At 34.5% G+C, this 227,500-nt stretch overlaps 6 protein-coding genes and 3 long non-coding RNA genes across 14 annotated transcripts in view; 7 read left to right on the forward strand and 2 right to left on the reverse strand.

Annotated features, from left to right (window-relative positions):
- Positions 1-24,138: 24,138 nt before the first annotated feature.
- LOC127867349 (brain protein I3-like) lies at positions 24,139-30,247 on the forward strand. The gene is made up of 4 exons (XM_052408444.1): positions 24,139-24,195; positions 28,129-28,198; positions 28,500-28,723; positions 29,189-30,247. Exons 2-4 carry the CDS (start codon positions 28,177-28,179, stop codon positions 29,315-29,317), a joined length of 375 nt encoding a protein of 124 aa, XP_052264404.1. The 5' UTR covers positions 24,139-24,195; positions 28,129-28,176; the 3' UTR covers positions 29,318-30,247.
- A 20,156-nt stretch (positions 30,248-50,403) lies between these two features.
- LOC127867348 (uncharacterized) lies at positions 50,404-60,229 on the forward strand. The gene is made up of 5 exons (XM_052408443.1): positions 50,404-50,516; positions 50,885-51,453; positions 52,123-52,293; positions 56,914-57,081; positions 59,825-60,229. Exons 3-5 carry the CDS (start codon positions 52,126-52,128, stop codon positions 59,861-59,863), a joined length of 375 nt encoding a protein of 124 aa, XP_052264403.1. The 5' UTR covers positions 50,404-50,516; positions 50,885-51,453; positions 52,123-52,125; the 3' UTR covers positions 59,864-60,229.
- A 5,310-nt stretch (positions 60,230-65,539) lies between these two features.
- Positions 65,540-74,276, reverse strand: LOC127867334 (uncharacterized). The gene is made up of 15 exons (XM_052408418.1): positions 74,118-74,276; positions 73,325-73,651; positions 72,183-72,425; positions 71,846-72,085; positions 71,386-71,670; positions 71,054-71,176; positions 70,713-70,728; positions 70,510-70,559; positions 70,073-70,219; positions 68,736-68,864; positions 68,530-68,557; positions 68,189-68,265; positions 67,918-67,942; positions 67,148-67,218; positions 65,540-66,917 (listed from the first exon to the last, which is right to left on the reverse strand). The coding sequence occupies exons 1-15, from the start codon at positions 74,173-74,175 to the stop codon at positions 66,904-66,906; spliced, it is 1,833 nt and encodes a 610-aa protein (XP_052264378.1). The 5' UTR covers positions 74,176-74,276; the 3' UTR covers positions 65,540-66,903.
- Positions 74,277-76,344: 2,068 nt separating this feature from the next.
- LOC127867355 (uncharacterized) lies at positions 76,345-99,272 on the reverse strand. 2 transcript variants are annotated; one of them, XR_008043454.1, is made up of 4 exons: positions 99,001-99,272; positions 82,645-82,718; positions 82,024-82,060; positions 76,345-81,681 (listed from the first exon to the last, which is right to left on the reverse strand). It is a non-coding gene; the product is annotated as an uncharacterized LOC127867355 (long non-coding RNA). The 2 variants fall into 2 exon arrangements; XR_008043455.1 differs by lacking the exon at positions 99,001-99,272 and adding an exon at positions 85,160-85,635.
- Positions 99,273-103,413: 4,141 nt separating this feature from the next.
- Positions 103,414-111,418, forward strand: LOC127867340 (uncharacterized). 2 transcript variants are annotated; one of them, XM_052408427.1, is made up of 8 exons: positions 103,414-103,532; positions 103,899-104,130; positions 105,652-105,727; positions 107,564-107,899; positions 108,580-108,750; positions 109,050-109,090; positions 109,614-109,701; positions 110,170-111,418. In XM_052408427.1, the coding sequence occupies exons 2-8, from the start codon at positions 104,038-104,040 to the stop codon at positions 110,241-110,243; spliced, it is 879 nt and encodes a 292-aa protein (XP_052264387.1). In that variant the 5' UTR covers positions 103,414-103,532; positions 103,899-104,037; the 3' UTR covers positions 110,244-111,418. The 2 variants fall into 2 exon arrangements, with proteins under 2 accessions (XP_052264387.1, XP_052264389.1); XM_052408429.1 differs by having other exon boundaries at positions 103,899-104,115.
- Positions 111,419-134,386: 22,968 nt separating this feature from the next.
- LOC127867362 (uncharacterized) lies at positions 134,387-167,381 on the forward strand. Its single transcript, XR_008043462.1, has 4 exons — positions 134,387-134,502; positions 147,309-147,402; positions 166,974-167,081; positions 167,317-167,381. It is a non-coding gene; the product is annotated as an uncharacterized LOC127867362 (long non-coding RNA).
- A 915-nt stretch (positions 167,382-168,296) lies between these two features.
- Positions 168,297-170,945, forward strand: LOC127867363 (uncharacterized). Its single transcript, XR_008043463.1, has 3 exons — positions 168,297-168,420; positions 169,566-169,702; positions 170,900-170,945. It is a non-coding gene; the product is annotated as an uncharacterized LOC127867363 (long non-coding RNA).
- Positions 170,946-172,425: 1,480 nt separating this feature from the next.
- On the forward strand, positions 172,426-176,974 carry LOC127867346 (transient receptor potential cation channel subfamily M member-like 2). Its single transcript, XM_052408441.1, has 5 exons — positions 172,426-172,637; positions 175,695-175,799; positions 176,100-176,354; positions 176,561-176,673; positions 176,826-176,974. Exons 1-4 carry the CDS (start codon positions 172,560-172,562, stop codon positions 176,645-176,647), a joined length of 525 nt encoding a protein of 174 aa, XP_052264401.1. The 5' UTR covers positions 172,426-172,559; the 3' UTR covers positions 176,648-176,673; positions 176,826-176,974.
- Positions 176,975-223,230: 46,256 nt separating this feature from the next.
- LOC127867332 (uncharacterized) overlaps positions 223,231-227,500 on the forward strand; it is a 38,548-nt gene continuing 34,278 nt past the window's right edge. For 3 of the 4 annotated variants that reach the window (XM_052408413.1, XM_052408416.1, XM_052408417.1), the window contains exon 1: positions 223,384-223,515. The gene's annotated coding sequence lies outside the window, so the exon portion shown is untranslated. The other variant, XM_052408414.1, reaches the window with a different exon arrangement.

Below are 227,500 nucleotides of genomic sequence, written 5' to 3' on the forward strand. Positions count from 1 at the left end.
AAACATGGAGCAATAAACTTATCAGAGGTATCGTTGTGGAAACTACTCTCTGAGCAAATTTCATAAACATATCACACGACTTGGAAACAGGACTTAATTCATGTGCGTAGAGTACCTTTGAGGCCAATTATCGTTTGAAAGAGAATCTTTTATAACAAGTGTCGTCCCTGATAAGCTTGTGCGGACCTCACAGATTTATCTGGGTCGACATTTTACGCACAAGCATTAAGCCCACTTTTTCCAGAGCGCCGCGTGACTTACCCTGCATGCTGGACAGTTCCCAGTGCCCACTACACCGCCACCCCCCTGTACTACAACAACACTGCTAGACTGTTGACCCATGAGTTGCTGCTGAGGGGGTGGGGCATTGCCGGCGTTCGGCGGAGGATAGCCCTGAGGTGGTGGGTATTGACCTTGGGGCGGGGGATACTGGCCCGGGGGTGCTTCCGTAACCTGTTTAATATAGCAAGAAGTTCTTTGATTAGTATTTTTAAATTACCAGCATTCTCGAATGAAACGTTTTCTTAAACGTTGTGCACTATTTAAAACAACAATAACAAAAACAACAACAACTACTTCTACTTCAATAATTACAACAACTACATTTAACTTAAACAACAGGAATAGCTACAACAACAACACTTTTTCTATTACTTATACATTGTTTTCCTCTAACTACTACAACTTCTGCTACGAATACTTATACTGCTTCTACGACAACTTCCCTTCTATCAATTCTTGCTTCTACTTCTACTTGTGCTGCGATTGGCCTGTGTACTGTTTTTTCTACCGTCTACTGCTTATGCTTCAACTACTACTGTTTATACTGCTGCTACTACTGCTACTTCTTCTACTACTACTACAACTACTACTACTATTACTACTGCTGCTACAACTACTACTGCCTCTGTGCTGCTACAACAACAATAACAACAACCAACTACTACTACTACTACTACTACTACTACTACTACTACTATAACTACTACTACTACTACTACTACTTCTACTACTACTACTACTAATACTACTGCTACTTATACTACTACTACGTACTGCCTCTTCTATACTACTACTATTCTAACTACTAGTACTACTACTACTCTACTGCTACTACTACTAACTACTAATGCTACTACTACACTACTACTACTACTACTACTACTACACTACTACTACTACTACTACTACTACCTACTACTACTACTACCTACTACTACTACTACTACTACTACTACTACTACAAACAACTACTACTACTAATACTAATACTACTACTACTACTACTACTACTACTAACTACTACTACTACTACTTCCACTACTACTTCTTCCACCACTTCTACTAATACTGGTGAGAATGATGATTTTGCTTATGTTGTTGATGACTATGATGATGATGGTGATTGTGATGATGATGATGATGATGATGCTTCAATAATTTTAACATTTGCTTTTCCGTACCTCCTTTGTCTGCCATTTCTTTTCGTCTATTGTTTTTTTGTTCACAAAGTCTCTGAAAATGAAATAAAGTCGGATAATAAATGCTGGTAGTCTTTTGAATAGTCAAATACCCTACTAACATAATAATGTATATTTGCGACAATGTTTTGTGACGACTTTAGCACACGTATGAATTTATATAAAACTATGCAAAAGGTTCGAAATGCGTCGTGCGAAAATAGGTCTTCGGACTAAACCGAATGGCGTCGCTCCAGATATGCCTCTGCCGTCGTATACGCTTCTTAAGTCATAGTGTCTGCTTATGGTACCACGAAACCGCGCGATACTTTATAGTTGGCAGGGTAGCTCCTTGCCACCCTGTGAGGGTAGCTCCTTGCCACCCTGTGAGGGTAGCTCCTTGCCACCCTGTGCGAACGAACTGGTCTGGAGCTAAGTTGGGCGCATATGTACCAAGGTCTTTTTTAAATCACGCGGATCATTTGTAAAGGTACCAATAGGATATTGAAAGATATGAAATCCATTTTTTTCTTTTATGACAAAGTAAATAAAAAAAATATAATACTTCAATCTTCAATCCGGCATATAATTCAGAGCAGCAATTATAAATATAAATTTGTATTTATTTTTTATACCACATTTATATAGCGCCCTTTTCATTCTCGCGGGTGCGTTCAAAGGCGCTTTACATGTTTTTCCCTGATCACTGGGTCACGAGTCGTCCGTTAACATCTTGGCGCAGTATGCAGCCACGGCAAATTGGCTTATTTCCCTCACAGGTACCCATTTATACACCTGGGTGGAGAGGAGCAGATGTGGGATAAATTTCTTGCTCAAGGAAATTCCAGTGGTCAGGGCGGGATTCAAACCCGGGACCTCTCGATCCCTTAGCCAGTGTCCTACCATTAGACCACTGCTCCCGCGATTTTTACACTGGCATTTTCACAGATTTTGGAATGTAATGAAGTTTGTCATTAAATGCTTTGTATTGATAAATGTAAACATGGGCTCTAAAAAGCTACAGTAAAAATCAAGAATACAATTAAAGAAGGAAAAAAAAACACCCTCCATTGGGCTCGAACCACTGACCCCTGAAGTAAAAGTCTATCGTTTAGACCACTCGGCCATCTGTGCTTATACAAGGAGTAATGTATTTTATACTTTGTATATAAGTAACCCTTGTAATATCACAAAATATAACGACAACAACAGAACTCTCCAAATTATTCAATCGTTTCGGTTGCAACGCTCTATAATTTGCAGGTTTTCTTAATCGTCAAAAGATTCATATTATGGATATTTTAGACCATGGTTAATGTTCAGTATTACTGTTTCCCCACACATATCATAACTGCCACGAAAAATTGCGAATCTGAAACAATTTTTTGTGATTTTGTCAATTTACCAAAACGTAAAAAGGCCCATTTAAGTCGATATTGTTTACACACATACACATGTCCTCAGGGGACGGATACAAAACACAATTATTATAAATGAATCACCGCCATTGAATAATTTCAGTAAGTTTACAACATGGCCATATAAATAATTTTAAACGTCAATTTATCATTACAAATCGTTTTTGGTCGGTAATTCGTTTGCAGATTTTTAACTCATCGATCTATCATTTAAACTATTCGCTTTCGAGTTGTTTACAGGTTTATAAAACCCCTAATGAAATTCTTCTGGTAAAAGATTCAACCAAAGCTCTTTCTTATATATTAGAACAAAACCAAACGATATTTATTTGTCTGTCAACAAGTATGGTGCGAATATAAGTTTGATATTAACACCAGACTTAAGCAAGAAAATAACACAAACAATTCATAGGGTAGCTGTAAACAAAAATTTGTTTGCGCTAAATCTTAGCGATTTCTCAATTTATAAAATATATAGTAGAAATCTTTCAAAATCTCTTTTTAACATACTGTCGTTCATTTAAGTTAAAGAAACGATAATATATCGTATATGATCGAATGAAGCAAAAGTGTTCACACACATTATATGAGTCGTGTTCTGAGAAAACTGGGCATAATGGATGTGCGTAAAGTGTCGTCCCAGATTAGCCTGTGCAGTCCGCACAGGCTAATCAGGGACGACACTTTCCGCCTTAATTGTATTTTGCTGAGAAAAGACTTCATTTAAACGAAAAATGTCATAAAAGCGGAAAGTGTCGTCCCGGATTATCCTGTGCGGACTGTACAGGCTAATCTGGGACGACACTTTACGTACATGCATTATGTCCAGTTTTCTCATAATACGACTTATATAATAGAAGTGTTATACTTAAATATTAGTGTCTTTAGCAAACTTATGATACAACTCAACCTGGAATACCAAACAGTTTAAAATCGGCACAATAAATGAGAGCCGTACTATTAATTTAAAATCAAATAAATTGTTACACACATTTGCAAATAAAATCACGATCCATTATAATACTAGCTAAATAATGTACTGAGTTTGCGGTCTCCTCTGGACCGCATTCATTTAAGTAAGAGGATCAGAAAAGTAAAGTGACATGCCTAAATGAGCCGCGTTCTGAAAAAAACTGGACTTCATGCATGTGCGTTTTGTGTCGTCCCAGATTAGCCTGTGCAGTCCGTACAGGCTAATCAGGGACGACACTTTCCGCCTTAACTGGAGTAGAAAAGACTTCCTTTAAACGAAAAATACCATAAAAGCGGAAAGTGTTGTCCCTGATTAGCCTGTGCGGACTGCACAGGCTAATCTGGGACGACACTTTACGCATATGCATTATGCCTAGTTTTCTCAGAACACGACTCATATAGTTATCTCAAATGATATCTGTATATCTATTATTATTCGGTTAAAAGTAAAAATTTATATTAACGATAACTTGATCAAGAGCTTTCGTTCAATGACACCAAGATTGTAGTGTACTTCAAACTAAACTACCGCAGTAGTTTGATATCAGATAGAACTCGTGCACGTGTAAGCGATACCGTTTCTCACAATCAAATGTACTGGATGAGTCAACAGTACGACATGACGTTATGATTAGCTTCAGTAGTTCAGGGGCATACGCAAACAAACTACCAATAAGTTCTTTTACGATTGATTTTTGATATTAAGACATGAATATCAACACCAACAATTTGAAAACGCGTATTAGCACTGTGATTTAAAAGGAGTGATTTGTATAAGCATGGAAAGTACTTTTTCCTTTTGTGCGAGAAATATATGGAACCTTATTCCAAATAATATAAGACATGCACCTACAATTATTTCCTTTAAACGGCACCTTAAAAATCATTTGCTACAAACGCAAAACTTTTTTTGATATTGTGGGTTGTATGGATTAAAATACCGCCTTTGGTTATTTTATTATTCTTTTTTTTTGCTTTGTGATTGTCTGTTTTTATGAAAGAATGAAATAACCATTATTATTATTATTATAATAATAATAATTATTATTATTTTTATTATTATTGTTATTATTATTATTATTATTATTATTATTATTATTATCATTATTGTATTTAAATTACTATTATTTTAAATTATTAATACTATTTGTATTAGTATTATTATTTTCATTATATGATGCTTTTGTAATTATTTTAAGGCTGATTGCAGTATGATAGACATTGTTGAGTTATATTTACATATACTGTGCTTTTGAAGACCACATTGTAAAAAAGATATGCTATTTCTTAATGTGTTATCTTCGTGAAATAAAGTTATTATTATTATCATTACACAAAAATGATAATCTATGCATAATATACAACCAGACGTTTGTTAATTTTATTCGCGCGTAACTGCTTGCTTATTCAGCTTGTTTGTTCGGCCTTCTAAAACGAGTTATTGTCATGTCGTCAGCTTTTTAAACATATTTGATTGCGAGAGATTCAATGAGCGGCGTTCTAGGAAAAGTGGGCTTACGGTATGTGCTTTAAGTGTCTTCCAAGATAAGCCTGTCCGAAGGGACGACACTTTCCGTTTTATGCAATATTGCGTTAGCAGGAAGTCCGTCTAAACGGAAATCCAGTCTAGGACGAAAGTTTCGCGCCCCTTTATTGGTCTCCGAGGAAAGCCCAGGCTAACCGCGGACGACACTTAACGCACACACGTTAAGCCATGTTTTCACCAAACGAGGCTACATTATGTATCTCTTAAAGTACGTGTTGTTTTTAACTTTCTAATACCTGTGGTTGGCCTCGTGTTCTTCAATCATTGTCAGTCTACTTTTCTCATGCGTGACATTATTGCACAAGAACGAATCGTTAAACTTAAATACGCGCAACGCAAATACCTACATAGTTGATTAATATTGTAGTTGACATACAAATATTTCAACACACATTGTTAACGAAGAACATCTATTAAATCTACATTTTTGCAGGTATTAAATCACTTAACACTATGTTATAAGAGTTACACAATGTCGTCAAATCGTAAATTTCCCAACCTAAAAAATAAAACAAAACAGATCCAAGCGGCCATTCGTATCATCCGTACAAAAATAACTTAATACACTAAGTATAAATGTGTATGTTAAAACACGATACATTCAATATTAATATTATCATTATTTAATAATAATAATTATTATTATATTGACAAATGAACAAATCTATCATTTTTTAAAGTACGACGAAAATACCTGTTGCGCCTCACCAACTTATCCCGGATATATTAAACTAACAAAGCGAATCATTGCACTGATAGAGATTACACGGCACCTAACCTAAACGGATGACACCGGAAATAGTTAAACGACCGGCTCCAGCGGAACACATAAGAACATATTGGCTTTGTTTAGACAAGTATGTTCTTTAAGCTTTATAATTTCAAATCCTAGCCTGAAGGGTAATACAGGCTTGGCTTTAAAAGTTTCATAATCTATTGGTTCTTTTAAAATATGATGTAGAAAGCGTGTTTTTTATAGAACGACTTATTCATCCATAATATTTAAAACAATCCTAGCATTATTTAAATTTTGAGAATAACAATTATGATTTGATCTTATGCTATACCGTGATGTATGAGTGGCATGAATTCGATTCATCACATTTGTCTTGGTAGTGTATTGACTAACAGCCCCTCGTCACTTCATAAATTTTAATTACGTCAGACCATTTAGACTTTCTCTGTCGCTCTTCGTGCCTAGAAGTGGTATCAAAGTTTGTGTTTCTGAAAAGAATGCAATTTACACCCAAACATGATTTAAAAACGGAGACATCGCATAAGAATCACACAGTAAAATGTAAGTAGATCTAGCGGGGATAAAGCTTTTAAAGGTACCTTAGGAAATTACATTTCCATGGTGCTTGACTACCACATCAGAGGACTATTACTACTATATCGTCCTCACGCGGCTCGACAAAAATCTCATATGGTCCATCATGTTTCTCTTTGTTAAATTAGTTCGTTTTGAGAGACAATTCAACAAAACAAGGCAAATGAGCATGGCAAGATTGCAAATCGACTACTCATATGCATCGCAGCACCAACTTCAAGTGCGGTGTCAACGCGAAAGGCATTTTTTAAATAAATCGAATCCTTCTGAAAGTCAGGTATAAATCTTCATATGAATCATTTGATTTCGTGTTATTATCCACTGCCGTTTTTCAGACTTTAACCGGTGCCAGTATTTTATGGTTTTGTCGTTTTCCTCGGTGCCTGTGGAATCAATATGCCACCTCTCAAGAACGGAAATGCTCACGTTAATGCGTATGCCTGTTATTTGCAAAAGTATTATTATACATATGAATGATGTGTACGAAATTGTAAAGTAGTAGTTTTTTATGTTTTTTGTCTTTCTCCATTAAAAATTCAAGTTTCTTAAACTTATTATTAAAATACGACTGAGAAGTTCATTCGTTTTCGTTCTTTATTAAAATCAAAATACTTTATATTCATATCGATTGTGTACGTTTAGCATTAGCTGAAATACCGTGTGATGTTCCGAATTTGTTTTTCCGGGATTTTGTTGACATTTTCATTGTGAACGCTCAGAGCGTTCAGCATCTTGCAATTTTCATATAATCCGGTGCAGATTCAAGTATGAGCGGTTACTCGCGATATTTTCGGTAATAACCGTTTTGGTTGGTCGCCGTGGTTTATCTCTTTGCACTTTCGAAATATGGTGTATCGGCAAAGAGATAGCAACATACCATGTTGCAAAATCATATCGAAATCGCGTTATACTACACACAAGGGGGCAAAGTATGGAAGAAATATAAGATAAAAAGTATTCAATTTAATTTAGTTTTGCATTCTTAAAACATTTTTACGACTACTGGGAATGGTGTTATTATTTGTTAAAATGACAATGGTTTATGTATTTCCCAATATTTGGCTCATTCCTGTAAATACTTGTCTATCCTTGTAAAAAGTCATGAAAAGATTTTGAAGTTCCGTAAAGGTATAGAATACTACCGAGATTTTACTACCAAAAGCGGGCACCCCGGCAAAAGTAGTATACATTTGTGCCGTGTTTCGAATATGCGGCATGTGGGGCATAAACGGAGGGTTCTGACAATTAACATAACATTAACGTTTTTTTATATCTTGAATATTTAATGGACATCGTGTTATCAATCAATTTGGAGTTAATTAATGCTTTTTGTAAAAAAAATACATTAAAAAAAGGAGTGCATAGCAACTAGACTGGAATATATCTGCAATAAAATGAACGTCCAACAAAACAAAACTCACGAACAACAACTTAACTCAGAGAGTTGTGTCTATTTCATTTAATATGCTACAATTTATCGTTGTGTCTCTCGTTTAACAAACTACTATTTAGTAGGAAAATAGCTTAAACAATCGCACCCTGGACAACAAAGGGTTGTTTCACACTCGACATTTGCTCAGTTTCGAAATGCATGTTCACGTTTACTTTCGCTTAAAAAAAACATTGTTTATCTTCAACATACTAGTTAAAACCGATAGCATTACCCTTATTTTATAGTAAATGCGTTTCCATTTACTTTTAACAATAATTCGTTAGACATATAGATACATCTCACTGTTGCCCTAATGTAATCTTTAGCTTGATAAATGCAATATTAAGAACGTCTTAAGTAATATTCGATTTAAGCGTTGTGAGTCCCGCCGTGGTCCGAAATAAATATTCAATTTATCGGTTATATACAGGAAATGTTTCAGACGCACACATGCCGTTGGGTGTATCGTATACCATGCCGTGGGTTTCATCGGGGACTAAGTTGAAATCTGAAGCTTTTACGTGCGTACAATGTGGTACAGGGCTTTTGACAAAATTTACTTATGAGGCGAGATGCATTGTGTACACACCGGTCTTACTGACCAGTGTACTAACGCGAAACGAATTGTGGGTAACACTTCTCTTACGAGTGAAAAGTGAAAGCGAAAGTAGGTCAGGTAATCTTGCTTCGGATAATCGCTATCAGTCTTAACAGATATTCCAAATCACATTTAAACATGATTAAAAAACATTTCTTTAAACAACATTCCGTTTTAAACACACAATAAAACACGATTTTTCTTTCATTCTTAACATTTTCTTTCCTACGTAGAACTACTTTGGCGAAAGCATAATTCCCCAAACCAGGGGAATGTGATGCGTCTTAGTATAGTGATGACACTAACGTAGTGACGTAACCATCTATGAATAGAATGTGCGAGATGCACTTTCTTAAAAGTAACATGACACACTTTATTCAAATTTTCGGAAGATTTTCGTCTTTAGAGTGATATCAGGTTTAAAGACGGTCACATAAAGGGATGGCGAGAGTTTGGCGTTTTATAATTTGACACTATGGGAATGGGATTCTTGTAACATAAACTTCGATGCTATCTGAACGTAGGCCTCATTTCCCATCACATGTTTCATACTTACAGCATGTGAAATAAGATCATTTTCATGTTAATATGTTTGAAAAAAAAATGTGAATTTTATGATACAACAGATATGTGTTAGTATGCCCATACAGCTTTCCATAGCAATACGCGTTGTATGTTTATTGGATACGCTTGGATGATTGTGTGCAATTTCAATCACACGTTAACAAGGTTCGGTGTGTGTAATTGAGTCACCAAGATCTGTTATCACCTGAAACCGGATATTATTTAAAAACAAAACTCAAAATAATATCACAAATAGGATACGTAGTGATCGCGTATGAAGGCCTGTCACTTACCAATGTATTGCGTTTTTAAATCAAATGAAAAGTTTAATGATGAAGCAGTAATTATAGCATTTATTAGTAACAGCAAATTTACGAACATAAGTTTCGTTAAGAATAGTGTTACCTTCTTAACATCAACAATCTGAGATGATAAGCAAAGCAGTATTTGTTTAAGTATGGCCATGTAGGTCAATTTTTATTTAATAAACACACTCCATTTAAATTCACGTCCATGTATTATACACCTAGTGTAAGAATGGTTTTCTTTTGTTTTAATAAATGTTTATTAAACGGTTACGGCATAGTGTTGCATAAAACATTGTATTTTGAACATAGGTCCCTGTATCTTATTATTTCCTACTTTAAACATTCGTATTATTGCGTTTCATTCGTAATGTATATGTTGCACCGATTACCATCATCCCTGTTTTGCGAATTTTACACGGTGTGGATTATGGATTATTAAACGAATTTTCTACGATCTGAAATGTCTTTCATAATTTGCTACACAATGGAATGTTTATCATACTTTAATAAATTACTTGTTCACCCAAAATTGTCTAGCTCATGCAATATATCATTATCTCGTTCGCTTGCACTTATTATCGGCTGCTAGGTTTCACTCGGCCATAAATGCTACTGCTGACAATCATTGTATAGAAAAATGGCTATAACTATTTTCGACTCGCCTCAAAGTTCCACTTACTTAAAAATGGTCTTCACTATCGCAAGACCACATGAATATTTTATGTACTCTTTAAATATGTTTTAAAATTATCCTGTCGCTTAAAGGACTACCCATCCATGTCGGAAAAAGACCAAGCAACGGTGGTGCGCAAGTGAAAATGCTGGTTAAAATGTATGTAAAGTTGTATCCGTTTCGGAGAAAAAAAGGACGGAGGACCAGGCAGAGAAAACCATTATCTTCTCCCTCACAAAGACGGGCGTAATAGGTGAATGTTTGCCATATTTATACAATATAGATCAGGGCAGCAAACAAGAGAAATAAACCGTATCAAACAACAGTTTATAATAAGTTTTGCTAACTTTAATATAAAACCTTACTACGATGAAAGGTATGCAGCTGTTGCAAATTGTTTTGAAAGTATCAAGGTATTAATGATTGAAGGTTGTGATTCTATTACGTCATACTATTTCCGGAATCAAATGAGATGTGCAATGACCGTATCATAATTCATCAGTGCGCTTTTGTATCTCGTACAGTGTACACCTGTTTTCGGTTTTACACTGAGAACAACTAGACCGTGACGATTTTTTCTCGTCAGTTAGAGACTTACTATTTTTTTATATTCTTCGGAATATTAGTCTCTACGCAATAGCTATCTTGGTAGCTTAATTGTATTTTATTGTTTTCGGACAAAATACATTAAAATATATCTGCTCGCAGATATAAATATAAATTTACGACTTTGTTATTTTACGGCATTTGTCGTAAGGTAGTCTTTTTGCTCTTCATTGCACGTGTGTTATGGCGGACAAAGAAATTCAAAACTCTAAACAGTCCACGGTTTCGGCCGTTACAGGCATAAAAGAGCCTAAACCGCCAAATGAAAATGCAAACGCATCAAAGACTTCATCTGTGAGGCCAGGTAACTCCTGTCAGGTACCCGCCACGAATGCGAACATGAATGAAGTGTTAGAAATTTTGCGCGTGCTAAATTCTAATGTCAATGCTCAAAATGAGCGCATAAAAACAAGAACATCGTTTCAATGAATTCATGGCCGCTTGTAATGAACCCATGGAGGATGACAGTAATTATGAAGATTGTTATGATGTTGAAACAGAACACGAAGAATCCTCTATTGAGTCGGAACACAAATCTATTTTTAAACAGCTGTCCGACAAATTTTATCAGCATGAACAAGTTGATGTTGATATTCATCCTGACCTGGCAAGTCTTGTAAACAACTATTTCAGAAATGGTTTATCTGAAGACAATCTTGATGACATTTGTAAGCGAATTCATCGCCCAGAAAATTGTGACTCACTGGTAAAAACAAGAATTAACCAAGGCATTTGGCGCCTGTTGAAAAGCTACACTCAAGCTGAAGACGCACGGCTTTGTGCCATTCAAGGATTTGTGTTAAAAGCATCCATAAATATGGTAAAACTGGTTGAAAAGCTTAGGACAAATGAGTCGGATCATGTCGAGTTAGAAACTACTGCCATCGCCCTGTTGGGTCATGCTAATAAAATAATGTATACAAAGCGAAAAGAGCTCCATAAACAAGATTTAGACTATAAATATCATTATCTTGCTTCAGCATCATTACCCTACACAGACCTGTTGTATGGGAATGACACAGAGGTTAATAACAATGTAAGAGAAATCAACAACATGAATCGTATTGGCAAAGTGTGGCGTGGTGGTCCTATAGGGGCTTTAGCCGGGGACGCCGAGCTGGGTTCAACCCATATGGTCTTCGCGGACGTGGTTTCCGCGGCAGAGGCAGAGGAAATGACCCTTTTCGAACGGAAGCCTTTCCAAAAAACTCGAGACCCCAACAGAAGAAGTAGATAAGGTTGGTACTTTTGTTGCTGGTAATATAAAAAATTACATTGAAAATTGGAGAAAATTAAAAATGATAATAATGTCCCAGATATTGTTGGGCATTGCCATTTGGAATTTATTGAAGGCGAAAATCCTATCAAAACAACCTGTTATAGAAATAGATTCTCAGAAAAAGAAGAACAAATTACATGTTTAAATACAGAAATACAAAATTTATTGGCAATGTGTGTTATTGAAGAAGTTGATCATCACCCTAATGAATATATTTCTCCAATTTACATTATTCCCAAACAAACTGTGGGTGAATATAGGATGATTTTAAATTAAAAAATATTAAATAGTCATATTCAATACCATCATTTGAAGATGGACACCTTTGAATCAGCTTTAAAATTGGTAAAGCCTGGTATTTATTTTGCAAGTATTGATATTCGCCATGGCTATTGCAGTGTACCAGTTGCTGAGGAAGAGCAAGTAAAGCTCAGATTCAATCATTTAGGAAAAATTTACCAGTTTAAAGTACTACCGAATGGCGTTTCATCTGCCCCAAAGTTATTTACAAAACTCATGAAGCCTGTTTATGCATCTCTGCGTATGCTTGGGCATAAAAGTTCTGGTTATATAGACGATTCATTACTACTGGCTGACACGTATGTTGAATGTCAATTAAAAATACAAGATACAGTAAATCTTATTACTGATTTAGGGTTTATGATTCACGAAAAGAAATCGGTATTAGTACCAGCTCAAAAAATAACATTATTGATTCTGAACAGATGTCAGTCACTCTACCAGAAGTAAAAATTCTAAAAATAGTACAAGCATGCGTAGATTTGTACACACAGAAAAAGGCAAACATCCGAGATGTTGCAAGGGTTTTGGGTTTGCTTGTTTCATCTTTCTCAGCTGTTGAATATGGTCCGCCTTTTTACAGAACTCTAGAATATGAAAACATTCATGCCCTTCAGCATAATGCTGGTGATTATGAAGCAATCATGTTCATTTCGGGGAAAATGAAGCAGTAACTTAGCTGGTGGATTGAATGTCTACCACACCAACCGAGAAAAATAACCCATAAAAACCCTGAGTTAATTATAACAACAGATGCAAGTGCTTTTGGATGGGGTGCTATATGTCTTAATGATAAAATTTGTGGTAGATGGGATGAAACTGAAATCCAAAACCATATAAATGTCTTGGAATTACTTGCTGCAAGTCATGCTTTGAAATCTTTCTGTACAACAAAAAGCAATATTCATGTATTGATACGTTCAGATAATTCATCAACTGTTGCTTATATAAATAATATGGGCGGAAAAACTGTACTTCTGAATGACATTGCTAGAGAAATTTGGCTGTGGTGTAAAAACAGAGAAATTTGGGTTTCAGCTTCACATATCCCAGGTTTAATGAATGAAGCAGATTTTAGTTCTCGAAATTTTAATGAAAATCTTGAATGGAAATTTGGATGAATCTGTTTTCTTAAAGGCAGTGCAATGCTTTGGTTTGCCAGAAATAGACATGTTTGATTCTCGTTTAAATAAACAGATCAGTAGATTTGTGTCGTGAAAGCCAGATCCCGATGCTGAAGCAGTAGATGCATTTTCTGTTGATTGGCATAACAAAAACATATACGCATTTCCGCCTTTCAGATGCATTGCACAAGTTCTGCAGAAAGCCAGACAGGACAAGGCAGATATTTTACTGGTGGCACCATTTTGGATAACACAGAATTTCTATACCAGCATTCTGGAGATGTTTACTCACGATCCTTATATTCTGAAGGTTGGTCCGAACATATTGTAAATTACACAAACACAGAAGATTCATCCATTAACCAACAAACTACATCTGATGGTATGTCGCATATCCGGAAATCCTATGAAAAGCGAACCTTATCTAGCCAGCCTATTGACATCATCATGGCATCATGGAGAAAAACTACACAGAAGCAGTATTCCACGTACATTAACAGATGAGTTTACTGCTGCAATAAAAGAAAAATTGATCCATTTCAAAGCCCTATAGAATATTGTATTGAATTTCTTACAGAATTATATGAATCTGGACTGAGATATGAAACACTTAACACAGCTAGAAGTGCTTTGTCTAATTTGTGTGAAAAACAGGATGGTTATTCAGTTGGATGTCATCCTTCAGTAGTTCGATTCCTCACTGGTGTTTATAATTTAAGACCCGCAAATCCAAAATATCAAGAAACTTGGGATGTATCTAAAGTTCTGTGTAACCTCAAAGCACTAACACCAGTAAATGATTTATCATTGAAAATGTTATCTTACAAACTTGTTATGCTTATTGTTTTGACTCAAGCAAGTCGAAGCCATTCAATTTCATTATTGACATTGGAAAACATTGTTAAAAACAATGACTCTTATGCATTGTTCTATAGTGGGTTGTTAAAACAAACAAGGAGAGGAAAAGTTAATCCAATCCTTAGATTGTGTAAATATGTGCCAGACAATGATGTTTGTGTATATAGTACTCTTACTGAATATATTAAACGCACAAGTACACTGCGCAAATGTGAAAAGAAGTTGTTAATAAGTTACATTTATCCTCATAAGGCTATAGCCTCTACTACTGTGAGTAGATGGATTAAATGTGTGATGAAAAATTCTGGAATTGAAGTTGACAAGTTTAAAGCCCATAGTGCGCGGTGTGCTGTAACTTCCAAAGCGAAACAAAGTGGCCTTCCTATTCTTGAGATAATGAAAATCGCTGGTTGGTCAACAGATATGACATTTGCTAGATTCTATGACAAGCCATTGGAAAAAGAAAGCAGCTGTTCTTTTCAAGACGCTACATTACAGTGTTGAAGTTTGCTTAGCAAAAAATTGGTGTTTTGCCTCAAATTGTTATCCTGCAAGCAAGGTTTGGATTTGCGTTGAAATCTCATTTGATTCCGGAAATAGTATGACGTAATAGAATTTCCACAAACAAACAATACTTCCCTGTATGTTGATGTTTGGTTGGAAATCTATGTAGTCATATTACTATTGAAGGGATCAAATGCCCACCTCATGTTTGCCTCTCATGGCCTACCCTCTTTTGAGGAATAGAATATGTTTGATCCTTCAATAGGACAAATCTTGCTTGCAATTTCAGCGTTAAATACTGACGAATTATGATACGGTCATTGCACATCTCATTTGATCCCTTCAATAGTAATATGACTACATAGAATTCCAACCAAACATCAACTTACAGGTAAGTATTGTTTGTTTGTGGAAATTATACGCGCTGAGATATGGCTGGTTTCGAGCTTAGCCACTACTGTTTACCTCCACAGGTGGATTAACAGTACAGGTTGCCGGAACAACGGGGTTTACAAACGGGTCGGACAGAATGTTAACACACCGTTAAAAACTTTATTTTTGCAAATATCACAATTTTTTGAAATATATTAGCAAAAATCTTCAGTGCATAAAATACAGGTTTTCTTGCAGTTTGTGCTGATATCTTAAGATTTTCGAATTAATCATTGAAAACGTCTAAATCGGTGTCGAACTTACGCGTTGCGTGCAGAATAACATTGTACATAAATGCGTTTCATACCGAAATGTTGTCCAAGAACACAGGCTTATTAAATAAAGTAATTCAGATGTATTTCACACTGCAATAAGCAGCATAAAACAATCTCTTTTGTACTTATTTGAAATTCTCAAGAAAAAATGCTTATACAAGTTATTTGAAGACAAGCACCATATACTTGTGTGTTTACATCCATTAACGTTCAATTGTGAACCCCAAAACGTAATTCTGCACTCTGGGCACACACTTTCATAACAAAAGAATGCCATTTATATCCAAAATTATTTCTATTGCACAACATGTTCTTGTTTTATTAAAATCTTTTTATTTGCTAAATAATTCAATTGTATATGTAAGGTTTTGAACAAAACGTAAAATAACATTGAAAAATCATTTATAATAAACATACAATTTGAACCGACCATTATCACGTATGTGCAATGACGACGTGGATACGATAGAGCTTTGCTCGATACATTTCATACCTCCGAAAGGAGGTTGATCATACTACGTGCAAGCACTAGTTACAACTACCCTTCTTGAATCAAAAGGCGGTGCCCAGGGCGGGGGAGGGCGTGGCTGTGGAATTTATTTCATGATATGTTCCTTTATATTTCCACACTATAATTATATGGTTAAGTCTATCGATGGCACCAACGTTTATACACATACGCCAGGATTTTTGAGAATTATATATAATAATAATAATAATAATAATCTCTGTATTTTCCGAAGGTAACTAATTAAGACAACACATTGATACAAAGTCATGCAAACAGTTTGAAAATGGCAATTTTATTTTCAATGAGGCCTTCAATCAACTATGGTATTTATAATGCATTTCTACATTATAATGCAAACATGTAGACTTTGACGGACATAAGAGTACTGTAACAATGTAATAGAAGTGTCATAAAAAGCAAGTATATTTTATGACTTCTCTTATATGATTAATTTCTCTTCCAATATTGAAATGGTCTCAAGGAACAAATATTTATTAACAGAAAGTATTTAAGAAAATAAATGTATTGTTGATTACATTTTCCATATGCACACACTCTAACGCACGCACGCACACACACACGCGCGCACGCACACACCTAGACACACACACACACTCATTATTGTACAAAGTCAGAGTTTAAAAACGTGGAATACATTATTCTTGAAATAGTTTACGATTGATAGAAGTGGCTGATATACACAAATATTATAATAGCACCTCCTTGCTATATAAATAGTTTGAAAAAGCAATATGTATATTTGTTTGCAGAAATTAAATCTACAGTAATCATAACGACACTTATGAAGGAGTATTTGACTTTTGAATAAGAGGAAAACAGAAAAATGTTCCTACGCGTGAAACTTATTTTGCGCCTCAAAGAGGAAATATTTCTTAAGCCTATGTTTGAAAGTGGTGAGAGTGAGAGATTGGCGAATACTAACCGGTATGTGGTTCCATATTTCCATACCAGAGTAACTGAACGACTTTTTAAAAAAGTTTGAGTGAGGTGTTTTATGCGTCAAATCATTGTTTGATGTCGATCTTAAATTGTAATTATTGTTTTTCACCAGTTTTATCAAGTCGTCAATATATGTGGGCGTTAAATTATGAAGAGATTTGTAAATAATTATACATGTAAAATATGTACATCTGTTTTCAAAAGAAAGCCATTGTATTTTTTTGTGATAAATCATAATCATTTATATTTAAGTCATTACGTAATATTACTCTTAAAAACCTTCTTTGCAGTTTTGATATTCTGTTTATGTCTCTAGTATTTGCATTTTGCCATGTGACACATCCATAATCAATAATTGGTGTTACATACGTATTATAGAACATAATTTTCATCTCAGGTGTTAGAAAATATTGTATACGCCTGAACAGTGATAATTTCGAAACAAGTTTTGAACAAGTTATATCAACATGGGCCTTCCAATTTAAATGTTTATCAATATGGATACCTAGAAGTTTTTGGGTTGCAACATGTTTTATTTTTGAGTTATTTACAAACAAATTTAGATCTTCTGAATGTTCAAGTTTTTGGCGTGATCCTATAGTCATGCAAGTAGTTTTATCTGGGTTGACTGCCATATTATTTATCATACACCAATTTTGTGACCTTAGTAAGTCGTCTTGAAGAGTGCAATTTATCATTGTTATATTATTCCCTTTACAGTGGATTGTTACATCATCAGCATACATGTCAGATTTTGATGTTAGTTTTAAGGGTAGATCATTCACGTAAAGTAAAAATAACAAAGGTCCTAAAATGGAGCCTTGTGGTACACCGGAACTTATCATGCAGGTGTCTGATGTTACTCCATCTGCCCGAATTAGTTGCAAACGGTTTTGTAGATATGATTCAAACAACTTCAAAGACGAATCCGAAAAATGATATAGTTTCAACTTCTGCAGAAGAATGGTGTGGTCTACTAAGTCAAATGCTTTTTTGAAATCTACAAAAACAGTTCCTATCATATAACCATCGTCCATACAATTTAACCATGAATCAACGAGTCTGATTAAAGTAGTTTGGCATGAGTGGTTTTGTCTGAAACCCGATTGGTGTTCATTTAGTATACAGATTTCTTTTAAATTTTTATTTAATTGAATGGCTACATATCTTTCAATTATTGTAGAAATTGTAGGTAATAAAGAGGTCTAAAATTATTTGGATCATGTTTATCTCCCCCTTTATAATAATTACGTTGCTTTTTTCTCACGATATAGTTAAACTGTTGGTATATAATGTTATGCAAACAATACTTCAAATAACGTTTCTTATTGCACTACTCGAAAGCGTGATACCTTTCAGACACAGGAGAAAAAGTCCCCGCCAACTGTTTGAAGGGTGCAAACTTAAGGCCAATATGTTGAGGTGACTAGCGGTATACAACCTCGTAATTGTCCGGCTTGTATGTCAGTAATGAATATTGTTTCGATATTTCATTGTAAAAATTCGAAAGATGAGGAACCAATTTCGACGTTTCGTTACTTATCGACCAATAAACTTTTTTTTTTCTCCTGAGAAGTTCAGGCATGCATGTTTATTCTTTCCATGGAATGTTTTATGTTTTCTGTTGTTTTGTTCCGTTTGTATAGCATGAGCACGCTGTGAGTAGGGACGTCATTGCAATAAGTGCGCAAGGAGGTTACGACTCAATGATGTTCCTCAGCCTGTTAAATAAGTTATATCGGTTATACGGAATTCAACAAGCCAGAAAAATTTCGCTCGGGTTAAAATGTTCTTGATATTCAAACAAGTCCTGTCTTTGGCTGTAAGAACTTCTTGTCTGAAGCTGCCATCGAATGTAAGGTTCATCCTAGGTCTATTAAAAACACTCATCTTGGTCATCGGGTTTTTCTTTTCAATCCAGAAAACTTATAGTTTGAAATAGTTAATAGCGTTCAGTGTCTTTGGCTATTTTTCTCTTCATATATTTTCACATCTCAATAAAACATGTCCACAATGAAAACAAAATACGCAAGTATGAGTCAAAATTGTTCTGAAATAAATATATCTAGCTATTAACGATTAGAATGTTAAATTTTGTTAATAAAACTTAAGTTTATTATTCTACTTTGACAAGTCATTAGACCCTTGAAATGTGTCAATACAAATACGTATAATTAATTATTATTATTATTCCTACAATTATAATAGAACAAACTTGGCTCCAACTTTATCAGGAGTGCGAAAGTTAGTGTCGACAATTGTGTATGGGTCAGTGAAATCCCTGACTGTTTGTTTGTGTCTTGCTTACCGTTTCTATATTTTAAAGAACGTATGTTTACAGTACATAATCCGTATTTTTCAAAACACTTTCGATTTGGATTCGAACACCTAAAATATTGTGCAAAAATAATCTACCGTTTTTTGATTACCTATTTTAATAGTAATATAAGGCCAACATTTTTAAATAAATTGATTTACGGGAGCGCCGACCGTATTTTATGTCAAAATGAAATAAAAATAAAATTATCTATCGGCTATTTTATTTTCATAAATACCGCCGACAGTGTTTAAGTCCCGCGTGAAAAAAAAACTGTCGACGACAAAAATCAAAATTTATATTCGCAAGCGTTTTATCGGATCCGTATTTTTACTATCGGCAAACTTCATTGGCTGTTTAAAATAGAATAAACCAATCGTATTTATGTTAAAGTAAAAGCTTTGTTTGGGCATGCAAAATGTCGTGCTCGAAAGTTTGGGTTGGCAACAATAATAATGAACAGCGTCCGCGGCATTATTTCAAAATAGAAATTGTCGCAAAGTACATGGTCAAGTCAAACATTAAGAATATTTAATTAAATGCGAATCGCGTGTTTGATGGACATATTATACAGTTTATCGTAGAGATGCGCACCTGTCGATTACATCATTTTAACAAGATGGCGGACAATACAAAACAAATAAATTGTGACTCTCGGCAAAAATGGCAAATAACGATCAAATAAACGATGGAGATAATACATTTAGAAGGAATTACTGAAATGCAAATTAAAACACGTGATAACGAACGATGCTAAAAACGTTTTCGATGCCGACAACATATTTATTAGTAATCTACTCAGTGGATATATGTAACGGAAACGAGTGTTTGCATTCAGTTTACTCGCAAAGTTAAAACATCTGGCAGGATTATCGTTAAAAAATTGGACAAGGCAAACATGGTTTCATTTATATGTTAGTGGATCTGTTTATAATCAGATTCATATGCATATATTGCTTTATTATGTTTGCCATGCTCTACAGTTTACTGAAACAGCATGGAACTTTAATGGAAGACAACGCAAGATAAATATATTAATATTAAATACCGGTAAAGTTAGTTAAATACATCAACTACCATTAAATGAGCTTGTTTATATTTTTATGTTTTTCCCTTAACTGCCTCTAATGTGATTAGATGTTTCTTTCAAAACCAGGTATACTGAGAACGTTTGTTTGCCCTTTTTGCATAAACTGTGCGTTAAAATGCCTTTTTTTGAAAGTAATACACCATGCCCCTTTGCCCTCCTGGGGAAAACACTTATATGGTGTTATACTGTTAAGCGTTCCTCAGATTATAACAGTCTAGTCAGAAACATACATAATTATAGTGTTCTACGGTTGCGTTTATGTAAATGACATTTTAGTTTTTTTTCAGTTTGACAGTTTAAAGTTGTCTTTTGTTGGACTGTTTTTATTCATCAATGCTACTAGCATTCAACATTGATTTCTACTCAAGAAAGGTTTATTAAGCAGGACATAAAACAATACAACAAAAAGTGCCAGATTACACTTTATTTGATAAAAAACAAACACTGAGTGATTTCTTTTAATAATGTTTTAATGTACATTTTTTTATTCAATAGCAGACAATGAAGACATTCAACAAGAATTAAGATTAAAAAGAAATGTTCTTGAAAAATGCATTAATTACACTATTTCTATTGCTTTTAGTGACTAACTGTTTTCATAAATAAGATATATGGTTAAAAAGTAACGTAAAAAGTTGGTTTATAAAAAAAATGACAAGTTTAAACTTTTATTTTTAGTTTTTTGTCGACTCTGTGATGTTTTTTCTTTTATGTTTATTTCGACCCCCGACCCTATTGTTATAATAAAAATCCCGTAAATCAATTTATTAAAATATGTTGGCCTTAGAGTGTCAATAAGGTTATTGTTAACGCCGCACGACGCATGACGCAAAACGGACAAACAAAAGGCGATGATACAAACTAACCGTGAGCACCTTTTTCTCGGGTGAACTTAACAAGCGAAACAGTGGAGTCCGCATGTTTACCATATGGCGCTAGCATTATTATGATATGTTAATAGCTCAATATTCATATTTAGAATCTTTACATCGACCAGACACTTACCTATTGAATGTATTGATTTCAGTTAAAACTGTCATCCCAACACAATTAATACCGACAAAGACAACAATAGTCTTAAGAAAGTCGTTAACAAAACTCTTTTACAATTGATTGTCGTTTAAAGGTAAGCTGACAAAGATGTTTACAACTCATCCGTAGGAATATGAGTGCGATATGGAAAAACGAGCTTTTTATATGTATTTAAAGGGGCCTTTTCACAGATTTTGGCATGTATTGAAGTTTGTCATTAAATGCTGTATATTGATAAGTTCAAACATTGTACCTAAACATCCCCAGTAAAAAAAAACGAATACAATAAAAAAAGGAAAAAAGTAGCCCTCAACTGGGCTCGAACCACTGACCCTTGGCATCTTTGCTATGATGGCATGTATGTTTTACCTTATATAAGCAATCCTCGTAGTTTCACAAAATATAACGACAACAACAGAACTTTCCAAATTATTCAATCGTTTCGCGTTGCAACGCTTTAGAATATTCAGGTTTTCAAATCGTCGAAAGATGCATATAATGGATATTTTAGAGCATGTTTAATGTTCAGTATTAGTATTTCCTCACAAATATCATAAATAAAACGATAATTTGCGAATTTGAAACATTTTTTTATTTTGTTAATTTACCAAAACTTGAACGGGCCACTTTAAAGCTCCGTCCAAGATAAGTCTGCTTATTCCGGACAGACTAATCTGCGACGATACTTTTGGCTTAGATCTGAGCTTGGTAAAACAGAGACTTCCTTTGAACAAACACTTCCATAAAAGCGTCACAGAACGCGTTTTTTTAAATATTAAAAGCAGAGCGTAAGTCCGTTTTGTTTTATAGTCTACGGATCTAAATGAAAAAGAGATAACAAATCGGTAAATACTGCAATCGAATTGAATTCGAATATTGAATAATGAATGACTGAATGAATGACAACGCTAACCTAGTATTCTCTATTTGTTTAGTCATGAAGCTGTGGTTTTGTTAAAATATCGACATTTTCGTTTGATGTAAAACCAATAATAAGCGTCTAAGAAGAATAAATGGGACTAAAATTCGCTTGTTACCCGACTCAATCAATAACACTAAATACCAACGCTTCGCGGGGCATGATATATCACGGCGCCTAACCAAAACGGACAACACAAATGTGTTACCGGCTAATACGCGATACGGCACCGGATTATATCTCAACATGAACATTTAAAAATGCAGGAGGTTCCGAGTATTCCTAATGAAAATGAAACAAAACCAATTAATAATGTCAAATACTGTTGTACACGAATTATAATGGCATTTCAACTAATGTTATAGATCAAGCTTTGATATGAAAAAACACACACGATTTTATCTGACACAAAGGAAACAAATGAACCACATTGCCAAACTGCTACATCTTTAGTCAAAGAAACTTGCATTGTTGAACGAATAAAGTCTGGAATACGGCACTGGATGATACAAGAAATCAAATGTGTTTTGCTCCAAGAAGATGTAAATTAAACAAAATGTGCATATCGTGTGTCCATGTTGTACATAAAGTTTGTGCTCACGTCCATGTGAGGATTAATTATGCATTGTATAACTGTACATTTGGAATCGTTTGTTGAATTCTCTCTCCAAACGAACTTTTGTCGATTAAGAGAATCAAAATGCAACTTATAAGTTTTAGTAAAAAAACAGTAGAAAAAACTATGTGTCTGATCGAGATTATCCGGCCTGTAATATTGTCATGCATCATGCAAATTTCACATATATCTTTCATTGTAAGAAAAGCTGATTGGATAAACCTGCAGGTATTGTTGCGCAAAAGGTAATCAAACACATATAGAATTTCATTTTAAAAGTGGCTGTCATGTATTTAAATTCCAATTCAATGCCAGGACAATGTTATACTTTTGCAGTGGTACCATTTATGCGTTATGATTTCGTATTTCGTTGTCTTCAGAAATCAGAAATTTGATTCACCTTCTCAGAATTGAAAGTGACAACGAAGTATAAACTTCTTGAACTCGCATAGAACGTTTTGTCAATAGGCTACCAACACACATAATTATGACAAATAAACAAATAAAAATTTGGCTCTTAATAGCATCGCATCAAATCCTTAACCGACGTATGCCTAGTGGACTCTCCCATCCTTCTAAATTGGATCAATTTATTTCCAAAATTAGGGATGTCTAGTATATTTATTTCTATATTAAGAATATTTACAGAAATTCATTCAATCAAACATCGCAGACCCTGATGAGACGCCGCATCATGCATTCCGCACAGGCTAATCGAGGACGACCCTTTGCACCTGAATTGGTGCTAAGAAGACACTTTGTTTAAACAGAAACTATCATAAAAGCGGAAAGTGTCGTCCCTGATTAGCCTGTGCGGACTGCATAGGCTAATCTTGGATGACACTTTGCGCACATGCATTAAGCCCAGTTTTCTCAGAACGCGACTCAAATATATTCTGATATCATCCGTAGCCGTTTCGCGTATAAGCCGGTTACATACAAATGTTTCCAGTATTATCCGTTTTGGCTAGGCGCCGTAAATATATCCATTGTCGATAGATTGATTTTGAGGCACATCATGTTTAAGTAACCGTAGTTGTTGGATTATACAGGACACATTCTCTAAAACAGGTCAGTGTTTTACCCAATTATTGTTATATTAACAATCGTGTTATTGCTATAAAACGTGAAACTACGCGCAATTCCTTTTATTGGGATAAATTTAACTAGACAGTTTTTTACAGTAAAAACAGTCGTTCATAATTTATTTTTTTGATATAACAATATAATGTCGAATTTGGGAATTAACATATTTTTTGTGCGATTGCGACGTCAATACTCCACTTAATTTTTTTTTAACTATTATAATACCATTTACCATTACTTATACGTGTTTAATTATTAACATGAACAAGCATGCCATATATTGAGTGCAACAAAACAATACTGAAAATGAAAGTCCATTTTTTGAGAATTATCTGACATTTGTTCGTATTTAAATCTAAAGAATGGAGTATAGTTTACACACCAGAACAGGCCTCGGTTAAGGAATGTTATAATCGTGCGTTTTCTATTTTCATTATATTCCAACCAGTCAAACTGCTGAAATTAAGTTGTCTGAACTTCTCAAGACTTTATTGTTTCGTTTGCTGTGGTTTCTTTGCTGTTTTATTTCACTTTCTCGTTTATGGTTTGTTTAATGTTGAACTCCGAAATAGGCAAGCATTATGGTATATTGCGACATCATGCAAACGAACGCAGATTAGGCAGCTGTCTATGGGACCTGCGAGTTTTAGGGTCACCATGAGACCGTGGCGAAAGAATTTCTTCTTACTTACTAAGACTAAGCTAATGAATGGACAATTACTTTATACCAAGGGCATGTTCTGATTAAAGGTCACGTCTTGTTACCAAAACACAATCATTCACTGTTTTCAAAACCGTATTGTTTTGTTGTTAGTGATATCGTTTTCAAGGTGCTCATTACGTGTTCATTAGGTACGGTATGAAACGGACAGAAAGGTAAACCTCTATTGTAGATCGTAATTTAATTTTCAGATTCTTTCTTTATGGATAAATAGTTAAATACGTAAATATACATTATACACCGATTGTTGTCATAAATTATTTATTGTATAATAATATGTCGTATTGGCATTTCGGTATTATAATGACATTTTAAACCTATACAAGACAATTGGCATAGTTTATGCATTGCCAGCCCTGGCACTGGCAGGCTAATTTAAACGAAGGACATTGACTGGGCACTGGTGTTTCAGTAGGCACTTGGCCGACTAGGGGCCTGGGGCATAGGCCTAAACAGTTTCACGGCATATGGGCCCCCAAAGGTGTTAAATCCGGTACTGCTCGGGTATTTTGACTACCTTCTTTTTGTTTTCTGTAATATAATTACGGGCTCGCAATGTTTTTATTTAAAAAAGCTCATGTTACAAACTATTGTTGCAATAAAAAGCTGCGCAATGAGCGGTCAAAAATTTGACTTTTGTTACTTCGCCGACTTAACCGTTATTTATTCTTACAACACAAATGTGACTTGGTAACAAAACATGTATACTCAAAGATTTCCTTATCAAATACCAATCTAAAAGCAGAAACTTCAAAAAACAATAAACGCAACATCTTGCGCATAAAGACGCACATAACCATGTATTTTAAAGCGCTTTCAAAGTCGACTTGATTTAAACAGGTCGCCGTGGCGTAGTGGATATGATGTTTCGCCAAGCGATCGAGAGGTCACCGGTTCTATCCCCGCTGATCAGCGCTCTTAAGATCTCATTCATAGACACCAAGTACTGGTTCTACTTCCGGGAAATGGACACGTTAGCATTTCAAATAAGTTGTAGTATTTTCAATGCAACGAACTAAAATACATAGGTTTAAACAAAAATAATAAATGAAGATCAGCCATGCGATTTGTTAGAAACGCGACACGAATCAAAGCTCAATAATTTACTACCATCTTTAAAACAGGCTATTCTCCAGTTGAAGGTATACCGCCGAATGTCAAGGTCGCATTCTGTAGTCACATATAGTTTAGCAAAACAATCAACAATCAACCGCCGAATGTCAAGGTCGCATTCTGTAGTCACAAATAGTTTAGCATAACAATCAACTATCAACATCTTATACAAAACAATCTTTTTCGAAGAGATAAGAGATAATATAGTCATGACATTTTCAGAAAAATGTGTATTCGAGTAAATGGCGTTGGATGATTAAGAGAGTACATGCGTACACAATAACACTCCTAAACTATTTACATAATTAATTGTAACTACAACTAACCCAGTGACATATCACCAGTTGTGCTATTATTATCATCCCTAACCCGTTAAAGTTGTTGTCTGCTACAATTAATAAATACAAATGTGTATACGCTGGATACTGCAGTATGTTCCGAGAGTATTGGAAACGAAGCGGAGTATAATCTACTGAATCAGTAAAGGCGGAGCTTGTGCAGTAAGCAAAGCTAATCAATACTGTATAAACAGTATTTGGGCGTCCCTTCCATGTGCATGATTGTAATTTACAGCGTACGTGACTTGGAGCTATTTTCCAAAATGTTCGGAAGTCTCTTCGAAGCGGGTAATTTATATTGCGTATAAAAGCCAATCATGGACCTAATACACAGTCGCATGCCACTCAATCCACGCCCTTATAATATGTCATTTATTCTCTGTTATTTTCATTTATTGTAAAGGTAAGTTTGAATGGTTTGACAATAATACAAATCTCTGTACATACATTTTTATTTCGTTCTAGTCATACTATACAATGATCAATCTTTGCTTATGTCTAATTTCTTTGATGCAAGGTGGACGTGTTGTTGTAATAGAAAGCGATGTTTAAAAGCAAATAATATTGTTATGTTTTTTTAAATAACGTATTTAGTTTGTAAGGAGCAATCCCAGTAACCATTCATTTCGTAATAACAGTACAGAAAAAATGAACGTTATGGTGATAGCGGTCTTGCAATGAAAGACATGATGGTAAATTATCTAAATATTGACAGACTTGGTAGCGCTCATCCTAGAATTTTAGTTTAACCATTGCTTTTATGATCACACGAAACTTCCAAAATTGAATCGTATAATTTCCGATAGAATAAACAACGTGCCATTGACCATCCATTTGACTGGGCATTGCTTGTAATTAAAACAATTTGGGATGCAAATATGTATCTTACCATCAAATTCAAGCAGATCGTGATTGCTAGTAAATGCTCCAACAATAACACCATCGTCCTTAATGTAATAATGCGCACGGCGTTCTATTCGAGTAAACTACTTTTTTCTGAATATATGTGAATACATCGAATACATTCAAAACATTGTGGGATCATCAAGGTTAAACCACATTAGGATAATTTAACAAACGTTAACATAAACATAATTATCCTGCCTCTGTTGCAAATATTGACCTAATAAAGCAGGGTCGAACACATTTTCCTATCTCCGGTCAACAGGAAGTAATGTATTCCTACGCACGCTGTGACAAATATTTGACTGTAACCTTTCCAATACACTACACAAGGGTGTTGTATTTTACCAATATCGGCTGCTATCGTAATTGTAGACCAAGAGAAAAATATCACATTCTCGATTCGTTTTTTATTTCTTCTCATATTTTCAATAGGAAAGTATTAAAAAGAACAGTTTAAAGTGGAACTTTTTTTTACGTGACAATCGGTAATTATTCGGTCGTCTGGAATGTTGTGTACATGTAGGAAGCTTGACAAGAATAATTATATTGTTATGTCAATTTATCATTTGTCTTTGATAAAATGTGTCAACGGCATAAAGCAGGATAAATCGAATGCATGGTTGGTGCCGAGATGGAGAAAGTTTATCCGGTTCGGCCCGAAAAAGAAAAATAGGGCTCCCTAAAGCTCGCCCTATTTTCTTTTTTTAAGCCTCACCGGATAAACTTTCTCTATCTCGGCACCAACCATGTGTTCTCTATATATCTCTTCGGTTTGATATCCAAAGAAAAGGTACATTTGAATTTGAAATTCCTAAGCAACATATGTGTGTCATCTTTTAGGAAACTGAAGTACCTTCTGTCAGTGAATTCGTATTTGCCGGGAACACAATGACGACACATGTTTACACAAGTAACGTCTCGACAACTGTTCTCTTGTTTTAGCATTCATATCTTTTTTCTTGAAATCTGTAAGCGGTTTCAAGACTTAAATGCACACATGTTCACGTCGTGTTTTTTATTTTTAAACATATTTCTTATTTTCATAATTATATGATTTAATAACCATTGCATAAATAACTCGATTTGATATCATTCAATAAAGAACATGTGAGTGAATTTTGGGTTCTATACTGAATCTTGTGTTCATCGTCGTAAACTTCATTAAAAGACCAATAGTTCTACTATACTTCATTATCACCTTTGTTAATCAGGTAATGTTTACAACGCTCAGAGTCAACCCGCACCCCCGGGTTACTACAGTCAACCCGCAGCCCCGGGCTACTACAGTCAACCCGCCCCTCAACCCATTGGCCAGTATCCCTACACTCAGGCACCGAACCCTCACGTCCAAAACATGTTCCAGGCTCAGCAGAGCACAACTGTGGCAGTGATATCAGCAGGAAATGCTCGTACCGGAAACTGTCCGCACTGTGGGGTAAAGTGATACACGTATTTTCTTCATAATTATACAATCAAAATTACTGTATGTGTTTTTTTTTTTACAGCTTTAAAGGTAAAATAACTGTATGTGATAACAAATACATGTGATATGTATTATTTAATATACAAAACACGTACGCGTTGAATGGTATATGATGTCTTCATGAATTTAATTTACAAGTATTAAAAATACAATCTAATGTCACAATCATACTGTTGGTTTCTATTTGTTATATGATACAATGTTGATAAATTGTTAAGTACCACAGTTACGTAGCTCTTGATATGACAAAGGCATTTCGACCGTCTAGCCCGTAGTTCAGTATCCAGTCAGAGTTTGTTTCAAGGTCTTTTCAAACAACTGGTTATTAAGAGATAAAAAAAGTGATTCTAACAGCTTTAGGCTTTCAAGCAAAACAGAAATATAATAACTAAAATGATTATATGCTATTTATTACAGCAAGGTATCCTAATAAAAAGGTACTCCACATGTGGGATTATACTTGCAATATTGCTGTTCCCAGTCGGGGTCCTCTTCTGCCTATGTATGGAGGAGAAACGATGCACGCATTGCAATTGCAGCTTCTAAGATTGTAAGAAGTGACAAACCCCACGTTTGATTTGTGAGATATGATTTACAATATGGACACGTAATGTGATGTATTCTATTAAAAACGAATAGAATCTAAAATGTATCAAATGTGTGCTAGGCTTAGCTGCTTAAACGCGTATAACAAATACTGGTTACATTCCTGTTAAAGCTATTAGATGGCCTATCAAAAATCACCGTAGATAAAATATGCATTTGAGCAATATAGAGAATATTATGTGAGTTTTGGATAAATATCAAGTTTATCATGCGAGGCTTAGAACCGATGTAGCGCGAGGCTTGCCGAGCACTAACATGGTTCGTGCCGAGCATGATAAACTTGATCTTTATCCAAAACTCACATAATATTCTATGTATCCTAGTATTTCCTCACAACTTAACATCAATAACTAACAACTTGTTGATGATTTCATTTTCCCGTGGTTGACAAAAACAGATTATCCAATTGTAGGAAAAAACAAAATCTGATCTAAAAATAGCGATTATATAAAGGTCATGTTTATACGATCGTTGTTATTCTATCGATTTTCATCTGGTAATAGGATACAATATTATATCGATGATTTGATAATTTGCATTTCAAATTACATTCAAATATGTAAAAGGTTGTTTATCAATTACACATAAATATAGAGTGGCGTATTTGCTCAGAACATACTCTAGTAAATGCCTATTAGTTTAAAATTATTACTGATAATGATGTTCCTTATATACTTTTGTGTTTTTATTTTTGTTAACGTAGTGGTGTTAGAACCGATAAAATTTAATCAATTTCAAAGATGTGGTTTAATGGTTACCACGCGGACAGACGAACGCACATCAACACCCTTTCTATTACGACAGTCATCCAATTTAGGCTTAACCGCAGTGTGGTTCATCGTTTTGCGTAAAAAGTGAAATAATGTAATAAAACATGAAAACGTGTAATGCGTTATGTTTGTCCACTCATTATTTGTATGATTATCGGTTTAATAAACCAACTGAATATGTTTTGCTTATAATAATATTGTTACGCTTTCACAATTCAAGCTTTTTAACGGTTATGGATGTATTATAAATTTTATCGACAAAAGCGTTAAAACCCATAATTATTTACAATTTTGATTGATGAGTTTGTATGAACAAAACATTTTTTAATTATTAACACAACAATGAAAGCTTTAACGCGTGTTTGAATATAATATTTACATTCATCTTTATATTTTTATGACAATTGTATTCAACATTGTCATTTTGTCAATATGCTAACAAATAACTTGAATTCTTATATGTTTTATTCCAAGCCGGAATATACCGGCTCCTGTTAAGAACACAGATCCGCAATCCACACACCGTTTATGTGTGCTCAATTTGAAGCATGTGTTCCCGGAAAAAAATAACGATAACGATAGCAAACGGTATGAACCTTTTCATCAGGTATCTGGTCGGAAAAGTACGGCGGCATAGAGGTGACATTCTCTCCTCTGTTTTTTTAATTGCACTCCTCTGTTCCCTATCTCGTGGCCTCGACTAAGTAACGTGCACCCCTTCTTTATTCACTGCACCGCTTTTTTTAATTGCACTCCTTTTTTTATTTAGTTTTACAATCCTCTTTTTCCTATCTCGTGGCCTCGACTTAGTAACTCGTGGCCTCGACTTAGTAACTCGTGGCCACGATATGACATAGCTAACTCGCGGCCACGAGATAGAAAAAAGAGGAGTGCACTTTTAAAAAGAGGAGTGAATGACCCCTCTATGCCACCGTAGAAAAGCACCGCAGACGTAGACGTTTATTTAGTAATATGAAGGGTGAACATTACTTTGAAAAGCAGCATAAACAATGAAGTTCTTGTAGGCGAAGACTGGACTAGCATGCCATTCGAGAACATTTACTAGACATGTTGAATTATGTGCAACCGAAATCACTAATTAAAAAGTTACAGAAAATTCATTCATAAAGACTTGTTTTTATTGCATCGGGAACAAATGAAAACAGATTGTAGGATAACAAGAATATAATGTTTGTGCGATTGTGAACTTGAATTTATCCGACTCATATCAGAATAATTACAACTTCTTTCACATTCATAGGAATACTTCATTCTGATTGGATAATTTGTTCACGTGACCGGTTTTTCATTTTCCGATGAACCCACTTCGTATGCAAATTTAAACATAAATATTCATAGCGCTACTTTCTGGTAACAAACAAATTGCTAAAGTGACGTTATGTTTTGCGCGAAACTTAATGGCGTTGTTTCTTTATTGGTCAATAGCGAAATGACGTTATATTTTTTGTGCGAACTTCAACGATATACCCGCATTCGGTACCCCTCGCAGATTATCATAATCGGACTCGGGAGAAATACGGGTTGAAAGTAGCCCGCCCACGTGATACCATTCTAAGAATGTTACAACAACAAAAACAATAACAACGATGGCGTCCATAATTCCTGTAGAGTTTGTACTTGCTCTGGCTTCAGAGCATAGAAAATCCCCATTTTCATCTTTGCAATATGTAAACAACTCGCAAAACCGGCCATGTTTGTTTTTACTATGAAATTTTGATTCGCGTAGGCCCGCGTAGGTAGACCACAATACCGCTTCCGAAATGTGTATTCATACTATCTCCTTCGAGGTACTTATCCGATGTTTGACGGAAAGGGCCGAGAATGTGCGATTGGATATACCCGTTCGACGGAGATGAAACCGAAACTGAAAATTCATACGCTAGATTAAAAAGGACTTTTATGACCCTTACCACGATATAATTTCAGCTAAAAGATCATTTTGTGTTGTAATTATAAAAATTGAATAGCATTTTTCTGCATTTCATCGGTGTATGAACTGTCGGGAAAAAAACACCTTATTTATGCATAAACGCCGTCGGCGGTAAAATAATAAAGCAATCTACCGCTTTCTCTCGACACTTTCGTATATATGTTAAGTTCTAATAATGTATGATTTATGTTTCGGAAACATCGAAATTATCCAGCGTGGTGTAAATGCTGCGCTTTTTATTCAGCTTTTTTACTTGCCAGTAAAATTATTTATTAGTACTTATAACTATTAAAAACATTATTGATATTTTAATAAATTAATTTAAATACATTTTTCACAGATACGAAAATCCGAAAATCTGTCAATTAGTCAGATTAAAGCAGCACTATGGTACGGGTATGGAACTGAAATCTGTACACTACAAACACAAGACACTGCACTTGACTTAGTTGGGAAATGAATCACAGTATTATTACCCGGGTACAAAAACACTAGAGAAGTTTTAAAAAGAACATTATGTGAAATTTTCAGGTTACTATGAAACATTTCCGTTGTTTTCTTTTATGAACATTAAACAGTTCTTGTACACATGCAGCCATAACCTCAATAAAGTATAATCAAAATGAGTTTGGACACAACTGAAAGGTAATACGTTAACTTTCCGTACTTAATAACACGTTCTTCATCAAACCTTTGAAAAATAAATAATTTAATATAGCTTTTACGTGACATAGCGCTTAAACAGCTTTTTTTTTATAGGTATTTGCATAATGTTTCATATGTAGAGACTCATTATGACGCATAATATAAAAAATGAATATACTTTGTTTGTGTCTGTTTTCACTGAACTGCACGGTCCTGATGTCAAAACTCGTTTTGTTACTTAATTCTTGATCTGCATATTCTGCGCATATAAACTATATACATATACATATATTACCTTACTCATTTGTTATTTAAATCGATTATTCAACTATTTTCTAGCTCTCAAATGTAAATTATTGTTAAAACAATACTTTCCTTTTTTAAAGAAGTTTTAGCCCTGGTGACCTGTTAATGCAGATGAACAAACCATTGTGAACAGCTTTGTAACTGCCTAGAACCTTATCTGTAAAGTTTGGTGAAAATCTGCCAAGAGACCTTCTGCAGTACATGTATGCCAGGAAGGAGGCAATGTAGCATATGCAACACGTACGAACGCTGCGCGACGCACAACTAAAACAAGACCATCGTTAGAGCTAAACCATAAACGAAGACAGAAAAACGACTTATGATAAACAAACACATACCGGTATACGCATTTCGTATTTACAAAAACGATTCAACATCGTTTGCAGAAAAAACCTTGAATATGAACCTATGCCTGTTGAACTCTTTCCCTAATTTCATTGGATATGGTATTGTATATTGTCACGTTAATAATTCTCAAATATAGTACAGTGATTTAGTAATATAATCAAAGGTGCAAAATGCTTATTTTAATCACAAGAACACCGTCACTAGCTACACCAACACATATAGGCTCACTGTGCTCATGTTTGCGAGAATAACACTAGATTTTCGAAAACATGTATCCCCCTCCCCAAACAAATACAAATTACAATCCATTAAAATTGTATATACCACATCCATGTATAAAGTGTAATTATCATACTTATATTAATGGTCTTAGGTCAAGGCCTTCCCAAAACATGGTGAGGAAATGATCTTGGCGGACAGACCATCTTACGGTCCGACCGACAGACGGCAGGTAGCAGTCTATGCCCGTTTTGTTAAATGTTGCTTACTAATGCATTGAAAAAGGAACGAAAATAACTGCGAACACAAAAACTGTAGTAAATATTACAGTCAAAACGATCCATTGTTAAAATCTGTATGAAATTATTAATTTATCGTATCGTATATGATATAAACGTGTTCGTTGTTATACGAAGACTATCAAACACAGCACCGTTTCAATGGCTATATAGTACATAAATACGATGATTCTCATTAAAATGTTGTTAGTTTATAATATAATTCTATAAATTAGTTGAAATCAATTGTCATTGAACTTACGGCATCAGTATAAGTCTATGCAAGTAGGACGAAGGCTGCTATAAATACCTGATGCACACCAATAATACAAATATAAATTCCAATAATTTTATGGGGAATCTAATAATTTACTTTAACGTATTTACTCTAAATCAAACTAGAAAACAAACTCTGAAATTTTCGTCTGCATTTTAAATACAGTTTTCAATATTGAGTATTCAGACACTTATTAAAGAAACAGAGCATCAAGTTATTTAAGGCTTGAACATACACAGCTCAATGTCAAATACATGCCAGTAATAAGAAAACATTTATACGCAACAGAACAATATACATTGTAAATATATGATGCTATTCTATGAATTATTTACACATATGTTTAAATGCATGAGATTACTATATTATATGTGAAGTCTTTAAAAACGCATTTTTTTAAATCTTGAGCTGAAAATAGACCATGATTTTCTTCGGTGGAATTTGTGATGGTAAATTTTTGGGAAAATAAGGTCAAGGTCATATTTTAATTTCAGCTGTTTAAAATATAGCAGATTATGGCTTATATGAGTTTTAACCTCAAAGATCGTCAGGATATTGAACGTTAACTATTGCGTTTTCTAGCTACATTACTCATGTAGTAAATTATTTCATATTTACTTTGCACATATGTTTTTCTTTTCCAGACACTTTGACACTCATAAAACAAAAAAGATACCTTAAAGTGAAGTTTATACTTCAAGGTCACGTGTCGAAAATTATCATTTTGATTTAACATTTAGAAAAGTTCGAACTATATTTTCCTAATGTATTAAAGGATTTGAAATATCTAGGAAACACTAATAACCTGCATCTGGCGATATGTTACTAATAAAAACCAGACATCTGTCTTCAAGGTCAATGTGATGTTAAATGTTGCACTTTAAAATAACGCTTAACCAAGCTCTGTTTATTATCTTTTAGATCATTTCTATCAATCGATAAAGGTAACCTAATTGTGTCCACCAATCGCCACAGTAAGGAGTTACATGTTTACGCTGGTAATGCGGATACTTTGATAACAGATGGCACTTCGATAACAGGTAACAACAAAAGCCACGAGCAAGAGGTAAGTTCCTCAGTTTTTTTAAATATTTACATCCTTAATATTAGTTTTTGGCCTGGGGCAAAACCCTAAGGTCATAGTAATGTTACACATTTCTGAGGCAGTCAGAATTGGCTGGCTGACAAAACCCACGAATGAATGAATTCCGAAAAGTCCGATTTACCACTATGCGCAATAAAAGAAGTTCTTCGAAAGAAGTTCTTTGCAATCTCAATAACTCGCCTTGTAAATACAAAACATCACTATATAACATGACAGTGTCATAAAACGTGTAAAAATATTATTAAAGCAAAATTGCTAAGCATTGGCTACGACATAGTTGTTATTATTGTTTGTATATTCATGCGAGAATAAGTTCCTCACTTGACGGTCTAGGCCGAAAAGATACGAGTGTCTACGGAGATAGTAAGAAGAATTTTTTTCTGATACATTTGTTAAGGTATTAGCACTCTAATGAACGTCGTGCAATATCGCCTTATTTCGTACATATCCGTCACCATTCTCCTAGCAGAGTTGTCGTTCGTGCCTCAACATGTATGTAATGAACCGCAGTGTAAGAGAGTGATCCGTCACTCCGAACGTTATCCGGGAATGTGCGGAAAACTACGAATATGCTATAAATACGCTATGAAATACTAAATGAAGGATCCGCAAGCTAAATAAAATGACAACAAATATGGCCGACATTGTACCTGACAGATTCGGTCGTTTAAAGAAAAAGCAATTTGCTATATTGAAAGAGAAAGATAATAAAAGTCTTATTATTGTTCATATTTATGTAACTGGAGTTAATGATAAACGTCAACTAATGCATGGCAGTGTTTATTTTTATGAAGAAAACGATTTCTGGAAATACGAATGTCAAACGCTTGAAAAGTTTGACCACTGTCAAGAATAACGTTTAGAACCCGTGTCACTTACAAAATTTAATATTGTTGGTGAGCAGTAAAAGGGGATAAAGTGAATTTATGCATGTGTGATGACTGTTGCCATGTGAACGGGTTATCGTACGGCAAAACCCATCACGTAAAGAAGATAGTTGCAATAATCCAACTCCCAGCTATTGACCCTCTGGGTCTGAGCTGTACGTATGTACTTATAAAAGCTCAGAGCATTCAAGAAGAACTACGTACAGAACAGTCTTCAACTTTTCAAGAAAGAATTGCCTTGTTTTGCCATCAACACAAAGCTCGGAACAGGAAGGTACATGGAGTACGCAAAAAAAATTCAAGTATAACAGTTTCATTATTCATTATTGGAGTAAAGTAGATTTTGTAGGAAAAGTGCACCCTGTCAGTAATATTTACCACATAATCAGGCTCATATTTGCTTTCATTTTAAAAAGAAAATATGCCATGATAGGAAAAAGTTGTGTTGTAAATGCATGGAAATCAAGGACAGCATATTTGAATTTTATGACCAAATAATGATGTTTTCCTTAAACAAACAACAAAAAAAGTATATTATATCCCAAATACTAAAATTACTATTCTGAAAAGGATATGTCAATGACTGATGCTTGTGTGATCATCTAAATTATGTATTATGATTATCAAAATTAAAATGCGGCATATTTATTATCTTTTCAGCAATAATCAACAACATTGGTAGTCCAGGAACGGTTAATTACTTTTTATCAACATTGTATGTTCCAATGATCAATTGAACTTAAAGAAAATGGAAATACATGCGGGAAGGACCATTTATCAAGTTTCAACTATCTTCTTTAGAGCAGACAGGCTTATAAGATGAAAACGAAGTATGATTTATGTGATTGTTAATGTAGAACCAATGTTTTAAGTAATAAATAAAATGTAACGTTAATAGTCAGTTTCATATCCAGCAGGGATAATACATGTATTTGGTATTAACATTTTAATGAAGAATGTATATATGTGGTGTTTATACTTACTTATTAGTCCAGTTTAAAAGGGTGTATCATATAAAATACTAGTGATGACATGCTATGTCGTGAATGTCTGAATAAATAAAAACGATGACGTATATCATATTGGATTATGTCACACTTCTCATGAAACACTAATGTCAGTTCTTACTCCTATACAAGTGCTTGTGTATTTGACATCTGTATATGATTGTTTTGTTTAATAACATGAAGAAAATGTTGTCAATTTATAGAAACAACTTTGAGAAGGCTTATTGAAGCCAAATAAATAAGAAAAGACCAAATATTTTTATTTTAATAAATAAAAATGGTTAAAATTATTCATACACAATTTGCAATTATGCATAATTTTCTTCGACGGAAACTTATTGAAGTTCTTACGAACCTGCCTGAATATAACTACTAGTCAAATATCAACTTCAAAGGAACAATGGTGTTATCTTTTCAGTGATATGCTGATTACCTGTGCAGGAGGAAAATGAAACCAGACAGATTTACACTCAAATTCACCCCAGAACAAAGCTAGGAACTTGCAGTCACTGAGTGTTCTTGTTTACAGTCATGTGTTCAATGCTGCAACAACATAAATATTAAAGCTGGCTCTGGACTCAATCTTATGCATCTTAAAATGATCTTTGTACGCAATGGTCTCAATAACATTTTCATAATGAATAACACTGACGGTCAGCCCAGGGTCACCAATCCCAAGCGTCTTTTGGAGACACTTATTCCAACCTGTCGAAGCTCTTCAAAGAACTACCATGACAATGATGTATTTGTTATGCCCCCCCCCCCCTTCGAAGAAGAGGGGGTATATTGTTTTGCACATGTTGGTCGGTCCGTCGGTCCGTCCACCAGATGGTTTCCGGATGATAACTCAAGAATGCTAGGATCATGAATCTTCATAGGTACATTGATCATGACTGGCAGACTACCCCTATTGATTTTCAGGTCACTAGGTCAAAGGTCAAGGTCACAGTGACTCGAAATAGTAAAATGGTTTCCGGATGATAACTCAAGAATGCTTACGCCTAGGATCATGAAACTTCATAGGGACATTGATCATGACTGGCAGATGACCCTCATTGATTTTCAGGTCACTAGGTCAAAGGTCAAGGTCACAGTGACTCGAAACAGTAAAATGGTTTCAGGATGATAACTCAAGAATGCTTACGCCTAGGATCATGAAACTTCATAGGTACATTTATCATGACTGGCAGATGACCCTCATTGACTTTCAGGTCACTAGATCAAAGATCAACGTCACAGTGACTCGAAACAGTAAAATGGTTTCTGGATGATAACTCAAGAATGCTTACGCCTAGAATCATGAAACTTCATAGGAACATTGATCATGACTGGAAGATGACCCTCATTGATTTTCAGGTCACTAGGTCAAAGGTCAAGGTCACAGTGACTCGAAACAGTAAAATGGTTTCAGGATGATAACTCAAGAATGCTTACGCCTAGGATCATGAAACTTCATAGGTACATTGATCATGACTGACAGATGACCCTTTTTGATTTTCAGGTCACTAGGTCAAGGGTCAAGGTCACAGTGACTCAAAATAGTAAAATGGTTTCCGGATTATAACTCAAAAATGCTTACGCCTAGGTAAGGATCATGCAACTTCAAAGGTACATTGATCATGACTGGCAGATGACCCCTATCAATTTTCAGGTCACTAGGTCAAAGGTCAAGGTCACAGTGACAAAAAACGTATCCACACAATGGTTGCCCCTACAACTGACAGCCCATATGGGGGGCATGCAGGTTTTACAAACAGCCCTTGTGTTGTTTGTCATAATAAGTTTAATGCTATCACTGGTCATTGATAAATTGATAAATCTATTTTCCTTTGAACGTGTTTGATTGAATGATTTAGTATGCCTTGTTACTTAATTATTAATGTTCTTATTTCCCTCTAACATTTTCAAGTCTTATTTATAGAAGAATGCATTTCACGTGCAATTTCAAACTAGGTTAGCAAATCTTACTGCACTGAGTAGGTTCCATGCCACACATGATATATGAGATGTATGTATGTTTATATGTTTATATGTTTATTATAGGCTTTTCCTCTTTTTTTAATTTATTTATAATAATTTTTGAACATTTAGCTCATCTTTATGGTTACATATAAAAATCTCAAATTCAGTATGGCGTTTCTGGAAATGGGGGGTAGCCTTGATTGTAAAGCAGGAACTTTTCGTTTTCACTTATGAACCCCATTTATTTCTTTATTTTTCATTCAAGCATACATTGTAGATGATTTCTAAGTTCGAAGATTGTAATTTCCTTTTGCCATTTGTTTGACAATTTATTTAAAAAAATACTCGTGACTAGAGATTGCAATTTTTCTCGTTTTCGAAGGATGATGACATCACTTGTTTGTTAATTTTTTCTTTATTCCTTTTCTCACATGTTATAAACTATGTATATATTGTGCATTTATCTATTAATACATATAAAAAAGTGTTGTTTGTTCAATATTTGGATAAATGAGAGTGAATTTTGTAAATAAATGGTTCATACAAAATTGAGAAAGAAAAATTGGGGGGTTCAAAACTGAAAATGTCAAAAAAAAAATTGTTCGGTGAATTGTATTTAAACTTTAATGATCAATGCAGAATACCACAATACTAAGAAATATGCGAAGAAAGAAGAGAAAATCAACATGTCCCATTAGAGTGCTAATACCTAAAGACATTACATTTGGTATTTATAAACATATTTTAAGATATTATTATTTTGTTTTGCGTTAACGAGACATTCAAGAAAAAAGAATATGAAAAAAACAACAATAAATATTCATGATCATTCTCGGAAATATACAAAGTTACCGGATATGATATTTCACTGCGCAGATCGAGCGCGCAAATCGAGCGCGAAAAGTTCTACGTGAGACAACGTACACAATCTGTACACCGTTCTTTATCAGTGTAAAGGCCCAGTCTCACTATGATGCCGACGGAGCCCCGGTGCGTGATCCGGGCTCTACCAGGATGAACCGGGGCTCCATCGGGGACGACCGGGGTAAACTGGGGCTCCACCGGGAAAGTATTAAAATGTTTAATACCTCCGGGATGAACCGGGAAGGACCGGGAACGACCGGGAACGACCGGCGCGGCACCGGGAGCAACCGGGAAGGCACCGGAAATAACCAAACAAACCCCGGCAGAGCTACGGCAATGCCCCGGTGAATTCCGTTAGAGTCCCGGTATTGCTACGGTACATAAGAAAACCGGTGCTCTGCCGGAACGCCACCGGCATTCACCGGGGCTCCGCCGGGGCATTACCGGCGACGACCGGGGTGAAACCGGGGCGTTGCCGTAGTTCTGCCGGGGTCTGATGCCGGTATAGACACGGTGAGTGCCGGCAGTGTTACGGTATACCGGGGCTCTGCCGGGACGCTGCCGGCTTTCACCGGGGCACTACCGACGACAACCGGGGCTATGCCGGGACGCTGCCGGCTTTCACCGGGGCACTACCGGCGACAACCGGGGCTCTGCCGGGGCTTGACCGGGATAAACCGTAGCCAGTCCGGGTTGACCGGGACCTTGCCGGGCTGTTTACCGGCATCAACCGGGGCGGCACCGGGAAATAGTGTTACTGCGTTAAAAAATTTCTACGAATCATCCCGGTCCGCGCCGGTCGACCGGCGTTAGCAAACCGGGATGGACCGGGGCTCTACCGGCAAAAGTGAGACTTGGGCTTAAGTGGATTTTCTTATTTATACACATTACAAAGGAAGTATGAGTGTTTTCCTGATCTGTTAATTATGTAATAGAAAACTATTTTAGGCTATTAAAAGGTATGTATTTGACGCCAACAATAACACTTTTTTGCGGCCATGTTGTTGTTGTTGTATATCTTCACGGCCTATGTAGACGAACCTCTATCAGATCTGTAGAGTTGAACAAAAGGTTATCGTTCCCACAACCAGTATCGTGTTGTCCTCCACCGTCTATGTACACTGTAGTATATACACAACTATTGTCTTTCCTTGCAGTCTCTGAGCTTCTGCACACAACCGCTAGGGTCAATCCGTTTAAATTCGGTCAAAGGGAGAAATTCGGATAAAACATCCTAAATGCATTTTACGTCACATTTAACCTAGCCCCAGGCCTTCAGCGCCTACAGCGCTTTGATTAAGACAATGCGCATGGTCGAGTTTATAAATGGTGTATCCTTTTTATTGGGAATATTGGGAAGAACAAAATCACGGAAGAATGGTAGATTTTTCCTCAAAAAATAGAAATTGCGGTCGGAAAACAGCATGAACTGGACGAACAGTAAACATTTCAACAAACTAAAACTACTTAGAAATATTGCAAGCAATTGTTTGATATTCCAGCATGTAGAGTAATCAATGTGCTTAAAATACTGAAATTGTGATACTAAGTATTCAATGAAATATAAACGAAGATAAGGCATGTTTTTATAGGTGGTATTCATGAAGTTGCAGACACTTTGATTCCCGATAATGGACAATTCGGATAACAGAGACTTTCAACAAATTGGGCACCGTGATAACCGAGCATAACTTACTACATGAAATGCATTTATGTATATTATGTCTATTCTTAATTAAATATTTTGAAGTACGAATAATGTGCATAGTCAAGCGCGACATATTGGGAATCTATGCATAACTTAATTAAAAACACATGTGAAATTTAACCAATGGCGTTGTTCGTTTTCAAAAATCAAATTTCTATTATTTAATTCTATGAATATTATAATTGCAGCTTTTAAATAAGATTAAAATGTTTATTTCTGAAGAAATATATTTCAAGTGACGACCGGAAATAATTGTTTACATAATGAGCTTGTTTTTTAGTAGTACCTTGAGATTCAGAGAGATGAAAATACAACGGATCATGTGGATCGATCAACGCGATTGTGTTTAATTTTACTTATAGCAGGGCTCTAAATAACGGGAGCGAAGGGGTCTTTAAGAGGCAAATACACCTTTGTTCTTCATAAAACTCTTTGTCGTTGGTGCTCATTAAAATCGCAACATCAAGACGATACTAATGCGTAGCCACAAAATTAATAAGATAATTTAAAACTCCCTGTATCTTTAGCTCTGGTTAAAGGAAGCACTAACTTTTACACAATGATAAAGTCAGCTCGAAGTGCGATTCACCTGACCCTAAATCACTTTATTGGTTGAGTTAAAAGAATTTCAGACCTGCATCGCTACTGATATTTATCTTTAAGTAGCAGTTTTAGCAGAGTGATGTTTCATGACATGCTATCTAATACATGTATATAAGTAATGACCGTAGTACCTTTATTAAGACATAATTATACATTATTAGGTTAACCGTTTCGCTACAAGCGACGGTAGTTAAAATTGTTAAAGAACGTTTACTATGCGAAGATCCGGCGGTTGGGTTGACTCGAAAACTGGCAAATATATGGTCATATAGACGGTACTCATCAGACATATCGAATGAGTTTCACATTTTTTCATGTTTATACAAAATCATATTCCACAGGGATAAGAACATGTTTTGGTAATGCATTTTTAATCTAATTCAGTACATACATTTGTATGCGTTGCCAGCTTACTATAACACAATTCTGCTTTTCTGATTCACTTAAAAGAGTGTGTTATATCTGGAAAAAAGTGTCGACTAATCGGGAATAGAAGTGCCATTGTCATTGAGATGATCGGTTAAAGAAGTGTCCATGAAAATTTGTCATCCGACTCTTTAAACCTTGAATTTTCTCAAATACGTTAGTTAACTACAATGTATCATTTTGTATCATTAATGGATAGTTTTAACTTTTATTTTGAAAAGAAAGCACGTTCTTGGTATTTTTCCATGTATTTTTATTTTGTTGAAATATGTACTGATCATTCAATTCATGCTGATTCTCGATGGAATGTTGTCGTTTTTTTAAATATAATCCACCGTTTTTCTGCGAATTTCTGTTTTCGCAATAAGAAGTGCTATACTATTAATCGACCAAACAATGTCCCGTGTCTGAAAACCGAATGAGCAGGACATAAATGCAAAAAAGCTGAAGAACTCTCCTCTCGCGCGCGGCTTTTGTTGTTCTCTGTTTTTGAAGTACCATCTGTTATCAAAGTATCCGCATACCCGGCATGATGTTGACATAGGGATATAATACACAGTAAAATGAAGACTACATTAAATGTATTGTAAACAATTCTCACTACAAAGTTGTTATTTAAACTGCAAAATGCTCTGTTTGCGTTAATGAGCCTTGTCCACCATGCATATCAAACGTGCGTTCGATTCCAAATCGCATCAGAAAAAGTCAATATAGGCAGAAACAGATAATATCGTAAAGACGTTTTGCATTTATAATCTTTTCAGAACCGCACCACCAAAATAGACAATACTGGATTCATCTACATTTACTAGAATTCACCTTCAATAAGAAGATAATATAGTTGAGATAAGGAGATTCTAACATTAGCAAAATCGTAATATTGGGCCTGAAGCTGATGTCGATAAGGCATAAAACTTAATGACATGCGTTCAGGAACATACGTTATGGAACACTTTAGATAATGTGGAATACATTTGCAATACTATACACTTAAAATTTAAATTACCGATAATGAATATGTGACTTTAAAAGAGGCTTTTATAAAATTGCAAATTTTCTTAATTTGCTACAACTTGTATATCAATTAAAAACGCTTTATGTATGCCGCGTCAAGCGAAAATGGGATTTATGCCGTATGTGACAGGTAATCGCGCAATCTCGTTAGGAGCTACCCAATCCGCTATAAGGTCTCGAAAGGTTTCGCAGTATCCCTACCGGACAGCGTAGCTCCTTACCAGATTGTAAAAATGTGCAAGCTGGTCTGGAGCTTCACTGACCTCATATGGTATGATACCGATTTCCGCATGACGGTGGTCATATGATGATGGAACAACATTCCTCTGAATGTTTATATACTAAATGGGACGAGCACCTGTGATATGAGCAAGTGATTGCTTAAAGGAAATATACACTGATTTTGTACTTTTGAAAAATCTCATTACATGTATTCTATGAGAAAACTGTTTATTTAAAACATTTATATATAATTATATAAGCCTTAAATAAATATGAAGCGATATTGTGCTTTTTCGAATACACATGAGTATATTTGTAGAATTTATGCTAGATTTTAAATTATCATTTTCCAAGCTGTGAACAAGCCCCCTTTCGACATCTGAGCAATACATGAACTTCTATAGTTCAACCATAATTTATTTTACTTCTAGAAATGCTGGAAATACGTGTTCTGAATGCATACGCTCTACACGTATCTATTTAAATGACTAAACTGCCATTATTAAAAAGTATATTTTTATTTTGAACTGAACCAAATCATTCCTTACTTATACCACTTTATGCTTCTTACACTTAAATTTGTTCAATAAAGTGAGTATTTAATTTCAGATGTGTGTTTGGTTGCACTTGCAGCTATATTAACATGGACATGTACGAATACTCATCATGGGCCGAATTGCTAGAAGGCCGCATTTGTTATGTGTATATTTCAATCGATGTTCTCATGATTAATTATTTCTAAACATGGTGTGTCAAATGATTTACACGTTTCATAATGATTGTAAAAACAGATCACCGCTTGTGACAAATTCCATTTTACTACTGCAGAAAAATTCAAATGAGCCAGCAAAATGTTTGCTTCGAACTCTCTCACTTTTTGATGCAAGGAACGTAGATTTAGTCAAACAATAATATCGCAACAAATGATCATTCAATTTCGAATACATAACTTAAAACCATACGTCAAGGTTTTAAATATATTTTTAATGCCCGCTCTTTGTAAATTAAATTCATGATATAGCGTGTTATCGGCTTTTTTTGATTTATGTAATGAGATTTCAGCAAAAGTTATAAAGGCTTTTTTCTGTTCTAAACTGAATAGTTTTTAAAAGGAGAAATTATACAAATATGTTTAATTAGAGTTAACTCTATAGTAAGCCATTCACATTGAACGTGTATGGCAAGCGGTTCGACGCATAATCCCAAGAAACTAGGTTTCTCGCTTGAAGATTGCACATGGCTTCCAGAACCCAAGTTTTTATTCGATATCCTAGGTTTTCATTAGAACCTAGTTACTCACGAGAAACTAGATTTTTCATGAGAACCTAGGTTCTCATTTAAAAACCAAGGTTCTGGTACGAACCTAGGTTCTCAGAATGAGAACCTAGGTTCTCATGAAAAACCTAGTTTCTTGGGATTATTCGTCGAACTGCTTGCCATAATCCGTGGTTTTTATTTGGAAACCATAGTTCTCATGAGAACCTAGGTTCCCAGAATTACACTGTGAAAACCATTGTTTTCATGACGAGAACTAAAGTTCTCATCTTTAATACTAAATCCGTGGTTTTCATTTGCGAACCATAGGTTCTCATGAGAACCTAGGTTTCCAGAATTACGCGTCGGACGGTAAAAACTTGCTCGTTTGGAATACCGGACACATATTATTCAGGGCGCAGGATCAATGGGGTTCTCATATGATTACACACGGGCTGGACAAAATGAAAACACGCCGTTAAGAACTTTATTTTTGCAGATATCTCAAGTTATTGAAATATGTTTGCAAAGTATTAAGTGCATAAGTTTTTCTTGCAGTGTGGGCCGATATCTTAAGATTGTATAATACATTATTACACATTATCAATAGAGATTAAACTTCTATTTATACCATAATGATTGCTTAAATATATCACAGACATACTTAAAATAGAAAATTAAAAAATAGCCCAATACTGTACCGTACAGATGTATGAGGCCCGAACAAGGGAACTGAATATCTGAAACTCATTTAATGCGGTAACAAAATAATATTTAGAATTAAAGATTTATTTCATAAACAAGTTTAATTTTTTATTCATGTGTTCAGACCATAGCAGACCGATTTTTTTTTACTAATTTCATTCATCAAGAACATCCATGCAGGGAAAAGGTCTTACATATGAACAAGAGGCGGTCACCGACGGCTTATGCCTGTTGTATAATCCCAAGAAACCAGGTTTTTCATGAGAACCTAGGTTCTCATGAGAAACTAGGTTTATGAAATACCAAGAAACCAGGTTTTTCATGAGAACCTAGGTTCTCATTTGAAAACCTTAGTTTACGCTAGAGAACATAGGTTCTCATGAGAAACTAGGTTTTTCATGAGACCATAGGTTCTCATAGACACATAGAACTTAGCTTCTCATGAGAAACTAGGTTTTTCATGAGAACATAGGTTCTCATTCTGAGAACCAAAGTTCTTGTTTGATATCCAAGGTTTTCACAAGAACCTAGGTTATCGACAGCTTTTCGCGTAGTTCTCTCGGATATCCAAAGTTTACATGAGAACCCAAGATTTCATTTCGGAACCATAGTTCTCATGAGAACCTAGGTTCTCATTCTGAGAACCTAGGTTCTCATGAAAAACATAGTTTCTTGGGATTGTGCTTCGAACCGCTTGCCATAGACGTGTGCACTCATTCCAGTTAACTGCATCATTTCTGTGCGTTTTATTTTAGTTCTTAGCTATGAATTGGAAACATGCGTTTGTGCAAAGTGTCGTCGTACTCCGTCTAAAATAAATGAGGCCTTATATATTTGCTGTTTAGACCTTTGTGAAAGTAAATCTGGTTTGGTAAACTATGGATTAGTGTTTGTGTTCAAATAATAAGTAAAGACGATGTTATCATGCGTCATAGCGTATATGTTATTGGGTTTTCAAACATACGGTTTTCAAAAATACAGTTTAAAAAAGCGCCACAAGGTTAATGGTGTTACAGTCCATTTATCATTGTGTATTGCAATGATACAGCTTAGTATAATTTGTCTTTAGCTAAACATTCGTACTAAAAAGTGTATTATACTCCCAAAGTAAGTACAACTACACAAATCGTATGATGAAAGAGATAACAATATATAACGATAACTTTCAAGCCAAAATACTGAAATAAGCAGGAACTAAATGAATGCCATATACTTCGTTGCAAAAATGTTTTGTTGTATTATATGCGTATGTGGTGAATTCCGTGAAAAAGGTCACATATTTAAACACATTATATTTAGTAAAATCTGAGTGGTTAAGAACATCAACGACCGGGAAAATATCACACGTTGCAAATGAAAATGCTATGCGTGCGAACTGTACTTGAGCTTTAATGTATATTCATGATCCGTGGCACTGTATTATAGTTTGACTGTGAATGAAAAGTAAATGTGCAACGTCAGCTAAAAACACTGGGCCTATTTCAGATTTGAACAGATCTAAAAGTATTCCAGGAAAATTGAAACTTAATTTTGTTGTGCTATTATACATTAACGGAACAAATGGTGAAATAGTTCATATATATTTATTACAAATGATCTTATCTACAACTATACCCTTCATATTTGTGTAGGCTAATTCCAGGAAGTGAAAGATGCAGAACTTATTATGAACTTGAGAATTCAATTAAAATTCGCAATATTTAGTTCCAAATCTCAATTATTCTTTTGGTCATTCATGCAATCAACAATTAACTTTCGTCCAGCTGCACTACAAAAAGACTCGTCACACTTTTCAGTCTGAACAATCACATAAAAGGTGTTCTGCACTATAACTTATAAGATAAAAATGTCCAACATTCATCATGTTCATGCACGGTTTATAATGACGCGAAGCATCTACATTTATGACGAGTATGAATGTGCGAAAAACAATACCGATAAAACATTGCCTTTGTTGAGAAATCGGTGATATGTTAAAAATGTCAGCCTTTCTTTTCGTTTTAAATGATTATTATAGTATAATATCTTTCTTTCAAACTTTACTAGTGCAAATCCGTCAAAGATACATAGAGACAAATCTTATGAAACTTACACTTGATTTTTAATAAAGTCCAGTCGTAATCGAGACATTCAACACAAATTCAACAACCATTATTCCTTAAAAACTGACAAATGAGTATATTTTGCATTTTAATTTATTTATTAACGTAATGATTGAATGTTTTAATTGTTAAACACTATCTTCGTATGTTCAATATGATTAAATAGGCAAACATGTGCATATTATATTATTGCATTATAAACGTACACTTTCGCAATTGTTTAACTGCACTTTAATATTGTCAATCTATTTCATCGAGCCGCTCTTCAATGTTACGAATGCCAAAATGTGACCGATGTGAACGCATGCAACAAAACGGTCACTTGCGCTTCTAATGAGGTAGTGTAAAATACCACTTCATATTTCCCAGTAATTTTTTGTTGCCAAATTGATTATGTGGTCTCTATAATAATTATATTATTATTTGTGAAATATTTCATTCAATGTATTCAATGTTGTCGTTAATTTTAAAATGTATTTTACACTTTTACATTTCTTTTATTATTATCATATAATTGAATATGCATGTTTATGTTTTTATATTTCTATAATTTCAGGCATGCTTCATGGGTTCAACTACGCTGACTAATACTGAACGGACGTACACTTTAACGTGCAAAGATAATCTTGTAAGTAGCATAAACCAATGATATTTTTTAAATATTAGCAATTGCTGACAAATTAGTGCAGAAATGATATTTAGCGTTTAAGAAAGCGAGATTGGCTCCAGGCAGCGTCGGAAAAAATAACGCATTCGTGAAAACTAAGTCGTGCTTCCGAAGCTGCCCGAAGCCAATCTCGCGTTCGCTCGTAAATGTTCGGATATCGTAGCCGGAAATTCACATGGAATATATTGTAACACAAAAAATAAAAACGAGCATTTTGTTTTGAGTTTAATCTAGGTTAGCAAACCACATCTAGCGTTGACATTTTGGCTATTGCTATAAAGAACTTTGAATGTATATGTGTTAACTTTATTTTTCCAAATACTGTAGGAAATATTCGTTGCTTTTGAGTGTTAATGGGCTTTTGTAATACATTTTTAATAAATCATTGAAGTTATATCGTTATTGACTAATACAACGAACATACTGATTAAAAGGAACTATTTAAAACCGTATTGGCATTTGATATAACATAAGTAATCTTTGCCTATATTTTTTTCAAACTTTATATAAAACAGACATTTCTAAACACTCCCCCCCCCCATTTATTTGATAGAAGGCTCTAAAACACAATAAGTAATTAAAGTTTAATCAGATATGTGTCATAATTTCCAAAATAAGTGGTTGGCCGAGCTATAGGTATTGATAAAAGTATCGGATAAAAGGATAAACTGAATATGATTGTATTCTAATATTTTATGCAATTGATCCGTATCTTAAAGCAGTATAGACAGTGCTACTCACCAAAATCATGGACATATTACTTTTTAATTATTTGTGTATTGTTATACAACAATTTTATGGTTGAATATTTGAGGAAAACATAATAATATTAAACAAAACTTGTCTGCTGAAATGTTTCGGGTGGTTACGGAAATTACCGATCATCGGTTTCCACAAAACACTATGTTTGCGCCCGAAGATTTTGGTGTTACTGACTATTACTGGTTAATACATGTATGATTTTGATTCTCATTTGATACAACGATGATTTCAAGGCTGAACTATGAAAGCTATTCAGTCTTTTGGCATATATCAATACATCTGTACCACAGACACAGGTTTTAATCAAAATTCTTATATTTTTCACAAATTTTCTACTACTTTCTTGTTGAAGACAAAATCATAAATGATTTAAAAGTCACATTTCATTGAAATCAGCCAGGAACATTCCGTACTTTTTTTAATTTTCTAAATAGCTTGCATGCAGCATGGCATTGAATGTTCTGAAAGATTAATGTCTCGACTTTCTTGATTGGATTTTGGACTGTTACATCCAATCAGAAAAGAGCTTTTGAACGTTATTTAGACCCATGTAAAGCGAGATAATAAAGAACGACTTTTTGTTTAGTGAAGATTTGAACGCCATGAGTTGCCTCCTTCGTTGGTTCATGCTATTGTAGGCATATACATTTCTAATTTAACAAGTAAGACTTGCATGAAGTGGATCTTCAGCTACAATATGTTTGTTGTTCTAAATTTTAAAAGGCCGTTTACAGTATGATGTATTATTTCAAAATCAATTTATAGTTCTATGCAGACATTTAAATCATGTTTTTATATTTTGTTTAGTACCGTGTATTATTTTATAGCAATTGGTCACTTGCCTTTAATAATCGACACTTGAGTGTTTACAATATTTTGCTGATGCAACTGTAATTTACTCTAACATTTGATATTTAACTTTGTAATTACAGCATTGTAACCCACTGAGCTCGACAAGTGCTTTGGTTGGACGATCTGTTCAATCCTCGTGATGTAGCCTGCCACGAATGTTGCGCCACACCCCTATGCAACAAGGCTCTATGTAACCATCCGAGGCGTACGTGCTAAGAGCGACATCAGACTAACACTGCGCACATTCAACATTATAAAATTACGAAATAAGATAAAACATCTCGAAAATATTCATTTCGACAAAGACATTGCAAACTAACAATGTGCAACGTACAAAGTAGTCTAGGACCTGAACAGAGGTTTAAATACGGGTGACATAATACTACCCGTTATTGCAAAACGTACTTCATGTCATGCTAGAAACGATATAATATTAAAACTTCATTTATGTGTATTGAAATACTTGTAAACAAAATACTATTTACCACACATGCGAGCTAAAATAGATGTGTATATTGGCTTTTAATGAACGGATTGTTTCACACAGCACATGGGTATTGTCTTTATTTATAGCGGCAACCTGCACTGACGACCCATCTGTGGACTGTGCCAATATTCATTCCCTATTCAATGTCTGTGCTGAAATTCAGAAGGCTAAGTTGGTGTGTCCAAGGTTTTGAAACCTCTGTAACGTAGGTTTGTAAATAAATAAAATTAATTTAATTTACAACAAATTTGATCTATTGCGATTTTTTGAACACTCTGCAACATGTAAAATATAACATTTTAAAAAGAATGTTGTCGTAATGAAGATGTTTCAACGACATATTCAAACTACTAACTGATGGGTGTTTTTTGACATACACATTAATAAAATACACTGAATCAACCGCCAAATTATTATAAGTAACACGTTATAAGAAGACCGGAAAATATGCATTTTTCCATACAAAGAATATTTTTTATTGAAGTCGATGGCCATTGGAACTGGTGGTCATCGTGGAGTAGATGTGACGTCACGTGTGCAAATGGAACACAGACACATTATCGAACTTGCACGGATCCTTCGCCTCAAAATGGCGGTCTGGATTGTCTGGGAATAGGAACCGAAAGTCAAACGTGCATTCTAGAACCGTGCCCAAGTATTCGTAACAACTGATCCGTTTTTGTAACGAATAAAAGTGATACACAACTTTAACTACAACATATCGAAAGTCTGGATTAATACAAAATAATAAAAATTTTACTCTTAAATCGCTGTTAACTTAATTTACATTGTATAATATGAACTCGGAAGTTAGATTTTAAGGATAGATATAGAGCTACATTTATCTTGACATATGTAACATAGTGTTGTGCAGATAATAAAAGCTCATGCTTTAAAAAAACAAAACATTTATAATAAACTAGTACAATATATGAACGGTTTATGGGATTAAACGTACAACGACATGTTTCCAAATAACAAGGAAAACACGAAAAGAGCAAGCCGTTCGTTGTATTGTGGTCTGGTTAAGTGTTGGCATGACGCAGAGATGCTAAACATATGTTTGCCATACGAGACATGTCATACTGATTTATGTTGTACATTTTTTTTTACTTCAAAATGTGTATAATTGGTAAATATGCTGGAAATATTCCCTAGTAAAATATAAGGAGAAGAGAAACCTTATTAAACAATATGGTCCTTTATGTATGGCTGGGAACTCATTGCGAAACAATAAGGCACACAACTAATATAGTAGATACAAACTTTAAACATAATTTTATATATCCACATAAATCATATAACAGTCTTTTCATGCTTATAGTCCATGGCGGATGGAGCTTGTGGTCACCATGGGGATCGTGCTCGGTCACGTGCGATGTCGGCATGCAGAGGCGTGACAGGTCGTGCTCTAATCCATATCCTTCAAAAGGTGGTGACCATTGCTTTGGAGATTCCAGAGATGACCAGATTTGCTATGAGCCTGGATGCACAAGTATGCAGTGTCTGTGTTAAACTATAACTGTGGATGTACAGCGCTAATAATCACTTTTTTCTGACGAATATACCCTGGTCAAATATGCTTTCTGAATATCACAAATGTGCATGATTCAATAGTTATAACTTACAACATAATATCCTCAATTTCAGAAATGTTTCCTTTTCTAAATACAAGTTTTAAATAAATACCTTCACAAAAAAGTTGAAAAAAACCCACAGAAACATTAATCAATTGAAGCAAAGTGTCCATACAATCATTAAGTGGATACAACCGATGCATGCCTCTAAATATGTTGATATAAATGAAATGTAAAGGTAAAGGATAACATTGTTTAATAAAAATGTATACAATACATTATTACAATTTAAGTGTGATTAAATTACACAACGGATGAGTATCACACATACTCTGTTTGGTACCGCTTATTAAGAAAGTCATGTAAACATTATTGAACATATGTCAAAACACATTGCATGTTGACCTAAGTCTTAAGCCTGTTAATAGTCGGGGATCTTGCCCGATTTGGAAAGTTGGGGAATCCCCTTTTATCTTGCCCGATCGGGAAATATTGATTGAAAAATTGCCCGATCAGGCAAGAAAACAACCATTTTTCATATACCTTGGCAAAACGTTTCCGGGCATCACAAAACTCATCCAAGGAACAACTTAAATAACTGAATCCAATCTTAACATCTTATCTTAAATTTGACCGCAGCGATTTTTTTAAATTTCGCTATTCGTCAGATATTCAAGCCCAAAGTTGAGCAACCTTTAGCATCTATCAACATTTTTCGCACTTGCCTGTTTAGAACACAAACTTGCCAGAAGGAGCAAGTAGTCGAGGTTAAATTATTTAATCACTTGTCCACGACTTGTTTCCTTTATATAAAAGAAGAAAATAAGTGTGGTTTACTTTGCAACAAACCATCAGGTGATGTTCTGAACTAAGTTCCATAAATTCAAAGAAAACGTTCGTTAAAATGCATATGGTTAAAAGAGGTTAAATGTGTAATGTATTTCTCATTTATAAGCATAATATCTTTGCTGTGTTTAACAATTCCGCGTCCGTTTATTGTGGTGAAATTGACAAAATATTGACATAATGATACAATTATAAATATGAAGATATTCCGTTACACAGCTTTTTCTGTCATGATAAGACACAAGTAATATAAAAAACGGTCATACTAGCGCAGTTGGTTAGGGCAATTTAGATATTTTCAAGTATTTTATGTTCTCTTTACAAATAGCAGTAGTGCAAAAACATTTATTGTAAGGGCATTTGAAGTACACGTTTTTATCGCATATATATTGCTTAAGCAGAGCATATACAGAAAACATATTTACTTTTCATTTCATCAGCGCTTTCTGTATTACTGACCGAGATCAATATTATATTAGTTTGGACATTATTTTTTTTAAAGTTCATTTTGAGGAAATATTTAGGAAATGTGTAATCAAATGCATTTATTTTATGCATTCATAAGCGTATTTTGATGCTCATGTAAAATTGAGACCAGTGGCGTTGTTTCGTGCTTGATTGCAATGAAAACGAAGACATGTTTTGCATGTTTGCTCTGTACTGCTTTTGTTTAATAACACGTCAAAACTGCAGACGCAAATCACTTTGATACATTTCAAAACTACTCTAAAAATAAAAAGAACAGGTATTGATATTAAAAAATATAAGGAATAAAATGTGTATACATTGTAAATTGTTCGGCAATCATTTCGAATATTTGAATTGTTTGTTTTGAATAAACATTTTGGTAACTACATTTTACAAAAAGCAATACAAAAAAAGATGCATCTGTAACAGATTTTTTGTGTGCATATATTAACCTTTTTATACGCACAGCCACAGAATAGAAAAACATTAATCGAAATAGTATGAAAAGTAGAAATAGAACGAAATGGAGATATGGTTAAAATCGTTGCAACTCAAAGGTTCGAATTATAATTCTAGTAACAATCACTGGAAAGTCATTTTCTTTTAATTTATGATTTCAGAAGTAAATGTTTTTGTGCTCGATTTTTAGCTCACCTGATTGCTCAGGTGAGCGTTTGGGATCGGTCGTTGTCCGTCGTCCGTCCGTCCGCCCGTCCACATTTGGTTTGTAAACACTCTAGAGGCCACATTTCTTGTCTGATCTTCATGAAACTTGGTCAGAACATTTGCCCCAATGATACCTCGATGGAGTTCGAAACTGGGTCATGCTGGGTCAAAAACTAGGTCACTAGGCAAAAAAAAAGTAAACACTGTGGAAGTCACATTTAATGCCCAATCTTCATGTAACTTTGTCAAATAGAGAAACCTTGTAAACACTCTAGAAGTCACAATGTTTGCCCAATCATCATGAACCGTTGTCAAAACATTGGTTTTATTGATATCTCGGACGAGTTCTAAAATGGTCCAGATCGGTGAAAAAAAACCATGGCAACCAGGGGGCGGGGCAGTTTTATATATATAGTGAAAACATGTTTATATAGTAAACAAGAAATATCTTTTTAAAAAGATGTACGGCGTTGATTGTGGTTGGAGTTGGTGAAAGATAAAGAGTTCAATGAATGAGATAAAAGATAACGAATGTCTTTTTCTGTGCAGGTCTTAGCTGCAGCACACGCAGTACGGGATGTTACGCCGAGTTTTCGCGGCTTATTTTACATTATTACGTATTGCTGGTCATAAACCTATAGATACAAAAAAGAAAACCAAAAGAAGAATGGACGTGAACTTAAAACATATGAGTCAACCGGCCACACGCGAAGTACCCGTACATGTTTTTAATATTTATACGCGTGTTCTTCGAACAAACCTGTTTTAGTGTTTTGTCGGGCATTGCTTTTTGATTCGATTATCAACAGTATCATCGCTCTCATGCTTAATAAAAAATACATTAGTCAATATGGAGGAATAGTTCTTGTTAAATTTATCAAAAAAATATTTATCATGGTATTGTTGAAAACACATTAAGAATCCATTATTGACATACCATAATTATATCACTGAAAATTTTCATTTAACATATTTCTGGTCTAAAGAAAATTCCAGTTCACCCAGTTCACGCGATAGCGTTTATATTATATAACGATTATTTTACTGGCCGCGAACTGACCCTGATACCTTGCGGGTTGGAATGCAATGCATTAAAGTGAGGCCACGCTTCCATTGCTGCAACGACGGCTTGTTTAAAACTTTATACTTTTACTTGTTAAATGGTCAATTTTGAAACAATTTAAAATGGTTTGGCCAAAACGAATATCAGGATAGGGAAAATCGATTATTTTATGAACTTAAATATACTAGTACACAGACAGGAATATGAAAGTAATTACTAAATATGAGCACATAGCCTTAAAGTACAAACGCTCTGGCGCTGGCAATCCTCTGAAAATAAAAGGTGCACGCACAAACTGTATTGATGTCAAGAGTTGAGTGTAAAACTGTTCTATCTATCAAGCCTTTTCGTTAGAGATAAAATTGTTTCATGCTGAACACGCAGTAAAACAGTGTTACAAAGACGCGGTCATGTTTCCAATGTTCTGGTGGTATGCTCAAATCAGCCAATGGAATAAATGAAGTGTATTCATTTGTGTCTAGCCGCGGGAAATTTGATTTGAATTTTATTGGACACTTTCAAAGGTCAGGTAAGGTCAAAAGTGACGTTAAACAGCTACGCCAAAAAAGCTTGTGAACACTCTAGTTTAATCAAATCAATATACTACAGGTAATATGTTCAGTTATTTGTGTGTCTTTGAATAAAATGTATCCAGTATTTAAAAAATTCAAATATACTTTTAAGAATCAAGGTCAAGAGGTTTATAAAACTAGATCAACAGGTCAAGTCTTATACAATTGGTGTCTATGGACTCAGGTAGGCACTGGTTAGGGCCATTATAACCCTCTTGTTCTTTATACGATTCGCTAATATGTATGTTCTTTATATTGACCAAAGAATCTGCATGACAATTTTCATGACAATAACCGATTGGGAAAGTTATTCTCGAAATACTATTACAATGTTTTAAATGAACAACATGGTTCAATATAAAAAATTAAATAACAAAGTAGTTTAACACTTTATTTACCCCATTGCAATAATTACACGCATGCGGCTTTGGTTGCCAAATATAATTACTTGAATAGTTATTGTGTCAAAATGAGTATGATTTGTCTTATCGTTCAATCTCGGAAGAAAATCAGTCATGAATTGAAATTCATACAGACATTTGATCTCCAATGCATGTTATACCAACAGGAATTATAATAATACCAAAAAGTCAGTTTTAGAAATAATTCACAACACTAACCTGTACAACTGTTTCTCAACGTTGGGCTTGAATATCTAACGAACAACGACCTTTTTAAAAAATCGCTACGGTCAAATTAAAGATAATTGTTTTAAGATTGGATTCAGATATTTAAGTTGTTCCTTGGATGAGTTGTGTGATGCCCGGACACATTTTGCCAAGGTATATGAAAAATGGTTGTTTTCTTGCCTGATCGGGCAATTTTTCAATCAATATATTTCCCGATAAGGCAAGTCAAAAGGGGATTCTCCAACTTTCCCAATCGGGCAAGATCCCCGACTGATTAACACATATATTAAATAGATGGTTGGTGGTCGGCATGGGAAATCTGGAGCTCTTGTACAGCCACATGTGGTGGAGGTCTTAAAACGAGAGACCGGACGTGTACAAATCCAGCTCCGTCATATCTTGGGCGTTATTGTGATGGTCCACCGCAGAACATTGACTTATGAAACAACGTTCCATGTACAGGTAATCCAATATATGTTATTCGTGATCGTAGATAAATTAATGAATTTATTAAACGCGTGATCGATTAAATCAAATCCATTATGATACCGTATTTGTATTGACACATTCAGTTAATTGTGTCAGGGAAATTTAAGTTTATTTAACAAATTATATAGCAGTAAACATAATAACCATGTAAATAAATAACACTTTGAAATGTGTTAAAAAAAACATTATTATTGTTATTAGTTTATCCAGGCGGCTTGTTTTACTTCATATTGAAATGGTTTGCGGAGCTTGGCTATCATAATTCTGTCATAACCATAAGCTTTGTGAATAGACAAAAACAGTACGGAAACGACAACGAATTTAATATTCATATATTTGTGTTCTTTGCGTATAAGTAAATTTAAATCGCGACCATCAATACAAACATATTGAAGAATATATATATAGTGGCTACTTGTTTCATTTATTTTGATACCATTTTTATATTATCAAAAGTATATTAAGAGAACAATAATACTTGCATGAAAACACCGTCCACAACATTTATATTTTCATTAAGTGTTTCGTATATATTGTATCATAATGTATGGACATCTATTTTTTAAACACATTTTCATAATTTGAAATACAGTATTGAAAAAACAATCACGTCAAAACTTTTTGTTATCTTTTGTTAACTTAATCAGCGTTCTAGATTTAACAAACACATGCACAAAATTTACTCTCATAACTTAAAGTCCTACTCCAAAAGCGGTCCTTTTTATGTAAAGCAAAAAGTATGTCTGAATCTGCAAAAAATAAAAAAAATAAAAAAACACATCTAATTTACGCTAAAAGAGCTCAATTTCCAGCAGCATAAAATACATATCTTTAACAATATGAATATCGTTTGGTTGAACATGACATTTAAAATCGACAGGAACACAAAATTTGATAGTTAAATTTTAATAAGACTTTGATAACCTTGTATTCCATGTTTATATTTTATCCGTAATACATCAATTGCGTTACTTTGTTTATTGCAAATATGCAATTGGTTTATCCAGTTATTACGAGGTGCTATAGTAAATATCACGGTATTTCACTTATATATATTTACATAAATTATGTATATCATAATAACCAATAAAAAAACATTAACGAATGTGTTAAGATAGTTTTAAACTCTCTTATACTCTTCTGGTAATGTGTCGTTCAGGCTGTGAATATAAGATTGTTAATGTATACACAATAGGTTTTCTATTATAACCTTTCTTATTGCAACATTATTCCAACACTACTTTGTGTCTGCAACACAGTTTTGTAAGCATTCTCGCGTTTATCGATAGCTTATTCTGGCTTCCATCCGACGATTTACAAGAAACACAGCCTCGTCAAACACCGACCCAGAAATGTTGCGAGATCGATTTAATGCTGTGAAAAAAAGGGCCCGTATAATAGTTAATTCATTATTTAAAATGATCTATCGTTTACATGAATTCCGCCAAAAACACACACAAATGAGTGTTCGTTTTATCTCACAGAAGCTTGCCAAAATACAGATTTAAGGATATTAATTACGACCAAGTCATTAGCACAACGTTGATACCTTTACGTTTACTTGTATTTGAAACTGTACCAAAAACTTTGCATCTATGTGTCGTTTAAACAATAACAAAATAAATTTGAACTTTCCAAACACTGAACAATTTACATAACGTTTTCGTTTATTTCCAAAATGAGTCAATATTGTGTCTATTGTTTGGAGATTTCTCTCATATCAATCAATTAAATATACGGATTTACTAAATAATATTTGTTAAGGTCCCATTTACCCATCTAAAAAATTATACTTAGCACATGGACTCCGTGCATGCTGAGTTTTATTTCAAACTAATATTTTGCAAGTATACACTAGTTTAAAGCCAAGTGTTACAGTTATGCAATGGCTCGCCTTGAAAAACGTTAAAAAATATAAGTATTTCATGCTAAATTTAGACATTTACTTACAAAGTATATCACATGAAACAATTTTCCCCATTCTATTTAATGTAATTATTTAAAACAAAATACATATAGGTATGGGAATGTTCAAAGGAGTAATTTTAGCTATTGACAATTCTAAGGCACTAACTTTCAAACTAATTATTATTTAATGTTCCTGTTTTCTGTCATGAATGTTAAACATTATCTTAATGTGCAAAATAATACTACACATACATATTACAAATGTAGTAAACATTATAAAATATTGCTTTATTTCTAATATTAAGACTGTTTAACACAATGCGAAATGTGCTGTAAACTTCTTTCCATTGGATGATATTGTAAAAGTGTATGTGTGCAATAAAATTAAGTCATTACTTAATATTGATATTTTAGGTATGTTGCCACTTTTTAAAAGTCACAACGGCCATTGTGTTTTTATTCTCTGATATGTGCTAATAAATAAAAGAATCGTGTAATTTGAATCAACTTGTCATTTTTAAAACGCAAATAAGAAATCAAGTAACAATACACGAATTTAAGTTATCTACATTCAACATTTATCTGGCAATTCTAGTAATAATTATAATGCATTTTACAAAAACAAATATGATAAGATAGTGGCTCGCCAAATACTTTTAACTGATTTGAAAACCCCATATTCATAGTCGTCTGTGAGCTGGATGTACATTTCATTTTATATTAATAATAGAAACAGTTATCCTTAACAATATTAATATAGCCATCATTTTCATTAATTTATATTTGTTTATGTGTTACTGTGTTTCAGGCACCGATATACAATTTACTGTGGGAACACCATCCATGACAAATTGCCTCGAAGATAGTTCTTTTTTTTCAATAAAAGATAGGGTGTAACATTGTATTTGATACATTCATATCGCGTGCGAATTCTCAGTTTCATCTTCAAACAGCAACATTCACGGCTTCAAAGACTGGAACATACTGGTTTGAATGGAATTTAGTAACAGGAACCCACATTGCTATGTATATTAAAACGATAATCAAATCGCCCAAATATTACTTGACTCTAACCACACTCACGTGACATATGTTCAACAGGTGCAGTTGATGATGAATGATTACGTCCGCTTAAAAGAGTGTGATACTACGACCATGTTTAGCCTATCCCCAAACTTACATTACAGTTCAACATTTACAGGAATCCTCATACGTTAACAAGTAAATTATCAAATAAATGGTAGTGTTTTATATTCATGGTATATTAGAACATTATATACACATATATTCTTACATATGTAATTGGAATATAGTATTTATAAAATGCATTCGATTGCCTGTTTCCAATGAGTCGAATGTAACATTTATACCAGCATTGAAATTTAAAATAAAGCAATTGAAATACGAAGTTGTATTGCAGTCTTTGCAGACGATTCGTACTTTCCGATTGACTGCAATAACTATTTACACAAATGCATTTTTACTTGTTATGCATGTTTTCTTTCTTCTTAATGACATTCTATTGATATTGTGGCAACAGTGGCTATTCCGTTGATTTAACTATTACACATGCGCTTACGGAGTTTGTGTATAACACCATTAATTAAAGAGTAACTATTATATTTAAAAAAATCTTAACGCATCTCACAGGCAAGAAAATCACAACAAAATATTATCTATGTGCTATGAATAAGGTGGTAATTGCTTGTTGATACGAAGTGCTCTAACATGCTAACGAACAATCACAATAAATCGTATTGTTTTTATTGAAAACTACGTTCCAGCGATTAAACTCTATTTGAATATATTGCATACATTCGTTAAACAGCTAATGTCTGGGAACTTAGACTAAGCTGATAAAGCCGATGTTTAACATTTCCTACCATATGTTGTAGATGTAGCAGTTTTAAACAAATTTGCTCACAAGTTTAGCAAATTCTTCAGATTTCTGAATTCGTACCCTACTTCGTACGGTTGACCACTTGTGGGTTAGAAATGGGAACCTCAACGTGCCAGAATAAAGACAAGTTTGCATCGCTATTCTGCATCAAGTACAAACGTAAATAAGGCATGTCCTCAAGCAAAATTAATTGGCAATATTCATGGCTCAATCCTATCAATGCCGCTATATGAGAAATTTTTTTGTCAGACATGAGTACTTACATGTTAAACTCATCAGAAATTAGTTTAGAAACATCGTTTTATCGCAAGCCTTTCTCACTGTCATGTTTACTAATATTAATTAGACGTATTGTCACCTAGTATAAGCGAGAAAGAAAGCTGTTAGGACTTCAACGTAACAGGTCGTTCTACGGGGTAAAGTCTTACAAGAAATAAGTACCTTGTCTGCAAAAAAACACCCAATACGCATTTTAACGACGTCTTAATGCGATCGTGACTCACTGTCACGTGCATGTATAATTATCTAGACGGCATGTCTCTCAGTAAGGATGATATCCAATATTTAGCTATCCAACGTGACTTAGAAAGGGGAGTACGTAAACTGTCGTTTTAAATCGGTACTTAAATATCGTCGGAATTAAAGATTACCACTTTGTTGTATATACTCAATCCTACTCCCTGTTACGGGCACGAATATACATCAGACGGCATGTAAACTACTATGGGTGAAAGACTGTAATTAGGTCTTTTTTTGACATAAGTCGTGACAATGAAAAAAACTCCACTTTTCCGACAACTAGTACATAAAAGCCCAGAAATAAGAATAAACAGCTTTTTATCGCTACCCTAACTCCATGTCACGTGCACGAGTATTATTCTTTATCAAAGAAATTTTATATTGATCTCATATTTCTATTTGCAAGTGAATCCCGAGAAAATCGCAACATTATGGATAAATAATTTTTTAGTAACTTTGTAGAAAAAAACTAAACAATAAGGTAATCAATAAAAAGTTGATTTCTTAATGTATTGAGTCGAAGTGCCTTCGAGTGATGAATGTTAAATGTCGAATACTACACCGCCTTTTTGGATGGTTATTTTGATATACACGTCTTTATAAATCATATTACCCCGATGTGTTTAGTTTTAACCAAAAGGAGATATTAAACACTAAAGCATATTATTAAAAACCGATTCAAATAAACTAAAAGACGCTTCTAACGCAACACTTAGATTTGGCATAATGTATTGATTATTTATATAAACAGATTGCGTTTAAATTAAGAATACACATGTATTGACAAATTAATCACATTCCAATATGTCCCAGAAAGTATTCCTTAGTTCTACACAATTCGATGAATTGTCATTAAAATAGAAATACTTACTTAAAAAAAGACAAACGATGACACAATATAAAAATTAACCAGTTAATCTTATTCAAATATGCACTAAGAAGGTAAACATTTCATGTTTCTCTGCATGATTTATGTCAACTCATTTTTTGTTGAAAGATTCACACACGTTACCTTTCTTTGACCTACTATATCAGGTGAATGCAAATGTAATGTTCGCCGTTTTCAATTACGGGTCCATTCAAGTTTCCATAGGCTCAATGATTTTAATGCCAATATGTACGATATGTTCTCCAACAACAATATTTCAAGTGGAATTCTTTAGCCGCTTCGATGAAAGTGCCTTTGCGTGTTGGCCATTACTTTCGTACATGGATACATACACTGTCTATAATACGGAATTATAGCATCAGTTAGTATGCCATAAATGTATAAATCAAAATATTACTATTTGACACGGTAAGATGTATATTTGTTTCGCATTTCAATCGTTTTTATTTTGAATCACTTCAGTATAAACATATTGCGTATCAATTTAAAACGTTCAATGAAAAACACGATATAGTTGCAAAATCGGTAACTGGTTCTTATTATATTACACAAATAGCGCTAGTATTTTTCTGGAATGAGAATTCTGTTTTATGTTCTTATTGGAATTTCATTTCATATTGTATGTTCCATCTCTGTGTCTCTGATTTATGATTATACGAAAAATCGAACATGCCTAAAAAGGTCTTAGCTTGTTGAACACATATGAATACGAAACCGATTACTCAAGTAAAAATTAATATGCAATATTCCCGAAGAATTTGACAACAGTTGTGACATGTGGACCCTTCTTATCGTCTTTTCCGATTAACAGCACTAGTAACTGTTTATACTGTTAATGTTTTGTATGTTTTAATAACCGGTTAAAGGCTGCAAGTTTAAAAGGGACTTTTTTTTATCACATTTCATTGTTTAAAATTTCCGCTTAACGACTCTGAATCGCTATAAATAAGTGAGGCTAATTGAGATGATTCGTATGTTTTCTTCTTTGATAAAGATTGTATTTTTAGCGAAAAAATGTTTTATCTAAATAGATACGTAAATCCTCGCGTATATAGCTCACCAGTTATGATACAAACAATGATAAAGGGAGGTTATCAAATTACTTGAAAAAACGTTCCAGTTGAGAGTTGCTTACCTTGAATATCGGAATGACATGTTTCCTAGTAAGCAACTGAGCAAACGACGTAATAAACATTTTGCTAAAAGAACTACAAACACAACGTATTTGCACTATATCAAACAAATTAAACCATAAAGATAAAACATAAACAAAAAATGTATTTCAGCTATGGTCAAAAATTAGAAAATCTCCCACGCATAATTTATATGTAATTTCGGTGAGCGATTTATCCTCTCATTTAATTCAGTTGAATCTTTGTTCGGAAAATAGAGGTTAACTGAATCGAAACTGTTGTAGGTGTAAGCGCGCTTTTGTAAGTGGTTCCTGTTGTCTAAACAACGATTTATTCAAATAGTAATGTTTCTGTTTCAGTACAAGTTACATTGATTTATACGACCGAATTCGTTTCCTTGTTTTTTACATTTATCTACAGTAAAATTACTTTGCTAGATATCAGTAGCCTTTGTCACAATTGTGTTAATTACAACACGACTATGAAAATCAATCCACAGTGTTAGTTAATCGGAATTAGAAAGACGCCTTGGGTTTTATTGTAAATATCATATGTTTAAGTGGTACGATGATACACGTCAATTCCCTCTGAACTGTACGATATAACATGTACATCAACCCATATGACCATGACGAATTATTAATTTAAGCGAACTCGCAAATAGTGTCGATTTCAATTGCGCGGAGACAAATAACACGTGAACTGATGACATATACAACACATGAAATCAAACGCATGTTTAACTTATAAGAAAATTAAATATTGTTTCTTTGTGGTATCTAGTCATAATGAAACATGTTTTAGATAACGTAGGTTATTGCCACCTTTGACCGCATTTGAAGTTCTATTTTACAGTGTTAATAAGTTTCCTGATTCATTTCTAGAAAAAAGCGGTACAGCTTACTTGTTGACAAAAAAGAGTACATGACCAAGCAATGAGTATCGTCTTATTGTTCAATCGTCACATATCATAATTTGGAAAAAAAACACTATTTAAGAAATTCAACACCGTATTACTTTGCGATATGTCAATAATAATTATACTGTCAAAAATGAGATTGTTGTGGGAAGACATTTGTCGCTGCAGTCTTTTCGAAGTACATGCAACATATGATCTTAATATACATAACTAATTACATTTAAAATAGTATGAGCAATACCACCATTGCATTTTATTGTTAAATTGATACACGTTTACATAATTTGATTACACGATGCAGCGTGTTACTCTAACAAATGCTGTTATAAACTGTAGCTTTCACAATAACATAAGATCATTAAAAATACGAAAATGATTCGATAAACATGTATAACGGTTTATAAAGCATGTGTATGATATTTTTTTAATCAAACATAATGTATTATATTTAAAGTGACTAAGATACCGTGAAGTCAAATATAAATTTAAATATTAGTATTCGAAATAACAATGTCGCCTTTAAGGAAATTCATCTGATCTTTTCATGTAGGTTGGACAATATTAGAAATAGAACCATTATGTGTATAAGGTTTATTAGACACATCGCCATAATGAGATGTGGTTTTTAAACTTGTTGAAACAAAAAGGATCATTTCACGTGGATAATAATTATTTTTAATACAATGGTCTTTAGTTTAGCAAATTAAGTACTTATATTAGACCCGCTTTATTTATAAATACGCTTACAACAAACTTATATTTTGCATCAAATGATTGGTCTATCGCGAGGAGGATTGAATCCTATGCCAAAGAAAATATAACGCACAGTCATTTCATGTACACATATTAGTAAACATTTAAGATTTAATTTCCGTTGTTAACTCAATTCCGGTTTAAACCACCAATCCCTCGTATTACGTCGCGTTTGTTTGAATTGAATGTCATGTTATTGTTAGTTGTCCTATCTTTCGAGTAGGACTTGTGCTTCCTCTTGAGACTTTAGGACGCACTCATCTGACGTGCGCCGTGTTAATTATTGTGCCGCTTTCACAGCCTTATTGTTAATTATCATTTGCAAAGGGCTTTTCGAGAGCCACTAGTAATACAATTATCTCGGCGACATGAAATGATTGTTGGATTGTGAATGTTCAAGTGACAGGACGAAATATGGTATTATTTATTGTACCAAACGGTCATACAAACGTCTCTGAAATACAACCTCTAGAAATTAATGAAAGTCCACAAACATTAACAGGAGATAAAGTCGTGTAATACCAGTCGTTTGTTAACCCTTGCCGTATTTAGCATTTATAGCATATTTTACTGACATGCATCCTTGTAAGACCCAACATGTACAGCTAATCAAAACACCACAATGGTACATTATAACTACTTATCCAACAGAAAAATTTTATGTCTTATATATGCAGGCATTCAAAGTAACACTTTTATACTAATTGTTATTATTTAAGCTATTTCTCATGCTTGTAGAATTCCCCTGTAACATTAGCCGTAGTAAAACAAGTTCTAAAAAATAATAACTATCCTGTTTGGTATTAAAATATGTTAAGATAAGAACGCAATGCAAATAAGATTAATGAGACATTTGTTAAAACACGAACATCGATTAGTTGTGATTTCAAGTAACCAAAAGTATGAATAAAAATGTAAGGTGTTTTATTATCTTGTGCATAAACTTTCTGGTCATGTTCAACTGCAACGGCCTTGCCGGTTAGCTCAGTTGGAAAAGCGCTTTATGGCATATAAGAGGATTGGTATGTAGTCGATCTCTGGTCAAAATACTAAATGTTAGGGGAATCGTCATGAAATTTCATCTACGGCCATTATCCTCTACCTCTGAATCGAGTAGGGCAGTAGTACGTTACTGACGGATGTGTGTGCATTGAGAACGTGTAAATCAACTATCAAGGAATAGTGTTGGTTAGTACAAACATCAAACTAAAAACATACACTTTTTACTGCAACACACTTACAACCAAAAGCGATATTAGTTTTAAAAAATAACACAAAAAAACATATCTTAAGCGGACAATTAACTTTTCGTAGTGACAATTTAGCGCATAATATGTAATCAATATACGTGACCACATCTACTTTAAAACATTTAAAACAAAGGTAATTAATAAAATGTGTCTAATACGGGCGTCTCTGATGAAAAACGTTTTCATGAAATGCTTGTGTGTTTCTATAATACATTTATAAGAAATATACAAACATATAAATCTATATACATCTCAAGAGCTCCTTCTTATATCATAGCAAGTATTCATACTTGGCGTTGTATTTTACTCGAGTCCAGTAGGAAAACTAATAACAGCAGCAACAATTATCCTTGCGCAAATGTCTCCGTTATGTTTGTGTCTACAAGTCGATGTAGCTATAATGTAGAGAAAAACAAGACATATGTAGATCTGCGAACAAATCACTCCATAATAACTCACACAATTAAACGTATTGCAGTTAAAAATTCACCCATGTCAGAATACGCGCTGGATTCAAAAGATTGTCAGACCGCTGAATCTGCAAGAAAAATACAAATTTCGGAAAAGGATTACTGACGACTACTTGAAGTTATGTACATGTAGATAATTAGAATACACATGAGCGGAGGAACAACAACCAACAAATCTACAAAAATTCTTTTATATAACACAATACACATCGATATGATATATCCTACAACACAAATATATCCTTCGCAATTATTAAAATAATACATTTAATAACTGTTCAATATTCCATAGGGTTACCTTCATCATTGAGTTTCTTCGCCATGCTGTAAATACAGTCTTCCTTCCGTTTGGTTGTGTTTGGTTTACAACTATAATAAGCCAAATTGTTTTAGTTTAAATACGTGTACATGTCTTGCACAAATGTTCTAAAACTCAAAACTATGGCAAATTTTTTGACAGAAGCCTTTAAACTAAGATCTGAGAAATTAAACCGTTTAGCGGATGTATAATTGCATGTTTTCACACATTAATGTATTGCATAGTCTTATATCTCATTTGTTATTATGCACACGTTTTTTGCTTGTTTGATATATCTGTTTATAATTAAATAGGATATATGGTATATTGTATGATTCCCTGTCTTGGTCACATCTTGTTTGTATATATGTTCTTGGCCAAAGGCAGAATGCCGGATTGCCAATAAACTATTGAATTAAATTTATCAGGCCATTCAATTACATGTGTGCGACAATTACTAAAACACTATTCTAACATAAATAACAATCGATTATATCCATAAGTCATACATTATTTTACCGATCATTTGCACAAAATACTTGGCTATTTAACAAAACTGCGTATTAGTCGTATAATAAGATGTGGTATGAAATGATAGCTCGGTGTACGTTACATATGAAGTATAATACATAATGCTAAGTAAAGCATCTACTATTTTTTATGAGACTCAAACTGTAAAGGAATTTGGTGTTCTTTCATGATAGAGACAATTTGCTTACACTGATTGGCAACATACCAATAAATGTTAGTTATATCTATTTTTGTCTTACCTAACGGAGTCTTTTGTATCATAATCTGAAAACAGGCAGAACAATAACAATAATAATAATAGACTAATAATAATAAAAACAATAATAATAATAATAATAATAATAATAATAATAATTATAATAATAATAATAATAAAAATAGTAATAATAATGATAATATTAATAATAATAATAATACTGACAGGAATAATAAAAATGATAACACTAATTACTATTATTATTTAAAAAAAATGTTCTTTAATTCTTTCTGGTTTATCATGATCTCTTATACCTATTTGATTGCGCGTTCTGGTGACGACACCGTACGTACAGACTCTCAATTCTATGGGATTTTGCCTTCTTTGATCACTGAAATGATGTATTCATGATGAAATATATTTTGTTTTGATTTTGTCAAACATGTAACATCATTGCAACATGCAAGAAGTTCAAGAATTGGGATAAGTGGAAAATATTGGACAAATAAAAGTTAAACTTTAATAAATAAAAAAAACGAAGTGCACGCAGTAGTACTCGTGATAGTAATGAAATATATCTGTATATATATATGCCGTATACTTTAAACTTTATCGTTGATAATTATATAATTATTTGGCAAACTAACATACATACCCTTGTTCGTGTTCAATGTTGCCTGTAACTGAAAATATCGAATCCATTATGTTTGATACAAACTAATAAAGCAGCATTTGCGTTTTATAGATAACCTCAACAACAATTGTATTTACATTAAAATATAACGTTTATCCCAAATGTATATGTTACAGCAATATTGCTTACACAAATATTAAATATAGCAACGATGTTTATACTTATACATTTTTGCTGTGCATTGCCATGCCATGATGTTGAAGGCTTGGTCCAATCAGCATATGCATCATTACAGAATCCACGGATTGCATCACTTACTGAAGTTGTTTTTTCAGGCTTTTCTTTATGATCGTTTCCTTTAATAAAATATATATAGTAACACACCCGTTCATCTACTTATTGAATTCAAAGCAAACACGCATGACATCAGAAAGGATTGACATTGAAATCAAAAGCAATTTGAACCTTCTGATATTGAGTCCTTGATATGATTTGAGTCCAAAGGTTTTGTAATTGAATGAATACTCGCCATTTGTTATGGCAATCGTGATGTTTTCATTACCGGGCGTTGTGGAAGATTTGAAGATTTTTTTCACACTCAGTTTGTAATAATGATAATTTTACTTACTGACAATAGTTGAAGCTGGTATAATTTTAATAGTGTATAAACCTAAATACATCATTAGATATTGTAGGAAAACAAACATCACCAATACAATGCATTACTTTGAGTGTTTATATATTCTATTCGACAGATAAAACCGACATAATATAATATATATATCGTATCATAGATAAAACATATCTAAAAATATCTTTTAGTAAAACGTTAAACATGTATTCTCTATATTTCTTCATCGTAACACTATATTCTAATAATATTAAACAAAGCACTTGTGGGGAACACAAATTCAAATTTAGCAATACCCAAAAATCATATTAAGTTTTACAATGCAATGCATTTATTGCAGAATCTCGTGAAATTATAATAAAGTTTGAAGTTATATCATACTAGATGATGGAAAACCAAAATTAAGCCATCATTAAAACATTCCCAGCATTCGTATTAATCAAAAATAGATAGTATTAACTATTTTGTTTGTCTTAAAGTCAGACATTAATTATTTTGTATGTCGTGTTATATGTTAATTTTAAAACAATGTCATCAGAATAAATAAAAATTAACATCATATTTATGTCTAAATGAGTATGAATGTACAAATGCAAATGAGTTCAAGGATGTAAGGGAAACAATTAATTGAACAATTAACATAGCCATATCCGCAGTACAGTAACTTCAAGGTGATATGGATGAATCTATTTAAGATTAATAAATGTACCAAATATGTGCAAGAAATAACAACATATTTGCAGCTAATGTGTTAAAATAAATTTTTCGTAATATGTCGAGTGGGCTTTAAAAGTACACTCATTGAAGTTAGACTATTTAAAACACGAAATACTGGTTAAAATGTATTTGTGAATAATATTTGTATCTGTTATAGCAAATTGTTTCTTACGATTTGGGAAATTAATGACTAAATAAACTACAAAAAAATGTTACCATCCATTGTATAATCCTTTCTCTTTCTAGGGTTATATTCGGAATACGTTTCATTACAAAATCCGCGAGTTTTAAGAGCACACTCAGTCGGTGATTTTACTCCATTATGTGTATTATTTTGTGAAGTGTCTTCCTCAAAGTTGAAATCTAAATATAAAAATGCGACGCTGAATGTGCCACATCAAAAACAACAGCTTAAATTATTCCACTGCATCAAACGAAATAATGTATAACGACATGATGATTTCACACTATGCGCAGGTAAAAACATAAAACATAGTGTTCGACTAGTTGATATAACATCGCAATATTTCGTCAACTCGCATTTTTAATATACGATACTTTTTTTATTACACTTATTTTGTTTGTTCCGCTACAAGTAATACTTATAACCAGCGAGTGTATCACTTCCTACAATGAAAATTAAAAACCTTTACCATTATTGTGACTAGATCTGCATGCTCGATTCGCTGCTTCTACCGTATCTCTAAATAAAACACATGTTAATCCAAGATGTAGATGTAGATTTCAATTCCATTCATTCAGAAATTATAAAAAATACAAAAACTAATTAAAATGCGAACAACAAATATGTATTCACCAACAGTTTTCGCAATCATCAATAATTCATTATACTTACACTTCAAGTATCGCTTCTGAAAACAAACAAACATTTATTCAAACTGTGTAGCTAGATCTGAAAGTATGGAAGTTCAGATAACATAAATACATTTATATCATCTGTTAGTGTAATTTATCAAAAATAAATTTAAATGATCTCTAAGTGCAATTTAAAAGTATCAAACACATTATTACATATTAACCTTTGATACGCTTTTATGCAAATATCTTGCCCCACTATATTGAAGGCAATTATTACTTGTTAATATGTTCGTCTTAATGCCACCACCGTGTTATAACGATGCTTTAGTATTTTTCACTAGGAGCAATAACGAAGAATGGGAAAATACAGAATCATACCTGTAACATGCACAATCTTGCAAATTTTTCCTCGACTTCTTAACAGACACACTACAACAATTACTAAAAGTATGCAACTCCCAACACATAGAATAATGATACTTGAAAAGAAACCATCTTCACCTGGAAATATATTGCAATATACAATAAAAAATAAATACCAATAAACCTTAATCAGTTAAATATAACTGAGAAACTATTCGCGATTGTTAAAACTGAAATAAGTATAAATTGCCAATAAAGGATTAGTTATTAATATTTATCGTTGGTTGTCATTTCATGATTCGTTGTATATGATTCATATTATCAAAAGTAAGCTAAAATGAAATTACCTGTGGAAATGAAAGCATCAACATAAATTGATTTACTATCGTTCCCAATGCCATTAAAAGCGATACACAGGTAAGTATCGGTACCTTTACTCGAGGAAAACTCTATTGTGTGTTGCAATTGTGAATGGCTGGTGTTAACAAATAAAGATTTCGACACTAGTGCCAATGTAGGTGGAGGATTGCCTTCACCGATACATATGAACGTAAGACGCCGTGATTCATTCAGAGTGATATTCGTATAATCTCTAAATTCTTCTATGTAAAATGTGCGCACGGCTGCTGGATCTGTAAACATATAATTTAGCGTTTGTTCCAATAGGACACTTATTGATTCAAACAATTTCAAAATAAATACTTTTTCGTGTACCTGAAATCGAATACGTAACGATTGGATCGATCAGAACGGTCGAGATTGTTAAGGATCCATAAAAACTCATTTTAAACAAGAACACGTACTCACTTAGAATATCTAATTTGAATGACCCATTCATATGTCCTACAAATTGTCTTGCTCCCATTTCATCTCGATTGACAGCATCGCAAAACGTAACGTTGACAGTGGAGTTGATAATTATTGAAGGACATTCAGTAGACAAGTACTCTTCAATTATTCCTGTGATGGTCGGGTTGCCAGTGCTACACGAGCGATTAGTCGGTGTATGATTGGATATATGTTCAAAAGAGCGTGCTGTAAAAGGATCTGCAAGTAGAAATACAATTATACAAGCTTTCAAATACAAATGCTTTTGTCATGAATTTATTTCGATTCATCTGATCGTTTTATATAGGAAACTTACATATAATTGTAATAACCCATTTAGCTTGGTTTTCTTCTTCTAGTTTGCACACAACAATTGAACCATTGTTTTCTCTAGGGAGGTAAGTTCCACTAATGTTATGAATCCCTACTTTCACAATTTTAATCATGTCACTATTGCTTTTCAATATCCAGTCTTCTAAAATCCAGTGTGTAACATTGGGTTTAAGCAGAAAACCCGCACATTTAACAGTCGGTTGTTTTCGTTGCATACTGTCATCGTCTGCAATGTTAAATGTACTCTTAAATACACAAGACTCACTAAACAGATGCATTAAAAATACTAGTATATTCTGAATATACAAAATATGTTTGCTTGTTTATGCTCAATTAAACAATTTAAACTTGATCAAAGTTGATAATATCGAAACATATTCTCATATTAAGGTTAATACTAAATTAGCTAATACTAAATAAATGTAGCAAATGCAGGATTGTACATGGGCAAAACGATCCGGTGACATTTAAAAAATAGATAAAGTCGATCAAAAGCGAGCTATATTTATTCTTTATAGTATGTCAATGTATTGTATTTATCATTTTATCTAATAAAGTTATGTTTCAAAATCACATCAGCATAACCGATAGGTAAAATAATTTTTGCTGGTGATACCTGTAACGTGTATTGCAGTGAAATGAATTAAATACCAAATATAATCTTAATAATTTTTTATCACTGGACTTTCTGTTAGGAAACAAACTAGACAATGCCTTTACTTAGTATAGTAATACCCCATTCCTGTTGCATTTTTATATAACGTGTATGTTTGTAATGCAATGTCGTGTCGGCAATGAGTATTGTTCCTTATTCGTGCTGCAAAATTGGTAGTTTTAGGAATATATGCAACAAGCCACAACAGGCCGTTTAAATAATTAACTACACTGTTTTCGTATCATCAAATGTTACCGTTTTTTAGATTACGCTCTATTTCCTATCTTGAAAGCAAACAGATAATATAATATTCCAAATAAAATAATCACATTATTAAAATCTAATACTTAGTCTAGTTTAAACATTCTCTTAGTCTTAGTATAAGTTCACTAAATACGATTTTTAAAAGGTTTTATACATGCACAATTAGAGGAAATATTTCTATTAACAAATATGCAATTCTATTTAACCTCCTAAACATAGCTGAACAAATTCGCTTTTCTTCAAAATCCCGTCTATACTTGCTGAACACATCCAACTATCGCAGTCATGTGCATTTTGTCTTAGCGAAATATTACAAAATGCGTGCTTCTTATGGTTGCAACCGCACTTTATATTCGGTGATTCTTCCTTAATTTTTGTAGGACATGATTTTCCAGCGGGCTGCACTTCAATTAGTTGAGTCCTTGCATGTGTAAAATAAACAGTTTGTGGTTCTTTAATTCCGGAAATGTCACAAATCATCTCAGCATTCGTATCTATTTCGCAACTCGCTGAGGGTAATGTTAACAAAGCTCCTGTAATTAAAAGAGTGTCCTCAATTCAACATTAAAATTGTTACATTAATTGCATTAATGTCACCCACCGAAACGTAGTCTTTCATCTAAAAATACTTTCAAATCAATTTCCCAAATAAGCAAGTGTGTGTCACATTTATCAAACGTAAGCTTATTTATATTAAAAAAACAGAATGTATGAACAACTACAATAAACATACGTGTGTGATAAATGATATCATCACAAATAGTGCCTTTTAACCCATGTTTTAATTTTCTGAATATAACTTAGAGTCCATTTGCTCAAACGTCGTCTTACTTGAACACACATATTAACTGTCATTTTAGAATAACAAAATACAAGCCCAGTGAATAAATAAATATTAAAAGTTAATTAATAATGTTAGTAATAAAACAAATGCAAACAAATTAGTAAATGGTGTCAATGACATCGGTGTAAACAGTTTTATAATAAAAATTCACATACCGAGTATCATACTAAGTTTTCCAATAACAGATTTAACAGTACGTGATGTCGAAAACATGCTGAATGTTAATAATATTCATGCGGAAAATTATTTTAAATTCACGTTGACTCAATAACACCTCAAAGTTAAGGATATATTGTTACTGTGAGCTCTTGCATTAAATGTCCACTTATATACTTAAAGTAAATATTAAACAAAGGAAATAAGCACTTGGTGTGATTTATCTGATGCAAGATAACCACCGCAGTGTGTGTATGTCATCAATAGTGTTTAACAGCTTGTGCGACGACATTGGCCAGTCTAGTGTTTAACAGCTTGTGCGACGACATTGACCAGATTATCATTGAAATCTGCACATATTGGCTGCTTTTAGGCAAAACGGGGCTTAATGCATGTCAAATAAGATTAACCAGTGCACACTGATTAGCCTGTGCAATGCGCATAAGCAAATCAAGGACGACACTTTCTGATTTTATTGTGTGTTTCGTTAAAAGAGTGTCTCTGGCACTTGGATGATAATTAATGAATATGCATTAAGCCCTGTTTTCCCAAAATGAAGCTTAAATTATCTTTTTATTAATGATTTGGAAAAAAAAAGATAAAAGTGATAATAACTTTAAAGTAACCTCGCTGACAAGGTAAATAAACAAAATAACTTTTAAACAACCAATGAGTTCTAAATTTTTACCTTGTGGCTTTTTTTAGTAAACATCTAAAAGGAACCTTTTCAAAGTTTGTCACTAAATGCTTAATATTGATAAATGTAACATTGGATCTGAAAGCTCCATTAACAAAACAAGAATAAAGTTAAAGAAACAAAAAAAGTTACCCTCAACTGGGCTCGAACCACTGAACCCTGGAATAAAAGTCTATCGTTTAGACCACTCGGCCATCCTTGCTCATACAATGAGAGATGTGTTTTATACTTTATATGCATAAGCAATCATCGTAGTATGAAAACATATAACGACAGCAACAAAATTCTCAAAATAATTTAAATTGTTTAATTTTGTCAATTTACCAAAACGTGAAAAGGTCCCTTTTATGTCTTCAGACTTGCAAATTTAATGAGTTCAATACACTTTCAGATCTTACATCATGAATAACTTACAGGTTAAGTGGTTGCCTGTTAGCCTGGGGTCAGAAGATTATAGCCCAGGAAACTCATTTTCAAAAGTTGGTTACAGTAGGGCTTAAAGCAGGGCAACTAGCTTTTTCAAAGCTTGAACAACTCAATCAAATTAAACATAGAATACAAATTTGCGACTGTGGATCAATTAGGCATAGGAAGAAAATTCAGTTCCGGCTCACAACAAGACATGATGTATTGAAAGTATGTCATGTCGGCACAATTGTTGCTCAATAATTAAAAAAAAGGAAAAAATATCAGATACACATAACACATCATGTACATGATTCTAGGCTTGTTATTTTTAGCAAGACAACCGTCATTCTAAATATGGTTGCCAGTGCAGCAACCAATTGCGAAAAAAGAGACATATTGTTTTTATTTTGTCTAAGTTATTTCTTTAACATTAATATGAGGATAAACAGTGCACACACAACTCGACCTGTGCTTTAAGACACACTCTTTATAAAGTGTGTTCATTTCAAACTTGCGATATAAAAAGCTATAACATAATTTTGAAAACTGAGTTGCATCTAAGATTATGCAACAGGGAACAACTTCAGTGCCTTCAGCGCTTCGATATTACATAGCTGTCAAATCACTTGATTGCGTCATTCAGGTCAAGAACGCCTATGTCTGCTGTGGAAAGATTGTATGAGTTTACGATGGATTAATATAATACAATGTGAATAACTGTAATAGAATATATACCGCGAATGAAACCAGTGAGACTGCATTTTCAATTTATTTAAACTGTCAAATGGACTCGAATGACGTGATATTTTGTTGAACAATTTACGGATTAAAAAAAGTGTCAGTTAATTGCTCTCAAATTTTTAAAGTCTTTTCGAAGGAAATCGATGTTGAATTAAAATGGTTAGGGGATAAAAAGGTTCCTTTGTCAGTCGATCATGGAGTGCCTATTCACAAAGAATTGCCTGTTTATACACCAGATGTTTTAAAATGGAAAAGATCAATTGCGATGAAGAAATGTATATTGTTTGTTGTGTTCAGAATTAAAACTCGTCATGGAAGCGAAAACTTGACGAAAATATACATGGTTATTACATAACTTTGTAGAATAGAACAAAACACTGTAGGTGTTTGACTTGTTTATGCCGGTTTGTAAAACGTGTATACAAAGAAGAGTTGTTTATAGACTCAAATTAACAAGATCGGAGGGGATAAAATTAATGCTGAATAATGTTTGACAGCCTTTACAGTACAGCTCACGCAAAACCAACAAATTCCGCGATCCGCGGAGTTTGACGACATCAATTATTCGCGGAGTCGACTCGGCATCGACCATCTCGTCGCCGAGTCGCCGTGTCTGTTCGCCGAGACACGCCGCGGCACGCCTCGGCATGATGCCGAGGAAATTGTTGGTGATATGACGCTGAGTCACTCGGCGAACAATCTTATAAACTATAATTTACCTGGGATAGAAACTGGTTACAAGTTCCGAAATCATGATGTTTATTAAATGTAGATTAACTACGTTCGGACAATTCCTCTTAATAAAATATAATTTAAACACACTGTATCGCTACCGTTACGCTGTTTCAATTCCTTCATTACTGAAACAATTAGTGCATTGTATACTGACTGCAGCTTCTTGGGAAAACAGGGCTTAATGCATATGCATAAATTGTCAAACCAGTACCAGAGACTGTCTCTAAACGAAAAACACCATAGAATAAAAAAGTGTCGTCCTTGATTAGCTTGTGCGAACTGCACTGGCTAATCAGTGTGCACAGGACACCACTTATTGGACATACATAAGGCCCCGTTTTCCCTGAACGCAGCCAATATGTACAGATTTCAATGACAAACTGGCCAATGTCGTCGCAGAGGCTGTTAAACACTATTGATTACATACACACACTCACTGTCTGCAGTGTACCAGTGGTGAAGCATAAACAGGCTAATCAGTGTGCACAAGCAGATGCGGTGGTCATCGTTCTTAGGGTAGTTAAGAGCAGACCGACTTGCAAAACTAGCTCTTAACCTTAATTGTTCGCAAGCGAACAACTAACAAGAGAGGTGTTTGTCAGAAACACAATGCCCCCTTCTGCGCCGCTTTGAAGCCATATATTTGATATTTGACCTTGAAGGATGACCTTGACCTTTGACCACACAAAATGTGCAGCTCCATGAGATACACATGCATGCCAAATATCAAGTTTCTATCTTCAATATTGCAAAAGTTATGACCAATGATAAAGTGTTCGGACGGACGGACGGACGGACTGACGGACAGACAGACAGACAGACGGACGGCTTGACGGACAGTTCAAAAACTTCATGCCACTCTTCGGGGGGGGGGGGCATAAAAAACACATACGTATGCCAAATACTGCTGTTCACAGAACATTATTGTATTTCAGCTAATCAGACACGTGAAGTATCATATGCAAATGATGATGGTGATGAAAATGACGACGACGACCACGACGCCGCCGCCGCCCCGCCACCGCCGCCGATGCTGCTGCTGCTGATGATGATGATGATGCTGATTATGTTCAATATCACGACCGCATTTGAACATAGATGTAGAAGTGGACCGCTAAACATTAAAACTGACGTGTATACATGTACATCGAACAAGCATAATAGGCTTCAATTTAACCCTTTACCACTTAGATACGTATTTTCACGCATTTGTAGTCCCTTGGAAAGTTATATTTAATTTAAGACCTTTCTTACTCGATTCAAGTTCTTAATCCTTCATCTACAAACATTATATACTGATGAGCAGCTAACAACATTAAACCTGAACAGACTGCGAGTTACTCGCAGGAGCACATTGGCAATCGAAATAGCGCGAATTCTGTACCCCGCAAATTCATGTGTTGAACATTACGTTAAGAAAATAAGAACAATGTCATTACATTATTCTTACAAAATTCCTTGCGTGTCATGAATTACCAAAAGGTTGTAATCGTAACACCATTATACGTTTGCCTTACATATACGTATCTAAGGCAATGATACGTGAAGTTTTCAGTGGTAAACCTTTATCATGATTTTTGGCAAAATATGCATTGAAACATTTGGTATTTATACCTGCTCTAACCGCCACACTTAAAATGATCGCATTACCAAAAAGCTTTAAAATGACGACGAAAATGATCACCTGAACACTATTTTAGACTTAAATAATCAATTTACATAATCGCGCCTGTAACTTAAGAAGCCTCTCCAAACAAATATTCAGCAATCAATACAACCATGACCTACTTAAATACAATGGCTGTTTAACAAGTTAACATGTAATATAATGTGATTCACATAACTACTGAAAACCACACTATGGCGCATAGGCGTTTGCAAGTAACAGGATTAAAGCTCCTAACTACAATGTAAAGCGTGTTGTTCATGAATGTTCCTTATTCTTGATCATACAAATAGTTGTCTGAAAAGGCTTGATGTATAATACAATGCATATTGCAAAACATTTACAATGGCAGGAAAATAATATGATCGAAAGAAACACGTATTAAATATCCTTGCATAATGACACATCAGACCACCATGGCATGCACTTGTTTAATTGTTCTTAAGTGTTAATACTCTCTTGGTTAGTCGTTGGAAATTCTACACATTCGATATTAATCTTCCTGTTGTCATGGACAATTAAGAAACTATATTCAGCCTGCTGGTATGCAAAATATATAAATGTAGAGCAGGCTTGGCTGGGATATTGATTTTATCAGACCGCCATTCCCGGGCGTTGTATCAGATTGCAAAGATACAATACGTATTCAAATGTTTGTTTGAAAACTAACGGCGCACTGTCATGTTTTCAGCGCTAACATGCACGTAGGCCATGCTTAAGTACGGTATACTTTTCCACAATGAAATTGAGGCCTTGACATAAATTATTGCATTTTTAAGAGGGTTTAACATGCAATTTAGTTGCAGTTTCGTAACATGTTACCGCTGTGTGCTGTAAACATTAAGCTTGTAATATGATGCGGGAATAAAAGTAGGCCTGTTAAAGGGAGCTTACACTTTTGAATGAAATCAGAAAACGAATGGGGTGTATTGCCAATATATGAAGGTGCGGCACTAGTCCCCCATTTATATGTGGTACTATATTTTTGTGCTTTATTATTCACATATCCATAATACTTATAATGAGTTTATGGAAAAGACGATTATATAAAGTACAACATGGTAGATAATAAGACGAGACTTAATGTCATTTTCAGTACATAGGATATACACTTTTTTTATTAAAAAAACAAACAAAATAAAATGCAACATGAATTCAAAACCATAAATATATATAATAAAAATATGTTATGTGTTTCTATTATACAATTAATCGATTTTATGATGCTTGTTTCAAACAGAAAATGATAACTGATCGCACTTAATAAAATAACTCATCCTATTACGTGTATATCCCAGTAAACCATGTCTCGTAGGAAAAGAATATAAATACACATCTAAAAACTTTAAGTGTATTATCAATAACGTAAATAATGGCCAGCTTGTAGGGGAATTTTCTTTTCTTTATTTAAGAGTGTGCAAATCTAGTATCAGTTTAACGATCGGTATGTCCAGTTCCGAAAATTGGAATAACAAATATATATCAAGCATTTGCGTTACACACGGAAGTTTTATACATAAAAGTAGTTAATAAGATATCAGCTATGTCTGCCCGACTTAAGTTATTCATTGAAAATAATTGGCATTGCAAATATGTTCTTCCCATTTCACAAAATCTTAAAACAGCAAGCCCAAAAATTAAAGGACGTACTTGCAAACCTATTTTATCATATACAAAAACAAGCTTTGCAGGGGTATCGATTGCAACAGACCGGGATTTTCTAAAGCCGTATCAGATTTCACAAGTACAATTTAAACTTATGAGGCGTTCGCCATGGGTCTTATAAATATTGGGTGTATTAACATAAACGAAATATCAAGCGCACAAGCCCTCCCGTTCATCATGTTTAAGGTACACGATCTTCAACAATAGAAAAATACATACTAGTAATACATGCCATGGCCAATGCTTCCCAATAATATATACCAGAGTGCAAGCTTCATTTTTATATTATAACGGGTATTTGAACATAACATACATACTTTGGAATTTTTACAAGTTTAAGATTTATAAAAATATGTTATGTTAAAGGTTTAATAATCGTACGGTCAAATAAAACATTATATCAAATCGCTGAAGGCACTGAAGTTGTTCGCTATTGCATAATCTTAGTTTTCAAAATTATGTTATAGCTTTTTATACCGCAAGTTTGAAATGCACACAACCCATTCAAATTTATAAAGAGTGTGTCGCAAAGCACAGGTTGAGATGTGGGTGCACTGTTTATCCTCATATTAATGTTATAGAGATAATTAGACAAAGCAACAACAATATGTCTCTCTTTTTTCGCAGATGGTTGCTGCACTGGCAGCCATCTTTAGAATTGTGGTTGCCTTGCTAAAGAATAACAAGCCTAGAATCATGTACATGTTGTAAAATGTGTATCTAATACTAAATTTATTTTCTTTAAATTATTGAGCAACAATTTTGGCGACATGACAGACGTTTAAAGCAAGTCTCGTTTCCGAAATAATCTACGGGATTTAACTGTCTAAACTTTAACTCAATATAGATCTAGTTATCGACATACGCAATAATTGTTTTGACAGATGACATCCGATTGATAATTTAATTAAATGAATGCAGATATAGAGAAATGTTAACAATCGCACAGCGTATTTTCTGTGTATGTTTGTATATTTCGATAACATGTGTTATAGATTAGTATACAATCAATATTTGTAAATAGTTATACTCGGCGAATCGCCGCATCTACGCGGCGTTACTCCGCGAATCAACAGACGCGGCGTCACTCCGCGAAATTTCGCCGAGTGCCTCGGCATCATGCCGAGTAAATACGCGGCGAAAATACGTTAACAGAAGACTTTGTTGGTTTTGCGTGAGCTGTACTGTATGTTCAAACTGACAGCCAGTGTGATTCGCACACATTTATGAACCGCAGGTGATCACTTCCACCAAGTTGTGCTCCGATGAGCTAAAAGGCACATCAATAGTAAAGATTTACAGATGGTGTAAGAATAGCTTCCGCCTGTTTCTCTTGGTAGAATTATTCTAGAAGTTTTTTCTGGGTGAAATGTGTCGAAGCACTTATATGTGCCATAATGGTCCATATTCCATTTGAATATCGTCAAAATACCACCATCGGATGTAGACGTTATGTTGTAAAGCATCTTCATAGGTAAATATGACATAAAACAATTCCTAGTTGGGGGAGATGCACATCCACCAATATTTATCGTGTCTTGACTCCAATTAGTAAAATTAAATTGGAAACTACCATCGACAAAACACGTTATGTTGACAGGCTGACCATGAATAAGTTCTGAGAAAGATTCCAACTTGACCGAAACGACAGCTGAAATAGAAAAACACATACAAATTTACTGAAATATGACCGACACATAAATCCTGATGATAATCATAAATGTCTTAAACGTAAGCTTATGAAAATACTTAAACTAGTATTACTTTTCATATAGAAAATTCGTCTATATTTTTATTGATGATGCCTCTGTATGTTAAATACTAACCGTAACAAAACACGCACTCAATAATGTTTTATGGTGTTGGCATTTTGAAGCATATTAATTAAATTCCTTAATTAAGCAATTTTTATAAATGTATTTTTGCAATTGCACCATAATCAGCTTAGCATTATGGATAATGACGTAAGTTGTTTGAAATGATTGGAACTTACTTTGTAAACAACAAGCGGTTAGAAAAAAGACCACCAACTGAAATTTAAAATAAAATAATAGTATATGATTAACATAATGTACTATAGAATATCAATTTAGATATTTTTACATACATTTATAAAGTATATTTCTTGTAATGTGTATCAAGATTTGATACCATCAGGTACAGACTGCTTTTGGCTCTTCAGGTTGTAAATGTTGACGGAAATGTTTTTTAATCAACGCATGGTTGCATGATAACATATAAGTGTTTTGCATGATTAGATAGACATATACATATTTCTGTGCATATATAGTTTTGCATCTCCGAATATACTTCGTTAAACAATATAAGTAAAATGTCCACAAAAAGCGTGTTCAACTCATTTATTAATGATGCGAAAAATGTCAGTAATATACACACAACTTTTTTTTGATTACAAATGAGGTTATTTACTTAATATGTTTAAAAAAAATAAGAACACGTTTGATACTTACTGGATATGGACCCTTAAAATTTTCGATCACTTAAAGAGTGTTTTAAAGGTTATTTACATAATGTTTGAAACAGCGACCAAGATATCTGACTGATTGGGAGTTTCTTGATTTCATTTAGCGTGGCAATGAAGAGTTAAACTTACTTCCTCACATCCAGGTTTCATAGTAGCATACATCTGATCAATTGTAGATTTGCCCTGATTGCACAACCAACGAACTGAAAATATATAAATACTATGTGATACGAAATAAAACTGTTTTGCATCATCGGAAGTTTTCTATTTTCATGCAAACTGCTACGACAAGAATATCAATAAACCTGAAAGCCGTTCCCCGAAAATGCGAGGCATTAATGTTTTGATTATGTGCACGCATGGGAACAAGAAAATGAGGCAATTACTATATTTAAGGTTCATAACAATCTAAAACTATGTGTATTGCCCGTTTAAGTAAGTTTTTGTTTTAATAAACTACACTTTTCATTCCAAAATTGGGCCACTTGATAACATGCTAGTACAAAGCGTTGGTGATATTTGGCAATTTAGACACCAGGTGACAGATCAAAGCGTCTCCTACAAATTGAAGAAGGCCACCAAGATGGTTTTTCATAGTTTATTGTACTGATTAACTTATTTCAATAAAAGATTTAAATAAAAACAAATCCTATTAACAGAATATCATATATCTGGATGTAGGATTTAAAATAAAAAACACCACCAAGCAACTTCCCTTAAGGCGATGTTAAAAGTCAGTATTACGTTCAAATATTAACAAAAGTTTAATACAAAGAAAACAACGCATACATGTCAAAATTATGTATATATAATGTTTGCATTTTTTTTAAACCATGATACTTTTGACCATGAAAATACATTATAGCTTCATCGATTACAGAAGTGTATCCAACGATAAATAACAAATAGATTAAAACAACAAACTAACTATTTTTACTACAAAGAAGCTTTTTTCATTAAAGCGACAAGTTGGGCTACCACGAATAAGTGGCATATTACTATACATACACACAATAATACAAAAGCGTTTACATTTGCTTCAAATAAAATATTTTTTTTGTTCCTGTTATATGTAAATGTTCACAATTGTAATAATAATAATTTTATTATGTGTTGTCCATAACAATATTTTTATACAAATTTTAAAGTGAGCATGACTTATCTAGCTTTCACTAAACAATACACCAAAGATGGATTAACTGACACAAGAATGCTGAAAATCCAGAAGCATTATCGGGAGAAAAGTTCGTGTTAAAATCGACAAATGCTTTATTTAAGTACCCAGTTAAACGTTGATGCAGGGACAAAATATAATCAATTAAATACATAACTGAATTAGGCTCACAGCCTTAGAATCTTCGTTGATCAAAATTCGTGTGGGGTTTATGCCGCAAATTTAGCACAAATTACTTAACAGGGAATGTACACACCATACAACTTAGCCATAACACACACATACAAAGACGATCTTTTTTTGATCATCGCGGTCGGACGTTAAATATAAAACATATCGGAACAAATAAAAAAGGAGGAAATTACGGTGACATAGAGGTGACATTCGCTCCTCTTTAAAAAAAATGCACTCCTCTATTTTCTATCTCGTGGTCACAAGTTAGCTATGTCATGGTCTCGAGTTCCTGAGTCGAGGCCACGTGATAGAAAAAAGAGGAGTGTAAAACTTAATAGAATAGGAGTGCAATAAATAAAAAAGCGGTGCAGTAAACGAGGAGGAATTTAAGCTATCTCGAGATCCCGAGTTAGTAAGTCGTGGCCTCGAGTTACTAAGTCGAGGCCACGAGATAGAAAAAAGAGAAGGGTAATTTTAAAAAGAGGAGTGAATGTCACCTCTTTGCCACCGTAAGAAATAGTTGTTTGTCGCATGCTCTTTTTAAGGACAAAGCATTATACAGTGAATGTATAACAAAGAAAACAACATCTGAAAGCACTTGTTATTTTTATGTCTTTAAATATCCTATTTAACCTTTCTAAATACCCATTCAATGTATTGTTTTCAGAGTTTCAGCATAATATATAAATAGCTGTTTAAACAGCCAGGTCATTGAATCGCTTTTTTTTTAAATAATATAAAACAACTCGAAAAAAGACTTAAGAAAACTAAAGAACAAACAACATAAACTTAGTGTGTTAATTTCAAAAGTATACTGTTCGTGATCTTAGGGTACCGAGTTGTGACACGTGTGCAATAAAGAAGCTTTTCTTCAAATAAAAACTAATGGCATATGAAATATGAAATTAACTAGTGCTGACAGCTTAATTAATATGAAAAAAGGTTATTACGTGAACAAAATTAGTTGTTTATGTAGCATCATCGAAATACGTATAACGTTACACGTGCATAGAAACAATAACTGCAAGTCATAAATCCAATAATATTGGATTTATGTGTGATACAGACTAGTATGGTGTTACTATTTAAATAAATAAATATTTATTTTGTTATGGATAATACATGATAGAATTCAAGATGGCAATACAATTGTATTTATCATTCCTGTATTAAATAAGTTCGTTTTATGTTAATCCAAGTACCTACCATTTTTGATATTTGATTTATGTAATACTACTTATGTAAATCAGTGGCTTTAACAGTGTATTTTACAATAAAAATATATAAATTACGTACTTGTTTTTCGTGTCCGTAAATCTAATATGACTTTAACTAATAGCTCCTGGAAAATATATATGTAAACTTTGTTGAAATCTAAAATGAAACATATTAAGTATCTAAATTTCCATCTACAAGTGTACAATTATTTCAGGAAATTAACATTCGTCATGTGTAGCGCGAGGAACACTTGTGACCATACATGAATGTGTGTTTTAGTCCAATCAGTAAAATCATGTGTTGTTCATATTTGTCATATTTGTCAGAGTATAACTATTGCAGATCAAAGTTTAAATCCGTGATCAATACTTTGGTGTTTTTTTCCTGTTTATAGTGCAAAACTGTGTTTTATACTCGAGTTTTGAAAGAACATGTATTGCACAGTTTAACACCACGGTATAAATAACATACTTTCACAATTTAGTAAACAACTTATAACGAAACTGATTTAAGGAATTCCAATTTAATTAAATGAAATGTTGCAAACTACTATGATAATGCCAGTTTTCGTAATGGTATCGAAGCAACCAAAGGAATATGTACAGACATGTGTAATTAAATAATGCAAAAAGTGTATATTTCACACACAATCATCTGTTATCTGCATTATCATTTACGAACTGCATACACATTTCAATTATCCATTGTGTTATTGTTCTGAGCAATCAACATGTTTATGAAAGCAACTAGTAGTATCTATGAGATCAGTATCGATTCTTTATTGTTTGAAACGCACAATAGCGTGTGAGGCAGACATGAATAACGTTTGTCTCCATTTCTGTGTAATAAATATCCAGTCCGTGGTCGTTTGGTAGTGACAAAGTTTTTGAGAGTGACGTTTGTTTGCTCGGATGAGAATTAATTTGAAAATTATATTATGAAACATTTTAAGCGTACACGGACATTTACTATAGTCAATTATATGTAAGGCATACGCCCACATTTCAAAACACCCCTATTGGTATGGTTTACTAATTATGTTTGATTTATTATTTTGAACGGCATTAATTAGTGATAAGGTTCTTAAAATTGAATAGGCCTTTGAAAAGAACCGTTGTCCTTTTTCTTATATGGTAACTTACCAACTTACATATACATGTATATTCAAAAGCATCTCAATTATTAAACGGCTGTCCATCTAGTATAATGGAACTCAGAAAACGACGCATACACGTTATTGCACAGGTTTTATTATTTGCAGTTCGAAAGACATTTGGGATGCATAATAAAGCATATACAACTTTAAAGATGAATTAGAAATGAAGTTAAATTTCGGTTATACTATCTCAAATACTATAGCCATGTCCAAACATCAGAGTATTGCAATCACACATTTTACTGAACAGCTAAAAAAAAAGAACTATTTATTCTGTAATATTGTATAGAAGCGCACAAATAGAGAAAATAATGTACTTATTGGTTATGAAATCGAGTTCAGTATTGAACGTTATATTTCTTGAAATATACATAGCTTTAATTTCTGGAAATAATGTATTTTCAATAATGGTCGCATGCTTAATCAAAATGATGCAATGTTTTTATAATTTCTGGGTTTTTGTTTCAATACATGACATACGTACCATAGCACGATTTGTCAGAATCGAAGTTCAATGGCACAAAAGAGCAAATGGATCCTTGCAGGTGAAATGCTATTTAATTAAATGGCTTGAAAACTGTGAAATAGGTTCTCCCCATAACCTTAGAATTATTTGCCTTGTCCAAAAGTATTTAAGTTCAAAGGCACATAATGCAGGAACGTGTGGGTCACTGATCCTTAAAGATATGTATTGCATATCTACCTTTCATGGTAATTAACGTATTGTAATACAATCGCTTTACAAATGTTGAATAAGTTTGCTTCACGAACAATATTTGCCATCAAACTGACCGACCCATCTACACTTTTTGCGGAGTTGTATACATAAATCCATATAAACATCATATGGATGGACACGCTTGTCATTCGACTCATCGCCTAAATTTAATAAAAAAAACAACTCGAAAGGAAAACAGCACAGAACGACACATATGTTGATTTATCTCTTAACTGTGTTAAGGTGTTTTAGAATATGGTTTATACATGTTTATCTAAAGCAATCGGTGTTTAGGCTTAAATATTAATTCAGCCGTTTCGATTTATAGTCAATTTATTTTCAGATGGATCATACGTGCGCTTGTTCGTTACAAACAAATGAAGTTCAGGGGACACACTAAGTTTTGTTTGTATTTTAATGAGATTTAATCGAGCATAAATTGTTTCCCTTACATACCAAAATTGCTCATAAATAAATAGATTTTGAATCGGGACGAATTCCTGTGTTTTTTAATAAATAGATTATACTTCTACTACTACTTGTACTACTATTTATTCTTCTTCTTCTACTACTTCTGCTTCTTCTACTACTACTACTACTTCTACTACTTATACTACTTCTACTACTACTTCTACCACCACCACCACCACCACCAAACCCACCACCATCACCACCACCACCACCACAACCACCACCACCACCACCACCACCACCACCACCACCACCACCACCACCACCACCACCACCACCACCACCACCACCACCACCACCACCACCACCACCACCACCACCACCACCACCACCACCACCACCACCACCACCACCACCACCACCACCACCTCCGCCTACACCACCACTACTACTACTATACTACTATTACTACTATTACTACTACTGTAATGTTCAGCGATGCATAATAAGCCCCGCCTATAGCCCCGCTAAGCGAATAGAAGCTTTCGGTATGTTCCGCTTGTTCCGGTGCTTGTATTGCTTTAGTTAGTTGCTTTTTGATGAGCAGTAGTAAGTAAACGTGTGATAAAATCAAACCCTCTTGTGGTCTTGTGTTTAAAACCACCCTTCTAAGGGTCTAGACATCAATACTTATACATAAAACAACATAACATTGGCGACGAGGATATATGGATAAACTGGTGTAAAATTAAAAAATTACTGGATTAATTCTTTTCCAAAATTTGACGTGTACGGGGAAGAAAATTCCCTCGCTGTACGATGGACAAAATACTTATATAAACTTGAAAATGTATTCGTCTGATTAAGCATCGAAAGCAAGAAGAGAAGAAAAGCTTTTCTTCTACATTATGCTGGCGAAGACGTATACAACATCTATCAGACGTTGGATCTTTCAGATGATGAATCAAGTTACGAAGACACCACACGACAATTGACGAAATACTTTAATCCAAAAAAAACAACAAAGAATTTAAACGGTATGAAATTAGAAGCACTAGGCGGAATCGTAATACTCAAATCAGGTACATGTCAAGAGCAAAGTCGCAATCAGGAAGCCAGTACCGAAAACCTAAATTCAACCTTGTATGCAGAAACTGCGGAGGTAAATATCCCTGCTCAAGGAAAGGAATGCAGATATTGTCAAAAATTAAATCACCTCAAAGCTGTGTGCAGAAAACTAAAAAGCACTAGATCCAGAGTACACGAAATAAACAAAACCGGAAGTGGAACCGAGGCCCCCGCAAGCCATGTGTTAGCATTGGGATTAAAAATAGTTAATACAATCACTACCTCTAAGTTACCCAAGTTGACACTACAAGTAAATGGAGTGAAAGCAACGTTCCTCGTTGACACCGGAAGCACGCTTAACATAATCAGCTCCCGAATCGTATAAGCCATGAACCCAAAACCTCAACTGAAATCTTCAACAACAAAAGCATTCGCGTGTGTACAGAGACAACCCTAAAATGTCAACATACTATTCTTGTAGAAAGCAATGCTCAATTGAAAACAGCAACGTTCCAGCAAGTGCGACAAAACAACGCCAATATATTAGGTTACGAACTTGCTACCAATCTCGGATTGTACCTGTAATAAACACGATATCCAGGGATTCAAATTACGCACGTTTAATATAAACATAAAAAGCAGTATTCAAGGGTCTGAGAAAATTAAAGGACATGCAAGTTAAATTTTATGTTGACAAAACAATCAACCCGACTGCACAGCCAGCTAGACGGATCCCGTTCAATGTGAGAGATAAAGTGGAAAATTTACGAAATTCGCGTGTGTGTAGATATGCGAAAAGCAAACCAGGTCATTAAATATGAAAAGCATGTGACACCAACGCTCGATGACGTCATTGTGGAAGTAAACGGATCAACAGTTGTCACGAAAGTTGATCTAAATAATGGGTTTCATCAGCTAGAATAAGAGCCCGAGTCACGCAACATGACCACATTTGTTACACAAGTCGGTCTACGTGGTTTTAAGAGATTAAACTTTTGAGTAAATGCTGTGCCGGAAATTTTTCAAAACAAAATTTGGCAAGCGATCGCGGGACTAAGAGGCACAATTAACATTGCAGACGACAGTATCTGTCATGGGCCGACGAAACAAATCCACAGTGAAAGACTCGAGTCTCTTCTGAAAAGACTTAAAGAAAATAATCTTATTTTGAACAAAGACAAGTGTAAATTTGAACAATCATCATTGACATTATATGGCTACATTTTCAGCAAAGATGGCATATCAATAGACCCACTGAAAATCTAGGCAATTAAAAATGTCGAAAATCCAAAAACGCAGCGGAAATAAGGTCGTTTCTTGGGATGGCAAATTACTTATCAAGGTTTATATACAACTACTCCAGCATATCGGAATTTCTACGTCAATTAACACGTAAAAATCAAGCATACGATTGGGGTACCGATCAAGACAATTCATTTCCAAAACTTCGGACAGTGTTAACCAGCGACCAGGTCATGACTCATTATGATCCCATTAGATGCTTGGAAGTGTGTATGGATGTTAGTTATGTATTGTAGGGTTATCAGCAATATTGATCCAGGATAACAGGGTCTTAGCGTATGGTAGCCGCGCATTAACACCTGTAGAACAGCGGTATTCATTAACAGAACACGAGGCTTTAGCGTGTGTCTTCGGAAGCAAACACTTTCATCTGTTCTTATTCGGGTCGAAGTTTAAATAAATCACTGACCAAAACCCTTCAAATCAATTTTCAACAACACACTGAACACGAAAGAAATCCAATCTGCCCGACTTGATAGGTTGTGATTGAAATTGATTACATTGATATCCGATTACTGCTCAAAACACCCGATGACAGGAAAAAACACAGACAGTTTTACAGAGGATTACGTAAACTTCTTGGCTATTTCGACAGTACCATATTGAATGACATTAGCGGAAATAGCCTCGACCACTTGAAGAGATAAAATATTACGGTCTGTCTTTGATGCAATAGCAAACAACGCTTGGCATAGACAATCGATGCAAAACAACCCCGTATATCAACGATACAAGTTTTGGGTTGATGAACTAACCACAGTGAAGATTAATGAACAAATTGTCGTATTCCGTGGTTCAAGACTGTGTATACAGGAAGTCATGCAACATAAAATTATAAATTTACCTCATGAAGGTCATCAGGGCCTAGTCCGATGCAAACGTTTGCTAAAAGAAACGTGCTGGTTCCCATATATGGATAAACTCGTCGATGACGTATGTAAAAAAAAAATAATCCGTGCCTGCCAGCGTATCCGCAAAATAACTCTGAACCAGTAAAATCAAGTCCGCTACCAAAGAGACCATGGAATGAAGAATCAATTTATTTTTTAGGTCCTTTTCAAATGGCAATTACGCAATGGTAGTTATATGTGATTATTGCAGATTCCCAGTCGTTGAACTTATCAGAAATGTATCAGAGCATACAGTGATATCTCGACTGGAGACAATATTCGCTATGATGGGGATTCCAAGCATAGTAAAGTCGGATAACGAACCACCGTTTAACAGCCAAAATTTCAAAGAATTTGCGAACAAATACGGATTTCAACATCGCATAGTAACTCCGTTGCACTCACAATCCAACGGTCTAGTTGATGAGTTCATGAAGCCTCTTGTGAAAGCCTTGACAACAGCCGGTACGGAAGGAATATAGATGCGACAAGGTCTGAGCAACTTCCTGTAGAATTACCGTAGCACACCACATTCTAGCACAGGCCGCTTACCAGCAGAAATCATGTTTGGAAGGAAACTTAAAACTAAAGTTCCGATATTCAGAGCACCAGAAAACGATGAACATGTCCAAAAAAGGGACTCAGTTTGAAAAAGAATCCAAAACGAAAAGCAGATATCAAACGCACATCAAAAACGTCGCACATCAACGTAGGCGATAAAGTCTTTGTATGACAAAAAACCCGCCATAAACAGGATACGCCATTTAATTCTACGCCTGGCAGAGTCAGTTAAAAGAACGGTGCTACAATAACGGTAGAACATCAAGGAAAACTGTTTCGCCGAGACGCATGGCATTTCAAGCCACTTCAAACAGATGTCCAGGCCGCAACAGATAATTATCGCAGGACAACGCCTTCCCGACTGCGACGGTCTCAGCGGCAGAATCGCCGACAGCCGCGACGTTACGATGGGTGACTGCGAAAACTTTCAATGCACGTGTGTTTTGAATGAATATCTTATACTTGGTTATGATTTGAATAATTCATTTTGTGAGAAGTGCTTTAAATCAGTTTGAATGAGACCATAACAATGCCAAAGTTAAACAGTGTTATTATACATGAAATTAAGGAATCGCGTCAAACAGGGATATTTAACCTGAAATTAATGTTTCGCGTTTCCAAAGAACCACACGCACTCCGGTCAATGAGTCAGTTCGAATAACAGACATGTAATAACACCGCGTACATCAACTTTCATAACATTGTCCCATTCATTCAGAGAGGAATGGTATGGCATTTCCAATCAGAAATGCGTCACGTTTACAAACATTTGTGAATTAGTAACACCTGGTAGATGAACATTTTCCCAGAAGTTAGGGAGGAAATGACATTTTAAACAACAGCTTGCTTGAACCGTTTGTTTGTCAGTTATTGTTGTCATGGTTGTATGATAGTTTGTATGTTTAATCTTGTTATTTGAAGATCGTTCAATAATAATTTAATGAAATATAAATAAGGCAATTCATGGCCGTATCTCATAATTATCTTGTAACCCCACGTGTTGATAAATAGTGTAATCATCTGAAATTTGAAATAATGTTTAACAACAAAGCGAACTTAGCATGTATATCATGTATCACTATATTTGTTAATTCTGTTAAATTCCAATCTTAAAAGAAAGGATTGATGTTATGGTCATCGATGCATGATAAGCCCCGCCTATTGCCCCGCTCAGCGAATAGAAACTGGCGGTTAGTTATATGCTTTTAGTTAAAGTTAGTTAGTTGCTCTTTTATAGCAGTAGTAAATAAACGTGTGAAAAAGCAATCACTCTTAGGGTATTGTGTTTTAAACAATCCCTCTAACGCTCTGACTTTAATAATTATAATTAAAGCAACATTAAAACAACAACTACTTCTACTAATACTTTTACTACTACTACTACTACTACTACTACTACTACTACTACTACTACTACTACTACTACTACTTCTACTACTACTACTCCTACAACTACTACTACTACTACTACTACTACTACTTCTAGTACTACTACTACTACTACTACTACTACTACTACTACCACTACTACTACTACTACTACTACTACTACTACTACTTCTAGTACTATTACTACTACTACTACTACGTTTCAAAAACTATTTCAATGTCCTCAGCATTTGTGATATCATGGTGCATTCTAATCAATTTTAATGCTAACTGCATGAGTTATGATGGAAACATTAAACCAATAACAATAACTCAAATGATTTCAAAACATGTGTTTAACAATTGTACTTCGTTTATCAAAGTCTGTGAAGTTAACAGACTTATCATAACAAGCAATTTAGCAGTTCTCAAAATCTGATAGAAGATTAAACAGACGTAGCAGACCTTATAAAGCTGATGAAAGATATAAAAATATTACTAAAATACCGATTATTTCGTCAATTATATCATCTGTACAGTCAGAGTTAATTAATAAGACGACATTTCACCTATTCAGAATGTTAAACACTATTTCCACTTTCCAACAAAACGGTTTACGAGAAAAAGAATTAAATACATAAAACAGCGAGTTATAACGATAAACACAACGTATTGTACCTTAAGTGTATATTATGAAATGCATTTTACTTGTAATATTGGCATTCATTCCATAAAAACTAGTGTACTTAATCCTACAAAATCCCTAACATACGCCAGTTAAAACTTTTTATCAGTGATAATGTGAATTTTGACCAAAGTAAAAATTCAGCAGTTTAAAAAAGTTTCACAATTTACCTGTAAACAATTAGTTTATCATCACAAATATTCGCATGATAGAAAATTACCGGTGAAATGGCTGAAATATCCCCAGTATATCAATATGTCGCAGCATCCCTCAACGAAACAACATTTTCCGCTTAAATCTTTAACTTGTTTTAAAGTAGAGTCTTTGTAGAGCGCAAAATAACACGCGCAGGATGTGAAGCCACACCTGTATTTAAAATAACCCTTAAAGGGACTTTCCCGTTTTGGTAAATTGACAAAATTAAACAATATTTCAGATTCGCACATTTTCATTGAAGTTATGATATTTGTGAGGAAACAGTAATACTAAACATTTACCATGTTCTAAAATATCCATTATATGTATCTTTTGACGATTTAAAAACCCGAAAATTGTAAAGCGTTGCAACGCAAAACGATTGAATAAATTGGAAAGTTCTGTTGTTGTCGTTATATTTTGTGACATTACGAGGATTGCTTGTATAATGTATAAAATAAAACATTCATTGCATGAGCACGGATGGTCGAGTGGTCTAAGCATAAGACTTTTACTCCAAGGATCAGTGGTTCGAGCCCATTTCAGAGTTATTTTTTTTCTTTCTTTAATTTTATTATTGTAATTTTACTGGAGCTCTTTAGATCCAATATTGAAATTTATCAATATAAAGCATTTAACTGCAAACTTCCATACATACCAAAATCTAGATAGGGTCCCTTAAATAGCTAACCCCTATTTGTGTTTCAACAAACTCCTTATATCTCTCTATCGACCGAATGCATAATACACACAAAGAACTTTAACAATACGCTTTAAACTTCTCGATCAAATCTTCCACAAAATCTTAATATTGTAATTTAAACGTGTGTTAAATAATAGATTTGTTAACACTGGCCTATTGTATTTACTCTATGAAGCGTTTTACTTCATTACTGTAGCTGATTAGATTGGCGTATTTAAATAAAGTCATACATTTATAAATAAGTTGAGAAAAGTTTACAACACCGTGTTGAACAGAATAATTATAACATTGTAATGCGCGGTGAACCGCTGTTATGTGCGCTACGTCCTTCGAAGTGTAATGATTCATGAAAAATATCCATTAGATAAACACAATAAATACAAATAGTGTATTTGCATATAACTATTCCTCCTTTGCTGAGAACATAATTTAATATATTACCCCGAGAGCACACACAAATCCTTTATATATTAATTGTTAATAACTCGTGGATCGGTTAAAAGCATTAATACTTTGTTTTACAGCGCTCTTGAGCGTACCACATTGACTACGCAAAAACAATCGCCTGAACACTCGTGTGTTTTATTTGTTGAGCGTATCAGTTTCAAAGTAACAATGCGTTATGTATAATGCCTCGTTTTTACCCGCGTTCAGAATTTTTAATAATTTAGTGGACTCAAGCCGCTCAACAGAGGAGGTAAATATATACTTAATATATTAATATATATTTATATGTTTATTTTACATTTATATCGGTATACTTGTTACATCAGCTGTCTTTCTATTTTCTGTTGATGGGAATATGACATGTTCTTCTGGTGTCAGTCAACTAGCGAATATAACTCCAAGCCAAGTAATGCTATATTTAAATAGTTCATTGCAGACAGTTATGTTCAATTGAATGACCAGTTGTATAGTGTTTTCCCAGTACTACCTTTTAATGTAAACCATGGGACTGAAGTTTCGCAAATAAACAATTCTGTCTTCAGCGGATCAAAACAACATAAATATAGTAGAGCGTTGGCATGCATTAAGTGCTTTGTAACTGAGCAAAATGATATATGGTCCTTCATAACTTTATGCTGATTCGAATGTATGTTAATGGAACAGCATAGCACGATATAATTGAATAAAACACTTACAGAAGTATTATATGTTAATAAATCGTGGCTGTCAATCAACCAACAATAGTTCTTTTAGCATGTTGTATCATGTTCATTTTCTTGCTACTTATTCATTGTCCAGATTTAAGGACTACCGTTACTCAGTTCTTCAATCCAAGATCTAGAGTGCAGATTAGTATACAAGTATACAATTTATTTTTTATCCATGTAAGGTTTGAGGCAAGATAAACAGCCGTGACAGTCTTCTTAAATTCCATATTTAAAACCGTTAAAAATGTTATATTCTTTGAACGCGCTTACTAAGTGGTTCTTCATTTGAGTAACTTTTGTTCTTGTTTGTATTTGTGTTTTATTATTATCAATGTGCTTTGATTCGCCATTTAACCATCAAGGCATGCTGACACACTCACACTCAGATGAGGTTTCTGTACCTAGTTCTTTCGAACATGTTCACCTGACAGTGTGTAATAATGGAGTACTGGTGCTACAACACACGTTATTAGTTCTAAGCCAATTCCAATTGTCTTTCTTTTTATGCCCCCCTTCGAAGAAGAGGGGGTATATTGTTTTGCACATGTCGGTCCGTCGGTCGGTCCGTCGGTCGGTCCGTCCACCAGATGGTTTCCGGATGATAACTCAAGAACGCTTAGGACTAGGATCATGAAACTTCATAGGTAAATTGATCATAACTGGCAGATGACCCCTATTGATTTTCAGGTCACTAAATCAACAGTCAAGGTCACAATGACTCAAAATAGTAAAATGGTTTCCGGATGATAACTCAAGAATGCTTAGGCCTAGGATCATGAAACTTCATAGGTAAATTGAGCATGCCTGGCTGATGACCCCTATTGATTTTCAGATCACTAAGTCAAAGGGCAAGGTCACAATGACTCAAAATAGTAAAATGGTTTCCGGATGATAACTCAAGAATGTTTACGCATAGGATCATGAAACTTCATAGATATATTGATCATGACTGGCAGATGACCCCTATTGATTTTCAGGTCACTAGGTCAAAGGTCAAGGTCACAGTGACTCGAAACAGTAAAATGGTTTCCGGATGATAACTCATGAATGCTTACGCCTAGGATCATGAAATTCTATAGAAACATTGATCATGACTGGCAGATGAACGCTATTGATTTTCAGGTCACTAGGTCAAAGGTCAAGGTCACAGTGACTCGAAACAATAAAATGGTTTCAGGATGATAACTCAAGAATGCTTACGCCTAGGATCATGAAACTTCATAGGTACATTGATCATGACTGGCAGATGACCCCTATTTATTATCGGGTCACTAGGTCAAAGGTCAAAGTCACAGTGACTCAAAACAGTTAAATGGTTTCCTGATGATAACTAAAAAATAATTAGGCGTAGTATCATGAAACTTCATAGGTACATTGATCATGACTGGCAGATGACCCCTATTGATTTTAAGGTCACTAGGTCAAAGGTCAAGGTCACAGTGACAAAAAACGTATTCACACAATGACTGCGACTACAACTGACAGCCCATATGGGGGGCATGCATGTTTTACAAACATCCCTTGTTTTAAGTGTGTGTTGCTCAACTGCACATTATTGACATTGGTATGTAGTGATTGTGATAGTGGTGCTGATGACTTAATCTCACAACGCATATTGTGTTATTATTGATATAATGTGCTAAACAATGTGTCTGGAATCTATTTATGTTTCACGTCCTGTATTATTGATATGAAATTCCTAAATGTGTGTGATATTATTTCTCTATTTCGAGCGGACAAACAATAAACGTCAAAATCATGCGCGTTGTCTCAACTAGCAACGTTACGGAAATCCACGCGTAATAAACGTGCGTCCCTGACGATTCTGTACATTTTAAATACGGGATCATATGAACAATACATACGCATCAATGCGAAAAAGGAAAGACAAGAAAGAAAATAGAAAATGATGCACATGCTAAATTGGTTTTGATCATAACGAAATAGAACGCAATAAAACACAAACAACTCCATTCTTAATAGTATGTAATTCTGTCATTGCATCACGCGTTCTATGCACCGCTTGTTTAATATTAGTACTGATATTTTAGATTGCAGTGTTTTATAGACATACTACAACAGCCCCCTGTTTTAATCCCTTGTGTTTACCTGAACATGTTGTACCTATTGAAATATATACATGACAACACGGATCCTTTCAATAATGTTGATGATACATTTTATGTGCTCTTCATACTGCCAACTATGGGAAGATGGGTGAAATGTCCATAATAAGGACTAGTCCAGGAAATTGGCCCGTTCGATAATATTCAACACACTTTGTTAATTAACCATTGGCTGGTTTTTTCACATTAGGTGACACATGAAAACATCATTTCATAGTGCATCGCCTACCTAAAATCAGCTCAATATATACATAATACTTCAATTATTAGGTGATCAACTTCTGCAATCGATGCTTCTTGCAGAAGGGGGAAGAAAATCTATGTTATCGATACACACTGCGGACTATCGAATGGACAGGTCAGACAATTTAAGTTTGGTTTGGCAATTGCAGTATTATATACAGCTTTATAAAATAAAATACACGTCTGCATTCGTTGTTTTTTTAATGAAATATTATGTTTTTACAAATGTTTCATACATAAGGCTTATCCTATTTCTTATTGTATAACGACTACTCTATATATAATATAATAATACTAACCTTGCATTGTATTTTAACTACAGTCAAGAACACACAATGCATTACACATGCAAGTCATGTTGTCAAGGCCCGACGAAATGTCCATGTTAATTATTTAACCAGGCTCAGCTGCTATCCACCATTACTGTTCACCTAATTAAATTGAATATAATTGAAAACAACTAGGTAACACTACACTGGTAACACGTTTTATGGCAGCTTAGCTGTGAATCAACATAGCTCTATACTGGAAAAGATATTCTACATCATATCGATAGTGTTCACTCTACAGATCTACAACTCATTTTGCCACCAGTTGTTTATAAAATATATATATTATATTCGATATTTTATATGACTCACCCAGTCCTCTAAGCCAAAATGATCCGTAAAACAAAATTGTGTCTTTGTGTCGTATGAACGAATCTGCATAACAACTACATTTAGACTCACATCGTACATCGAATCATTTCTGTTGTCAGTTGTCAAAACGAAAGTACGGTTGATATTCAAATGCATTATTTTCCTATTTCCGGGATAGTCCAACCTGTTGACGCTCTCAAATATTGAGCTTAAAAGTATCTCTAAATTCTTTGCGCGTCTTATAAATGAGACTATTTCCGGGATATTGTTTTAAGATGTTGATGCTGCATTAACAAATTTAAGTGCACATGAAGTGAAAACACCACAAAAAGAACAAGGGTTGCGACAGACACCTATAAACATAGCATATACTGTTAGATGCCCATAATATCACTTTAAGCATTGGTCGTTACCAAGATTGCCTATGGACTAATTTATAATTGCATGCGCCGTGTGAGTAAGCGGATTTCCCCATATTTTCTGAAATGTAACAGACCCTCTGATTGTTTGAACATATGCATGTGTTCACATCGATTATTGAATTCCGTCAGTTATAATTCTAACAAAACGGAGGCTTTACTGCCTCACTGACATGATATATATATATTTATATATATATATATTCATAGCTGAATGATCGCTGTTTAACTACGTTAATGAATAGTTTAGTGTTTTTTCGTATTAATTTATCCACTTACCCTGTCATTAGAAATGCATCCACAAAACAGTCACTAAAGGTGAAGCGAAATTATACGCAATGAACACGTATACCTGTCGGAGCACAATCCCACGTAAGCTACTTGGAACTACCATACAATATCGCGTGATATAGTTCTCTCATGTTCAGACGCTGAAAAAGCAGTCTTATGTATTAAATACTTGCATAATTGAAAAGAAACGCTCACGTTCAGACGCTGAAAAAGCAGTCTTATGTATTTCATACTTGCATAATTGATATTTTAATCAGCTATTTATCTATTTCATGTGACTTATTTCCTGTATCTTTATCATTTATCAACTTCCTTTTGCAGGTCAACAGATATGCGAATGATAAAAAAACTCCTAAAGACGTAACTGGATATAGTGGTAAAGTGTATTGCGTTTGTCTAGGTGTACTAATTAGTAAAAGTGTCTGTGGTAGTCGTTATTAGCTGTTTTTCAAAGTAAATGCACACACAGAGGTGTATACCTGTTTCTTTAAAGCGACATGAAAGGTTGGCAAGGAAATAAAAATATGTATTAACACAGATTTCATAAATACTTAAAATGAATGTTAATATATGAGTTCATACAAACGGTAGTAAGTTTTGTTTTAACTATATTTATAAATAAAGTATAATGTGTATAACAGGCATGATTTCTGATTAGTGATGTGTGGTCTACATGTATACACGTTTCAGTTTTTGGAGTCGTTTCATAAACTGATAGATAATTTCTTATCGAGTTAAATTACACTTGAAAAGGGTACGAAACGGCGAATGTAACCTATGCGGTAGACACTAACTTGTGGACAAGTGGACAAATCAGCAGAGTAAAATACTCTCATATCACTAAGACATTTATCAAACTAGTAAATTGTTTCTTAATGTATTCAATCAAATGATATTTTGGATACTATAGTATTAATAATATGAAAACTGCTACCTCCGCTCGAAAGAGAAAAATATATTTACGCCCACATTTTTTTAAATTTATCTGATTGTTTCCATAATAGAGTTATTTGTATTGTTAAACTTTTGTTTTGTTTGCTGTCGACTTGCGTGGTCAGATGTCTATTTCATCCACCTGTATGTATATGTTAAATATGGTATTATATACACAATTTTTGTCAGTTCTTCACATCTGTTTACAGTTAACGCAATTCAGACATTTTTTGGAATTCAGTTAACTTAATATTATTTTAAAACAATGACTTTTTTAATGATCTGACACATAACATTATACACACGTCATGGACCAAAATGCGTCAATTGAAATCCTTGTTTTTGACGATGCTGATTCAGCAGCTCGTCTAAGTTATTATTCCGTGAAAAAACTCTTCACAATGGCGAACTTTGTAAAAGACCGAGCCAGTCCGATTGAGATAGCTCGATTTTTCTAATCAGCATACCTCGCTGATTATCATTGATAACATTATCCTAGCAGAGTTGTCGTTCGTGCCTCAACATGCAACAATGGCCGCGCCCATGAGAGAATGTTGACACTCGTACATTTCTTACAGCAATAATCGGATTGTTTGGCTATTTAGAAACTGTCATTTAGGATATTTGAGTTATTAATTCACCAAATCTCCGCTAATGACAACAATGGATGGAAATCGAAGGATATATTCGATGTGAATGAAGGACTTTCTGGATCTTGACAGCTTGACACGGCAAAACTGGCATACTGGTATTTTTAGTTATCAATTTAAGTCACATTTTGCTTTATAAATTGTATTCGAGCATTTTGCGACTTATTGAATGACTATGAGCTTGATATCAACATATCATAGGGGATTTGCAGATCACCAAGCTGTCCTGAAATTTAACATTGATTACAAACTCTTCACTGGTTTGTACTCTGTTTTCTTTCCATTTTAGTACTATATATCATTTTTAAAGTTAAATGAACTATGTCACAGTAAAATAGAAATTAAGGCGATTGTGACCAGTTTGGATCCAGATCAGCCTGCGGTCGCTTGAAAGCTGTTTGCTTAAAAGCGGTTTTCAGACAATAGCAAATAGTTTTATTGGATACTGATTTGACTGCGCTTTTCCTTTGACCATGCTGAAATAATAGAATTGTCATTAATCAAATGATTCATTTCGAACATTAATCTTTTGTTTTTCTTGTCCCTCGGGATCAATGACTCCAGCACTTTCCTGTTGAGAATTAAATACTGCTTAAGGCGATGCTAGGGGGCGTGAGAGATGTTGCACCTTCAATTTTCGCTCGATTGTTCATTGTCGGCTCGGGTACTACGTACATGTACTCCGGGTACTTTTAAGTATACTCACATGTATCCCGGGTACGGAAAATATATTTAAACGTACCTGGGAAATTTAACGCTAAATCAGTAGTTGTCGGCTATTTTCTATTAATTATATATTCACATTTATGTCAATTTTCTGTAAAATGGCCTCTTTATTATCGGAACACATACTGAAAAAACATGTTGATGCAGTTTTTTTTAAAGAGAAGTTTGTTTAAGATAATCAGTTGCGCGTTTTACGACATCGGATTTTGGTCGGGAATACGATTTGGGTACAGTATAATATCGACCGAGTATGATTACGTATTTTTACCGTATCCGGGGTACATGTAAGTATGCTTAAGAGTACCCGGGGTACATGTAGTACCCGAGCCGACAATGTTCAATCGAGCTCCAGTATCTCTCATGATGCGACTAAATAAAACCGAGTCGGCAATATTTGACTTAATTTTAGGTTTGGTTGCTCTCGAGGGATCAAACAATTTTAGAATGTTCCTAAAAGCCTAGTGGTAGAGTGTCGACTTTGAATGCAGGAGGTTTCAGCTGCGGGTTTGATCCCTAGAAGCGACATTGAAAACTAGCCAACTTTGTTATCTAAAAGGCTGCTAAACCTGATATACTAAGATAATGTGAATTTTCTTTCTCATGATGGTCATCAGTTATATTTTATAAAAACTCACAGCAGTAGTATACAATCGGACAATTATTAATGAACGCATCTTTCATTTGTCTTTGACACTTTGATTTTGACATGGCCTAGATTTAAATATGTGACTTGACTTTACCAGCACTCTTGTTACAGAGCTAAAGTTTAAATGTACCATTGAAGATCACCTAAATCCAGATTTGCTTTTAAAGTGTGGGCAGTTTTAAGGGTGTGACAAGTAAGCAAAAATTTGTCATTACCGAGAGGCCACAACTGATCAATTGACTGTTTTAAAACAAGGAAAATCTGTGCCTGATTTAGATTTCCTTACATAGCAAAAAAAAAATCAGAAGCCGTGTAAAAGTTTAACGTTAATGTTACCAATGCGTCAGACCAGGGCCTTGATTTTGAAATCTAGGACATGCATGGTCAAGTCTTCATGAAATCAGGACAAAAAAATGTATTTGAAGTCCTTAATTGACCTGGCTATAGTTCTCATATTATTATAAGCTCAGTCAGTATATTTATATCATTATTTATGCTTTGTGTATTGTAAACATATACACAATCATGCAGTTACATAATAGCAATAAATAATAACAAAGCCACCCATACTATAAAGGTTATTGACAAAGCCTATGGTAAGAATGCTAACACATTGAGTGTAATCCCCCTCTCGTGCTAACAAAAACAACTTGACAGGTTTTCATTTTTGACAGATCTACTTTCACTTTCATTTTGTAATATCAAACTATTAACAAGTATGTGGCTGTGAAAAATATCGCCATTGGTTTTTTAATATATTTTCTGCACATTTCTTCAGAAAACTTACATCAATACACGATTTTCTTCGTTAATTCAAACATTCCTGACAGGCTATCGCTTTGTTTACATATTTCGCTTACATTTTGACGCGCGTAGGTAAGACCGCATTACCGCTTCCGAAATGTGTATTAATACTATTGCCTTCGAGGTACTTATCCGATGTTTGACGGAAAGGGCCGAAAATGTGCGATTGTGGGTCAATTTCCCCACAGGTACTACTTCCCCGTACCCCCATTTTTTTTTCCGTACTCAAAAATGTTCGTATCCAATTTGTTTTCGTATCCATTTTTTTTGGTACCCACATTTTTCTTCATACACAATTTTTTTTTCGTACCCAAATTTTTTTAGGACCCACATTTTTTTCGTATCCAATTTTTTTTCGTTCCCACATTTTTTTTCGTAACCAATTTTTTTTTCGTACCCACATTTTTTTTCGCATACTTTTTTCGTACCCAAAATTGTTGTACCCAAATTTTTTTTCGTACCAACATACACAATTGTGTAGATAAACTTAAATTGTGGCTTTTCCATCCTCTTCAAAAGCATCGTCACACCAGTACTGTCAGTACTTTGATTATTCGTATTCGCTTAGTGTAAGCTTATAGTTACACTTGAACCAACAAAAAGTTATAAATAGCATCACATGTTGTTCTTACAATGAAAAGTATATGACTGTGGGATACCGTCTGTATTAACTGCATTCTACTCCAACTCTTTCAACATTCAATTTCAAGGAAAAGATGACATATTAAGTTTAAGCGTTTGAGAAGTATTTCGACATACAGGTAAATACTATAAATAAACAGAACATGTATCGCTGAGAAGCGGAATGTATTTTAAAGTCTATTTGTAGAGTGTTCTCACTAGACGTCTTTTAAAAGATTGGTTCGATTTTAAAAGATTGGTTCGATGATTGGTCGCTTGTCGGTCTATGTCAAACAGTAAATAAAAGTATGTTACCATTCATGATGCTCTGTTGTGAACAACAAATACTGATATAAAATTGGGTTTTCTTCAATTACGCAATAGTTTTCTCATGTTCATGCCGTGCGTTCAGATATCAGTTTCGCACTTTAGAACGTGCTTTTAACTTAAATATGTTCATACATGATTTACATTGATAGTTATTTGTTATTTTTGGACTATTACAGCGTTAACACGTGCTTATGTGGCTTTGTGAAGAAGTGAAAGACAACTTTGTATTCCACCACAGCTCACCAGCTATAAATACTAGCCTGAACGTTAAGTGTGGAAATCCAAACGTCTAAAATTAGAACAGCCAAAACTCAAATGCCGGAATCCCAAATGACATTATTAATTAAAAAAAAATTAACGTATTCCAACCACTTTACAAAAGCGCATCACAAGGTACGTGTTTACAAAGTATGTAACGCTTGTCTATATTATATCGTTTTACCTCAATGTGTTTTATGTTTTTAAGACAATTACGTATTCGAATATTTTTAAACCTCATACGCAGGGTCACACTATTATGTTTTTATCACTGCCTATAAATACAAATGAATCTGTATGGAACGCCAATGCTGCCTTCTGATGGCACTGGTCTTTATGTTCTGTCATTTACTAAGTTGTTTTGTGTAAACTACATTTTGTCCTTTGCGTAGTGCCGCCATTGATGCAATCTTTGCCACACATTCTTTCTTAATCCACTCAGAAGGGATGTTGTCCACTACCGGAGATTATCATGCCTTCTCACTGGGCACTGCATCCTCCAACTCTGCTTTTAGTATGGACGTTATTTCGTCTTCAGCTTCAGAAAATGGATCGTTGTGAAAGAGACTAAGATCTGGTAGAGGCGGGTAGTTAATGAGTTTCTTGCAGTATTCGATCTTGCTGTTCAAGACTGCGGCACTATCATGAGGTTCTCATTAGCGTCTGCTATAACATAGACCTTTGAATTATTAGTCTTCATTCGAGTATTAAGTGTGTTCTTTGTCATTTTACTGCTTGTTAAGGATGACATTCCTAAACTCATCCATACTTTGTTTTTTTTTTCATCTTCTTCCGCACCTTCCTGACTAGTACTCTGTCATAGAATCTTGTCTGGTGTACTTCGCATGCCGCAACTCTCCTCTGTTGTCTCGGTCGTAAACCATTGCTTTTTCTTCATCCTCTCTTTCCCTAGAAGTTCTTGGACCAATGACGGCACGTAATTTAGCGCTGACTGTTGTTTGTAATGTTGTCGATGTCATGGTTTATGATGTTCCGGGCTTCATACGTGTCACCTATATGTGATTGGAATGCATCTGCTATCACTGGATCTTTCAGTCCAATCTATTGCGATTATTCTTGATCGATTGTTGTCAGCGCTAAATTGTGGTCACTACAGATGTCGGCGACAGGAAACATTTTTGTTTTCGCCTTTCTAATTCTGGACTCGAACCGTTGCGGCGCCTGTTTGAAAAAGTTCTGGATGTGTACTTGCCCGTTACAATAAGTTTCCCACTGACAAGCAATTTTCTACATGAATGCATTAAGTGTTGTTATCAAGGCACACGTTTTCGTCGTTAAATTGTTTTAAGTTATAATCTCACAATAGTTGAAATATTTTTAAGGTTGCAGAGACTTAAAATATTTGTTTAACAATCTTAAGTAGTCATGAACTATAGAAATTTAATCATGTATGCTCAAACTGCACAAAATATTCGACGAATGACATATACAATCATTGTGTTTGTCAGAATCGTGTTTAACTACTACATTAATCTAGTATTATAACATATATTATGTATATATTTTAGTGGTGATTAAATGTCTGCAAATGGTAACAATGCTACAATGACTTTGATATAGTTGCGATTTTATAAAACAACTGTATATGCTTTGTTTACCGATTTCTCAGCACATTTTACGTAGTAGTTTTATATAGTGTTTTTGATGTAGATTGCTATAACAGAGGGACTTACAGTCATGCAAGGGATATTAACTTGGACATTCTTCCTAACCACTGTTCAAATAGGTAAGTGCTTGTACAATGTCACACCATTTCATGTCTTATGCTAGGGATTACGGTTGCGTAATTTTAATTAAATAATAAGATTTTGTTCGTTTGCATATCGGATTTATTCCATCAATCTAAAGTAGATTTATTCCATCAATCGACAAGTAGCCCCATGCAATTCACATGGGTAAAGCCTGTGTCGTGTACCAACGTGTCTATTTATCAAATAAGCATACTTTAAAAAAAGTCTTCATTGTTGATTTCCGTCTTGTCATGTGTGCATGATTTATTTTTTGACTGAACAAATATCTATATGTTTAAGTCTGTTATTGTTATTGTCTGTGTTAACGCGTACGATATTATGCACAATTTGAAATTTAATTCACGGGTGACACAATTCGCACAATTACAAATGTAGACATGTTCGCGCAGTCATAGATTCGCCTGAAAAAAGTTTTACTTATAAGTATTCAATTGAAAGATATACTGCTCGACCTTTTATGAAAACTTGTTTAATAAATACATTAATACAAGTCTGAAACGGAGTAAGCAATGGTCCACTTCTGAACTCGTGAATTATATCGGTCGTTTAATATAATGTAATGTCTATATGGCATCTGTTTAAACCAAATATCGACTCGCACGTACATTATAGGTAAGGCATGCTTAAGCTTTAAAAATATATGTCAATGTTAGAAGCAAACAGTCGGGTATATGTCTTTTAAATGATACAACGAATTCAAATTATCTGTATATGGCATTACCAACTCATGTTTTAGAGCTTGCATTAATTTTGATTATTCAAATGCACCCATCAATAGATTATTGTTTTAAACATATTTTATTCTTAAGGTTTCCATGTTGCACTACAATGTTTGTAAATCATCAACATTGTTCGTGCATTGAATTAACATCCTAATTGGTAACAAACATTACAATTACTAACATTGGATGAAAACCTATTTGAATGATTAACTATAAAACAAACTGTCAAAAAGTAACAATGCAATAAACTTGTGTTCCTCTTATAGACCAGGCTACACTTTGTCTAAAAGAACGACATTTGGCGTTTTTCCGGTCATTTTGTTGTTATTAACTCGATGAAGTAGTTAACAAGAGAACCAGCGAGGGAAAGCCAGACGCGTAACAGTGGTTTAGTGAGAATACATGTAGCCTTAATGGATTTACTTACCCGAACCTTTATTTCTAACTGTATACACTAGGATAATAACATTGGATAGGATATCCGCAACTGGGTTAACTGGATTAGCCTTTGAATGGACGATAGTTGTCCATTATGATACAATTTACTTTTGAACGTACGAAATTGTTGCATAGTAACACAATCTTTGTTAACGGCCGGTCAGAAATGAAATTAATAAAACATTAAATTCGTTAAACCCAGATGTGAAACGAGACGAACTAAGAATCATTTATTATTTTTTCTTCTTTATCATGTTTCTTAATTAAAACGGTTTTAGAAATATCAATGTTTTGCCGACGTATTTATTGTATGTGCAATAACTTGAACTCGTGATTTAACATGACTAAAATATAAGAAAACGTGTACGTATATTGTTGTGTCTTTTTTCATTTTTATTTACGCGGCCCTGACGCGACTAAGAATCGTTCAGTAAATTATACCACCGAAAGTTTTCACTTCGATCGTTTGACCTTGATTTCACTGATTATCTTATTTTCACTACCTCAAAGCAGAATCAACGCCGTAAATAGTATTACTGATAGAGAAAGATGTTTACAACAACACATTTAAATGGTATAATTCGGCTGTTAAATTTATAATGCACCCCTTATGACATACATTTATATGAAAAACATGGGACTTTATTTCAGGCAATTGGTACAGTGTTCATGGAGTAAGCATAACGATCAATGCCGGCAGAAACATTACGTGCGGAGAAGACGTTATTGTAGCCTGTCACAACGACGCCAATGGCATAGTCATCCAGTTTGCCTACGATAATTATGTCGATTACAAAACAATAGCAGAATGCCAGTTTGATGTTGATCCCCAGCTTATGGATACAAGGTTTAAAGAAAGGTTCACTGTGTCTCAATCATGTATACTAAGGTTAAGACATTTTACTGAGCGCGACTGTGGAACATATATGTGTGCAGTTATGTTCAATGAAACACAACGCGTTAGCGAGGAGGTTTCGTGCGCTAATGGTATGTAAGAAAAGATATGTTTCATTGTTTCTTGTCTTAATCCTATTCAATCAATATATTATGCTACACATGCTAATGTTCAACATTCAAAACATGCTTTTTTGTGTTACCTTATATAATTTTCAAAATAACTGAAGACAAAGCTGTAAGGATGGTTCAGAAAATCATCATATATATTTGGTTTAAAAAATGTTATATATTAATCGATATTCATTGAAAGTGATATAAAGTGAATACAATTAATTGATGTATCGTATTCCAGCAAAACAAAACGTTCGTATTAGATTAAGTCTATTACGAAATTTCAGGCATTATGTGCATATCAAATCCTTCGACAAATGCTGTTTTATTTTAAGGCCTTCTGTTTACAAGAAATGTATCGTTACAATATCGTTAAGAACATTTTTACAAGGTTTCCACATATATGTGCATAGCTTGACGATGTGAACAGTACACCGCAATTTGCTTGTACAATATATGAACTATTCTGTCAATGCTTTCGCGTTAATAGACGTTTAAAACAAACATAATAAACTATATCGTTTTATAAGTTCTAACACAAATACATATCATGTTAATAAGATTTAAAAAAAATAACTGAATAGCGACCCCTTTGAAAAGTACATGTTAGCATGCAAATGGATATTTTTATGTGTGTGTCTGTGTGTGTTTATGTACAGGTTCTACAGGTCATGTGCCAGCTTTGGAAACTGATAAAGCGCTGGAAAGAACGGAAATAAAGGATTGTAAAATAATTATAATAATTATTGTCTCAGCACTAGCACTAGCTCTAACGTGTAGCGTCACGTTCATTGTATACAAAATATGCAAGAACACAGGCGTTAATTCAGGTAAGAAATAGTTACATTATCCTTTAACTTAATTTTGCGGGTACTACGATTGATGAAATAAACGATGATATGTTGATAAGTTAAACACGTGCATGTACTATGTGATAATACAAAAATGTTATATCGGTAGTTATTTCACTACATGTAACGCAAAACACACACACGCGCACACATGCACTTACGCTCACACAATCGCACGTTAGTTTACAGAGGCAAACCCACAATCACACGCTTTTGTTTTGTTAAATGTAAAGCAATGTATTGAATACAACTTATACTATACGTATTGTTTATTACAGAAACAGGTACACCTGATGAAAGTATACCACTCGAGCAACAGGTATAATACCATTACACCAAAAGTACATTAAGCGAATGTTTTATCAACGTTGATTCATCTTTATTTATTGTCATGGAAGGCCTCCTACCAAATTGTTAAATAATATTATGTAGGTTTAATATGGATCCGTTGTACTTTAAAATTACTATGTATTATCTACAAACTGCCGTCTCCTCTAACCCTTCTATGTAACTGATAACATGTTGTACATTGCATATTTCAGAACAAAGTTCTATCTAATGAACTCATGTTGTATACTAAAAATTGTATAACAAAATAAAAAACCTAACGATTTAGAAAACACATGCATACTATTTTACAATTTTGTTCAATACGCCAATGAGAGAAACGGGAAGTGAAATAGATTTTGACATGCAAGTTATGTTATCTTATCAAGGACAGACCTGTTTAAACAATTTATATTTTAAAATCGCACCAATTGGTTCGAACTTTTACCTCCCCATGTCACAGTTTAGCTTGCTTGCGCCGTCTTAGCCCTCTTATTATTTGTGTGTTGTTCCAGGAGCCAACGACTCCATGCGCAACGCCTAACAGGAAACCTCCTGATATACGAAGAACACCATCTTGTAATGTCCGACCTGGGAATACAGGTACATTCACCAACTTAACTATTGTAAAATGTCTTGAAAAACAAACCTTTATTACGCGTTTTATTGTTAATTGTTTGTTTGGCTTAATATTTTAGCATTTTTGTCGCCAGACGCTATGCACAATAAAGGAATGAAACTTCAATTTAGGAGTATGGATCTCGATTTATAAATTTGTTTTCGCCAATTTTACTTTTATCGCAAACTTAATATATTTATTTAATAATGTTTGCATACATCAATTAATAAGCATTTATAGTTGCATGGAATGTTTTAGTATAAAACATTAAAATGCTCTGTCAATTGTGGTTTTCTTGATTTAAATAAAATCAATATCCTCGAATAAACTTTAACATGTACGAATAAATATCAGACCCATTATTAATTTGTGTGCATGACTTCAACACAAACAGCTGTGTGAAATACATTGAAAACCATCTAATTGCGATACCTGTGTTTGCTTTTTCACAGACAAAATAAAGAAGGCATACGCCGACGGATCGATATCCAATTTTGAAAATGATTCGGGAGAAACTAACTGTTAATATTGTGTGTAGACTACTCAAATAGTTCATTGAAGAATTTTGGCGTGCATTTTTCGTTTATGTATATGTAAGCTTTATGTTATGTAACTTCTACGTACACTACGCTGGTCACACAGCAATACGTTAAAACGAACTATCTGATATACAACTTCTTTCGATTAACGTAATGATCGCTTTAAGAAAAAACGAAATAACGCATGCGCAGTTCAAAATAAAAGACATAATTGGTTGTTTAGTAAATTATAAATAGTTAACCATGTTTTAAATACAAATAATCAACGGAATGACATGTGGTGATAAATAAACACACAACATGTTGGTTTTGATAAGCTATGCATGCATGTAGTAATTGTTATTACCTGTTAGTTATTGTCATATATGATTTGTTAATACATTGTTTTGAACTAGTTGACTTTTAGTATTAGAGGTAATCATATAATGCTGTATTATTTTGTAAAAAAAGAAACTTTACCTAGTGTACAAAGAATAAATCTTTTGTATTGCTTCTTAAATATGGAATTTCTAATGAAAATATTTTATTCTCATAAATTCATTTCACGCTTATGACTTTTGAAATAATCCGATGCGTACTTACATTATTTTTCCACGACATGGTATTAACCTACACCCATAGGATACCAAAGGTGTTTATATTGTGTCCATTTCCATATATGTTCATTTCCTTATATGTTTTCATATTGTATTTTTTTTACTTTTATATTACTTTTATATTTTGATTAAAAATGTATACTCACTTCCAGAAGTTCGAATATTCGACTATTCGAATACTTAAATGACAAAATATTATGATACCAATTTTGCTATTGGTTGACATTTCGATTCATTCGGTAGCTAATGGTCGAAAGTGCAACTTGCTTTTAAATGGCGTCAGGAGAAGAACAACACAGTAGTCTTTACTGTATAGTACAGTTCGTAATATTAAAAGCTATTTTTTAATTAATTCGAAATAAAATATTTAATAGATATCAAGATAGTATATATATATATATAGGTTCATCCCAAAAGCAGGTGTAAATCATTATACAAGGCTGCGAATGCATCATTCTTCAACATTGAGTTTGAGTTGGATGTAGTCTTTATTCTTCTTATAATTAGATCTATGATACTGAATAAATAACATATGTTAACACACATGTTGTAACAATACAAATAAAAGGAGCAGTTATATGTATAGCATTGTTTTTTTTTTAATGAAACAAAACACTCACACACACATCTATTGACGGTCATGCTTAAACATGCATGGTCACCAATAGCGCATTTTCTTAATAGAGGTCACATAACATAAATGTAGTATGTATTTTATTGTTTGAATCTACCAGCATCAATGAAATTGTTGCAATCTCTATTGACAACCTTTGGAATAGCCGATTTTAAAGACAACTATGCCATCTTATTTTTTCAACGGAATAAGGTTTATATAAACCAACAACGATTAAGTAGGTATCCATTAACATTTAATATTTTGTCCAGATATCAAAGCAACCCGAGGTTAGGTTTCCATTAGCGGTTGATTAATGTAACATAGTGTATCGGATTTTGTAAACGAAGAATGGGACTTCAATTAGTAAAACGTGTTCCTAATTGTTTTGATGTTTTTCTCCTTTTGCGGACAATTACTGCTTAAATACGATTAATTGTTAAAGTGATTGCACAATATTAAAGCCATCATTTAGTGTGAGATATATTAGTTATAGTCATAAAGGCTTAACACGTCAATATTTTAATAAAACGATTCTCCGACACCGACTCCAAAATCGGTCAAGAAAATAATTAGAAAATATGGCCGGAAAATAACGTCAAAACAAAGAGGGAATAAGGAAGGTCGTCTTCAGTGTTAGAAAACCTGTGTTGTTTCAGTTAGGTAGCAAAGGATACTAATTTTACGTACTAAATCTTGCTTGCTGAGTGTAGGTTGATTTGTTCGGAGTTTTATGTCCAAATAACTTTTTTAACGGAAGATTAAAACATGTTGAACTGCCTGAGCAAAATTTATCGAAGTGGAATATGGAACTCAGAATGTGTGGCTGTTTTAATTATCTTTAAGATAAAAATAAGGAAAAAAGGAAAGTACAGTTAAGCTTAGTCTACCAGGAAAAAAATGGTTAACACATTGATGGGTAGAAATTCTAACATAATATATGAAGCCGACAAGGAAATGATAAGGTCCAAGGTGACACATAAAAGACTGAACATTGGTGCGATAATTTCCGGAACTTCATCTTTTACTTACAATCTTACTGAGCTCACTGAATAGCTCAGTAGAAATGAAAACATTCCAAGTTTGATGCTGTGCAATAGGACCAATAAGTCACGGCTTGTGTGTTATCCACTTTGCAAGCGTCCAAAAAAGACGTACTGTGATTTTCTGTGAACGAGATTAAAGCCGAATAATGCTCCTATATTTTTTTATCTTGAACCAAAGCCCAAGGATTATTATCCATAAGATATCACGAGGAATCAGACATAGGCATATTCATCCAAGGTTGAATTAACAACTAAACATTCGCGATGTTTCTTGATCACGTTGACAATCATGCTGTTTACAAAAGAGGATAGATTAGTCTCGTATTGTACCCTAATCAGCTCATTTGAAGCACCAATTAGATAAAATGTTTTTTAGACAAAAGGGTTTTATATAGGTAAATTTATGTGAATATAGGTTAGTCTAGGTAAAACCATTGAATGAGCCAGTTGTTTAACAGACAGTTACTGTAGCCTCTCTGCAATTCTAAATGGCTACACCAATCTCCTTTATAACGATCCCAGACTAGACGCGGAAGACGAAAGTCCGTTAATACTAAAGGCAGAGGTGGAGAAGAGAGTGCGCAGTTTGAAGGTAGGAAAAACTCCTTGATTGGACAACGTCCATTCCGAGCTGATTAAGCAAGGAGATTAGGCAATGGCTACCGCAATGACGGCACTATGTCATACGATCTGAAAGGAGAAGAAGTGGCCCAAGGAGTGGACCCAGTCAACATGTGTTTTTAACAAGAGGAGTCTTTTTTGATGTTGCGATGACATATTTGTTCAATTTCTTTATTAACTGGGAACGTTACTTTAGAATAATTTAACGGATAAATAATTGTCTTGTTTCTTGCATAACACTGCGAGTTTTTTTTTCAATATTGTTTAACTTTGTTACAGAAAACATTTTCCTTGCGATTGGGCGGCAAGAGAGCGAGCGAATTAAAGTATTTTGATATTTATCTTCAAATAATGTTGCATATTATTTGCAATCATTTAGATATTTTGAATTAAATAAAAACCTTCATAACGTGTGCTCCAAACTACAGCGTGCAAGCTATATTTCTTGGAACTAACGTGGTCGGTAAATAAAACAACAACAGCAACAACAGCGCATTGTTCATTTTTTTGTTAAAATGAAAATGAAGCGACCGTAACAGTATAATAAGAAGTAACAAGCAACACAAGCAAAACAAAGATATAACTTTGAAATAAGCTCCCGAATAAAAAAGGCGTTTAGTCTCTCAAATATCTCAAAGGAGCCTGTACTAGTTATGAGAGGTAGTTACTTAATCTTTTCAATAAACAAACAACGGACACATTTGTAGGGACAATGTGTCTCCAAATTTAAACAAAAGCATAAATAAATATTCAGCCAATCAGAAATAACAATTGCATCCGGGCATTTACTTGCTCGCAAAATATTGAGCTCTCTTGATTCGTTTTTTTTCTGATTCTTCCGATTGATATAGGATGTTTTGCAATATTTCATTTCCCCACACTGGACATGTGGGATTTCCGCCGGGTACTCTGGGTTTTCCTCACAACACAAGTCCAAACTAAACTAAAAATCTTTCAGTAACAACTAAAAGGCTGGAAATGTTAAACTTCAACACTCATCCCAACTTTTGTAACTCTAGTAAGTTAATTAGGTAGGATTCGTGGGATACAATACGGGTCCACACATAACGCAGCCTAAGGTGCGTAAGGACCTCATTAACTTCGAAATGAGCATAAACGTCAATCAATCATAAGCACTCATTATTTTCCCGTATTCTGTATTTTAAAATCGACACGGAAATCGACATCATTTGTGGATTCATTCTAAACTGGTGTTGCATTATTCTGAAATTATTTTGTCATTTCAGAAATCGATATATATCGGATCTCTCGGTGCATGTTATACTGTTGAAGGAAATACCACAGTATATCAAAGTGTTTTGTAGAAAATCTATGCCAAAACCTCAACACGAACGAATGAGGAAAATAAATAGCTACCAAACGATGGAAACATACGATACGGTATGATTTCTCTTATAAGTCACAAGAATGTCTTTTTTTGTGTTGTATAGCTTCGATATTGGAAGCAAATTGAATACGATGTTTTTGAACGGAAAAAATGTATTTCCTTGCTTCTCTTTGACCAAACAAAATCCTGACCAGCGGGTCCAAATCAATCATTCACATCACAAGTGCCATTACAAGAACCCAGCTATCTATTAAGACACCACACATATATGTATATATAAAACACGCTCTATCGATTTATCGGATCCCTTGTACGCCATTCATCTTATATAAATTCCTCTCTCATGTCCCTGAAATCAATGTTTATATGGGAAAAGCACAATTACAGCTCTATTTACTTAAACTTCTTCATTATACTAAATTGGCACATAATTGGTTTAGCGGTCCAACAAGGTGATTTTATTTCTTAAAGAATATTAGTGTTAACACACCTTGAATTACTATATGGTTTATTTTCAAATGATTGAAATCTAAAAAAGCTAAAATAAAATAAAATTGCTCTTCCCAGTGAAATCATTTACGCCAAATTGTCATAATCACATAACCCTGTGCGTTGGTCTTCATTTATGCTATGTATCTACACTTACGGAGTAAAAATATCGAAATGATATTGCAGGATGTTCGGGATAGGGTTTACTCTAAAAACATTCACGATAAATAGCCCCATTATTGAAAAAGAATCTAATAACAAGTAGGTAAATCGTATTTAATTAGGAATTTTTAAATGCTCTGTACGTTAATAACCTTATCTTCAAGCTGAAGTCCAGAAATACCAACGTTTTAGTTTAAATCTAGTTGACATTAATTTCGTAACAATAAGATTTTGAAAAAAATGCTTCTAAGGATTGCATTTCTCAGACCCCATAACATACTAAATATTTTTCGTTAGTTACATTACTTGAGAAAAGTTCATATTGTCAGTATATTCGGTAATAAAATGTCTCGATGTGAAATCGAATGTACATCGCGAAAAAAGGTGACATTACGATATACACACTATAAATAACGCAAGTAGATTGATCATTTTATATATAAAATATATAAAATTCACTACGCATGCACAATTTGCATTGCTGGGTTTACCACGTGACGATGTTGACCAATCTACTTGCGTTATTTATAGTCAACTGGTAGTTACCGGGTAGACATTCCCAGTAAAATGTATTTCCGAATATACTGAAAATATTAAAAATTAACAATTTTTTCAAGTAATTGAATATACCAGTCGTGATATTTTAATCAATATAAACTAAGTATTGTTAAAAATACGGTATTTTAGAACTTTTCTTTTTTCGTCAATCGCGGTTGACAGTCCCTTTAATTTATAACAAAGTACGGAGACTAAATGATTCTTGCCCATCTTATAGCTGTATACATGAACGCCCATGAATAATGTTAACTTTCAGAGTAAACATAAAATTATTTATTTGCTTTAAGAATGAGATAAAGCATGAGATCAAATATACTGATATACTTTCATATATCATATCGTGTCACTTTTTATATTGTGGTATCCACAATATTTGATTTTAAACAGAATATGTTTGTTTTAATCATTCTGCAATAAAATGATGGATTTTATTCTAACACGTTTGAAATTTCGTGAAAAGACAATTATATTCTGCCAGGATTGATGTTTGTATCGTGACCATGCTTACAGATACACCAAAAGTAAAATTAAGCCTATACCCTTAAAGTCGAATGAAAATATTTTGACATTTGGCATGTAATTGAAAACCGATTATGTTTTGATCTTCACAGTGCGAGTGTTACTGCTTATTAAGTTAATCATGATGATTACGGCTCGAAGCCAATATGAAGCTCTCCGTATTTTAGATCAACCACCCTGTAGGCAAATTAAAATTGACACTGAGGTCACATTATACGCACAATAAACTTCCTACTTTCAATAGGCCGCTAGTCATAACGAACACAAAGGAGAGCTCAGTGTGAATTATAACAACGCGAATCGGCTTTTAAACGTGTAAACATGCTTAAAAAATATCACATTTCAGTAATTATACGTGATTATTTGCTGTCGTTTGTTATATACCTATACAAAGTCAATTAAGTGTAAGATGTGCTACAGAAACTAGTAGAGCAAAACAAACGAGTTTAAAACTACCAAATGAATGAAAGTTTTATAATACAAGTGCTTTCCACCGTAGAGATTGATCGATAACGATTACTTTTTACTATGTATCAACCATATTAATCACATATATAGATGATATGGGTTTTCGAAGGGTGTAACCTTTCATATTTCAACATGAGATTCATACAACATAATACTGTATGAATAAGCAGTGAATTGTGAAAAACAAACATGTTTGTAAATGTGTGTTAACGCATGCAGAAGAATTATTCGTACCGAGTCACGGTTGAATACATGTAATACGGCTTGGATCCCACAGTGCTCCGCATTTAGACCATTCGGATGAAAAGTTGTGTAATGTATAGATTGGTGGTGAATTGGGCTGCATCACGGCAAGACAATATAAAAACATTTATGATTGCTTAATGTTATTAACAACACAGATTTAAGAATGTATAAATGTTATCATGTATACTTAAAATAATACAATCTAGATATCGTTCATCTGTATGGTGTGCGTTTTATGAATAACGACATGCTTGATTTTCTTACTTTACTCATAAATGTATTTACTTCCATAAACAAATAGGTGAACTCTTTGAAAGCCGAAAATGTTTTCAAGCATCACACGTTTGCTGTTTCATAAGAGCTCTGAGAAGAGTCAATGCTATTCTTTCAAAAGCAATCGGACTGCCATGTTGAAATATGGTTGCGCAAAACATGTTTGCTTGCATCGGATTTAAGCGTAGACGTATGCTTCTTACTTTCAAAGTGTGCGAGTTCTTTGCGTCACTTGGACCTTCATCTTAAACGAATCTTCAATATTTTGCTAGTTGAATAACTCGTTTGTGCGACGTCATATCATATGTTGAACCGAGTTTATTTCATTCCGACTGTACTCGTACGTTTTGCACCGCTTCATCCACTGTACGCTTTGAGTCTTCGTTTAATAGTTTTCCTCTGATAGTCGAATAGTTCGGCCAGAAGACAACACGATCCATGATCATCTCGTCAGCGTCTTACATATCACATTTCTTTACCGTGTAACGATCAGACGAAGCTTGGTGAACTGATGACTTGTGTCGATATTGAAACGGCTGAATATTCGATATATTCCGATTGTAGATCTGAAGCAATCTTTGAAAAAAATAAGTGTACACTTTCTTACAATCACTAAAAGACCCTCAGCGTCATCAAGACATCATTCTAAGAGGACATTATCTGCCTTTCTCTTCCAGCCATAACAATATATAGCTTTCTTTCAATCCTAAATTTTCAATCTGTCATATTTGTTCCACTGCCGCTGTAGAGAATGCTGAATACACATGTTGATAAAAAAATAACTTCATCACGACAACTGTGCGGTTCTATATGTTTCAAAGCGTTTTTATTACAGCAATTCTCTTTAACTACAAACAATCGTATTACTTGTAGCGATTCAAGGTAATGAGTCTAAATATGTTAATAAGTTACTCTCAGCTGCACTAAAGGGGTTTTTGTTGCAATTGTTCGACCTTTATTAAAAGCAAGTTTGGATTACGTGTACACGTCCGTTTGACAAATCATGCCATTAGTTTTAGACGTTTAAATTTTAATGATTGCAAAATCTTTGACGAACATACCGTCAAAATGTTTAACAGTTTTTATGAATTGTTCAATAATGGACGACATCTATAGGATTACAACGGAGTAGAACAAAGTCGAATCGAAGCACCAAGAATTGTATCGGGTTGTTTCAAATTTGTTTCTCGATTACTGAGCTCTACAGAGAAGTTGGGTGGGAAACATTAGATACTCGGCGCCGAAAACATATTCTTGTTCTAATGTATAAAATCACAAGAACTCTTACGCCGGTTTACCTAAAATCTATTGTACCGGGCACATTTAGGAAATAACTCCTACCCATTACGAAATTACGAAATGTTACGACCCGCACAACAACATACTCTTATTCAATGTGTACCACCAACAATGATTACGGAATGAATGAGACAAACTTCTCCTATATACTAGAAAAGCCGTTGCTATTGCGTCTCTTACGCGTCTTTTAAATATTAATGGTACGAAACCGAATGCATTATATTATTATGGTGAAAGGCGCCAACAATGCTTCAAGAATCTGTCAGAACTAAGTGCAGCTTACTTCATCAACAACTATTTGAGTGCAATATTAAACTTGTATCTTAATCCACTTGTGGTGCAATAGGTTTCTCATTATTTCTTAAATTGTCAACGATTTACACACTAAATATAAGTTCTTGTCCGCAGAATTGCTCTGTATACCTATCCAACCAAACAAACTACATGTATATTTTTTGGTGATTAAAGGATTGACTTGGAGAAAAACACGCTTATCTTCGATGCAGTTCATTTGTACATTTATTGTAGTAATGTCAAAGTGATAAGAATGATAGGACAGTGTCACGCGCAAGAACCAGGTCTCTGAATACAAGATCAAAGGTCAAACTTTTGCAATCAGTCCTATACACTTTGTTTTGAGCATATCTTTGTTCAGCATTGATTTTCAAATATCTTGGCAGAATTGATGAGCATGTAATGTGTGCAAGAGTCGTAGTTTGTGATTGATGATTTCTGTCACATGTGTACGTATATGAACAAGAACATAAACACTTTTTTATAAATAAATACAGATAATTTTTTAATGAGATCTTGTCAATGTAATAAATGACACATTGTGCTCTTTCAGTGCTTTCACACGTCATCATACTTGCATTGTGTATACATTAGGAATATATTTGAATAGCACAGCAGTTTGAATAATACGGTTCAAAGTATGATTATCAGATAAGACTTTCCTGAGTAAATAGAAGGCATACTTACAAATGTGCTAGTACTTTGTGAATAAGTCTATCTTTGTGCTCTGATGTTGATTCTATTAGTTCGGATCATACAATGGCCTATATCATCACTGATCATTCCCCATGGCCAGACAATGTGTCACAAACAATGTCTTGTCCTCAGTGTCAGGAAGGTCAATGTTACAATTCAAGGTTAACATTAATAAATTGTCGTTTCTTCCCTGTTACTTTTACGTGCCTTGGATAATTTTAATCTAACTATGGTTTATAATTCCCTACGACCAAAAATGTGTTGCAAATAAATTCCATGCTCAATTACCAATTCTATCAGATACATATATATATGTACAACGAAGAAGCTCTCGCTTTCGGTAGGTCACTCTACCTTTAGACTGACGATGTAATTGTTTGCAAAGGCGAGTTGCAAAACTGTCATTTTCTCCATATATATGTTTGTTTATTACAGACTTTTGTTGTTCCAAGACATTTAGCTCGCGTTTGTACGTTTTTGTTGAATAATTGAGTTCATGTTAAAACATTGTTTGAACCTTACTATATATTTATTTGTATGTCAAACAAAGATGGTATATACAATACAACTATTAAATAAAGATACTTATTTTAAAAATAACACACTTTTATTAAATACTTGGAGAATTGTGTGCATTTATAATTATTACAGACGCAAAATATCATTTCAAAATATATTTATTGTTTCTATCATCCCATACTTCAAACTCGCATCCACTTATGTTTCAAACTTCTAAATTGTCATTTCTATCATAATATGTCATTAAATAACACGCGCTTTTAGTTTATAGTCATCGCCAACCCAAAATCCACAGTTTACAAGCGAATATGCATGTACCATACATCTAATCTAGCTTTTTTATATTGGTGTTAGAGCTAAAATACTCTTGGCAGTATGGCTTTCACATCTTTGCTTTTGACAATATGAACATGCCTTAAAATGTGTATTATCACGATTCATGTGTGTGATTTTTGGGATACTTACCGGTGCCAGAATAACAAAACGGTATTGTGCACGCAAGTATGTATTATGTTTGTTATCTTACTGTGAATGAACTGGATTTCAGTTTTGCCCAGCAGTATATTGTCCAGGAGTATCTTAACAAGCAGTAGATTGACCAGGTGCTGGCGAAGGAAGCCATCTTTGGGATTGCTTGTGCTAGTTGGGGGACCCCAGTGTATGAGGTCGAAGACAACCTCATATCAGATTGTTTTTTTAAATTATGATTATGTTTAATTCCGTACGAAGGACATTAAATGATTAGATTCGGTGAGTGTTATCCTCCTTACAGGTCCATCAATATCTGCAAATAATGGCGTAGGCAACATTGTCTTGCATCTGTATAAGCTTCCTCATTCGTTAATTGTTACTGCTCATGCAATGTTCAATACACTATACATGTCGAGGATTTGGACGTTACTTAATCATTAATGTTCATTTTTCCTAATACAACTCTACACTCGTAAGTAATCATGCACTTATTAAATTTATTCCGGGCATATATGGGGTGGGCAGGGCTTAATAACTCGACTAATACATCGACTCGACTGCTTCGAACAATTTTGTGCAATCACGACTCTCTTTATTCTTATTTGCAGGAGATTACATCAAAGCAAGCAAATGCGACAATTAACTTAAAGCTTGTCTATATGTACCATTACAGAAGCCACATACTTCTCCGTATACCACATTCATCACGTTAAACACAATTCAAAAATAAATATAACAATATAATTGTCACAATTTTCACAAATTACGACAATTTAATTAACGGACTACATAGATATGTAAATGATGGTTTGATTTGCGGAAAAAAACTGTTTGGCATAGAAATAATTGAAACAAAAATACAAAGAATCGCTCAACCAGCGATTGCACCTTTTCATGTGATGTATTAGACCCTTTCAGGTGAATTTGAAATATCGATAATCGTTCAGCCAGCGATAACTTAAAAAACAGTTTATTATAATATTGCCTTATTAAGTTTTCAAATTTGGGATCTAACTTATAAAAATCTAAATATTGTAGCGCCCAGCTCTATAGGGCTTGTAATTGTTATTTCATATCGTCAATATAAATGGAAAACAAGTCTGTTTGACGCTTTACTTTTTATTTCTCTGTCATTTAATGGCTTGTTATATAGCGTCAAAATTCAACTGTTACAGTTCTTGGCATAAAATGTTAACAAATAAACAATGTGTCTTAACGATTTGAGTGTCCACGTCGTCTTTTAAAAGGGTTACAGTCCACTAATAAATTAAGTGCAATGACACAGGCTTATTAAATATAAAATAGTAGCAAAAAGCGTAAAACAATTTACAATTGAACTAAATATGTTTCTTATTCTTATTCAGATTTATCAATAAAACGTACTTTAACAATGTTCGTTTCCGTTGCTTTAATATTTCGCTTAAGATGTTATGCGATAAGTGTTTAAAGTTATGAAAATTTTAAGTGTGTCCCTGAATAGTGAAAACCGCTCCTTTTATACCCATGGATGGGCAAAAACCCCAAACTGGACTAAGACCAAATAAAACCCACTTAAAACCCGTTTTTGTCCCATCCCCAAAAATGCCCAAATAATGACCAACAAAAAGAACGCTCAGTCCCAAAAATAACCCATTTATGGAACGCGCTCCATGGATACCAGAAGGAAACGGGCAGGAACAGTCGCCATATTGGAAATTGCTAACAATCTATCAAAATTACTTAAACAATCAATATTTGACAGTGAAACCTACTGAATTCATAATAGAGAATGATCTTTTCATGTTTTCTCCGCAAGTTACAATAGACCAGACGATGCAAATAAGGTAGAATTTAACCTACGTCCCAGCATTCAAGACAAAATGGTGGAACACATGTTTGCAAACATAAACTTACGGACAATAACATTTGATTTAAAGGGTAAAATACAGTGCTTCACAATAAACACTGAGCAGTTATCTGTATAATTATTAGTTTTATGGAAAACTTGAGCGAATAGCGTCGTATATTAAAAACACATGAATAATCTTTATCAATAAACAAGTGTAAGATATGAAACGACAAAATCATTGGAAAAGTTAACACAATTCACTCTACATTTTGCCTAAATGATTGATTATACAATATGCTCATGAGGTAAAAATGTATTTGTGAGTTGTTACTATCAACAAAACAATGGAGCTGTGGACACTCAGATAAATTGGATAATGTGTAGCTCAGGAAATAAAGTAAACAGGTAAGTACATTAAACAAATTATGAATGTTACATGTAAATGATATACATATGGTAAACTATTGAACAACAACAATGTGCGGGGCACATCATTACCCCCTCCATAGGAAAACAGGTTGGCACTCCGTTGCCAAAGTTCAAGTTCCATTTTTTAAATTAAAGTAAAATATCAAACTTTTAACACTTAAATAAACACAAATTGTCACTCAGTTAATGAAGTAACACTTTTAACTGTCAGTAAAAAGTCACATTTTATTTTTTTCTGATTGCTGAAGAAACCACACTTTTCAGCATTGGGGCCCGTGGAGGTGGCATCTCAACCTTCCGTTCCAAGGATGTTACCTTGCGCTCAATCCGTCTGACATCATTCTGCACCTCTTTCATGACTGTTACGAGGTTCGACAGCAATTCGTTAGTTCGCTCTCTGTTCTCTAGTGATTTTCCCAATGCGGTGAGTATGATCTGAGAAGCCTCACCAATGGCTTTTTCCACAACATTGCTTGGGTCTTCTAGGATTGTTTCATCGCTAGAAGTCTCTTCTACCCTGACTCTTTTGCAGGGTACTTCGTCAATCCCCTGAAAAAGTGGGTCAGCCCGGTCACTTTCAGGCAGAAGCTCCGCCAACATGTTTTCATCCATAAGTGGTGTGGCGTCATTGTAACAGTTGCTGGACGTATGACCAGATGGTATGCCGACTTTGGCAGGACTTGCCAAAAAGTCCAGGTAAGGCACCACCCCACTAACTTCTGCAGCCTTGCCCAGAAAACCCATGGTAGAGACCTTTCTTTGAGCCTGTGTTTGGCCTACTCTGACACGTGTGGCGTTGAAACCTTGACTTGTTGGAGTCACGCGTCGAAATGACTGCAGGGTTGAAAGTGCTGCAGGTTCTGGAGCAGCAGGAGTGGTGGAATCGAGAAACCGTGCACCTTGACCAGTTGGAATCACTCGTCGAAATGGCTGAAGAGTTGCGAGTGCTGCAGGTTCTGGAGCAGAGGGAGTGGTGGCATTGTCTAGAAGCCATGCTGGTAGCACATCCTCCTCCTGAGGCTCGAAGAGGCCGTCTTCGTCACATCCTGCATTCCCTGTTCTTGGTGACTCGGACATGATGGAACACCCATATAAACCTAGTACAGGCTCCATGTCTTTCTGGCTCACCCAGTATGGGTTCTCAGAACGTTGCAATACCCGGTCTAAACTGATTCTGCCTTGCCGGTCGGCTACCTCTGCAAGATGTCGTTTGTAGTTTTTCAAATGGTCGACCAGAGTCTTCTTGTCGTTGCACCTGAAGCTGCATAGACTGCAACTAAATGGCACCCGGTCAAATACTACATGGTGCTTAAGGATGTGGCCCATTAGTCGCCCCTTACGATCTTCTTTACCACAATGTTTGCATCGCCGGGACTTCCTTTTGTCTGTCTGCGTTTCCATTATCTGCCCTTGAAAATATAATTTTCACCTTACCATCAACAAGCGTCATGTAAACTGTGTCACTGCACTTTGAATTGCCTGTCACTTCCTGCTTTCCAGAGGTATGTTATAACTCAACCGTCCTGTTAGTAAATTTCGTGCGAAAATATATTCTGTGATATTTACAGTCTGTGATACTATTAACTTGCTGTCTGTGATATTCATTGTCTGTGATACTATGTGATATTCACTGTCTGTGATATACACTGTCTGTGATATTAATTAACTGTGATATTAATAGTTCACTGTGATATTCCCTATCTGTGATACAAATGTTATTTAAATAGTTCACTGTGATATTTAAGTTTTAGAAATTTAGAAAAATAAGCAAGGTATCATAAAATTGCATAGTATTTAAATATTTGAGGAACAGTTAATTTCTACAAAACAAATTACACTGGCGCAAGTTTATGCTCTTTCTTGTTTCTTTTGAATTTTTTTTAACTTTTTTAACACACTTTGTATCCATTTGGGTTTTTCCCGTCCACGATACCTCTTGAGTTTATCATGGTGAACCAGTCTTACTTGGCCTTCCGGATTTAATTGAATAATGAAATTTACATTTGAACGTTTCTCCACTATGACAAATGGCCCTTCATGGGTTTTTTCAAACTTAGGATTTACTCCTACTTGCCTGGTGTCATGTATACACCACACAATATCTCCCTTTTTAAATTTATTAAATGATAATTTAACTTCATATGTTTCTCTATTTCTAGAAGAACTTGAATTCAACTGTCTTAGCGATATCGACACTTTTCTCGCCACCCCATGTGCGTTCAACACTCGTGTCTGGAACTTCTGTGCGTCTTGTCTGGTACTGTCTGCTGAACCAGATGCTGTGTTTGCCATCTTTGACCCAAAGAGAAGAAAGACCACCATCTTTAAAAAGACCGTCAACACCATAACAATCAATGATAGGTTGTATAGTGCCCAATTCCTTTTCACTGGTACAATTTGACTCGCCCGTAGTGAAATACTCTCCTGTATAACGTTCTTTTGAAGTAAGTCACCTTGCCCTTTCTTTTCCTTCCCTACATATCCTAAAGAAAATCGCCCTGAGCATTGCTTTATTTGGGCATCATTACCCCTTTCAATGGTTTGTTCTGCATGATGGGTCAGATTGCTGTTTTGCTTGCCTATTGTAAAAGTGTTTGATAATTTAACCAGGAAATCAGCTACCACATGTCCTTTCCTTTTAGGTTTAACAACAGTTGATTGTTCGAATGATGAGTCTTGGCTTTCAACAAATATGTCCACCAAAGCCTCTGAGAGCGCTGGAACTGTAACATCCTCCGCAACTGTAACCTTCCTCAGCCTTTTGCCTTCTTGCACCAATGGGATCTCTCTCCCTCTTTAACTAATAACATTCTTGCTAAGGAAGATATCTGCTTGCTCCCCATTACCTCCAGCCAGTACATCCAACCCTAACAGTACTTGATCCTCAATGTCAGCTACCACTGCTTCTTTGGTCACCTCAACAGGGCCTAAAGTCATACTAAATATGCCTATTCCCCTGTCCCTGATAGGTGAACCTCCAGCACCTTGCAGCTTGACTGACCCTTTCAAGACTGGTTTGTCCTCTGGACTTAGTTGGTCGTATACTCGACTGGAAACTACTGTTCTAGATGCACCTGTGTCGGCCGTGAAAGTCACTGGCGTTTTACCAATCAGGCCTTTGATGTAAATGCCAGTTCTCAACACCTTTCCATCTTTCACTCCTAAACAGGCTGCATCCGCCTTTACCTCGCTGACCTCGGTTCGCTTTTCGTTGCCCTCAACACTGTTTTTAACTTCTTCTAACAGGACCTCCCTCTGGGCTCGAGAGAAGCCCCCTGCATGTTTAAAGCCGGTTGCTCCTTTCTTGGTTGGCTCCATGTTCTTTTAGGACAATCTCTGGCGTAATGTCCTATGTCATGACACGCAAAACACTCTACATCTCTCTTAAATGTTGACCTTTTCCTGTCTTTGGCTTGCTGTGCTTCCTCTAGCTTCTCAATCCTTTTGAGAAGTTTGGCTATCAGTTCATTCTGGTTAATTGTTTCGTCCATTTTATAGGGGTTGATGTCTGGGATTCTGCGTTTGTTGACCACTGTTTGACTCTGTCTGTTTAAAGGGTATTCTATTCACTGGCTCTTGGTATTCGCTGTCACTGTCTTCAAGTCCATCTTCAGTCGTGGCTACTGTTCTCAGAGAATGCTTGTTGCTTCTATCAGATCGGCAAGCATTCTTCGTCTGGATCATGTTGACCACATGAAATACAGCTTCGTCTATATCTCTAGGTTCTGTGTGGAACTCCACCGTGAACTTAGCCTCTTGATCGAGCAGCCCGTCAAGAAATCTTCTAACAAGGTCTTCGTCCCTTGTCAAACGATCCCTATACCCGTGTGCCTTGTCATACAATTTCTTCAGTTCAGCGGCGTATTCCTCGGCGGTTTCACCGTGTCGTTGGCTTCTTCGATTGAATTTGGCGGCGAATAACCTAGGCGTTTCAATCACCCGGTAACGGCTTGTTATTTCTCTTGTCAATCTTTCATAGTCTGAAAGTATTCTTGATGGTAGCTGTGTGAACACAAATTCGCTTGCTTGACCTTCAAGCCTTGGTAACAGATTGTCAAGCTTGTCCTCCTCCTCCCAGCCATACCGTCTGGCTATGGCCTCAAATTTAGAGTGCCATACATTCCAGTCCTCTTTTCCCGTAAATGGAGGTTTCTTTGGTAATGGTACGTTGTTTCTTCTGCTTTGCTGTCTCGCTCTAAACTGGTAATCTCTCCTATTGTCGCCTAATGGTATGTTAACCAGGTCTTGTCTATCGTTGAATTGACAGTTGTTGAGGTCTTGGTCCCTATTGCCATCTCTTCTGTACGACTGTGCATGACTGTCACCACGTTCCTCAGTACCGTATCCCAAATCTCTCAGTTGTGGACCATGGCTGTCATGCCTTTGCTGCTTTAATTGTCTTAACTCTTGAACAACTGTTTGCAAAATACTGGCCACATCATTTGTTGTAAAAGGGTTGGCTTCCTCAGCGCTTTGCTCCATGTTTGTTCCACTGCGAGGTAATTTTCCACCTGTTTCAGTTCCCGTAGCAGCTTCGTCATCAGAAATGTTACCGTTGTCATCATTTTCGGTTGACAAATTCCCAGTTAAAAAGCCTGGTCTTAGTGTTATTTCTACCTCACTATCTATTGAGTTATTTGCCATAATTAAACAGAATGTTTAAGTCGACAACAAATCATATTTTTCAAGTTATTTCTTTCAAATTTACTAAATAAAGTCAATAAGACTTTTCCAAACTTTACGCCAAGTGTTAACTGTCATTTTATTTGATGTCACTATGTGTAGGTTCAGATCACTGAATATTTATTTATTATAAAGATTCCACTTCCAAGACACCATAATGTAGCGCCCAGCTCTATAGGGCTTGTAATTGTTATTTCATATCGTCAATATAAATGGAAAACAAGTCTGTTTGACGCTTTACTTTTTATTTCTCTGCCATTTAATGGCTTGTTATATAGCGTCAAAATTCAACTGTTACAGTTCTTGGCATAAAATGTTAACAAATAAACAATGTGTCTTAACGATTTGAGTGTCCACGTCGTCTTGTAAAAGGGTTACAGTCCACTAATAAATTAAGTGCACTGACACAGGCTTATTAAATATAAAATAGTAGCAAAAAGCGTAAAACAATTTACAATTGAACTAAATATGTTTCTTATTCTTATTCAGATTTATCAATAAAACGTACTTTAACAATGTTCGTTTCCGTTACTTTAATATTTCGCTTAAGATGTTATGCGATAAGTGTTTAAAGTTATGAAAATTTTAAGTGTGTCCCTGAATAGTGAAAACCGCTCCTTTTATACCCATGGATGGGCAAAAACCCCAAACTGGACTAAGACCAAATAAAACCCACTTAAAACCCGTTTTTGTCCCATCCCCAAAAATGCCCAAATAATGACCAACAAAAAGAACGCTCAGTCCCAAAAATAACCCATTTATGGAACGCGCTCCATGGATACCAGAAGGAAACGGGCAGGAACAGTCGCCATATTGGAAATTGCTAACAATCTATCAAAATTACTTAAACAATCAATATTTGACAGTGAAACCTACTGAATTCATAATAGAGAATGATCTTTTCATGTTTTCTCAGCAAGTTACAATAGACCAGACGATGCAAATAAGGTAGAATTTAACGGTTTACTAACGACTCGCCCCCTTAACGACTCGCCCCATAACGACTCGCCCCACTTTTTATAACGACTCGCCCCACTTTTATAACGGCTCGCCCCACATGTATAACGACTCGCCCCTCATAGATAACGACTCGCCCCATCATTACTTATATGGTAGGATTTTTATTTAATTTCGATTTTATTGTGTTTTAAGTCGGTAAAAACTGGTGGGGTATTGAAAAAATATCTTAAGATTTGGCAAATTAGAAGTTTGAAGAAATTTGTTAAAAAGCTTTACTTTAACTTTCACCTTTTTCAGGAACTTTCAACAGAAACTGGAATACTGTATCGCATCCTGCATGATATGTTCAAGATTTCTACACCTGGAATTTTTTCAACTCTTGCAATTTATATTATGCGTTACCACAGTAACATAACTATGTTTTTGCGCATATAATATATAACGACTCGCCCCATCATTTTTATTGTTACATTTTTAGCATCTATGTTAAATGTAAACAGTACAGATGAATAGAAAGAGAAATATAGAAGAAAAACTTTTTTTGTGTTGATGGTTTATTAGATACTTATGTACTTATATACAACAACAACAACAACTTATAAAAATAGAAAGTTACGAGGTGTGTACCAATACATTGAATTAATAAGAAAAGTTTACAAAAGACAGTAATACATCAGTAATCAATATAATTATATCTTAATATTATCAACATTGAATTTATGAAAATGATTTTATTCAAACGTTTTATTCATAACAAATTTAAAAACTATTTACACAAACAACAACAGCAACAACAACTATTTACACAGGTCCGTACATGGCTGAACACAAGTCCAGCAGCTGACTAGTTGAGATGGAACGTTCGTTGTATCTTTTCCACACTCCCCAGAGCTTCCCCTGTACCTGAAGTGTCTGTTTATTCTGATGTCTCCTCAACTTTCCCTGTCTCACTAACCGCACCTGTGTTAGTAAGCAGCTTCGCCTCTTCACACAACAGTTGAACCAACAAGTAAAAGGGGAGATTCCCTTTCTTCGCACGTCGGATCAGGCGATGATGCCAGCCCTCGCTGTCGTTGTTGGTGCGAATGGACCGACCAAATACGCACCAACTATCAATAGGCCACAGTGGGTTTGTCATCCACGTCCGTTCTAGGTAGTCAAAGTATCTGTCCGTCGCGTCAGTGTCCGATTTCGTCCGTAATGTGTCGAAAGCAGGTCGAATGTCCTCCACGGGTAGTAGCGGCAGTGCAAATGTCTTTCTAAGGAGTGCATACACGTCACAGCGCTCGTTGTATGCAGTCTGAAATATATAAATCATTATACATTATATGTATACATACAGTATATATGATATATGTGACAATATGCATACTAATTAAACTGTTCATATTTAGAAAAACGCGACTCATTTCATAAATACATGGAAATAAACACATGGAATTATAAATACAATACATACAATATATCTGCAATCCGAATTCTTGAACCTTCCGATAGAGGGCCTGTCCAAAGTGAAAAGCGCAGCCATGGATATCAGGTTGGGGAAACACGGCTCTTATAGCCTGCCACAGTCCAGCCTCGTAATCCACCACAAACGACTTAATAAACCTCGGTTGACGGCAGATGTTGTAGGATAGACTATAATATAAGCATAGATAACAAGAGAAAAACAGTTTATACACTTTTATATATATTAGTAAACAATGCTGCGCTGCAAATACAGAGTGCAAAGTTGACACACAATAATACTACAACGCAAAAAAATAATTTATCTTCGATTGTACGTTTTTGAAGTACTTACCAGTGTTACCACATTTTATGTGATGCCACCGTGAACAGTTGTTACATGTCACCGCTCTGGAGTTTGGTACACCCGTCGTAGACAAAACAAACAAGGAGGCGCAGGCATGGTGTTAGTCGAATTATCAATTTAAAATAATGGTATACTATTATCATGTATACATCTTTAAATACTAAACTCCGCAGTGGCACGTATTACTCAATTAAAGTTATAACCATTAAAGTAATTAAACAAATCGTGGAATTAATTGATTTATCACAAATGGTTTCTTGTTTATTTGAAACCATTGCAAATTTTCCGCGATAATTCTTCATACCTACAAATTTAAAGAACCGCCATTTAATTAGGATTCAATGTTTATTTGAAACCATTGAAAACTTTCCGCGCTAATGGTTCACACCAAAATTTAAAAGAAACGCCATTTGATTAGCATTTTCAAGTAAAGTTTGTGTGAAAAACACAAAAGGACTGATACGCATTTTTATAATATGAAAAAAGATTTTTAAAACGTGTATTGTGTATTCAGATCAACAGGTAATAAATAGGTAGATTTAAGATTATAATGGTAATTTTGAAATTATAAATAAAAAATTATCTTACAGATGAATTGCGTCCGTAAAATTTCTGCAAAAAAATAAATTTCGGCAAAGACCTTTTTTCATTTTTCTTACCTTTCAATACCCGTATATATGAAAATATCTTTTCCACGAAGCAAGGTATTCACGCTTTCGCGATTATCATGACACGTGTATTGTTGATTGTTATCACCCGCCCGCGGTAATGTACCTGTCAATTTTGTTGTTAATTCATCGGTCTCCTTTATAACGATAATTCCCAAATTCTTGAGTAATTTAACCTGGGAATCTTTAATTGTCGATATGATCTTAGCCTTTGCTTCTTTTTATAAATATAAAGGAAAGTATGACATGAGACAAATGTGCCGATATCGAATAGTCTTGCTTTATGATAATATTGTCACTGAACAAAGATGTAAAAAAACATCATAAAATAAAAATTATTACTTTTCAGAATATGCCTGCAAAAGACGTATATAAGGTCAGGTATAAGGCAAAAAACCGCTTAACGATGGTTATCAAACAATGCTGAACCTTAAATTCATATTATGAATTGATTTCATTTATATTACCATATATAATATAACATTTTATTTTGATAGGGCGATTCGTTATATATGTGGGGCGAGTTGTTATACATGTGGGGCGAGTCGTTATAAAAAGTGGGGCGAGTCGTTATGGGGCGAGTCGTTAAGGGGGCGAGTCGTTACATTACCAATTTAACCTACGTCCCAGCATTCAAGACAAAATGGTGGAACACATGTTTGCAAACATAAACTTACGGACAATAACATTGGATTTAAAGGGTAAAATACAGTGCTTCACAATAAACACTGAGCAGTTATCTGTATAATTATTAGTTTTATGGAAAACTTGAGCGAATAGCGTCGTATATTAAAAACACATGAATAATCTTTATCAATCAACAAGTGTAAAATATGAAACGACAAAATCATTGGAAAAGTTAACACAATTCACTCTACATTTTGCCTAAATGATTGATTATACAATATGCTCATGAGGTAAAAATGTATTTGTGAGTTGTTACTATCAACAAAACAATGGAGCTGTGGACACTCAGATAAATTGGATAATGTGTAGCTCAGGAGGGTGCTGGAGGTTTCGGTAAATGACAAGTTCGGTAAATTGATTTATATAGTAAATGCCGTGGAGGGTTCGGTAAATTGGTTTTTATAGAGGTGGTATACCTACAACGAGGTGTTAATGACACCTATTATTGGCTAATAATAACATCAGGGGCATTTATTTGCAAACTGTGGATTAATTTTGAGTTGAGTAATTAATGCTATGCCTACGGTAAAGAATTAAGGGAAATGAATAAGCTACCTCTAAAAAACGAATTCTGTTAGGAAATTCAATGTGGGTAAATTTACAGCTTAATACACAGGCATCTGGCTACTGTACTGGAACAATGGGTTTTACGGCCAAAATAACTGATATCATTTTTTGCCTGAACAAATCCGAATAAAAAAATAATAACTGATTGACTTTGTCATCCGTTTTATTTACCATATATTATAAATAAGCAACAAGTAAAACATGGATACAATATATACATATATAAGACATATTTGAATATTTCATGTCATTTAAAAAAAATGAGGGCGTAGTCACATATTAATAAGATACATTTATGACACAGTACAATATTAATACGACACATTAGTATCATTCAGAGTTTCCGCATGCCGATTTAATTTCATTTCTAATAAAAATGAGATAAATTTATGACACAATACAATTTAATGTGACATTTCAACAATATCAGTCATACACATCGTTCAAAACTCGTCGTCGTCGAGCTTGTGGTGGACCGCCGTGGATGGTCCCAGGGCATTGAATGGCTGATGATCCTCAGTAGATCAGTGTTTGTCAGCTTCTCCTCTTCGTAGTCATCCCATGCTTGATGTAGTCTGCCGTGTATCGCAATATATTTCTTCCGTCTGATCTTCGTGAGAAGGTGCTGGCTAACAAGCCGTATCTGAAGATCAACTGTCTCAGATTCCTCTTTGAGAAGGTTGGCCAACTTGTACAGACCAAGGTTTGCGGAACACGCTCGTGCGTTGATGCGTCTATGCCATCCTTTAATTATAATAAAAACATATTTTTATACTTAATAACACGATTATGTCATATTATTTTTTTTTTGGGGGGGGGGGGGGAAGGGTCCCGTGCTGCGGGTATGTGAGTACATTTCCCGGTAAGAGCCGCATTATTATTATTTTTATCTGATACGCTTTAATTAAGTTTTTTTCAACCAATTGTTTAAAAACAAATATAAAAAAAAAACAATCATGACCTAAAGATAAAATTTTAATATATAATTTACCTCCCTTGATTAGAATATTAATAGAATGCAAGCCAGGATAATTAATATTAACACTTTGCAAACATCTCTAAATTGAAAAAATCAACTCCGTACATTTAAACAGATAATTTAATTAGTGTCAAACAACTCAATTAATGTACACGCTTATCGACAAAAGGTGCGATAATCCCTATTTATACCAATTTACCGAAACCTCCACGGCATTTACTATATAAATCAATTTACCGAACTTGTCATTTACCGAAACCTCCATAACCCGCTCAGGAAATAAAGTAAACAGGTAAGTACATTAAACAAATTATGAATGTTACATGTAAATGATATACATATGGTAAACTATTGAACAACAACAATGTGCGGGGCACATCAATATTTACCTCAGGAGCATTCAAACTCAAGAAATCAACAGCATTATATTTTTAAAATATTAGTAATACCCGTTTATTTTTTTCAAATTACCGACAAAAATCGAGACACACAATTAAGTAAAGTTACCGATATGCATTGATAACAATGTGTAAACGAACTGATATTTTTTTAGGCATGAGTGTCGTTTTACTTTTTTTGATGTAATTCATATATTCGGTAATGAACCTGTTACATTCTTTTTTTTAATTGTCACTTGACAAACTGTGAACCTTTTTTTCAGGGAAAATAATGTCCAAATCCGCAGTCGGGTGTGAATGTTATTGAACGTCAATTAGTTTTCAAAAATGTTTAAATCGGAAAATAAAAATAGCTTTATAATTGGCTTGAATTTCAACATCAACTTATCCCTTGATGTTTCAGAAAAAAAGTATATAAACACCCTTAATAGTATTTTCTCACAGTTATATCAGTCCACATACGTAAAAAAGAATTACAAAATAAAACAATCCTTACCAAAATAAACATAGGAATATATTACCACTGAGTCTGTTTAATCGCTTCTCTTAACTATGGTTTGATCGTTGGCTGAAGTACAGCGGATTGATAAATTAGATCATTCGGTTTGTTTCAAATTTCCTTTATGTTGTTTCATTAATACTTTCTGTCGATATTTTATTTTAACGGGGATCGTGTTTTACCACTGAATGACATAACATCCCTTATAAAACCACAATGAATCATAAGCAAACTTTTTAAATATACCTGTTTTAAACCTGACAATTATCTAAAATGATCGACTACTCTTATCGATTTGATAATAACACAATCAATATTGACAGTGTAATATGAGCACGGCTTTGTAGAAGTTTTCAAATATATTGGCTTTGAAATTATAATATTTGTATCGCGTGATTGACGAAAAAACCTATTCATACTTATGAAGTTCAATATCATTTAGAGCTGTACTTTGTGGCAGTTAGTGGCATTGCAAGATTGTCTACAGAAGACCATATGACTTTGCAACTGGCAAGAAGTAAGTTTCATATAATTGATGCAAAGTTTATATATGTTGTGGTATTTTCACTTTGTGTGTAAATGCAAGAGTATAAAGATGCTTTAAGTCTTGGTAGTATGGTATGATGTTTTGATATTTGAAATTATACATATAATGTTCAATACACTTTATTCAGGTGTATATATATATACACATCGGAATGTTTCATATTTTGCAAAAGAACATTTAAAAAAGAAGTGTAAACAATTTTAAAGCTATTCTTGTTATCAAAAATTTGGAAAATAAATGAACTCTCTTTTAATAAAGCTTTTACCATACGAAATTAATTATTAAATATAAAATCCTACATGGCTAATTGTAGCGCGATAGATTTTGCTGTCCTGGGTTCTAATCTCAGACAAGTTAAAGCAATTATTTAATTTAATTTCTCAATATTGGAATTATTTTAAATGTATAGAAAATGCATTTAATAATATTTGTCAAATACCAAAATAAGTTATCATGTTCCTTTAATGAAACATGTTAATGCTTTATCTTGAAATGTCACAAACGCTGGTCAGCAAGACTAATTGAGATTTATTTTATATAAACCGGTACATTATATTTGAGAAGCAAGTTTAACTTCAGCAACATAAATATATTATGTTGTAAAATAAGCGATACAATACATGATATTGATATAGTTTGAAGAATTAACTACAATGTGAGCATGTTTTTGTTAACTAGATTTTTTTGAAAGACACCGATGCCACAGACGGCACAATAAGGCAAATCTACTAGTCATCTAAAGAGGACTTGCTACCTCTAAAATACTTTAATAAACTAAATACTTAAACAAAAAAAACGAATTGCCAATATATATATATATATATATATATATATATATATATATATATATATATATATATATATAGCTCTCTCTCTCTCTATATATATATATAATATAAACAATTACTAAGGGCCATACTTATGCCGACTTTACTGTAGCGCACATTTCTTACTGTACGCGTGTCAAAACTGCTGTGGTGTTACGTGTGTGATGTAAGCCTATTTAGCCTATTTAGCAAGTTTAGTATATAGATTAAAACTTTCATCCTATTTAGCCTATAAACACCCTTTTCAGTCGCTTTCGCCTAATTAACAAGTTAAGTACATATGTTGACGCATGCACCCTATTTAACCTATTTAGCAAGTTTAGTACATATGTTAAAACATACATCATATTAAGCCTATTTAGCCTATTTAGCACCATTTTCAGCCTATTTAGCCTTTTTAACAAGTTAAGTACAAAGGTTGACACATGCATCCTATTAAGCCTTTTTCGCACACCCTCTTCACCATATTTAGCAAGTTTAGAAACATGCATCCCATATAGCTTATTAAGGACCCTTTTCAGCCTATTTAGCCTAGTTAACAAATTTAGTACATAGGTTTACACATGCATCCTATTTAGCCTAATTAGCACTTTTCAGCCGTGTTAGCCTTTTTAACACTGTCATGTAAAGTACATAACCTATTTAGCCTATTTAAAAAGTTAAGTACATAGGTTGAAACATGCATCCTATTAAGCCTATTTAGCACTCTTTTCTGCCTATTCAGCATATTTAATAAGTATAGTACTTTGGTTGACACATGCATCCTTTTTAGCCTATCTTGCGTATTTAGCGCCCTTTTCAGCCTATTTAGCTTATTTAACAAAATTAATACATATGCTGACACAGGCATCCTATTTAGCCTATTTAGTACCCTTTTCAACCTACATGTATATAGCGTATTTTACAAGTTTAGAACATACCGGTAGGTTGAAACATGCATCCTATTTAGCCTATTTAGTGCCCTTTTCAGCATATTTAGCCTATTTAGCAAGTAATCACAAAGGTTGACACATGCATCATATTTAGCATATTTAGTCTATTTGGCACCCTTTTCAGCCTATTTAGCCTATTTAACAAGTTTAGTACATAAGTTGAAACATGAATGCTATTTAGCCTTTTTAGCCTATTTAACACCATTTTCAGCCTATTTGCTTATTTAACAAGTCCAGTACATAGGTTGAAACATGCATCCTATTTAGCCTTTATAGCATATTTAGCGCCCTTTTCAGCCTATTTAGCCTATTTAACAAGTTCAGTACATAGGTTGGACAATACATCATACTTAGCATATTAAGCATATTAAGCAGCCTTTCCAGCCTTTTTAGCCTATTTAGCAAGTGTTGTATATATGCTAAAAATACGTTCTAATTAGCATATTTAGCAGAACTTTCCGTTTATATAGCCAGTTTTGCAAGTTTAGTACATATATTTAAACATACATTCTTTTTAGCCTCTTTAGCCTATTAAGCAGCCTCTCCTGCTAATTTAGTCTATTTAACAATTATATAAAATAGGTTGAAACATAAACCATATTTAGGCTATTTAGAAAAACCTATTCAGTCTATTTAGCTTTAAAGAACTCTAATTAAATAGCTGGAGACAAACATCATATTATTCACTTTAAGCATATTTAGCAGCCTATTCAGTCTACTTAGCGAGTTAATTAAATAGGTTGAGACATAATCATTTAGCGTTATAAAAAGCCTATTCGCCTTAATACGGTTTGAATTAGGGTCGGCGTCATATACAGCCTATTATGTGTATAATAAGATATTTATATTGCGAGTGGATATGCACCTTTAAGGGTCGCTTGCGGATAAACAAGAGTTATACCCCGGATCCGACCTAGTGCTCGCTAAACTCCCGACGGCTGCCTGTCGGGCTGATCTAGTTTCGGCCCGGGGTTTAAATTTAGGTCGGCGTCACATATAGCCTATTTAGCGTATGATGCTCTATTTACATGGCGAGTGGGTATGCACCTTTTCGGGCCCTTTTTGGACAAATAAGAGTTAAACCCCGGAAGCGAACCAGTGCAAGCTTTAAACCCTATGGCTGCCTGTCGGGCTGATCTAGTTTCGGCCCGATGTTTTAATTAGGGTATGCGTCACCTACAGCCTATTAAGCGAATTATGATCTATGTACATGGCAAGTTGTTATGCTCCTTTAAGGGTCCCTTTCGGACAAACAAGAGTTATCCACCGGAGGCGACCTAATGCACGTTGAACTCACGTCAGCTGCCTGTCGGGCTGATCTAGTTTCGGCCCCGGGTTTTAATTAGGGTCGGCGTCACCTAAAGCCTATTAAGCGTATTATGCTCTATTTACATTGCGAGTGGGTATGCACATTTTAGGGCCCCTTTCGGACAAACAAGAGTTATCCCCCGGAAGCGACTTGTGAAAGCTAAATTCCCGTCGGCTACCTGTCCGGCTAATCTAGTCTCGGCCCTGGGTTTTAATTAGGGTTGAAGTCACCTAAAGCCGAAATAGCGTATAATGAACTATTTACATTGCGAGTGGGTATACACCTTTAAGGGCACCCTTTCGGACAAACAAGAGGTATCCCCCAGAAGAGACCTAGTGCACGTTGAACTCCCGTCGACTACCTGTCGGGCTGATCTAGTTTCGGCCCGGGGTTTTAATTAGGGTCGGCGACACCTAGAGCCAATTTAGCGTATTATGCACTATTTACATGGCGAGTGTGTATGCACATTTAAGGGCCTTATTCGGACAATAAAAAGAGTTACTCCCCGAAAGCGACCTATTACACGCTGAAATCACGTCGGCTGCCTGTCGGGCTGATCTAGTTTCGGCCCGGGATTTTAACTATGGTCGGCACCATCTTCAGCATATTGAGCGTATGCATTATGCTCTATTTCTATGGCGAGCGGGTATGCATCTTTAAGGGCCCCTTTCGTTCAAATAAGATTTATTCACTGGAAGCGACCTAGTGCACGCTGAACTCCCGTCGGCTTCCTGTCGGGCTGATGTAATTTCGGCTCGGGGTTTAAATTAGGCGTCACCTACGGCTTATGTAGCGTATGTATTATGTTCTAGTTACTTGGCAAGTGGGTATGTACCTTTAAGGGTCTCTTTCGGACAAACAAGAGTTATCCCCCGAAACCGACCTTATGCACGGTGAACTCCCGTTGGCTGTCTATCGGGCTGTTGTTTCAGTTGCGGCACGGGGTTTCAATTAGGGTTGGCGTCGCCTTCAGCCTATTTAGTGAATTAGGCTCTATTTACATGGCGAGTGTGTATGCTCTTTTAAGGGCCCTATTCGGACAAACAAGAGTTATCCCCCGAAATCGACCTAGTGCACGCTGTACTGCTGTCGGTTGCCTGTCGTGTTAGTTTCGGCCCGGGGTTTTAATTAGGGTCTGCGTCACCTATTGCCTATTTAGTAAATTAGGCTCTACATTGTATTTACATGGCGAGTGTGTATGCACCTTTAATGGCCCTTTTCGGACAAACAAGAGTTATCCCCCGAAAGCGGCCTAGTGCTCGCTAAACTCCCGTCGGCTGTCTGACGAGCTTTTTAAGTTTCGGCACGGGTTTTTAATTAGGGACGTCCTCATCAGCAGCCTTTTTAGCGTTTGTGCTATGCTCTATTTCCATGGCGAGTGGGGATGCACCTTTAAGGGCCCCTTTCGGACAAACAAGAGTTATTCCCCGGAAGCGACCTAATTCACGCTAAACTTCGGTCGGCTGCCTGTTTAGCTGACCTTGTTTCGGCCCGTGGTTTTAATAGGGTCGGCGTAACAAACTGCCTATTTATCGTATTATGCGCTAAATTTATGACAAGTTGTTATGAACCTTTAAGGGCCTTTTTCGGAAAAACAAGAGTTATCCCCCGGAAGAGACCTAGTGCATGCTGAACTCACGTCGGTTTCCTGTCGGGCTGATCCAGTTTGTGCCCGGTGTTTTATAATGGTCGGCGTCACATACAGGCTTTTTAGCCTATAATACGTAATTTACATGGCGAGTGGGTATGCACCTTTACGGACCGCTTTAGGACAAACAAGAGTCATCTCCCGGAAGCGACCTAGTGCCCGCTGAACTCTTGTTGGCTTAATGTCGTGCTGATCCAGTTTCGTTCCGGGTTTTTCATAAGTGTTGGCGTCGTATACAACCTACAATGTATACAACATCGTATTTAGCACATAAGGCGCTATTTACATGGCGAGTTGGTATGCACCTTTAAGGGCTGCTTTCGGACAAACAAGAGTTATCCCAACGGAAGCTACCTAGTGCACGCTGAACTCACTTCGGCTGCATGTCGGGCTGATCGATTTTCGGCCCGGGTTTTAATTAAGGTCGGCGTCACCTATAGCCTATTTTTCGTCTTAGGCGCTATGTACATGGCGAGTGTGTATGCATCTTTTAGAGCCGCTTTCGAACAAACAAGAGTTATCCCTCGAAAGCGACACAGTGCACGCTGAACTGGCGTCGGCTGCCTGTCGGGCTAACCTAGTTTTGGCCAGGAATTTTAATTAGGGTCGGCGACACATACAGCCTATTTAGCGTATAAGGTGCTATTTACATAGCGCGTGAATATGCACCTTTAAGAGCCGCTTTCGTACAAAAAAGATTTCACCGGAGCGACCTAGTGCACGCTGAACTCTCGACGGCTGCATGTTGGGCCGATGCAGTTTCGGCCGGGGGTTTAATTAGGTCCGGCGTCACCTACAGTCTTTTTAGCGTATTATGCGCTATTTACAAGGCGAGTGAGTATACAGCTTTAAGGTCAGTTTTCGGACAAACAATTGATCCCCCGGAAGCGAGTGCACACTGAACTCATGTCGGCTGCCTGTCGGGATGACCTAGTTTCGGCCCGAGGTTTTAATTAGGGTGCGCGTCGCATACAGCCTATTTAGCGTAATAGTCGCTTTTTACATTGCGAGGTTGTATGCACCATATAGGGCCGCTTTCAGACTAACAAGAGTGATCCCCCGGAAGCGACCTAGTGCACGCTGAACTCCCGCCGGCTGCCTATCGGGCTGATCTAGTTTCGTCCCGGGGATTTTCAGTTGTTTCTTCTTCGCATAAGCCTATTTCGCGTATAATGCTCTTTTTACATCTCGAATGGGTATGCCCTTTTAAGGGGCTCTTTCGGACAAACAAGAGTTATCCCGAGGAAGCGACCTAGTGCATGCTGAAATCCCGACGGATGTCTGTCGGGCTGATCTAGTTTCGGCCCGGGTTTTAATTATTGTCGGCGTCACCTACAGCCTATTAAACGTATTATGCTCTATTTACATGGCGAGTGGGAATGCACCTTAAAGGGCCGCTTTGGGACAAACAAGATTTAGATTTTATCTAAAGGGACTAGCAATCTTGATATATCAACTATCTCCTGAATCCACCGTGAGATTTACATGTAAGCAATAAATCGTCTGCTGATCCAGAGTGCGGGACTAGTTTACATATTGATATTTTGACAATAGTCCGAACGCTTTTCATACATTTGAATGGAATGGAAAAACAAACATTAGTGTAAATAAAGAAGAGGATAAAACACTTTCGAAAATAAGTCACAGATAAATGTGGTAATGATTATTCTTATTAATCATGACAACACCTTATTCATATTAGACTTTTTACAATTTTATTGACTTAAATCATCATAATTTGTGCCACTTGTGGTATTTGGTAACCTACGTTTAACTTACTGATTCTCGATTGATCATTGTCGGCTTGGGTACTACTTAAATGTACCCCGGGTACTCTTAGATATACTTAAATGTATCTCGGGTACGAAAAATATACTGAAACTAACCAGATTTTTTTACGCGAAATTGGCCGCTTTCGGCGAATTATTTTCAAATTCTTTTAAAGTCTAACTTGGCCGGGTACGTGTAAGTATATTTTCTGTACCCGGTGTACATTACGGTTTAAATGTTTTGCTGCGTGATATCTTGTAAATTAGTTTCCGTTTTTTTATTTTTAATTGAGTCATGCACCGTGTTTGGATTGTATGGTGTATGTATAATACCTTCAGGGATTGAATCTTGAGTATTGCAAGCAATGAAAAGCAACGGAGATGAAAAGATTAGATCGCATACACAGTGTACATAGCTACAAATGAAACGTTTGTTCAGGGTTATGAATGCAAAAGATATAATTCAAAACCGTTTCAATTATTCGTAAAAAGGTTTTGATCTTTATTTGAAGAGGCGATGAATCTCAAATATTTTTTGCAAGACTATTACAGTCATACATTGATGATGTATGCGCAGAGCTAATTAGTTTGAAGGGTACATCATTGAACCTCGGTGGTACGTTTGCTAAGTAGAACGATTACAAGCTTAATTTCGTTATGATTATTTCCATTTGTAGCATTCTTAATTCAGTGTCAATATTGAGCGGTTGCTAAAAAGCACATAGTTGGTCCAATAGAAATACTTTGGTGCATTTGATCATTCAATTTAAATGAAATGAAACACTCGTCGCTTTTTTTAAACAACTTTAACACAAAATTGCAAAACAATATATGTTAATACAGTACTCGAGCACATGTTGTGTATGACAGTAATTTGGAGAGAACGCCATACATATTAGGTATTCTTAGCTCTCGCTTTATACTCGTGCTTTTGTGCTTTGTAACAATATTTGGAAATATGTTCAATGTTTTTTTTCCAAAGAGGACATATTAAAACCGGGTTTCTCCCTTACTGAATTAAACTGGTTTATGTATCCCCTTGGCCCGAGGGCTTACTAATTTTACTTAAACTGATAGCGTTAAACCGCAATGCACATGACTTCCACATTAAGTATATAGAATATAAAAAAACTCTACCGAGTTATTTAACATTATGCCCCTGATGTCAAAACTTGCCTAGCGCTGGGGGTCACTTGTTTTACATAAACATATAAGGATGATAACCATTTGTTATATCCTGTAAAATAGCAATACAAATGAATACAAAATCTGCAATATTCAGATAAAGTAAACCAAACTGTCAAATAATTATAAAATAAAGTGTTGGGTATTTTTAACTGAAATTGAAAGCATCGTTAATCTTCGTATATTGAAAGGCCCCGAAGACGGTAGTTCAGCTTGCACTAGGTCGCTTCCGGGGGATAACTTTTGTTTGTCCGAAAAGGCCCTTAAAGGTGCATACCAACTCGCCATGTAAATAGAGCCTAATTCGCTAAATACGCTGTAGGTGACGCAGACCCTAATTAAAACCCCGGGCCAAAACTAGATCAGGACGACAGGCAGATGAGGGGAGTTCAGCGTGCACTAGGTCGATTCCGGGGGATAACTCTTGTTTGTCTGAAAAGAGCCCTTAAAAGTGCATACCCAATCGCCATGTAAATAGAGCATAATACATACGCTAAAAAGGCTGTAGTTGACGCCGACAATAATTAAAACCCCGGGCCGAAAATAGATCAGCCCGACAGACAGCAGCCGACTAGGTCGCTTCCGTGGGATAACTCTTGCTTGTCCCAAAGGTGCCCTTTAAGATGCATACATACTCGCTATGTAAATAGAGCCTAATTCGCTAAAAAGAGCATAATATATACGCTATAATAAGCTGTAGGTGACGCCGACCATAATTAAATACCCGGGCCGAAACTAGATCAGGACGGACGACAGGCAGCTGACGGTCGTTCAGCGTGCACTAGGTCGCTTCCACGGGATAACTCTTGTTTGTCCGAAAGGGGCCGTTAAAGGTGCAAACACACTCGCCATGTTAATAGAGCCTAATTCGCTAGATAGACTGTAGGTGAAGCCGACCCTAATTAAAGCCCCGGGCCGAAACTAGATCAGCCCGACACGCAGCCAACGGGAGTTCAGCTTGCACAAGGTCGCTTCCGGGGGATTACTCTTGTTTGTCCGAAAAGGGCCTTTAAATGTGCATACATACTCGCCATGTAAATAGAGCATAATACATACGCTAAATAGGCTGTAGGTGACGCCAACCCTAATGAATACCCCGGGAAAAAACAAGATCAGTCCGACAGGCAGCCGAAGGGAGTTCAGCTTGCACTAGGTCGCTTCCGGGGGATAACTCTTGTTTGTCCGAAAGGGGCCCTGAAAGGTGCATAAACACTCGCCATGCAAATAGAGACTAATTCGCTCAATAGGCTGTAGGTGACGCAAACCCTAATTAAAACTCCTGGCAGATACTAGATCAGCCCGACAGGCAGCCGAAGCGAGTTCAGCTTGCACTAGGTCGCTTCCGGGGGATAACTCGTGTTTGTCCGTAAAAGGGCCGTTAAAGGTGCATACACACTCGCCATGCAAATAGAGCATCATACATACGCTTAATAGGCTGAAGGTGACGCCAACCCTAATTAAAACCCCGAGCCGAAACTAGATCAGCCGACAAGCAGCCGACGGGAGTTCAGCGTGCACTAGGCCGCTTCCGGGGGATAACATGTGTTTGTCCGAAAGGGGCCCTTAAAGGTGCATACCGAGTCGCCTTGTAAAAAAGCCTAATTTAATAGGCTTAAGGTTACGCAGACCCTAATTTAAACTCCGGGCCAAAACTAAATCAGCCCGAAAGGCAGCCAACGGGAGTTCAACTTGCACTAGGTCACTTCAGGGTGATAACTCATGTTTGTCCGAAAGGGGCCCTTAAAGGTGCATACACATTCGCCATGTAAAAAGAGCACAATACATTCGCTAAATAGTCTGTAGGTGACGCAGACCCTAATTAAAACCCCGGGCCGAAATTAGATTAGCCCAACAGGCAGCCAAAGAAAGTTCAGCTTGCACTTCATCGCTTCCGGGGAATAACCCTTGGTTGTCCGAATAGGGCCCTTAAAGGTGCATACCCACTCGCCATTTAAAAGAGCATAATACATACGCTTAATAGGCTGTAGATGACGCCGACAAAAATTAAAACCCCGGGCCGATATAGATCAGCCCGACAGACAGCCGCCGGGATTTCAGCATGCACTACGTCGCTTCCGGGGGATATCTCGTGATTGTCCGAAAGGGGTCCTTAAAGTTGCATACACACTCGCCTTGTAAATAGAGCCTAATTCGCTAAAAAGAGCATAATATATAGGCTACAACGACGACAGGCAGCTGACGGGAGTTCAGCATACACTAGGTCGCTTCAAGGGGATAACTCTTGTTTGTCCGAAAAGGCCGTTAAATGTACATACACACTTGCCATGTAAATAGAGCATAATACATACGCTAAAAAGGTTGTAGCTGACGCCGACTCTAATTAAAACCCCGGTCCGAAACTAGATCAGCCCGACAGGCAGCCAACGGGAGCTCAGCTTGCACTAGGTTGCTTCCGTGGTTTACCTCTTGTTTGTCCGAAAAGGGCCCTTAAGTGTGCATACCCTCTCGCCTTGTAAATAGAGCATAATACAAACGCTTAATAGGCTGTAGGTGACTCCGGCCCTAATTAAAATCCCGGGCCAAAACAAGATCGGCCCGACAGGCAGTCAATGGGAGTTCAGCTTGCACTAGGTCGTTTCCGGGGGATAACTCGTGTTTGTCCGAAAGGGGCCCATATAGGTGCATACCCACTAAGCATGTAAATAGAGCATAATACAGAGCTAAATAGGCTGTTGGTGACGCCGACCGTAATTAAAACCCCGGGCCGAATCTAGATCTGCCCTACAGGCAGAAGTCGGGAGTTCTGCGTGCACTAGGCCGCTTCCGGTGGATAACTCGTGTTTGTTTGAAAGAGGCCCTTAAAGGTGCATACCCACACGCCATGTTAATAGAGCCTAATACGCTAAATAGGCCGTACGTGACGCAGACCCTAATTCATACCCCGGACCGAAACTAGATAAGCTCGACAGACAGCCAACGGGAGTTCAGCTTGCACTAGATCGCTTCCGGGGGTATTTCTTGTTTGTCCGAAATGGGCCCTTAAGAATGCATACCCACTCGCCTTTCAATAGAGCATAATACATACGCTAAAAACCCTTATTAAAAGCCCTGGTGGAAACTAGATCAGGACTACAAGCAGCTGACGGTAGAGCGTGATGTAGGTCGCTTCCGGGGAATAACTCTTGTTTGTTTGAAAGGGGCCCTTAAAGGTGCATACCCACTCGCCACGTAAATAGAGCCTAATTCGCTAAATAGGCTGTAGGTTACGCTGACCCTAATTAAAACCCCGGGCTGAAACTAGATCAGACCGACAGGAAGCCAACGGGAGTTCAGATTGCACTAGGTCGCTTCCGGGGGATAACTTTTGTTAGTCAGAAAATGGCCCTTAAAGATGCATACCCACTCGCCATTTAATAGAGCATAATACATACGCTAAGAAGGGTTAAGGTGACGCCGACCCTAATTAAAACCTCGGGCCGAAACTAGATTAGGATGACAAGCAGTTGACAGGAGTTCAGCGTGCTCTAGGTCACTTCCTGGGGATAACTCGTGTATGTCCGAAAGGGGCCCTTAAAGTTGCACACCCACTTGCCTTGTAAATAGAGCATAATTCGCTAAATAGGCTGTAGGTGAAGCAGACCCTAATTTAAATCCCGGGCCGAAACTAGATCAGCACGACAGGCAGCCAACGGGAGTTTAGCGTGCACTAGGTCCCTTCCGATGGATAACTCATGTTTGTCCGAAAGGGACTCTTAAAGGTGCATACCCACTCACCATTTAAATTGAGCCTTATTCGCTAAATAAGTTGTAAGTGACGCACAGCCTTATTAAATCCCCGAGCCGAAACTAGGACGACAGGCAGCCGACCGCAGTTCAGCGTGCACTTGGTCGTTTTCGTGGGATAAGTCTTGTTTTTCCGAAAGGGGCCCTTAAAAGTGCATACACACTCGCCATGTAAATAGAACCTTCTACGCTAAATAGGCTGTAGGTGACGCAGACCCTAATCAACCCCCTGGACTTAAACCAGATCAGCCCGACAGGCAGCCAACGGGACTTCAGCTTGCAGTAGGTTGCTTTCGGGGAATAACTCTTGTTTGTCCGAAAAGAGCCTTAAAAGGTGCATACCCACTCGACATGTAAATAGAGCATAATATATACTCTCAATAGGCGGTAGGTGACGCCGACCCTAATTAAAATCCAGGGCCAAAACTAGATCGGCCCGACAGGCAGCCAACGGGAGTCCAGCTTGCAGTAGGTCACTTTCGGGGGATAACTCTTGTTTGTCCGAAAGGGGCCCTTAAATGTGCATGCCCACTCGCCATTGTAAGAATGCACCAGCGGATAATATATTCTTCAACTATGTTCCAAACTTGCTATATAGGCTTAATAAGCTTAATATTTCATCCCAATAGGCTTAATAGAATAGGATATCAGTCGCCGTGGTGTAATGGATATGGTGTCCGCCTAGCGACCGGGAGGTCACGGGTTCGATCCCCACCGTGGGAGCGTTCTTTAGATCTCCCCAAAGACACCAAGTACTGGTTCTAGGCCCAGGAAACGGACTCGAGAGCGTTTACATAAGCCTAAGGCTTTCGATGCAATCGAGCTAAAATAAATAGGTTTAAACTAAATAGGATAACAAGTTTGTATGTATCAACATATGTACTTAACCGGCTAAATAGACTAAATAGGCTAAATTTGCTAACTTCACACACGTTGTGGTGTTAGCATTACTTTCGCTAAATTCGCGGACGCGTTCAGTTTCTGATGAGTTGATATGATGAGAAATCATGAAAAGTGTCAAACAACAAGACATTAATGTGTTTTAAAGTGTGTTTTTTCAATTTGTATGGTAATTTTGATCGATACTACTTCAACCACCATAAGCATAATATTTCGCCAACGCCAAATGTGACTTTTTCGATGTATGGTCTTTCTCGCAAAGTAATGAGTCCGTTGAAAGTTCCGTCTGCTGCTTATAATAGAGCGTTTTTTCTCCGAATTAGACGCGGAAGTTTGTCCTGAATAACGACATGTTTTTGCTTTCTATAGACTTACCATGTTCGATTCTTTAAAATGAGCTGCTATTTTGAGGCCTCTGCGATAATAGTTTCGTTAATTTGTGCCTTTTCTAATACATTTAAGCGGTCGTCAATAATCAACGCTTAGTATTCATCAGGGCCGGCTAGCTCAGTTGGTAAAGCGCTGGACGACATATCCGAGCTCGATCACCGACAAGGTAACATAACTTGTGTGGGGATTGGTAATAAAATCCTGTGTTCGGCCATTCTCCCCATTCCTCCGATTCAATTAGGGTAGTTGTCACTTACTTGCATAAGCACGTGCACTTAGTAACGGTGAATTTAACATCCGAGTCAAATGCCGAGTCCACTTTTCACAACTTTTGAGATCGGAGTTAACCGAATAGTTTGATTTTACATCAGAGTTATCGATCAAGAGTATATGCTGGCCTAGTACCAGGCTTCTTACTTTTTAATGCTTGCACATGTAATGCTTTGTAAGAAATGCTTATTGGCAAATGCAATTGAAATAATTACTGGTGAACTCTTTAATGTTTCATCGATCTGGTTTTAAAATAAATTTGAAATGCAATAACGAAATGCAAAGTTTTATTAAAATGTTACTTTAATATACTTCATTTTTTAATTACAAACTTGTCGATTGAAAACGGACTTGATATCATGGAACTTGTAGATAAGAATTGTCATTTTAACTTATTGTTTAAAGTATACTCATTAAACTATTTATTGATGGTTATACGAAATATAAGATAGTAGTAGCAAAAACGATTCATGGATTTGTGAATAAAACCACAAAAAGTATTCATGAATCCAATAGAAATAATTATTTAATCATAAAAACAATCATGTGTTTATTATTTGTTTAACTTTTAAAAACATCAAACACACAAATGTTTATTTTATTTATATTTGAAGTATATTGAATAGAGGATATTTGTTAATGTCAGTGTAAGATCGTTTGTTATTTCACGAGTGATCATAGAAAATATATTTCCACGAGTGACGCAACACATTTGTTGGATTTGGTGGAATACCGATTTTTATTCACTCGTGATTATAAAAATCTTGATATGATAATCTACAAATAGAAAAAGTAGTTCCGCAGATTTGTTATTTTCACCGGTGAAAATAACAATTTGTTTATTTTCACTTCTGTTCTTTTATTGCAGAAATGTCATATTTTATCATTAGGTATAAAAGAAAATTATTATACTTTATATATATATATAATATATATCTTCTTTATTTATATAAGTATAATCAATTGAAACATATTTATTTTGTTTGGAGCCAAAAATGACTGTATTTAAGTCGTTGAAATCGGACACCATTTCTTTACAATCCTTTACATTCCTGCTCATTCAACTACCGAACATATCAATAAAGCACATAAAGCTATTAGACTATAAAGTTACAGTGCATTGCATTGTGTATTGGTATACTTCGGATTTAATAAAAAATTCAAAACATTGCTTATTATACTTGACATATTGAGTTGAATGATTGATTAATAGTGTGAATCACTGCTTTTCATTTGGCCAAACTGTGAATATATACCTGTATTCAACCTGAAGATTATATTACGTTAACAAATACTGTGGTCGGTTTGATATTGGTCTAATCAATATAATCAATATTATGGAACGTTTTCCTTTCAAGTAGTTAGTTTTATAAAATTAATGCAATGCATATTTTTTCGAATTTGTTCACTTAGTTTGTAAATGAACAATAGTATAAAGGTGTGTTAAGTCTACGTTACATTGTAAGATTTTGTAGTATTTTGAATTGTAGATATATAATGTTCAATACACATTTTATTAGGTGTATTTATATACGAAGGCATTTTTCACATAATTGCAAAACGGGCAGTTTCAACAGAGGTGTCAACGAGTAAAAAAAGTTTACATTATATTCCAACACACAAAATCAAACTTCGTTTGTTATAACAGAGTTGGAAAAGTAACGCACTATAAATATTTCATTTAACATACGCAATTCAATATTATACCCGACTTGGCTAATGGTTGCTTGTTAGATTTAGCTGCCCCAGGTTCTCATCACGGAAAAGGCAAAGCAAATATTCAACTTATTTCTAAATATTGGAATATGTTTTTGATTAAAAGAAAATGCATTTTATGACATTTGTCAAACATACCACAATATGTGAACATAATCCTTTAATAAGACATGTTTTATTTGGAAAGGTCCAAATGCATGTCAGCAAGACTAATTGGGAATTACTTTTTAAGATCGATAAATGACATTTGAAAAACAAGTTTTACTTAAGCAATGTAAGCATATTCTGTTGTAGATTAAACGATACACTACATACTATCAATTTAGTGTGAACTATTAACAACAATGATGGTATGTTTATTAGAAATATATGTATCGAAGACACTGAAGCCTCAGACGAAACATATTTTGATACAGAAAAATCCACTTGTCAGATAAAGATGTATTGCGTCCGCTAAAATTATTTTAAAACATTTTATACTTAAAAAAACATCGTCAAAATTAAATTAAATACATATATAAACACTAGACATGACAAAAGGCCATAATTCAGCCGAATTTGATTGCAGCCCAAATTTATTCCTTTATGATCATCTACATATTAAGGTCATTTCAGCCGTGAATGTTTGCACAAAATTCGGCAAGCGGTTAAAAAGGAGTAAACACAAAAACGTTTTGAACTATATTCTATAATGGAAAGCAATAACAAATTGACATAACTTTTCAAAAAGTAATCAAAACAAAAAATCCTGCCTTCACAATCATCTACACAAGGAATTTTAGCTATGAATGTATGAGAAAAACCGCCTAGCAGTTAAAAAAGAGTTTAAAGCACAATAAATACAGGACAATATATTTCACAGTCGCAATAAAGAGCCGCAAAAGGACAAAATAAGAAAAACTGATTGCAGAAAAAAATCCTTTCTTTACGATCATCTTTACACATTAACTTTATTTCGATTTGAAAGTTTGATCGAAATCTGGCAAGCAGTTTAAGAGGAATTGACCAGTGGAAACCCAGACAGAGGACAATAATTATGCAAAACCTGGTCGCAGCCAAAATTCATCTACACATTACAGTTATTCAGCTATTTAAGTTTGAAAGAGATCGACACAGCCGTTAAAGAGGAGTTGCAAACACAAGTACGTAAGTACGAATGGAAACGTGCAATGCTTAATGTCTCCAACAATGTTAGGGCGTACACAAAAAATGAAAAAACGAAATAAACACAGCTAGCATCTTACTTTTGACGATGATTTTGAGCACACACTTGTCGTATCAGCTCTCTGCTTTTTTCTAAAATCTGTGGTCAGACGTTTGTAAAATAAAATAAAAAAAGAAGAAACATCTGGTGGCATTTTCTTATCTCTGTAAAGGTTATGTCTCAATCCATACGTCATTCTCTAACATACGCAATCCAATGAGCAAAACTACGCAGCCAACGCACAGTCCGGTTTTCAGCGATATTGTCAAAATTGCGCTGTTTATTTGTGAGGAATACAGCAAAGGGCGGTTAATTACTGTTAATTTTTAGAAAAACGTTTAACATTGATCTCCCATGCTTATAAGATTTTTTCCTGCCATAACGTCTTCGCTTTATGTCATAGTTTTTAACCGGTGTTGTTTACTAAAACTCAAGGACTGATAATTCGCTTCGCGTTCATTTTAGTATAAACACAAATTCTATTTCCCCTAAAATATCCATATCCCGAATACGCTTAAATCAAAGTCTTCAATTAAAACAGCAACTGGTATATGCATATAGAATTCAGAAAACTAATCGTGATGAGTACAACCTTAGTGAGTAATTAAACACTTAAGAAAATGAGACAGCTATAAACTATACTTAATTGTTATTTTCAGAGCCCTTTCCCGTTTATTAAAATGCGTTATGTTTAAACTGAATATCTATTTTGATATATTGTAATGCAGTATGACGAGTTTTTTACTATAAAATAATGTATAAGGGGGCATATATGTATCTTTTTAAGATTTGAATATGTAATGAAGTAACCATACAATTATTGTCCTTACAGCGGTTGCATATTTCAATGCCTTTACTTGTTTTTAATGTAAGTAGCATTATCATGGACTTACATAAATTCGTTTATTATTTAATATACATATTAAAGAACTGTTTATCAACTCGCATTTTATAATTTAGTGCAAATACGTTTAGAGGGTTCAAGTAGTATATATTCTTTGCATATCAAATCCGGTAGAACCATTTAATTAAAAATGATATGTTAATGTGTGGTAACTTAAAGCTCGAACATAAAACAGCCCATGGCCGTTTTACGTGTAAATAGATGTCGATGTCAAAACACGCAAACACGTGTGAAAAGGAACCGAACCTATGATCCAAATTCAAGATTGTGCTTCAATATACTTTAATAGCAAAACTGAATATATTTGTTCATGTTAAGACCGACTATTTAAACATTTAGCTTTTAAAAGTGCATAAAATGATTTAGTAAACATGTTAAAACTATACTTATTGTATTCAAATTGTTTGGTTCAAGGTATGAAATTTTAAGAGTAATATATACTAAGAAACTAAATAATCACTTCCAAAATGTAGACATATATTCAAATAACGTTTTGATTGACTTTATAGCAGTGTTATCATTAAACATATTTAATTGCGATGGATACACACTTTAAGAATAAAGTGGATTTTGAAAATCTGTGTATCAAGGTTGTTCTTTCTTATTGTTTTATGCTTGTTATGCTTATGTGTATTCATGCCATTGCGAGATGCATCAAACTATATTTTTTGACTGGGGCTTTAATTTTCTTATGAAATATAAGAAGTGTCATAGTCAAAACTAACTGAAACAGTCACAGAAATACGACAATGAAAATATAATGTTAAAATACTTTGCATATTAAACATGAATACTAAAGGGCTGGGTCGTTGGTTTTCAATTTAACAATTTCCGTGTGCTTAATAGTTGATAATGAACAAAGAAAGACTAACATTTAATTGCAACATAGAATAATTTATTGCAATGATTTTGACGATGATATTTATAAAACCTGGAAACCAGAAAGGAGAGCAATGAGCCTCCCGAACGCTTGACCTTTTTCAAATTAACTCGTTTTCGTCATGTCTTGCTTCCGGTGCAAAAAAAGAAATTCAGCCCACAGTTCCTCTTGACAACCCTGATAAAACAAAATCGTATTGCATTAAATGGTAATCAGGGGATACGTTCCATACCAAAATTTAAGGATCATATTACTAAATTATTGTTTGATACTAGTATTGTAAACGTGCTTAAATAACACATCTCCTTTGCTGGAAAGTCCTTTGGCTTACTGAAATGGACTGGAATGCATTTTACAAGTACATGTTGTTTTTCTATCAGGGCAGTTAGTTAATCGAGAACCACTTTACATATCTTGCGATTTTATTTTTTCGCCATTCCAAGACATCCCAACCCCAATACGCATGTCAAAAGTACGTATCCCTGTGATAAAAGCTCAGTATATTTGCTCATAACTATCATTTTAGTCGTTTAATGTACTATTGGTAAGTATGTTTAACATATTAAGTATTCTAATATAAGCTTTCTGCCTGTTCAATAATAACCTTAATAGTTATTTTATCTGTAGCACAGTTTGCCCAAATGCTTCAGTATGAGTGAAAATTATCTCACACAAGTGGATTCATCCGTGTACCTCTTTTTATTTGGCATGATTGATTTTTAAAAAGGTTTCAAAGTTCTGATAATATTTCGGTTGTAACAATTCTAAATTTAAATATAATTCAATGCTTCTGTATTATGAACTTCCGGTTCTGACTTTAAATTGCATGTAATGAGAAGATTTTTAAAGCCCTGTTTTATCAGTATTTAATAAATTTGTATTAAACCTAAAAATAATAAATTGGCTTCTGACAAAAGGACCTGGTTATTACATGAAAACCAACTTGTTATTGTAAACTCTTCAGCATGAAATCCTTTTCGCAACAAGCGCTTTCCAACATAAAACAAAATTAAATGAATTTCGTAATAACGAAAGAGTTTTCAAGAAACTAAACGGCATTTTAAAATGTTTTAAATATATAGCACTCATGTTTTGGCGTCCTTTATTGTAATACGATAACTAAAATTTACAAACAAACAAGAGGGCCATGATGGTTATTAGGCCCTCACATGTGTTCACGGACGCAACCTATTGAAGACTTGACCTAGTGATATAGTTTATGATCCCAGTTTTTGATTCAAGATCGTCCTAGATATTGTACAGATAAACATTTTGACCAAAGTTCATCAAGATTGGACGAAAATATGTCCTCTTGAGTGGTAATGAGCTACAAGTAGACGACACACCGCACATCACACGACGCATATACCTAATCGTACATTTGGTTACCGTCCACATTTTTTTATATAAATTTAAGTCAAAACAAATCGTATCATCCCTGTGGTGAGACCAGTTGTGACCATTTGGCATGAGTTTCAATGAAGTACGATATGATGTTATGTGACGTAATAGCCTAAATCTAGTTAACATTTGAGGGTCATTAATTTACAAAATAACGATTTCATGGTGCAGCCTTATTACAAGTTGTTAATTAATTTTCCCAACCATTTTCCCCATGTACTGTCAATTTGATAGACCAAAATGTCATTTATGTGTGAGTGTACCTTCCTTAATAAGCTGGACTTTTCCTTATATTACATACTAGCGCCTAGTGTTAAATGGGTATATAAACTGTCATGTTTTGCATTAAATAGGGTACCACGCACACAGGCAAGAATGTAGTTGTACGATTTCTTGTTGTATTGGGCGAGACCCCGTTTATGGGTGCGCTTGTATCTTGTGGATTAACTATTGGATTTGTTAATGGACTTTGAATTGTTTATGAATAAACATTTATGAAGCAAAATAAAATGCAACCTTTATCTATGTGTAAGCGTCATTGTTCAGATCGAATAACGCTACAGTTACATACCAAATAATTAATATCTTGGCCAATTGGTTTCAAAGGTTATGATTTTTTAAGTAATCTGCTATATAAAGTCCAACCTTTCTGAAGCAGCCAGTCAAGGAAAGTGGTCAAACAAAGGCAGATGACCACTTTTTAGACTGTTCTTATCTGATAGTATTATCCGCATTCAAAGAAACACACACCAATAGCAAAAATAAAAGATACTTCGTTAATGTCTGAAGTAATTTACATCCACATATACTTTTGTACGTAAGACATTTTGTTAATAAACAATGTATATGAAATATCCTGTTCAGCTTAGCAAACATTGTTACATTCATACATGTAATTAGTTTGCAATAAAGGTTGTAATTTAAGCTCCGTATTACCAAATCAGACCATAACTTTAATCCTGATCATCTGCTAATAAGAACACTCGCTAGCTAAGTGTTGTTATTGACACCTTATAAGCGAAAAACATGTGCGCTCTCATGCTACGGCGATATGAATGCAGTTGCTGATTGCTACCAAATTACATTGTTATTGTAACGTGGCCTCTCAAAAAAAGATCACTGTGTACTACCTTACCATAAATAAAAAAATAAGTTGCGATCATAAAATTAGCAATAATTATTTATAATGTATAACATACTCTGAAATCCTTTATTTTGAAGATGTTCCTGTAATTATCACAGTAAAACAAACCTTCTCAATACCCTTGTTTTCTCACAGTGAGCCGCATTTAATATATCAAAGGCGGTAACCGCAATCAGATTCTTTACCCATAAATAGACGCACAGTAGACTCTATTGCGTCAGAGTTGCGGCACAAGCAATGCAAATCGATTTGAATTTTTAATTTTCGCGCCTCATATTAACTCGTGACCGCTCAAAGGTCTAAAAAACGGCTTTCGTTGCGAAATGTGCTGACCGCATACCGCAGGTGACCATTGAAGACAAGTGTAAACAATTTTGTACGAGGGATTCTTGACTGACCGCTTACCGCAGGTGCCTCTAAACTCAGTTGATCGCTAAGTTAGACAATAAGTCTATATACTCTTATGATGTAACATTATGTATCAAACTTGGTAGATTATATTTAACCTAGGATGATAGACCACTTTCCTCACTTTGTAACGAGAGGGAGCATTACGTCATATTTTTGTATATATTTGGTTACCATAGCACACTTATCACAAGTGCCATACCTGAAAAAAAATTTATATCTCTTGTGTCGCTTCGATTACTCAATGTGTTTTCAAGTTATTGAGTGAAAACAATTCTTCAATATCTACTAACAGTGACCTTGATCTTAGCCGCACACACCACAATCCCATGCTCGATATAGAGATAACATATGTTTGTATGTAGGTTCAATACCATAACGCAATTTGTTACTGAGTTATTAAGCGGAAACCATGATTTATCTTTAATAAGTAAGAATGACCTGAACATGCAATGCCAAATGAAATTTTGATAGAAACCTCTATATGTGGTTGTATGACCAAAGCTGATTAAGTTTTGAGTAATTTTGTGATATCCATTTTTATTTGTAGAAACAGTTACCTTTTACCCTGACGTCATGCATGCTTTATACCACACTACCGATTACTGAATATAAGGAATGTTTATATTCAGTTTAGATATAACAACTCAATTTATTATTCAGTTATTGAGCAGAAACAATTATTATATAATAACTAAAATGACAATGGCCTTCACCCCATCCATCCCATATGCAACCCATGAATATGTCTGAATTCGAAGTGTTTATGTATGAAGATTTCATTACAATAACGTTATTTGTTTTCGATTAATTAAATTGAATCCATTTAGCTATTTTAGTAACAGTGACCTTGACCATTGACTCCACCCATCCAATATGCAATCCAAATGAGAAGGGTTGGGGGAGGGTCTTGATACAAGGTCTCTACTTATTCTAAACAAACGTTTAGCAGATGGTAAGAATAATTTATTTCGTGATAATGTTTCTGGAGTTTTACTGTTTTGTTTTTAATTTTACATTCAATTTCAACGTTATATTTCAATGTCAAATATAAGACATATATTATAGACACTATGGCCAGAGCATTATTAACTTTTAGCATATATAATGTTGCTGTTGTGTTGTAGTTTGTTTCAAATAACTATTAGCAGATGCGATAAGTATTAATAGAATGTGTTACGCGCTCATGACTGAGGTCCTTGCGTGAAAGGTCAATGTCAAATATAAGCAACAAGTTTAGACTCTCTTTTTCACATCACAGTAAAAGCAATATCAAATATAGAAACAAAATCTGTGATGCCATGATTTTGAAAAACAAACCTACAATCATTTGTGGAATCAGCCCAGATATCATAACAACACAATTTGTTCATGTTCTGAGCAAGATGTTAATGGTTGGGTCAAACATGTGATTTCTAGCGTCTTTAAATGTTTTTACTATAGCAACATAAGGAAACCTGCTCCCGCCCCATTGCGGCCATTCTTTTTGAATGGAAAGAACAATATCTCACTCGGCAAAGAACTCATACGAATGCATTTTCTGAAAACGTTCAATAAGATTGCGCAAACACATTAGACTTGCAGAGGGTTCACAATCTGTTCCTTTTATTTGACCTAGTGACCTTGTTTTAAACCCAGTTTTGAAATCTGCCAAAATATCATTGATAGAAACTCTTCGACCATGTTACATGAAGAATTGGCATACAATTCAGCCTCTAGAGTTTTCACAATGCACATGTTGTCAATGCACGACGGACAACAAGTAATCACAAAAGCTTACACGAGAGCGTTTTGCGCAGGTGAAAAAAACACTAGTTTTGTTTAATTTATTTGATTTAAGTATTATTTGCAAGATTTTTAGAAATATGACGACAATATTTGTGTTGTGATTTTGATGTTAAAACACTCTCTTTTTATTCAATAACACGGGTCTTTTTGTCAACTAGAGTCGTAAAAGGGTTTTCTAATATTGGACCTGGAGACCTTGTTTTTTTATGCACGTTATCAAGATTCAAATACAGTCTATGTATTGCCAAGATAATAATTATGACCAAGTGTTATTAAGATTAAATCATAAATGTGGCCTCTAGAGTGGTAAAAAAGAAGTTATGTTAAATGTAATATGTTAAATGCAATCTATCGATTGTGTAACACTAGTACAAGGACTCAAATTTTGTTAACAAAATGCAATTCATAACAACCAAATTCAAGCAGATGCCGATAATGTCAAATGCATTTTTTTGCAGAAGCAAACATTTTGTCTACCTATCGTTTGAACATATCTCCACAGAATAGTAGAGATTTCCTAAAAAGTGTACATGTCTTTGTACATGAATTGGTGTACTAATAGGTAAGCGAACATCATTTGCAATTGTATGAAACTCTAATTTTGTTGATTTTCTGGTACCATTTCTGCGCACTTTTATTCTAATTTTATAGTGATAAACCTTGCATCTGTTTTGAAAATGTTATAGAAAGATCGCATATACGCGCTTGGAATCAAATAAAAACAAAACATTACACATTTCGAATCAAATACAAACAAAACATTACACATAGTTTCTTCGTATTCGTATACATCTTATCAGAAACACGAGAATTACAATAGAATTAGTTGACTTGTTCTCATTTGTTAGCAATTAATCTATTATAATTGACTACCAGAACGTTTCGAGCAAACGGTTTCCGTTTGAAAAAGCCCACTTATATCCAAGGAATTGTTCACGTTCACGTTAAAAAGACCAAAATCAACCAGGATACCCTTATTGTACATTGAAAGCAGGCAAATTAAGCAGTACAAATATTCAGTCTCTACAATGTGGAAATTTGTGAGTGTTGTCGTACTAATATTTTAGTTAAAAGAGAGAGAGCGGCTAACATTAACTAATCGTGTAAGTATTTATTTACTGCATTCACGATTCGTCGCGTGTATAGACCAAATTACGGCATTCGTAGAAAAGGCTTAAATAATAATTGCATATGTGTGTGTGTTTATATTGATATTATTATTTATTAATTCTCACACGTGTTATAACAAAGGACCCTTTAAAATAAGTGCCTAACAATTGTGTAAGTATTTCACTCTGGACCCAACCGGCTGTTTATTACATAAAGTAGCCTCTGAATTAACGTGGGCGCCATTTTGTTTTCGGACTACTTTTGAAACTCAAAATGGCCGATAAAATGTCGGAATGTGATTTGTGCTTCAAACCGGACAGGGACATGTTTTCTTTTGTATCAAGCAAACATGTAGATTGTGACATTGTGAACATAAATTTTCCTGCGGGAAATACTATTAAACGCTGATAAAATCAGGAGGATGCTCGAAAAAACATACAGTGGACGACGATTTTTATTGCGAAAAGTTGAGAAATTTAGTAGCTACATTTTCACGTTTCTAGAGTGGAATAGTGTTATTTTTTAACTGTGTTCGAAGCAATTGAACTAGGTAGTGGAATTCGATTGTTGTTGGAAATGCAATTTAGAAGTATCTAGTATGCATCATCGTGTAGAATTATCATCAGCATCATTTCTGTGGAACATTGCAATATTCAAAATACTAGTGTTTCATAGTTATGGTGCTTTTGACACAGTTCACTAACCATTATGACTGAAATGATTCATGCACACAGGTAAAGTAAATAATTGAATTTGTGCAGAATGTTTATTTTTAAAAATAATTATTTATTTTTACCAATTTATTTAAGATAGATTGCACTGAAAAACTAAAGCTTAGTAAGACACTCAAGCCTATTTCCTGGGTAGACACAATACTTGTTCAGAGTATAGCAGGCTCATACGACCTCGGGTTTATTTGGCCTCGGCCTTTAACTAGGGTCGATTAGATTTCAGAGTTTTTAGCCCTCAAAGCAACAAAATTTACTTATTCCTTTATTTAAAGATTTTGAGATACCTCACTCACTGCCAGTGGGAATCAATTTTTGGGGGATCAAACAGGGACCTTTTTATAGCTAGATGTACATATCCAATATGCCAGCAGCACTTTTTTATATTCAATAAATATAATAATTGATGATTCTGTCCTTCTAACTACTAATTTACTAAAACAATGTGAAACTCATTCTTAGCTCAGCTGATTTCGGAGAAATCCCGAGGTATTGACATAGCCAGCTCTTTGTCCGCCTTGCTAAAACCTTAAAATTGGCTCTAAAATCTAAGTGCTTCCTACTACAACATTGAAACTTCATATGTAGCTGCACCTTGACGAGTTCTACACACCACACCCATTTTTGGGTCACTAGGTCAAAGATCACTGTGACTTCTAATATTCTTCTGAAAAGCTTTCATTTATTCAAAACTGTACCCACAACCAAGCGTTGGCACCGTCTATGGGTTGCTCTTGTTTGCTACTGTCCTCGGCACAAAACAAAAATGATATATTTGCATGTGCATCCAACAAAATCAGTAAAACTAACTCTCACTTAATTACAGTAACTAAGTATGTTGCATGTTAACTTTTCAACACTATATATATATATATATATACAATTATACAACTACGGGACACATTATTTATGAGAAATTCCAATACATCACCATATCATCTCAGATTTAACTAAGACAATCTAGTGTTATTTTAATTGCCATTTTTGCTATAACATATTTTTTTAATTTAAGTTATGATGCATTGATCTTGTTTCTGAATTCACCAAACATTCATATTTATCTCTTCTTTTGAAGAGAGATGTTATCTGATATTAAAATAATACAAATATAATAACTACAAAGTGAACACACTTCAGTTGAATATTGTGACCAATTAAGTTTTGCCAAAGAGCAAATCAGGTCTTGAATTAAATTAAATACAAGTAATCGGAAAGACTCTGTCTCTTGGATCCAAGTAAAGACTTATTTGTCAAATATGTAAATTTGCCCTTGGCCATATAGAATTGGGGAGAATTTTTGAGTCATGTAAAAAGGAGCAGGGTGTGGTATGCTGCTATTTATCTCTTGAGCTTTCAAATGAATTTTATGGGTAATTTTCATACAACAAAACAGAAGTGGCAGATAAAAAATCTTTAAGCAAAACACATGAATCATACGAATGATATCATATAGTGTAATGAAAAAGCATATGAGCACAAATTATATCTCATATTATTGGTGCAAATGTCATTTAAGTGTAACATTTCAAAAGAAAATTTATATAAAAGGGTATTTTTAATTGTTAACAAGAGCTGTGTTCGTGAAACACAATGCTCCCTACTGCGCTGCTTGAAGCCATATATTTGACCTTGAAGGATGACCTTGACCTTTCACCAATCAAAATTTGCAGCTCCATGAGATACACATGCATGCCAAATATCAAGTTACTATCTTCAATATTGCAAAAGTAATGATCAAGGTTAAGTTTTTGGACAGACACACACAATAACAGACAGACAGGCCAAAAACAACATACCCCCGATCATTCGATCCTGGGGCATAAAAAGGTTATTTGAAGATGATTTTTATTCACTTAAGCATATAATTACAAGAAAAAGTGCATTTAATACCCATAACATGTAACAGTAATTGCATTGTATTTTTCTGCATTTAGTGTGCATTTAATACCTTTAAAAATGCAAACAATACACACTTTTAACAGAAAGAAATGTATTTGTTCTGCAATTTTCAACATTAAAACACTTCAAGTATATTTGTTATCATCACAAATACACTTCACTAGGAAATAAGTATGTAAACCCTTTCCCACTCAAAGCCAAAGTGGAAATGGCTATGTGCAAACAGCATAAAATCAGAACAGCTTATGAGTTACTCACAGTCCGTTCAGGTTTTATGCCGTTTGCTGCTCATCAGTATCTAACGTATGGAGATGAAGCCTTAAAAACTTGAAACTTATAAGAGAGGTGTTAAATGAAATATAACTTTCAGTTTCTAAGGCACTATAAATGTGCGAAAATACGTACATGTATTTAAGTGGTAAAGGGTTTAAGTGCATTTTTAGTGTGTTTTAAGTATATTTTTAAATGCATTTACGCAAAATTTAGTGCATCAAAAACAGTGTCAAATTTATACAGTGCCTAATTAGTAGCAATAGGCCTTATATGGTATACTTGTGGTAGAAATAATGCATTTTGTATAATACAACAAACATTACTTAGTCAATATAGCTTCCCAAACAGTGCAATACAATGTTTAATTAACTACACAATGCAAAGTTGGAACATGACATCAATCTTGGAATAATCTTTTCAATAATGTATAATATGCTGTTTTAATTTATAAGTGAAATAGACACTTGCATATAAAAACTGATTTTACATAAAAACTTATTGTTTAATTTGATTGTTTAAATTCTCAAAAAATGAAACAGTTTATAAATGCAGTCAGAATAATAAAATATGCAATTGCTATAAATAATAAAATAAGAGAAACGCGCTTTGGTACTAAATCACCGAATGAATATTACAATAATACATTTTGAATGTGTAATTAACAGTTTTGTCTAAGAAAATCACCAATTCTGTTCATATCAATGTACATGATTCTGGCATAGTTTTGTGCATTTCTAAAAAGTATTCTATGCATTGAAGTAAATTTTTCATTTTGAGAGCATAAATTGTTTAATTTGGCACAGTAAAATTGATATAAAATGTCCATCTAAGTCAAATTTATTTTTAGTTTTCTCTTAGAAAATTCTAGAATACCAGCCCAGGTACTCAATAAAAATATAGGTATTTATTACGTTTATGGGATAACCATAAAAATGTGTTCCTTTGTAAAAAAAAACTTATTATTTTATGTACTGTTGAAACATTGAAATCTAAGTATGATCTCAGATACTGGAAATTTTAATCATTAAAGATTTTAACACAAAGTGATTATTATTACAACATGTATGAGTTTCCTGATGATGTAAGTCCTGTATTTCATCTTACACACAAATACCATGTTTATTTTTGTTAGTAATGATTTCTGTGATAATTGTGAATAAGTAACATTTATATTTACCGTTTGCATTTATTGCCTCATTGGAACAATATAGACAGACATTGAGCTTCTATGGTTATGTTCATTTCAGTCCAAAAAGTATGGTCATTAAACCTTAAATAATACAGAAAGAAAGCACATACAAAACTGTTCTACTTTAAGAGATGTTAATTTTTATCATATATTTAATCATTATAGAAGCACATATATATTAACAATATTATCAGAAAAATGTCAAAATATAGTGCTACATTTATGAGTAAAACCAGCAAATCCAGTTAGAGCTGTTAATTGTTATTGTAAAGAGTTTCAATATACAAATAGTGTGATAATAGCATAACTTAAATATGCAATAAATTACAAAGATATTAAACATGAATGTCATGTTTTTACCAGGCATTTAATAACTACTTGCAATGCATAAAGAAGGACCGATATTGATTGTTGCAAAATTGAATAACATTGTCCACTTTTGACCCAAATTAGTTGGACTAGTGTAACATATATGCATGCATTAAGGAGGTCATCATAATCAGAACTGATTAATACCCAACATAAACACCTTCTTATTGACCTGTGTCTGGTTGCTCAAAAACCATTAAAATGTGATTGAGCTGAAAGCTGTCAATTTTTTATAGTTATTAAATACTCAAGTAAACATGACATTGTCTTTCGCATTAAAATACATCTGTTTTAGACTATTTTCACAAAACTTGACCAGGAAACATCTGGTATTTTTCTTATTCAATTTCAAGTAAATTAATTTTGGATTGATCAAATGTGAAAGGTCAAGCAACTGTGTCATGTTTAAGGATAGGTACATAGCATGTACTTAATTGAAAGATGTTGCCCAATTTTATCAGAGACCTATACATACCTGTTTGTATACCGGTAGTCCCTGTTCTTATTATATACTTTAAATTGCATGTATAATGTATTTAATAGTGAATGAAAACAAACTAGTACTTTAAACATAGTTGTGAATAAATTCTTTCATGGTTCAGAGTTAAAATGGTTATAATTGGCATCTCTCAGTCATTTAACCAGCCATACAATTACTACAACAACTATTTTGGTTCCCTGAAAACAAGACAATGCAGTGCTGTAGCCAAAATGATTAATCAAATGTAAGCGCAAGCATGGAATTGTTTTGAATGCATGAGCACATTTCATTGTCTATGCCTTTCCTGTTTTTCGCAATGTCACCGTTGTTTTAATAACACAAGGCACTTGCAGGTTTACCGTTGCTACCTGCTCTACCGATTTCTTGCATGTATTTTTAAAGTGTTGTAGGTGGTTGCATATGAATAACTCTTGCAAGTGAAGGCGCGTTTAGACCCATACCTAAGGCAACTGTTGCAAGCACTAAATAACTTTTGGATTGTTCTTTTTAAGCTCAGAAATAATGTGAGCTTTCATTCTGTCTGTGTAGTCTTTGTGAAATTGGGCTACAATTCGATCTTCTGGTTGTGTACTGGATTCAGGACAATATGCATGTTTTCCTTGTTCATGGAAAAGTAGTTGAAAGCAATAGCCTAGAGATTCCAAATTATCACAGTACATTATGGTGACTAGAAACTCAATATGTTGGTCTTTAAATTCAGGCAGCACTTCATGCATTATGATATCATACTTTTCAGATTTGTGAATATTTGGCATTTTTTCTTTTTTTTCCCAAAAAATATTAGGGTGGTCTGGGTTGGCTTATACTTTTGTCGTGTTCTTGAATTGCAGAATTTCAATAATTTTTTTTATAGTATTTGGTGTTGCTGTCGCTGTAAGTACCAAGTGAGGTATTTTTGGAAACAAACACGTCAGGTCTCCAAGTCTGTTAATAAACGCTTTGCGGAAATCTGAACCCCTGTAAAAAAACAAGACACATTACAGCAATGATGTTGTTCTGTCGTAATTCCAGCAATCAATATTTAAATTATGTTATAACGCGATTTTTGAATGAACTGGAAAATGCTCTCAGAAAATGCATTTTTTCATTCTTTAAACTAATGTGTTCATAGTTACTCAGAAGTCTGTGAATAATGAACAGTCAGATATATTTATGAATAATCGCTAGGTGTCGAATTAGCAAATTGCTTATTTTCAACACAATCGTGGTAAAGATCGCGAAAACATCTTACTACCTGAAAAATAATGCTTTTGCCTGTGCCAGTTGGAAGAACTGCGATCGAATCTTTCAAATAATAAAGACTGATTAGGGCTTTCAATTGGTAGTCGCTAAAACTAAACTCTATCTTTAGCTTGCTCATCGCATATTATAGACCAGACTTGAAATCCATTTTAACTTTGAAATGTAAACAATACCATGCAATTTACCGTTTGCCGTAAAAGTCAAATAATGATTTATTATGTAATTATATATAATTCAATTGCTTGTTTTTGCATGACAAAGTAATAAGAAAATAATTTAAATGATAATCATACGTCTGTGTATTGCATCACTATTTTTATGCGTAGTTTATCGCCTTATAACGCAGGCGGATCACGCGTTGGGTGTATCAAAGCCAAGATTGCTGGTAGTTAGGTACGAGTCTACTCTTTACGGAGAATTCGAAGATGGACGAAGTGTTACGATTGGAAAAAATTGTCAAATGGCAGGCTCAAATGCGTGTATTAACTTCGCGGTGCAAATGCTTAAAACAATATCAAATTTTAACTAACACAACAACAATAGAAATAATAGTTATTTACTTGACCAAAATTGATTTTCAATTTCATTTCATCGAACCTCCATATGTAATTTCCTTACATTTTACGTACACTGCGTAGCGTTTTTTTCCATATACACGAATATTACTTGTGTACCTGTAAATACATTTTATTGAGATGCGTACCATGGGAAATCTAGGGGTGGTGCGGCAGTTTTGGCGATCTTTCCCAATAATATATAGTTTTGCAAATGTATCTGCACAAAATTAACACAAATACTATGTGTAAAATGAACTTAAAACATTGGGTTACCGGCCTTGTTTCGATTTTATTTGCAATTACGCAACATGCACTTCTGCATAAAAACTGATAAATTTCGACTTGTTTAAAACTAAATATAATCACTGATAAAAGTTGAAACTGGCACATTTTTGGTAGCTTGTAAGCCTAAATACACAAATTCGTATTGAATGAAAACAAACGTAAAAAACAAATGCATTGCATTACATAAATGTTAAACAATAGTATTTTAGAAATTCTATTCGACCGATGAAACCGACACAAATCATAATATTTAAGCCGAATTATTGAAGTTTAAAAAAGGTCTAGATAATAGAAGTTTGCCAAAATATCTTCAATGTATTTATATTTATTTTCTTATCATACAAAATATTAAAACATATATCGGTCAACGCACTATTTTTGGAATATATATAAACAAATTTAGAACTATCCAGAAGTTATATTTTACAAAATACCACAATTCCGCCGATTTAATTGCACATTTGGTAATTAATTCACACAGTTTGCATACGTATCATAGTTTTGACAGTATTTTAACATGTTCCACGAAAGAAGAAACCAAACTAATCGACTAAAATTAAATTAATACTAGATTAACAACGACAATCCCGACATTCCTACACATTTAAAATAGTGTATCCAAAATAATTTGTTCGTGTTTAAGTACTACATTTTATTGTTTTCTATGTCGTATTTCCTTTTTCATGCGTTCGGCGGAAGCGATAATAATACACATGAAATAGAGGATATTTGTTGGATTCGGTGGATTATCGATTTTAATTCACGAGTGATCATAGAAAATATATTTTTTCTATGATCACGAGTGAATTAAAATCGATGTTCCACCGAATCCAACAAATTTTCTTTTTATTTTATGCTTTTGTTCAGAGTTCAGAGTACATTGTACTTACAACATTGAGTATCGATTTTAAAATAACATTTTCGGATCATTCTTTAAAAGAGCTTTCTAGCGTTCACAACACTTCTAAAAGCAATCGGAATAATAAATCACGGAATAACAATGAGTGGTAAACGTAAGTTCCTCACATTAGAGGAGCAAATCAAGTGTTTGAAACTATTTGAATCTGAAAAAATTCGCGTGTAATAGCAAGTGAGCTCTGTGTTGGACATACGCAAATGCAGAGTGTGCTTACGCGTAACCGAGAAATTATGGAGGAGTTTGATTCGAATGCAAATGTGAGTTTGAAGCGTTGTATTTTGTATGAGGTTGTTGAATTAAAATGCTTTTTGTGTGATGTTTGCGTACGAATAAATTTAAACAAACTTGTTGCGTCTTTTTCTTTGAATTAGAACGGTACAATATTTCCGTACTATCGGTTTATGAAAGCGAATCCGCTTTTTAGACTTGTACGGACGTGACGTCAACGGCACGTGACAAGTTTTATTAACTGAATGATCGAGATGCATGATTAAACAATTAAACTAGCGTTGATAAAGTCATTGCTTTTGTTTAATAACAATATGAAATTAAATCAATCTATAAAATATTATTCTGTATTATTCAATGTAAGTAAATTATGTTATTATGCTTATTTAACGGCAACGAGCATTTGTTTAACACTGTATGCAAACGACTGGGTGGGGTAACGACGTAGCAATACTACCAACTGACAAACCATCTTAAAATTGTGATCCGAATTCAACGGTCACCTGTGGACAACGGTCACTTTGGTCATTTCCCTTGACTTACCGCTGAATTCAGGTTTGACTGTATACAATTGCAAATAATTGTATGAAGTACAGTAATAAACCCATTAATGTACAAAAAATACTCTATTGGGACATCTTACTAATCTGAGCAGTTTTGTTCATAAGACACATTAACACAATTGCTGGTTCTACAACAAACAGGAAACATTTTTTTTCAGAAAAGGACTTGTCTGAGCTCTGAAATCCCAATACAGTTACACATATATTATGTGAAGAACAGACTGGGTGTCGCGCATAAGAACTGCATATCTACCGCAAATGTCAAGGTAATACCTATAGTTAAAACAAATACCGTTTTTAGAAATTATAATTTTATTATGTGCCCCATAATAACTTATGATTTCCTCCTATGATCTTATAATATTCATAATTATTAAATAATAAGCTCACATGGTTCAGCTTTTTGATTTCCAGCAATTATTTAATGATTACAAAGTATGACAAAAATAAGTGTAATGTTGTCGTACACACATGTCTTACATGTTAGTATACATCCTATAGAACCCAAAGGTCTAACAATGCGGACGGAACATCATTCATGTACAATTGAAGAGGAAACATCTAAGGTAATACAAAACAACTATGATATGGTAGCAAAACGCACGTTGAGGTAGGCTTTGCACTTGTCGTTTCCCTAAAACAATCGATCAAGACAATCACCGATGTACACATGGCTGTAGCAAAAAATCCGACGCGGTTCAAGAACCAGTAATTCTGTATTTTGTCAACACAAAACAATGCAAATTTGTATTATGCATGCAACGAGCTCCGGATATAAATTATTTTTTAATTATTTACTGTAAGTAAGCATCGTCATTACATGACGTTGAAACGACATTTAAAAAAATACTCGTCTGATGATAATGAAAATAATTAGATATCACATTACTGAAAACTAAAATGAATTATTACAATGTTCCATTTATGTTATCATCTCATGTGTTTGATCAGCAAATAAAAGAGATTAACAACCAGTATTTAATTGTTTCCAACAGTAAAAAATTGAAGTGAAAATTATGTATACTGTTCACTGTTTCACTTTGAAATGACGTTATTAGTTTTACGTCATGACGTCAATATTCCAATTATCAAGTATAACCTTTTTAAAGTAAACACAAACGGTGGAAAGCGTTACATTAATCATTGCCCCGGTTTCGGTAGATTTTGGATTTTTATGCATTTGTGATCATATTTAAATAATATTTTTCCTGCTGTATATTATGTTTTTATTCAAGAATTATTGTCTGTGCTCACTCATTCACTTTGAAAATCTACCGAATTCCAACAAACATCCTATATATTTCATCCAAGAAGATACCTGCGTTGAATGTTAATTGTCCGACTTGTGCAATTATTTTGTTATATTGTATTTTTACATTGGTCTATTCCGACAAGGAAATAATTACATAAAAACTAGTAACATAGACAGATATGCACATATAAATGCAAATACATTTTTTATACTTTCTTTCCAGACCGAAATTATACAAGCATCTAATGCCAACCTCATTATATCTGTCATCGAAACAACACAGAGAGGGAAAGAACTTAATGACGCCCATCAGCGTTTGCTAACATCACTTGGTGAAATTGCAGATAGCAAAGGTAAATGATAAAATTATGTTTATTATGCTTTTTAATATTGAAACACAAATAACATATACACAACAACATTTTAGACGCCATTTAAAAAACGATCCATTGCTGTTTCAAGTCATTAGCCTTTTATTTGTATTAAGGCACGTGGATTATCAGCTTTAGTACTGAAGACGAAGCCGTTGAGTTCTTGGAGGTGAAACAAAACAGTTTCAATGCTTACGAGAAACCAATTGAATATAGCAGTCGCACTGTCCGTCCGTCCGTCTGTCCGTCCGTCTGCCCGTCCGTCTGGCATTCCGTGTCCGGAATTTTTTCCTTTACGTTTTCATATATTAACCTGATTTTTGGGGTGTGAGTCTACTTGCATGACGAACATATTACGTTCGAGTTTCGTTCCGGTTTATTGATTTTTTGCGAAGTTACGGGCCTCTTATATAGAATAACAGTTTCCGGAATTTTTCTACACGCTTGCTGATATTGACCTGATTTTTGGTACGTGAGCCTACCTGCATGACTTACAGATCAAGTTTGAGTTTCATTCCGGTCAATTGATTTTTAAAGAATTTACGGGCCTTGGGCTTAGGAATTTTCTTAAAATAACACTTTTCTCGATTTTTTTCCGAAACGCCCTCAGATACTGACCTTATTTTTGGTGTGTGAGCCAACCTATATGACTTATAGATCAAGTTCGAGTTTCATTACGGTCCATTGATGTTTAACGAAGTTACGGACCTTGGACTTAACAATTTTCTCTAAAATAACACTTTTCCGGATTTTTTTCCGAAACGTTTTCAGAAACTTACCTGATTTTTGAGCCTACCTGCATGACTTTAACATCAAGGCTGAGTTTTGTTATGGTGCATTGATATTTGAGGAATTTACGAGTCTTGGAATTTACTTTAAAATAACAGTTTCTTGGACTTTTTTCTAAACACTTTCAAATATTGACCTGTCCAAGGCCCGTAACTCTATCAAATATCAACGAACCGTTACTTTGTCATGATGATTTCAATTGGGATTTAGCTTCAAATTGCAGTAGGGGGGATTGTGTTTCACAAACAGATCTTGTTTACATTAACACTGTTATTAGAATCAATCCTTCTTACTAGACTACTATAATATGCTTGTGTATGTGTATTGTGTTTTAACAGCACACCATAGCACTTCGAAATTGCTGCTATCTCTTGCTTGGAGATGGAACAAATTCGATTTTGCTCAAAACGAGATACAGTTTCCAGATCCGATGTCTGCATGCGATGAAATCACATCTTTGACACATGTGACCAATGTAAGCGTTTGTGTTATGCAGTTACAATAAATATTATTAAATGATTTCAATATAACATTCACACATGGTGAACATAACACAATTGAGTAATGAATAACTTTTGAAAATCGAGTACTTGTATGTTTAAATATGTTTGTGTTTTCCAACAGTTAAATGAAATGATGTTTAAGCATCTATATTTATAAACTATAAGTATATTACGCATGTATTGCAATTTGAATTCGGATAACAATGTATGCAGTACATTTTGGGTCAAAACGTACATGTACGCACTACAGCTGAAACAGTTATACCATTGTAACCACTGTTATCTATGTGTAACTTCGGATATTAATTTATAACAAATTATAATTGTTGATACATGTTTCTTCCAAAAAGAAGTGAACATTACTTACTATTGATTTGTTTTGTATTTGAGAATCTTGATAAGTTTCAATAAAACTATATCAATAAAAAATCTTGACATTTTGATTATATCGAAATAAACATTTGCCGAGAAGGCGTTTTGTTAGACGTAATTTCATTGTTTAAAGAGACTGTGCTCTTATATGGAACTTTAGGTCGGACAAAACCGAACCGTGGTTACAAATAATCACAAGTGTAATTAAAATTGCAGTATCGGTGTGCTTTTGATGTTGTTGTTTTGATGCCCTTTCAATCCGCCGACGCGGCAGACCGACAAATCAGAGGCACCAACTTGCCAACGAATGGGCGAAAGAACGTGCGAGATTAATGTGTCGTTATGTCGTTATGGCATATAAAAACTTGTCGTATTGGCGCTCTTACATTGTCGATATGATGTGTTGGTGAGCTTGAAAGTCGCCAACATGTGGACAGGCCAGAATGGACAGTATCTTCACTTGTTGTTTCGGCACGTATATTTGGCGATCTGGAGTGTTGTCGTGTTAACGCCCTTCGAAGCGGAAAACACACATGAACGATATAGCTGAAATCAACCACCATAGTGCATCATGCTAAGTTCGGTTATTTATGCATAGTATAGCATTACAATCTGTTAGAACTGGGAACATATGCTGTTATGGTTATTGTACTTACGCTCAAGTTAACTGCATTTTATAGTTAATCCGCATTATTTAAAAAAGCCATTTTCAATTTCTATACATATGAGCATCTTTTCCCAAAAACTCATGTTCGCCAAAATACCAAAGATCTGACAGGCATAGATATTATTTTCAGGTCACAATTGCTGATACCCTGTTCGAAATATTGGGCAATGATCAAGCGGACTTTGTCGAACTGCTGCTTCCAACAGAATTGAACGTAAACTACGAAGATTTGGAGAAATTATATAGCGATGTTAGTCGTCAATCTTCAAAGAAGCTTTTAAAGACTGCCTTTAATAAGACATTAATGTAGTCAATTGCTGCTAAGGAAAACATATTTGCACATATAATAGTGCTATTCTATCATTTTGTTCTTTACCAAAGGTGCTGGGTGGCAATGCAGTCAGTGACACAATAAAAATGTTTATTAAAAAACAGCTGCACTGGATACAGGTACAAATGAGCACGTGTTCGTAGACATAACATTCTAGGAAAGTTTCAAATGAAATAAATGAACGGATGAATCAAAATGGATCTTTTACTTGACCAATTTATTACCTATTATCCCAGTTTGACATGTTTGTGAACATTTTACATAAAACACATTTTTTTAATTGTATAACAATAAAAAACTAAAAACTTAAAAGTATGTTATTATTTATTCTGTTTGTTACATTAAATGTATCATAAACTGTTTTTAATGTCATTTATAGCCAAACGAAGACACATATCAGTCAAGAACGCCATCTGAATTTCCGTTGTTGTCGAGGGTTGGAAACCTCTTGAATGCTCAGTTCAACAATATGAGCAACCCGTATTCCGGTGCGTTGGAACGTTGGATATATAATATAAAATGAGTCTAATGCAGTTGCTATTATCAGTTAAATAACGCTGGCTCTTTTGTTTCGGAAGTCATGAGCACACTCATATCTGATTAACTTTACCATTGAAAATGTGTTTACATATGTCATTACGTTTAGAGCAAATTAACGCAATTTAAATAGTGATTGACACATATTATTTATTCCTATACCATTTGGTGTGATGTAAGTCGATGCTGATATTCATTGTTATTTTTATATTAACGCAGACCAAAAAAGGCCGATTGGTTTTGTAGACCTTTTTCTCTTTGCCATACTATTTAACCGTCAACAGCTTGGAGAGCTCATGTGGAAACATTGTCAAGACAAACTTGGTAAGTGACATATAATAAACTACACACTAGGGTTTTCTTCTATTTTGCAATTCTCAATTTGACTATTATTACACTGATCACATACGCTGTAGTTTTGGCTATATTGTATAGTTACACATCATAGGCACAGCCTTGGTTGCAAGTTCAGTCCTGAAAGCATTTGCAAACACAGCGGGACGTTGTCTGGAATCAGAACTGTCAACTGTTTAGTCACGTTTAAATATATTAAAGATACCAAAAGATGTAATATGGTTATATAATACTTAAATTGTGAAACTATTCATTGCCTCAATGAGAATGTATTGCAGGCGAATTATTTTTGTTCGTGAAATCAAATCCAAATGGACTAAAATTATTAGAGTTAGAATTGTTTACTGGTGTGTTACCCGTTTGGCTTACCACAAGTGTACTTTAAACACGGCATTGCTACACATATATATATTGTAGGGATTATGAACAAAAAGCAATTGGTGTGCTCACAGAATGTTACAAGAAAGACAATAAGAAGGCCCACGATATATTGATAAAAACACTCGAGAATCCATTTGATAAAATAAGGCCGTTAGAGTTGGCGAACAGTAATTATCTCAAGGAGTTCATGGGGCACGATTGTTGTCAGACGAAACTCAACATCATTTGGAGAGGAAAAATTACAGTTGATATGCCCTGGTGGAAGGTATTTTGCTTAACATATTTGTGTAGGTCAATGATTGATGTGAATCAAACAATATGTAATCGTCTTTTATTTTAATCGTGTAATCTACCACCGCATTAAAGTTGGTTAAATGTTAAAAAATTTAGCATTAAGGATATCTATGTGGTATCAATGCTTTTCAAATGAAAGGTTGTGTACAGATTTCAACCATGTGACATTTGGTTTCTGACAGCAACCTATTTTAAGCAAAGACTGCGGTAATGTTTGACTGATCAATAGTTCGTGTTAATGACTTTTCTAAACTAAAGGCATATCTTTTCTGAATTCCCCAAACAATTCTAACATTGTGGCCCTTTATTTAGCATTTGATTGTTAAAGTATGGAAATAATGACTATAGGAATAATAAAACTCCATAAACATAATCACGATAAACACTTGTTATTATCCACTAGTCCTTTTTTAAGGCCGGTTTCCAATTTAAAAATATGACATACACCACACGTAGCCCGTTATAAATCACAAAATACACACAATTGTAAATGACCTCATATCACTTAAATTCAACTATGAAGCAATAAAAGATAAATATAAATTAAATATAATGACAATGCAATTTCCCAATGGTTTAATATCCAAAGACAAACACTTTAAGAACCAATTATCATATAGTACAAATTCCAGACCATTGTTATACATCTTCGGGAGAAGAACTATGAAAATGCCATAGTGCATAGCATAGATTTAAATGCGATATATTAATATTCAATATAATCGAAAACGATAATCTTTATTAGTATACAAAATTCGAAAATAAAATGATTTTTTTATTTGACCAAGCGCTTTGTCGAGCGTGTTCCGTATATGCTATTAGTAAGTCTTGCTTCATATATGTTGTTTTGACCTTTTCTTAGTGTTACTTGCAGAACATAACATCGTACTTAAATTATCTTGTGAAAAGTATAACCCGAAACGTGCTCAATGGATTTAAATGAAACTTCACATATTGATTGCCACGTAATGGTAGGCATATATACATCACATCGTCCACCATTCAGATCTACCGTCCGCCCATCGGTCCATCCGTCCATAGGTCCTTTGGTCAATACTTTTTTCCATCAGTCTGCTTGCTTCTTGTTCAGAGCATAACTCGGGAAGTCAAGTGCGGAGCATAACGGCCTTAGTATTTAAGGTATTTGTTTTAAACTTTGTACATTTATAAAGACATTCAGCGCAAGAGAAGCCAACTCTCTTATCAGTATTTTTGGAGTTATTGCCATTTGCATAAATTTTGTATTGTCCGTTTCCTGTGTGGAGCATAACAAGAGAGAGAGAGAGAGAGAGAGAGAGAGAGAGAGAGAGAGAGAGGGAGAGAGAGAGAGGGAGAGAGAGAGAGAGAGTAGAGAGAGAGAGAGAGAGAGAGAGAGAGATCTCATCTCTAGCTCAGAGGGCTTCCTCTAGAGGCTCTAAGCTCTCTCTCTCTCTCGGCGTCGCTCTCGCTCTCTCCTCGCTCTCGCCTCCCTCTCTCTCTCTCTCTCTCTCGCTCTCGCTCTCTCTCTCTCTCTCTCGCTCCGCCTAGCCTAGATCTATGAGAGAGAGAGAGAGAGAAAGTGAGAGAGAGAGAATGTCGAGCGCATAGACAATAACTATGTCTTAAGTATTTACAGAACTATTGTGTATTTTTGACATATGCCAAGCATAAATACGTAAGTATTGAAGGGTCAAAAATAAAAGAACCATTTATTTTTATACCTAATATAAGTTTTGGAGTGATTGCCCTTTGCGTATTTATTTGTGTGTTTGTAGAACATTCAAACATACTGCGTTTTCGTATAACTCGAAACATATCACATGTATTTAAATTGAAACGCCTTAAAATGAGTTTAAGCTTTGAGAGGAAGTGCAGAAAAAAAGTACCATAACTTTTTCTATAATATTTACAGAGTTTTGCTTTTTATTAATGTGTTGTGCGCACTCTATTATTGAATAAATTACAATTGAAGATATTTATATGAAACTTCGTAGATCTAAAGAGAACTTGTGGGTATGTGCAGAATGCAAGAACTGTAACTCTCTTTTCCACTTTTTTTGAAGTTGTTACCTTTAATGTTTTATTGTGCAGAACCCAACTAGAGAGTATCATTTTGTTGTGCAGGCCATTACTCAAAAAGTTGTTTCAAATGAAACTTCTTAAATTCATAGAATATTTTTAGAAGAAGTGCGAAATACAAGAACTAAAAAAGTTCTTCGATATTTGTGGGGTTATTGTCGTTTGTTTAATTTACTTTATACATAGTAGTAAAACATTACTATTAGTATAAATTTGATTGTTATGGAAATTCATATATCAATACAGGAAAATGAGATTTCAATATTTAAATTTATACATAAAACACGTCTTTGTAATGCATTTCATTTAATACATTTAACAGTTGTGTTGTCCCCAATTTTGAATTTAATTATCACACTTTTGTGTCAATATAATACTTCGGGCGAATTCGGCACTTATTGTGACGGTAGTTGTTTCTGATCGAAATAGTCATATATTGTATCATACTTTGTAATTCGTGAACGTTTTGTCGTTTCTATTTACTTTTTATTATTTGTGAAATATAGATGAGATCGATCATTACTTTTTCAAAGCTGTCACTTTACAAATGGGATCTGTCAATCAATTAAAGATGTTACTCAGAATGAATCACTAATGTATTTGCTGAGAAAGAGTTCTAGTAAAAAAAAAACACTAAATAACAGGCAAGAAATATCAAGTATATTTATAGAAACGACATAAGAAACATATCAACCACATTTAAGAATCCAAACAGGAAGATTCTCATTTACGCAACTGACTCTATTAAACGATGTATGTTATAACCAATCCCGACTGAGACAAAGCATACGTTTTTGAAACAAAGACATTATATTTTCTAACAATAAATATATAAAACCTTTTGCCTAGTTCATGAAATAAATATCCTTGTTTAAATAATATATTATTAGGCATTAAACGATCTGCAACTTAAAAATGAAATAAAAGAGATCATCGGTAGATGTTAATATATTGGATGTTTATGTTTTAGATCCTCCTGGCGCTTTTCATGCCAATTTTCATATTTTTGATCAAGTTCACCACGAATAATGGACCATTTAAACCTAAGACATTGTGCTGCAAGAAACACAAAAAGGTTGGGTACACTTACTTTTTATAAATGTATTTACACTATACAGTATGTTTTATATGGTTACTTTTTAATTGCAAAGTTTATCACAGTGTTAAATATACATGTTGTAATGTATATTTGTATTGATCTATTATTGATATGTTATTTCAATCATAAAGCGTACATAAGGGTGAAGTATTAACATATGTTTAAAACGAGCTGTTCTGTACAAGGTGATTAAAGATTTCCAATTTTTAATAAAGTGAACAATTGTTTTAAGTTGCAAACCTAGCCAATATGTTTTGAAGTATTTTATAAATGTAGAAAAAAGAATCGCACATGATGGAGCCGGAACTGGAAATGACTATGAAGGGACCGGAACAGGACCCGGGCATGAAGGAACAGAAACGGGAACCGGAACGGAGAAAAATAGACTCCTATTTAAAGAAGTATCCATCGTCAAAGCCGCAGTTGTATCCTGTTGGTATTCTCCGCAAGAACCAAGAGCGAATTATACACATTACTGATGCCATGTATTATTTGTACACAGCGCCTTTTTCAGTGTACTCTTTTAACTTGGTAAGTTGTGCATGATATGATGGGGCATTTAGGTATTTACCGCAAGCATTTTAAATGTATATAAATAAGGATTGTATTTTACATGCTTGCAACACACAAAATTATGATGACATATCGATGGCGTGACAAAATTATATACAATTGTATTCCCGTTCTATGTTATGTTTTGTAAATTGTTTGTTATATAAACTGAATTCGTGTTTCAGCTGTCCTATGTGATTTTCATTATATACTTCTCTCACTTCATCATGGTCGACCTGAATGAGGAAGCTTCCTTTAAGGCTGGGTCCTAACAATGTTCTTAGAGGAAACGAGAGAGGTACACATGTCTATATTGAACAACATGTTTACGGCTTATCTCTCTAACATCCTCTTTTTTTCCATCTAAGAAAAACAACAACACATTACATACCCCTAATATTCTTTGTCAGCTGAAATGGAAACGTGCGTTTTTTATGTTTCTTTTTCCAGAGTGTCAAGAATATAACGCTTGATAGACTCATGGGTCGAATACAATATTGGTTTGGATCACAGTGGAACAAGTTTGACGCGATCTTATACGTTTTTTTTATCACGACTATTGCGACGAGATATAGTCTTTCAGGAAATAACTTTCAGTATGTCCGCTTTCTATACAGGTACGTAAAATATCATGTATACTCACGGTGTAGTATGTATTGTAAGATCTCATGCATTAACACACCTAATTTATATTATTTTATATTGACTATCATTACAGAGGCGACATGCGTATATTTTAGATTGTTTTCGGTATGACACTTTTTTAAGGAGCCATTGTATATACAAAAAAAGCTTTTAATGGGATGTGTTCGTTTCCAAACTACAACTAATTAAAATGTATTGGCATCAGTACTCTTGAATAATTTACACTAATGTTACCTTCAACATGATACCATGTCTCGAATGAATTGAGGTCGTAGGTTTAAGGTTACGGTCAAAATAAGAGGAAAATCGTAATCGGTGAGTATCCTCCAGCTCTGCTAATATCCTTGTATTTCTTTTACTAAATAGTAAAATGAATACCAATTATAGTAGCAAATATGAAAACCATCAATACATGCTTATTAGTGTATGTATATTTATTATGAATATATGAATGTGTTATTGAATATTAATATATTTTTAACATGGCAGCACAAAACATGAACGATCATTCCAGATTTATGATCTGAACTTCCGTATGTACTTTATTTAAGGCAAGTAGCCGATTGCCTATACGAAACAGGTCAATAGAACACGGCGGTAACAAGTATAACGTATATCAGATACAAATAAATAATAATGATTTTCGGACCCGCCGACTCTAATTTTTGACGAAACCAAAAAAAAATAAAAAAATTGAAAATTTAATCTCGATTTTTTTTCGGATGCCAAAAGGTGGCTTTTAAACACGAAATGGGTGCCGGGTTTAAGAAAAAGTTCAATAGTACTGGATTTTACCAAAAGCTACGCCATAATTGTTTGTTCAAGAACGCTACAAAGCTTTCAACAGCAAAGTCTGCTGACTCCATTCTATACATAGATGGTGACGTCACTACGTTATTGTCAATAAGACCGGTGTGTACACAATGCTTCTAACTCAATAATTATGCAACCGTCAAATAAAATCCTGAATAGAATCGATTTGTAAGTAAATATTTTATTATTTCTTTACAATTTTATCAAATTGATAGTATTAAAATGACTAAATATTATTATGAAAGCAATACGAAAAGAACGATTTAAATTCAACAGCCGTGAACAGGTACCCGAAATGCAAAACCCATTTACGCCTATCAACTTTAAATCTTCAATATTTGACGCACAAATACGGTCATATTTTAAAGAATAAAATTGTATGTGTTGTTTAATGCAATTGTAGAGAAGAATTTGTGCATATAATACGTGTTTTTTCGTTATTTTCAATGGGTACGAAACTTCGGTTTTGTTACGGACTAGTTCGTACCAAAAGTTCAAAAATCGCAAAATCAACAGTTTTTAAAACGATTTCAAACCATGAATGTCCAAATAAAATAAATCGTTTATTTTTATTTTTCAGGCTAAAAATGAGCAGTTGTATCTAAAATGAAATTCCCTGGTCCAACAAGGCACTGTGGCATCCGCTGTGAAAATTGCAAAAACTTGACTCTTTGAACAATGGGTTAGTGATGGAAATAAACTAATTTTGCAAGAAAGAAAAGCAGGGGTGTTCAGTGTTCATTCTGGGCAACGCCATTGCGGGATTCCCGCATCGAAATATTAATGGGCGCAATCTAAATAATATCAGTGGGCCAGTCGGACGAATACATAATAAAATTGGCGCATTAAAAAATAAAATCAATGGGAAATTTAATTTTCAAAAAGAAAGCGATGGAATCGTACTGCGAATTCTAAACACGGGTCTGCTGAGTAGGTGGAAAATAACCGTTGCTTGGCTACCGCGGGCGCACTCAATCTCTTGCACGACGGTTACATTACATTCACCTCTGTGTTGGGCTCAGAACGGACTATTGTTATGAAAGCGTCTCATTTATGTCATGATCATTCCAAGCGTTCATCAGTGAGGTTACAGAATACTAAACAATCTCTCTTGCACGACGGTTACATTGCATTCACTGCATTAAAGAAAACCATCTCATACCATGATATCTTATATCAGTCTTAATTCATTATTATAAAATTGATATGTTTTTTTTATGTTAAGAAACCAACATACATACACACGTCGAAACAATTCCTAACGTCACTCAAAAAAATATGTTCAATTGTTTACATTTGTGAAGTGCGTGGAATGATTCCATCTGCGTATGGGCAATAAATTAGTTCCAAAGAGTTGCATTAAAACTCGCAAGTTTTTGCAAGATTTATCGTACATTTAAAAGTCATATTTCTTAATTTAATGCATGCGATCTTAAATATCCAATCAAATATACGTTGAATGCGTTTGTTCGGTTTTATCTATTTTATAGACAAAATGGAGGGCTGAGCCTTTCGCAGAGTTGTATGTGAGAGCAAGGAACGACAACTCTGCGTGGAGATTGGGGCGCACTGTGTTGAATCCTGCACTTTCATTAGTTGATAGATGTCAAATGTCTGCAAACTGTGACTACGTCATCAGAAAGTGTTGAAAACGTTTGTCAGCATATTTAATTGCGATTTTCCAACGTTTTAAGAAAAAAAAGTGTTTAAACATGTCAAAGCAGAAAGGAGAGCAGCGAGGGACGAACTCTCCTACATTTTTTAAACAAAAAACAAAACAAGGGAAAGTGAAAGAACTTCTGATCAGGAAGGTGGCAAAACAGCAGATGCTTCGGCCAAAGCGAGTAGGCCTACATCGTCTGCTTGTTCAAGCGAACAATTGTTGAAACCTTCGGAAAAGATAGATGATCATAAATTGGAGAAAGGATGGTCAGAGAAAATTTACGTGGTTGTCAAACGATGACAAAAATAATTTCATGTTTTGTGACATTTGTAAAAAGCATAGTCAAAGTAACACATTTGTTAACGGCTTTTCGGATTTTCGGACAAGTTCTCTGAATAGACATGCAGCTGGTAGTGATCATAAATCCTGCATCCTACACAATCTTTAAATGGCCCACTAAATTAATGGCTGATGGGCCATTGCCCCACCAGCAATCTGACCCAGAATGAACACTGACAGTGATTGTTTGGCCTATCAGAGAGGATACACAGACTGTAGAGAGAAAGTTCATTCTTGATGTTTTCGACCTGCCAGAGTGCATTACCTCAGGACTCCATTGTGTTTTTTTCAAATTATGAACATTATGACATATTGTTCAATCTCTGGATGAAATTGTTCTTTTAAACAACACATGTATTGCAAGTAACATTACTGTTGTTTAATACATTTAAGAGCAGAAGGGTTTTATTATGTTGTTTGTATTTGTCTGCGGTATTGATTTTTACAGGACAATACACTATTAAATGTTTCTTCTAAACCTCAATAGCTTATTTGTTGTTTGTTGAGATAAGGTATTTTTAATGCCAAAAATGGATTCATTCTGAAAAAAATACATTGAGATGGCAAGTTTCAACCAAATGAGACAATTAAAACAAAAAAATACATTCAAATGAAAGCAAAAAAAGTTATTTTGTTCCACGCACGAAAAACGCACAGGTACTATGGTTAAAATGCTAAGCAAAAAAAAATCACCAAAAAGTTAATTTTGGACAAGTGAAAAAACTGCATAACATTTGAACCAATTAAGATATTTTTAAAATTCAAACTGATTTAAAAACTGCAAATCAAGACCTGCAAATCGAGACCTACAGTCTGATTATAATCATTTAGCAAATCAACATGTTTGAAACAAATCAATGCGGTTGCTTACTAAAAAGAACTTCATACCATAACATCTTTTAAGTGAAGACATATTTGGTCACCCATCTTTTTTTTTGGGGGGGGAATAAAACTAATAATATATGGAACTTCTCTTTAGTTCTTTGATACTATTCTATTTATCTACCTGATAAAGTCAGTGTACTGTAACACCATCTATAATAATATAATATATTGAGTATTCTTCAAGACCTAAGACCTTTATGTGCATATTTAAAATAACTTACATAAACGTGTATTTGAAAAAAAAACTGTATAAAACGACCTCATGTATTATGATACAGACCGATTTTTTCAAGAAAATATTTATAAATATGATATTTGATAAATGTTTGCTGGGAAACAGTTGATATTTATGAAGAATATAGAGAAAAAAAAAGATTATACATACAGAAAAGATTCAATGAAAAAGAACTCTTTGCTGGATCATTTGTAAAAGGCTTACTAGACCCTTTCTGATGTTAACTGAGATGACAGTATGGATACTTCATGTTCTTCCGTGAGTCCGTCTGTCAATGTGTAAGTCTTTCCAAATAAATCTGGACCCCGTGCTAACTCAACGAGTATTAACGCTATCTGGATAAAGGTCAATATGCAGGTTATTTAAGTTGTGTGGCTAATCGAACATTGTGCCCCGCGATACGTCAAAAAGTAGTCAAGCTAGGTTGGTTAAATCTGGTATGTGCAAAGAGGTCCATAAGAACAATTGGCAAATTCAGATTTTTCCGTGTATCCGTTTGTCGTCCGTCTGTCCGACCAAAACATCTGCATCCTACGATAAGTCAAAAAGTACTTAAGCTTGGTTGATGAAGCTCAGTATGTGGTAAGATGGCCATCTAGGAAATAAGCATGTTATTTCAGTATTGTCGCCACAGCAAAGTTGCAGTTCTATAGTTAACGAACTATCTTGCCATAACTGAAAAGTACTAAAGCTAGTTAAATCATACTTATGAAGATCCGGTGATTACTCTGACAACATTAACTGCTGTTTCGTCTCTGACAATTTTCTTGTTTTAAATATGTTTAATTGCGGCCCCAGCTACATTCTCAAATGCTGTAAGCCGGAGATTTAATGTACAAGTTAGACTAAACTTCATTAAACATTAGGGAAGTCCATTGCAATCTTGACCATTTGACACGTCATTTATACGGCCATATTTTATCAAATTTGATGACAAAATAAATCAAGGTATCAATGTGCGCTCAAATAATACGAACATTTAATGTGTGTAATTTTCACATTTGTTCTCTTAGAACTCGTATCACACGCTGTAAAATGAGTTAGCTTTTTTAATTTGTATACCAATTCGTTTCATAAACAATATATGGACGGGTTAAAACACTGTTCCCAGTTAGATTCCTGACCTCAATGTATGCTCTTAATCTCTGACCTGGAGCCTGTCTGCGACACACTGTTTTTTTTTCAAGTCTCATTGCTTAGTCGTTTTTATCCACTTCATCTTATGATACTTAAGCCAGAACAATAATTGTAAGATTCGACCTCAACGAATGACCGTGATCTTAGACCTACACAACTAGTTCAAATAAACGACACTACATCTCATAAAGGCAAACATGTGCACATTGTTTAATCCCTCGAATCGTGGCAAAGTAAGCACAGAGGAAGCACTATGGAATGAAGAACGAAAAACGATATGCAAAGTTCGCCCCTGCATCTGCAAACTTTGAAATCACGTAAACTGAAATGAAATATCTTAACTAGTATGAATTGTATTTTGTATGCACATAAACATTGAAGCCAAAGGTGCGCACATTGATGCGTTTTTGTATTTCACAATAGGTAATTATTCCAGATGGGCTTTTAAAAAAATTATCACATCAAACAGTAAACCACAAATGAACGATATAATTACAGAACCAATCATAAAGTAAATGTAAAACCAGTTTCATCTAGTTTCTATTTTATCAGCGATTTGTCAGAGTAAATATATAACTATCTAGGAAACAACAACAGCAAAGAACGTGTCATCCACATAGGTTTATACATGAATGTCGGTGCTCAAAATACGTAGGTTATTAGTAGAACGAGTTTTCGACGTATTTCAGTATATAGTTGTTGTTTTTTAAGTGGACGGGTCATTAATTTACGGAAGCCTAAAAGATGGCCAGTTTGAGTTAGAAGTCAGGTGTTAAATATAAGATTTTATAATTTATACATAAAATATAATATGTTAAAAGTTAAATATATCGTTGAAAGCATGTAAAGAAGGCGTCATTATGTATCCCGTTCAGACATTGAAAGAATATTACATTCACGGTAAGTTAAAAATTGCATTCTTGAAGTCACACTATGCGTGGAATTAATTTCATTTACATTTTGCCCGAACCATATTTTTGAAAGGGACACCATATAGTATTTTGCAATTACGACAAAGCTGAAACACCAGAGTGTATAGCACACTTACAGTGATTCACTCTGAAAAGGTCTGTCCTCCGCCAAATTAGAATGAAAAAACACCATCCATTATAATGATTTTTAAAACCACTGCATTATTGGTTATCTACTGGTTTCATTATAAGTATGTTATCCCATCAAATCACACAAACAATGAGGATATCTAGTTATTATAAACACGGCATATTTCACTTATTTTAGATTCATGGCATATTATGTATGTCATCCCAATACTTTTAGTTCGGTGGTCATATGTCCTTACGGACATATGTCATCACGCTAATAATAATGGAGTACGGTGCGCTTTCAAACTCAGATTAATTAGGTGCCTACTAAATAATCAGTAGGTACATAATAATTGTTTTTCGAGGTTCCTACAAAACAAATTGGTAGATACCTGACTAGTTTTTAGTACGAATCTGATAATTAACGATTTTTAAGCTTTAATATCGTATAAGTACGATCTGGTATCTAGTTGCCATTTAGTAGGTTTCTACTAACTCTCAAAAACGTTGTAACATAACTTTTAATCGGGAACGCAATATGCATCCAAACCATATTGCGTTCCCGGCGTTGGTTGTTAGGGTGTACATTGCATTCCTGAAATCTGAAAGGTGAAGGTTGAGGTGCAGATTGCATTCTTGAAGGTTTTGGTTGGGGTGCATATTACATTCCTGAAGCTGGTGGATGGGGTACACATTTAGATTCCTGAAGTTGGAGGTTGGGGTGCATATTGCAATCCTGAAGTTGGCGGTTGCAATGCATAGTTCATTCCTTGAAGTGATGGTTTGGGTGCTTATTACATTTCTGTAGCTGGTGGTTGGGGTGAACATTTCAATTCCTGAAGTTGGAGGTTGGGGCGCATATTCCATAGTTCATTCCTTAAAGTGATTGTTTGGGTTCATATTATGTTATGAGGTGGTGGTTGGAGGTATACTGGTTTTGAGTCAGCGGGGTGGATAGTGGGGATTCATATTCACCATGTGGTGCATGGTGCTTTCCTTGTGGCGGTTGGGGTGGTTATTGTGTTCCCGGGGGGGGGGAGTTGCATATTGCATTCCTGAAGATGGTGGTTGCGTGCATATTGCGTTCCAAATGGTTGGTAGATAGGATGCCTTTTGCATTCCCGGGAATGGTCGTTGGAATGTTTATTGCAATCCTGAAGGCAATGATTGTCAAGCAAACTGCAAACAGGGGGGTAATCGGTTGCATATCACGTGTTTATGGGACTATTGTTGTGTGCATACTTGTACTGCGTTCCGGCTGTGGTGTATATTACGTTCCTTTTTAGATGGTTGTGTGAACATTGCGTTCCCGTGTGTGGTGGATTGGTGTATTTTGCGTTCCTTTGGGTGGTAGTTGGGTGTATATTGCATTCATGGAGGGGGTGGTTAGATGCATATTGCGTTCCCGTGGGTATTTGATAGGTAAATATTGCGTTTCCGTGGTGGTGGTTGCGGTGTATATTGCGTTCCTGTGTGTGAAGTATGGATGTCTATTGCGTTCCAATTGGGGATAGTTAGGTGCATGCTGCGTTCCTGGGAATGGTGTCGGGGTGATCTCTGCGTTATTTGGGATGATGACGGATAGCAAACTGCCTTCCTGGGGACGTTGTCGGGTTGCATATTGCTTTCCTGGAGGTCGTGACGGTGGGTATATTGCATTCCTGGAGGTGGTGACGATGCGCATATTTCGTTTCTGGAGGTCTTGACGGTGTGCATATTGCGTTCCTTGAGGTCGTGAAGGTGTGCATATTGCGTTCCTGGGGTTTGAAGCGGGATGCTTATTGTGTTGCTGGGGTTGGTTGCGATGTGCATATTTCGTTTCTGGAGTGGGTGACGAGGTGATATTGCGTTAATGAAGTTGGTGTCGGATCGTTATAGGAGACGAGGGCAATGTGCAAATTGAGTTTCTGGAGGTGGTTCCAGGGTAAATTTGCATTGCAAGGGGGTGAAGACGAGGTGTATATTGCAATCCATGCGGTGGTGATGTTATGCATGTTTCGTACTAATGGGTAAATGGGAGTTTACAATGAGTTCTTGGAGGTGGTTGTGGGGTGAATATGGCATTCCTTGGGCCGGTGGTGTCATGCATATTTTTTATCTCGAGGTTGTTCGTGCATTGAAGTGCTGGAAAACGTTCAAATAGCGTTCAAGGGAAGTGGCGCTTGTATGCATATTGCATTCCTACTTACAATAAGAAGGTGGCGGGATGCATTATGCATTCCGTAGGGTTGAAGGCTGCGTTCATATTGTCTCCTTCAAGTGTTCCGGGGTGCTTATTACGTTCCAGGAGATGGTACTGGGGTGAATATTGGGTTATCGGGGTTTGGGGGCTGGGTGCAAACTGCGTTCCTTGAGGTAGTTCCGGGGTATATATAGCGTTACAAATGGTGATTGCGGGGTGCATTGGGTTGGTTGCTGGATGCGTTTTGCGATTCAAGGGGGGAGGTGGTGAAGGGCTGCATACTTCGTTCTGGGGGCTTGTGAATGGACAAAATTGCGTTTCCATAGGAGGTGGCTGGTTCATTATGTGTTCCTGGAATGGAGGCGGGATGCATATTGCGTAAACGGGAGGTGATGTGCATATTACGATCATGAGTTGGTGGCGGGGGACATATTGCGTTCCCAGGATGCGATGGCAGAGTGCATATTGCTTTCCCGTGGGTGATGGTTGGATGCATATTGCGTTTAGGGGTTGATGGCGCGTTGTAGTTTGCGTTCCCGGGGGTAATGGCTGGTCGTGTTCTGCGTTCCTGGGAATGGTGGCTCGTGACAAAGTGTGTTCCCTGGGATGGTTGATAAGTGCATATTGAGTTCTCGCGGGTGGTGACCCGGGTCAAAGTTTTATTCCAGGGTATTGAGAGGTAAACGTCCATTTTCAACCAAATCACAGCGTTTTGCATTACAGACGAATTTGACATAGTGACTTCAATTGGGTAGATACTTTAAGGTCATAGCGAAATGATTTTTTAATTAATTGTATAACTGGGTTTTTCGTTTCTATGTTGATGGATGTTATTTTGTATGTGAAACTAATTATGTCACTTTATTTAAGTATATTACCCAGCAAACATGCGTCGTCAATACAACGTCAGATTATGGTCGGATTTTGGTTGGCTGGTTATCAACCAAATGCTAACGTTGGTACAACGTTAAAATTCTAACATCAATACAACGTCAGCAATCAACGTTGTATCAACGTTATATATTGGTAAGAGTTAACCTTGACTTTAAACGAGCCGGGGTGCTTTAAACCGCTCCAAATTGGAAAGAAAGTAAATAACTTGAGCAATAATCGCTACAAATCTTCAGGTGCCTAATTAACTCCCCTGCAAAATATCGAAATAGGTGGCGCTGCATTTCAAGTCACAGTTTCGTACATAATTTATTATGATTTTTCGAAATAATTTTTTTAATAAAAGTCCAAAATTAAATGTTATTTTGTCTTATTCTGTCAAAAGAAAACAAAAAAACGATGGTTAACACATGAAAAACAATAAAAATTAAAATGCGAAACTGTAGCGCATGCGCTTAGCGAACCGGCATTTTCAAAAACCGTACGCGTATCCGCCATTTAAAATGAAAGTCCAATGTCTAAAAGTGGGCGTGGTACAGTACTGAACTGACGATGTTCTACGGGCAATTCTCACCTGTCCCTAGTCTCCCCGTAAGCATTTTCCATCTTGTTTTTTTTTCAATTTCAAAAGGTCAATTACTTTTTTTTCAGAAGATCTATTCTGAATTCTTTCATGCTCTGTTCGGACTCCCGCAAGGCTCAAGACCGTTCTACTTGTAGACTAGTGTCTGACTCGAAGAATAATCCCCATTTATTATAATAATTGCAGAAATAAAGGGAAAAGGCCATAAATTCGACATTTTTAAAGTGTTAATTAGGTTCCTGAGTTAGAAAATTAAGTCATGGCCCTATATTGTATTGCTCAATAACATTTGTATGCGAATTGTTTTTATTGAATCAAACCAATCATTTATGTGCTAGAACGATTGTGCCTATTCCCCTATTTTTGCCATTCTGTACATTGGTATTTGGCCACTTTCGAATTTTTACGAAGGTATAATGAAAAATAGATTTTGTACCTTATATAATTCTTATATAATGTCTTCTTACATCGTTATTCTTGATTTTGCCATTGTGTCTAAATTATGGAAACAATTCCTATGCGAAAACGTATTTTTATCTTGCATTAAACAGGTATATAATAAATCATTTTTCATGTTTAATGCTTTAAACAAAATACAGGTTGTATAAATCGTTGAAATAAATCCTGTATTATGCTACTCGCTGTTTTCCGATTCCGTATAACCATACTAACCGGATTCCTTTCTTCGACCCATTTAATGACGTCACATTACGCGCACCGAAAATAGGAAACCCCTATTTTATATTACGAAATATATTTCATGCAATATCATACTCTGTGAATAATCATTGTATGATTATAAAATACATACGGAATATTACGCTATTGTTCCAAGACTTTGTATCAGTCTGGTGGCTTGTGCTATTTCGCATCACACTCGAAGCTCCGCCTCTCGTGCGATACGTCATCACACCAGCCACTCGACTGATACAAACTCTTTGAACAATTGACTAGCGTAATATTCCGTATGTATTTTATAATCATACAAGGATTATTCACAGAGTATGATATTGCATGAAACTCAGGTTAACAACACACTACGAGATAGCTTGCGCGAGAAATTAGTTTGAGTAATATAAATACCCGTCCGTCCTTAATAAACCACAGCCTCTGTTTCGTTAAATGTTTGTATATCGGCAACATGAAAACTTCAAATTTGCAAACGTTTATCTCACAACAATATGAAGCTTAGTTTTCGATCCCGCATGTGATCCTCACTTTAAACTTTCTACGAGCACAAATTGTGTAGTGAAGGTAGGTTTTTTCTCCTTATATACTGGAATCATGGACGTTTGTCCGTCTGTCTCTTTGTCCGTCTATCTTTCTGTTTGTATGTCTGTCCGTGGACAAAAGCTTGTGCAGAGCCGTTTTCGATAATTGTTTAAAGTACACCATTTATTCCCTTTCATATAATATGAAGTTGTACATGTGCGATGCTATCATTGTATGTTTAAGTACGAAATGTTATGCAATTTGTTAATTTTGATATTCTATGACTAACGAATATTATTATAAACAATAAGCACACTCATTTCTCTAAAACTGAAATATTGAAGTAAGGCATATTAATGTCTTTTATTTTTTCATGAAGTAATATTATCTATTTTTTATTGATGTATTGATTTATTAATTCATTATTATTGTTATTTTATGTTATTTTATTTTCGTATAGTATTTCTCTAAATAGCTTTGTTACATTAAGCCCCCATGGGAAACACCGACCACGCCCTGGATGTCTTAAGATGAAGTATCTTTATTATTTTTCGTAAAATGCGCATTCAACTGACTATGACCCTTATACATATTCAGGCGTCTGCCTCATATCGTATTATATTGATATTTAACTATATTTTTAATTTTCTGTATTTTGGAAGTTTTTGAAAAAGTATTTTATTTATCTCACATTGCACTAGAGTGCAGAGAAAATTAAAGCTGACTAAATAATACAAAATAATCTTTAAAAGGAAGGGGAAGCGATCATTTGCTATTTAAATTCGTTTCATATTACTCCGCTTTCTTCGTCAAATTATCACTATTGCAAAACTATCACAAATGTTTTAAAGGTTACGTGCGAACAGCCCATGAATATTCACAAATAACTCACAATAACTAAGATAGTGTTTATGTGTTTGTGTTTCATCAAGCTAAGTTTAAAGTATAAAAAATAAAGAAAAAACAATCTTATCACAAGTACAGCTATGTGTAGAACAACGTGCACTTTAGTATATGGAAAAAACATATCCATGAATGGATACTGAATTTCACTGTATTTTCAAACATTAACGTTTGTGTTAACATTGATGTGCAATTTACAAAACAATTCAGAACAATATGTGCAAGTATATAAACTGTGTATGCTGTGGTTGTGGACCAAACGAAATAATGATTTAAATCGGTTAATTGTTTTTATTGCGCATTAGCGTGCTCTCATGTGTGCCAAATTTAAAACGGCTTTGTGTTGATGTATTTTAATAGGTTTAACTGTAATATGATAGCGTTATCGTTTCATAAGAGTACATGCTAAAAATAGGAAAATGTTGGAAAACCAAGTTAAGTTAGAAATCAAGAGTTTTAATCCTTAATCGGGTGTTTCATGTATATCAATGTTACATGTTATACATAACCGTATTCGAGTGACTACATAGTTGTTATTCGGATCGAAGTCAAGACTTATTTATATGGGGTACACATAAAAATGACCTTACTCCACGAGATTATTTATTGTAATTCTAAATAAGATGACTTTAAAATGTTTGTCAACTTATTAAAACTCATGCGAATATTTGTTTGACACAGATGCATATAACGGGAAAAAAGTGTGTTGCGTTCCGAGTTCGATACATACATTTCATAGAAAGATAATGGTCTATTTGATTTTACTTATTTGATTAAACGGAAGAATAAATGTATTCTGATATGACATGAACATAGGTGTGCATGATTTTATATTGTGTCAGCTTAGTTTATTATAAACCCTGTGGTCATTTTGGAAATGCAGAATGTGAGTTTTACAGTGATACGTGTTTAGTTTTGACGCGTGTTTGCTAAAACTCAAATATATCTGTCTACACTTAATTAATGTATCAATTGTCTTTCACATATAAACGGTCGATATGGATACTTCGATTTTCATTTATTGCAGAGATCATTTGATAGATCTGTGTTCATGATATATTTTGTAAACACGCAAGTAGAAGCATACTGTTCAAAATAATTTTTTGATATACGTATTGTACTTATTATGAACTATAACTATAAGAATGTAATGTTTGTACTTACAATGAAAGACATATGCATACGAATCATGGTCAAACGAGCTATTATTCGTCTAAATCCCTTATAAATAGAGCATGTTTGTTGGATTTGGTTGAATATCGATTTTAATTCACGAGTGATCATAAAATATGGTATTTAACGAGTTGCGCAGCCACGAGTGAAAATATATTTTTTTCTATGATCACGAGAAAATTAAAATCGATATTCCACCAAATCCAACAATTTTTCTTTTCATTTTATGCTTTCAAATGATTATTTTTGTATTTTTGCCATTCCAGACAAGATAATTCCCCGTTGGACGCCCCCATGTATTTTAAAAGGAAGCTCATCAATCTATTGCACGACGGTTACATTATATTCATTGTCTGTGAGAGCAAGGAACGACAACTCTGCATGGAGATTGTAAGCTCATTCGTAAACATCAATGCAGAGTAGACCCCCTTGGTAAAATTGCCTTTAAATGGGGGTCATAATGGGGTAATCAAAGATATCTTAATATAGTTTCGGTAAAACAATGAAAATTTTCGTCTTCCAGAAGAGTTACGAAATGCTCACTCGATTCATTCATTTAAAAACCAATCAATAGTAATCGACCAATTCAATTGTTTTTTATGGAGATAATCGCCCTCAAATTTTACACGCACGCATTAAAACTAATTGTAGTGTGCTTAATGAACATCTCATAATGCGTAATGTAGTGGCATCTCCTCTATGCCGGTGTGGACTAAGGGAGTCACCTTTTCATTATTTCCTTGAATGCGAGCTCTATATTAATATCCGTGCAGAACTCTTGAACACTATAGCAATGTATTCCGTTCCCTCCATCCAAAATATATGGAGATAGCATTCTGGACTATCAAACTTATACCACTATTGCTGATGCAGAACACAAATATAATATAAATAGCAAACGATCTGAAACAAAGTTTTGCTTCAGAACTTCTCTATAACTCCCTTTCTCTTACTAAGTCTTCTCTTTATCTACTCTTTTATTTTTCTCTTCTTATCGCACCTATCCCAGTTTTATTCGACTTATTAGTTAACCAATTATGTTCGCTTTAAACATGCAACTAAAACTAACCTTTATGGAGAAGAACTCTATAAGACGAAGTCTTCCGTTTTCATCCAAATTAGAGTAGTTTCTATACAAATGTTGTATGTTTCATATATATGTATATGCATGCTTGTTTGAATAAATATGTTTAAACTATAAAAATAAAAGCGATGCATTTGTCGATGTATGTGCGTGTTTGTAGCGGGGGGGGGGGGGGTCCATGTACTTCTTAACATAATCACACGAATAATGATGCATTATTGTTTCGAAAAGAACAACAATCTCAGGGCAGTACTCGTGCTTAATCAATTTCTTCACAGGACGTCATACGTCATATTTATTACTCACTGTAAGTACTTATGATTTAAAGGTGATGTTAAGTACTTTTTATCTAGAAATATTAGAAACAAAACATTTACATAAAGATGCCAGACAAAGAACAAAATTTGCTCGAAATTTGGCAATAATACACGATTTTAAGAGCTTTTGTCAAACATAATACAGAGATTTAGTCACAGTGCATAAACAATAAATGTATTTATACAAATATGTACACTGTTTACAATCTAAGAGAATCATACGGTTTATATAGTCGGAATTTAAGAAAATAGTATAATCAATTGAGATGGTTTTGATTAAAACACTAATTAACAGAACAGAATCGTTTATGTAGTATGTATCAAGGCCTCCAGACCATAATCCATAAAACAATTCCATAATATTATACAATTTTCAAAGCTGTGTCATTTGTTTCTATAAATATAACGTCAGACTTCTGAAGGGTTTATTGTCTGTAAAAGATGGAATAGGTAACAAGTTAATTTCATAATAGTATTGCCATTATTCCAAGACATACTATTGTACAAATCGGTAAATGTCTCTTCAGATGAGTACCACGAATATACATTGTAATTATAAATTCCTCATTTCACGATACTTATCAGAATGAACACAAATCGTGGTTAGAAATTTCATAATAAAATCAACAGTTACATTTGAATGACCAATGAAAAGCATGCATCGGATCAATTCATTATTATGATTTGACATAACAAACATTGCATCAGCCTGCATGTGTGAACAAACAATAGAGAGGGGACATAATTTCCACATAAAAGTAAAATTAAGTGTATTATATAAAAAGGGAGATAACAAATTGACCTGTACTACATGGTCATTGGGGCGCTTGATTGGTGTTGCAATATGTTTGGAATATGTCTATTATAGAAGAGTGTCTAATCACCGAAATTATCCGTGTTCGGATGAAGACAAACTATCATTCATGTATTTATGTTAATGTAATTAAATTTTGATAACGACACTGAATCTAACCAAAACCGGCATCTTAACCATTTCATTCACGAAAAATGTTGACCTCATAAGATTATTTTACAACTTCTTTCAAAACAATGTTGTCGTCAAATTGTTTCATGTTGATACGGTCTATTGACGGTTACCATTGACCAATTATATTATGGATGTTGGCTAATGAACTGTCCTGGTTATTCGAATCACATTTTACTAACAGGCCGTTTGGAATGATAATGTTGTTTTACATTTAATTGTTGTACAACATGGCATGAACACTGACAAACAGTGAACAGTGTTATAATTTTTTGAATGAAGCTACAACGTTGTAAAATCTTGGTTATGTTAATGGTCGTGTGCGTGACAATTAACATATTTTTAATCATAAAAATAGGTGTAATTGTTGTTTCGCAATCGTTCATCAACATACATATGGTGTTTATAACTTTTTTTTAATACATTATCAATATAAATCGGTGTAGTCCAAACACAGTTCAACAAACACCACCTATCCAAATGACCATGGTTAAATTTGGCGGGGGATGGGGGCTTGAGTGGTTATGGTCCGCGGGGATTCTTCATATTTCTGTCTGTGTGCATGTTATAGAAAACTTGTTGGCACATAATGTATATAAGTTACCTAAAACAAGCGATATAGTAGAATATTCATAATAGGCAAACATTTGTATATTACATCACAAAAAGTAGTTTTGTACTTGTCAACAACTAACTATATAATAGTTTTGCTTTAATTTGTGTTTACGGATAAAAAATCCGTTTCAAATGATGCCACTAAAACATCAAACAAACAAACACGATTTGACGTATTCCACAAACCTTTTTGACAATTCATTTTCTTACAGTGATTGAAACATATGATGCGTGGCTCCTTTCGATAATGTACAGTTAATCAATTAAAACATATCACTTTTCAGCGAGCGCTGATATCGAAATAACAAGTAACATTATGTCTCCAACAGCGCTCATCGTTACGTGCCGTAGGAAAGGTTTTTCTCCAGACGTGATTTTTTTTCTTTTGCCAAATAAGACTACTATTCCAAGGGAAGAACAGCACATTTAATAAACGTTTGCAAATAAATAACACCGAACATGCGTGCGTTGTCAAATCTTTCTTACCAACTAGATGCTCGTCAGATTGAACATTGGAAATGATTAGATAGATTTTATTTACATCATTTCCAGAAGGCCAATGGCCCGTGTGGACACATTTTAGTACAAACAATATAATATTTACAGTAATAAACATATGCACATAATTAATTCAAGCACATGAAATTATAATAATTTCATAAGTAGTGTCAATAAGTATTTTACAGCAAGAAATACATATTAACCGTAATAATAATGTTTAAGAGGAGTACTAATACTTATCAATACATATTGCATTAATGTTATCGTTCAAGTACTCTACATAACAAAACCTAAAGAGAGTAAAACAAGAACTCACGCAAAATTCTGAGTGTACAGCCAAGTCACATAGTCGGCAGCATACATAGATAGATGACAAACATGAAATACATTTAATTTAAGAGGAGTTCTCATACTAATCAGTACATAATGCGTTATTTGTAATAAACACTGACTCCACAAACAAAGCTTATAAGGCGTAAACAAGAACGCACAAAACACTCATTATACATTCACATACAAAATCAGGAACAGCAGCATTTTAAATATTTCAACTAGTTTATGGGCAAAGATACATCAAAATGGCACATACATGTTCGCAGATCTAACTAAAAATGCGGCATGGACAAAAGCACTCAGTTTTCTTAATACAGATTCATTATCGGAAGACATCAATTCTATAAATTTTTGCATATTTGGTCGGTTTCTGTAATATGAAGGTATATATTTAACTCTTAAATCTGTATATAAGTTGCATTCAATCACAAAATGATATTCGTCTTCTAGACGATTACAAACAATACATGTCCTTTGCTCAACAGGTGTTGGGTTGGGCTTAGACCATCTGCCACTTTCTATTCTCAATCTATGAGAGGATACTCGTAACCTAGTAAGGTTGAATCTGTATGTTTTAATATTACATAATTCTAAATAAGGTTGAAGTTGAAAGGATGCTATATTCCTATACAAAAGAGCTCTACTCGAGTTAACCAATCGGCCGTTCCAATTTTGGATAAAATTATCTGTAAGTCGCTGTTTAATAGCTGCAAGAAATACAGTATCGTGACCGACATCCTGAAAATACCAGGCATCGTAAAAACCAATTGTGCTTAGCAAATCACGTAGTAGGGAACACCAACTTTTTTTATTAGGGTATCTTTCGCAGTCACTCAACAATGTAAGGTAAACTTTTTTATTGAATTTATTACTATTAGTATGTAATATTTTAACCCAATATTTTATAATATTAAAATATCTACTTGTTTGACAGTTAAGGCGGCCAAGTTCGCCGTATATAAAATCGTTTTGAGTACTTCTTTTAACACCAAGAAGACTTTTACAAAATTGCATATGAATACGTTCTATAGCATCGCCCTTGACAAAACCCCAAACTTCACTTCCGTAATTAAGAATAGGTGATATAAGTTTATCAAACAAGTCTAATCTGTGTTTCACAGTAATGTCAGTATATTTGTAAAGGTATTTGTTCATCTTAAAAATGGCCTTCAAGGATTGGCCAGCTAATGTTCTTTGTGCATCAGAGAACGAGCCACCAGTCGTGAATACGACACCAAGGTAATTGAACTTAGAAACAATCTCAATTGCAATATCATTGTAGTGGAACGAAATATTGTTTGGCAACCGTCCCCCTTTTCTGAATATCATGACTTTAGTTTTATCGACATTCACTACTAACTTCCAGCGTTTACAATATTCATGAAACACATTTAGATTGTGTTGCAATTCCTCAGCGTTATTTGCAAAAATAATGATATCATCTGCATACAACACAAGAAATAGTTTGAAATTATCTACATCTATACCATTTATGCCACTTTCAGCTAACACTGATTCTAAATCATTTAAAAACATAGAAAACAGAAACGGCGATAAGCAATCTCCTTGTCGGACCCCTAGCATACATTCGAAATCTTCACTTAATTGATTACAATATTTAACTCTAGATTTAACAGACGAGTATATCGATTTTACAATATTAAAAATTTTGCCTCGTAACCCTAGTTTAATGAGTTTGCTCCAAAGGTTTTCTCGGACTACATAATCAAATGCTTTACTAAAATCCACAAATACACAATAAAGCTGTTTTCCTTTATTAAGTAAGTGTGTCAGAAGACCATGCAGTACAAAAATATTATCAAGCGTGCTCATATTTTGTCTAAAACCCGCCTGTGCTTCAACGTATACATAATAATGTTCCGCCCAATGTGAGAGTCTAATGTTTAAAATGCGAGTAAACAGTTTTCCTAACGTACTCAATAATGTTATACCTCTATAGTTAGTTTCGTCATTTATGCTACCCTTCTTATGCAGAGGAACAACAAAACCCTCAGACCAGGAAGTTGGAAAATAACCACTATCAAATATTTTGTTAAACAGTGTATGTAGATAAGGCAAAAGGGTGTCTCTACCATGGATAAAAAACTCATTTATATGCATATCAGGTCCTCCACTTTTATTAGATTTCAATTCCTCAATAGCTTTATTGATTAGTTCTGTTGAAATGGGCTCATTTAATTCATCAAACATTACACTAAATTCGTTTCTCTCATACCGTTCCAAGAAGTAGATAACATCCTCATCAGGCGTAAAAAACATACTGTTTGGATCATTAACGCTTTTGAAATATTGTTCAAAAGTACTCAGGGAAATATTGGACTGTTGAATTCCTGCAGATTGTTTGAGCATATTCCAGTACATTTTAGCATTTTTAAATCTTGAATGTTCGAGCTTTCGGGTTTGTGACCTATCGTACTGTAATTTTTGTTTCCGTATACATAGCTTATAATCTGACCTAGTTTTATTAAGTACCATTTTGTTTTCGTCTGTTTTATTATTTCTAAATTTATTCAGATGACTGTAAAAAAGATCCCTTTTTTCAGCACATTCGGTAGAAAACCAGGGTTTTTCATGTGTATTTTGCTGTGAGCTAACATAGCTTAAGTTATTTCTAATTTTATGTTTAAATAAAGGGGAGGCAACTCCATCTAATATTTCATTTAGTTTAACAATGCAACAGTCTATGTCATGTGATGACGCGCTGTTGCTAACAGCATTTGTCCATGTATTTAAATTGTCAATAACATCACTTGAGTGTAAAGCTTCCTGATATAATTGCTTATGGTCATTGTCCCAAACATATTTATAATTTAATCCCCCCGCGATACCATTTCGGTCAATACAATTATTGATTGGCGGCTTACTATCTTTGAACGCAAAAGAAAAATCAATTAAGCAATGGTCGGATAAAATATTTGGATCCTCAACTCGGAAAGAGTGAACACAATTAAAAATACCTGGCGTTGCTATGACATAATCGACTACACTAGAACCTGTTCTGCCAATGAAAGTGTACTTTCCATCCTGATCCCTATCACACCTTCCATTTAAAATACGCATTCCGGTTTGTTTACATAAATCTAGTAACACGATTCCGTTATTATTAATACGACCTTTGTCCTGGGAACACCGCACGGTGCATGCAGTATCAGCTACATAACCATCGGGTAAAAAATCAATATGAGTAATATTTTCATCTGACACAAAATCGGGTAAATCAGATGTATGTGCATTCATATCACCACATAATATAACATTTAAATTTTCACCATGTTTGGAATTAAGATTCTGTATATAATCGAGTACTCTATCAAGTGTATGGCGTTCCACCATAGCCTGTCTCGAACTATTCTCAGGTATAACGTAGCATAAAAATATATACAAGTCATGTTGTAAACAAATTTTAGATTCAGATATCTTAATACAAAGAATGTCATCTTCGCTTGTAAACACTAAAGTATCTTTGCTAGTGAGTTCATTTCGAATGTAAACAATAATTCCACCGGATGCCCGTTTGCTTGATTTTAATAATTGAGTTCTATTTAAAACATAATGATCAAAACCATTTACATTTAAATCTGAGAACTCGTTCGTCCAAGTTTCAGTAAGCAAAACAATATCATGCGATGAAAACACATTAATCAGTTCACTCGATTGTACTTTATTTACACGTCTTGTCGATAATCCTTGGACATTCAATAATGCTATTCGCAGATTGGCCTCCTGTAAAACGTCCTAGATTTTCACCTGTCGCGCATCGTCGGTTGCAACTGGCACACATTTTCTATTTTCCACGTGATTCCCGTTTGTAGGTGTATTTTCGCTAGCTGGTGTTAAGTTTACTATGCTATTTATAGCGCTTGTCAAACCTACAGCGCTATTTTTATTGTCGGGGAAAACCGTTTTGTCACTTTTTATTTTATTTTTACTAGCGCTGCTCTGACGCCTGTACGGAACAGATGACTGTGACCTGCGCTCGGCCCTATCAGTGGACCTATTTGCGATTCTCGTCCGGCCCCTTGTAGGCGTTGTCTCGTCGCGACTTAATGTTGGGTTGTCGTTGTCAGCAGCGATGGATTTGATCGCCGTCTCGTCTTGCGTATTTGCTGGCTTGGTGCTTAAAATTAGGGTTGGCTGTTTCAAATATTGTGTGATATTTGGGGTCTTAAACGATGTAAAGCTTGTGGGTTGGTTAGTAATGCTTAGCATTTTGCTGCCCATTGCGCCCTGATCAGTTGTGCTGACGGGAATTGCTGTACTGTTTGTGTCGACTTCGCTATTCGTGCTCGACGGTGCCGTCTCCCGGAAACCTGTGGGGACAGGGTCGCATGTCTCCATCGGGGCTCGATCCTGTGAGCTGGTTACGTTTGGCGGGACGACAACGTGTGTGACGGACTGGCTCAACTTTCTCTCAGCAGAGGTCAAGGATAGTTCATGTACTTGTGGGTGATGTGGCCTTATTGGTGTTATATGATCGAGCTTGGCTAGTCTGTTTGCTCCTATGAATTGGCTCCACTCTGGCAACTCATCTTGTATTAGATTGCCGTCCTGGATTAGCTTGGCGGGGTAAATAAGTTGGACCCTCGACCGAGGATCCCGATTTTTCAGCTCTTTGAACTTTGGCCACAGGCGTCCGCGCGCCTCCTGTATTTCTCTTGGGAAATCATGGTCAACGGAGAAAGGTGTGTTTTTCAGGCGTCTGACGTTACTCATAATATGTTCTACGTCACCAAAATCCCGAAAATTAGCAATTATTGGCCTGTGCTGATGCTGCCACAGAGAGTTTCTCTGGCCGAGTCTGTGTGCTCGAGCGATGTACACGCACTGGCTATCTATGTCAAGATGATTCTTAAAGAAATCCTGCAGTATTTTCGTGCAATTCTCACCATAATTTTCAATAAACCCACGGAATATGAGGTTATTTCGCCGTGCTCTAGCTTCCATGTCAATAGATTTGTAAGCTAATATCTTGAGGAATCTCGTCTGAGCATTCGTAGTACTGACGACCTGGCACAATTTATCCGTTACATTTGCAACAGTGTCATGCAAGCGTGATAATTCTCGGCTACAGTTCACTTGTTCGTTTCGAATAAATCGCAGCTCGTCGAACATGTGTACCATTTTATTGTCTAGTGAACTCTGTGCAAAATCTTGTCTGGACACTTGGGACAACATTTGACCAGTTTGACCAGTTTGATTACAGCCCACATAATTAGGCGGATCGGACAAAACACCATATCTATTTTGAATTGGTAGACAAAAGTCTTGATTATACATGTTTGTAAGCGACGCTTGTAAAGTTTATTTACCTTTATATATAGTCCAATCAATTTGACGAGGTAGTAAACCGGTTTTCAATAACACATCACGATGCACATATGATAATCCATATTCCTTTGTTCGCGCACAGTGAAAAAATCAAAGAAATAAAAAGTAGCCATACAGACACATTTTTTACGGCGTACAATCTTCCGATGAGTTTATATATTTATATTACCATCCTTTTTGCACTATCCACGAATTTTAACAGCTTTTAACACATGAAAACATTTATTTTTATTAACTTTTATTGTCCGGTTTGAAAAAATCCGCCATCACAGCATACAGCACAATGTGCTATACCCGTCCAGGAAAGACTGACGTTAAGTAAAGTTCGATATGTAGCTAACAGTGATGAGTTGCTGAACAATAAAATAAATGATAACTCAGTACACATGTAGTTAATTGGTGGTGTGAAGAATGTACAGGTAACTAGACTTTTAACTCGCCTTAAATTATATATCCATAACATACACCCATTCCAGGAATGTCCACCTTTACAGAACTCAAACACAACAAATATAACTCAGAGCGTGACAATCATGTTTCAAATAAACCAGCGTCTTTGATGACACACAGTGCTTGTAACCAAGATTTCAGCGACGCTTTAATCGCTTCAAGACGTTTTCAGTTTGTTTGCCTTTAAGTGTCACTCCTGCATGGATAGTAAGGTGCAGATTATTTATGTCTACTGTTTATTTTTATTTCAGAGCCAGCACTCATAAAACATGTTCAAGTGTATATGCTTCAAAGCTTGATCAAAGCAACGCTGATAGAAAACTATGACGTATCTTTGAACTTAATTGCGGTAGGTTATCCATTGCCAAATATAAGCCTTTAGAAGGACGATAGTGAAATAGTCGGTGAATACCAAGACATAACGGAGGACAACGCCACAACTCAACTTAAATACAAACTAAACCCGGCTCTCAGAAACCATTCATGTAAAAATACGTGATATTGAACACGCATGTATGATTCTTTATTTAAAATTTTGTTTTATAGTTCCGTTAGTGCAATTATTTCTCTCTTGTAAGGCTTTGAATATTGTAAATTACAGAGTTACGATAAATATTATAAACATATTACTAGAATAAGTTAAAAGCATCTGTCGATTCATCGTCTTTTTCGTGAATTTCTTGAAAACGATGTCTGAATTAATTATCATACTAAAAAAAGCAAGCTGCAATACGTTGATTTTTTTTTAATATGCAGATCCTCCATCTGTTGTTAGCATGGAAGATGAACACATTTAGGAAGGCGAGAGCTTGAATAAAACGTTCATGTTTCAACATGGTACATTTGTAATCCGCAAGAGACGGAGGTACAATGGAGTAAGACTGGAAGTACTCTTTCAAATGAAATTTTGCAAATTCAGAAAGTAGCAATGACAGATGCTGAGGTCTACACGTGCATAGCGGACAACGCAGATAAACATGGATTGACACACTTCACGGCTGTCCATTCCAAGGAGATTTACTTGCTTGCTTTATGTAATATGCTTTTCATATATGTGATGTTTACTTTGTAAATAATATATAAATAGCATTTAGACAGCTGTAGCGTTTTGTTCTGACTAGTTTAGGCCAGTTTTACTTATTAGGGTGATTGTACTATATGCATGTTCTTGTATTTCAGCCAAATGTTCGGATATTTATTGTCGAATCATTCAACCACAGTTTAAATGTAGCAGTTACTGAAAACACAAGAAGGAATCGCAAACACCATTTAGTTGTATGGGCGTACCGACTTAAAATAAATGTAAATATAAAGTGGATCCCGGGTAAACATATCTGTCATCAATTAAAACAAAATTCCGAGAGAGAATCATTTTGGTCACACTTTTACAACTAACATCCCTTAAACGCATGAGCCCCTATACACGCACCAACAGGGAATTTTATCCGGCCTCTTACCTGAAATTTTATTATAAAATTATATGTATATATATAAATATATATATATATATATATATATATATATATATATATATATATATATATATATATATAATATATATATATATATATAAATATATATATATATATATATGTTGTTGCCAACGGATTAAACCTCTCATGTTTCAAAATGAGTTTCATGCAACATAATACTGCATGGATAAGCAGCGATTTGTGAAAAAAAAGAGATTTAGAATCTTGTTGTCCATGTGCGCATACATGTATGTAAATGTGTGTAAACGCATGTAGTAGAATTATTCGTACCGAAACTAATGTTCAAGTATTCTTAGTCGTTTTAAATTTCCCAATATGTAACGATGCATGAATTTTTTATTGCAATCATTTACTTCGTATACCGAAAACCTCTCAACCTGCCAGCACTCTACGTAGTATGAAAAATCTTACGTTCATTTACATTTGAACGAGTCACGGTTAAATAAATGTAATACAGATTGGATTCCACAGTGCTCCGCATGTAGACCATACAGATGAAATGTAATGCTATGTATAGATTGGTGGCGAATAGGGCTGCATCACGGCAATATCAAGAAGAATAAGAAACATGTATGAATTCTTGATATTATGAACTACACAAATTTAGGAATGTATAAATGTTTCACAATAAAAATAATACAAGCTAGAAATTGTACATCTGAATGATTTGCGTTTTATGGATATCACGACATGCTTAATTTTCTGAGTCAACTAATTAATGATCTTACTTCCATAAACATATTGGTGAACTCTTCGGAAGCCGAAAATGTTTTCAAGTATCACACGTTTGATATTTGCATAAGAGCTCTATGTAGTAGATGTTTTTCTTTCAAAGTATGCGAGTTTTTTGCGTCACTTGGTCCTTCAGCTTTAGCGTCTCGTCAATATGTTGCTAATTGAATTACTCGTTTGTGCGACGTCATGCTATATATTGCACCAATAGTATTGCTTACCGACTCTACTCGTACAACTTTGCAGTTTTGCACTGCTTCATCAACTGTAAGCTTTAATTGAGTCTTCGTTTTCCTCGGATAATCGAATAGTTAGTCCAGAAGACAACACGATCCACGATCATCTCGTCAGCATCTTTCATATAACATTTATTAACGATAAGACGAAGCTGGTTGATAAACAAATTACTTGATCACGACAAATGTGTGATTCTAGATGTTTCAAAGCGTTTTAATTACAGCAACGCTCTATAACTACAAATAATGATATCACTCGTAGCGATTCAAGGCACTGAGTCTAAATATGTTAATATGTTTCTCCCAGCTGCACTTAATGGGATTTTGTTGCCATTGTTTGACCTTTATTAATAGCAAGTTTGAATTAAGTGTACACGTCCGTTTTACAAATCATGCCATTAGTTTTAGACGTTTGAATTTAAATGATTGCTTAATCTTAGACGCATACACTTTCAAAATGTTTCAAGTTATTTTTTTATGAATCGTTTAATTATTAATGACATCTGTAATCGTTGATTACACCGGAATAGAACAAAGTCAAAACGAAGCACCACGAATTGTATCGGGTTGTTTCGAACTTGTCCAGATTACTGAGCTCTTAAGAGAGGTTGAGTGGGAAACATAAGGTACTCGGCGCCGAAAACATTAACTTGTTCAAATATATAAAATCACAACAAATCTTACTCCAGTTTACCTTAAATTTATTGTACCGGGCAGTGTCAGAGGAAATAACCCCTACCCATTACGAAATAACGAAATTGAGAAAACACAAGAAATGTTACTAGCCGCACAACAACATACTCTAATTAAATGTTTACCATCAACCATGATTACGGAATGATACAAACTTCTTCTAGATACTTAAATGGCTGGTTCTCTTGCGTCTGTTACGCATCTTTTAACTCTATTAATGTTACAAAACCGAATGTATTATACTTATTATGGTGAAAGGCGCTAACATAAACATGTTTCAATAAAGACGCAGAACTAAGTGTAGTTTACTTAATCAACATCTGTTTGAGTGCAATATTAAACTGTCATCTTAATCTACTTGTGGTGCATTAGGTTTCTCATTATTTCTTATACCTCTACAAATAAACAAACTATATATTTTAGTGATAAAAGTAATGACTTGGAGAAAAACACGCTTATCTTCGATGCAGTTCATTTGTACATTTGTACATTAAATGTAGTAAACGTTTTGACACCAAGCTGTCTGTAAAGACAAACAGTTCACTTGTCTTTTTTCCCATGAGTTTCGCTTTTTCTTTCCATCTGTCTGGTGTGTCTTTGCATCTCTTTCATCAACCTTGATAAACCTACTCTTCTTTCTAAATGACGTACATTTACGTAAAGTGTTAAACTATGTGTGATGTATTGCATTGTTAAAATACATGCCTGCTACCTAAATAAATGTTACAAACTATCTTGCACTTACTGCGTATGAAGAAGAACCCTATACGACCTTGGTCTTTCGTTTTAATCTTTTTTTTTCGAACAACGTGACTCAGTTTTAACTGTATATGCTAAGCAAATAAATACTAAGTTTGTTCGTGAAATAAAATATGTATGACCTTAAGGAATACTCATGAGGGCCAAGTTGAACGGCTCCCCTTATAACAAATCAATAATCAATAACTTAAATCCTTGATTTAAAATGGATAAACTTACTATGTTCAGGGGCGGATCCAGGATTGGGATAGGAGTGGGGTGGGAGGGGAAGCAATAAGTTTGATAATTTTTAATCACATGTTTTAGATATTTATCTTGTATGGTGTAATTTCGGTAAGTATATAAGATGTTTTAAATTGTCTTTGAACAATTAATGAATCTTACGCTGCTGCGATCTTTCCAATTTTGTTAAAATATAAAGCATGACGACAAATGTATTTAGTGGTCTTTGAAACACACCTTTACGACACTCGATAAACCAACAGAAAATGTACATTAAACAGATAAAAATATGTTGGAAATTAATATTTGTAATAGTATCGTGTCTTTTAATAAATTGTTGTAGTATAAATAATGAAAATCTCGTCAGCGTTGTTATCAGGTCCATATTAAAAAAACATATTCTTGGTCGTACCTGAAATAAGAAGTAAAACAATTTTATAAAATATCAATATAATGCTATGACTCATTTAAGTCAGCGCGTGTTCTTATCAACATTTCTCATCGAGATTGTATTTATTATATAAACATGTACATTTTATGACACATGGATTTACATTAACACAAATCAAAAGGAATATGCATTTGATTTACTTAATGATATGCATGTAAATATTGTGATAAATATCGATTTTCATATTATAAGTAGGTCAATATGGATCATCATGTAAAGATTCTTTCGTCTTCGTTGTTTACATATGAATCGGAATGAACTTGTTTTAAACAAAGCATATGTTTACAAATAGGCACTCGCCAACATGACAAATGATCTTTTCGCATGACTATTACATTCAAATATCACTGAATTGAATACCTGCTGCAGATGTCTCGAATTAACACATGTATTCTAAGCAATTATCACTAAAATAATCTGATATCAAATTGCATGTTTAATGAAATTGGCGGCGAGCTATATATTCACACGAACGAACAAGCATTTTCGAAATGCGTACAAAAACAAATTTGTAATGATAAACAACAATTGAAACTTCATGCAGAAAAAAATGAACCAAAACATGAATCTAAATTGACGCTCGATGTAAGACATGTCAAGTGGTGATTTTGTTAAAAGGATAAATATAATAGAAAAAGTGGAACAAATGACGATTTTAATATATGCATAACATGCAATATATATTTATTTAAATGTAAATGTTTCTTCACATATACACGTATTACACTTCACAAAACTGAGGCCGCGGTGGAACACCGCGATCGCGGTAATTCACCTTGGGATTTATATCCCGAAAACGCCCGCGCGCGAGTTCTTATAAACATATTATATCGAGCGTGTCACCGCGATTTTCAACGACGACATCACTGCATTCAACGGTGTTTAACGATGTATCGCGTCGACGAAAGTATTTGTCACGCTGGGCGGAATCATGGTGATGCGTGGCGGAAGGTAAAATTCGCGCTAGACGTAGTGCTTGTTCTCAGGCCAAATAGTTGTTATTCGGAACTCTCAAGTCTGGGGTTTTCCGATATTTGAGCACGCGCGGTATGTACAAACAAAAGCTGACTATTTTAAAAGAGAGTGAATCAATAATTACAAACAATAGCTGACTAGCATATTTTAAAAGAGAGTGAATCATTAATTTCTCATATCGCTGAATAATAAATACCACTTTGTTCTGCTCAAACGTTCGTTATAGTTGATTTAATCATTTTTCTTTAGATGAACTAATCTCGATCGTGTTTAATTTGTAAGAATACTTTGTAAGACGACATAATACTGCATGCACATGTAAACAGTTTCGGTCACGTAACTATGTCATTGCATTAACTGTGCGTAGACCTGGGAATTCAGTTTTAATGGAAGTTTGTCAACGAAACTACCAATACATTGACTCCATCGTATATATATATATATATTATACTATTCAAATATATTTAAAATCATATACATTGTAGACAAATACCAAACAACAAAAATCTTACTTTCCACAGTCCATTCGTAATACTAGAACTAATATATCGTTCCATATAAGTTGGATATTTATATGTCTATGATATAGCTCTATTGTGATGCTTTTTTTAAATCTAATCTGACAAGTAAAGAACATTATTCGCTAAAGACTAAGACCTTAAGATTAGAAGGCACATCACTAGCGAGCTTTACCATACATTACTTTTATTTTCCATATCTATAAAGCATGCAGAAAAAACAAGAACATGAACAATATTTTTCAGAAGAAATATTGCATATGTCAAGCCGTTTGTATAGGTTCCTTCATTACCATACAGTTGACAAAGTCTGTTGTTCATGTCTTTTAAGGATGTTAGCTACTGGACCCATTCGTATAGGCGGCTGTACATCTGAACGGTGTATTTATACTTTAATCCTGTATTAAACGTATGACATACATTTATATCAGTGTTTGATTAGTTATGTGTAATTATGAATAATAAAAGTAATAGTAATAACAACAAAAGACTTGAATTTTGACATTTCCTTAAAGAAACTCTACTGTCGTTTAAATACTTATTATCCACTTCTGCATGGGAAGCAAATAGGATATCGACGTTACTGGTAATTACTGTATTAATGACAATGTTTGTACCTCCCGCGCGCACTCAGAAATCGGAAAAACCCACAGCGCGCGAGTTCAGAATGAAATCTTTTATTATAATAGACGCATATCTTGAAAATTTAATTGATTCTTATGTTATAAAAGTTACACCCTTGCAGACATCACCATGAACGGCACGAAGCCGGTACAAGTGACCAGCTTCAAGAATGTGGGAGCAACCCTGTCCATGGAACAGTTACACTTAGGTTCAAATGGGAATTGCCATGGCGACCGAAGCGATGGCCAGACTAAATATGCTGTAGACAAGCAGCTCCGCCACTGTCCAAATAAAACCAGGCCTCTACAAGCCCCTCGTATTTTTCATCCTTATGTACGGCTTCGAGACCTTAACACTTAAAGCGGACGCAGGATACAGGCCTTTGAACACAAGATTGTACAAAGACTGCTCCGCACATTCTACATAGAGTACGACCAAAACATGACAGCAACAATTGTTGGCCCACAATCAACGAGGGCTTGCTTGGTTTGGACGCTAGCGTCATGCCGCCGTCGAGGCCGTCAGAATAAAAGCTTGATAGACAAAATGAAAGAGAGGTGACGTCCGTCTTCATAGATGAGCTTCTACCAGCAGCCCAAACAGACCTGACTGGCGGACGATCCTTCATTTTCCCACTCCCCCGACGACCTGACCGGTCACATGAATGCTGGTGATGATGAATTCGTTTAGACTAGCAATGTTTGGCACTTTTCTTAATCTGTACATGTCATAACCTGCATCAAAACAGACACAATGGTTTGTATACTAACCTGTTCATACCAATGAAGGAAGTAAATATAAATGTAATGACTGTCATTAGCCTTGTGTGAGCAATAAAGGCAGAACGTAATATACTCGTGTCCTTGTGTTATTTCACGCAGTTATGGGTGAATTGAATGAAAGGATGTAAGGCAATTTCGAATGCCAGAACGCTTGGATACTATCATTGTGTTATAAAATTAAGGTATTTGCGGAGGACAAAAGGCACTGGATTATAAGTGACGGGGTCATTAAGCCGCACTAATGTAGTACTCGCGGTATTAAATCAATAAATGCGGGTTAATTAAATTGATAGAACTAAATTTTATGTGTGAACGATCTATCGAGAATAAGGCCTATTTAACTTGATTTTGAAACCCTGCTACAAAAATCCGACGGATAACAGTGACAGCTTACACTTATATTTACAGTATAAGACACACGCGAAATGACCGAAACAGCAGAAGAGTATTGTTCGTTTCGTTTCAAACTATTTTTCGCGATGTTAAAGGGAGCATACACGTGCTTTGGATATAATTTAGAATAATTAATTGTACAATTTATTTAGAATCAGAATTGATATTACGCGCAGCGTTATGCAGTGTACACCATCAAATACCACTAGCAATCAATGAGCGCAGAGTAAGACCTATCTGATTTATAAGCATATTAATAAGCATATTCGCTAATTGTTATGGGTTGAAAGGTACATGTGCATTTGTTGTTTGAAGTCGCTAGTTATTAATCGTCTCGCACAGGTAACTTTCTTAAAACTTTCTATAGTAATATTCCCGTAAACTGAATAGAACATTAAGTATGCTTGTGTTTCAGGTTTACATATGAATAACTGGAAATTTAGATAAGGTGTGTTTCTGTGCGAAACAATATTAGACTACGACATATAAAACAATAAGTCAAAATATATTTTTAGTACTATATATATGTATGTATAGTTGATAAACTTCCGTCAAATATTGTGAAAACAACACGTGGTTAACCAACTTTAGGGGAGACCATTGTGAGGAGAACAGGAGACTTGGTCAGGTGTTTGAGCTCCCAGTGTATCACAACTTACCAGGCTTTCGTCTTTAATTTAAGACTTCCGAAACGAAATAACCCAAGCGAATTTACGCCACTGATTAGGTTTGCATTTATGTGTATTATGTATAAAACCAAAAGGCATATACCATTTGTTCACTTTACAACAGGATATTTTTGACATTACGTTACTTAGTACTGAATTGTTTTAACTTACGCATAAACACATTCGCCTACACTCATAGTACGGTATGATATTTTATTTAACTAAACAGTGTTAATCGATAATATAATTTGATATGTATCGATATGATTTGTTTTCTTTTAAGGGAAATTACTCGAGAATGGACCTTATATTAGTTTTATTTTCAAATACATTACGTTTTGACTTACAATGTTCCATTGTTGTTTTTCTCGTTATTAACGTAGAAGATGCTCAGTGCATCTTTTCAAAAAAAGTGTTGTTTTAAGACAAAAGTTTATAATTGGTTTTGCTAAAAAATAATGCTCAAGAGAGCGATAGATATATATTATTATAGATTTGTATTCCTTCCTATTTAAATAGTATTCTCTATACAAAAAACGTTTTGTACCCGTACTTCATCCGTAGTAATTGGATTAGTTAGTATAAATCGCAGGGCAATTTTGGATTACAATAATTGCGCGGTGAAGTTAAAAAGTAATTGATAGGTGCTAATTTTGATCCTAAAAGCCCAATCCGTGATGTATTTAAGTAGACTTAATCTGAGCAGAAACTGTGCATAAATTAAATTAAACAGTGCGGTATAGTATTAGACAACGTGTTTAAATCAAAGAGACAGGGTCAAACAATAAAAGAACAGACATGATAAATTGAAATATGCTTTTAAAATGTGAAACTACTAACGCTGTACAAAAATTACTAGTTTTAGTTTTAACAGACTTAAGGTTCCTGTAGAGGCTTCAGTTTGAAAAATGTGGGACCCCTAGCATTGAACTCAAATTTGACTAAACGAAAGGTGCCACATTGAAAATGTATACATATATGCTTTAAAGGATGGTTTTCCTTCAAACTGCTACCAATTTTGTACAGCAACATCTCATACAATCGACAAAATCAATCAAAATACAGAGCGATTTTAACACTAAAATATACATTATTTTCAAAAATCTGAATCATGTTTATTCAACGTAGCTCGGTGGAAAAGTATAGCACTAGGGAATAATATCGACATTGAAGAAGGCAAGTTACGCTTAAAAAGTGAATAAAGTTTACAAATCTAGAAATATCAAAACTGGAACACATGTCATTTCATCAAGATGGGGGCAGCCATTTATATATTCATGAAATCGAAAGAAACATGCTAAAAACTCACTCATCGCTTAATTGACATTCCAAATGGTTGGCGTTGACGAATGCATTGGATTGTAATCTTTCCGTTGATGTGTGCAAACTGCATGATCAGACCTCATAAACACTCAAACAAATTAACTATGTACGAAGAATTTAACAAATGTTTACAATTGTTGTTGAATCACATTTACTTGTATTATTGCGCACAAAATAGTACGCTTACAGACTGACAGAAAGATCGAAACGAAACTCCGTTCAATTAATCACGGTATACTATTTTATTGATAATATAGAATAATACATCGCTTCAACAACCTTAAAGTAAAATAAATTCTTTTATACGGAGTTTTTAATAACGAAAGTGAAAACAACAGAATTCGGATGGATATTCTGTGAGATGCACTTCGGCTCCAGATAAACAATAAATATACACTAAAAATGACGGGTGGGGGACAATTTTCAGCTGAAAAAGATTTGCAATGGGTTAAGTGATTGTATCTCTGTGTGGTCATTTCTGTTATTAAGTGCGGTCTCTTCCTGATTAATGTTAACAGTTGTTTTACTAGTTGCGGCCCAACTGTCAAAATAATGATGTGTTGTCTTAATAAGACCGATTTGTAATGCACGTTTTTCTACGGAGCACAGCGAGTGCCACGCTTTCAAAATGGGTAGAAGGAATCGAAATATAAAAACATTCGGTTAGCCAATTTCTGTATATTCCTTAACAATTTTATATGTCGTCTGCAATCTATTTCAATTTGAGATGGTTTAAAATTTGCAATTTGGTTAAGGGTTAAATAGCAAAATTGTTAAGTCTTTGAAATACAATGGTGACTCTTATTATCCACCATACCTGGATTTTTAAAAAGTAGTTACGTTTAGTTATTTTTTAAAACTTTGTTTAGGAAATTTATCAAAAAAATGCAGTTTAATAAAAACTCATTTGTTGTTTTCTGACAATAATTTTCTGTGAAATGTTGCTCACTTGACCTTGAATATGTATATAGGTTTGTATTTATTCAACTTACCGTAGTGCAAATCCTTCCTATCTTTAGATTGAGATTTTGCAAATAAGTGTAAAAATGTATTGATTTTAAACCAAAATATGAATAAAGCAAACAAATATTGAATGTCAAAAATGTGTTTATGTTATTCTATCCGTCTTAAGCTTTAAAATGATATATATTTTGACCATATTGTACCACATTGAATGAAGAAAAACCAAAGCGAAGTTTAAATGAATTTTATCCCTCCCATGAACCTTAATGATATTTATTTATAATTTGTGAGCATTAATGGAAGCCTTAACAATCTAAAATTACTACAAGCTAATTTCACTTTTTTTTTCATTTGTTTTGTATGATAAATGAGACCGGACATTTTAATATGAATCAAATTAAAACTTTCAAAAGGTAAAACCTAATAAATTTGTTGAGAGCTGATATCAGCTTATACAGCAAAGTAAAATGCGGAATATTTAAAGAATGGAATAAAATAAATATTGCATTGCCGTCAAACATACTTTTATTATATTCGATAATGACCTGGAAAACACATATGCACATGCGGGGATTGTATACAATTATGCAAAAACTCCGTTAGTGGGGTGCATTAAATTATCATTATATAGAATACAATACAATGTTATAAATATTGAACAGCAAGCACATGTTCTGTGGTATGGCACAAGCAAATTCACACTCGCGCAGAGTTATGAGTTAATTCCATGAAACTCAATAATGAAACCAATATCGTGTTGATGATATTTCTTAAATCACAATTAATTGCCTTAATATTTTTTTTTCGTCGAGTGTGTTAAGTAGAAAGAAAAACCAAGAATTAATTGCTTTTGATATGACACAGAAGACAAATGGGCGAACACAATGCAAAGAATGAACATTTATTGACATCCCAGGAAGCAAAATGGTTTAATACTATGTAAGAATGGCGTGTCAAACAATATGCACTGAAGGTGAGTTTAGAAATAATTCCAAATAAAAAACAAATAAATCCAAATATTGTTTCGGTGATTTGTCAACAAAACATGAGAATCCTGCATAGCTATGCACTTTCACACATGGTTGTTTTAAATTGTTCGCATGCAAATAACTATCATAACGTTACTAAAAGTAGTACAGTTTTATGTAAAAAAAACGGTTATTCGATGCGGTATAATACGTTTAACTGTTAAGAAATGTCTGCAAACAATACTATGAACGAGTGATTCCTATGTAGACGATAACAAACCGCAGTAATCAAAACATATAATCTGCAGTTTAATCACGTTTGGAATGATTTTGTTACATTTGTTTTTGCTGTGGGTTGCACATAAACAAAATTGCGGTTACAAAACAAGACAGAAGAATGTTTAAGATCAATGAATACTTTGTTAATGAAGTTGTGTTCAAGAGTAACAACATATGAAGGGATTAAAGCATGTGATGATAGTTCGTTGTATTGAATTGAAGGGGCATGTTTCAGGATTTGTTAACGAATACTCTATTATTGTCATGATCACATTACGAAAACATAGTTATCTGTAATTGTTGATTGTACATACCTAAACGTAACTACTCTTATTATTATTCATAACATGTAAAATTGTCTTGACTATTTTTAAAAGAAAGAGCAGTACACGTAGACGTATAGTCAATATGAAAATCAAATGCTAATCTTACAGAACAAAATCTGGCAAGTGAGATAATTTATAGAAATGCATGTACAAATGCAAACGTGTAATGTAAAAATAGAAAGTATGTAATGGGAGACCAGTGAGTCATTCTCGGGATCCCTTTAAATGTAAAATAGTTGGTTACATCATCGTCTAAGAAAAACGTATATTTCATCACCTGTTTAACGTTCCATTAAAACATTATTGCGGGTTTAGCTTGTGTAAATTGCATTTCTAAAAAGTACAATTTGTATTTGCAATGACATCGTAATCAAACAGAAAAATGCTAAACCCATGCAACAGTGTCAAATAGAAATTTAATTATATATTTAATTTACGTTATTAAATTGGCATTTTTTGGCATACAATTTACGTACTAGCCTGATTTATTTTTAGCTGAACATCATTAACACAACACTGTCATACATTACGTATTTGCATTACTACCGTTTAATATATCATGGTTGATTATACAATTGATTGCAATTTTATGTTACTTTTAAATCAGGTTTTACATTATGCGTCGATTTAATAATGTAATGTCCGTTTTTATGTGTTACCATAGGGATAGTTTCCGTTTTTCTGTACATCAAATTCAAAATGAATTCGTTGATTTTGGATGGTTTTATACTAGGTAAGTTTTGTTTAATAATTGTAAAAGCGATTCATGCAGGCATTCATTCGCTGTCATGAGTCTATTCCATATCAATTCATGAGTCTAAATGGAACGTTCGTTCTGAAGGATTTTTAAATAAATACTGAAGCTCACATTATACTGATTTAAACATGATTAGCTTTAGTAAGTATAATAGTTTTTCCCCGCTGTGTATGTTATGTTCAAAGGTAAAAAGCATGCTTCGTAGAAAAATGTATTTAACTTGAATGTAAGAATGCAATCAATAAGTCTCATTAATGTTATAATTGTACTTTGAATTATAACTGAAAAGTATTTTGTATTTGATGTATCTTTATTATTTAAGTATGCGAGCTGGAAAAGTGCGTATAATAACACACAAACATATAAGTTGTAACGTCTTGCATGTTCTTATCTTTAATCGTATATCATCATAAATGTGCGTTCAATCTAATGTGTGTGTAATTCGTCCGCGACCTACACAAGATATATCAATGTATCATACAACTTGCCATTTCATATATCCTGCTTTCTCTACCGGTTTTTCAATTCTTAATTGTTGTAGAATAATCTTTTTTAAGAATTGAAATATACATAAATAGTCTGAAAAAATATGTCTTAACTATTCTAATACACAGTTTTATATCCAGTAGGGATAAAGATATACATATTTCATAGTAAAAACACTCTTTTATTAATATTTCGCCCAAACGGGCTTTATCAAAGTTTACAAACACGAATTCACTACATAGTTATAACTGTCGTATACACCAATAAAGTCAAACTTTATTGGTGTATACGACAGTTATAACTATGTAGTGAATTCGTGTTTGTAAACTTTGATAAAGCCCGTTTGGGCGAAATATTAATAAAAGAGTGTTTTTACTATGAAATATATTCTAATACAAATAACGTTTATTTGTATAAAATATCTCTTGATTTTCACTTCATAATTACTGGTTATTTTGGTATTTTCTGATAAAATATTTGTTTTACCTTTGTATGTATGTGACCATCTATTTATTTGCTTATATTTAGAATTGAAGAAACATATTTTGTGTGCATTCATTCGTCTAGTGTATGATAATGATTTAGCTAGTCACATCAATGAATGACAATCCATTATATTAGTTAATGATGAATACCTTATATATAGAGCTTGGATAGATTGAATTATGTTTTTTTGTTCATTACGTAAAAAACGGAATTATATACATGCTTGGTAAACATAATAAGCGTATGTTGTTTTTAAATTAATAATACGTTCAATTTCCATGTAGCGCCAAGCGTTTCGTATCATCTTGTTTTCATTTAACATTCATAATCGTTGTTTTGTACATCAATTTAAGTCCAACATAAAATAAGTTGCAACAAAAATGTGCAGTGGTTGTGATTTTTTTTTATATAACAGTTCACGTATCTGACACGACCGGGGTACATATTGTAATAGATGGGGAAATACAAGAAGGTAACAACATCACTCTGGAGTGTTCAACCAACGCCACAGATCTTACATTCTCGTTCCAAAGCAAGGTTGGCGAAAACCAAGATGAAAACGTTGCTGTATGTGTTTTCCGTGACCTCGAGTGTTTTTTTCTTACAGTAAACATTCTTGGCAATGTACAGTATTTATTTGACAGATAACGGAGGCATTTTAACCATAAATAATTTGTCCACAACGCAGTATGGAGTCTAAACGTATAATCCAGAACACAATGCGAGTGAACGTGTTGAAGGTAATTGCGTAATTTTAGATATTATTTAAAATATTGAAACATGTATATCTGATAATTGACTATTATAATTACTCCTTATCGTCGTCATCATACTTAAATATCGGAGGAGGCAAACCACTAAATGTATGATTCCCTTTTGATAAAATCACCCTTACTTAGAAACAATAATGTTTTACTACAGCTTAAACAAACATTATAGGTCAAAGGTCATTTGTTATCATGATAATGCAATTTGTTATAGTCAGATTGGAAGAAAATATCATGACTTTGCATGAAGAAATTGTCTTTGCATATATAGAGAACCCTTTGATCTGGGTTATCTAAGTGGGTATGCCGATTACAAAACATGTTAACAGTCAAGTCCACACATTTCAAATTGCTCATAATTCGGTTTAACACAAGAAATTCGTTTCCGGATAATATCTTAAAAAAGGTTTAACAATCGTGCAAATTGTTTATTTGGTGGAAAGACGCATACTAGATTGAGATCATTAGTTGAAATATCAATGCCAGATGTTTTTTTAATCATAATATGGGTTTCCTTACAATGTGTTGAGAACGATTTGATCTAAGATTTCTAAACGCTATTCTGGTGTATTAGTAGGAAAGAAAGATCACTTTTCATTTAAATGATAACATGTAACAAATGAAGATGACACCAATAAATCTTCCAAAAAATATATAGATCTTTTTTGGATCACTTTAAAAGTCATATGCACGACCTTTCTGTAACCTTGGGTAATGCATGTTTAGAAAAGAGCTCTTATCAAATAATTGGGCACATGTATAAAGGTGCATACTACTGTTTTAAGTAACTGCAGAACCTAGCATGATGTACTGTTTGTGTACTTCATATTGCTAAAACAAGTCGTGTTTTTTTGTGCTGTGACAGTAGTATCTGCACTTAACATTACTCCTTACTTTCTTTGGTTCCTAGTGTTCTTATCGTTACAGGAGTTTCCGAACCTCATCCTGTTCCTATTTCTTTTCAAGAAGTTTCTAATGACATTGCTGGTACGGCAGTTCCTGATTTACTCTGTGCTAGTTTTAAGAAGCTGAATGATAGAAAGAAGAACCAGTCATAAAGTAACCATTTGAACAAATACCGATGTATCGACGGACTTGTTTTGTTTCAGAATCTTTTTGAATGCAAAATATAAACCATGTAAAATCCAAGATCGTTAATAGTCGTAGCACATAAATCTTGATTTATAGTTATGTCTTTGTACGAAATAAAAAATATGCTTTACTCCTCTGAAATTTTAACTATTTAAACATTAAATTCTGCAACAAATGCTGCAAAATAAACTACCTCAATTTAATTCTTTATGTGTAGAAAACACGCAACCTTCCATGATGAAAATCGATGGAACACAAGATCACAATGGACTGGACGATAACTCGAGAGCGATGAGCGTAAGTAGCAGTTAAAATGATGGGTTTTGTAACGATTTTAATGGTTGTTGAATGAGACGAAACATCAATTTAAGAAGATAATATTCAACTTAGGCAAAGGTATACCGTATTCGGCAGACGGCCTCTTACTGAAATCACATATTTAATAGTAGGTCTTTAGGTACTATACGCAAACATATTGCTTTAATACGATGCAAGAATTGTGTCGATAGATGTACATTATATATTAAATGATACAGCGTTAACAATAAATACGCATACTGCACACTGGCACATAACGTTCTATGTCAAGCACATGTTCAAACGAATTTTGTATCGGGTTATATGTTGCAATTATATATTTATTGGTTTTCACACTAGCTTATTGGTATAACGATCCCAGACCAAGCAACGACTGCGCAGAATACAAGCGACATAGATGAGAATCAGAAAACACCGTAAAGACGCATCAGGAAAGTCATTAAAATTTGTGTCGTCTTTAAATGCATGATAAACATTTCATGATGTCGGTTAGATAACTTATCAATTATATCTGAACAATTTGAACTTAAGCATTTAAGTAGAATGACTTACTTGTTGATGAAAACTGTACAGTATTTGCATCTGTTTAATTTACGTCGCAAGATTTTGAATTATGTCGATTGACACAGTTTTCATTATAATTTCAAACACAATCTTTGAAGAGCGGACTTCAATTGCTTAATGCGGTTTGAAGATCTGCCGATCATAACAAGTTAGAAGTAGTAGTAGTAGTAGTAGTAGTAGTAGTAGTAGTAGTAGTAGTAGTAGTAGTAGTAGTAGTAGTAGTAGTAGTAGTAGTAGTAGTAGTAGAAGCAGTAGTAGTAGTAGTAGTAGTAGTAGTAGTAGTAGTAGTAGTAGTAGTAGTAGTAGTAGTAGTAGTAGTAGTAGTAGTAGTAGTAGTAGTAGTAGTAGTAGAAGTAGTAGTAGTAGTAGTAGTAGTAGTAGTGGTAGTAGTAGTAGTAGTAGTAGTAGTAGAAGTAGTAGTGGTAGTGATAGTAGTAGTAGTTGTAGTAGTAGAAGTAGTAGTGGTAGTAGTAGTAGTAGCAGTAGTAGTAGATGTAGTAGTAGTAGTAGTAGTAGTAGTAGTAGTAGTAGTAGTAGTAGAAGTAGTAGTAGTAGAAGTAGTTGTTGTTGTAGTAGTAGTAGTAGTAGTAGTAGTAGTAGAAGTACCAGTAGTAGTTGTAGTAGTAGTAGTAGTAGTGGTGGTGGTAGTAGTAGTAGTAGTAGTAGTAGTGGTAGCAGTGGTAGTAGTAGTACGAGTAGTAGTAGTAGTGGTAGTAGTAGTAGCAGTAGTAGTAGTAGTAGAAGAAGAAGAAGTAGTAGTAGTAGTAGTAGTAGTAGTAGTAGTAGTAGTAGTAGTAGTAGTAGTAGTAGTAGTAGTAGTAGTAGTAGTAGTAGTTGTAGTAGAAGTTGTTGTTGTAGTAGTTGTAGTTGTAGTAGTTGTAGTAGTGCTAGTAGTATATAATTGTTTTACTATCATTTCGGAACTTATAATATACAATTTAGTACAATAAGTTTTAAGTATTTATATTCGAGTATGGATACTATTATAACGAACACATGTTTTGTAAATTTTGCTGACTTTATGTTCGTATGCAACCGTTACTTATAAATGAATACTTTATCTTTGCTTACTGATAGTATATTGTAGTTTACGCGAAAATATTAATTATTGGTAAAATGTTTAATTATGTCATATAAAGTATTTTGTTGCAGTGTAACCAAACACTTTTAATCCAAGACTTCTTTGAGGTAAAGTGACAAGAGTGTGTATTGTCTTAGCATCCACTTTAACTGTGTTCCTAGTAAACAGCAATCTCCCAAACTTGATGTTCAATCCGTTTCATGTGTGAATTGTTTTATTTTGTAGATAATTGCAAGTGTAAGACAATGCCTCGCTGAAAATTACTTATTTGTTGGTATGTTTGGCATGCAGTCTTTGTCTTATATATATATACTGTGTTGATGTTAACTTTAAATGTATTTTATGTTGACGGTATAAGCGGCGAATCATGTAATATTTTTAACGTAAGTCAAACACCGATTTGATAAGATGGGAACGTTATAATATGACAGTAATACCATACTATCATCATGTTATTTGTTTTTTGTATGATGTCGTTTTCTTTGAGTTTGTTTTATGATGTTACTGTCTCACATGTTTGTTGTAAATTAGGTGAGGAAGATAATACAGTTTTTTGTATTATTTATTCAGTTTGTTCAGTCTTTTATAATGTAAATTTATTATGGTGATTCACACTTATGTGTGTTTTTATCTTGTGTATATACAAACTTATTTTAATTACATCTGAGCTGTGTTCTTTTGTTGATTACTATTGAAAGCTTTGCATATTTACTACCGGCGCCACTATCGACGGGTATTATAATTAACACAAAATGAACCCATCACTTTAAGACAAAATTTACTGGTAATAAAACTTCGCAGAACTGTTAAACTCCTTCAGCGGACTATTAAACGTTGGGCACCATTTGTAACCTTATGGTTATTCAGCTGAACTTGGTGTACACAACGATTTATATACTTGCACTGTTAATAACGACAACAGAGAACAGTTCTCCTATTAATGAATTAAGTATTATTGTTACAGTTCATTCTGTCTTTCCTATCGTATAATAGAATATTTAACATAAAAGAACGCACATTTAGTATATGAAACGCTTAATATTAACTAGGCCATTATTCATACATTAATCTGACAATAAAGTGCAAAACTTATAAACATTAACTAACCAAAATGAAACATAATACAGGTTCATGTACTGCAAAACAGTTATGAATGTATGCATCGGCCTTAAATATCAAACAAAATCTATATGACATCTTGCCAATTTATTGCATTGAATCCGTAAATTTCACTAAGTGCCTCAGCCTCGTTCACTTGACAGGTGGTGTAAATTAGATATTGCAAACAACTTTTATTGTGCTAACAAATTGTGAAGAAGATAATGACATGTGAAGTAAACACGTTATTGCCATTATGAATTATCGCGACATTATATGACTTGAACGTGTCAATATGCTCAAATCCCGTGGAAAACTATATAATCACATAAAAACAGAGCAGTGTAACCGTTTGCGAAAACAATGCAATACGACAACAAATACTGGCTACTCAAATGAGTACAAAGAAACCAAAACAAATTCACAGACAATTGCCAACATTGACCATTATTCTATTTGAAATATTTTACTAGGAATAATATTGAATATTTTAAAAACTACCAACAAATAAAACAGAGTAGTTAAAAGCGATCTTACATTAAAAACAGCACATTGAGGTTGTTTTAATTATGTAGAAAATTGCGTTCTTCAAGGTACTAATAGTGTTTGCTTTAGAATACTCACAGATTGCTTCTTAAAAATTGTTTCTAAAATTAATATGATATCCAAATTTTGCATACAATATAAATATCTACAAAATATACAATTCAATATACAAGTATACTATCATTGTGTACAGCACTTTCGTCATATGTATGATTTGTAAGGAAAATACTGCGGTGATGCGGTTGTCATACAGAAAATTATACATAAATTAAATAACCATAGTACGTATTATTTAACCTTGGCTTAATAAGGTCAATATCAGATGACCTGTTTCAAACATACATTGTCGAAACACGTATATGCACTAGTTAAGTTCATGCTGTGAGTTGTCAAGCTAATGGTAATTTTTTAAGGTAAATATTATTTCAGTTTACTTATCTTGACGTTAATAAAAACAATGTCATTACACAATTCACTATAAATCCCGATATTTTCTTTCTCATCGAGTAAGTAAGTAATCAAACATGCATTCTTTTATTTTACTTTTTACATTACGTCAACCTGAACAGTGTGAAAACCACAAAATGAAGAACGTGATAGTCGCGCTTAATTCGATGAGAACCAAAGTGTTGAACAGGGGATATCTCTTGTACAACCATGTTTATCATTTAAGCACGTGTCGGCGAAACCAAAACAACATTTGATGATACTGGAATAGGAAAAATAATGTTTTATGCCTCGTCCTTTTCCTCAGCGTAATCACCTGGATTCATATCTGGGTGGTCTGCAGTTTTTGTGTGTTTCCAAGTTAACGCCTGTATGTGCGCACTGTTCACATTTTATAAAATGTTTCTGTGGTTTATGTTAAGATTTCTAGCGATGGCATAGCATATCCGACCTGGTTACCCTGGCTTCCCAAAGATTTTATATTGTAGTAGATATTTTCTATGTATCAGGCTTTCCATATAGCATGCTGTGACAAACCTAGTAGAATCCTTTACTCCTAGCTTTATACTAGCTGCCATATTACCAAACAGTCTGATAGACTTTCCTGAATTCAGGGTCTTAATAACTTTACCTTTACCGATACAAAATTTCCATGAACAGTATCGCTTTTCTTTTTCTTTTGTTCAGTTTAATAAAAAATGAATATTATCCTCTCTCCCTCATTAGCATTATCATGATTATAGATAACGATAAATGCAGGAAAACATAGAAATGTTACAACAACAAAACCACTTCTGTATCATCAGGTACCACAGACATGCCAATGTGTCCTGCGTCTAAAGCGTCATATATAATAAATAGAGGATATCTGTTTCTTTTATGCCCCTTTTTCACACAAAAAATTAACAGCTGTTTCCCTTTTGCTAAAAAGTTTCCCTTTCTCGGAGTTTCTCCCGTGGCATGCCTCAATACATTGATATGACGTCGTTTTGTTGACAAAATGACGTCATTTTGTTGACGAAATTACGTCATTATTCCAGGGAAATTCTTCAGATAAACTCTTTTACAATGTTAATAAACGGTAAAAAAATAATAAAACTAAAAGAAAACGTGTTGGATTCGGTGGAATATCGATTTTGTTTCACTCGTGATCATAGAAAAAATATAAACAAAGATATAAACAAAGGAAGTACATCTTGATATGATAAAATAAAAATAGAAAAAAGAATTTCGAAAATGTGTTCTTTTCATCGGTGAAAAGAACAATTGTGTTATTTTCACTGCTGTTATTTCACTGCAGAAATTTCATATTTTATCATTAGGTATAAAAGAAAGCTTTATTATAATAGCGTTATCTCCTTTATGTTTTTGTATGAAGTCAGCTTGATTGATTTTGACAACTTTAAATATTTTAGTAGGCGCATCATAATATAATTTAAATACCAACTTATGTGTTTGAGTGCACAAGATTTGGTATTCTTTATCCGTGCAAACATTTAAAAATCAGAGACATCCACTGCTGCCTGTTCTCAGCAACACCTAGCATAACATCCTTTGGTGGCAATAACATGTCATTTGTAAGTATGTACACCTTGAGACATTGGGTTGTTAACTGAACCACCCACACTTTTGGTGCTGAACTCCATGTATGGTAAGTAGACATCACAGTTATTCTGTTTTTGTTTAATATCGGACTTAAAGCTGTCCATGTAGGCCTGTATCTGTCCGTCTATTTTCTAGTAAATGATACACAGGGCTGCAGATCTATCTATCGCTGAACTTATGAACTGGTTATCAATTTGCCGCTTAGGGACACGTACTTTTTAATTGTGTCTTTATAACCGATTTGGTATTTCCTTTTCTATGTTTCAGTAGATATCAGAAGGTACTAGAGCAAATTTACGACTGGGAATATGATTAATGTCAACTTCCTAAGAACAAGCTTGTAAGCCAATCACTATTGAAATAACAGAATAATGCAAAACACATTGGTGTCTGCAACACCAATGTTCATTCTAGACACAGATGGGTTTCATCCTTTTAGGTATTGACCCATAAACACTGTTCGACCATGAGTTTTTAAATGTTGTTGTTCAGGGTTAACCAATGTCCATTGTTTTATCAAAATTAGCAGACTTTGTCGCTTTTGCTGCAGTCATAATAATCAATGGACATGGTAATTGCCAACGGACGACTACAGCCTGTCAAATTTCTTCGAATAGTTGCTTTATGGTTAACATATGCACTTCCATGCTTTTCTTCTTCGGGTTGTTCATCAGTGTCAACTTAAGTGATACTGCTCATTTCTCTCATTCCATCTTGTTGCAAATATTTAACCTCAAGAGTTTCATGTTACATGTATAATGCATGCCCAAATCTCATAAAAGGTATGAAGATAAAAATTCCATACCATGATATGCTATCAATTTAGGAACTTGTCTTTTCACGTTCATGATTTTTTCGATTTACAATAGAAAATAGAAACAGAAGTATCCTTGAATTTTAAAATTGATAAAAATATTCTGAATTTTAGTTATACATTCCAAAACTGTTGATATTAGAAAAGATATGGAGAGATTAAATACTATATGATTATGTTTTTTACTAATGAAAAGAAGCATGCTTGACCTTGGGGTACACATTTTGTAATTTGAAAATTGCAGAAATTTTTGTTTATGATATTTGCTTTGTTGAATTTTTTTCTAAGTATGAACACAATCTTCCGATTTTTACTTGAGAGTACTCATACAACGTTTTGGATGTTAATTAAATTTGAATCGCGTCATTAAGCGATATTTTGCATGACCTTTAAGAGGACTACTTCGCATGACGTGACCAGGAAATATTGTCTATAGAATAAAACGCTAGTATTTTGAATCTCTCAGCTAAATTATTTAAGTAATACGTTCAGACAAATACTATTATGTAAGTGAGTGTGTGTACTTGAATTTGTAACTCGACTCAGATAGGCTTATACGGCTTGGCAAGAATCGCCGTTTAAACATCTTGTCAACTTGTTGGGTAAATTCAATTACACGAAAACGCTGATATTATAATCTCTATTGATCTGTATTCGCAATTCAACTTGGCAAAGTAGGTGATCATGTTTACACGTTTATGTTTTTATTATGAAAATAAGCAATGTTACAGGTAAGAAAAAGATCGACAAACATTACACTTCGTCTTTAAAATAAACCAACCAACGTCATAATAATGCGCGTGTTTCAACTATGAAAACAGGAGAAATTATTATTAACGACTGGCAGGGTAAGTTTGCTTGTTAGAAGGGTTTCATACACTGGTTTCTTTGTTTATTTAACATTAACTTCAAGGGTATCAACGATATCTCAGAGTGGAATCCCATACATGTGAGACCACTCAAGGCAATGTGCGGAAAACCAGCATCTCATTCATGGAAACCCACATTATGATGCTGCGTTTTCGGGATCATTTCATACATGTAAATGTGCTTTACTGTAATACTACTCCAACAAAGTGTACGGGAATCGAATCGTATATGTTTACATTTTCATTGATATCGGCTTCATTATATTATTGATTAGGCATATGCATCCAAGAATCTCAACCGGTATTGTTCAACAAAAGTATAACCTTTTTATTGGTTTTAAATTAGAACAGCTTTATGTTCGTTAATTCATGAGTTGTGTGTGTTTATTTTTTAGTTTAAAGTAAGGGATATAATTATTGTCAATGTGAATAAACTCTGAAAGAGTTTGAATGACCACTCCAATGCGGTAACTAAAACTTATATTTTTCTTTTTAATGCTTAATGGTATGTTGCACCCATGTAGTAAATTTGCATGAAATAAAAGGAAACTGAACACTTATTTATCTTTTGATACTATTTCAATTACCGAATATTAATTTATTAACGAGGGATACAATTGTTTTTATTACGAGATTGGTTAAATATATAACGCTGCTTATGTAAAAGATAATGATTCAAATGTAACAGAAGCTGCAACTGTTATAGGGGATGATTTCGTTTGTGATGATGATTGCAATATAAATAGTAATTAAAAAATATTCGATGTCGAATTTTTGTGTTGTTACAAATGGCAATGATTATAAAGTACGTTCATAATGCATGTAATGGGTATAATAATGGACCTTAAAAGTTCTGACTTATGTCATCATATAAACCATTATTAAAATGATGTTAGCGAATAGTATGAGTGGAAGGAGGTTTGAATATGTATACGACACAAAAAACAGCATGTTTAATATTGTTTCTCTGGCTGCTATAGTATGCATACCTTTATTTATGAAAGCCTCCTCACACATAGACGAATCCATATGACGAAGCCTGGCGAAAAGGGTAAATTTATGAATTCTAGCGAATTCTTGCCGAAATTGTTTGAAAAGTTGTTGCATTGTGTAATTTTATAACGAAAGGTGAACGAAGAGAAACTATTTGGTGCGAATGATTTAAGAAGTGTGACGAACAGTTACTGCAATTCTCTAGAAAGCGTTAGGTCGCGCAAATAATATTCGTTCGTTCGGTTAGCGATTAGGAGCTATTAAGAGCGTAAAGATACGAATGCAAGCGCAACCTTGCGCATACATGCGCATACCTCCGATTATTTCCGAAACGGTGTTTCTGCATCCGGGCGTTTTGATATAGACTATCTTTGTTCCGACTCGACAGTATTACTGTGACTACTGATTCTGTAAGTCAAAAGTATGCCGCCTATGGGAAGAGTTAAAGGAAGAGGATCTAGAGCGAGGAAGGCTGTTGCTGTAGAGCCACAGGAACTTTAGCAACCACATATGCAGTCTAATGAAAAGCCTGGTAATGCCGAAGAGAAAATACCAAGTATTCCATCCGTGTAAGTTATCATTACATTTCATTTTTAAGCTCACCGAAAGAAGACGATATACATGTAGTCGCTGATTTGTAAGTTTGTCTATCATTACACCTGTTCGCCATTCCGATTGTCACACACAAAGGTCATAATTCAATAATTTAGTTTTTTTCCCTTGTCATATTTTATACTGACAAGGAGCTGTAACGAGCTGTAACGAGAAACTTACCCTTATTAAAACTATTTTGTATCGTATGTATGCATGTTGATTAGGCATGAAGTCTTTTTCATTAAAGATTTTGCGTAAATTTCGTGTCTTACTATTACTATTACTTCCCTTTATAAGGCCAATACAAAAACAACAATATTCTTTTTTAATTTATTCCACTTATATGTTAAACTTTATTTCAATCTCTAATGTGAAACCATCCTGTCTTGCCATGGCACACATCCCGTTGGAGAGTTGACCCAGTGCTTCATAGTGTTTCTCACAATCTTTCCTTTTTTGGTTTCTGTGCTGTGGCCCCTGATATTGACATTCCTGGTATCCTCCAAGTTGCGATCTCTTCTCCATTCCCCAGGAACCAGATCGCCTCTTCTATCATCATTGTCAACCAGTGCATTCTGCATGGTGGGGTACCTGATCCTCATCAAGTTGTGGAGAATGCAGCATGTCTTTACAATCAGCCTAACTGTGGATGGGATGTGGTTCATCTTTGTGAGAAGTATCTGAAATTACAAATGACCAGTTTTTTATGTGTTAAAAGTTAACGTGAACATTTCTTTTATAAATGAACTTGTGTTTTAAACAGGGTATTGCAGTTAAGTTCCGCTATTAAAACCACTTCGAATATTTAAAAAAGTATGCGGTTTTTGACAATATTCAAGTCCCAAATGGTTAATTTATGAAGGAAAATGGTCCGATATTAAGACCACTTCGTTATTGAGACCACTATTTTGCCTGGTCTTAATAGCGGAACTTTACTGTACCTGGAATCGGTTGACTAAAATCCCAAATGCATTTTCTGATACTCTCATAGCCCTGGATAACCGGTAGTTCAGGATTCGTTCGTCTCTTGTCAGGACACTATGTCCATAAGGTTTCTGCATGTGTTCGCAAAGGCTGAAAGCGTCATCTCCAACCAAGAAATCGGGCATGTCGACGGTGTCATTTGGAAAGGGCTTTAGGTCTGGAAATCCAATGGAACCATCCTGCACCATCTCCAGGAGGAATTCTTATTCATTATAAATCTTGGCATCTCCACTTGAACCGTATCCTGAAAATACAAAAGGATAAGAAATTGTCAGCATTCAACAATTTATGTAATTACAAAATAATGTAGTTAAATGTATGTAGACTAATACTCACCACCCAGATCACACCATACGAACTTGTAGTCCGAGTCGACAATGGCCAGTAAGATGATGCTGAAGAATCCCTTATAATTATAATTTAAGGAACCAGAGCTGGCAGGCTTTCTGGTAGCTATCTGCTTTCCATCAATAGCAGCAACGCAATTTTGAAAACTCCAATTTTTCAGGAAACCATCAGCCAGTTTTCTCTATTCTTCAGGTGTGGAGGGGGCTGTCATAACCTCATCAACATATTCTTCACATATAGCATGACACACGTCTCTGACCACTACAGAGAGGGTATTCTCAGCGACCCGCCAGGAATACTGCATGTCTGAGTACTTGGCATCAGAAACCAGGTGACGAGGTGCGGCAGCTAATTTTAGCCCTGAATCCAAGGTCTCCCTGTACCGAGTGTGTTGCTGCATGAGGCGATAACGAACCCTTCCCAAAATTTCAATGTACATTTCAGTAGGCATGCGGAGGAATTTCTTAAATGTTCCAGGATCTTCTCTTCTAGGCTCAACCATGAGCTGATCATAGATGCCGAATTCGCGGCGTCTCCCGGGATGCAGCAATGGTCTTCTCCAGATATTACGTGCTCTGGCTCCTCTTCTCCACTTTAGTCGGCCTCTGAGAAACCGGTGTATGTTTGGTTGTTGCTGTACTACTTCTTGATTGGCCATAGCAGCAACATACTGCAGTTTCAGGCGTTGTATATCTTCAATTTTGACGAAGAAAAATGATACCTTTAACATTATATATATATGAAATATAGGCATATGTCTGCACAAACTACTAAAACAATTAGGAGCGCTATTATTCGGATGGATTCGCATAGATTCGCTTATCGTAGTTACCCTTCGAATTGATTCGTATACGAGCGTATACTGTTTGTTTTGTTAACGTTAGCTTATCGTTATAAATCGCTTAAATGCGTCGGATTCAATTTGCTACAATACGCAAATCCTCGCTAGCGTTCGCAAACGTTCGCAAGCTATCGCAAAGATTCGTTTTCGGATCGTCCACTTTCGCTCGATATGCAAATCAAGTTATCACGATATGCAAATTAGCTGAGAGCTGCGACCTCTAACGCCAGCTGACGAACGCTTTGCGAAGACTTTCCGATCGACTTACGTATTGAAACGAATTTTAACGAACGATAGACGAAACTTTTATTCGCGAACAATTTTTCAACATGTTTAAAATTTTCCGACGAACAGAACTAATCGCAACGGACGTAAAAGCTCACAAACGCATCCATACGAACACCACGAACGATGTGCAACGTACATATACTAATGAGAACGAGTTTTGCTGAAGTCTTATTCGCCAGTACACGCAAGGTGACATCGGGAGACTTTCGCCTATGTGTGAGGAGGCTTTGAGATTTATGTGATCGACGTTATTAGATTAAGCAACACATATAAGCCGCCATTATAAGAATTCTGTATATTTAGAGTTACAATGGGGATATATAACTGTGTCAATATCTTATTTACAATACAAATATTTGGGAGACAAAACATAATACGCCATGAATAAAACAGTTATGTTATTT

Source organism: Dreissena polymorpha, chromosome 2, assembly GCF_020536995.1.
Source record: "Dreissena polymorpha isolate Duluth1 chromosome 2, UMN_Dpol_1.0, whole genome shotgun sequence".
Classification (NCBI taxonomy): Eukaryota; Metazoa; Mollusca; class Bivalvia; order Myida; family Dreissenidae; genus Dreissena; species Dreissena polymorpha.

Bases quoted from the DNA above. Each gene is read 5' to 3' on its own strand.
- LOC127867340 (XM_052408427.1), top strand. From the start codon at position 104,038: ATGCCGGAATCCCAAATGACATTATTAATTAAAAAAAAATTAACGTAT. The intron at 104,131-105,651 runs GTATGTAACGCT...TTTTTGATGTAG, and splicing joins ACAAGGTACGTGTTTACAAA to ATTGCTATAACAGAGGGACT. The intron at 105,728-107,563 runs GTAAGTGCTTGT...ACTTTATTTCAG, and splicing joins CCTAACCACTGTTCAAATAG to GCAATTGGTACAGTGTTCAT.
- LOC127867348 (XM_052408443.1), top strand. From the start codon at position 52,126: ATGGCGGATGGAGCTTGTGGTCACCATGGGGATCGTGCTCGGTCACGT. The intron at 52,294-56,913 runs GTATGCAGTGTC...TATATTAAATAG, and splicing joins CTATGAGCCTGGATGCACAA to ATGGTTGGTGGTCGGCATGG. The intron at 57,082-59,824 runs GTAATCCAATAT...ACTGTGTTTCAG, and splicing joins AAACAACGTTCCATGTACAG to GCACCGATATACAATTTACT.
- LOC127867349 (XM_052408444.1), top strand. From the start codon at position 28,177: ATGACGACACATGTTTACACAA. The intron at 28,199-28,499 runs GTAACGTCTCGA...TTTGTTAATCAG, and splicing joins GACGACACATGTTTACACAA to GTAATGTTTACAACGCTCAG. The intron at 28,724-29,188 runs GTAAAGTGATAC...TATTTATTACAG, and splicing joins GAAACTGTCCGCACTGTGGG to CAAGGTATCCTAATAAAAAG.
- LOC127867346 (XM_052408441.1), top strand. From the start codon at position 172,560: ATGGGGCACGATTGTTGTCAGACGAAACTCAACATCATTTGGAGAGGA. The intron at 172,638-175,694 runs GTATTTTGCTTA...TTTATGTTTTAG, and splicing joins TTGATATGCCCTGGTGGAAG to ATCCTCCTGGCGCTTTTCAT. The intron at 176,355-176,560 runs GTAAGTTGTGCA...TTCGTGTTTCAG, and splicing joins CAGTGTACTCTTTTAACTTG to CTGTCCTATGTGATTTTCAT.
- LOC127867334 (XM_052408418.1), bottom strand. From the start codon at position 74,175: ATGTTTTCGACATCACGTACTGTTAAATCTGTTATTGGAAAACTTAGT. The intron at 73,652-74,117 runs GTATGTGAATTT...TTTTAATTACAG, and splicing joins AAAACTTAGTATGATACTCG to GAGCTTTGTTAACATTACCC. The intron at 67,219-67,917 runs GTAAGACAAAAA...GGCTTATTATAG, and splicing joins GATACAAAAGACTCCGTTAG to TTGTAAACCAAACACAACCA.